This window comes from Lepisosteus oculatus, chromosome 12, assembly GCF_040954835.1.
Source record: "Lepisosteus oculatus isolate fLepOcu1 chromosome 12, fLepOcu1.hap2, whole genome shotgun sequence".
Lineage (NCBI taxonomy): Eukaryota > Metazoa > Chordata > Actinopteri > Semionotiformes > Lepisosteidae > Lepisosteus > Lepisosteus oculatus.
In genome coordinates this window covers 5407116-5653450 of record NC_090707.1, presented here as the reverse complement: position 1 = coordinate 5653450, position 246335 = coordinate 5407116, and the positions used below count along the sequence as shown (strand labels likewise).

The 246335-nt window shown below is 37.1% G+C and overlaps 3 protein-coding genes across 6 annotated transcripts; 1 reads left to right on the top strand and 2 right to left on the bottom strand.

Annotated features, from left to right (window-relative positions):
- The first annotated feature begins 5290 nt into the window (after positions 1-5290).
- gpr39 (G protein-coupled receptor 39) lies at positions 5291-52650 on the top strand. Its single transcript, XM_006636356.3, has 2 exons — positions 5291-6357; positions 51837-52650. The coding sequence occupies exons 1-2, from the start codon at positions 5532-5534 to the stop codon at positions 52349-52351; spliced, it is 1341 nt and encodes a 446-aa protein (XP_006636419.2). The 5' UTR covers positions 5291-5531; the 3' UTR covers positions 52352-52650.
- On the bottom strand, positions 49332-75327 carry LOC102692903 (ly6/PLAUR domain-containing protein 1). The gene is made up of 4 exons (XM_006636355.3): positions 75105-75327; positions 70741-70875; positions 69427-69534; positions 49332-54442 (listed from the first exon to the last, which is right to left on the bottom strand). Exons 1-4 carry the CDS (start codon positions 75151-75153, stop codon positions 54210-54212), a joined length of 525 nt encoding a protein of 174 aa, XP_006636418.2. The 5' UTR covers positions 75154-75327; the 3' UTR covers positions 49332-54209.
- A 15971-nt stretch (positions 75328-91298) lies between these two features.
- On the bottom strand, positions 91299-241431 carry LOC102692698 (nck-associated protein 5). Of its 4 annotated transcripts, none has more exons than XM_015358337.2 (18): positions 240940-241427; positions 224073-224136; positions 208084-208217; positions 181033-181123; positions 175461-175610; positions 163202-163270; positions 158741-158779; positions 157605-157724; positions 137853-137957; positions 133573-133761; positions 127755-131488; positions 126639-126816; positions 122356-122443; positions 113816-114133; positions 110447-110571; positions 107651-107774; positions 106754-106932; positions 91299-93599 (listed from the first exon to the last, which is right to left on the bottom strand). In XM_015358337.2, exons 2-18 carry the CDS (start codon positions 224073-224075, stop codon positions 93315-93317), a joined length of 5931 nt encoding a protein of 1976 aa, XP_015213823.2. In that variant the 5' UTR covers positions 224076-224136; positions 240940-241427; the 3' UTR covers positions 91299-93314. The 4 variants fall into 4 exon arrangements, with proteins under 4 accessions (XP_015213823.2, XP_069052368.1, XP_015213824.2 ...); XM_069196267.1 differs by having other exon boundaries at positions 126639-126759; XM_015358338.2 differs by lacking the exons at positions 208084-208217; positions 224073-224136; positions 240940-241427 and adding an exon at positions 193279-193756.
- Positions 241432-246335: the final 4904 nt, after the last annotated feature.

Genomic DNA, 246335 nt, shown 5'->3' with positions numbered 1-246335 from the left:
TCTTCTCAATGTTATCATTTATGCAGGGTATAAAGATAGGTTCAAGAGATAAATCTGTTTGTGATTGTAACAGTGACAAAGTCCAGAAGTTCAACATTTGGATTACTATTTATTATATACAGTATATATACACATTGCCAATGACATGTTGGCGAGGTTAATTGGAGTCTCCACATGGTGTGAGAGAGTACTGTCCCTCCTTGTGCTCTTGGCTTCGGGGACCCTTACAGGAATAAGTGGTTTTATGACGATGGAGTGTTTCTAATGTTCAGTACTTTTAGTAGGAGAGAGAGAAATTCCAAAATAATTTTTGGGTTAAAATTCCAAGTGAGACTCTGCTGTTGTACCCTTGAGAAAGGTACTTCACCCAAATTGCTCCGGTAAAATAGCCGGCTGTATAAATGGGTGCACATCTACTGTAAATTGCTTTGGATAAAAACATCAGCCAATTAATTACTCATTCATTTCAGCATATTTTTGCAAAATATAATCATTTCATGTTTTAAAGGTGGTCATTGACTCCTGTTGTCCTCCTGCTCTCCTTGGAATAAGTAGAAGTAGAAGTCTGTTCTTTGCTCCTGGATACACATAAGGGTGACTGAATAGCAACATAAAGATGAAAGTGTCAATTCAATGATGAGTGGACTAAGAACAAGAAAGTTATAAAAACAGTAATCAGAAAGTGGAGAAAAATAACTCAATCCTCAGTGGCTGGGACACAAGTGGTTAAACTGAAATGCCTTAATGCGTATAGCTGCAGATATGAATATATCAAGAAAGCGCAATACTGTACATTTGGAAGAAAGTTATTCACTAAAGTACGAAGCGCAATAAATATAAAAATGTTGTTTGTCTGAACTTTTTAAAGATGTCTTTAAATTAACACCCATTTATTCCGATGACTCCTTGTTAAGATGTACAGGACTAATGAACTAACTCTTTTCAAGGTTTGTTGTCTCCTTACAATACTACAGTATTAGTGGATCTCTTGGTTAGGTTTGAACTATGATTGAGTATTATAATTAATAACATTATGAAGTAGTCAACCTTTACATAACGTGAATCAATCATTACAATTTTATTCCTGTTTTTCTGTCATTTGGCTAGTATTGTGAGACTTAAATAAAAATAACAATGATTAAATATGTAACTGAAAAGTGTGAACAGGTACTGTATATGACAGGAAGTGTTTGTGAGTGAGGCACAAAATCCTCATGCATTGGGGTTTTCTTTTTTATCTTTCTCCCTATACACTGTACACGTGACCCTTAGAATATAAACATACTGCAGCTTTCTCCTTTCGGCATTAATTATGTATAATCAGTGTAATTAACAAATGTAATACAGGATAATTAAAAAAAAGATGCATAAAGAACCAAAATGAAGAGTCTTCAGCAATTATGCTACATAAACAGTGAATTTATTGAGCCTGCACTAAATCTCTATTGAGAGCTGGCACTTGCGCGACACTGATTTGTAATGCAAATTGCAATCAACTCACATCATTTCTCCATTTATTTGTAGCTGATTGGAAGACCTTAAAGAAACACAAACCTCAAGCTTGTGTACCACAGAACCCTATATTTCAGCCTTTGATAGTTGTTAACAGATGTTATCCTGAAAGAAATTATGTGAATACTATATTGTAAAAAAAGGTTAAACAAAGCAAGACTTTACAGCAAAATAAATATTTTACTGAGATCCACTCTTCTTTTATTTGAATTGCCTTGTTTTTCCTGTTTAATAAAATTCCCATTTGACCTTTTGGAGTATTTCCTTACTGCTCTTTGAACATCTGGATTACTTAGAACTGGTATTCAGTAAGTCAGGAATTGCAAAACAAGTCTGCACCTCATCAGGCTCTTGTCAGCAGATTACTTCTCATCTTTGTAAGCATTTCTGTGAAATTCTATGGTGATATAATTTAACCCTTATGCTTTGCATTTTAACATATCCTTATGATTCAGGTTTATGGTACAAAATACAGTATAATGTATTTCTTCATTTTATTTAGATACACAATTTCTATGTGTTTTTAAGCCCAGGACAGTTACTGTATGTAGTAGATTAATTAAAATTCAGTATTTTTGATCACTTCGATGGGAATAGAGACACATGACATTTTCATCTTTTTTTAAGAAGCAAGCGAATCTCTTCTTGACATTTGAGTTTCTGTTGTGGGTTGGATACCAATACCAATATTGTTGGTCTAAGTTAATAAACCTAAGAAAGATCAAATAAATTTTCTGCATGTGGAATAATGCAAAGGAGTAGTTTTGTTTCTCTATAAAAACTGTTGAGCATGACTATGGTTAAAATTAAGTCTGAGAACATTGTTGCGCTCAGCAAATGAACTTTGTTCATTTTTTCATGCCCTTTCATTTATAGAATTGAGGTTAAAAAATGCTTAGCTTAGTCAATAAGTAAAACAGTGAAGTATAGTTATTTTTATATTTTAAGTTGATATTAAGAAAATATGATACAATAAAACTTGGATTTCTCACAAATTAGTTTAGCATTCAAGCAGCTTTTTTACACAGACTTACAAAAAAAACCCATATGGAGAGTACAAATAAACATTACATTAAAAACCACTAGAACATTACGCAAAAGACACATAACATAGTCATTACACATCACTCCTTCAGGAATCTCCCCAGCTACACCAGAACTGATAAGTTTACTCCCCTTACAATCTCACTAATCCTCTATAATTGTACAATTCCTCTTAATTTTGCACAAAATCCACTGAGTGCACCTGCCCAGAACCAGTACTCATTTATCAACTGAGTAGTTTGATTGAATGTGGGATAAAGGAATTCCTCATGCTGGTAATCTGCATTGAGGTACTCTAAACCATCTTTTTGAAGGCAACAGGTGATGCAGAACATGCAAGGGATCACAGGAGATACGAACAGCTAGTCTCAACTTCCGCTTAATGTAAGCAGTCTGAAACTCTGCTCAAGTGGCTGCTCCACTAATTTTGAACACTCAAGAGTCTCAAGAGACCCTCGGAGTCTGGACATTTTGGTTTACTCTTGCATAGTAAGACTGTTATACCAGACGATTATTCCATACTGCATGACACTTCCTGCCACAGAACTGAAAAACATGAACAGAATCTGACTACTGGCACCAAAAAGCCCTTAACCTGCGAAGAAAGTAAATTTGCTGTTGTACTTAATTACAAATAAAGCCAACAAGTGCCTCCCAAGACAAATTAGAATCTATGGATATTACCAGATATTTGTTAGGATTTAACTTGGACTCATTATGAATTATGACCAGAGGAAGCATATTCATTATGATCAAGATCAAGGACAATTTCTTCAGTTTCTGTAGTATTTGAAATAAAGGCATTCTGGACACACCATGCAACCAAACTGTCCACATTGTTCTAATACAGGCTGGGGTCATTGTCATTCATCAGAGAACTTAAGGTAGGTCATCAGGAAATTTGAGTAGGAAGTGCTTTGGCCCACTAGCAACACAGTCCTTTGTAGAGAGTGAAGAACAGTGGTAAATGCACACATTCCTGGGGTGCTTCATGATTTGCTTGGAGTAAAGTCCATCATTAACTTTAATCTCCTGCAATCATCTTGTAAGGAACGAATTGTACAAAAATATCAGATATGGGTTGATATGTAACTGATTCATTTTTAATATTAAAATATGCAGTCAGATTGTCACAAACTGAAGAAAAGACAAGGTAAAGTACCCTAGGATGTTCTTCATTTGTCAATACACTTTGAAGAATGTGATATCTCTTCTGTGCTTCACTCTTGTATACAAGCAGACTGATATGGATCAAGTTGACTATTTACTGACTGAGAGAGTTCATGAAACAAGATCCTCTCCAATGATTTCATCAAAACTGCTGCAAGAGCAAGTGGCCTTTAAATATAATGTTCTGATGGACAGCTTTTCCATACTACAGGAATAGTATGCATGTGTCTACACATCTAGGAAATTGGTTGCAGCTCTGGTCCCAATTCTAGAACTGAAGTTCTAAATCCAGACCTTCAAAATAAATGCATTTAAATTATCAGGACCAATTGCCTTATGAACATTTGTAAACTGAGAAGAATTCATGTCGTGGTCTAAATAATAACCCTCTTTGAACTGTAAAACGAAATTGAGTTAAGAAGACGAAAACATTTATCAGTCTGCTTTAACATACATGGTAAAAAAAAACGCGTTTTTTTCATTTGAAAACTCATTACCATTCGTAATTAAGGACATTCCCGGTGTCGTATCCAATTCAATTTCCTCTGGAAATCTTAACCGCCCTCTGCGCAGAAATGCGCAGGCGCCGTTGACGTTGTTTTCGGGGACGCATGATTTTTCTCATCATCCACATATTAAATGCTCTTTATGTAGCATAAAGAAAATAAAAAAAGAGGCACATCTCCATCTGTGCTGTATAAAGATAACTTAAACTTTCATTCACAGGGTGGCGGTAATTATTTTTTATATTACTCTGATCTCCAGCAAACTGCGTAAAATACAGCGAGAAACCGATATCAACTAACACAAACGGTCTCTTTTTTTTTTTTTCTCCATTCATATCGCAACTTAAGAAGCGAAGGTAGAAACCTGAATGCAGTCTCCAGATCAGTAGTTTTCCTGGAAAGTTTTGAAAATGTTAGCGCTGCGCTTCCCTGTTTACAGGGGATATTGAACTGGATACGATGGTGCCGTATATCGACGTTTTAACCGAGTTTCTCGACTATGCGGTACGAAATAAGCTGTCGGGTCTCCCCGTCACCATCGTTCAGATGGGCACTCGGGTATACTGTATCGTTGCATGTGCAAGAACAGCCCAAACAAACACAGCAAGGTTTGTACACAAGAATACCCATACGAGCCCAATTTTAAAGGCTTCATTTTTTCCTCAGTATTCTCCATGCTTATACTGCACAGTGATCTTAGACGCGGTTCACCACCTGGAAGTCAAATAGTAGCTTCCCTATGTTTTCAGATCACCTCGTTAAACATTCATTTACATTTCAATTTTAATAACCCAACTAGAAGATTTTAAGCCTCAAAGATGAGTTATACAATTCTTTTTACACCTTTAGACTCCACCTTCTTATGAAAAGGCGTATTAAGTCACTGTAAAATGTGTACAAACTGCATTCTTCAGAGACTAGCTCAAACCTGGTTCTTGATAACAAGAGTAAACATGCTCCGGCCTTTTATGGCACGTCGCTTAAAGTTTAACTGCCCACCCACCTCAGCACACGTGAATCACAGCTACCTTCCTGTTCGTCATAAATTGGCGTGGTAAAAGCAATGACTTCCTGACCGACCTGGTTTATACTGGAGTGGTTTCCTTGGGTTGGAACTGGAGTATAAGGAATTAATCACAAAGTACAGTTAAAAAAAAAAAACAAAACACCACAGTCTATGCGGAATACAGCCAAGTGTGGGAAACTGACTATAAATTTTAACCATTAGGAACCTCGGCTGTATTTCTGACTTGATCTACGACTGCCTCAAAGATTACTACTGAGTTTACCCCCAAGAAGATGTCACAGATTACAAACAGCTGTGCTGATTTTCTTAACCATCATGTCGTCACCGAGTTCGAGCCGAATTTGGGAACCAAGGTCTCTCTAACCGTCATCTTCGGTGTTATTTTGCTGGTTGGGATCATTGGGAATAGCATCACTATCAAAGTCACACAGGTGCTCCAAACGAATGGGTACTTGCAGAAGAATGTTACTGACCACATGGTAAGCTTGGCGTGCTCGGATTTGTTAGTACTTTTGCTGGGTATGCCTGTTGAGCTCTATAGTGCAATATGGTATCCATTCACATCTGCTTCAGGTAACGCAAGCTGTAAAATCTATAACTTTCTTTTCGAAGCATGCAGCTTTGCCACGATACTGAACGTGGCGACCCTGAGTTTTGAGAGATACATTGCAATCTGCCACCCTTTTAAATACAAGTCATTATCGGGATCCAGGACAGTCAAGCTGATCGTTTTCGTTTGGGCCACGTCTGTATGTGTTGCCCTTCCCCTGCTGTTTGCAACGGGGACCGAAGACCCCCTGGAGCAACTTGAAGGGCGAGACCACCCTTGCAAAATGCAGAAATCCAATCGGACCATCTGCACCAACCTCGCCTCCAGGTGGACATTGTACCGGGCAAGCATCTACAGTGCGTTCGTTGTCTACATCGTGGTGTTGGTGAGTGTCGCTTTGATGTGTAGGGAAATGATGAAGATCTTGATGGGCAGAAACAAAAGTGGGACTTTGGCTGTCAGGAATGGGGAGAATGAAATCGGAGGACTGCCAAAACACGAGAGCTCGAAATCAAAGGCGTCCCGGAAGCAAACCATCATATTTCTAGGTAAGTTTGTCTTAATCAAGAGATCCTCCGTTAGTGATTGGAAATGGTTAAATTTATTAATGTGTAATTTATAGTACAGTATGAGCAACATACAGTATGCCTCAATGGGGCATTGAAGTTTAAGTAAATTCTTTTGTAAGTACATCAGATTTTTGCTTTCTTTAATATGTACTGTATAAGATGGTAAGGCAACGTTTGAAATATTAAGCATAAAATTACAAAATTCAAGCTGTCATTTCCTACAAGTGGCCTTAGACGAGTGTTCTTCAATGCAGTCATAAGCCTCAATGTTCAGACCAGCTTTATTACTAGATTTGCGTAGCAGTGTTTAAAAACGTTCACAGCTATTTCTCAAATCAGTTAGCAGAAAATCTGAGAAGGGCAAACTTAATTACTCTAATTCAGCACTTGTTGGTTTTACTTTTTTCAGCATGGAGTGAACTTCGAATAGGTACTGTACTGTAGTAGGTTACAAAACGATTTGTAAGAAGTTTCTGTATTGTGTAATGCTATTGTGTAAACCTACTGGGGAAAAAAATCAAAAAGGTTTCTCGCTGGTAATGTTAATATACCATCACATTATCTTAGGTTTATTTTTATGCTCAGTATTGTTAAACGCTTCTGCTTAATCTACAGTAGGTATCTGTTTTAGAGACAAAGTGTTATATATATATTAGATATTATCTTAACGTTTTTGGCACTATTTTATACTTTTTTGTGACTGACCGTGATAAAACTCCTTACTTTTGAATTTTGCATTAGTACTAATCGCCTCATTAGTTGATAGAGAGAGTAAATCAAACAAAGGCGATTTCACCTGTTGAATTTCAAGCCTGATGGTGGGAGAGACAAATACGGAGCAGGAGGTTCAAGTATGGAGGTCTGGGAAAGAGCGCCTGCTTAGCTCTCCACTTGCAGCGATCGATGCCAACCTGACTGCATCACGCACATTTAATTAAGACCTGGGACCTCACTTGTTATCCAGATGAGTTCGTACTTAACATGCCCGTTGTTATTATACCAGTATTAAATACGGCCACTTACATTTTGCTCATAAAAGTTGAGGTGCGATATTTTATTTCCCGACTGTGTGCGACACCACATGTTTTTTTTATAACCACAAAGTTTCGTTTACAATTAATATAATGTCTTGCATACTGTATAGGGATATAGAGCGTTACTGTACATTGACATGAACTGTCAAAAGCATTTTGGGTAATGTGTTGTTAGCCTTCATTAAACTTACGACAAGAGCATGACTTGAAATAGATTAAAGAACCTGTATGTACTGTATAACAGCGAGACACTGTCGTTGGTCTTAATTGATTTTTGTTTTCATTTTAATTAATTCACACTTTATCACTTTTTTTTCACTGCTTGTGTTTTTGTTGCTTTTATGGAAATGTGCAGATAAAGTTGCATGTCACCATATATTATTATTAGAAAGGAATAGAATAAACAACTTATAAATATTTTAAAGTGTGCCTGAGTAAAATCAGTAAGATTAAAACGATTGGATTATTCTTGGGGGCAGTCTCTTAGAGGAATAATTATACCAGCTCTGTACGTGTTCTGTGTACAGAGCGTACACAGAAATATACTTAATAATAATCTGTGTAAAATTTGTTTTGTTTATCTTTACATTTACTGAGGTGTAATTTTTAAATCAGAATGCTGTTTCCTTTTTTTTGGTAATTTCCCCTTTTGTATCTGACATTAGGGCGTTCTTAGGTTTATACTAAAGGAAATAAAAATCTGACTTTCTGTGGTTTTAATGTGCTATTTGGAAACATTACCCATTCATGATTTTTTATTTTTTTGAGTGACATTCATTTTTTTGCATCCATTCATGATTTATTTGTAAACCAGGAAGTTTTTAAAGAGCTGTAATTGCTTTCCACTTGGAAACTAACACTGAGTGATACTGTGGGTTTTTCTTGATGTTTGCAGAATATTGTAAAAGCATTTCTGGTATCCAGCCCACGTTCCATGTTTTTTCCTAAGTTTGTGCTGCTCTGCTTGCCCTGTTGAGCCCTAGAGTGAGTCTCCAGATGATACATAAACACTGTTATGTAAACACATCTCAGCCATTCTGTAGCCAAACATAAAAAAAAGTTTGAAATGAGGATAAATAAATACCAGTTTGTGTATAAATATTTCAGATGCACTTCAGAAGTGCTTTTTATTCATTTGTTTCAACTAACTTTCTTTGCTGTAGTAGAACAGCTTGACATGCAAAAGTTATACAGTAAATCAGAGATGTGCTTATGATCTTCCTGAACTCGCTGGTTCTATCACATCATCAAGCATATTTTTGTATTGTCTTCAGTGTGTTAGTAATGACATTTCAAGTTATAGAAAATGTCCACTACAAGCTGGTAGATTTAAGAGCTTCAGTGAGCAAAATCAGAATTATGTCAAATGTTAAAAGCAGTGAATTTGAGAACATTTTTGAAATAGAAGGGATCTGCACTCATCCAGGGAGAAAATTGAGACAAGATCAAAGTTATGGGAGGCTGCAGATGTGTGATCAATTGATAGGAATCAAAGCAGAAGAAACTTCTGTATTAAGAAAATATTAATTTCACAAATGGATGTACATGTGAATGAAACAGGATTTTATTACACTCCAGAATATTGAGCTAGTGAAGCATTCTTAAAGAAACTTAATTATTCTGTTATAAAAAGGCTCAAAAACTGTAAGTCCATGTTTTCTCCAAGAACCTGTTCTTACTCACACAATATAGTGCTGGTCTTGGTCTTATGTGCACCAAGAATCTGATTTTGTTATAAATCTATAGTTCTCTGACAAATATCTGAGACATAGTACATGTTTGGTTTAAAGGACTGTTTGACTATTCATGGCTTGAAAGAACGTGCTGTATATTTTCCTTATGACCATCTTCATTAATATTAAATTGCCATAACTCTTCCAAAATGATTTATTTGCTGCATTTTAACTTTCAGATTGTTGCAGAGTAGGGATTTTTATTCATTATCAGTTGGGGAGTAAATTAATGAACACAACCAGAAGAGAGGCTGTGTGGCATCAATCAGTTTTGCACCACAGATTGTTTTATGATTGGGATCAAATTGTTGCCTTTAGGCATTGTTTTTGTGTTTTTAAAATCACAGAGGAGGCCTTGAATTCATTCAGTGCCAATTTATTTTAAATTGCAGGTGGCCTCCTGGAAACGTGACATTCATAATGCCAGAGATTAAATCATTCTGAATTTCTCTTGATGCAAAATGGGTCAGTAAGACTTCGAATGTTGAGCCACCTTGAGTCATTTTGACAGATTGGTTTTGGAGAAAAAAACTTAACTGCCTTTGATAAAACTGAGTTTTCCATTGCTTGCTTTCTTTGACTTCCTGTGATCTTTGGAGCTTTTCGAAAAACATCTTTACCTTTTGGGGGGTATACACCGAATCTCTTGCTTACGGAGATAAGCAAGTAATTTGAAATTGATCAGTTTCAGGCACAAACAGAAATGGTCAATATTTTAAGATGTACGAGAGAAAAGAGAAAGAACATGATATAACATAATAAAATGCAGAATAAAACTCTGTAAACTGAAGAATTAAGTGTGTGCTGTATTTTGTAAAAGTTTACTCATTGATAAAATTAAGGATTAAGTTTAGTTTTTTTCAAGTACTGTGTACAATTTACAATTACTATTTTGTTTGCATATAAAGGTATGAAATCTTAATTACTATTGCATGCAATTATTTTAATGGCTGCAAGATGCATGATGTTTTTTGCAATGTACAGAATGGCCAAGCAGGAAAAACATTTGAAAAGGGTAATATTAATTCATTAACAAATACTTCATTATATTAATGAAAAATTCATTTTTACCGAGGGTAGTTTTCAATTTTCATTTGTAAATACCATCACAGGTGTTTCCTTGGAAACCGATAAAAGGTAATCCTTTTTGCAGCAATAAAAAGGCACCAACAATAGACAAAAATGAGTCTGTTGTCAGCATTAGGGACAGAATTCATCTTGATGCTATCACAAATTTAACCTGAGCTCTAATTAATTAAAGGCCCACAATTGCATTTATTGTAAAAGCACTATAAAAGGTACTTTTTAGAATCTATAACAAGACCAAGATTGTAAAGCATAATTATGTCTATAAAATATTCATAAACTGCAAAAAGAGTAATCTACATATATTTTCATTGTAACAAGTAGAATTCCTGGTGGCTAAATTGACAATGAACTAAATGCTTTTTGTGTGAATACATTTTAATGTAATTTTAGCATTAAAATATTGACTTTTCAGTTGGTAATCTTCACGACATTAAGATGCATTTAGTTGCCACAATTAAGTTTTTGTTTCCGGGAATATTTATTGAACTGCATGAAGTGTCATTTACAGAATCATTGTCCCGCATATACAGGTCCCAGTGGCAATCTAATATCTTCAGATTTCAAGAAGCCTTCATGAAATGAGCTTCAAGCTCTTGACATAACAAGTCTCAGATACAACAAGCAAAAACAATGCAAGCGTATTATGAAGATTAGTCCTGCAATACAAATCATTTGCTGCTATTGATTGTAGCCAATCATTATCTTGGTTTTCAGAATATTGCATGCTAGGAAAACCTAAGATTTATGCTTTAGATGTAGGCAGCTGTGTGGAGCAGCGATTAGTGTTCTGGATTTATAATTGGAAGATAGTGGGTTCACACCCCAGATCGGACACTGCAAGGAACTTCATCCAAAATCCTCCAGTAAAATTTGCATCTGTTTAAATGAGTGCAAAGCTCAATTGCTTTGGATAAAAGCATCAGCCAAAGTAGACATTTAGTTTCACTCCCCTAAAAAGTTTGTCAAAGATCTGGGAGATGTTTGAAAAATGGTTTAGCAGTTTGGACTCTGACCACAATTTAATGATTTGGGAAGTATTATATTGTTGAAGAAAATGTGATATTTATTTACTCAGTGTTCATTATTATATCAAACCTAGAAAACTATGGATAAGTATACAATTTACAAATTATTCGTTCTTAAAAATACATTTAAAACTTTTTCGTTTTTTTTGTTAACAAGGATCTCTAAGCATCTTTAAAATTAAGGCCATCTTAATACTACAGCATTACATCACATAGTGTGGAAAAGATTGACATGGTAAGATAGAGCCCTCTTACATCTGTAAGTTAGTTGATCTGTATTGAATTTAAATTAATGAAGATCATCCCGGTTTAGATAATAGTGAATTGTGAATAGTGAATAGTGATGAATCAATTTGTGCAACTTAGAGATTAGTCATCTTTTTAATCTTCTATTCGAAAGAGAGGTCAATGATCCCTCTTGCTGTCGCCTTCAATGCAAACAAAGAACAAGAAAACAAAATTATGGAGACAGATGGGTGTACAAGCAGGGCTTAGTTCAGCAATTGCTTAATTTGTAAAGAATTTTGAGTTGGATTTATTTTTCATTTTGATTAAATTAGTTGACTGAGCCCTCATTATGCCTGTGTAGACCTTTTACATTGTAATAGTAAAAAAATAATGAATAATGAAAAGAGAGGAGAAAAAAAACCCAAATACTTTGTTAAAATAACAGTGCAGGAGGGGCTTAACCTATCTCCTGAAACTGATCTATATTTTTAACTTACAAATACACCAGGGACTCTTAGTTACTTCCATGGTGAACATGAAAAGAAACATTTCTGGGTGTACAAAGTTTTAAACTTGCATTTATTTCCTTATCTTCAAAAGGCACGGCTGTGTTGTGTGAGCAAGAGGTGCTAATGCAGTAATAATGTATGGAAGAATCGTGTTTAAAAACATGTGGTACTGTACAGGACCTAAGTAAAGACTGGGTATACAGTATCAGCTTTATTAGTTGTGACCAATTGTATTGAATACTCGAGGCCTCCATGTAGTATGTGGTCTTTAGGAACAATTTTGGCAAGCCACCTAAGATGATTGGCCTTGCTTACTGAAATATGACTTCATTCTATGCCTTAAACAGTACCACAGGTAACTCAACAGACCCTCAGAACTAAATCTTATCCTTCACACAGTAGTTCTCCAACCATCTGCCCTGCAGATGTGATGTGACAGAGAGTCATTTGGCTTTTGGCTTGTACGTATGAGCTTTTTTATTTTATTTATCTTTTATGCATTCTGAGCTCCATTACAATTACCTTTATTAAAGCAAAAAGCACTATGAAAATGTAAATTAATGGTGATACAACCAGTTTAATCCAGTAATTATCCCTGGCCACAGTTTCTCCTCAATGTTTATAAAAGAAGATGACATTACTCCATAACATAGTATTTAAGTCACAGCAACTTCTCTTAAGATGGCATTTAAGTTAGTAATTATGTAAATTAGAAACTGGGAATTATCAGGTTATGTATTTATGTATCTAAACATTTTCCAAAAGCTCTATTACAAATGAATTAAGTTAATCCATCAATCGGCCACAATTTTTTTCTGTTTGATCTACATTTTGGCCTTTCTCCAAGGAGCTGTAAAATAAACCTGCAATTCTAGTAGTTACCAAGAATAAATAGTAGCCTATTTATATTCATTCATTTACATTTTTAGAGGTCTCTAAAGCAGAATGATTAATATTGTGACAGTGCTGTAATTTATTTAATGTAACATTTGAATAATTAGCCAGCGATTCATGTAGAACGCATTCAATTTATTTACTGCAAAAGGATACAAAGGTTTTATCCCTCACTTAAGAGAAGCTTTGCATTCCTAATTACAGGTGTTCTTCATGCGGCTTGTAAGTGCATATCTACCAAGTACATTTAGTGCTAGAGTATGCCAGAACATTACTTGGGTTAAGGGTTTAAAGAAATGTGCTACAAAATATATTGCTCTTTTAACATGGGTAAAACATAATGTCAATGCAGGTTTTGTTTTGTTAATTTATGTTCTACTGTTTCAAACCCAACAGTATTTGGTAGACAACACAAAAATAACAGACTGCCTTAGATGTGGAGATTTTAACTGAAATGTGATGGTTGTGCGAATTGTCTAGCACTGTACGCTTTAAAGTCTTTATTGTAAAGTGGCTTCAGATGATGTGTTATGAAAGGAGTTATATAAAAAAGCAATTCTATACAGTGGCTTTGATCTGTAGAGTCTTTAATCTTCTCTGCATTCTGTAGCTGGGAATGGAAATTGAAAAAGATGGCTTATGGTATATCTTTTTTTTTTTACCTATAAAGCCATGTTAGATGTGTAACATGAACAAAACTGTAAACCTTAATGCAAAACATAATAGCTTCATATGTTCAATATGTGTTTTTGTTATTTTGGTGCCCAGCAGTATTAGAAACATTTATGGATGTTAAGTTAAAAGTGGGTATATAATGCAGAAAAATGATTGCCTTCCGCTGTAGATTATTGCCTTTACTGTAAAAAGGAAATACCTTTATTACCTTGTGCAGTATTGTAATGATATGCACCGATAGCATGCTCCTGTCATTGGAAACCTGTACTATTGCGGAAGAAAGCAACAAAAAGATGAAGTCAAGGTTTCCACATGGCTGCACACCAATGTTCCCTCAAAGCTGTGCACGCACACACAAGTTCTGAAATAAGTGCACATAGGAAACTGAACTACGCGCAAAAAATTGAATTCCACAAAAATGATGATAAAACAAATACGGTCTACAATTGAAGAATGCTAAATTAACCACATGAGACTGGCTGGGAGAGGCCCAACCTGGCTGTGTGCATTATTATTGCTGCTCGATCATCGATATCTACTGTATGCTCTCATAGTCTCGAGCCTCACTGCTCCTGCTCGCTCGACACTCGGTCTCTATGACTGTCCGGTCTTTTGTATCTTTATGCTTCTTTGAGAATAACTATATTAACAAAAAAATAAAACAAACAAAAAAAAATTGCACAACTAGAAATGTTTGCGCGCACGGGCCATTAAAAATGAGAGGGAACATTGCCACACACCCACTGAGACCATCTTGTCTTGATGTGTGTCTCCCTGTTCTTGGTTAGTATCAGGATCAGAGTTGATTGGTTTTGGAGAGTCTGCCCTCTGCTATTGTCCACAGCTCCAGTCTCCCCTCTGACTTTATCAGACCTTCCAGGGAGTACTGTGAAGTTGGGCTGCTGTGAATCCAATGGAAAGGACCAAATTTGCTTGCTAAAGCTTAGATTTCCATGCTGTTGTCATGTGAGATTTCCTTCCCAAGGAGGCATAATATTCAGCAGCTAGTGTCTGCATCAGTAGCTTTGAGGCCCTCACGATGGTGTGGCACTTTCTGGTGGGTTTCCTGACAACTAGACACTACAGCATGTCAAGGTGTATTTTTACTGGATTAGGCAACATTTAATTTTTCACAGTCTATCAAGGGGTAATGCCCGATTTGCTTTACTGCTGTATATAACCATGAGCTTCCATCATTTCAATGATTATTTACAAAGCCGTATAAATGCCCGACACCAAATTTCCAAGAAGTAGTATCTCCTTGAAGAGCTCAGATCTCGCAGGAATTTTAATGACATTATGTAACTCCTAGTAATCCGTTTCTCTGTTGTACTTTTAATTAAGAATTGAAATTGGTTCCAGTAACGATCAGGGGAACTGTCTCTGCTCAGTTGACCTTCTGATAAATCTGCCTCTGTAACGGAATAATTCCTGCAGACAGGGTCTGAGATGTATTTTGTTTGACACTTTCACATGTGGTAAATGAAATTGATGTTAAGTGGTACCAAATGTCAGCGAAAGGAAAATGAAAGATATTTCATCACGCTTCATGTTTTCAGCTCAAGCTCTGTTTTGCTTACCTGTCATTTTGCCTTCTATTCAGTGGAGGCTTATTCCTTCAGTTTCTAATTAAAAGTTTTAAGAATATTTTAATTGCTAAGGATAATTAGAAAATATGCTGGGCACTGTTCGTAGATTCATTGGATTGAATTTCCTTGATAAATTTAGTCATTTGAAAGTGGTTGTATTGTTTCCCTGGTAGCATTTAATGTGGTGATATGTCAGTCTGTTTATATAAATGATCCAATGCATTGAATTTCCACTGAACTCCTGAGAGACCGTGTTCAGTGTTCACTAATTCCAAGTATTCTTATCTAATGCACTAAATCTTTAAATAAAGACAATACCGACGGCTATTCTAGCTCTTAAATTGATCTTTTATTGCAAACTCCACAGTGTTCTTGAAAGGAACCACAAATTTTGATTGAAGCAAAACAATTAAATGGAATACCCCGCTGGCATAATAAACCCACATTCTTTTGCTTTTCAAATGTTCAAAAAGAAAATGGTAAAATAACAAAAGTTTAATAAGAAAACCATCAGAAGCTTTGTATCGCAGAAAGACCTACAATAAATACTGTATATTGTGCCATTTACTTTTTTTTAACTAAGGACTTTGAGAATCAGACTTGGCAGTTACAGATGAAATAATTAAAGGGCAGAAACATCTGGGTTTCACATTGTGTTTTGTGAATCTGTATGTTTGTTCTATGTTCCCACAATAAGATATAATAAGCAGTTAATAGTTTTAAATGCATTTGCTCAAAGTTTGCACTAGTATCCCCTTATGAAAAAAATCGACTTGGTTGACTGTTAATGCATTTGAGGAATCTGCATACTTGTAATCTTCTTTATTGAATACTAAAATATTTTAGTTCCTGCAGCCTTTCGCTTAAGTGACTGACTTGTAATCCTGAGGTCTAGTGTTCAAACCCAGCTGTCGTCATCAGTTTTCTTTTAACAAATAAAAATTTCTTTGAAAAACTAAAATAGCAAATATTATTGGCTTTATATTGACATTTGTTATATTTCTAAATATCACAACATGTTTGTACTGTATGTACACAGCGGTGCTGGTTTTAAGATGCTGCTCTGAGTAAAGGAATTTTCCTGCTGTCAGCAGTATTGTGTGTATATAGTTGACCCTTACCTGAATGAAAACAGCACATAAAGAAAGGGTTTCAGAAATCAAACAAAGCTTTATTCCTTTGTTTTGTGGTCTGGGTAATTGGAGGCTATGCTGTTATGCTTCCTATGGTGATGTACTGTACGGGTTTTTCTCAATGAATTCGATGCCATATTGAACAGTATTTCTCGCGTTAAGAAAGTTAGGTGTTAGCATAAACTATTAGTAATCAATAATATTAAATTTAGCACTGTAATAAATTGTGCTAATAATAAATTCTATTCTACTCTTAGAATGTAGGGGGGAGGGAAAATGCCCGTGGTCTTTTCACTGATAAACTTGTGTTAACAAAAACTACAGTATGCTTGAGAGTTGTTCAACCGTTTTTTTTTTCAGGACAGCTAGAGCACCAAAATTCACACTCTACCACATCAGTGATCACAGATCAGTCCCAGTGTGTGAGATTTTGCTGTTTGATCTGTGCTTGATCTTTGATCTGAGCTTTAATAGAGAGCTTATCTCTGTAAATATATTAATATCGAGGGGTATTAAATGCAACTTTTTGGTATAGATGACACTTTTCTAAAATGTCTTTAAAAATAAAAAACGATTACAATTGGCACAACTGTAGCTTTTTCACAATAACTCCTAAAGTTCCGAAAACACTTGGTGTGCGTACAAAATACATGTGGCTGTTTTCACAGCCTTCACCATGTCGTTTTTAAGCCATTTTTTTGACCACGTTTGAATATTCTTCTGTCCATATCTTTGGAAGGGAAACGCAGAAAGCCTTCAAACCAAATGCATTTTAAAGACCACGACATATGAGAATGTTCAAAGCCTCCACATAAATCTATCAGTGAGCTAATTCTCTTTTTTTCAACCTCTGGTTTTTCATCGATGCGTCATTACGCACTAACTGGAACCCGGGGGAACTGCTGTGTACACACGTTCACAACACGAGAAATACTAATCATTACAGCTTCATGCGAAAAACCCATATATCACCATAGGCAGCATAACAGCATAGCCTCCAATTTGATGGATGCTTAAAATGTTTAGGGAGAAATGGAATACTGGTGTGTATGTTTTCTTTAAAACAGCAAGTCTAGCCATATACAGTACAGTTTACATACAGTAATATGTTTATGTTCCTAAATTAATATCTTTTATGAGCATGTGAAAGGCATGGTGAATCTGAGATTCTCAAGAATTACTTTGCATGATTGGAAACAAATGCGTGATTGGATCAACGAAATGCTGTGGTGTTACTTTTTGTCAATAAAAAAATAGTCTTTTCATTTACAAAGACGGTTACAAAGAATGTGGACCAGGGCAATACTTGGAGTTTACAGCTTGTCCAAGGTCATTCATTATTAATACTTTTAGTAATGTCTTCGGTAAAGACTTTGATGGCGACAGCTCAAACGCTGTACATGAGAGTTTGAGCTTTATTAGCTCCACCTGGTGGAAATTACGGATTCTGTTTTCTTACTTGCGGTATTATGCAGTATTATACCGTATTATACAGTAACCCTTGTAATACCACGACACGCCCACCACGTTTTAACGCGGTATAACCCGCTCGTTTTGAATAGCTGCATCTGTACATGGCCGAGGCATACCTTGTTTGTATTGCTGTCTTAATTAAATGTTGCTGTTTTGTAGTTAATAAAGGCTGCTTGCACAGCGAGTTTCTAGAATTGAGCAAGATGGTTTTGGGGGGTTGTTCTTAAGTGTTTGCCTAAGTGTTTGCAAGCTATGTAATTGCAAGGTACTGTAGGAGCAGAGTTACAGGCACAGTTTATTAATTGTAACCGTAAAAGTGAGTCTTTCTTGGCTAGTAGGTATCCATCAACAGAATAACAAGCAGTCTGCACACAGATTCAAAATACATATAATTTTAAGATTTAAAGCGAATTCTCAAGATTGATAAAGGCGAATACTGAACTGGTCTTATCCACAGCTGTGGACTTGTAACTCCTGTGTGGAAGAAGGAGTCAGCTGCAGGGGTCTGTTGAACCAGTGACCAATCTGTGTTCTCCTGGCCCAGTGCCCACCAGTCCAGTGTCAGGTGTTTGAGAGAGACCGAGACCGAGACCGACCGTCGGTTCTCTTCAGTACAGCCTCCTCGTTAGCGTTGAGCTGAGTGAGGATTACGTTTGTGCACAGGGAGTGACTGTCTGGTCAGGCCTAGTCATTAATGGTGGAGAAACTTGTTATGACCCTGGCCTAGCAGCCACTTCTGAATATTGGAATACAGTGGTGTGTCGGTGAAACTCCAGCCGTAGTGATCGAGCAGATGCATGGAGTAGCTAACTGGTTGCAAGGTCTTGCTGTAGGCTAGATCTTTGGCAGAATTCTCCTATATCGGCACTTTGGGCAAAAGTCTAAGCACCACCGCTTTTGGGAATGGTACTGGAAGTCACATGGTGGTGTTGCGGGCTGGCCATGTCGCTTCAGCGGAGCGAAGCAAAGTTAAAGACGTGCTTCATTGTTTAACTGGGGAAGGTCCAGTTGGCGATCCACCAAGATCTCCACGCCCTACGAGCCCCCGACTGGCTGGTCATCTGTTGGATGATTGACCACGCCCACATGTGCCTTTAGCTCTCTCTACCAAACATCCAGGCAGCCAGCAGTGGTTCCCATGAGCGGGAGCACTTTCCTGGGTTGTCACTGACTTGAGAGATGGGCTTTCTGCTAAGCAGCATCTTTCTTTGCGTTCCATCACACAGGGATCAATAGGCCATTCTGTAGCTCAGACCGCAGGGAGGGGCCTCGCTGCAAATCCACAGCAGAACTTTATCATCGAGCATTGCTGCTACAGCACAATAAAGGCGTGTTTAGGAACAAAGCTTTATTCTTAAATGAAGGTTATTGCACCCATTTCCCTTCCATATTTAATGCTTTCAGAAATGAAATGTCTCGCTCCGCTCCTCCCGAAAATGGGTGGAGAACATGAGACATCTTTCAAAAAGCACTCATGTCCTTTAGTATCTGGTGACTTTATTAGAGCTGGAAGAAAGCCGTGGAAGGGTGATTATCCTGCCTTACGCACCAGCTGACAAGAAAGCCCATTAAACTTTCTCTCTGAACGGCAAACTTTTGTGTCTCATTGTGCCTGACCCCCCCCCCCCATTTCTATATAATGTTCAGTAACTAAAACGTTTAATGAAGTCAGGTATGTCCTTTGGGGATGTGCGAAGGGATGGATTTTCAATTATATTTTAATAGGTTCCATTAGAAAGAGCCGACGTCCTGTGGGAATAAATTATACCTGTAAAGTCTCGCATCACTTTTGCCACCTTGTGTATCGGCGCAGATGTGTTTTGTACAGCTGCTCAAGCTTGGGTCCTTGTTGGGGTGAAAAGTATTCATCTGGTAAAATCGAATGATTACTGTTGGCTTAAATATCTGGAGGAAACTGGAGGTAAAAGCAGTATCTGTAGAATGTGCTTCAGGGCAACATTATAAATGCAAACAAGCTACAGTAGATCTTGCAAAGAATGGAAAAATTAACCACAGGTTTAAATGCCTTTCAGCTCCTGCCATTATCCACCCTTTTGTCATCAATAGTGGGATAGCACCTGGTATCTTTGATTGGTTATTGGAATTCAAATGTGTAAGCTTTCACACATTTCAGTTTGTACTATTCTATATTGTTTTTACGAAAGAGGCAGCAACAGCGCCATTATTGATGCATACTTTCTTATACATCTTATTTGCATTCCATAAAATTAAGATACCCAAACATGTCATTATTTTTTTAGTCACCCTTTTGATGTGAAGCAACAATGTCTTTAGGGAATCTTTGAGCTCTGATTGCTGAGTAAACTGGAGGTTTATCAAGATATTTTCTATTTAACATGTTAAGGAGGTAATGGCAAAAAAGATAGTTAATCAGAAACCCAGCAGGTGCTTTTATGTGCTGCGTCCATGTCCCTTCTGTCTTAATACGTGCAGAAAGGTAGGAAGATTACTTCAATATTGCATTTTATCAGTTTTTCACCAGCTGTGAATCCTAGGATAAATAGCTTTTAGATAATTCCGTGATAATTCCCTTCATTCTTCTGCTAAATGAAAAAGTGTAAGGATGTTGTATATAGAGAAGAATAACTTTTAAAGAACAATTGGGGACACTTCCAAAAATCATACAGAAAAGCCTTTTCCCTTTTGTAAAGGGATCATTCTGTAATCGGTGTGTCTCCTAAAGCAGGGGTTGACAACCCAGGGCTCTGAGGAGACACACACCCACTGTACTTGTTTTCTAAAAGGAATGGAATTTCTCTGTTTGTGGAATTTTGCACAGTTTTGATAACTTGATTACATGTTATTTATGGTATGTTATTACATGTTACTGTTATTGCTATTGTGTTACTGTCTATTGTCTTATCTTCTGTCCTATTTATATACTGCACCTGAGTGACTAATGAGAAACACTTTTCATTATACTATGCACCTGTGTAAGTTTAATGACAATAAAGTTGAATTGAATTGAATTGAATTGAATTGAAGTGAACTAGCCAAGTGTTGGACTTGAACCTCTGTGCCTTTTTTATCTATTTGGATCTGGGAAAATCTTAAGTTAAGGTGGGGGGGGAGGTGAAACTGGAAGTAATGGAAAAATCCAAATCAATACTAGTGTTAAGTCAATAACAGTAAGTAGCAAAAAGCTCGGGTAGAATGAAAACAGGTGTGTGAGTGTCACCAGGACGACGGCTGGGCTCCCCCCTTTTAAACTAAGTACGTGTGCTGTATCTGGAAAACATGGTAAGGATGTTAAAGAGGAGGAAAGCACAATTACCCTGCTTAGTATTTTGTTGATTTCTTTTAAATACTTTGGTAATTACATTTTATTCAAAATTACCGAACTTTCGTTAGATTTATCAAAGTGTTTGTGTTCAGTTGAAGTGCAAATGTATTTCTCCACATGACCAGCAGGTGGCGAAGCTCACTCACACGGAGCGTTTTAGCTGCTGATCAGGCCTAGAGATTTTTTTTCTTCAGCGCAAAATGCTGTAAAACCAACGGTTATAACCTGCTCTTAATACAAAAAAAATACTTTCTAACATTTTCAAAATCTGTAATTTTTAATCTGAAAACTGTATTTCAGTATGAATAATTATATAAAAAATAAATGTATGGTTGCTTTTGAACTATAATTGAAGGTTCATTTAGCCAAAAAACATGCAGAAATACATCAGGTGTTTTCAATATGTGTCAATAACATATACTGGTTGTTAATGATGTACTCTGTGTATTTAGAAATAAACCAGGAAAAGTTACACGATGACATTTATTAATATCCTGCAATATTAGTGTAAAAGTAAATAATGTGTTTAATATTCTTCACAAGGAAGCAAAAAAGTCAGTGCCACTTCATGGGGAAAGTGAGCTCTGTCCAAAAATTCAAGATAATTGCCAATGTCAACAACTAAAAACTCCATAACACATTCTGGTTTCAGCAGTTCAGGTGACTAATGCACACCCAAAGGCAACAATTGAGAATAGGAAAACATCTGAGAAGCTCTGGCATCATGAGGACACAATGTCTCAAAGACTGGCATTTGAGGTTGACCTCATGAATCTGGTGTCTATGGCAGAGTTCCATAGCAACAAAACCAGTAAATGAATCCCAAGTCAAAAAGGACCTCATGATGTGACTGGATGAAACACAGATTGAATGTCTGGACAATATCGCCAGGAGTATGATTAACACAGGAAGGTGAAGGTCATGTTGTGAAGACTTAGCAGGGATCGGTTCTGCTTTGCATCTTCTGCACCTGGTGTCTGAGTAAGAGCTGAGATCAGTTTTATCAGGATATTTTGACCTTTGAAACTGTTCAAGTCTGGTCAGTCTGGTCAAATGTCAAGGAAATGGAATATCTTTTATTCCACTCTTGATTGTATGCATCCCTATTAATTTGTTGATTTTAGCTGCTCTTCAAAAGCTCTTATCTATATTTCCTAGATATTTGTAAATTTACTATAATTTACTAGTATCCCATTCATCTGCTTACAAATAATGAATTAAGTTGTATGACTGACTAATGTAATGAATGACTTGCATCTGTAATAAATGCAAAAGGGGCTTCCACAAAGTATTAGTTGGGGGGTGTGCACACTTATGCAACCAGAGTGTTGTAGGTTTTTTAATTCCAGTTATTTCTCCTAATAATTATGTTTTTCTCTTGAATTTTGTTGGTTGCAAAGTCACCTTAAAGATGGAAAAATGTCTGGCATGATTTATCTTGCTTTCTGGCTTTATATCCCAAAACTCTGCAATTTCAATAAGGGTGTGTAGAAGGGTTTTATATCCACTGTATATAGTACATGTATCCACATTGCTTAAATGTTCATAATACAAGGAGCATGAATTGAAGACACTCTTTAAAGACAGAATAATTTGCAAACACTTCCCCAGAACTGTACCAGTCTATTAACACTTTTGGAATAATATTACACATCTCAAACAATTTATTGATTTTAATTTAAATTATTTCAAAACCAAACCGTAAACTATATTGTCTCCTTTCCTACCCAATTTAAAAAACAACACCATTTTATCGCTTTAAATTAATGTAGTTTAATTTAAAGATGTGGAAAACTCCTTTCATCCAAAGAAGAGCCAATTGTGTTCTACATTTGTGCTATTTGTTTGAATTCACATATAAAAGTATTCTACAGATTAACTTGATTTCAAAGAGAAGTCTGATTTGTCTACATTATAAATCTACAGCAGTACTGAAGGAATGTTTTGGCCTGTGGCTAATTTTAATAACGCCAGCTTGCCTGCTGTCTTCTCAAAATGTAATTTTTGAAATGATTATCTCAGAGCGATTTTATGTCAATGAGGTTACAGAATTTAAAAAAAGCAAAGAACAGAAATTTGGAACATTTAAATTCAGTCACTATTTTTCGATCCAAAGGTTGTTAGTTGAAAGGAAAAGTTGGAAGGTTAACTTCTTGACATTTATAAGGCTTATTTATCCCACTCAACACTAAATTGTCCAAACTGAAATGAAATCTATTAGAATTAGTGAACTATAGATTTATCAATAAAATGGATTATTTTTAATTTTATTGCACCACTGAGAGCACATTGTATTTTGATTTGGTATATGCGATCAACCATTGACAATTGTATAGTGTAAACAAGCTGTAAGCTATATAGAGTAAATCAGTACATCAGGTGCAATGTACCCTATTTAATGTCCTGTTGTGTTCTGATAAAAGATCTTATGACGATAGTTTAATTTTGTCCATCAAAAAGTTAAGATTTATAAAACCAGTTGTGATATTATGAAACATAATCCAGATTCAGTAATGACAATGAAGGAATTCATTTCAGCCAAAGAGTTGATTCAAGAGTTAGTTGCATGAATAAAATAAAATGCATATGTAATGCAAATGAGCTTTACCTTTTTCCCTTTTTAGCATTTCATCTTTGCCCTTTTATATCATCTTGAGACTTAAAATCTATTTCTCCAACCTCCTACATATTGCTCCTTAAAATCCCTGACAGAACTGCAGAGAATGTTTGCATTTGAAAGACTCACTTCTTACACACTTATTATAAAATACTGTACATGCATTTTTAACAAAATAAATCAATATACTTGATGATCATTTTTTAAATAGGTGCCTTGGGGCAATAGTGTCAAGAAAGAAATGACATTATTATAATAACTTTTTAATAAATTAAGTGGTTAACTAAGTTTTTGTGATTTTTTGTTTTTTTTTCCACAGTAGCTGTATAAGAAGGCATTACATTTTCATTATGTGCAATCCAGTATCCTGGTCAACACTGCCCTTACTTCCATCTACTGTGACAGGGAATCTTCTTTACAAATGGGAAAAGTTATAGACCAAACCTTGTTGTAAACTTGTTACACAGTAACTAGAAATACAGTCATGTAATTCTCTATAGATTTTGCTGAACAAAGATATTACCTGTTATCCCAAAGTAGTTTTAAACTAAATAGTTCAGGAGGAGGTCAAACTCTAATCTCTCCCAGTCTCGCCTGTCTATAGCTCTCTTCTTGTGGATTCGCCAGCTCTCTCCATTTCTCATCCTTTGTTAAAGGGGGATTGGGTTCTAGTGTTTCCTCTCTGCCTTAGTTAGGGTTTGGCTCAACTACTGCAGCGATCATTTGGCCACTCACAGAGTCATAAACGGGTGTTGTTGGCTGGTCTTGACACAGCAGGTCAGTGCTGCATTCCTTTCACCGAATTCACTTGATACTCTCCTGTCATGGTGTCCTTTCGACTGAGATTTAGGAATCCATGGTTCCCAGCGAGAAGGAAGTGGTGGAGGCTTAGAGCTGAAGCAGCCAAATTTGAAAGGTTTGAGAAAACAAGTTCTCACTAAAGTCTTATGCTGCTCTCCCACTTTGAGCAGAAACGTAGGAGTTCTGTGTGTAAAACCACAGTGAAAGATCTTGTTACTGAGGTGTCACTTCCCAGTACTTTCAAAAGTGTTTGGATCCCCCACAGCAGGGGGAAGGCCTTTTGACATAGTGGGCTTTGGTCCTTGAAGCAAGCAAATCAGGTGCATGGGTTTAGAATCGGGAGCCTGACCACGCATGCTGCAATGGAATGGAGAATTCTATTTGCTCGTATTGCTTTGGTGGAAATAGAATTGCGATAGCCTGTTGCCTTTATAAGCCATAAAGACTACTGTAAGCAAGAGACATAAGTTATTGTAAGAAGTGTTGGGTCTTTGAAATTGGACGTTTTTGTGCTATGATAGCATTGGAACTTGGAGGCCAGGCCCTGTTGTTACACAAGATAACAGGTGTTGTATCCAGCTGCCCACATGTTCCAGAGCTCGCTGCAGTCAGTCAATAGAGAGAGGCTTGGAGGTACTCCAAAGAATGCCTTGCACTGCCCGATGCCATCTTTGAGTTCTGGATGAATGGTCAGTTCTGAAGTTGTCCATCTATGAAATTTCCCCTTCAATAAAACAGAGGCTCATACCAGCTGTAGCCCATTCCCCGGAGGTAGCTTATCCGTCTGGTCAGCAGATGCCATTCCTTTGGTTGAGAGTAGGCTAACCACAGAGCTACTGCAAAGTCTTCAGGTATCTTCACAAGGACAGCGATTCATCTTTCCATGTGATTTAACTGTTAAAAAAATCTAGTTAATTCAGGTTCATTTACCTGGGGTAGTTCTTAGGTTGACCTAGGGTGTTCTGTGCCTCATATCGGCAGGGAAATAAGGAAGATAATTAACATTTAATCAGTGCTAATGTTAGGACTAAATTTCGTCATGTTGAGCGAATATTCCAACAATCTTCTGAATATTTTCTGAATATACATTAAGGACTTGGAAGCCAAAATGTGATTCTTCAGCAAAACAAACTAAAATCATTTAGTTCAAAGTGTCAACTTGTGTAAACTCATATCTGCAGTTCTTCCTAGCCTATAGAAGCAAACTGAAAAGGAAGGCATTACATACTCTGGTCGTAGTGTTACAGGGTAATACCATAAACATCTCTGAAGAGAACGTAAAACGTATTCACACTATAAAGGTGTACAGGCTGGCATATAAAACAATTATATTAAGATATATACAGCATACATTATTATAAATAAAAAATGCAAATCAAGTAATAATGTACTAGTGTCGTAGCCAAGCATATCCAGAGCTAACAGATAACCACAAAGCTGTTCTTTTAATTTTTCTCCCCCCCCTGTGAATTTAAAACGTTTTTCATGCTTTCAGAATTTCAAAGCTATGTATGGGCACAGTGTCTTGGCAGAGTCAAAGCTATCCCAGGGTCACCAAGATATGTCAATTCCATCATTGCCTTGCAAAATAGTTCACACTTTACTTTGTCCATGATGTCTTTAAAGGGATCCTGACTGCTTTTCTCACTGTTTTTCTTATAGAATGCACAGTATTTTAACACTATTTAAAACAAATGCCTATAGGTACTGTGTTTTTCAACATCAGCAGGCCCGCTACGCAATCAAGCAGAGCATACAATATAATATAAACAGCTATAATTGAGTTAGCATGGAGGATTACAATTGACATGGTCTTATGTAAATCCTTTTTTTAAGCATTGACCTAATCTTTCGTTAGGTCTGTGTTTGATAGTGTTGTGTGCTGTAAGTGTAAGATCGTCAAGGAGTGAACAGTCATGTTTTAGGAAGATGTGGTCTGAGCTGTGAATAGGTCACCACCAACTGATCTTGAGTGGGCAGCAACACAATGAGAACATAGAGCTGTTTCCCGTTTTCTTTTTTGTTTAATGCTTTTACACAGTTTATTTCAGACATTCTTTTCAAATGAACATGCAAAATGGCGAGAACCAAAAACACATTTTGATAGGTTTTTTGCGGGACAGGAAATTGAACAAAGGCAATAGACAAGACGGAGCTGAATGTATAACAGAATTCCTGAGGTGATGCAATGGCCAGATATTCATTAGTTTCAAGTTTATCTCTTTCCATTCAAAGATGACTACAGGATACACAAAGCCTTATTCTGAGTCATGCTATTGAGAGAAGAGGGCAGAGCTAGCAAGAGGAGGAAAAAAGAAAACAAGACAAAGGCGGAGGAAGACGAGAGAATGGCTTGAATGTGTTTTTTCATCTTTTGTTGTTTCTTTAGATTTTGAACAAATTAATGGGACTTTGTGGCATACAACTGAATGCTAAAGAATTCTCCAAAGCCTAACTCAATTCTGTCAAACTGTTAATAGAATCCCATGCATAGAGCTTTTTAGTGTCATTCAATACTCGCTAATTTTTCAGCTTTCAGAATGACAGGATTTAGGTTTCACATCACACTGTGACAAGGGTAATAATGCCTCCTTTCCATCTGACAGTAAGATGTAGTCTCTAAACAAATTCTTCACTAGGGGATCATTTTGTATTTTTTCACAAGTAATATTTTGTGGGGTTTTTTTTGTCTAGCTCGGCATATTAATCAAAATCTAAAACCATGCTAACATTATATAAATGTACCCTATAATGTCTTCTTCATGCAGTTGCAATTGGTTCTTTTCTGTCAAGTGTTTCCCTCTATGTATGTGTTTTGGCACAATGAAAGTGAGAAAGGCAGCCTCAGTTTGCACCATTAATGCAACTTGTTTGTCAATAAACCCAACCACTACATTGATTTTTCTGTTGACTTTCATTTTTTTGTCATTGTTCCTTCATATTCCTACAATGGCAGTTTAAACAAGGTCAGCAATGTCAAGCACTAGTTATTTCAGGTAATTGAAAATGATCAAGCATATTGAGTGTTTTTATGGTGCAAGCACACCCTAAAGTTGGCTAATAACTAGCATCATAAGCAAAGACAATCTTAACGCTACATATCGAAACTGTAGTGTATAATAGTTACCGATGTGAACTATGACAATACAGGTCAGTAGTCTGTACCAATGCAGGTTGGTAACCAGGATAAAAGCTCATGCATAAGTCACAGGTTGAATGGCTCCATTACATCTAGAGAACTATGCAGCTCACGGAGCCACAGAGAGATCTCAGGCTAGATTGAGAGGTTGTTTAGAATGTCCTCTCCAACTAGACCAGTTAGAAGTTTCTAAGACAGGCCTGAAGCAAGGGATGGCGTAAGCAGTCAGTTATAGTGCGCTAGTCAGTGCCACTAGTCACTAGCCAGCAGCCAATCACTCTGCAACTCACAGCTGGCAGCCCACTGAAGCTCAGCAGGTGGGAGCCTGGTCAGTACCTGGATGGGAGACCTCCTGGGAAAAACTAAGGTTGCTGCAGGAAGAGGTGTTAGTGGGGCCAGCAGGGGGGGCTCACCCTGTGGTCCATGTGGGTCCTAATGCCCCAGTATAGTGACGGGGACACTATACTGTAAACAGGCGCTGTCCTTCAGATGAGACGTAAAACAGAGGTCCTGACTTTCTGTGGTCATTTAAAAAAATCCCAGGGCGTTTTCTTGAAAAGAAATGAGTAAGGGTGTAACCGTGGCATCCTGGCCAAATTTCTCATTGGCTGTTACCAATAATGGCCTCCTAATAATCACCCTCTATGTGTGGGGAGCGTTCTGGCGCACTATGGCTGCCGTTGCATCATCCAGGTGGATGCTGCACATTGGTGGTGGTGGAGGGGAGTCCTCATTACCTGTAAAGTGCTAAGTCTAAGATAATAATAATAATAATAATAATAATAATATTATAACTAGTACAGCCAGACTTTCTGACCTTCTTCCCTTGGATTGGGAGGGGAAGACGTTTGTGAAAGATGACTATTCCAGATGAAGATGAGTAACAAAGTGCTATGTTAAGAGCTGGCCTAGGCCAGGGGCCAGTTTAGTGTAGCATCAGAAGGCTTGCCCTAACTCACTCTCATGTCCCAGAGCTGTAGAAGCCCGATTGCAGGAGTGAGTTCTGCCTTCTTACGGACCACAACACCAGCAATTCAGGCCAGCTCTCTATGGACTGAAAACATAATGGATATATCTAAACAATGAAGAGGTACTATAGGCAGGGAATTTAGAGATGATGGGCTACTTCTTTAAATTTTTAGTTTCTGTCAGGAAGAGCTTGTAGCTTTGGGATCCATGATCCTGTGTAAGGAAAGAGTTCTCACAATTTGGCCTCAGTTGCAGAGAGCAGTGTCCTGTGAACAGATAACCGCTGAATGAACAGTTGAGGATCTGTTGGTATTTGGATTCAGTATTACTGTACCTCCCTAAACAGCTGTTTTCTGTTAGTTTGCAGTAAGGTTAGACCACCTTTGAGAAAACAAATGAGTATGTTTTGAACTGTAGAAAATCTGGACTCAAGGACTCAGTGATTATAGATTGTAGTGATTTGTGTTAAGATTCATAAGTTAATATTAAATAGTTTTAAGTTTGTTCTACCTCACTGGAAACAAAAACATCAATCATTGGTTACATTTGTTTTTTTTTATCCCTGACAGCAGAAGATATCTTTTCTCATATCTGAATATGGTTTAAGATTCTTTATCTGATCTTATATTAAAATTGTAACTCACCACCATTTTATTGCGATGTATATAGAATATCGGGGTTAGAAGAGAGCTAACAATGTTTTTTTTACTTTCTTTAGGTTTTATAGCCCTGAAAGCATTAAAGCGTTTTTGTGGTCTTAATTTTGTTAAAACAAGATCGTTATTCTAACAATGTTTGGATCTGACAGATACAACAGCTGTTCAGAACTGATACTGCCCTACATGCCTAAGCTGAAGAAGTACAAATTTACACTGCAATGAGTTATTAAACTTTCATTGTGCCCGTTTTGATTTTTAATTTTATGGTGTGGACAGACAATCATGGTTTTTAATAGTTTGGGGCCAGAGGGAAAACATTTCAAAAACAGAAAGGACCTTATCATAATGTGCTATTAATGAACAATTATATTACGACTCCGAATAGCTGAATGAGCAGACAAGCGCCTGTCTGGCAGTTCTTTCGTTCCAGGTTCATAATGAATCCCCAGGAGAGAAGAAATCTAACAAATAAGATACAAAACAGACTCTCACCGAAATAAGATGTGCTCCTCTCGTCTGCTATCTCTCAATTGAAAGCTATTAATAAGCAAAGCCATAAAGAAACTGCATTTATTCTAATCTGAGGGAGGAAACGAACTCCCCTTGGCCCTTCTTAAAGCAGATATTTCGAGGCTGAGCTCAACTCCTATTAAGCAAATAACTTTGAATTACTCAAGTTAGGTGTCTGGGAGAAATTTGAAAAGAAGAATTAATGAGTGCAACAGCTTAATGCATCTCCATGTACTGTAGAGTGTTGGGGCAATGTACTGTAAAGACCTAATGTTTTTCTTTTTTCCCCATAAATTAAAATGTTATTTCAAATTTGATTAATATCCCTGCGTGAATTAATTTCATTATTTTTCAATCAACTGAAATGAAAAACAGCCTCATCCCAAAGATGTTAAAGCAATGGTCTAATAATGGAGTCTAAGTGTGTGAAATAACCAGTGCATGAACTAAGGAAATCAATGAAACAACATAAGATGAGTTCTGCATTATTGGAAAAGGTGGAAGAAACATGACATCCCCGGGGATATGACATTCTTAATGCATTCCCTTAACTTCATTCTGCCATAGATATACAAGAAACATTGATAAATCTCAGTGGCTTTGACTCGGGAGCTGTTTAATGCTTATGTTTGGGATAGCATGGCATACGTGCTCTTTGTACTCGCAGAAGTGGAAGAGAAAGTGTGAATCCATGTCATCTCATATCGGGGAAAATTGCATTACCATCAGCTGCAGCTACACATCACGCTCTGTAACCATTTGATTGGCAGTGTCCGTCTTGTACTGATATCATTAGCAAGTTAAGTTCACAATCTCGAATGTGACACTGTGATCGTCTCCATTAACATTGGCTGTAGTTCAGCAAAGCCTTGGAGCTTCTGCCGAGGTGCTATCCACCAGAGAGTCAACCACATCAAAAAAAATCCCTCGACTCACAATTGCCTTTTAATCAACGTTCCCTCTAGTTTTTTACACATTGAAATCAGCTAACTTTTTGCAAGCTGGACTGTGATGGGAGTACAAACATAAATTCACAGAGACACTTTTTTTGGGCATGCTCAAAAGTGTAAATTTAAATTTGGGTAAGATTGATTCACTTACTCACCTATTTTTATTTTATTTGTGATGGCATAGTATTCTTAACATAATGTTATGCATTAACCATTAACATTTAACTTGAAGGCTTGAAGAACACCACATTCTTGTTGAACATACAGCTGAAAATATAAAGCATGCATTAATTAAACTTTAAAACATAGACATAAGTATGTGTTCTTGTGACGTGTCTATCCAATGTTTATTATTATTATTATTATAATTATAGTCTGATGTAAGTTGGGGATTTTCGAGTTGAATCAGTGCAGCTGTCTGAAATAAACTTTAAAATCCATTCTTAATGAACAGTTCTGAGGTCCACACACATTGTTAATACAAGGGCTGTGCGTGTTTTTATTGGGTTTGGCAGTGCCTGTTTAATATCTCCTGTTTTAGAAGTTCAGTCAAATTCTTATAACACAAAATTGAGCAGACCAATATAAAAGGATACCATACTCCTACAACACCACTACCACCTATACTGTTAGCTCTCCTGGGGGCGGAACTGACCGCTCTAGCTGAAGATTTGGGGATGAGAGAGGGTGCTTGAAAAGTTGTGTGCAGACCATTGATCGGGGATTATGGGAACTGTTAACCTCCTACATGGTTGTGGTTCATGTGTCTGGAGGAAACACAGATTTAAATACAAACTGTATAAAAACTCAACATAATTCTCCAGTATTATTCCAGTCATTTCAAGCATTTTGTCAAGTCATATAATGTCAATGACGACCACGAACAAATAGATTGGCTGACTGAAGAATTTGGTAGAGATATGAGTCAGCCAAAGTGGGCTGTTTTTGCTACGGTGCAGCTTTTTCACACTTCTAAAAATGCTGCCATAGGGCCATTGTGTCTGGGGGGGGGTTTCATTTCAGCTCAACACTTGACAAACTAAATCACACGGTTCCTGTTTAAACTGGGCCAATTTAACAACTTCTCCAAGCTCTTCAGAGGCTTTGAAAACCTGTAAACACATTGGCCCGCCAGGACTAATGTGTGCAACTTTCAGATTCCATACAGATATTTTTTTTTTTCAAAAAATTGAACTCTGCTTTTATTAAAAAATAATGAGATCTACAGTACAGCTTTAGAATACATTTTAAACATTCAGTCCCCTGTGAGAGCCTTATGTTCATAATACTTTCTATCAATATACAGAACACTTCTCAATGTGTGGGAGAAACCTGGTGGGTTTGGCTAATTAACATGCCTTATTCTAATGTCAATATCAGCTGTCAGGAGAAAGCCAGAAACATAACAGTGCAAAATGAATTTCTATGTTTGTTTAAAGAGACGGAGGAGAAAGCCTTTACTTACAGTATGACTGATTTATTTACTGGGATTTTATAGATTCTGTAATGTTCCCCACCCCTGCTTTGTTTTAGATGGGCTCCGTATTTTTTGTGATCATTGTAATTAAATATTCTCCAGTGTGAAGAGCTTAGTAAATAGGCCAGCTTGACTTCGACCTTATAAAATTACATATTAAGGCATTGTACTTGCATTCAGTTCCTGAACTGACCCCAGTCAAAGGACTGTCTGACCCAATATCTGGCACAGTTTAAACTTCATTGTATTGCTTTTAAAAGTTTATTGGAGTAATAAACTCATGCAGAACATGCTAGTGTACAAACATATTACTGTACTGTTTATTTTGTACATACTGCTGTTTTTTGTTGCTGCACAATATTTCTGGAAAACAGTTTAGCTCCAGGTAGAATTGCATGCCAGCAGGTTCAAATATTTAAAAGAAAATTTAATTAGATTAATTAGACTGGCTTTGTGTTGGGTATATATTTAGCATTAGCTTTCTATTCGTTTTGTTTCACAAAGGCTCAGAAGTAAGTTTTCTCCCTTCTTGGAGTGTGATAATACCTTTCTAGCCACTTATATAGTGTTTGCTCTTGAGCAAACCTTGAATTGGTTTGGTGACAGTTTGATTTATGATGCACATATGTTTTCATTCTGATTAAGTTCGCTGGCTGTAAGAAACTAAATGGGTTAAAAACTGATGTATATGTTAAATATAATCTTTGATAGAACTCTTTTATTGGTGATATTGAGTTCTGTATCCGTGTTAAAATCATGCATCGCTGATAAGTACCACAAAGAATCCTCATGGCAGCTATCCTTCAGAATGTAGCCTATGAGAATTAGGTTTAATCGAGTGCTGTTTGTGCTTGATACATTTGTCATTTTATAAGATTAATATTTAGAAATCTGCACATATATAATATTCACAACATGCAATTCAATTTACCTTTTTATATTTAAAGAGAAGACTTATAAAGTGAAGCAGTGTATGCACATCACTTTCAGTGATAAGTGACTTGAAGCACTTGAAACAAAGTCCTTAAATTCCATAGGCTCTATTACATTCAACCAAGTTTGATCCCAAAAGAGGTTTATTCGCGTTCTTTAGATGGACACATTGTAATCATTCAGTTCATGGCACATTTTTCTTCGGAGTGTTTTCTCATGGACTCATTTCTTTCTTTGTGTTGTTTCGCATTGTTTTGCCGCTCCTTTCTGCGTTATCGACAAATTGTGGAAACGTTTTTTTTTCCAAAAACGTTTTAATTTCCATACTGTCAAAAAAAAATCTTTGGGGCCACAGCGTTTCACTTTCGAAGTGAAATTAGACTGAAAGGTGTATCCCTCACTGCCAGCCTCCCCTCCCCGGGTACTTTATCACAGCCCCCATAAACTATCATTACAGGTCTCAGTGCTTTGTGAGCTCCATTTTAATCAGTGTAAAACCACTGCACATTTCGCAGAGGTTTTCTAAAGCATTATTGCGATTAATATAGACTCTTTATCTTCCTTTTTCTTCTGGAGTGTGATATATTTAGTGTCATCTACTGCTTGTTAATGTGATTCCTGGCTCAATGATATAGATTCCAGCCCGTAACACACCCTACAACTCTCCCGAATCTATCAGGACTGATTTTTATTAAGTTTCGGTTTGTTTATTGGTGCCGTGACCTTGGCTCAGTAAAAAGAAAAGCATTACAGTTCTGATTATCGCTGAACGATCCTGGAAGATACTTATAAATAGTTTTTGTTTTTTTGCTTTTCTCGTTCTTTCTTCTTGGATGGCTTTACATGTAGCCAGCGTGTAATCTACAGTAGCTGGTTGACGGTGAACCTGGCAGAGCAGGTTTGGAGAAGTGAGGATTTAAGAGCTCTGAGAATGTCAATTACAATGTTTACTTGCCTACAGTACAGTTTGTCTTTTTTATTTCTGTAAATATGAATATACTTTTTTTTGTTAACCTTGAAATAACAGGTAGTATGCAGTTCTATTTCATTTTCCTCCAAAAGTCTATTAACAGCATTATGATAGTTTGAGTGTCAAAGAAGTGAAATTAAAAAAATAGGGGAAAACATACTATACATTTTGTAGATTCATTTTTTTCCATTTTAATTTTCGGACAACCTCTGTAGAAAACCTTGAATTGTCAATTGAACTTTGGAGGCAAGTATAATCTAGCTTTAAAAAATAATTATGAACAATTAAAACATGGCATACATCATATTAGCGAGAGAAATTAAAAATGAGGGATCCTGTTAAAAAGGGGATTTTACTTTTTTTAAAAAAAAAAAAGCCGGTGCAGCTGTAATTAAGGAGAAAAGGCTGTGTGACTTCAATAGAGAGTTTTATTTGGGTAACTTGCCTGGCTGAAAGAACAATATAACTGTAAGGATGGGGCTGTCATAACCCCAGAACCCCCCCTTTCAAGCTGCTGCAAGGGTGAAGGCAGGATGGAGAGAAAGAGGTGATAACAAAACAGGTAGGAAAGGCAGCAGTAGTTTGAAACTTATATAAGATAAGATCACTTTATGGGCCATATACAATTTCTTGCATTAGGACTTTCTTTTCACAGACCCCAGCTTGCTCTCCATGAGACACACAGACAGGGAGAGAACCTGGGGGTCAGAGCGCAGGGTCAGCCATTTATACGGCGCCCCTGGAGCAGCTGGGGTTCAGGGCCTTGCTCAGGAGCCCACCGGAGTAGGATTCCTCTGCCGGCCGCGGGATACGAACTGGCACATGAGAAGATCCTTAGCCACAGTGCCACCGCTCTGCCCCGGTGTAGGCAGGTGAAAGAGGGTGAGATTAGGGTTTGGCCTTCTTCTGAACATTTGGCTAAAATGCCGTACTGTCTGCATTATTAGCATAGGCTTATACACAAATAACCGATTCATATTTTACTATTGCACTTGTTTCAAGTGCATGTAAACCCGAGCAATGTGACAAATTATCTCTATGTGCAATTTTTGGGCAAACTGCTAATTTAGTTAATTAACAATGAGCTAGCCAGCTGCCTCATAATAAATATATTTCTTTTTTCAGGAATGTTCTGGGGTCAAGTGGAAGCAAGGGCAAATAAAGTGTGATTGTTGTTGAAAGTTCTTCATAAAAACAACATGTTGGAAGATTAATTGTCCAACTCCAGTTTAGGCAGAAACACTGTATCTTTCTGAAAGATTCGTTTGCACTTATTAGGCATGACAATGATTTGACCTCCTTTTCACCAAGGTAGTGTATTCTGTCCTTTATAGCTGAATCATGTGTTCAGTGTGTAAATTGGAAGTTCTTATACAGATTTGAACGTTTGAGTTCTTTTATTGAAGGGTTGCATGCAATAAGAAATGGAAAAAAACTAATTTTTGCCATACTTTCAGCATAAGAAGGGAATCTTTTTTTAGTATTCAATTATATAAGGTAGAATTATCATTTTACTAAATCAGTAAAATTGCCAGATTCCCATGATGCTCTTATACAGTACTGTATATAAATACCTTTCTATGTATAAATATAATTGAAAAAGTGATGTGCAATTTAGATATAGCATAAAAATTGTTAGAATACAAATTTTATGAATTGTAATTAAAAGTTATGAATTTAAGGTTAAGGAAGTAAATATATTTTCAGCAAAGTAGCACAACTGAGTAAAATAAAAAGGTCTTCATGTTGGGGGAAAAATATTGCCAGTTAATAAGATAATGTTTTTCTCCAGATCAAGACATCACAGAGTATTATTAAAATTTCCTAGTGATGTTGGACAATTCAGACAAGAAAAGAACTTTTGAAAAGGAAGAAGAGTATTTTGATGGGATTCTGAAAGAGCAGATCTTTACAATGCAATGCAGCAATGGTACAGTATACTGTTGATTATTTGCCAGCCAAATAGATTTGCACTGTCAACCTACTATGGTAATGTATATGCCAGAGTGAAATAAATATCTAAAAACAGAAAGCTACTTGTACTACTTGCTTATCTTGAGAGTCAAGGACTTTTTGACAGTAAAACTGTAAGTCTGCAGTAAATCCCCCACCCTTGATTCATATCTGATAAAGCCATTGAATGATCAGAGTGTAGTACAGGCCACTTTGGATTGATTAAGGATGAGAGAAATCAATAATGATAAATATAAGTGAAACAAGTACCAGGCCTATACTGATTGGAACAGCTTTTTTCAAATTAAAAGCCCAAAAAATGCTCAGACTTTATTTTATACTATTTTATGAATGCTGTTTGATATTTTTATGTGTGCTTTTTCAGTATTTTGATATAGAATGCATTCATAATTCTCAGACATTTGTCACTGGAGGGACTTGAGTGCATCTACTTACTTCAGGACTGAAAAAAAGTTTCATGGTTTTGTATGGCAGTGATGGCTGCTGAGGGAAGGTATAGACATGATCATGTTATTGCTTGATGTAGGGGATTAAGCTGAGATGGAATTAGTCTGATTTTCACTGCCAGATATTTGTCTTTGCTTTGTTTTCTCTTCCTTTCGTATCTGTGATATGATTTTTTGTTTTGCCTTGTGATTTAATTCTGTAATTCACCATCAGCCAAATTAGTACACTATATAGACAACCAGCTTACAATCTGCAAGTATTTATTAATAAAAATTAGCCTCAAAATATGATCTTACTTCTGTCTTAAAACAGTTCAGTCAGATTGTGTGTAATACTGTCTTATAATAACTTCTTGGTATTGTTATTCATCTTTTGTAACTTAATCACCATTGTCAGTTGTCATTGTTCCACAACCAAATATTTGAAGTTTGTTTCTTCGACCGAAGCTAACACTTGAAACAGTTGGGATATTATATGGTCCCTTCAGTGTTTCCAGGTTCTTATAATATGTGCCATTTGCATTTACAGTAGATAATCAAGTTCCTGCTGTGTATTTTACCACTCCTCATAGCTTACTTCAAAATCTTACTTTTATCAATCTTGTCTCATTCTGCTTCTTCAGGTCTGGAGGACCCAAGCCTTCAGTCCACCCTTAATTCCTCAGGCATTTGCTAAATCACCATTTTTATTGTGTGTATATCTTTTCCAATTCCTTCTGCCTCCATAGTCTCTTATGTTCTTTAGAAAAGCAAGCAGAAAAAGGCCTTTTTAGATGCAAGCTCTTTTGCTTGTTTACCCACTATCTCCAGTCGTATTATGGAAATTTGCAAGCTCCCCAAGTTTGTTGCTTTTATACACGATACAGGCTTAATATAGTTATGAATTATTTCTGGACCTAAATGGTTACTGTAGGATTGTGAAGCCTTGGGACATACTAAAGACTGCAGACTCCAATTCTGTTAGCACTGTTTTACTCAGTATGCGTGACCGGAGCATACCTCAGGAAATGCTCATCTATATTGCTATAATTTTAAAAGCTCCTTGTTATGACAAGGTCCAGGAGTAATTGTGGAGTATCTTGGATTGAAGAAGTCAAAAGCAGAAACATTTCACAAAGCGAGAATGAGACTTTGGCAGCTTTTCTTTGAAAGGCTTCATTAGGCCAGAAAAATCAAAGTTATGTAAAGCTGAATGAGAAACACTAAAGTCATCAGTCACTCTGTCACATTGACGGATTTTGGAGAGTGACATGTTAGTTGCTTTCTCTGAAACAGCCTTAAAACACCTTACAATAAAATGGTGTCCCTTCTAGCCTGTATTATTCTCCACTCTCTTTAATCTCCTTGATGTTTTTAAGTGGGTTGTTCTATGCTTGTCATATTTTCAATGGTAACCTGTACTTCGTAATTGCCCTCGTGTACAATCAAATTGATTTTTAATAGTATGGACATGCTCCCTATTGGTTAATCCTAAGAAAACATTATTGAAACTTTATTTGAAGTTAATTACAGATTTTGAACGAGGGAGAAACTACTACCAGGAAACCGTTCAATTCCAAGATTAACTGCAGTTTTGTGCATAACAGAAGAATTGAAGTTCACCAAAAGAGCAAACCTGAAAAATCAATCAATATCTCATCTTCATTATATTAGAATTAAGGATTTGTCCTGGGACAGCCAACATGAGCGCTGCATTTCATTTACAGGAAGCCATTGATTTTGGTCATGTATCCAACAGCCAGCGTGCAAATGACTCTTTCACAGCTCTTCCCTTTATGTGGCTTTAGTGTTCTACAGTACCTCGATCAAGTCTAACATTGTCAAACGGAAAAGAATTGGGATGTAGAAATTCAGCTGCATGGTGTGTTTTAACAGCAGTATCTATGGATTATAGGAGTGAATATTAATTAGCTTGTAAAGGAACAAGTAATAGGTTTATTCCATGCTCTCTTCTCTTTTCAGTATGGAATAAACCTACTTACTTGTTACTTTGCTGACTACTCATGCTGACGCAGCTACCTACCTTAATTAGCTTGTGGTAACTATAAGTCATGCTGGTAAGGAACAGCTTTCTGTGGCTGCTAGCTTTGGCTTTCTATACACAATAAGCCAAATAATAAGCCTCCTGATCTGTTCCACCTCACAACATTATGAAATGGCAAGAGCTAATATTCACTTTCATGCTTGATACCCGTCTTCTGTCTCTCAATCTGGTTTAACTTTGTTCTTAATGCAGACTAATAATTTACAGAATTCTGCATCTCAGTCTGCAGTTACTTGTGCTTTTTTTCTTCCACTCCTTAATTTGACTTTTTCTTGTTTTTTTGCAAAATACAGAGTACAAATGCTTTCACTATCCAGCATATGGCATCAGGGAGACACATATATCCTCATTAGGAGACTGGATATATTCCATGACATTAATTCAGACTGATGCTACTGCCTCTGTGTCCTTAATAATGAATGTTGTTTTTGCTGTGCATTTTTAATAATTTTAGCAAAGTAAAATGATCTAATCATAATCAGAATCTCCTGTTACCAGCATTTGAAAACCCATCCATGAAGGACAAGATGCACAACTTGGCAATTATACAGATGTACCCTGTCACCCCACTGTAGACTTCTTGAAAACACTGCAGCAAGTCGGGTACATAAATAAACTGAGCTTGACTTTTCTGTGCAGTGAACGAGTAGAGGGATTCTGGTACGACATGGAATTGAATATTTATACTTTCATTGTGATCCTCGTCACCCTATGCCTTTACTTCCTATATGTAAAAACACAGACTGGCAATGCTTTGCTTGTCACGCCACCAGGGAAGTGAGATATACTGTACTGTAGAATTGTTGCCTGACAGCAAGGAGAAACATTCAATAATTGCCTTCTGAATGTTTCATCAGTGAATAATGGAGTACAGCTTGTTCTTGTGTATTTAACTGTTGCTTGATTTGTTCACTTTTGTGTGTAATTCTGTTAAATATCCATCTGTTCATGTTCAGTTCCCTGGTCATGGTGAGGACTGTACTTTTGCATTAAATTGTGCTCCTAATGGAAATGTTACTTTGTGAATTTGGAGATAACATCTCAAAATTATATAATAGGTAACTGAATTGGGTTCAATAAATTTAAAGCATCTTTTTTAGTCACACTAATGTTTTTGCAGTATGCGAGATCTATTTGATGGAAAAAGAGATTCATACTGTACATTTCACTGATTTTCTGTAGCCTGAAACTGATATTCTGTTGCCCGGGACTGGATGAGTCCTGTAACAGGTGCTCAGGTCAGATATTATTATTATTATTATTATTATTATTATTATTATTAAATGTTATTAGTGGCATTTCTTCTGCAGTGAAGCTGTAATGCATTCAAATCTGGGACAATTTGTAGAACTTTAAGTAGTGCAATTAAAATTTTAAGGTTTACTTTAATTTTAATTTGGGGCAGTGCATATTATGGTGTAAATGTTGATATTGTGAGATTTGACCATTTTACTATAGATAGTCTTATCAGTTAAGTTGCATTTAAGAGGTAAACAACTGCTGTTGAAAACCCTCTACTAATTTACATTGCTACTAAATAACTGTTTCTGTAGAATGAGTAAGATGAATATTTTTCAGTCATAAAGTTAATTGTGATAACAATAGGATACCATAACATACTGTATATTTTCTATTTGTAAATTTGATTTTTAAATGTGGTGTGAACATAAGTATAATCATATTTCTATAGTTGTTTATCAGAATTGGAAAAAATGGCTACAGTTGATACTCTTTAATAGATGTCCCCAACTAAATATACCTGTATGAAATGTATCGACAGAGCCTGTATATCGGCGGCTGCTCTGTCAAAAAGGCGGAGAACTTATTTGCTGAGTGTAATTCATTTGTTAAGCCAGATATTATTGATAGCGGCTTCCTGCCTGTACAATACCAATTTTACAGGTGGATGCACTCAGACAGGAACAGAAGAGGGGCACAGAAGGGTCACATGAAACAAGAAGTCAACCGAATTATCTGGGAGTTGGAACTGAGCGGTCTGTGAAACACTTAAGCTTCACAACCAAATGGTCTCTTTCAAGTTGCAGTAAATATTCCGTGTAACCGTGGAGTTGGAATGCTGGATAATTGGTACATTATTTGAAGTTCTTTAAAAGGAAGACGCATTTGTCATATTAACCTCCTCCTGTAACGACAGAAATCGCTTGAGACAGAGAACATCCTCCTTTACCAGCTTTGACTGTCCAGCTTTTTTATGTTGTATAGGCCGTAGGATTGGAGGATAGAGACCATCATAATGTTAAAATCTTTGTAAAGATAAAATTATACAAATTTAATATAATCAGCTATAGTGTACAGTGGCTTTTGTTGTTTGATGAGAACGCAGACTGCTTTACAGCTTTTCATATGCAACTGGGGATAATTAAGTTACATAAATGTGTGCATTTAGTTGTAAGGAAAAAATACTACTCATAGAATCTGTACTAAAAGTGGTTCGCAGTGGTACAGTACCCTGCTCTGTCACATACAAATTTTAGGCTAAGTTCCCATTGCTGCCCGACTGAATTAGCCCTGAAGCTGTCCAATCTGTTCACAATTTGCTTTAGTTCAGAGGATTGGATGTTTTAATTTGTGCCATTTCCTGTTTTACTGGAAGAAAATTTGGAGTATCTTGTTTTCAGTTTTTCTTTGTTTTCCCTCTAGCTATTTGCAGACATCGCTATATGAGACTTGGAGTGTACAGTACATGAAACATTGGCTTTGGAATACAGGAAGACATACTGGTGAATTATTACATATTTATTTAAATTTATGGAAACTAATGCACAGTAGACAGCAGTAGCCGTAAGTTTTAGGTCCGTATCTGATTGGCCACATACAGTAATTCTATTTCCATTTGAATTGAGAGCAGATAGGCTTGTTGACTGTCTGAGTAGTATTGCTAGTGGAAATAAAATACTCACCCAACTGTGATTTCAGAAAAACAGCTTGTTCTCAGGGTTTGGGATTTGAACTGAGTTACATTTGCCAAAATTGGTCAATTAAGTACCTGTACAAACAACATTTGAAAATTATTTTGTTTAAACAAGCCGGAGAACTGCAAGAAGATATATCATGGTGATTAACAGAGTCACTGAAGGTAACCTGTCTGTAAGGGAGGTTTCCTGGAGAATGACATGTTCAGCTTCATCAATCATCAGACTTTTCTAGAAAAATTGGCAAGCAGTCTCTGAAAGACAGGCAGAGGTTCACCACACCAGCCAGGGACTGTCACATCCATCTCGCCCATCTGTATTCATCCAGGAAGAAACTACACATACAGCATACTTCGTTATCTGCATGAAAATGATCTTCATGCTCAAAGGCCAATCAGGGGTAATGCTGGCAGCTCATTAACTAAATTACTATTTTCTGTGAGTCAGAGAATATGCAGCAAAGAGTTGTGGAGTATTTTATTTACTAATGAATGACGATTTTCTCTTGACTGACCCGGCATGTAACAACGTGTGGAGCCTACATGCAGAGCATTATGCTATTGTATTGTTCAAGCTCACCAGAGAGGCAGTGAAATGTGACGTTATAGAGTGGAATTATGCTTAACACCGCAATGGCTTCAGGGTGGATTGAGGCAGCCTTACTGCTCAGGGATTATGGTGGCAAAGTATGATCCTTCAAGCCAATGTCAGTTTTCCTGCAGGACAATGCAAAACTTCACAGTGCTAGGATTACAATGGTACGACTTCAGTGGCCAACTTTTTCCTCTGACCTGGGACCAAAAGTCCAACAGAAACATCTGTGGCACCAATTCATCGATGCCATCAGCAGAAGACAATTGTACCCAGCTAATATTCACCAACTGCTGCAGCCGCCCAGGAAGAGTGACAGGATATCCCACAGCGGTCTATGCCAGAGGCTGATCAGGTCTGTGTGTGGACACCGTCAGTTTGAATGAACACACATAACTTAGAAATGTGTTGATTGTGACAGTGTGCCATGTTTCATATACAAAAAGTAACATCATCTGTAGTTTTGTTTAAAATTTGACTGGATGTGTTGCATACAGAGATTCTTTTGTGCATCAGCATAACGCATTCAATGCCTAGATAGCTTCCTGTTTACTTTTTGACTAAGAACACTGCTGGCAGTCACAAGCATAGATTTTAAATGAAACAAATAATTATACTACAGAGAGAGGTTTTAATAGACATATTGATTCAGATAAAAAAATAAATTTGATCAGTTCAACCAAACATTAGTTTTAGTTTGTCTTGGCAGTGTGTAACATCAAAATTAAAAAAAAAAAAACCCAAAGAAATGTGACTCAGGCTGTAGTGAAATCCCCGTGGATGAGTAATATATAGGCATGTCTGACGCTTGGCTAACAGACCATCGTCTTTCTTGGCTACATAGACAGCACAGCAGCCCCGTTACAATATCTGACCGTTTCAGCCACTTCTCACTGCCTTCTAATCAAATCTAAGGCAATAACTTCCATTCCAGTCACTCCTCATAGGTCCGTAAGGGACTTTCTAAAATATGGCTAGATGAAACTCCATTTGTGATATGTACAGTACAGCTGACTGGCTAAGGGCATTTCGTGATGTTTTCCTAAGTCTTGGACAGCCAATTATTGTACCAACGTGAGAGCCTTTTTCAGGGCAAGAACAATTTTGAGCCTGGAAATGAAGTGGTCTTTGAAGGAGAGCTGTCTTTCAATTGACTAAACTATGCAGAAACATTGTCCATCTTATTTCAAGTGTTGTGATTATCATTGAGATACAGTATGCATTTAAAAACCTCAAATGCCACCCTGAATACACATTTCTTGTGGACAACTTTAGGTATTTTGTGGTCTTGACTTATAGTATTCGTGTTATCATTTGGTAATGCAGGGCTTAATTTTCTATTAGTGGAAGGCTTTTCTTTTAGTAGTTCAGGGGGGTAGCTGCGTCAGCATGCGTAGGCTGCAAAGGAACAAGTAATAGGTTTATTCCATGCTGGAAAAAAAGGAGAAAGAACAACGTTTGTGAAACGTTGTGTTCTCTTTCTCCTTTTTTTCAGCATGGAATAAACCTATTACTTGTTTTCTTTTAGTATGCCAGTCTGCTCTGTTGGTTAGCCCAATGCCTTCTCTCACTAGGATGCACTTGATTTACAGTAACATCTTCTGCAAAAGGTAAGTATTAACACTGGGGCCCTGACCTCAGCAGTAAGCAGTCATACACAGTGGCACACTCATTGTAATGAAATGTCTTTGCAAACAAAATCTTCTGTCTTACATACTAAGCAGTGACCTGTGAGTGTTTCATTAGTGGATCTGTAATAGCTTTAACCGATAAAAATAACCCAGCCTACTGTTTGTAATTCCTGCAGCAGTAGAAAGCAAATAGTATTTGATACCATCAAGTGATTAGTATATATTTTGATCGTTTCAACATTATAGTAGTGCACAACAATTTTTTTCCATTGCAAATAATGGTAATGTTTGTAAAACCATGTTTCAAAATGATTCTGTTAATTTCTGTGTCACAATGTTGTAAATATTTGGTCTCTTCAGAACCACAAATATTAGCTGTAAGTTAAACCTGGTGCCACAGAACTGTCAGAGGTCTTCATAGAGCAATCATTTTTAAAACAATTGGTCAAAAATAAATCTTTTATTGTTGGAACACTTTCATGTAGAAGGTCCGGGTGTTAGCTTTTTATTTTGTTAGAGACTTTCACAACCATTTGTGTAAAAAACAAATGCCAACACCTTTCTAGTTTTAATGTCTACCCATCTTTGTGTTCTTGTTTAAAATATCACATTGGTTACAAACAAGAGCAAGCTATTTGCTCTAACTTCTTTGGTCGCTTGTAGCTAATTTATCAGAGGATCTCAATTTGAAAAAAAAAACAGGTTATCAGCTTCATCCCTGGTATTGGTTTTTTTGTTGATAATCTGAAAATCCAGCATATAAATGTAACAACCTTTATTCACAAGGAAAGATATGACCTGAATTGTACTTTTTTGTTGTTGACACAAGATAATCAAGCTTTCTAGCAACTATCATAAATGCAATCGTACTTAAGTGAAGAACAAAAATGGTTTCATCTGCGCTTGATGAAAAAATCAAAGAGGTTCCTTTAATTTATCGGGAGCGACATGTAATGGTGTTCAGTAAGCAGGAGCCTGTTGCAGACTCCCTGAAAAGCAGAGACGGCACAGAAATCCCACACAGTAGGAACTCTGGTCTTTTGTAGTAGCCGAGCTCATCGCTGTCTAGAAAGTGGCACTGTGTAAATTCTGAGACTGTGAACCACTGTGATCTAATTCCAGCAAGAGCAGAAGTGTGCCCATCTTACACAGCTTAAGAAAAAGGTAACGGATTGTGCTGCTATTATTGTTGTGGGGTAACTTCCCTGTCCTTCATAACACATATATAAAAATAATATGATGCCAGGCTTCTGTAAAGGTATAAATAAACAGTACCCACCCCCAGTCTTGCTGTGAAACCTTTGTTGCTTAAAAATATTTAAGGACAACCTGTATGCACAGATATACACCAGTAACAATTAATATTCACCTTCCAAAATACATTTTAAAAATCTAAAAAAATAGAATTGCTCCCAAATTGATAATGTAATTTACTTTGATTATTTTAATCCTGTCACTTGAGAAATCTCTAGGACCAAAATTATTTGGCATTATACTATACATAATTATATTCCATCCAGTCATTTTCTTACACATTTCTTTAAATTATCTTGAAGATGTTTATTTTTATTGGGATGAATCTTGGCAGTAGAAATGTAACAAGAAAAATGTCACAAATTCGTTTTTTTGAAAGACTAGACTGACATTTGAATGTCATGTACGTTATTTAATGCCACTTTGTGGTATTTTATAATGTTAAAAGTTTTTTTTTTATGAGTGAAGAATCTAATAGAGAACTTTACAAGTCATGTATTTAAAATATTTGAACCAGACAGATCTACTGGAGGATATTTTAAGTTAATACAGGTACATTGTCCACAACATGCTTTCTCTGCATTAAGGCTTTTGCGTTTTCAGTACTTGAATGTAATAAATAAAACATTTAAAACAGGATTATATTTTTAATGGTCTGAGCCACCATAGTATTCTTCATTGATTTGCGACTATAAACGTATTCTTACAGAATCAATGAAACCTCTAGAATGTGTGATTTTATGATATTTGATCAACAACCAACAGTTGTTAGTTAGTGTTGCACCTGGTCAATAATGTTGCTTACTATTTTGTAGTACAAAGAACCATTAATGCTTAAGAAAAATTGGGACTGTCAGTTCTGGTTTGTAGCTGATTGTGAATAATCTGACTGGGCATTCTGTTGTGCGTCTCGCATAAAAAGACAAGTGCCAAGTGTCTTGCAGCATTAGCACAAATCAAACCAGAGGTCTGAACCCAAGTCCTGGGAAGTCACAGTACTGTTGGTTTGATAAGCATCCTTTTACAGCGAATGATTACAGAGCTGGATACTGTTAAACTGTACTTATTGTGCAGATTGATCCAATTAAATCTTTCAGAGCTCGGGCTGAACTAAAAACAGGAAAACGCTGAGCCAGAACAGCAGTTGCCTAAATTAAGCTTTTTTTGTAGTCTTTAGAGATTCTGCACAAACATGACTAAGTAGACAGTCTTGTTTTGATTATACCACAAAGAAAATATGCATGATAAGAGTTCTGAAATCTAAAATTAGTATGGTACAGATGCAGCCATCTCTTTTGTGCATCAAAAAAAGCAGACTGTTATACCGCATTCCATTTCGGCATACCGAATTTAGGGCTACACTCCTCAAAAGAAGATCAATAAGCGGCACTTGTTTTTGCTTACACTTATATAGCGCTTTTCAGCTATTAGTGGGGAGGAGAACAGAGTGATAAAGCCAGTTCATAGATGGGGATTATAAGGAGGCCATGATTGGTAAGGGCCAATAGGAAAAACACCCCTACTTTTTTGAGAAGCACCATGGGATTGTTAATGACCACAGACCTTGGTTTTATGTCTTATCTACAGTATACTATACTATACTATATATACTGTTTTTTACAGTATAGTGTCCCTGTCACTATACTGGGGCATTACGACACACACAGACCGCAAACACCTCTTAGTGGCCCCACTAACACCTCTTCCAGCAGCAACCTTAGTTTTTCCCAGGAGGTCTCCCCTCCAGGTACTGACCAGGCTCACACCTGCTGAGCTTCAGTGGGCTGCCAGCTGTGAGCTGCAGGGTGATATGGCTGCATGTGAAGTTGTTAAACAGTAAATTCATTCAATCTATTTTTTGAGTCTAGTAATCAGATTTCTTGAAAATATTGAAAATATGACATTTTATATGTTATATAAACATATAAAATACATAGCCTAACTGTCACTTCAAAATGTAATGTAGATGGCATGATGTTTTTTTTTCCAATGTTTGGGATTACATGCCATGAATTTTTTTTAAAGGTGCCTGGTTTCATCAAATCTCTCAGAAAACAATGAGCATTTAGTGACTATAAACTAATGAAAACAACTGAAATAGTTAAAATTGCAATTTATGCCACAGTGAATCCCCAAACTACCCCCACTGCATGTGGATATCGGACAAATCAGTACAGTATTAAATGTGTTTTAACCCATTAGTTCTATGCTGTGCCAATCATACTTTATGCGTAGTTTACTTGCAACAGTTTCATGAAATACAATGATTACATTGGTACCACATTTGTTTGTAATATTTGGTACCACAACTCCAAATGAGATCATGTATAACACTAGCAAATGTATCGCTTTTTAATAACAGCATACTGTAAATTATTCATAATTGTGTATAAATAGTAATAAGAAAAATAATTGAAATATTTAATTATTTCATGGGGTTCGTTAACATGGATGGCACTTCACGAAATGTCTTTTTTTTTTGTCCATTTAGTCTGCTCAAGTTTCCGAATAAAAACTAAATGCTGTGTTTATTTTTTTGGTGTTTATTTGCTTTTAAATGTGATATGTTTTTAAAGCCACTATGTAGAAGATGTTTTCTAATCAATATTTAAAAGTGGTATAATTATTTATCTGCTTAGTATTAATTCTGCATACTGTGTGTACTTTAAAAATGAGAATTCTATTAGTTTTATACAGTATCTGATTTAGACTTGTGATAACATCCTGTCTCAACAATGTAATCATCATGTTTGATTAAATTGTAACTAGTAAAGCAACATTAAAGTTCAGTAGACTTAAGGAATACATAAGATATATGGATGCACTCACTGGATACCCATTTGGAAACAGCATATATATGTGAAAGTGTCCACTTGAGTATTGAGTGAATTTAAAATCTCAAAATTTTTAATGTGTTACAGTCTTGCCATTATTAATTTCAAACATCCTGCTGGTACATGATCTGAAACTCAACCCTGTTATGAAATTTGTCATGAATGAGGATGAAATGTTTAACAACAAACACTGTTTCCTTTATTCTGTTCAGTTTTGGAATCAAGTGTGAAAGGTGAACCAAAGGGTAAGTGTGAAAGTGCACTTAAAACCATGAACAGGGGGTGCTTCTTTACCATAATAGCTGTGCGACTATAATACGTGCTGCCCAATACATGCTGCTCATACCTTGGTTTCTTTTAAAAAATGGCTGGATGAGATCCAAGTAGCTACTAAATTTTCAGAAAGGCTTTTACTTAATTAGTGTCTTGTGTCTGCGCTCCATTTACTAATGACCATGTATCTTCTCTTGTACTTCTAACCACTAGTCTTTCCTATGCAGTATGTTTACTGCAACTTGCTATCCTTTTTACACTTTTTTTGCACCTACTGTAAAGCGTTTTGTGTTGCAACTTTTAAAGGTGCTTTATCAAATACTTTATCATCACCAACAGTCAAGCCAAATGGCCTGCTCTCGTTTGTAACCTTTTTGTTCTTATGTTCTCAGTGTCTTATGCGGCTTACTTTTCAGCTGGTATTAACAGAAGAATGTGCCATTATTTCCTCAATTTTCATGTCTAAGCAATGAAGTGCTTCCTCGGAGATGTGTAATACACCCGGTACTCAGTTTAGTGTTTGAGAGCAATGAATATACTGCTACATTAATTAAGCTTAGGGTCAGAGCAGTGGCACTTTAGCTAAGAATCTGCGCCTGTGCTGGTTTAAATCCCGCGGCCGGCAGAGGAATCCTACTCCGTTGGGCCCCTGAGCAAGGCCCTTAACCCCAGCCGCTCCAGGGGCGCCGTATTAATGGCTGACCCTGCGCTCTGACCCCCAGCTTCTCTGCCTGTCTGTGTGTCTCATGAAGAGCAAGCTGGGGTATGTGAAAAGACAACTTCCTAATGCAAGAAATTGTATATGTCCAATAAAGTGATCTTACAATAACACATCTACCAAAATCTGATCCCACTGCAACATGGTTTCTTCCTATCTGTTGTTGTATTTATTGATGCATTAAAGTGACTGGTTGTATAGATTTTGAATATATTTAGACACTTTTTGTCATCCCAAACATAGGTTGTGCATGTTCACTTTTAAATATACCTCTTGGAATATTTACAGTATGTCCATGTATGTCAGCAGGAGTGCAACAAATATAAAATGAAATTATAAGCAATAATCAAATTATTTTATTAGTTAATTTATTTAGCTGAAGCTTTTATCCAAAGTGACTTACATTAGTCCCATCTATACAGTGGGACATTTTTTACCAAAGTGTTCAGAGTGATGTTGAATTTACTGAAGATTACAGCAGCAAAGCCTCCACCCAGGATTACACCTACAAACGTTTCTGTTGTGGGCTGGGAGCCCTGATCACTGCCCTGTCTCTTTATACATTTATTGTTACTTTGCCTTTATACAAGGTGATTACATTAGAAACAGTAACTGAGTTTTCATAGTGCAATGTGGTACAGCAAAAAGTACATATTTCGATCTAAAGTTTCTAAAACAAAAGTGATTTAATATACAACAAGTTTACCTAATGCGGGAATGGATTAGAGGATCTGGTGCATTCTGAACAGGGGAATCCTGAGGCATTACTGGAATTGAGCGGGACAAGTATCTGCATCCAGAAAAGATATGAAAGGGAGGAGAAAGAGTGGACACAAGCAGCAGGAAAGTGAATTGAATGAACATCTAGCAGCTAATAGAGAATGTCATGATGTGGTGTAAAAAAGTTAGATACAAAAGGACAGGTAACCTGTAAAGAAGGTGGAAAACGGAGTTTATAGGTGAAGGGAGGAAGAAAATATATAAATATAGCAGGAAGTTTGATTACCATAACACTAATCTACCCTTTGTTTCCGAAAATGATGCAACAGAAGAAGGATAATATTAGATACTGTAGGTAGAAGAATAAATAGATAATCTAGAACAGCACGGGTTTGTTATTGAGAAGAGGAAGTGGGAAGTACAGAAGGGTCTCCGATTCATGAATGACTTAATGATAGATTGTAAGTGAGGTTGTTAAAAACAGGGCAAGATCAATTAGAGGACTGATCCAGACATCTGTTGCTCATTTTTCTTTAATTTCTTCAGCGTCCTATCAGAAGGCGGCAGTTTTTTTTGTGGGGAGAGTATAAAGTTTGGTGGATGGAAAGAATCAAGTGCTAACGACAAGGGGAAAAACAGGACCAGGGTAAAAGAAGTGTAAGAAGGTTTTCAAAGGCAGGGAAAAACTGATTAAAGCTGAAAATGGTAAGAGGGGTGGCAGAGAGGGAGGGAAAAGATTATGACAGTGCAGTGAAGTGAATTCCACCTCTCATTAAATCATCTTCATTCAGCACTTAAAAAATGTGGTATAGACTGTGTAGTGGGGACAGGAAAATTTATGATAAATCTTTTTTTTTTTATTTTGTACTGCAAGCTATTTAGTTTTGAAACCGGAAAAACACATTTTAAACTCCACATGTAGAAGTGAAATGGACTGCTGCCCTAGAGATATTAAGGTTGTGACCAGGCTTTTTTAGATGGAAAAATACTACACAAACATACAATGCTGTTATAGTACCTGTGTATATGAGGTCACTTTAAATACTTAATGTTACAGTTTTGTTTAAAGCAAGTGTTTTCATATTACATGGTTTTTAGGACATCATCATCCATCAGAAGTTACCTTTTTAACCCGTCTCTCATCAAAGCTGGATATTCTAGCTCCTATAATGGTGTAGGTTTGGAATTTCTTCTGTTTCCAAAATGTTTTGTTCTACTACACACAGATGCACATATATGCGTGTACATATACAAAAATAATATCTATTTAAAAATTATACATCACAAAAATATAACTGGAAAAAATCAACATACAGTACTTTACAATACACGTTTTACATTTTTATTAAACAGTTAGAAACCTCAAAGCTGATGAATATTTGCAGAATTAATCATTACTACCAGTGTACCAATAAAATTCCTTTTCACACGTATTGTAAATATTCACTCTTCACAGAAGACAAATCAGGTTAGCCATCATAATAAATAAAATGGTCCATAAATTCTTCTGCAGTCACGTCTGTCATCTCTACAGAAATGGCCACTCTGATGCTATAAGAGACATGTTACAAATAAAAACTGCAATAAAATATAATGAATCCCTAGAGAAGGGAATAAAGGATAAAATCTAGTGCAATTCTATCTGGCAAGACTCTCATTTTATTAATACAGAGCTGGATATAAATCTTTAAGCACTAACGTGAGGATTTTCTTACACTGTAAATATAAGATTATGGAGACTCACAGCAATCAGTGTTACATGGTAAAATATTAAAGAGGAAAGAAAAAATAAGCTTTAAATATTAAAATTTAAGTAACATACACAAAAAATTCTGTTTAAATGCTCTTCCAGAACAACAGTAGTTTATAGTGTCGATTGTAATGTTTTCTGGGAATATTGTGCATTATGTTAATTAGCTGCTATTAAACATTGTTTTTAAATTTTTAAAAATAGTATATACATTAATTATTTTACATCAGCATGACAAAGTAATAGTTTATATAATGCTAAGAATGAAGTGTTCAGTAGGTCAAATGGAAATGGAAGGGATTCCCCAGACAAAGAGACCAGCTAAAATGCCCAAAGATTCAATAAGAAAATGTCGGATCAAAAAGTAAATCGGCAATGAAGATAAGTCTCTTTTAACAACACCCCCGCATTGTAATCACAAATGTATTCATTTTTTTCACCTTTGACAGCATGATATAGCCAAAGGTGTTCTACTATTAAACAAACTCAATTTCTACACTTTACACAGCAAGGTCCCCTCTCAGAGACTTATATGTTAACGACCTTTTTTTTTCCCATTCTTTCCCTTAATTCACCCAGGGCTTATCGTGGGGGCTTTAGCAGGATGCTGGATGCCGAACCAGGTCAGGCGCATCATGAACGCTGCCAAGCCCAAGAACGAGTGGAACATGGCCTACTTCAGAGCGTACATCACCCTCACCCCCATAGCGGACACTTTCTTCTACCTGAGCTCTGTGCTCAACCCCTTCCTGTACAACCTCTCCTCCAGACAGTTCAGGGAGGTCTTCCTGCAGGTGCTGCAGTGCCGCCTGACCATACAGCACGTCAACAAGCGAACCGTGATCAGATCGGATATCAATTCCGCCCGCTCCACCCGCCCACTCATGCTGGCCTCCATCAGACGTGGGCTTCCCTCCAACAGTAAAGCCAAGACTGGTAAATTCGCCGCCATTCAGAAACCGGCCCCTAATTCCAGCACCGACAGCACAGGCTTGGCTACAGACACATCACAGCAATGCACAAGTGACCAAATAACTGCGGTGGCACAAGACACTATAACGGATAAGAGCACCTTCGACGAAAGTGAAATGTGAGCCTTCAAAAAAGACCAGCCCCCATCAAATATCCCCAAATGACTAAAAACCAGCAGAGGGAAACGGGTGACTTGTTTTACAAATGTATACTGTATTTTAATTATGTAAATCTATGCCTGAGCCAACTCTTACCCCCAAAGCAAAAGTGAGCCCAGACCACACCTAAGGACAAATAAAGTTTTGCATTAAACTGCACAATCTTGTCGAGTCAGTAATAACGTGTAACTTAAAACAGTAACTCTGCCTGCACGGTATGTTCCAGGATGTACTGTACGTGATCAATAAAAAAAAGAAATATATCTTAAGGAGTCCATTTAGTGTTTGCCACTTAAGACATTTCTAAATGGAACAAGTTCATCCTGGACTGCTAAGCATCACTGTAGCAGGTACTGTACCTGTCTTTTCATTTAAACAAAAAGTTTAATTTTTAAAAAGTTTAAATTATTTTTAATCGAATAGTTACAGGAATCGAAGAGCATATCGTTAGGAAGCTAAGAAAAGTGCCATTGTCTGATTTTTTTTTAAAGTGCAATAAATATTTTCTCATGTTTTATCTCTCTATGTTAGCAATTCTATGGTACTGGTAATATAACCCAATTTCACATTATATATACTGTAGATGAAAAGGAGCAGAAACAAAATTGGATGAAAGCTTGTCAAAAATGTAATTCTGTAAAATCAGATTTGCTCATTTGAAAACTGTAATTTTATATTACTCTCACAATTTTATTTTTTATTCGATATTTTGCAGTAGGTTTAAACAACACCCTAGCCTTGATGTCTTCTACTTGCTGTAATCTTTGACCATACAGAATGTCTTCAGTGATGCTGACATTTCACTGATAGAAAATGACAATCTGAAAAAGTCGTAACTGAAAACGATAGACCTGAACATTTATTACACAGGTGTTAAACCCGTAATAGGTTTACAAAGGTGTGCAATCATTCTGCATAACTGGACCTGTTAAAAGTATTTTAACAAACAGAAGTTTACAAGCTTACATGTTATAGGTTTGTGTCCATATTTGGGGAAAAAATGGCATATTTTATAAGTATTAAAAGTGTTTATATTACAATCGATATCATTTTTCATAGCAATATTAAAATATGTATTCTGTAAATACCATGCCTTATTGTTTTTATTAAGCCTACATACCACCCTATTGTAATTTTACTGAATTCAGATTTAATTGATGTTTTCATTACCTTTCACAAATTTCTTCTTTCCTTTTATAAACTTTTTTAGTGTCAGTGACTGAAGTGGTACAGATTCCCTCATCCATTTACATCCAAAACAAGCCAAAGCAGAGAATCGTTCTATTGTGATTGTTTTGTCATGAGCAGGACACGACTCGACACGTCACTGGTTGTAGTTTTTCAAGCTGAAAAAAGATCGGGCATGACAGGCCCAATCACCACACATTAGAGCACCACCTATGAAATCTCTTCTCAAGCTCAGTTTGTTAAAACACATATGCAACAGCTGTCCCTGCCACACTGAAAGAACTAAAGATTGAGCTTCAGCAAGCTCTCAGAAAGACACTGAATTCATTCAGGAAAGTGTGCATGTTTTGCCCGTTTGTTTTAGTTTTTTTGTTTGCTTTGCCAAGCTCCCTAAATTAGACTCTGCTTGGCTAAATGCGATTTCTACTAGTACAGGCTGTTTTGTTTACAGCAATGTTTTATTTATTTTTTCTATGATTGACACTGATAAATTAATCGAATCTCTTCAAGAATCGGTTTGAAATGATTGATGCTTTAAGGCATGTTACAAACGTGGTAAGTAACACCAAGGTTGTTGCAGTACTGTTGTCAAATCTCTACACTGCATTGCTAGAGTGTCCCAGGAAAGCCAGTCCTATGAAAGCAGAACTGTTAGTAGACAAGACAGCAGAATGGGAGAGACATGCAGTTGATGTGCAGGTGCCACAGATGAGTTGGGCCTCTTTTTCTGTCTGGGTCCATTGCAAAGGGGTGTGTTGCAGCAGCTGATGCAGACCGAGTTCAGCTTCCCAGTGCAGAACTGCTGGTAGCCCGACGAGGCAATGAGGCAGGCTGCAGAGGAAGCGCAGGACTTCCGATAATGTATGCCTGGAATGACAGAGAGAAAAGAGGCTGCATCATTGAGAGGCAAAATCGCGCGCGTAATGCAAGAATCAGGCAAGTTACCTGGTGCAAGTTTCCCCTTTATCTCATTTCTTTATTTGAAATATCTCAGCTCACTGCTGGAAACCTCAAAGAGAAGGAGGAGACTGAAGACAGGTGGATATCCTCAAATAAAACTGCTTATTCTTTTCTGCAAGTGAACAGGATTGGTACTGTAAGTGCAGTGAAATCCTCTCAAGTATTGAAGACTCCTTAAGCTCTGCTGCTGTGATTTCTACGTCTGTCCAAGGTTTTTTACTCGGTAAGGGCTGCTGCAGTAAGTAAGATGAACCTGACCCAGCAGGATTTCTCCAGCTCATGATTCAGCACAAGCCTGTTTTACACTCCCTACTGCTCCGTAGAGCTTCCTGTGGCAAAACAAAGATGCGTTTTAAAAACATCTTTACAGTTATCAATGAGTTCTGACAATGCTTTGCACCCCCACATCTATTGCCGCTCAATTACTATGGTGTTCTCTCTCTATTTCCGGAATGCTGCATCCTAAAATTTCCCATATCTGATTGATGGGACAACAGAAAATAAAGTTTTATCTTGACTATCACAAAATGTCAACCCAATGTACTGTACAAGAATATTTTGGAATATTTCCTTAAACCTATGTATAAGAGTTTTAATACTGACTGCAAGTGGCATGCAATACAAAACCAGAAGTATGTGCCATAGATAAATCAGCATCATGTGGATTCACATAGTTTTCCCTCTGATTCTTTGTGCAAACAAAGAATCTGTAAAACAAGTGGGAACACTGCCCCTCCTCTCAAATTGAGAACTGGGCAATTGCTCAAATGTGGGAGTTAATGACGGATTCTGTTAAAGGAGATTTATTTTGGGATTTAAGGGCAAGGGGTGGTTTGTTGCTGGTTTTAGCATGTTGCTCAAAACTATTTTTTTTAACAAGAAAACAAGTCAGTCTGTTCTGCTATAAAGACTTTACTGCACATAGAAACAGAGATGTTGATATAAACGTTTTAAAGCAGCGATCAGCTTCAAGGCTCTTTCATCTATCCAGTAATTAAAAAGACCCCTAATCTTAGTACAGATGGCAGTAATACACAAGCACAGGCCCCTGGGTGGACACACACATCCTGTACCTGTCCATGCAGGGTGCACACAGGTACAACTTCAAGACACCACTGAGCCTGGCCAGCGTGTTTTTTTTTTAACATGGGAGGAACCAGGTCCACTGGAAAAAAAGCCATGCAAACACAGGGAGAAGGCCCAAGATACCAACACCACCACCCCCACTTTAATTTTGCTATGTTTCTTAACTTTTAATAAAGCTTCTCCTTAGAGCCTTACAGCCAGGACATCTCTACTATATGGCACAAGCCACTTGTAGCATGATTGGGTGGAGCCACTGTGGCTCCATGTGGTGTACCAGCTTCTGCAGTTGTCCCATTCGTCCACCTGCCAAAACAGCATTGTTCTTTGCACTCTAGGTACCTGGAGAAACAGAGACACTCCAGTAATCAAAGGGTGGGTGACATATTTATGTCTCCATCTGTCCTGGGCTTGAGCGGTACAAATTGGACAAATCATCTATTACAGATCTCTGGGTAACTGGCAATTACCAGTTCAACGCATTCAAATATTCAGATATTTGCAGGAATCCAGACATGACACGATCTGTAAAAAACAGAAACAAACCTAGTGCCATGAATATGTGTGATTCCCAGGGTTGGAGCTGACTAATTAAACTCTTGAAGTCTTACTTTTTTTTAAGAAAACACTAGTGTTGTTCATACTATAATGACTTTTACTAAAGAGGAAAGTTAACGACATTTGTCAGCATAATTGTGTTTTATATAAACCATTGGCTCAGCACTAGTTTCTGAATTTATTTCAGTATTGGGTCTTGAAAATTTAAATATAATGACCTCAAAACATGGTCATTACTTCGATTAGTTTAACAAAACGATGAACAAGTAACATTACAGGAAACAAGCTGACTAAACCTTTTTCTTGTTTTAATAGCACTTAAAAGTAAACGTTATTTCACCCTTGAGAAATTTTAATTTTACAAAGTCAATAAATATTAATTTTAAAAATGTGCCCCTTTGTTGGGTTTCAGTTGATTAGTTTCTATTTTTGAAAATGGAGTTATCTGAGACACAGCACGACTCGCAGTAAAGCCCAGCATGAGCATAAAAAAGATACGTAGAATAAATATCATCCATTTCTCCCAAATCCCAATGCAATTAATCAGCAGTGGAAAAGATATCTACCAATAAATCTTCCTTAATGTAATATTTTTAAAACTTTTTGCCCCAAATAATATAATTAGATGCATTTTCCTAACTGTGAATTAATTTCTTCTCACTAAGCTGTGAGAAAATATTTTTTTTTCCACTGTGGTGAAAAGGTCCTTTTTGTAATCAATGAATACACACACAGAGCTGAAAGTCAACCCTACTGGGAAACAAGGCTTAAAATGCTTTAAAATACACAAAACCAAGGTCACCCTGGTAGAGAAAGCCAGAGCATTTTCTAAATAATAATTCTAAATAATTTCACGGTGGTCACTAGGAGGTTTAAAAAAAAAAGAAAAAAAAGACATAATCGAAATCAGAGTTTGTCAGTTACTGAACAAGGCTGTATGAGACAACCTCTCTATGAGATCTTGAACTGTCAAGCATGGTGACAGTGGGTGGAGGTTAGACAATACCTGCTGTCTCAAACCGGTAAGGAGATATCCACTGTTACCGGGCAATTACTGTTCCATGCTGCCAGCATCATCCCTGGCGGAGCTAACAATGGTTCTCTTTTGCTCAATCACAACACAATCAAAGCACATCCTCGCTCAATATTCTGCAATACGCTTTTCAACCGTCAGTAATGGCTTTCTCGAAGCTTTGTTTTTGTTAGAAAACATGTTAAATGTGTAAGGGATACAGAATAAGAGCCATTCACAATATAAAATAGGAAAGGAGACAACATTTCAAATCTCCTGTATGAGCACATGAAATATTGGGAAATGCCTAATACCTAGTGTTTCAGTGCTTCACATATTAATTCATTACATTAACTTGTCTCTCTAAAGTTATTTTTATTCAAATTCCATTTAGAATTTAAGTCACGTCACATAAAAATATATATTGTTCTTAAAATTTTTTTGTAATACAGTACAACCATTTAAAAAAACATGGTATCATTGAGGTTAATGCATATACAGTATTAGGTTAATGTAAATACTGTATAAGGTAGACGTCCTAAGAATCAAAATAAACTTTTTTTGTTTGTTTTTTGGCATAATGTTGATTAACCCATCATTTGTGACTATAATATACTTACTGTAGGTGACTGTGACTCTGTCGCTTAAACACTAAATTCCCTCATCAGTGAGAGCTGGTCAGGCTCAGGGGGTGAGGTGCTTTAGTCCGATGAATATCAAAGAAGAACAGCAGAAAGGAACCACTATGCCCTGCTTATCAAGTAAGACAAGTTTAACAATGAATACAGGTATTGTGTCGACCACCCTGGTGATCGGTAAGTGTGATGCAGATATGCAGAACCATGCACTAATTATTGCATTGCACAAAAGACCCATCAGAGGGGTGGTCCAAGTGTGATGGTGTGCACAGGCATGTCTAGACATTACAGAACTCCAACTTGCTATGACTGATGGCAGCTTGACTGCATGGTGCTCCACTTGTTCCCCTTCGTTCAGGCTCGTCCTGACATGACCACATTGTAGCAGGAGCGCACCTCCTCATCCTGTTCTTGCGAGATGAGAAACTGACAGTTACAGTATGCAACAGGTGCCCAACTCATCAGGCATGAGCCCCATTGACCATCTGTGTGATGAAATGCAGTGATGTGTGGTATTTAGGCCTCAGAGACCAGTGAACAGGCACACGCTTGTCCGGGCTCTATGAGAGGAATGGGACAGAACCCCACAAGACGGCATCTGCAACTTGGTGGAAAGCTTGCGTCACAGAATTATAGTTTGCATTGCTTCCAACAGCGAACACATACTTTCACAGTAGCCCCCCTGTTGATCAGCCCTGTCAATGACAAATGTTAATCAGCATAATGAATTTACCTATGTCATGTCTGTCCAATAAAATATCAGTGCACCTCCTACAAAAGGATCTTAATTTTCCTGATAATAACTTGGTGAATTTAATATAATTGTAAGTGATGAATTTGTTGTGATGCTCTCTCTGTATATATTTTCCAAGGAAAACGGATATAATGTCATCTGTCTTCTGCTGTGAACAAATGAAGCTGATAATTAGCTATTTGTTATTATATAAGGCAAATTGTGAAATCACATACATTTATAAACCCTGTAATAATGCCTGATTTATTTTTTTGTGCTTATTACTTGCCAGTTTAAATCAGTAAAATGTAATCTCTAATGGCAAATATGAAATATACACATGCTGCTTAATGTAACTGATTCTTAGTAATGTTTCCAGACAACATTTTTATTCATATTAAATTTCTCACATTCACATTTCCAATATTCTACTTAAAGTGCTTTTTTAATTTCTAAATTATTTTCGCTGTTAGGAACATTATTGTATAAAATGCTGCTCACAGCACCATACTGACCAATTGGATTAGTATCATTTATCCTGTATGTTATAGAAGTATTCTACAAATAAGGCATGGCTTATTTATGTTTTATAATTCACTAAAATCTGTAGTGGTACAAAACTACGAGTTGCAGTTCATATTTTAGTTGACAGAAGCTATTAGGTGGTCATTAATCTTTAAAATAAACTTAATGAGAATTCACAGAACATAAAGGAATCAGTCCCAAAAAAATCAAATCTGCAGTGCATTAAAATGATAAACATGTATGCACTTACAGTACAGTTACATAATATATCTGCTTCACGTGATGATACATAATATTTTTGAAGAATAGAATTCACAAGCAATGTATTAAGTAAGAGAATGGTAACAGGAGGATCTATTTTCATTTTAAAATATCAACATGCTTAAAACATACCAATAATGTAGTAATTCATCCTTTTTTAGTAAATAGGAGACTTGGGTTACATGTGACTGCTTCACGAACAGTGCAGCAGAGCACTGTACCATAACTTGGACTGCATGTTGGCTTTTCTCTGACAAGCATTAAGGTATTCACCTCACTTCTGATGACATAAATAATTTTGCTGTTGATAAAATAGTACATTTATGTCAAGGCAACTGGCATGAATGATTCTGCAAGGCAATAATAAAAGACATTTTAAAAGATGAGCTAAAAATGGAGGTGCTGTTTACACAGAATCCACTACTTCATGGAAGGAGAATATCCACCAAATTATATTATGCTGCTTTTGCAAAATGACTTCAAAAAGTGTTTTTATGAAGTCATCCTGACTTCTTTCTAATGTGTGTCATGATGTTAAGATTCTCTGTTAAAAGGAAATGACTGCTCCGATTTCCACATAAAACAACTGTCTAGGAGCTGAATTTCATGAAAGGTGTTTGGATTTTAATGAAGAACACGTGGATGTACAGTATATTCACATAACACCTGCTGTGTTTTTCTTACGTGATACAAAAGCATTTAGGTATATGAATTAAATTAGAAAAACCTTCAGTGAAGCATCATTTTAATTACACTTCAATTTAAACATTCAGTGAACTTTATGCAACACATTGTGAAATTCTACATGGGGTAGCAGATTAAAACTGACACCGCTGGTCCATATTTAAATTCTTCAATTATGTTAATTCAACAACATTTAACACCCCTCAGCAGCTCTTTAAATCATAATCCAGCTACTAAATCATGATGTTCTGAAGAGTATACAAGATTAACTGGATAAACCCTGTGTGGCTAGGATCAAATCAAATATACTGGATTGTCATCTGAAAAAGTCGGAGAACTGCTTAAAATATTGTCATAAAAGTGTATGTGTGTAATTCGTGATATTGTGTTTATACTTTAATGACCTGGCATTTTTCTGTTTTATTATTTAATCAATTACTTGTTTTGGTACCATCTAACTGAATTAATTAAATTAGCGATTTGCTTGTAGTTTGATCACATTGAAATATAGATTATATTTGCTAAAAATAGAAGACAGCCCTTGATAGGAATCCTCACCTCTGTTAGAGGTGAATATCATGGAGAAATAGTTTTACTGAAGCACTCTCATCAAAACATTTAGTCTATTAGTAAATTTATGAACCTCAATTATTTTTTGTTTTACCCACGTTTTATGGAACAGTAAATCTTGGCCCATGGCTATGACCCCTGCGACCGCACAAACAAGAGAGCGAACGTGCTTCCTGCCCCACCCACCTTCCAGTCACTCCTGTTTTAAAACACCGCAGGCAACACTGCCCCCTGCAGGAGGTTCAGCAGGAACTCGCTGGAGCTGCGGCTGCTCCCCCTCCCCCTGTTGGCTAGTAATTATAATTATAATAATAATAATAATAATAATAATTGCTTTCACTTATATAGCGCTTTTCTACACACTCCACTCAAAGCGCTTTACAGGTAATGGGGATCCCCTCCACCACCACCAATGTGCAGCCCCACCTGGATGATGCGACGGCAGCCATAGTGCGCCAGAACGCTCACCACACACCAGCTATCAGTGGGGAGGAGAGCAGAGTGATGAAGCCAATTCATAGAGGGGGATTATTAGGAGGCCATGATTGGTAAGGGCCAATGGGAAATTTGGCCAGGACGCCGGGGTTACATCCCTACTCTTTTCGAGAAACGCCCTGGGATTTTTAATGACCACAGAGAGTCAGGACCTCAGTTTTACATCTCATCTGAAGGTCGGCACCTTTTTACACCATAGTGTCCCCGTCACAATACTGGGGCATTAGGACTCACACAGACACCAGGGTGAGCATCCCCTACTGGCCCCACCAACACCTCTTCCAGCAGCAACCTGTTTTTCCCAGGAGGTCTCCCATCCAGGTGCTGGCCAGGCTCACTCCTGCTGAGCTTCAGTGGGTTGCCAGTTGTGAGTTGCAGGGTGATATGGCCGCTGGCTAGTGACATCACCTGGCCTCACACTCAGGACAGCTGGCTCCTGGAGCTCAACCAAAGCTCAAAAGAGCACCTTTCCTGGTCTGACCATTGAGGATGTTAACTTCCTGTTGTTCTGAGAAAGTCCGTTAACATAAAAAAATACATTGCGTGGAACATTTTGATGACGGCCTGAACTTTTCCAGAAGCCTTTGTTTCCACAATATGAAAATTATTATTCGATAACTTCACTTAGAATTTGCAACCAATACAGACATCTCAAGGTTTTTTTTGGTGGGAGTTCCCCCTTACACATAATAAAAGTTGGTGGGTATTTACAAATTAAGGGTACCTATAGAAGTGTCTGTTAAGAGCTGTGTATGTATCAATGTATCAATTCATGTACATCATGTACTTCAAGTTCAAGTAACTTATATTCACCATAATGCATTACATAATTCTTGTCACAACTACCTACAAGCTCTACATAAATAAATTAATATGAAACAAAAACACTCAAAATGACAAACGTTTACAAATGCAAAAATTACCAAATCTAGAAGCATCGCCCAAACATTTCTTCAAGAAAAAGAAACCTTTAGTTCTGCCAATAAGACTTTGTCAAGACCCTTCCACATTTTGAACCTTTCATTTTGAAAGGGATTAATGACAAAAATAAAGTCACCTTATTTAATGTGTGCAATAAATAATAATGAAATGTCCAGGATTTCTCAAGCATAGAATTCATTTACACCTAAATAAGTATCACACGGAATTCTCTTTTAAATAATTACACTGAAGAATGCTTGACCTACAGATGTCACTGTGTATACATGTGCTCTCTATTGTTCTGAGGGAATAGGGTTTCCACTCTGAGTTCTTCTGTTGATTTCGATACTGTTTTCCAAATGTATACATGCCAACTGTAAATTTAGTTCTAGCAATTTTCTGTATTTTTCTTCTAGAGAGTGTTTGTAGATGAATTTGATATATTAATTACAATGAATACAGCAATGACATTAAGAGAAAAAAATACTTATTTGTGCCTCTGTAGATCGAAGTTTCTCATCACGGTGCTACTGCTGTACAGTTACAGTACATTCAACAACAAGTGACTGTCAGTGTCAGAAGAGCTAATAATTAAGCTGCATGTTCTTTAACTTCACCAAAATAACAAGCCATCTATCCATACCTATAATTTTATCAATTTGCTTTTTCATGTCTATCCACTGCTGTAGGCATCTGGAATTATTCAATTTATTTAATGGGCTGTCATTTGAATCAATAGTAACACAACAAAACAAACAGCACAGAAGACTATTCTCATACGTCACTTGCCTCCATTAAAGCAATACATGATATTTAGTCAAAAGGTACTTCTCTATATGTGAGCCTTTTCATCTAATAAAATGTATTTACACATGAAAAATCATTTTACATGAAAACAGCAAGATCTATGCTGGCTAAGTAGCACTCGGAACATTAGATGTTCATCAGACTTGAAATCTCTTTGTACTCTGCTGCATGCTTGATGTTACTATTTATATTTATATTATTTATAGGGACAAACAAATAACCAAAGGTTTTTTAACAAAGATTTAGCAATAACCATTTTTTCTATTTTAATGCAATAATACAGCTAATTCGGTCGTATATCATAAACACAATTTTTTTAATGTTCTATTTCGTTATTACTATGGGTATAATTCACAAATTCATTATTCTGATACTGCAGAAAATAAAGATGATTAGTATGGTGCATTTACACAGGAAAAATAGATTAAATCAAAGAGGTTACATCAGAAAGAAGAAATGCTTTAAGTACTTAAATGTCTTGAATTAACTGAGCCTTTTTTACAATAACGCTCTTCATGGTAGAAGAAATGTCTGGTTTTCTTTTTTTGTGAGTAACTCATTATAGAGTGATTCTAATTCCTCTCATAAGTTAGCACTCCAATACTCAGTGTAATTGTTTTCTGAAGTTTAATGTGTCAAGAAAGCCTATAGCACGTAAATCATTGGACATATATTGTGAAAAACAGCCTCACAAATAATGCAAATTGAAATGCATGAGTTCACTCATCGAATAGGTCACAGCTCAGGACTGCGAACTTTCACTCACTGCGTTGCTTTTAGCTGTTAAATAAGATTAAAAGGATCACGACATAGATGTAGTGAAGCTCCTGTATTTCACTGCCTACAGAGATTTTCTGTCTTAAAAAAACTACTTAAATTATGCCATTTGGAGGGACCTATGTACAGAAAATCGTAATTACAACGGTGCAGTAAGAAATTTATCCAAACCTCCTACATCTGCATAACATCTCTATTCGTAAAGAGAAACATTTATAAACCATGCAAAGCAGCACTACAGTAAGTCAATTTGAGATGTAAGATAATGGTTAATCACTGAAGCGTTATTCAATCTGTCAGTTTCTTTCCACAGGATTTTAACTATTTATTTTAGAAAGCTTTTAATTATTTTTCCTTGCTCAGAATTAGTGCATTTTTGCATGTTTTAGAAAAGCATGTTATTTATATATGGATGTGTAAAAGTAATCAATTGATTATTTCTTACAGTAGATTTGAGCTTTTTTTCTCAAAACGTAACGTTCAAATTCCTGTTTTACAAGCCAATGGTGCAAAAATGTAAATAAGACAGACTTAGATTCAGTACTTATGCATTTTTCTTTCATGGACCATCCTGTTGAAACCAAAGACGATTGAGTTTTAAATGTATAACAAGCTTGAAAGAGTAATAAAGGAGAAGTTTTAGATTTTGCTTATTAAATGAATCTCTTTAAGGAAGGGCATTGTGGCGATGATGAAACACTGAGTCTCCTTACAGTGGGAAGACCTGAGCCAGTCTGTGCAGCGTGTCTCTCTGGGAAAACAGGATCGCACAAAACATGACTAGCATAGCTGCATAAGCAAAGTAATTATTTTTACATTCATCTCACAGCACATTTTTCAAAGTTCTAACAATAAGTAAACCAGAGGATAGAGATTAATCTTTGCAGTAGAGAAATTAAGGAGTGCAAATCAGTTTCAGAGATTTAGCTAAAATCTCAGGTCTTATGAAACTGCTTTTTAGCGAGGCTATTTTTCACAGATATTTTAGAATATTTAATTGTCATGAAAAGACATAAACTTAAGCTGCTGTGAAACACAAACAAATTTTTACAGATTAAATGTTAAATCTCCTTTAAAAAAAAGAGGTGTACGATACATCTCTGCTCAACTTGGAGCATCATCAACACGGACACTACTCGCTGACAGGTAACACTACAGCCAAAATCTTAGTAACACAAGGTCTGAATTTCTTGTAATTATTTAGGCTATGTTTTAAATATGAGTCCTTAAATCCCTTTTTCATATATACCACTAAAAGCCGTATACAAACTGGCTGTAATACTTACTAGGCTATTTAGTTCTTGTAAAGCTGCCTTGTATGCTGAGATATTTAAAAGAAGACTGGTGAGCCTTAATTTATTCAATTTGTTTCAATGAATCAAGTTTGTTGTTTGAATACAAAATCCTGAGTCTTGTGGTGAAAGTTTGAAAGGCATTTTCAACCTTTCTGTTTTGTTCAAAATATCCCAACATCTATAATTCTCAAATTATCTCATGAAAGTCAATTATAGATTAAATGTAATCTACTTAAATAATGGAACTCAAATGAAAGTTTAGGATTGATACAGGCTATTAAAACTCACTTTGTTGCAATATATTTCTTGTGAATATCCAATATTACACAGTTAAATGACCCGTGAAACATAAAAAGGGGGTGATTTTTTTTTCTTTATCCTGGAAAAGGCTAATGTTGCAGGCAGCAAAATGAGTAAAATTACAAAATAGTAACAAAACAAATATAAGCAAATGTGCAATGCATCGTACTTAGGGCATAATCACTTTTACAAGGAAAACTGTGAAAATGTTATTCTGATAGCACTTTAAATCAATCATAAAGTTTGTATTGACACCTCCCTATGGCAACATTTTCTTTTACTCACTTCAAAGAATCAGCGCTTATTAAACTTTGAACTGCATAGAATTAATTAATACAGGTACATTTTTACAGAAAATGCATTTAAATGAACTTGTACAGCTGACCTCAAACTTGGAGAAGGCAGTGTGGTTAGATCCAGATTGAATACATGTGAATATAGGCAGAAAAATACTCTTAAAAAAGTTTACAAAATCTTTTGGTTTGCAGTTTCACTTAAGATGAATGGATAAGGAATAACTGAATTTCTTAAACACCGCACCTAGTATTTATATTTATTTGTATTTTTTTTATTTAAACAAATACAGAGTGTGCCTGTGTGTACAAAGACACGTACTGCTGGTGAAAGGAGGTGATGAGTAACATGTTTTAGGATCTGAACAATATATACAGTACCTGAGGAAACATAATAGGGTCAGGGGCCCCTAATCTTGGTCCTGGAGCACATGTGTGTTAGAAAATAACTTTAAGTTCTTTTTAAAACAGACAAACCTGAAAAGCCATTAAACTGGTTAAATTAAGCCAATAATGAGTGAATTCAGCTGGACTGTAATTACAGTACTGTATGTAGACACTCCATCTCTCCAGGACCAAGTGAATAGGCAATGGAATATCACCTCAGTGATATTCACTCCGGGTCCTGGAGGGCTACAGTCCACAAGGTTTAATAGATAACTTCACAAAAATCATCAATGAGTAAAAGACCTGAGAGGAGTCCAGGGTGAGATGAAACCCAGAAGACAATGTGTCCCTTCAGGATCACCACTGGACATCAGTGACTCTGACCTGACTGAATGACCACACCTCAGTGTTTAAAACGCAGTGTTGTCTTTCATACTGAACTTCCAAAACTTTTTTAAACATATTTTCATTCCATTATCCACATATAATCGGCAGTTCTGCAGCTATTGCACCAATGGCCCTACTACACAGCAGATCAATTAGAGAAGAGGGAAAATTCTTCATGTATGAGATGCATTGAACTGGATTACCATTTTCATAACTATCCTGTTCTATCAGTAAGTTATACATGAATTTCACCATTCATTAAATTGTGTAAAGGCTGTATAATTTTCATGGGCAGGGTTAATTAATTTAATTATTCATTTATTTTCCGGATGCTCTCGGTATTTTAAAGAGCTTTTAAAGCTATTTACGAAGCAGCTTACATCTGTACCCATTTATATACTTTTTTATTAATATACCCATTTTATTGAGAGGAAGACGCTGCTCAAGAATATAACTAATGTGTCCCCCTTTGATTCAGAACAACCTTGTACTTCTTAATCCAAACTCTAGCCTGTGCTGCTGTTTAGACTGTAGGTTGATTTGTCTTTCTTACTGCAAGATTGGTCCTCACTCAGTAATGTGAATGTTAACTTGTAAGAAGTACTGTAGCTCTCCTATTTCCTTCTGTCTATTCAGTCTGTTGCCCTTTTTTATCTTAATGCCAGAGCCCATCCTTGAATCCTGGGCGCTGACTCATGTGTAAGAAACCTATAAATATTGTAAAGTAATAGTGATTCTATTTGAAAATTAAAGATTTTTAACAGCAGATATTTAATGATTTAATTAGTTCATGTGAATGTCTGCAACATTGTCTTCCCACAACTTTACTGTACTGTCACAAAGTTTATTAAATACAATGCACCAATGTACTGCACTTCAACAGGAAGTTGTGTTCATCTTTGAAATTCCCTTTGAATTAAACTTTCACCTGAAAGTAGGAACAAAGATGTGATGTGACACACATCAGGGCCTCATTAACTGGTCAAGCACTCCAGCCTCTGGATTTTGGTGTAGCAAACCACTGACTGGGACACAATATTGACATTGGAATAATAGAAAAAAATAATGTACATCTACTGTACATTGCATTATTTTGCTAATATTAGTCTGTGTTTTATGCTCTACATCAAAATAGAACTGAATAAGAAATCAAACAGGACACAAGACCTCATGCTCTGCTGTGCTGCACATGCTTCCTGTGAAGATTGCAGCACTAGTGAACTGTGAATGGACACGTAACAGTAGTGCAGACAAATGTCATATGTGTGGAAAAAACACAGCTGGCAGTATTGCCAAAACACAACAGCAGACAACAATTAACTACAACTGCAACTGGTAATTAACAACTACATTGCAGGAGAAAAATAAAGAGCATGTATATAAACCAGAACAATCATCAGGTCATTGAGAAACTTAGGCTCTGCCTCTGACTGGCCGCAATGTTTTCCACTTCGAGAAAATCCCCATACAGAAAAACAAAATCTCTCCCTCTTCCTGGAAGTGAAGAAGCAAGAGTGTTTGACTGAGCACTCAATAGAAAGGCTGCAATTTTGAGAAAAAAGGTCTGTATTGTTTAATATCTGACAGATTGTTTATGGCCTTTTAATACCAGCCAGGCTGTACTTGTAACTTGCATTTTCATGTTGAGAGAAATGGTTCTCTCAAATCAGCCCAACAGGAAGTCTTTTGTTACGTAAAAAACAGCATTACCTGCCTAAACAACTGTCTGGGGTATTTTGCAGTAAGGTTGGGTCGTCTGGTCTGTCAATGGACAACACTCAGGGATTCGCAGTCTTTGTAAATAAGCTGCAGATTAAAGACTGTGTATATTGTATTCTATGTTTAGTTTGTAATAACTGTGAGTAAATTATCTACTTGCATCTACAGTGTACCAAATATTTACTGATATACTACTAGGAAATCACACTGCCATGTTTAGAATCATTCCTCACTGTAGAGGGTACTTTATTTATTAATTGTCATATTAAAATTGGTGTCACGATTTCTATATTTTACCCCTCACTCGTTTAGAATAATTGGTGTCAATCCAGGATATATTAGGGGTTCCAGGTCTGGGTCCTGCTGGTTTGTATTTCACCCGAGAAACACTCTATTAAATAACTGAACCCTTAATAGACCCAATAACAGGTTTAATTAGAGTTCTCTAATTCTTTTGGGTTTCTAAACCTGTTCAAGTGTGCATTTTAACTACCGTGTTTCCTACGTGACTTAAGGTCTCCCACCTTTGTGAACAACAAAAAAATCTCACAAACATTCTAAGCAAGCAGCGTGTTGGTTCGGTTAGGGACACATTTAAGGATGTCAGCTGCAAGGAAAGCCAGCAGGTGAGTGGGTGGGTCTCCAGGGTCAGGACTGGGAACCCCTGGTATATATCATTGTCCATATTCATCACTTTATCATCCGCCTAAACTTCTATCAACAGCCCCACGCAGGGTCTAGGTTCAATACTGAAAGTGAAACCCACAAAATGATGCTCAACACCAGCCAGCTTAATCTTGTCTTGGAACCACTAGAGACTACTGCCATGGTACCATTAGATAAGGCTTAAGATCATCAATCTTTGTACTCCTGACTTGAACCTACAGTACTTTCAAAGCTGTCCGCAAGTTTTGTTCTGATTACTGCCGTTCCAGAACTGACTTAGACCACATTGCAGCTGGAGTGAAAAGTAATCAAAGCTCTGACAGTTCCAGATAAAACAATTACTCAATTACTGTACATAGCATGACATTTATGAAACTGTGACTCATTCTAATTTATGCTGTATTTATGCTGTATTTTATCAGGTGGATCTCAAATATATTTCTATTATAGGTTAACATTGGTTTATTATTGAATATCTACTGTATAAGTCATTAACTAGTACTAGCGATGTACAACATCAGTATTTATTATATTTTATTCTACATTTGATACCTGTATGCTTTAACTATGTCCACTTTATTCTCTGTGTTATAAAATTAACCCCAACAACATATTAAAAATCTGTTTGGAAAATGTTTCTGAAGTTCCATCAAATTGTAATGGCTTCTCCATTCACATGTCTAAGGATACGAAGTGACAAGCAAGGACTAAAATGACCCATAGCTCAATTCCTTCATAATTCCTCCAGCCAGTTTCTCTTGTGTGTGTTAGCATTCATACCGTCCAATATGTTTTCCAAAATCACATACTGACACTCCAGCACTTCGCTTTGCCTCCAGTTATTTCTCATTCCTAGTTGCACCATTCTCGTCATTCTGAGATTGTATTCTGCAGGCAATAAAACATTAAACAGGCTTCACTTTCAAAATCTCGACATCATGGAACAAATGCAAAAAACGTATGTGCACGTTCATGTATTGACACATAGTGGTGGAAGAAAATCTCCATGTTCACAGCCGAGACCATCTCCAAGACTGAGAGATAATAGATGTCTGCTATCTTAGTTATTCAAACAATATTGTAAGCCTGAATATTTTAAAGGTGATTACATGAATACCGTATATTTGTTATCGTTTTAGTAGCAAAATCTGCTTTTTGGCATAGAATAAACATCTAAGTTGAAATATGGTATTAGGTTTTACTATTAACCGCCTTATGAATGTTCATCATCACAAAAGCTAAAAGGGGAACGGTCCTCTGTCTTTGTATATTTATTTAATGCTGGATAAAAAGGTCATTACACATAACGGCATCTTGTGAAAATCCCCTCTATTTTTTTTTAGACCATTATCCTACAGCACAGAAGAAACAGGGAAGAAAGTTTATACTGTTAGTTACAGTACATTAATTTCATTTACACATCTCAAAAGGAAATACAACAAAAGGGTTCCATTTTCCATCTTAAGAGACGGCATCAAGCCAGGTAAAAGCCAGCAAAATGGACAAAATTATGTGTCGAAACACAAGACACCAGCATAAAAACAAAGAAGATGCCGAGCCATCAAACAGTGGCCTGTTGTGTTTGCACTCAAGGCCACTTTACGTTTGGACTGATACTAACCTGGCAGTCCCTCAGCCCAGTTATTCATGCTCCCAGAACTGCATTTTTCTAAAAGCCGTACTGCGAGTCTTTAATGAAAGCGGCTGATCAGCAAACAAGCTCTGAGAGTGTTTAAAAGCATTTTGGAGCCTTGAAAAGAAGACTGTTTCAGACTGCGCTGTGCTCTTTCCTTTCATCTTTAAAAATAAAAGTAATTCTGAATGCAGGGACTGGATGGAATCCGAATGTTTCTGAAGCTTCATGTAGTGGCCTATTTTAGCCATCTCACTGTATTGCTAAAGAAGCTTTGACTAAACATTCCACAACACAGGTACTGTACATGCTGTTGCCATCCAGCACTGCAAAGCTCCCTAGTTTCTCCCAGGCAACCACAGCATCTGCAGTCTTCACTTGTTTCCGAACGAGTGAAGACCCGACATGCGGGAAATGTTTCACTGACTGGAAAGCAAAGGATTTAACTTGCAGATTCTTACCATCGCTTCTCACAAGCACTTCTTTTTGGCACATGTCCTGCACATTGACTGTACAGTTCACAATGAACTCTGGTGTGGAACAGTCGTTGGGCTGAAACTCTTCGCACTGGTAACACTGGATTTGCAATGCAATTCCTGCGAGATTGAGAAGAGAAAAGAAAAGAGCAGACAATGATATATTTTACTTTGTTGTACATGTGCAACCAGCTCCTCACTCAAGGCTTATAAATAACAGATTTTCCACTAGATTAATCACATCTAATTATTATCCAGAGTCATTACACATGCTATAAATCACGTATGGCAGTAGTCAAATAAATGCATCTATGAAATAAATGGAAATGTTTTTTCTAATGATTTACATCAAGTAATTCAAAATGTTTGTAGCTGCCATTTGTCATTTGAACTGAACAGAATATTACAATTTTAAATCCTGACAATTATGGCATATCTGTCACATTGCAAACACAGCTGAATAATAGGAATTAAAACAACAAAAACATCATAAAATCCATAAGGTAAAGGATGGTGATCTTCAAGCACACATTCCCATTCAACTCTTCAAAAGGGCAAAACTTTTTATTTAATATTTTTCAGTACACTACAGACTATTCAATCAATTCAACATGACATAATTCGTCATCGCCCCTTTTCACAGAAATAAACACTAGAGCCATCATATGCCCAGTAGAAATAAAGCCTAAAGTTCATTTGTGTTTACATTATTAAATATGTATTTATATAATTTAAAACATACTAAACATTGAAAATATTTTTAAAAAACACAAAAAAGTTCCTATTTCCTAGATGCTTCTTAACAGCTACGTACTGTACAAATTCTGATTGAAAGGTTTCGTGTTCAAGTTACTTTTGAGTGTCAGCCTCAGTTCTCAACAATGAGGACATGTTAAAACAAAATGGAAGATGATTGTTTTTCACCATTGAACAATTGGTTCAGAACTCATACAGTACATTAATACTTTGGCAAGTACCACACATACCCCATTACGAAGGTGTTTAAATGGAATTTAATTAAGCTTCTATGAACATATTAAAATGTACCTCTTTAAAATCCAACCTGAGAATAGTCTACATCTCTGTTTTAATAATTCTGCAAAAATCTATACTATATTAAAACATTAAATATAATACAGGTATGTCATATAAAGTGAAGACAACATACTTTAATGGGATATTTGGTTCTATCTTAAATATTGAAGTTTAAAGCTAAGTTAAGGTTTTATGGCTCGTCTCTACATGACTCCAACTCTGCTTCAATACAGAAAAATGTATTATCATCACTGCTAATGCACATACAAGATGAACTGTACTATATTTTAATTCAATATTGTATTATATTTGAACAGCCCACCTAAAAGCCTTTTTTTAAACACATACATATGTATGCAAAACATATTTGCAATTCAATTAATTCATGCCATTAATTCTCAACAGCATATTGCTTTTTAAATTCATAATACAGCTGTGTGTTCATCAGTAAGATGCTGACGGTACCATCCAGTCATAATTCAATCTGAAAAGTTTCCACAGCAAATTTCTAAATCGAATGTGTTTCAACCAGCTCTAGCTGTAAGGCTAAGAAACCACAGTCGGAGACTCATGCAGTGTTGCATCAAAGGATGTTAAAGACAGAATCCTCAAGGACCACCTCAGGATTGCTGATTTCAGAGCTTTTTAATTGTAAGGGTTAAAGGTAGGGGTCTGACATCGAAGAACAGGGGATAAGGAAGTATTTCTAAGTCAACGGACACCTGAAATAAGTGAACGTACAGATCTTAAACAAAATCGAAATATCTCTGAACTACTGTGTATGCTGTGCTTCCAGATTATGGGTGCGATTAATACTCTCGGAAGTCACTTCCAAAGCTACGATGCACTTACACAATGTGTGGATAAGATCAGCAGCCCCACCCTGCAGAAGCACAGCCCGTGAGAGTCCCAGGTCTAATGGGATCTTCTCGTTCAGAAGGGTTAACAATCTATCGTCTGGCCCAGACGTGGCGGACTTGTGGTGTTATTGTTTGCCTTGTCCGGGCTGTGTGTGTGTGTGTGTGTGTGTGTGTGTGTGTGTGTGTGTGTGTGTGTGTGAATGAGGGCATAAAGATGATGCTACGTTATCAATCCTGATGTGTTGATGTGTTCCTTCACAAACCCATCCACCAGCACGAGCCCAGTGGGAGCTCTCTAATCGCACTCCACTCCTGCGCAGACAGCCCACCATGTCAGGCTGAGGCTTGCAAGTGGATTCATGAAGGCTTTGGGGTTACATGACCAGACAAACTGTACCAGACATGACCAGTCGAAGAACCATAAATCCCTTAGAAACACCTACTGTGGGTGTTCCAAAAAAAGCAGCAATGCTCACGTTTTACCTGTTGAATTTATGAAGATGTCTGACGATTCTCCCTCTGTATCCTCTATTAGACTGGGGCTTCCACAAACTACACGAATAATAATTCTTTATGCATTTTCTTGAGCTGGATGTTAACTTTGTTAAGAGTCACCTGCTCCATACCAAATGGCTTGGAGATTTCACCCCATACCAACACAATGTTATACAGCTACAGTCCTCTCTATTTCTCACAATCCTCCTGTTTGTTGCCAACTTGACCGTCTGAAGACTACAACTGCCTCGGGCCCACACATGCTCTTGAAGCTGGCAATCATATGCGCATCTGACAAATCTGGCCCTTTTCAGTTGCAGGGACGTCTTTTGTCTTGCTCCAAGTCTCTGAATTTAATATTCTAATTAAAAGAACTGGGAAGCAAGTGTCTAGATCTGTACTGATCAACGCACTGTGAAGGAACAGCACACGGAACAGAAAGCACACTGACCTGTCATTTGTTGTCACCCTCTCAGTTTTTATGTCTTCACCAGTAGCACTCAGTATGAAAAGTATTAATTACTGTATTCAGGAAGCCTGTTTTACAGTATATTGCATCTACATTTCTCTAGATGCTTATAAAAGTGCTCATTATAGAATTAGACTAATCTTTAGAAAAAGAGCACACCGTCTGATTATGCCTTAATTGACAAATACAGAAGCTGTCCAGTTTCTTAAAGGCATCGCTTAATGATTTTTATAAATTCACAACAAATCAACAATGTACAAACTTTTCTCGGTCTTGTGTGTCATACGATCATCACATATACAATAACGATAATACCTTTTGAAAAATATAAAGAATAAAGCCTTGAAGGAAAATTCACCATCTAATAACTATCATAAATGTTTGCTGTTCTATAAAAAAGCTTGCTATTGACGATCGATCCACGGTGACAAGTCTTCTCAAGCCTGCATGTCCTGGTTAAATTCAAACTAGTCATTCACCCGGTTGTCTGGATATAGAAAAACAGATGCCTGTGTACTACTGCCTTATACAATATGTAACATAAAATCCTACATATAATATATACTGTATGTTACTATGATTTTAGACGCTTCGTTTTGTACATTGAACACTGGGCAGTATCATGTACTGTCTATTACGGAGACAGATGATAAGATGTTGCAATGATAAACATGTACTGTAAGTTAAATAACAGTCTGATCTGATATCCGAGTTTGACAAACTGATATTTCCCCATCAAAGCAAGTAATTGATGTACGATCCACTAGTTCCTTATCTTTGAATATTTCTGCTAAGTTTCTTAATGTCATTTCATACTGTACTGGGAAATTGCTATTTTCAGTTTCCTCATTCTTTAATTTAAAATAAATGTGTTGGTCAAGGCGTGTTTGAGTAAACATAATGAGACCAAATTTACGTCATGGCATAATATTTCATAAAAACAACAGTATTAAGTTACAACCCTTAAGTGATCTGAATAGTGAAGTTGATCTCTGGAAAATCAGAGATAATCAAGTACCGCAGACAGAATGAAATGTATCGCAACAGAGAAGACTTTCGTACAGTATATACAGTATGTTACTCCAACACTTCAACAAGACAATGTATCCTAGTGCATTATTTTAAGATGATTTGAAATCCATTACTTAGAAACAGTTAAAGGTTTGCAATACCTCCATACAGTGACATAAGGTTGCGTTTTGGATATACCCTTTATTAACTACGGCTATCGCGGCACAGCAAACTCAAGATTTAATACAATCCCGATAATTTAAAGCCGACAATAAAGTACAGTGCATCAATACACTTCTTATGGAGTTGTGGCTCAGAGGATTCTTCTACAATTCATTCCCGCAGCTGTGCAACCAGCCAGATTCACCTATCCAAAGAGGACATACCAGATAGATATATATATATAAAAATCGAATTAACCTGAACTCCGGCAGCCACGTAAAACACCCAGAACCGAAGAAGGAATCCACATACAGTACCTGTACTGAGGAGAAATCCAAGCAAAGTTGTGTAAACGAAAAGCCGCATCCTCTCCCGGCTGTAGCCTGTAGAAAAAACATCAGAACTGGCGAAATAATTAAGAACGAAGAGCTTTTAATAGGATCCACGGCACGGGGTATTTTTTTGACAGCCTCCGAGTACTTCACAGCTCTGAGTTAGAAGCCCACTCCAAGTGGAAATACAGAGGACGGGGACTGGAACTGGAACAGGCACCACGTGACAGCGGGTGAGCAGCTGGGGGCTGCGCGCAATTCATAACATTCGCCGAAGCACGCTGTGAGAGGAGGGCGGTGGGAAAACCTGCATAAAATACATAATACTGACAATAAATCACCACAAGAACTACATTAATATAGTACAGTTAAAGGTGAGCATTTATAGGACACCGATAAGGGCAATTATAAGACAGTGGAAACCTGCCTACTGCAGCTGCAGTTAATTGCAGGCAACACGAAACAGACATAGTATAAGAGTTTTGTCCATCTTAATATTAGATTAATGGGTGCTTCAAACCCTAAAAACTTTAGGTATGTGCTTAGATACAATGTGTGGGTTAACGGCGCGTCGCCCTGAGAGGAACAGGTAGCAGAACCTCGAAAAAATGCCCGTTAACCCTATTTCAACGCAATTTAGTTGAAGTTGACGCATATGGTAAAACGACACCACAAAACGATCAAAATGGAAAGGAAATCACGCGAAGTTGGACTGGGGGGATTTTAATCAATTAAATTCCTCGCATGCTGGAGGGATTCGTGGTACAAACGCGTAATTTACTGCCTGTTTTTCATTCACACAAGTACGCGTACTGGCAGTGTGGAGTTTAATTTGACCGTTTTCTGTCAATTTTGTAAGGTAAGTTCCTGTAACTGCAAGAGTACGCTGGCAGCTCACTGCGCGTTTTTTATAGTTGCCTTTACGGTGACTTCATTCCGAACAGCGGGATAATATACATGCTTGGCAGCATTTTCATTTCTCCCAATTTTTGTACCGCCACGGCAGAGTGAATTTCAGAAATCTGAAAAAATATATATATTACAATATTGACAGTGCATTCTGCTGATTCCGAGGCTACCTCTGTGAAGGGTTCTACTTTAGACTTGCGGAGATGCACATGAAACCTTCATACAGTACAGTACAGCATTATGTATTTAAACTTGCAGTTTGTAAGTACAGACAAGAGCTGCTGTTAAATGTGTGAGGATGAAAAGAAAATGATTTTTTTCTGTTGAATAATCCATTTTATGCGGTAGAGATTTCTGAAATGCCTGATGAAGGATGAGAAAGAACACAGAGAGAAAATGGTACAGGGAAAATTAATGCTTTAATATAGTTGGATCAAAGCAGATTACACCCGCCCGTCTCTAATTACCCATTTAAATCATTATACTGAAAATGAAGATCAAATCTTAAATAATTATTTTAAAAATAGCCCACGACTTTCCCAACACGACGGTCCTGCACAAATGCTCTAAGGCAAGAAGTCGATTTCCTATCATGTGAAAAGCGGTGTCTAGCGTGTTGAGCTGAATAACAGTTCTCTCCATCGCCAGCCGCTAACAGAGATGTGCTGTGGACGCAGCAATGATGCGAACATAACACTATCGAGTATAATTGTACGTTTTACAGGTAAAGTGTATACAGTATTAACGCAGCTCTTTTGTAGGTGGAGAGCTCACCAGTGAGGGCTCTTACAGTTGGCCGTTTTTATTTTCATACCGTATGCGCCTGCCGGTTGTTGGTGAAACAAAAAAAAAACGCTTTTTTTTCTTTTGATGCTGGAGAACAGGTAAAGATTATCGTGGACGCTGTTCTGTGCCCCGCATAATATGAAAACAATAAAGCGCATGGGATTCCCTGCTTGTGAATTTCCCCGCCTGCACTCATCGGAGAGCCAATAAAGTCGGTTTATTAATTGCAAAAGTATCTCGATCTGTGTGCTGCAAAAGTTAAAAAAGCGTTGGAAGACCTGACCCATTTGTTTTTTGCTCATGTACGTTTATCGTAAGTTTTGTTTAATATTACAAGGAAGGCGGTATATCCGCGTATTTGAAAGTCATTCATGACTAGCAGAATTAATTACTTATATTTATACTCGCATAATTGCCCATCAGGAGACTCTAATTGTTATAAATTCATCTGCTTTGTAAAGCAGTAGTGAACATAGTAAATTAATAGCCTACGGTAAGCACATAATAAATGCAGGAGCATTCACAGGTTGAAAAGATGTTTGTAGTGCCAGCTTGTATGATATTGAAAAGGTTTATGTAGAGGGATATCAAAGAGGTCTCATTGAATCATAGTTCTTCTACCAGTTTAAATAACCCAATAGGAAAAAAAGTCTAGATTCTTGAAGAAATACAGTAAGCCTGGCAAGAACATCAGAAGACAGAATAAGGACAGCTATTTGAATGAGGCCTCCCAGTGTAATTTTGTGTGTTCTGCAGTACAAAATATAGCATACTATAATATTAATTTGCAAAGGAGTTGAGCAGATGAGGCCTGATTCATGATAACTTTTTTCTCGTTAACATTAAAATATTCATGCAAGATCAGACCAGTACATAAATCCCAGAACAGATTATTATCCAGCCATTGTGCTATCTTTTTTTTCTGTGGATTAACCTCATGTATACCTGCTGTACAATCCAACACACACCTACACAACTGAAATAAGGGAATAGCAATTTATACATGTATGCATCTCAACAAAGTAATGTTTTTTTTTTCTTCACTACAATTAAAAAGTTGATCTGTAGGGAAAATTTGTGCACTGCAGAAATGACCTTTTCATCATGACTCACTGAAGGCAAAAGAAAAAACACCTCTCACACACTCACACACTCACATTTCACGCCTACTGTACATTTTGTTAATCAATCAGGATTACCACACACAGCTGACTTGATACTTCGTACATCTAGTTCTATACACAACTTCAGGAAATTAGGAAGCTATAAAACAACCAACGTTCACTGCCATGATGCATAGCTTTAGGCTAATGGCCTTCACTTTGTGGACTATTCTGTGACCTTTTTGAAGACTCACAGAAGTCTCTAAAAAGGCTTTTCACCAACTGCTAAAATCAAGATACTTACTAGTACATTTAAATTTAGTACAAGTGATTTAAAGTGATTATACGAAGTTATTATATAATAATTCTGATAACATTGAACTTTGAGGTTTGGAAACCTAATAACCTGTCTGGCAAATTTGTATATTTTCAGATGTACCAAAGCATAAGGCATACACACATTAAATAGATGTATAAGAATATACAGTTAAATACTGACAGTCGTGACTGAACATATTTTCCATAGAGTGTTTTGCAGTTTATACAACTGCAGGCAAATTGTATGTTTATGGGATGGAGTCACTTATTCTATTGAATATTGAATATTCATTCTGTGAATATTGCTCAGGAAGGACTTTATTATTGCACCGCAACCAGACTGACTGAGTTAATGGATTCTGTGTTATCAATAATGGGTTTCTTGTTTAAACAAATGACTCTGACTTTATTATACAAAGTATTTTACATAGTTTGTATCGATAGTTGTTGGAATTTTTCCATAACACAGACACCTATAATTTATTTATAGGTTATATTACTCCAGCCTTTGGGTGGAGTAATATATGTTTGGAGCATGACCTTGAACATCTAATTCAGGGCATGAGGAAAACGATATGCTGTCATTTATTGGTAGGTTTTCTGTATGAGGCTTCAAAGTAAATACATTGACTCTACAGCTGAATCTGGCTATGTAACACATTACTTATTTATATGGGCTGGATTAAAGGCACCATGGCAGCAAAGTCTTTTACTTTCAGTTTCTGTGTGAGTCTGTGGAATGGGAATGAAGTACAAAATCAGTTAACAAGATATATCCAACATTTATCACAACAGTACCAGGACACGAGAAAGCACTTAAAGCCCTTGGAGACAGATGCAAAACAATCATATATTCATTTGGGAAGCTTCAAGATCTTATTTTAATCTCTCTATGCAAATTGTGTTGACTACAACAGCCAGTACGTATTCTGATGGATATATTTCTAAATTAATGTTCTGTTGTACGAAATGGCACGACTTGTTTCAGATCTTGTTGAAATCTTGTTGAAACCTAAATGTGTCTGTCCTGTATATGGTGTGAAAACCAATCTGATCAAGGGGTTCTTTGATCCAGAGAAGGACTGAAAGAAGGCTTGAAGAGCAGTGCAGTATTCTGAAACCAGAACTGTCTGATTCAGAGCTTACCAGGGGTTCCAGTCACGCACAATGGTGAATCCCAAATCATGATATAACTCTTTGTGATGCTGAATAGGTCACATTGATAACTATTTCTACTTTATAATTTTCAGAGAATGCATTACAGTATATCTCCATGCAAACATAAATGTTCTGAGAGAAGGATGTGACACAAGATGGGGAGTTGTTAAACAGTAGTTCAGCAGGAGATCAAGTTGTAATCTTGCACTTATTTTTATGTTATATGCATACTTTTATTTCTGTCATATGCAGAGCAGCTTTTGTGCACATTTTTTCTTTTGTTCAGCATTTTGGTCACGTCAGAGACAGACGTCTTCTGCACCCAGTACTGTCAGACCTTAACTTTCCCACTCCTACATTTCTGCCACATTCCTCATTTTGCTCCCACCTCATCATCTCCTTGCACTTGCTGGCCTTTTAGCCACTCTAGGACTCGGCCATCCAACCTTCATTCACCTCCTCCAAGCAATGAGAGGAGTCGGACAAGCAGCTCTTTGACCTCAACCCCCTCATGGAAAACATCTGCACCCGCCATGAGAACTGCTCTGTTCTTCCAGTTCTCCTAATGTCATCCTTCCTCCCTCGAACTCCAGAACAACTACAGATACTTTCTTTCCCATTGCCCCCCTTTTCTCGCCCTTTTTTCCAGGATCCATGCTTGCTCTGCCCTCATCTTCTTTATCCCCATCGCTCTCTGTTTTTGGTCCAGCGTCCAACTCACTGCACCTACAGCCCCAGCCTGTCCTCATCGTTTCATCTCCCCATTTCCCAGTCCTCGTTTTTGCCCTCTCTGTAGGAGTCCTCCTTCCCCCTCCCCCAGCCGTGGATGAGTACTGCATCACCCTGATGATGAGAGTGCATGTCATCACTCTTCTCTGGGCCTGTGCTGCTCCATTCTCAACCGTCTCCAGCCCTAGCTGATAACCCTCTTACCCCTCCTCAGCTGACGTCCAACTGTTGCGGTGTCAGCCTTCAACTATCCCCTCCCCCAAACACACAGGCTTCTGCTCACAACCTCTCATTAGCACTGGATTCCTAGTCACTTTACCTGCTATTTTTTCCTTCAGGACCACCTCTTTAAGAATAACTCTTTATCTGCCCCTCTTTTTTCTGTTTTTTTTTTTTCTGTAGTGGGTTCCACATGGAATCCGTCCACATCCATTCAGTTGCCGCAAACGGACCAGCATGGGGAATTCTCATTATCAAGCTCGAATCCACAGTTAGCCATTCGAGTCTATTTGTTCTTGCCTCCTCATTTTTTTTGGTCAGTTGGGCTTCCTAACATATCCAAACCAACATGATTAAACAAAGCTCACATATCAATATTGGTCACCGTGTCATCAAGGAATTCTGACCTTATGACCAAAGCTGTCCTTTCCTCAGCCGGGTGAGTTAACATCAAGCATTAAAATATTAAGCATGCTATCCCTTTATATTCATCATCAAGGCACATCAAGTAAAATTTGACTGGGCTACTGAATTGGTGATTTATGACCCCCCAATTCAGTAGAGAAGAGATGGTGTCAAATGATATCAGACTAAATGCAATTAAAGTGTTTTTCACGTACTCTTAATTTAAATATGTTAAATTAAGTGTAAGAGTCATTTAGGCAAAGACACTAAGTGCAGTAGATTCTGCATTGAAACAAATGCTTGAAAGTGTATCCTATTGTTTTTTTTTTTTCTGGTAAACACAATCACTAAGCTTAATACTTTTTTTCCTGCCCCATGTAGCCCTCAGGGTAGACCTGTCTCACTGCCACAATCTTATTACGAGAAATAGTAGAATCAGCAAGATGTGAGGGTGATAAGATGTTGTAATAATGCTTTTATTTTTGAAAGAAGTAAGTGGCTTGGGGGCTGAATAAATGCCATAATTAAACAATTGTGTTTAGGGTCTAAATATCTTCCTGATCAACTTTCTATAAAATCTGTTTTGTAAGCAGAAATTATTTTTCCTGAGTTCATGGAAGAACCATAAGGAATGTTTTGTCATCTCTCTTAAAGGATAGATACCCGGCCAAGATGGTTAACTGGCTCATTATTTTCAGAGTGAAACAATTATCATTTGAAATTTTCACCTGAACTCCAATTCAGTTCATGAAGAGGCAGGTGCTGTGGACTCCAGCACTCTGCCAGATCCTTTCCACAATCCCCAGATTTTCTCTCACTTCATTGTATAATTGATGAAGTAGAAGAAAGCTGATTGCATTGCCAATCAAATCACAAATTGTAAACTAGAAATCTTGGGCTTTATGCATTGCAGTGTACAGTAGCAAGCACTATGCTGTGTGTGATAACAATCTCTGTTATCACACAGTAAGAGTTATGATCTTAATTCTCCGCTTTGTATGATGTCATGTAATGCAAGATAATTAGTTATAGACTGTTGTATCAAATAAAAGGAAAAGGCTTTATCTAATTTATTCCACTTAAAATAGCATCATTCATGCATTACAAGCAGCCCCCTAGTGCATTTCATCATGTTGCAGCTAACACAAGATTCAGCAGTCGAATGATGGAAGGATTGTGGGTATGTGGAATTTTCCGCTTGTCCTGTAGGGATTAAGCTTTCTGTCCCAGTGGCTGCTGACATGCAGCACAACAAACAAAACTACCCCAATGGACACAAACACTCATATTTTAAATTTTTGGAACTGCAACTGAATCACCAGGTATTACCCTTTATTTCAGTGCGAGGAGCAGTAAATCAATCCAGCTTTTCCATAGGGAGTACTCAACCCTTTGTAAAAACAAATTCTGCACCTCCAAGTGTATCGGACACAGTGTATCTTGATTGACTGCGACATGTAGACGATGTCAGCCTAATTAACTTAGTTTTTGCTTATTAAATCATTGTTTGATCTTCCTGTCATCTGTCAGTAATGGGAAAAACTGCAAATTAATTTCAGTTCATTTGTGCCCCAGATTTCCCTGTTAGGTGATCACAGAGGTGATTGCTACATTGTATACTGCTTACAATGTAAAAAAAAACAACATTTTTTTCTTTCTGCCAGCTTTGGGATTGATATATATACTGTACATGAGTATGTTTATTTTAACAATTTTCCAGGTTATTTCAGAAAATATCTGATCACAAAATAAATGTATACATTGATACTTCTTACCTCATATGCACTAAAAGACTACTATTCTTGACACTTTCCATGCTTGTTCGATTTAAACGCTGAATCAACACAAATTCGTCTCGAGCAGACTTGTGCTTTATTCAGTGACTAAAAGCCAGGGCTGAAGTCATTACCTAAGACAGGCTGTCACTCGTAAAGGTTAGAAAGACCTTCCACTTTAAAGGATTGTTTTCACTCACGTTCTACATAACAAGACCTCCTTTTAACCAAACAAAAAATACTTTTTATTTTCCATTTGCTACTTGACTCTGCATCAACCTGTGTAAAGCATTACACTGATACCTAGTGCCGGTTCAGGTGTCCGGTCACTCTTTTCAGCAGAATGGTGAATGTACAGTACAAAATAAACAGCTATCCTACATAAAATGGGTTTAAAAAGTGATAAAAAGTATATTAATAGAGGAAGAATTTCTACTTTCTACTTGATGATGATTCACTGAATGTTTGTGGTGTAATGCAACTAAAAATCTTTACTGTGGATTTAACAAACACAAAGAAAATTATTCCTAAGCTCTGGACCAAACCTATTATGGGAACATTATGGTGCTGGCTAATTCTGTCTAGGTACAATCTTGAGCAATCATCTGTCACATTCTTGGAGTAAATTATTAGTTAAGGTAACATACTGTACAAACATACAGTATTACTTTTTGAAATGTATTTAGACAACATGGTGATATCCACTTACTGTGCAATGGAATGGAAAATCCTTTTTTAGAATATTCTAATAGTAACTTAATGAAAACATTTCATTTAATGTCTTTCTGATATTTTGTTTCATCATCTGTAACACACAAGTAGGAAAACTGCGTATCTTTTTACTAGCGAAACTGATAAGAACAGAGGTCATCCATGTTTCCCCGAATTCATGCTATTGGTCATTTCTACATTAGTGAAAGTTGGCATATGCAGGTTGTAAATGGATAATTCCATCCTTCCTAAAATAACAAATATTATAATCCTGTTGGATTTGCTTTGTAATTATAAAGGCCCAGCAAGATGGTGTATACAGTAGAGTCTGCCACAAAGACAGGGATTTTATTTTATTCTCCATAATCATGGCTCTGTTATCTCAGAATCCAGTGCTATTTTATTTTACAGCCTTCACCCTCCTGAAAGACGTGCATCCTTGAACATGTTTCTTAGTGAAATGACCTTTCCATATCTCTGGGCCAAACAATATCCCAATTAACAGCAACAGCAGCTGTGCATTTTAGACATGGGGCATTGCAGAGAAGAGCTGACCCCAACCTACCAGTAATCAAATCCACCACCACTGCCTCAAAATCTTGTCATTTAATTGTTTCTATTGCTTTCCCCCTGCTTTCTACTGACGGTGATGGGCTCTACTTTCCAGTGATACCTTTTTCAGTAAGATCTGAAAAGTTTTGAAACCTGCTGGCAAACGGAGATTAAACTGCTCTCGTGACACCAAAGGGTGTACTGCATCCCACTTATGTATGTTAGAAAAATATGCAAAAATGTGATGTACTGGTTTCTAACATTTCAGTAGAACCCCCCTCATTTACAAGGAATGAACCAGGGAGACAGCTGTAAGGGTGCAGTTGGGGTGGAGTGGAGTGCAGTGAAAGGAGGAGTGCTAAGGGAGAAGTGCAAGTGGAAGAGTAGTGGACTGCCAGTGATTATGTATATGTAGAGAAGTAGAATTTGTCCTCCTCCCTAACTTCTGTTTATTAAAAACTATTTTCTTAAACCTCTTTAGAATGGTTGTTCACACAAATAACCAAACTTCCGTGGGTTTTGGGAACTTATCAGTAAATTACATGTTCTTTTTTTAATTTTAGAATCACAAGTTACTTTTGTAAAACTCACCCGATATCGAATCACCAACAGTGTTATTCGCATCTTGGTTTACAGCTATGAAAAACCGTGACCGCACACGGGGGAGAACGAGGAAGAGCAAACCGACTCCTTCGACCTGATCCCCTTCGAGTCACTTCTCTTTTTACATGTCATGATTAGATGTCTGATTAGAGGAGTGGCCCTCACCAATGATCATGCAAACACACCAAGGTGCTGTAGGGGTCACCATGTTACTGAGACATGAAAGTAAGCAACAATTCTGACATTACAAAATAAGAAAAAAATAAAGAGGGCCTTTACTTAGGCTGAAGTTAAAAGTTTTTTTACTTTATTGAGGGGGTCCTACTGGTGGCGGAGTTTTCTCTTTACATTTTAGAAGGTTATGCAGAATTATCAGGAAGTGGCAGAATCTGCCTTAGGGATTTACGTGACTTACTTCTGTAGATTAGTATGGTTTAGTCAATATGATTAAGTACCTTTTGAGACTATTAGATTTTTCCAAGCTAGGTGAAGCAAGGTGCACCTTATAAATCATGTTTAAAATGTGGCAATTTTCCCAATGACTACACTGTAAATGTTTGTCATATTAATGACATCTGACAAGTGTCTAAACAATGCACTTAGAAAAAAATAGAATGCTACTGATGCAGTATATTGAAATAACTAAGTTTTCAAATACATGGGAGCACCTTCCTCTCATATGTTTTCAATTGTTTGTGCATATATGGTATAAGGTAGCAGGTAGCTGTGTTTTACTAAGAAGCAATTTGCTTTGTACAAGAGCCAGATGAATGTGCAAGATTTATAATGAATAAAATGTATGTTTCATATCCAAATTTTATAGGCTATGTTGTGTCTGGAACTTAGAGTCTGTTAGTGTAACACAAGAATACAAAGGCAACAGGGGGCACTTTTTTACTCCAAGGGCTCTGGAAGTACAGTATAGAACAGACTACTGTACTGTATGTAGTTAAGCTGTTGAAGCCGATATCCTGACTTCTTTTGACCAGCCAAGCCAGATGGGCCAAACAGCTTCTTCTCATTTGTAAACCTTCTTACGTTCTTATTGATAAGATTACTTATACAGTATAACCGTAACATATACAGTAGTACGCCAGACACGTCTGATCTTACAGTTTATGTACAACAAATGTCAAGAGACTTTTACTAGCTAAATTGCATTAGTATTGCACAGAAGGGGCTTCTTGCAGAAAGAAGAGGATTGTATCGTACCACAAGACCTCATTTTCTGGATGACCGCACGGTGACCTTGACATTATCACCTTTACAAGCTAAAAATGACAAGCTATTTTTTGCTGTTGTATTGTTTAAAGGTGCTTCATGCAATCATTATTTTGATCTAGTCTACCGTGCTATTAAACCATGTAAACACAGTATTTAAGGGAAGAAGAATGATGTGTAATCATTGATCAAATTATGCTGAGATCTTAATGTCCTTAAATTGCTAATAAAAATTAACTATTGTAGTGGCACATTTCTTATCCACTACTTGTGGATCGTACAGTCTCTTCATAACCCTTCCATATTCACTAGAGGTTTTGTTTTGGAACTGACTCATGACATATTTTAGTCAATAGAAGTATATCTTTTTTTCCTAGAAATAAAATCACATATCAAAAGCCACAAGAAAGCTCATTCAGTTTAACTTGAAAAAACTTTTTCTGCTAATCAGCATTCATAATACCATGCCTTGCAACTTCGTCCCATTTTATTAAGAACACAAGTACAGATACAAATGAGAGGAGACCAATGTTCATCCAGTCTTTTTGGAATCTTGTTGAAATAAAATTATATATACAGATTTATAAATAGTGATAATCAGTAACTTTGAATTTTTGTATCCTTCTCTTTGTCTGCAACCCTTTAAAGCTTTATCCCTGAGTTCATTCGTCTTCATGGTTGAAACTTCAATTGAAATTACAGAGACAGGTGTATTTATTCTGATATCAGGTGAACCTTATTATTGCATACAGACAGATGCCACTCCACTAATTGTACAACTTATCAAGGTATTCTTCTGCACCTGAACTAATTTGGGTTTGTCAAAGCAAAAAGCTGTCACATTTATGCTATCAACATACTTAAATTGTTGATTGTTCTTTCCATTTTTTGCTGACATTTAACTTCTTTCCCCAATAAAAGTGTTTAGTTTGGGCATTAATTCGTCGAAAATTAAAACTATTCACTTGAAAATGTGTTTACATAATTTCTAATTCAACAAAATGGGACATCACTGGAAGGGAGTGAACTCTTTTGCAAGGCACCATATACTGTATAAACTGTAGCAGAAAATATAAAGCTAAATAAATCACATCCACATAGCTGATGCTGGGGCCTTCAAGCTCCTTCCTCTGATGAATTTTGACAGTCACATTAGTCACATACAGCAGTCTTAAATGAAAAGGTTGCTTTATCTGAAATTGAGAAAATACACTAGTCTTGGCTCTCCACCCATAGCAGTGACATTCAGCATACCTGTTCTCAATTCACCTTGTCATCAGTGTATGGCGCTTGCAATCAGTGAACCACACATTTACTGATGATGTATCTCGTTTATGGTAAATAATGCATTTTGATCACTTTATCAGTCACACTTCGAAAATAGAGACCAAGCACATAGAGAACGCTAAGGGAGTTATTTAAAGCAACATTTGTAGTGAATGGTGTGCAGGAAGTTGGTGTGCTAAATGCTTGATAAATTGAAACTTTTTAGTAGGATTGCTTATCTCATATAATTCCCAGCTTCACACTACAAGCCTCACACACCTCAACATCCTGGAATTCTAAGATGAGCTACCTTATACTTGCTCACTGCTACTTTAATTGTAGCCCTGCAGCCAATTAATTGTTTTTATATTACATTATTTGTGGAATAAATTAAAACGAGGAGATCTTATTTGTTTTACAAATTGGTATCATAGAAATATACTGTACATAATAATTAGATAAGATGTTTCCAATCATGGCTAACATGGAAGAGCCACTTACTCATTTCTTTACAGGGTGACAATGAAAATTCCAGCCTCTGAATAGGATTTATTATGAATAATAAAACCCAAGAATTAAGCGTACTGAAAGGATTATGGAGTGTTTAGTGAAAATTTGGCTTATCCTTCTTGGTTGAGGCCTGACCTCCAGGCCAGAGGATGAGGAGGACGGAACTCCCCTGCAGAGTGAGGAGTGACCAAGGGGCAGCTGCAGAGCAGGAGACAACGTAGGTATTTATAGTGTTTAGGAGAGGAAATGACATCAGGAGTGATTGCTAATTACTGACAGCTGAGGCAATAGGTTGAATTTTCTGCATACAGGAAACCCCATTCAGTAAGCTTGCTAAGAAAACCCATAATTTAAAAATAAAAACAACTGTAGGCTGCAACACGTCACAGACTTTTAATGGGCTGTGCAAACTTTCTTTTATTTGATTTGTTTTGTTTAAAAATTGGATAACGTTGGATTAACTAAGGTTAATTCGTTTTGCTTTGGCAAGGCTCTTGTTGGCTTACATGCTCTTTTGCATGTACTGTAAGCATGATTTATTGTTGTGGAGTTATAGCACATCTGTTATGATCATAAAAGCTTACATATTGTACTCTGAATTACAGTATTTGCCTAATACACTCCTACAGAGCACTGGCCTGTAGGCGCAAACCTTCTTTAGTGTTTGTTAGTCTGTAGGTATAAATCATTTAAATTAAAGGCAACGTTATTTTACATATAAAGGGATAAAAATAAAACTAAAATGAAATTTAAGCATACAGACATTTCTCACAAAATCACAGCAGCTGTAACAAATATGCATTAATTTTATTAATTATCCTGCATGTCTCCACATGAAAAATGAGGGACTTGATTAGTCTGAAATTATTCAATATAATACAAGTTCACTGAAACAGCTGTCTGTGAAAAGAGTGTCTGTGCAAGTAAAGAAGTCCTACAAAAAATCAAATGGAGTTTTATGGAGTTTAGAAACTTTGGTGTTATTTTAACCCTTTGCTGTCATTTTAATTGTGTTTACTGCATTTATTGCATCTATGTTGCATTACTCAGACTGCTCTGATGCTGAAATATTGACACAATCCCTTATTTAATCACGACAAGAATATTGGAATGCCCTACTTACTTCTGGGAACTTCTGAGGTACTACAATAAACAGGCTTCAGTACTGTATGTCCAGAATTTAGCAGCCCATGCTAATCTGAAGTACTCTGCATTTGCACATGACTGGTATCCACTAAATTATATATTTTCCCATTGAAATCTGAAATGGATCTTGAAGTTTGCTTGCTCGTGCATAATTAATATACTATTAGCAATAATCTTATGGGGTTACTGCATGAGTTATATTATAGACTAGAACCTCAGATGTGCTGATTCTGGTCTCTTACTCAAAGTTCAGCATCTGGGACTGTTAGCATTTTTAAAAACCTGCTTAAAAGCCATATTTTTTTACAAAAGTTTTTAGATTGCAATTAAGTCATACTCTTGGGTTCAGTAAGTTAATTTCTGTACTTTTTTACTCTCCTTTGGCTTCTGTTGTGTTTTGTGTGGGCTGTTGCACAACGCTTAGTGTTTCTTAAAAATCACCCAGAGGTATTATTATTTTGTTATTATAAATAACTGTACTGTTGTTTAAAGCCCACCTTCTTGATTTATATTTTCATCTGCAACATCTGTACGCTCATGCTACCCAGGCATGAGGGTTTAAAACCGAGAATGAAGGTAAGAAAACGTACTGTACTGTATGTGTCAGGGAACCAATAGGTAGAATAGGAGAATCCCAGGCGGGGAATTCGCTATACTGCACATCCATCCATCCATCTCAAGCAATGCACGTTGCTTCACTCAAGAAGATGGGCTTTAAACAACAGTACAGTTATGTTATTTATAATAACAAAATAATAATACAATGATACCTGGGGGCGGAGCAGTGGCTCTGTGGCTAAGGATTTGTGCCTGTGGCTGGAAGGTTGCCTTAGCTGGCAGAGGAATCCTACTATGTTGGGCCCACTGAGCAAGGCCCTGAACCCCAACTGCTCCAGGGGCGCTGTACAATAGCTGACCCTGTGCCCTGACCCCAGGCCTCTCCCCCTGTCTGTGTGTCTCATGGAGAGCAAGCTGGGGTATGCGAAAAGACCAATTCCTAATGCAAGAAATTGTATATGGCTAATAAAGTGATGTTAGCCACTCAGCCTGGGCAGGGTCACAGCAAGCCACAGCCTATCCTGGAAGCACAGGTCAGCTCCACCTCTGGGCAGGTCCCCTGCAGGGCCACGGAGAACAGCCAGTCAGACGCAGCCACCCAGGGAAAACCCAAGCAACGAGCATAGGGGTGAGCATGCAAACCCCTCACACCACCATCCCTCTCACTTGCTATTTATTTAGATGTGTTATATTCTTCTGGTTGAGTCTTCTGTTTTCTAGAAGCTTAGTGTTTCATAGATATACCATTTACAGTAATGTTTTCTACAAGGTAATGTTGTCTTTTGCTCAGACAGAAGGAAAACGAACAAAGTAAGAAAAATCAATGACCATTTTTGATACTTGTAGACATTTTCCATATTCAAAGCTTAATTATTCTTCTGTTGATAATCAGAAGTTGCTAAAGAGCAGTTATGGCCCGGCTGTTGTATCTCGGAGATAAGAGATTCACGTTTAAAGCAGATAAGCCTCTGTGGTAATCTTTGAAGAAACACCATGAGTTTATAAAAAGAAAAGGATAATTTTTGCTTATAATTGAATTTAAGACCAAACAATGACAAATTGTCCCCCAGCCAAATGTGGCCAGCCTGAATTTTAATGTCACAGAGCAGCTCAAAATGTCATTTATGATTAACCATAAGGCTTCAGCATCACAGATAGTGCCATTTTTTTATGCTTAATTGATTTAGTATTTCATAATTCTTAAAACTTTTTCAACAAAAACAATTTATATCTGAGAAAACATTTGATTTCATTGTGCTTCATTTTTTAAGTACAGTATATGAATTGATTAAGGTATTACTATTCAAAATCTTGCTCCACATTACTCTTCTGGTTATTAAGATGTATGTGGCTTTTTATGCTAATAGTACCTTAATTAAATAGGCTTCTAAACGATCAGTTCCACTCTAACATTGTTTTGCTGGCAACAGCTTCATCACCTTGTGGTCTGATCACATAGAACCACAAAACCCAAGCAAGACTGGGGCTGGCCAGTAGTGCATGCGGAGACCTCAATGGAAAACTACAGTAGGTTGCTGATGTGAGTGTTGGTTGACCAGTAGGGGTCGATCATCCCTTTGGAATCTGAATTTTCATACCAAAGGCTAGAGACACCTGCTGGAGATGCTGTCCTTTGGATGAAATGTTCAAGCAAAGTCCTTATTACCAGGCCAGGATCAAAACCAATAGCACTGTTTGTATAGGTGCCAGTCACATTGTTCAGACTAAATGCTATTCTGGTCATACACAATCAGGCCTCTCCTAAAGTTCAACTGGTGAAGTAATTTCTCTCTACTCCACCCTATCTGCTGCGCAGTGGGGCTCTGTTGCAGAATTGCTCACGTGACCCAAGTGGGGGCTGCACTTCAGTAGGTGGATGAAATGTCTATTCTCTGATATCCCCTTGGATAAATCATTCTACGTACAGTAAATTAAATTAAGAATTATAAGTATTAGTCAACTGAAGATTTATCTATGTGTTTAGTGTCCTTTTGTGATGATTCATACTGTACGTTTCCAGATGTTATCTGGTGTAATTAAGTAACACTGTCCTTCACATTCTCAAGTTTACAGAGTTATAATGTATGTATCTATATATACATATAGCTATACATTTCCCCCTAAATATCCTGAAAAAAAACTGAATGACAATAAAATAGCTTTCCAATTACAATCAGACATTTTTAAAACTTAAAAAAAAAACAGAAATTATTTTATTTATGACAACATCATTACATAAAATATGGCATAAAATTCTACTGTAAAAGCAAAAAATTGCACAATTACCAAAGTAACACTGTTGGTACCATATTATCTTAAAATTTAACAATAATGGAAAAATTCAGAAATAATACAATACGCTACTTTACAGTTGCATATACAAAAGTAGGTATAAATACATCACAGCTAGAAAAATACAGTTGTCATTTGAAATAGACTCTCTCCTTACATATGAACACAGTTTCATAGAAAAAAAATGAAATACAGTGTGTTTTCTTTGTTAGCACCGTTAAAGTGATCTGTATACTGTATATGTGGATTTTGGTCAAGACTTTAAAAAAACCCAGAACATTATGAGTTAAGGTGATGTTGGTTGTGCTAATAGTTTTTACAGAACAACAATTTAAAATAAAAGATTTACAGACCTTCACACTTTCAGGTTTCTCAAAAAACTAAAACAGAACAATTTAAAAGAACTGTTCAAGACAAAGAACAGTTTACAAAGCAACTATTGTCACATACAATTTAAGGATCTATATTTTTGTGCATGCTATCAGTCCCTGATGGCTTGTGTCTGATCTTGTAACAGAATTATTAACAAACAGCACTTCAAAGAGCACTGTTTACACATAAAAACAGAATAGAAATGACAATGAAAATGAAATGAGGCGATATTCGGCTGCAAATCTGTACTGTTGTTGTAGAAGCTAGTAATATATTCTGCATAAAAAGTATTCTATACAAATTTATTAAGAACTTTGTCATGCCTACTTTTTCACATTGACTTGACAGCACAGTTGTGAAAATTCCAGTGTATAAAAATGTTTATAGTATTTCTTGTTTTCTTTAAGATAAAGGTAAATTGGAGTACACATACCTCACTATGTTGTGCATTGGAAAATCTGAATGTCATTAGCTGTACTGTTATTAAGAAAGTCTTTCTGAAATAGTAAATTTGAAATGATTGATGGTATACCTCAATCACACTATACCCTCCTTAAAGTTACCCTAACTTTGAAGTAATCTCTCACATCCCTAATCTAAAAACCCGAATTACTTTAACAAATATTTTCACTTGGTCCAGCCAGGTTCATTAAATGATGATTGAAAGCCACATCTTGCTGTCAATCATTCTTCCAAAAAAATAATGGAAGCTCGTCCTTTCAAAATTGGTTTAACTTCCTTCGATTCTCTGGTTTTCTATATTTAGGAGAAGTACAGTATGTGCTTCAGTTTCATAGTCAAACAAATTCTTTGTCTTTCTTTCAAATTTGGTTTCAACTCTCTATAAAAGTAAATGCCCTTTAAAATAAAAACTGTAAAAATAAACTCAGTTTTATAAATATCAGCAGCCTATAGTGATTTTCTGATGTATTATCTATTACTATCTTATATCGGCAACAATGAAAATAAAGATCACGCTCTCAAAGAACTCAGTTTTTATGGATTTTCATTCAAGTGAGGGAAGTGGGTATGCATAACTATAGCCTAATCAATATTATCTGCCAGTAAGTTTTTCTGTATTTGCTGTCCTCCTTGTTTAACAGTTAATCTACGACCCACAGAAGAGATTTTCCTTTTGCCTCATTCATTATCCAAAACCAGATTACAGTACATCTATTAAAATATGGATGATTTTAAACGAAATTACAGATAAGTTAACAAACCATGTATTTTAGACAAATCTGTAAACCCAGATGATGGCACCGAAATACTATTTATTGCTTTCTTTCATTTTGCTACAAATATATTTTTGATTTGAATTTACAGGCATCTTTGTACAGTATTTATAACAGTGCAATTTTCCTCAAAATCTCAGAAATTGTACACTCTGCCATGAAATGCAGATTTCAAATATTGCTGCTCTTACAGTGACAATTACAGTGTGCTTTCATTCTCTGCAACACTGGGAATGTTCTTTTTTATAATTCCATCAACTCCTCCTTCTAGATTAAGTGCTCCACAGGGAAGAACCCCCCCGTATGTACCTGCATGTCTCTATATCTCTATACATCATTGGAGCCTTGACTGGCACAAGAGGAAAAGCTTTCATATAAAGAATCACTCAGTGATTCCAGATTGTCCACACCAGGCTTATCAGAACAACTTGAAGAAGCTTCTTCAGTCCCGCAATGTTCATCTTTTGCCCCATCAGCCTTGCTTATCGTCTTCCTTTCTTTCTCCACAAAGGGCCCGCTGTTGCTGTTGATTTTGTTAAGAGACTCCAGGGAGATTTTAGAAAAGTCTGACATCTTAGGCCCTTGTTTCTTCTCTTCCACTTGCTTCGTTTCCTGTTATTAAAACAAAAACAGACAGGCATGCTAAGAGTTAATATATGGACTGGTCTGCCATTCACAATAGTACTATAATGGCAATGCACTGTTAAAAGGAGCTAGATGATTAATTACACATCTGAGCCTTTTAGATGTACAGCAATAACACAGCAAAATCAAAAACAATTAAATCAGTTAAATCCTAATCAACACAATTACACAGCATAAAATAATCAGGACACCTTCAGTGTGCAACACGTTAATAAAGGAGTAGCAGTCTACATTATAATAGTTACAATGTACAGTGTGCCTACAATGTATTCCACCAAATGTGTAACATACCTAATTTAAAATTGAAGTTGCTATGTAACAAGTGTACTTTCGATTCAATATGTAGCTTGACAAAAATGACAAAAGTACTTGGAAGCTGTGGTGCATAATCGGTTTACATCTCTTTGAATTTGAGGAACAATAACTACAGCTATTTAGACATGTACAGTGTGATTAACCAGCCATAGAATTTAGACCCATTTGTAGAAACAAAGCCACATGTGGATAATTTCCTTTCAGCCTGTAAATTCTTCAGTCAAGGATTTCAATGAACATTTGTATACCTGTAAGCTCTTAGATTTCTGCTTACAGTAAAAACAACCTTTTCAGTTGTCATCAGAAGGAAAAGAAAAAACTACATATTTTACATGTGCAGTTTGACATTCTCAAATGCTTGAGAGCTGTTTGTCTCCATCATAGCCCACATGGCTGTGCCCCCGACCGGGGTGGAAGCATTTCTCTAATGGGCTTCAACGAGTTCACATCTAAACATAATCTCTGGAAAGGAGTCACTTAAAAGAACATCATTTCTGAAATTTGACTCTGAAATTGGAGATGACTGTGTTCGCCCTCCGTCCAAGTATAACCCTGTTTTGAGGCATTATTAAAGAGGGGTAGATGAGCTGAGATGTGGTTTCACATTCCCAGGTGACTTCATATCTTCCAGATGCCATCCGGCGCAGTGGTCTCTTCCACTGACTGAGAGGTGACAACACTGCAGGGATCAAGCCCAACCCTTCACAACTGCCTTGAGAAAATCCAGAAGCATACACGCATACACCAGTTATTCTCAGGGTTTGACCTGTATTACTTTCCATTATTCCAATTCTATTATCGCCCTGCAGACTAACCTGTATGAATACTAGAAATATTGTACACATACTGTACTAGAGACAAAGAGAGTTATACAAACTTCGACTATGCTGAAAGTTACAAAAATGGCCTTCCGATAGAAAAACATTTAAGTCAACATGTCATTCTGTGTTTTTTTTTCAAATACACTGTGCGTTTGGCAGTGTCTAAAATGTGGGGGATGTTGCCATATGGGTAATCACAATTGCACTTAAAATGTTCTGAAACCCACTTACAATTAAATGGTTGCTAGTAGAAACTGATTGGAACTGGCCAATTGAAGTTTGCTACTAAAGATTGTACTTCAAACACACCATCAGGCAATTTTCCTGGAATTTAAAGTAAGCTGAATTTTTCTTCATGCATTTTCATTGTATTTCCCTGGAGTCTGCCCAGCTCAAAACTGGACAAACAAATTGCTGCTCATCAGTCAAATAGCTGCAGGGAACAGCAAACTCAGATGCTATAACAGTTAAGCTAATTGAAATCAGGCTGTGTGCTTCTGTAGATCTGCAAACTGCACGGCATACATAGTGATGGTGTCTGTAATTTGCCAATGTAAAATGAAAATATTTCATTTGTGTTGTACGCTAAGCATTGAAAATGCATTTAAAAAACAAAAGCTTTTAAAGCAAAAGAGCAGAATTATCACCAAATTTTAAAACAGAGTTAGAGCCCTTGGGACCGTCGCTCAAGAAAGAGGCAGTGCCCATGGACTGCAGAATTACTATGACAGCCCAATCCATTTAAAGGGTGACATACCTGAACCAAGAATAATAATAATTATAATACACTTTATTTTATATAGTGCCTTTAAAGGTGGCTTCTCAAAGCGCTTGAATTTATCGATAAAAATAATTTATCGACCAATAAGTCTGATGTCTATTACATGTAATGCACTGCATAAAGTAATGTACAAAAAACAGTTATTCAAACTAGAGTATCACTTACTGTATATGGAAATAAGATCTTAAGGAATAGTCAATATGAATCAAACAACAACAACAGCAACACAGATACACACAGAGTCTATGATATTTAAAACCCAGCCATGTTGTTTAAGCTAATACCCTGGTACCCTGGCTTCTTTTTCTTTTCTTTTTTTCTTGCTTCCTGGATCAATGAGTTATTAACTACCAAATGGGGTAGAAAGTAAGATTTATAAATTTGTAAGATTTCTTTTGTTTTTAAAAGGATTGACTGTAGATTCCACACTGGGTTGCTAGGGTTAGATAATTTAATGTGTCCCTAAAACACTAGTATCTTCCATTTTTTCCACTGAGATTAGATAGCTCTTTAGACAGGAGACTGCAGACCTATGTACTAGTAGGTAAACACAACACTAATATAGCAGGAATAACGTACCCTATTCACTCTCCAATCAGCCATAATAAATAAATTAAGTAATAATCAAGCTCAAATTCATGATTGCTTAGGAAAATAGTAATTCATGTAAGAAATATTATTGTGAAGCTCAGTAACTTTTTCTGTAATCTTGCAGAACTTACATAAATAATTATTAGAGAACACATACAGATTTTAATTTATAAAATATCATGAAACTGTTAGGCAGCTGACATCTGTACAAATAGAGTACAGTGGGGTGTCTTGTAAAACAGCTGTTCCTGTTGTCAGTTACTGTAGAATCCAAGTTTTCTCAATACGGCCGAGTGACAACACAGCGCTTGTATTTTACAGAGGAACAAGTAATAGGTTTATTCCATGCTGAAAAAAAGAAGAAAGAGAACACAACGTTTCGGCCGTGGAGTCTTCTTCAGGTGTGTCATTGTATTTGACAGTGTGAGAAACAATATTCACCGAGGATCCCTGAGACCAGACACCCCAGGATTTCTTGTTTCTGCTACTGCATTGACAAAACTTATTAAACCTGTGTCAGCAGGACTTCAGCACCTTTGTTAGCTTGGTTGTTTCACATGGATTATCCAAAGCCACTGTTGGGAATCCCATTTACGAACAGCAACCTATAAGATTATCTTTTAAATCGATTAGTTGGAATTACATATACTGTCTCTTTTAAGTGTGCATGGTGATCTATGAGTGACCTCCTGGCAAAGTTGAAGTTGAATGTTGAATTAAAAAAAAAAAAGCCTAGCAACACCACAAAATACCAACACAGTCCTTTAGAACTGAGTCTTTAATATGTAGTGAGCTTTTTGAAATTATACACCTTCTGCTTAGGTAAACTCCTCCTGGCTATTATACTAGAGCTGGAGCTCAACACAGATTCCTGTGAGTCACATACTGTATGAGGAACAAAACATGTAATGAGGATTTGAAGAAGATCCCTAAAATCAATACATAAATTAAAAACTGAAATAAAACAGTTGAAACATTTTATACCTCTGAACAGAAGTTACATCCCCCATTGTATTAAAAACATTAGCTAAAGTGGAAAGCAGAATATTTGTAATGTTTTTATTGTTTTATATTTACAGATGGTTTATTTACTGAACTTGCAATATAGATACTTTATCTTTGGAGGTATTGTACAAATGTGCAGTGTTTAAAAACACTTCTATGCATCCGTTTGATATTTTAAATATTTATGTTGCTTGGTATCTTTTTAATATTTAAGAATATATTTCTGTTTTCTTAATTTTCTAAAATTTTCTACCCTTTTAAAAAAATTAAATTCAATTGATCAAGTAATCTCTTAACAAAGTAAAAAAAAACAGATCTGTAGTAGCAAGAGTTTATATTTCTAGAGCTGAATTATTCCCAACATGTCTGACTCTGTATTAGTAAAGAGCTCTTCTGCAGCTACAGTAACCCACAATGATGAAGCTGTTCATATAGTAATTCATTACACTCCTCCTTTCTCCACTGCCTTCTCAAATTAGAAACAGAATTCAGGGTTCTCTAACTGTGTTATGGTTAACAATGTCTTTGCCTCTGTTCTCATAACAATCTACCACTGGCTTTTCACACTAGGCTGAATGTCTACTATACTGTTTTTTAGGTCCTAAACAAAAATCCCATTATCACAGCATTGTATCAGTCCATGACCTACCCAACAGAGACCAAACACACTCCCCAGATTAATGAAATAAGTCCTCCCTCTATTGCCAAGGCTAAAATTACATTATGATATGCATCTCAGGGACCAGGAACATTCCCATTATTAAGTTTTAATGGCATAATTAGCAGTGCTCAGTGCTTTTCATTTGTCTTGGGTAGATAGAAGGTGGGTTACCTAAAAAGCCTTTCTCTTCATGCCTATAGTTTGGTACATAATGCTACAGTATATTTGTTCTGTACTAATCAAAATTGGCTTGGTATGTTCAGTTTTAATACAATCGGTAATACAATCAGGAAGGAAGTGTTAATTGCAAACAGTCAGTATCTTCAGCTCTTATACAGTATTTCTAAATTCATGCATTAAATAGAGAAGTGCAGTTAAATGCCTTTTGTTACCAATTCTATCAAATGCTTCCTCTCTGACAGGAAAATGCTAGACTTGTTAATCACTGTTAAATGCCCATTGTCACTCAACTATAAGACTTGACTGAGTATAATTTCGTGACACAAAACCCCTCTGGCATCCAATTGTTTTTATAAAGGACTGTTGGGTCAGAAGCTCTTGATTTTGTGTAGATTAGAGAGTGCAATCTTGTGCCAGATAACTGAAAATGAAAGGACAGCATTGCATCAACTGTCAACTTTAAACATGAATGTCATAAGTGAGTTATCTTATCTTTTTATTTACCATTTTAAATAAACTTGGTAAGAATTTAAATGAATGTATATTTTATTATACTAGTTAAACAGTTAGTTAAAATGTTAGGAATTGATTACCATTTATTCCAAAAGATTCATTGCTTCAGGTATAGTACAGTTACTATTATAATCATCACACCAGTGTGAGGAATACTACTACTATTATTATTCATAATTTATTTATTTATTCTGCAATTTCCCTCACGGGATCAATAAAGTATCTATCTTTTTGACTGATGCTTTTATCCAAACTGATTTGTATTTGTAAAGCTGGATATCTACTGGAGCAGTCTAGGTGTACAGCACTGTGCTCAAAGGTACATGGCCCTAAATGTTCAGACTGGGATTTGAACCCACAACAATGAGACTAATAATTAATTAGCAGCTGGAGTGATACTTTAGAGGTTTATGTAATTCGTGGATGTTGAGAATTCTCATTATTGGTCATACCAGTTATCACAGCAAATAAAATAAATGATATGTCTAACTACAGTATGTTTAAGGAATAGCAAGACGTATTATTCTGCATGACAATTCCAAAGAATAAGTGTTTTTCTGATAATGGATGGATGGATTGTACAACAGGCTAGGGATCAGTCTTTCTATGGAGACAGTGTTAATTAATTATAGACACAGACGTTATCCCTTCCAGTGTTCTCTGGAGACCTTTTTAATTAATCTTTGTGTAATACATATCACATCCACATTCAGAAAATGATGGGTATCTAATACCAGCACATATTTATAGTTGGCTGTAAACTAGAAACCAATTCAAAGCTTCCTGTTGACACTACCCATAGGTTTTTACCGAGTATCTCAAATGCAGGTAGGACAATCCCTGGGAAATACTGTAAATCACACTTAAAGCAATATTACAGACCTGTCACTAATTCAGCTGCATAACAATATTTTTCATATTATTTGACAGACTGATTAATCTAAATGGTTACCATCATGTACCAACACAGTTGTGACTTTTCTTGTTGAGGAAAAAACGGAACTATGTTATTATTATGCATTGACCTTCAACATGTGTATATTCACCTTTCCAAAATAATGAATGACTGAACACGGAGTACAGCAGTCACCAGTGTAACAGGGCCCAGTGCACTGAATAAGTGATGTCACCCCCTTGAAAACCAGACTATTCTCCCACAGCAGAAGAGCACAGCGGGGTTCACCACTGTCCAGAGAGTGGCACTGTGTCTGCTCTAACCTGTAGTCAACCGTGATTGAATCCCAGCAGAGAAACAGCAGGGCTATACATGTTAAACATATGATGGACAAAGATATGAATCACAGCATATAATAATATTAATTAGTCACATCTTATTCACATCACTGGAAAACTGGCTGTCTAAAGAGACATCCAATTCTGTTTTTTAAGAGTTTTCTTTTGTATATTACGTCATGCAAAATAAATATTAATTACCCAATGTAGATGGACATACGTTTTCATCTATATTGGACATTTTTTATGATACTACAGTGGAAACTCTTATGAATTTCATTTATAGTCACAGGGTATTTTGATCAAAGCATGAAATGGTTTTTAAATATCCAGAAATGTACAAAGTTTTCATGGTAAAATACTTCCTTTTGCTTATAGTAATTAGAAAAGCACACCGATGTACTTATTACTGAACTTTGTATAGAAAACAGAGTACTTTCACAATTAGGTAATCCTGAAAGCTTAAATATACAAGCTGAACTGGACACCACAAGCATAATTTTCATATTCTAACAACCTTCCACCTGACCAAAGGCAAACCTACTTTGGATATTAATTGGTAGCCTCATTGGGAAAACATACTTATCTTGCAGAATATATGAAAAACCTGAGGCTTCCTTGCAAAAATGACTCATAGTGCAATGTTTTTAATAATTCTTTAATCATGTTTCACTTCTGCTTTCTGATAGTACATGCAATGTACTTTTGAACAACGAAAGTCTACACTTCATACTGAAAATAAACTTTAAATCTAATCTAACCTGTACTTGTAATGGAAACTATAGCTATTACTAGTTTTAATCATAGCTAGTTAAAATATTATGCAGTGTACTCCTAAGGTACTGATCATTAGAGACTGTAAAAAAGGAAACATTGAACGTTTAGCCAGTGAGCTACATTCAAGACTACATAGCATATTCAATTAAGAAGACTTAAATCTCAAAGGCACAGTGAGTCAATGGCAATTTATGCATTAATTTATCTTTTTCGACCTTTTTGTTCACGTCTATAAATTACCATGAAAACACCAGTCAGCTTAGTTACGAAAGGCAAGAAAGATGCCCTGCGTTATGTAGCTTGATTGTGATTAGTGATTAGTGTTTGTGGTTTGTGCCAGTGGGGAACAGCAATCAAGGGTTCCTCTGATTCGGCATCTTACCAAAGCAAGGAAATACTTTATATTTTGGGGAAAACCCTTGTCCTTGATTGGTAGCAATTTTGAGAAACGCAATAACTTTCTAAGTCTGTGGGCGACACTCCTCGTTAATAATCAGTTGCTGGTCAATGTTTCAGAAGACAAATAACCCAAAAAATATATTTTGCATGAAGCCAATTAGTAATAAAGTAGTACTTTATAACAACAAAAGAAATACAAGAAGATATACAGGTGTTAGAGCAGACACATAGACTAACACAATGTAACTGCCTGCTGTGCAGTTGCTTTCTCTGGTACGTTGAGAAACAAGACTCTACTTGTAGAAGGACATATATTTTTGCACATGTTGGACCTAATAGTCATGGTTTGGGATGTATCGTGCATCGTGAACAGCCAGGATGCTGTGCACAATTGGTCAAGTGTAAGAAAAGTGTATATAGGCATGGATTTTTTTGGCCTTCTTCACAACTGTGCCTCCTGTGTCTTTGCACGGCACTTGTGAACTTGAATTATAGTGTAATTGATGAGAGCTTATCTGTCCTGCTGAAGTTTAAGTTTCCAGTTTGGACAGTGGTAACACATTGTAAATAAGAGGGGGACTGTCAAAGAAATGCAGGGCTTTTGATTTAAAATACTACTTGAAAAAGAATAATTGCCTGTTCTGAATATATTTTTTTATGAAAAAGGTGAACCACAAATGCTATACATAATACTTCCTTTTTTAAATCAATCTGTGTAATTAACGGTTTTACAGAAATGCAGGATTTTACATTAAAATTACATTTTGCAGTGAGTGATGCGTTTTAAAAGCCCATCCATCCAGGTGGACTCTACACTTCAGTGGTGGTTGAAGTGGATCGCCTCTTCTATTAGTCTAGTATCCATTAGAATTATCAAGAAAATCTATTAGAATTATTCATGATATTAACTATCTATTATCAGAAAGCTGCTTATTCCTGGCAAGGATCACACAGCCCAGAGCCTACTCCAGAAGCACCAGGCACAAGGAGTGATTAAACCCCGAAGAGCACACCATCCCATCGTATGGCACACTCACATACTGCACATGGCTATTTTAACGACACCAATTAGCTTTGGAGGAAGGAAGCAAATTGGAGTACCTGGTAAAACTTCATGTGAAGATGGGGAGAGATAGCACCTTCCCCACAGAAGGGCCAAAATCAGACCCGGGACCAAAGATTACTATTATGTGTCTGGGATGCCTTTAGCAAATGGTGGTTCTTAAATATATAAAGAGAAATCAAAAGAAATTAGGGGGCTACTGCAGGAAAGAAATGCCTGCTTGCTCATGCTTAAATTCATTTTTATGAATTACATCATAAAAAAGCCCTGAAGTGAAATATACAGTAGCTTAAATATGTTCCAGAAGTATAATAATGTATAATATTACTTTGCTTAAAAAATCCATTTTACATTATCCGTTCAGAAGAGAATGTTATAAAAGGTAACTTCATAACTTTCTACAGAAAAATCTAATTGAAACATTCTGTATCTCTTAGAAAAGTTGTGCTAGACTATAGGCAATGTCAGTAATTTGTCATTGACATATGAATGTTTCAGCAGTCTCATACCAATAGCATTTTTATGTTATCTGTATGGGTTTATGGACATATTTTATTTTGGGAAAATATAGACAACCTAGTCTATGTGATCTGAGCAATTAAAAACAAACGTGTAGTGATCCTTGACAATGACAATGACAGGAAAACAGACAATTATAAAACAACATCTGCCATTTTCCCTGGTGGGATAAGAACTATCATTATCATGGAAGAGCAAGATTGTCATATATCAGAGTTTAAAATTGTTTACATGTCATTAATATTAACACATCATTTGCTTTAGAATAAAAAATACATGTTAATAACATACTGTAAGTCATTATGAGTCAAGACCATGTCAACTGCAAAAGACTATTTCCAACACTTAAAATACATAATATTGTGAAGTAAAGTTTCTATATATTATATATTTAATTTTTTAAATTAGGTTAGGTTTTCTTCTTTTCTTATTCTTAGGTTTTATGTAAACTTTTCTGTGCAAAATATATGACAAACTGTTTAAATATATGACAATCTTGCAACTAAACCTGATAAACACAAACTAAATATGGTATGTTTCAAATGTGAACCGCCACACTTCCATATATACATTAAATTTAAAAAACAAGGATATAGGAAAGAAATGATCTGTATTTAAATATTTTTTATTGGCTGTTTTAAGCAATGATTCATCCTTTAATAAGAAGCCTGTTCAAAGCCCTTTGAAAAATACTGTCAAGTCCCTCTATACCACCAAGGCTAATCTAATTCATTTGCATTTACAGTTCCCCTCAGGATAAAGAATAATTGCAAAATATGGAGAGCAATTAATAAATTAATATATTATAAAATGAAAGGAGAGAAACAAAAATCAATATTAACACTGAAGCTTCAGCAGATGACTAATTAAAGAAAGCTTTTTATTCAATAATAACACTTTCAACTGCTTGCTCTTTCAAATATCAATTGTTTTCTGAGGGCAAGATTTAAGGATTGCCTTATTTTCCACTGTCAGAGTGGCTTCCAGTAATCTCTGTTAAAGATCAACTAAAGGATGGAATGATCCAGAGAAGAGCCCAGCCCGCTGGCGGAGCTGTCAGGAGGTGTCTCCATGATGAATGGGCGCCAGCTTGGGCCGTAAGGACTCTGATGCCAGCTTCAGAAGTTTACATCACTCTCCTGAGTATTTGTGAAAGGTTATTAAAGACACTAAAATCTCACTGTGGGGCCAAACAAACTTCCCAAATTATCACTAGCACCGACAGAGACCCTGTGCCTCTTTCTTGCTCCACCACTTGTGTTTGTTTGTGTGTGTGTGTGTGTGTGTGTGTGTGTGTGTGTGTGTGTGTGTGTGATCTTCATGTGTGCAGAAAGGAACGGAATCCCATCAGCTTTGATTAAAAGAACAAAAACAATACCAAACACAGATAAGCTCGCAACGCCTAGCAATGCATGCGATACATATCGATCACAATCAGTCTGTGCACCAGCACCTGTTATATACAAACCATCAGCAACCTTTTTCTCCAGCTTCTAACAAAACCTTTCTCTTTTCTGTTTCATATGCAGATGAAAAACGACAGAACTGGTTCACTGCTGCAATATTCACATGTATCTGATACTGTATTGCAGTATTGGGGCTGGGGAAGGACTGAGACAACAGAATGTCACAGGTTTCTCCCTCACGGACTACACTGTCAGACACATGCAAAGCTGCAAAGCCAAATGAGTATGTATACCTTGCTGTACCACTGATCTGTCAACAAGTCTGCATATCCATGTCTGTATTATTGCAAAGCACAAAGTGTATAATATGACTGTGTTTTTTAGTTGTAACGGGACATAATGCAGAAAGTCGCTGTCTCTGACACCACCTTAAGACTTACTGTACATAATAATGGCACTGATTTTTTTTTTTCAATTTGATGGACGTGAGGAAACAAAATAAAAAAGAGAAACAGGAAGGATGACATCAGGAGATAATGTCACGTCACCAAAGGAATGGAATGCATACACATATAACAAGCACATAAATATTATAGTGGAATGTTTAGTAAGACATCTATTGTTGGTATTTTTCATTTGAGTTTAGAATGTGAACTATCAATGTTATGGATTGCGGGACATCAGTGCATTTACTGTCACCGTGAGGGATTCTGGGGAGAATTTACCACAGCTGTGCCAATTCATCAGCCTATTCTTTCAGCAGCTATTTCACCACTGGGCCAAATTCGATGCTCTGCTGAGATCTTTTTGATTTTTCAGTAAAAAAGTTGAATACAAATATACTGCAGGCATTTAATAGTTAAATCTGGATAATATTTGATACATATGTTTCATACCTTAATTAATTGCCAATGTGTATTATATTCACCATAAAGATACTGTATGAAATCTACAGTTTTACAACTGGCAATGAGACCCACAGTAAAACCCTAAACAACAGTATTATTTATGACATCTATTCAGTCATGTCTTTGTTTTTTTCCCCCTATCTTATAAGATGGTGCTTCTAAAAATAATGTATTGTTTTATATATTGTACAGTAGTGTGGTGTTAGTGGATTTTGCTCTCTCCTGCTGGCTTGAATACACTTGATTCTTTCCCTGACACATCATGTTTCTGTGGGGACTTGGATCAAAAGCACAGCAATGCTGGAGCTGCAGTACCTCCTACCCTAAAGCCTTATTAAAAGGCCCAAGCTAAAGTCATCACCTCAGTGGCGTTCCTCTCTAAGGCTCCCATTTAATTGAACCTCATCCTCTTGCATGACACCTCTCTCTTTCTGACTACCTGTGAAGACACTGTTTTCAATCCCCCGAAAGAGATAGGTATATTTCGCTAGGCAGTTCAATCTAACAGAAAGTAAACTGAAATAAAAAAAAAGCAAGAAAACAAAATCTAATTCACGTTCATTCCTAAAGTGATGACTGCAGGAATATTCCATTGACACTTTTTCTGCAAATCTTAACTACTCAATTAATTTATCTTTTATATGATTGGACTTACATGTACAGTTTTTTACACTATCTCTAGTATCTTTGTAATTGTCCCAAATCACCACAGCCTGATCTTTAGTAGAATACAGCTTTGACTGGATAAGGTGGGGGTGCAGTATTTCTTTTAGGTTATAGTACTGTGCCTGGACACAGAAGAGTTTTATTTTCATGGTCACTGACTCTCATTTGTCATTATGTAAAGTTAAACACTGATAGGTAAATTTCCCGTGACACTGAAAACAGGCACAGCAGCACATGGATCGAATGCAATTAAGTTGTTTTTTTTTCCAAAAAAGTGAGAACAATTTTAATCCTCTTTTCTGCAGAAGTGTGGTTATTTTTTCTTAAACATGTTCAAAATACTGTAAAGGAACTACTGTATCATTTAGCAGAATACATTATTTAAAAAAAAGTTATTTACTCTATGAGTTCTGAAGGGTTAAAGTCCATTAACCACACCACTGGCACACACAACAAACTTATTCAGCACACAACATTTCAGCAAATCAAAAAAGCAAGAGACAATACTTAGAGAGAATTCCGTGTAGATTTTAGTGACCTTTAATCCAATGAAACACTCAAATTCATGTGCGCTTTGTTTATGAACAGAATGTAGACTGTGGAAACTTCAACAGACTTCCTTAAAATAAATCTGTCAAGTATTCAATGAATTAAACAAAATGACAACTGCACTCTTCTCTAAGAGCATAATGTCTTCTACTTTTATTGTTATTCCCATAAAACATTACTGACAGTCAAAGCCATCACTGTCAATTGCAATTTCCATATTCTAAGACAGTATCTGTGGGATGCCAAAGTAATTCACCATGTCCCGTCTAGCAGCCTAGACCTATGAGTTGTAGGTTATTGATGTTAATGATGAAGATTTGCCATTATTAGTTGAATTACATCCCATAAGCGGGCACTTCCAAGTCATGTACTGTAATGCATTTACACTATACAAGAGGGGAGGGAAGTGTTGATTGATGGGACAAATTCAGGCATTCTAGAAGAAATTAGTGTGTTGTTTCAGCCTTTCTCTGATGTTATCTAGTCATTATCAGGGAAAAACAAAGAAAAGAATAAGCCACATAACTTTAGAATGGCGCAGAAAGACTTGCTGAAATCCCGGTGTGTGTACTGGAGCTTGTAGAACAGTAATTAGTACAGCCTAACCTCAGTGGTGGGATTTTTCTTTTGTTTTTCAAAACAATAAGGAGCAAAATGAGCAAAAATAGAACTGCCAAGCAAGCATCACCACACAAATGCAGAGTTTCAGAGGGAAATCGGATCTTTATACTCACACATGGGTTGTCTTCGGCCATTGTGTCAGTGCTAGACTCCTTGTGCTCAAAGCTGTATTGTGGGACATCTTTGTGTCCTTCTTCCCCATAATGTGTGTAGACCTTGTGTTGATAGAAGTCCATAATTGACATTGAGTTTCCAGCCACAATCTTCTTTACCACTTGCTCATCTTGGTCATCTGAGGAAAACAGTTTGCGTCATAATGGATTCTGTGTTTATTGTTGGAGAGGCAGTGTTAGAGTTACAATTGCTGACCTTTACAGCCAGCAGATTTTATTTGATGAATTTAGCTTCATAAGAAATGTATAATTTACTGTTTTCATATTTCATATATGCCAGGTTTCTTTACATTGAGGACAATGCTAGTTTCCAATACACAGTACATTACTGTGTGTAATGTCAGGTACTGTGTTTTTTCACTTGCTATTAAATAACTGAACCCAGATTTACATTAGTCTATATATAAATGTATGCACCATATGGAGATCAGGTTTTGGAAAAACGTTTTGTCTGCTTGGTTTTATCTTCTTTAAAATCAAAAGCCAGGATCACAAAGAGGGCACATCAGCTTAGTGCCCTTAGTGCCTGTTGTCATGACCTGGAGGCCAGGATCGTACATGTACCCATGGTAAGAACCTTATGTTAAACAAAGTGGATTTATTATGAATAGTATAGGGAAAACAAGGCAAAGTGGAAAATGCTAAACTATAACAAAACTACACCCCCTTTTAAATATGCATTAAGCACAACAGGTTAATGCATAAAACCACATCCAAAATTAAATAATGTAGAGCAAACTTTGAAATAACACAGGAAGAAGATACAAAGTGAAATGTTAGAATGTTAGAATGTTAGAATGTTAGAATGTATTTCACATTAAATAGATCTTTTCTAACCTTGGTTGTGTTTCTTCATTTGGCCAACCAGTACATCAGGACCAGGCTCATGCAATTCGTATTCGGACTCCGTTTCGGTACCACTGCTGCTGCCTGAGTATGTACACACCCGTAGTACTCTGTCCTGCACAAGGAAGAAACAGCTTCTAGTTGAAAACACACACCATACTGTACCACAATAACCCAGGTTACGAAAGCATCCCTATTCTTCAATATTTCAGACATCGGCAAAATCTAGAGGCAATAAAGCCTCCTTCACTGGGTAGCTTGGGTTTAGAATACAATCTAAATTAACTTCATACAGATGTAACCATTAATGATTCATTTTGTTATCAGAGAAACGCTTGGACTTCCGAGGAGAATGTGGCCCATTGAACTGAACTGCTTGTAAAAGAGATGATCCTTGTTCCCAGCGCAAAGCACAGGCTCAGGATACGCATAGCTGTTCAGGACACCTTTGGTTCGTTTGTCACTGCTTAGTTTTAAAACCAGAGGAAACCAAACAGTGCAGAAGAAAACTGGCTTTCAGTAAGAAAAAGAAACACTGCCCATGTCAACTTTTGAATATTTTATATACAAACCTAGTATAGTATATGTACTCAGATATACTCTGATATGATATACAGCACACACTTTTATTATTACAGGTAAAATAAAATTTAAAATTTAAAATATAATGGTTAAGAACAGATTTTATTTTATACAGTACTTTTACTGTAATCTCAAAGCACTTAAAACTAGTGCAATTTTTATAATAATCTTTCATTTACCACTTTATTTTTACTGTTGTTTCTGTTCATTGCCGTCGGATATTAGGAGTATTTTACAATTATACAGTTGTTAATTTGCTTACTTAGTTATGCTTTGGATCCGTTTTATTCAAATGGATTGAGGTTCCACTCTAAAATCCACGCCATTTAGAGCAATTTGAAATACTGGCTTAATCATGTCATAAACTTACTTAAACAGTGCAGACATTCTTTAAAAAAACAAAATGACTATAATAACAAGTATTGCATTCATTTTTTACTAGTCCTTTTGGAATTTAATTACATTTCAACCCTTAAATACAGCAACAAGTCCACTGTCACTTGAAAAAAATACATCTTAAGCACTTCAGTTGGCTATTACGAAGATCAATACATGACACAGCTCTCTGAGAGCAGGAGGTCACAGATTTAAATTTTACTTCAGAAGCATCTTGGACAATTTCCAACCTTCAAGCGAGCTCCGGCATATTGCATGAAGTTGTGTTCAATGTCGGAGTTGAAGACCTCTGTAATTAATGCAAATGATAGATTCCCCATTGGTTAAGCAGGTGACTAAGAACCCTGATCTGTTCAGTAATAGTTAGACTGGACCCAAACAAGGCAAACTAATTATTTTGAAGAGGTTTCTGGGTTTTAAATGGGGACAAAGGTGAGGTTGAGGAGTGCAAACATAACAAAAAGGCTGAAGCAAAGGTTTTCAAGCAGCCACACACTCACTGAGACCATTTTGTGCTGATGTGTATCTAGCTGTTCTTGAAGAACAGTTTGCGTTTCCCACAAGGTTACACAAGGTATCAGGGTTTGTCATGTACAGTAGAGAATTCTTGGTGAAGAGTCTGACATTGGTTTTGAAGAGTTTGACCTCTGCTATTGTCAACAGAACCAGTTTCCCCTCAGAGTCTTGGATTGCCATAGGTTGGTAGGAAAAGAGAAAACTCATTTGATAAAATGTTAAATTCTGTCGTGAAATTTCTTTATCAGAAGCCATAGTTTTAAAACTAAAAAAATCCTATACTTACATAGACATACATTATAATACTAATAATACAATCAGGTAACACTTTATTTTTACACAGAAAATATCAATCTATAATGTATAATGCTCTCATGCTCAGTTGTTTAAAGAATTATTTCCAACTTTGCATTATTTCCCAACTGCAATAAAGGCAATTATTTTACCTTGTCAGAGTAACAGTGTTTCAATGTATGCCAGAAAAAAACAAATCTTTCTTAATTTGGCTGTAAAAGATGTTTGCTAAACATGTGCTATACCCTCTATTTTAAAGCAATACACAATTAAAGTTTTACCCTAGCTAACTAGTAGGTGAAAAGCTTGTACACACCTAATGAAAGGTCCAAAGTCTATAGACAAAGTCTGAATCACATTGCTCTGCACAATATGACATATTAATACCTATTTTTCCATTTCCTAGAGCGCCACAGGCTATCCCCAACAGGACACTAGTCCATCACAAGGCAAACACAGACACACTCACACCAGGACCAATTTTCCGAGAAGCCAATTAACCTACCATTATGTCTTAGGACTGTGGGAGGAAACTGGGGCACCCGCAGAACTCCATGGAGACAGTGCGCCCGGTTCAGAATTGAACCCAGTGCCCCAGCACTGCAAGGCAGCAGTGCGAACAACTGCAACACTGTGCTGCCTGACACATTAATATCAGTACATACAGTACATTGAAGAGGGGTAACAATCACAGACAATGCTGCACACGGTCTACAATATCTCTGAAAACTTTCTTTTTAAAATGCATGGCTGATAGGCTTAAAAAGATGAAGTGTTATTAACAAACACCTACATGAAGCACATGCAGTCATTATCACTATAACTCTCCAACTTGTAACAAGAATAACAATTTTTTTTATGAGATGCAGAGCTATGGACTGAGCCACAGGAACACAGATCTCGTTATGTACAGTATAAGCTTGGATTTCTGGGGCAAGGCAGAAGAGAAGAAGCCAAAGAAAATGAGTGATAAAGTTAATTAACGGGTGTCATCCTTACCGTTTGTAGGTTGTTGTGTTCCTTGCTGTTCCTGCTCTTTTCTGTGTGTTTCTCATGGCCTTCTGGAATCCTGGCAGGGACAGTGATGTGCTCCTTCTCGCTTGGTCTCTGGGGCTTCATTATGCCTATGTTGGTGAAAAAGCAATTCAACCTGATGTTTATTTTCAACACATACAATGCTGAGCACCCCAAGACAGATCACTTTACGCAGATGTTTTTATTCATTTGTGCACTTAATGTTGAATCCATTTGCTACTAGTCAGAGCTGAATGCACACTGTATCGTTCATTTGTTGATGTAGCACCTCATATGCCCTTGGCTTGCTAATACCCTTGAGTGTACCCAGCAGACAATAAATTAGCAGCTGACTGTAATTACATGTGATCTGCAAAATGGTAACACTGATGTGGAAAACTAAGTCTTTCTTTTGATGTCCAATTGCAACAGAGAACCGTTGTTCACAAGGCACATTACAATCAATTGTTCTTTCTTGTACAGTTTTTGTTCATTTCCTTTTTTGTAAATGTTTTATATTTTCCTTCTACAAATCCACTACAAATGTTGTGTCTAATGAGACAAGCTTGTTTTTTATTATTTCGTGTTTGTGTTTCTACATTGACACCTTAAAATATCAGGAAATATTCTTTTTGATATTATTAGAGATGGCTGATTTTATTTTACTGCCCATCCACTATACTGTATGTCATTTGCAATGAGTCGCAACTACTGTTTCCACAGTACTCTTGCATGACTAGTCAATCTTGACAAATCCTATTATAAATTCTACTCTGGGTTCATACAATCTGGGCTCCCTAACATTCCCCCTTAGCTAAACTGACTTCCTCACTCCTCCCCTGATCTGCTGTGTACAAGGGCTGCAGGTTCAGAATGGCAGCTGGGTGTTACCCAGGTGGGGGCTGCACCTCAGTGGTGATGAAGTGGGTCCCCTCCTATAAATCTATAAATCTTTCTGGAAACCTTTGCAATGAAAAATGAATCATGCTAAATAAAGGCCATGCATTATTAGGGTTTTTAATGATTTCACTGACCTTCTCTTCCTGACATCACAGTCTTTCTCACAGACCTGTGAGTGTTACACTAGTGTTTGTATGTTTCCGCACAAAGAGATCAAACAAAGTGTCACGTTGTTTCAGTCAGAACTGACTTCAATGTTTCATATATCAATTTAGCAATTACTTACTAATCCCTTCCAAGTGCTGAGTCACATAATACATCGTGAACAGTAAACTCTTACTGTAGAGAACAGTCAAGAACTTTAACCTTTAGTGACTAAGCACCATTCATAATCAAAGTGAAAAGCCCATAAGAAGCATTAGTCAACATCTTATTGCAAGGAATATCTGTCTGTAGCTTTTTTCTTTCTTTTTCAACTTCTGCATTCTGACAAGTTAATTAACAGTGTCTCTCCAGAAACAGCCGTGCAGTGGAAATTTGCATAAGATCAGGGTAGACTTTTCCTCTTATTCTCTACTTATGAGGCAATCTGGTGCTGTAATGTTTTTGTTCAATTTGTTATAATGACAGTGTTTAATCATGGAGTCTACTCCATTGTATGCTGCAGAATTGAGGTCACACGTGATTATTCAAGCATGGACCATATAATCTGTATCTGTAATCACTCTCTCTTATGAATCTCTTGTCACTGTACCTTTAATTAGCTACCCAATTATTTTAAACTACTATTAGAAAGAACATTTCTTTCAGATGTATTTTTTTAACCTAACAAGCAGCAGGTGTCTTTGATGACTAACATATGTGGCTGTGTGGCTGTGTGTCTCATTGCATAATCCACTTAATACAATAAATGTTAAAGCACACATTAGCAGGTGTCAGGGCTCCTTCATTGGACTTGACATGGATCTAAGAGCTCTTCTTTTGAGCAGAGTAGGTGAAGGTCAGTTTGGAATTAAAAGACCGAAAAACTGTGATGTCCTTGTCAGTGTCCCTGCTCAAATGTTTTTGAAGTTCATTAATAATCTTTGTTATTTGTTTTCTGTTCATTTAAGGTAAATTACATTCGTGGTTATTCTTTACACTGCTTCTGCCACTCCAGATTGTTCACATGAAATACACAAGGGATGGATAATGAACAAGACTTCAATGGCTGTTAAAAGATGAGAGACTGCCAAATGGCAGGCACAAGTAAATCAGGCACGCGTTGCAAAACTATGTAGTACTCCACATGCCTCCTGCATTTACAGCACATTAAATACACCTACAGTACAAGTCTCAAAACTGCGTCACAAATGGATTGGCAATAATTATTCTTCTGTATTTTTAACTTTCATCCTCAAGACTTTATATTACGGACTTTGTACAATCCTTTAGGAGCTTTTATAATGTGTGGGATAAGGAATTGATTGTTACAGCTGAAGAAAACCCTAATCATTTAATGAATCACTTATATTTTCTTCACAGAGCATGTTTGACCCAGGCAGATTCTGCCACATGATACTGGTTTCTGTCCAGGGGGAGACAGGGGCAGCTTGGTACATGTTCTGATATTGTCCAGATGTGGGGCAGATTTGTAAACTATTATAAACAAGGATATTTGTTGATCTCACCTGACCCTCTTGCTAAATGATAATGCCGTTCTTGGCCTTTTGCAGAAGCAGAATTAGATATTACTTTCTGCTCTCACCATATTCCCTCCTTTGGCTTCTGTTTTTTGGCGACATTATTTTTATGGAGCTCTGTTCAGCCGGAACCCATGGTGCCCAGTGTCACTTGTACAGTATGTGGGGTGAGGACATAGACTGGAGTGCTGCTGCTGAGGCACTCAAACCATTCTAGCATTGTGCTTCTATCACAGATGTCTAATTTTATTTTCAGGGGTCCTTTGGCCAAGGGGGGGGGGGGGGTGTGTGTGAGGGAACGGCAGAGAGCATGGAGGTGAGGGTGAGTTTCACAGGTGAAGACTTAGTTAAGTAATTAAGTACTTGTTTTTTTCTGTTTTCAGGTAATTTAAAATGACTAAAACACAGCAGAAATCAGTATGTACTGTATGTGCACACACTGCACATCAAAATTACAAAATGTGCCTAAAATTAACGCTAAATAAAAATCAGTTATTTGGACAACATTTTGGGGATTGACAATTCACAACAACAAAAAATCACTCAAGGTTATAGGAATTGGAAGAGGAGGCTGGCATATGGTTAAAATGGGATGTTTCATCCTATTTTAGTGGTAGTTCCACAGAGGTTTCTCGAAAGTTGTCCTGTACATCTTCCCACCTTTCACAGAATGTTACAAGGAGTTGGTGGGTCAATACATGAGAATAATTCAGCGACCCATGCATGTAATCCGTACAACTGGGAACGGAAATTGGAGAAAGACGTTGCTTACCTGAGATGGTAGGAGTGGAAAGGTGCCTCTGTAATACGCATCTAGAAGGAGCCACAGTGGGGTCTGACAGGGACTGACCAATACTGCTTGGATCATCTTGACAGGTTTCGCAGTTTGAAGGCACTTCTCTTTCTAAGGTTGTGGCTTTTGGCAACGCAGCGAGGGCGTGGTGTTCCGTAGGTTCAGGGGAAACACTAAGCACTCTCTCGGGGTTGGATTCGGACTTGGGGAGGTGTCTTCCAGTCACCCTGTCGGCAGAATCGGGGAGGGGGAAAGTTCCTATCCCACTGTCCAGGGTTCTCATCTGGCAACTCGACCCTAAGGTACAGGAAAAGCATGTGATGGAGGGTGGAGATATAAAGGAATTGCTGGAGTTACAGGCAACGGAAGGGGTTATGGGAAAAAAGGGCATCTTGGGAAGGTAAAGCAAAAAAAAAACACAAAAAAAGAGCATTACTTACATCAAAGTGTTAAAAAAGACAACAACAGGCAAATTGCATTTTTTGTATGAATGAATAAGTAATGTACTTTATATTAATATATAATTTACTGTATTAAACATGCAACAAATACTATTGATTCCAATACTCATACAATATACAGTACAGGTACTGTACATGCATTTAAAGGAAAATATGTACCCTCTTAACAGAACATTTCAGTACCAATTAAAAGACAAACTTTTTAAAATATTAATTACAGTAATAATAAAAGTCTTTCAGAATGGCAAATATAGAATTCAACATACAGTCGTGAGTTCTTCTTCAAATGTTAAGTCTATATAACAGATTTTTGCAACAGATGATTAAACTTTTGACCGTAGCATCATATTATTCATAATAATATCATATTATTCATCATAATAAAATTAGTTTACAAATTTCACATAGGTTGAATAACCTTTGTGGTTTTTAATGGTATGTAATCACATTACCAGGCAAATTTCACACATTTGGTCTCCAGCATAACTATGTGTGTCATTTTTTTTATTTTCTTCTCTTACCTCCTACTTAGTCATTATGTTGCTGTGAGAAATATTTCAACAGGTTTTTCAGTTGAAATGTTCAATATTCTGTATAGTAATTTCAGAAGATTTATGCAACAGATGGCCAGATTTTTTTAGACTAGTGTTTGCAAAAGTCTTTCTCATAGCTAAACAGATGGATTGTTGTTCACTATGATCCAATTATGTGTTACTGTGAATAATGTTGGCTAATGAATCTTCACTAATTGCTGCATAATTAAGTTTATGCCCAGATTTGAAAAATACAGTACATACAAAACACCCTTACTAAAAATCAAAAATCTATTGAAAGTAATATGGCATTGAAGAGACCTTGCGGGAAACAGATTCTCTCCCCACACACTGGAATTCAACAAAATAAAATAAATTGTACTACAATTCTACTATTACATAAGCCTACAAGTAACTTTCTGGAATGGAACTACAATTTTACTAGTAATTAAAAGGGCTATTTGTTTACTTCTCTGTAAAAATGTTGTTTCCCAGTTGAGGGAAGAAGTTGAGTACCACAACACACCCGGGTACATCTTAAATAGAACATAGATCACATTTTCTTCTACTTTATGTTTAAGAAAGACACCTATTTAAGTTTTGTTTTACTCCTGTTCTACTTCTGCTTCTGGTCATGAGATACCTGCCTACTTTCTTATCTCCACTGGCTGAGATTTCCCTATCCTATTCCTGCTCTAAGGCCACATACAGTAGCTTACGTGTGGCAATTTTATATCAGTCCCATTTACCCAGGACATAAACATATTTTGCTCCCGAGCGTTATAAAACTGCTATAGTATCTTAAGCATACAGAAGGTTTATTAGTGGAATAAAATGCTATGTCCATGCAGGCTAATGACAGTATTTTATTCTGATGCACACTGTTTTGCATAAATTCGTATACAGTGATTAACATAAATGTTCATATAGACTGATTGCACATCCTTGAAGAACATCCAACTTAGTTCATTAATTTCCCCTAAGCCCATTTCTGATTTTAACAGTAGGCTTTTCTTTACTTGCTGTATAGGCTGGAAAGATGGTAAGTAATTAATTTTATCAACAAAAATCAACCTGCATGTTAAGCAGTTTATATTGATGTAAGTAAAGATAAAAAAAACCCCAACCTACTGTATACCACAGAATTAAATGTACAGTAACAGGGAAGAAAATGTAGGTACTGTAGGTTTGATGCATTGCTGTGATTTAAGACAAGACGAATTGCAATCAACTACAAAGCATTTAGACTAAGAATATTCTGTGATTCTGGTTTATAAAATTAAATAATGAAATTGTTTGAAACCATGCTATTACAATGCACTGCAGACAAAACTGAAATGTGCGGTCTTTCAGTACAACTATAATTAGTTTAAAAATCTTAATATCAATAAATCTGCATGAATTTTACTGTGCACAATCAAAACTATAATTTATCCAGCTCCGCTAAGAATTCCAAAGGTAGAATACAGACAACATCTGCTTCTGTTCTGCCTCGATATTCTCTTGACTTAGGTCGTAAACCAGGAGATTTCTACAAATTTAATTTTCATTGCTTATAACTCACTCTGTTTTAAAGCCACCTTGGGCTTGTCATCTAAAAGTCATACTCCACTCCATAGAGCATAAATTGTTGCAATGCAGTGTCATTTTCACAACAGATAGCTTGGGTTGTGCAGTGAATCAGAACTCAGAGATGCTGGACAAAAGTTAATTTTGGATGGAAGGACAATTTTTCATCGCAAAATTATAGTGTTAAAACACTTTTATTTCCATACTGTTCTTCCTGCTTACAGCATGTTAACCATATGGCAGATTTCAAATAAGTATTTGAGGAACAGCTGGCGATAAAGAGGTGTCTCTCATTTAAGAACAAAATATAAAAAGTATGTAAAAAATCTTCAAAACCGTGAGACACATACTGTATTCAATGAATGTTTAGATTGCTTAAGGCACCAAAATTCTCAAAAGGCTTAATTCCAAACTTGAACTTAACTTAAAATCAGCTAAAGAAAGTGCATGTAAAATCTGTTATGCACAGGATATAACAGATAATTTCATTGCACATGATGTTTTTGTTTTTTGTATGTTGCAAAGTATAAGTAAAAACAATTTGGAGATATATTGATTTATCACTATTTCTCAGATGGTATAAATGGACTATCTTCAAATCCAAAGCACAAGAATGTAGCAGGTAATGCTTTCTCCAGGCAGTGGTAACAGACTTCATCAAAAGAGATTGAAAATTGATTTAATTCTACTGTCTTCATGCTGACTGTGTTTCTGGGCCCAGTAACCCACATCTCTTTGATATAAAACCCTCAGGTGCTGTACTGTATGTCTTTATTAAGATGGCACAGAGAGGAGAAAGCAGCTATCACTCCTTCATCTGATCATGTAAAACGAACCAACAAATAAGTCATTGTTAAGATGATTGCTAAATCACTGCTCTGAAACATGTCAATGAGTTCATGAAGGAAATTCGGAGCCATGTATATTAGTTGCTTCCTTAACTATTGATGTTTTCCTGAAGAGCTAGGATTCCATTTACAGCAGTATACATATATATTTTTTTAAATCACCAATTTCATGGCTTGTCAGCTACCTTCTCCATTTTAACGGAAAGCATTCCAAAACTGTATTATTAACATTTTCAAAGCACAACAGATGTTACAAATGACTGAATATAATTATACCTGCTGTGGTACATCTGAATTCTGTTATGCTGAGATGCGTTGCAATGCTCAAAACTTCTTCATATAAAGTGTTTTGTATACAGATCTCAATAAAGGGTGCAGGAAAGGCTTGGCACTCCTGCCAAATTAGGAGAAAAATAAATTAAATCTGCCATACAAATCACAGTTCAGAGTGCTAAAAGTGGGAACTGCTTAAGTCTTTATAAAACATTTAATTCTACAGAAAAGCTCTGGATAAATGTGCTTAGCCAGCAGAAATTAATATTCAGTTGAAGTAATTAACATACAGAACAGATTAGGCTTTTATTTTTGGGCTCTGCTTCACTATATGTGGAAACAAATCTATTTCATTTTTATCCCTCTTGGAACCCAGCCAAAGTCCAAACAGTTTATTAAACTCCTTGTGAACTCCAGGCTGACAGCAGTACATGATGAACGAAGAATGAGCTCAAACTGTTATACAGCAGGTCCCCTTTGGGTGGGGGCAGGAGGGGGGCCATACCCACTCACATTGTGGAAATCACAGTCAAAGAGACAATACCTTGAAAATTGCATGGCTCTCTTTTATTGAATGTTCAGCTTTCTTTTTCGCAATGCAAGTTTAACGGAGCAAGCACAATAACTCAATATGCTCTCACACATCTCTGAATCTCTGACAAAACAATGCGGCACCTGCTGTACAGTCGTTTTTATATCGGTGATAACTGTCCCACTAAGAAGCCACGTTTAGAACATTGTTTATGTTTTGAACGTGTATTTACATCAGCCACTATATGCATGCAAGTAAAGACAAAATTAAGAGGTGACAGAAAAAAAGGGCACCTTTGAAAATGGACTTTTATTTGCTTGACTAAATTGTTGAATCATTAATCTACTCAATGTCATTAAAGACCCAAAACATCGGACAAGGGCAAGGCCATTCAATTACATGAAAATGATGAGTAAACAAAACAGTAGAGGATGCCGGTTTCCCAGCTTGTTTAAAAAATACTTAACACTTTAATTAGTTACCCACAAGGGGGATTATATCAATAAAGCCTTTTGGATTAGGCTATCCATACTGCCAGGTGAGAACCAACCATAACATGCTTTGCAAGGTAATAGTGTCATGGAGTCTTTGGAAAAAAAACCCATCAATAAATAAAATACTGCACATGTATTTCAAAAAGAAAATTAATTTTAAACACAAACACTTATACATAATAATATCAGAAACAAATAAAAAATAAAATCAACTGGAAAAAATAAGAAAAATAATTTTTCAATGACATATAAGTAATCTGAGGTATCTTCTTCAGAGTCCCCTGTCTAGGACAGCTATTTCGAGAATATGATGATTCAGTTTTTATTTATTGCCTTTGAAACGTGTCCACATCTACAATGACTTACTATAAGTATGCAGTCTTTCAATAATGTCATAAACAGAGTTCTCTTTCATTAGAGGAGACTTTAAATTTACTCTAGGATGATAATTGCATTTTAAATTGAAAACATTTCCAGCAGTTTTTTCATTATTACTTGGAATATATTCCGTTAAGGAGCTTTGGGAGTCATTTACTTTTACTACATTTGAGCTGGGATAATATCTAAATAATCTTATAACGAGAGGGTGTGTGGGTGCTGCAGAATTGCCAAATTAGTTTTAAGACCAATTAGATACAGTACTTCAGATAGGGGAGAACAAGGTTATGATTCAATGCTGAAGTCAGGAAAACACATGACACGTGACAACTATTCACCAAATCACTGTTTCAAAGCATTTATTTTAATCAAACAAAAGCTTCCTACATATGAGAATATACATAGTATAACTCAATGCTATTCAAATGACATAAGGTTTGAGCTGCATATGAAATCTGTATGTAGAATGTCCTGAGAAATGTTAAACATACAATATAAAAAAATAAGCTTTCGCTAAGATTTCAAACCTTCAGTAGGGTAACCTTACAGTAACACATCAGACTGAACTTTATAGGCCCTATTCTGTACACAAGTGCAAACATAAACACAAAAAGTGGCACATAAATGAAACACAGGCATAAAAAACTACACTGTGCATAAACAGTATTACAGAGACGTCTTGTGCCATTATGGACAAGTGCCATGGTTCGGCATGTATTTCCAAGTGTGATTTAATAAACATATTAGCCCATGTGATTCTAATAGCAGGCCTGCCTAAACTGCTCAAACCAGTTTTGCTTAGTGGCACAGCTGGAGATGTTAATAAACAATAAATTTCCAATCACTGTACGCACTATAGGCTAGTTACCCCCAAAACACCACTAATTGTGGACTAAATTAACTAGAGAGGAAATGATTCCAAAATTAGTGCTATTCAGAATCTGTGAAGCCCAGAATAATAAAAAGCTAATGTCTGCCACTTGCCTGGTGATGACTTCCTGACAGAACAGGATGACAAGTTTTGCAGAAGCCAAAGCAGACAAACAAAAAGGGAATGAAAGACAGAGAAAACTACTGAAGGTAAGAAACTAAAAAGCAAACCTCTACTCAAACTCACATCACAAAAATATGACAACATGAATAAACCATCTTTTGTTGCAGATCCAGTGGAGTGCTACAGAGAGCTCATCAAATTCAAGAACAACAAGAGACAAAGAAATGGCTCCTCATAACAATATGAGCAACTCAGCCCTCTCTGAGAAGCACTATCAGCAGGAACTCAGGCTAGATAAGCACTAGCAACTGACATCTGTCTCTTACCGCTGACAGACCAAGGAAATGAAAGGGGGAGATATAACAGTTAGCTTGTAGTGGCATAAGTGTTGTCTGCTTTAGCATTTCTAGCTACTGCTCCCTTGCAAAAGACTGAAGTGTTCTACAGGTCAGTGTGTGGTGAGCCAAGGTGCACAACTTCATCATTAGTGAGGCATGGAGGCAAATTAACAATATTTCCACAGCCTGACAAGCTGCAACAGCAAACAAAGCAGGATTTTTTTGGTTAAGAGTGGTTCCTCTAAGGCCCTTGGAGTCATTGATCGTACACACAAGCTACGAGCAGCTGTGTGGAGCAGTCACCTTGTACACTGGGGAGGGGTCCACTCTCTGAGCCCCTGGGATGCCAATTATCCCAGATTAGCTCACAAATCCTTCATCCATTCAGGCATCACTCATCCACAGTCCCAACTGTCAATTTTGTCTGAGCAGGATGACAGTCTGACCGGCTGGCTGTCACATGACAATTGATACCCCGTGAAACGTTGGCTCACTACACCTGTTGCTGAGTACAGGTATAACATAGCTATCATCTCTGCTCACACCATCACTGCGCACGTGTCTGGGATGCTGAAAATCCATTTCAGGTGTGTTGATCGCTCAGGTAGAGCACTACAGACCATTCCTCCAAAGGTGTGCAATGTTCATTGTACGTTTTGCAATACAGAATATTTCTGCACATTGTAGATATTATGTTGACATTTCAGAGAATGTGTTACAAACTCAGAGAGAACATGATATGATACTGCATCCCATGCCCTGTGAATTAAGGAATCTTCTGCAGGCAGTAGATACAGTACTTTAGTATTTTTCACAGGTGTAAGTATTTCATGTATAGAAATGTAATATAATTGTATTCGCTATAATGCTATAATTTACTATAATGTTATTTATTGAGAGGAGAGGTGTTTAAAATCATTTATATATTTAATGAGTTGTAGTACATTAATTGCTTCCTGCTCTCCATTGCTGTTCTCACATTATCCAGCAAAGCTGTTAGTAATGTGACTATCTTTTTCAATGTATTCGTGCTCTCACTTCTTCCTGGGGATATTTAGCTGTGGCATATATTATTTGCCTACAGGCCCCGGCCTCTTCTGGTTATTTAACTGTAGCAATCTCTCATGTCATGGAGCATGGTTTAATAATAATAATAATAATAATAATAATAATAATAATAATAATAATAATTGCTACAGTTATATAGCGCTTTTCTGGACACTCCACTCAAAGCACTTTACAGGCAATGGGGATCCCCTCCACCACCATCAGTGTGCAGCCCCACCTGGATGATGTGACGGCAGCCATAGTGAGCCAGAACGCTCACCACACACCAGCTCTCAGTGGGGAGGAGAACAGAATAATGATCCCAATTCATAGATGGGTTTAGGAGGCCATGATTGGTAAGGGCCAATGGGAAATTTGGCCAAGATGCAGGGGTTACACCCCTACTCTTTTCGAGAAACGCCCTGGGATTTTTAATGACCACAGAGAGTCAGGACCTCGGTTTTACGTCTCATCCGAAGGACGGTGCCTGTTTACAGTATAGTGTCCCCATCACTATACTGGGGCATTAGGACCCACACCCCCTGCTGGCCCCACTAACACCTCTTCCAGCAGCAACCTTAGTTTTTCCCAGGAGGTCTCCCATCCAGGTACTGACCAGACTCACACCTGCTTAGCTTCAGTGGGCCAGCTGTGAGTTGCAGAGTGATATGGCTTCTGGCTACATGGTCTCTCTTACATAGTGAATGTCCTACCGCTTGCTGAGTGCTGCCAGCTCTTGCCCAATACTACTTTTTCTCAACATGACTGCCACAATCAAAATCAGAGCAATGGAGAATGACCCTGCCTCTTAAAGAGGTGATGCCTAGTACAGCTTAGATACAGTATGTTTCTCAAGCTTATTTAGGATTTTTCACCCTTTCAAAGTTTCCACTCTTTTGATAAGAATAGTGCTCTATGATAGCACATTTAAATGCACAATAACGGCACTGTTTTGCAAACTACGATGACAGCAGGATATAATTTTCATGGACACCAACCAAGGTGGAATCCACCTGAACAACTGGGGTTTTTACAAAAACCAAGGTACATACCTATCATGTGGTCTTGACAAGTAGGCTCCATAGTCGGTTCTTCATCATTATCAGTTATAATGTGGATCTTTTGCGGCACAGGCTTGATCTGGTTATAGAATTAAAAAATATCATGAACATTAAGCTTTATTTATATATCTGAACAGTATTACAATATTTATGTAATCGCTCAACTGGTGGTTTATAACCCTGACACCAGATACTGTATGCTCTGCATGGAATTCAGATCAAAGTAATTTCCAGCATAGACAACAATGAGATGTTGATCGGTCACCCATGGTGTTGAGGCCGATACCTATCCTTGAAACAAGCATTCCCCTTCTTTTAGGTAGTGTGCCCTTTTGTAAACACACATGCCCCATTTTACATGGAGCATCTGCACATATAAGAAAGAAACCACTTTCCCCCCGAGAAACGTTTTCCATAGATATTGTTAATATTACTAGTAAAATAATTGGCTGACCACACAAACAGCTTAAAGAGCTGTATTATATTGCAGTACAAAGGAAAGCTCAGCCTAGCGCTGGTGACCTCTCCCACCCTCTTCGTTCTCATTTTCAACCTTCAGAGGGGAGGTTTAGAATGCCTATGGCCAAGAAAAATGTACACAAGAAATGTTTTCTCCAAGAAAAATGTGTATAAGAAATCTATTTTCTTTTCTATCTTTTCTTGCATATTAAATACAGCTAAGTGATTGTTTCCTGTGTGCAACTATCGGATTAATGTAATGAAAGTGTAATACTGTATATGGGTAAAGTGAGATGTATACTGTATGTTGAATAGCTACAGTAGGACTATTGTTGGTTTTCAATGTGTATTTATTTTATGTTGAGTGTTATTTGTGTTTTTTAGTAGTTTTGTATGGTGATGCTGTAGACAAATTTCCTCCTGTTTGGATGGGCAATAAAAGTTGTAAATAATATATATAACTATCCAAAGCTTCAATTGTTTCAACCTCCAGCACCACAATTACAGTACTTCAAGGAGGAACTACTGTAGCACTCATCGTCAACACACAGTGAGCACGACACTCCTAATAATGCAGCCCTCTTGTTTGTTACCTTAAGATGTTCTTGTGTTCTTAATTCAGGTGACAAAAACTAAAACAAACACTATTTTTAACAAAGCAAAAATAATCCCTGCTCTGAATCATGACTAAGGAACAGACAGGGTTTAATTCAATTGACATTTAAGCTGTAGAACAACAGAGGTCATTTAGACATTGAATAAATGTGAAATGATATTTACTTGTATTGGATTTCTTTAACGTTTGCCTACAGCTACAGATCAGTCCCTGATTTCGATTTTGAGTCTGCTCAGTAGTGTGTCTCTCAGAAACAATTTGCATATCCTTCTTTCTTTACAGAAACCGAGGTGTTCTTTCCTTTGCTTGAACAGCGTTTTGATAGTGACAGAGCTGTATGTGCAATTAAAAACAGGAAGAAGTGAATCATTGCTGGAATCCAGCGTATTTATTATGTAAAAGGCAAAAAGCTACAGTACATTGTGCCATCTAAATTTTGTTTGATCATGAGTTACCTTTAAAAACGTATTCTTATGTAAACTAATGAGCACCTTGGGAACTGACAGAATAATTACAAAGTGCAAGCTCAAGAGCAGTCAGCAGCACTAAATGCATATAATTTTCAATGATTTTAGACATCCTGTGAATGTCTGTTGTATTTGTATCATCTATGAGTATAACTACTGTATGTGAATGTAGCACAAATGAAAAATATTCATGCCGATCTATTGCAGTTCTCCTGTGTTAGAGACTATTTCTCTCAGAATGAGAATGTTTATTACATATACAGTATGTCAGCAATATTAAATGATAGAAGATTGATTTTGGTGAAATTTTGATTGACTCCCCTGGGAGAAGCTCAATTAATATGCACTGCAATGAATGTGATTGTAAAGTAAGACTTACAGTTCTTTATGTCTGTGGTACACATTTACTAGCTCATAATTCTACTTTTAATTGTCGTTTTAGGCCTACAACAAAATATATACATTACTCACACACACTGACCATAAATAATTTAAAGGATATCTTATAGAACTCAGTAAATCCCTTATGTTCAATATAATTCTTCAACTGGAAACTGCTGAATTCCAATTAATGTCCTACAGTCTCTTATAAAAGAGAACTATGGTCAGATATTTCTATAAAGGTATAGATCATTAAAATAGCTATGCAGTTAAAGGGCTTATTTTAAATGTAAAGGGAGGTAGCATTGTAATAGATCTAATTTTTTTTTATCACCACCGCTGAAATCCTGCAATTTGCTATACCAGCAGGTAAAAAAGAACCAGCAAACGCTAAATGTACCTTCTTTTTGTTGTATTTCTGTTGAGTGGAGATACAGGCAGAGCTGTCAGGACAGTATTAAATGGGGCATTGTTAAATTGAGTGTCTTTGATAAGGGGCTCCGCTTTGCTATCAAAATTCTAGATCAGCTGGATTGAATTTCCTGCATATTGCACAGTTCCAGACTTTCACGGTCTCTCTCTCTCACTCTCTTTTTCTCTGTCTCACTCTACCTCTCTCTCCGTTCTTAGAGACACTGCAAGGTCAGTCAGATTACGGGTCCTGCTGCAGCCTTTTTTTTCCAAATGGCACAAAATATTTAAATTTTCCACAGGGGGAAAAAACTGTTGCTCCTACAAGTACATGCACCTAGAGGCTCACAATGTTTTTGAAGGACTTTGATATGACCTTGTGAAATCTGAAGTGCTGTATGCAAGTGGCATGTTTAGCTATGGAACAAAAAAAATATATGTTTTGGGTGAAAAAAAACGTTGTGTCTATTTATATTGAATTCTGATATCTGGAAGCACCACTTGAGATGATTACATAATAAAATAATAGAGAAGGACAAAATGTGGGTTACAAGTTAAATTAAAATGTCATTGAAATTTTGGAGTTTCATGCAAATTTTGAAAGTTTAAAAAATACTTTTCACTTTTAGAATGTTTCAGACAAAAAACCCTGATAACCCTAACCCTAAAACACTCCTCTGAAATTAATACATATACATTATTGCTTTCTCTTTCTCAAAACAGTTACATGAAATAAGACATACGATACAATGTTTCATAGTGACAAGAATAATAACCGAATGTTCCCTGATTTTTCTGTCTGTTCAGCTATACAATTTTACTTTGATTTATGTTTTCATTACTTTTCATTTAGATTTGTTATTTTTCTTTCGTTAGATCCTTGCTTTTCTGCCCATTCTGGAAATTAAACAGCAATTTATAACTTTTCACAGAGAAGGGTGCTGCATCTGTTTGAATTCAATACACAATACAGTTTTCCTGAAGATTCATGTCACCTAAATAAATCAACAACATATTCAGCAATTAAAGAGACTCAAAACAGCTTTGTAAAAGCTTAAAATGGAACAAGCATGGCAACAACACTGGCTCTGTGCTGCTCCATAGCCTGTGGTCATTCTGCATTTTGTCAACATTTTATATTGGAAGATAAATGGCAAATAGGAAAATACACAGAACCACTTTTCAACACTGTTTTCAAGTAGTGTGTATTGTTTATTTACATTATTTCATGCATAATAAAATTGGCCTCTGTACATCCTGAAGAAAATTCTAAATGACAGACAAGGTCAGATATTCACCTTGTTGGCTTCATAGATGATTCTGATCTTTTTTTAACTGTCCTAATGCTCTACCGTCATTAGAGGAGACAAAGAACACCAGCTTGACATTTCCTAATGTGTTACTGTACCAAAAACAATTCCAATTGCCCAGAGTTCCCCGTGTAATGAACAGCACTTCCTGTATGTGTCCTTTTTTGTACAAAATTCATCCAAAATAGTGGTCGCTTTTGGGCTCAAAAATCCAATGAAAGCCTTCATGTGACATTTCAAAATATACGCTTGTGAGCAAGGACTTCTTAATTAGCTAGCTTGAAGGAGAGATGGTACAAAGAAACTCTTGTGTGTTTACCTTAACACCAAACTTGAAAAGGTAACAAGATCCCAGAGGCATTTCAGGTATCAAACAGAACTACATGTGTAATTGGAAATGCACAGTGGAGATAAAAGCAGACACAAGCAACTTGTCTAGAGAAACAAAACTGTAAAAAACTGTATCATGACAAGACCCCACAGAAGGAAAGATGTAATTCAGATCATGGTCAACGTGTCCACCCAGCACCTCTTTCATCAGTTTCTTTAGACAACAGCACAAGGTCTGTCAGGGAAATGAAATGCTACAACAAAGCACAAAAGTTTCACAGAGCAAATCAAATGGCTTACCACAGCTCCGCTCTGAATCTCCATATCTCCCTTAATTTCATTGTTTTTCTTCTGGTTTCCCTGGGAGTTGATAGAGATGCTGGGCAGAGCTGGGCCCTGGGAGCTGCCCTTCGACACAGTCCTGTAGGAAACATGATTTGATCCATTTTCTGTCAGCTGGGCAGCTTTCTTATCAACTCTGCAGGTAGAAAGTGATTCCGCTGATAAATTAGACTGTCCTTCTTCAATCTGCTGGCTTCTCCCTCTGCTTTAATGTTTAAAATAACCTCTTTGTATCTTTCTGTCTATGGTCTCTTTGAGTGATAAATGTTTCTAAGTAGTCTTGATAAAATCTGTCGGTTACAATTTAAGGTAGTATATCAATTTATTCAAGTACATATAATGATATATTTTTCTGCCCAAGACTGCTGTGGGATAAAGGGGCGAAACATGGATCATGTCTGATGACTGCCTCAATGGCCTCTGGTTGAGGCAACTAAAAAAAATGGTCACTTAATCTAAGAGAAGTCTTAAATAGGCAACTGGGTTTTTTGTTAAAGCTCTCAAAAAATGCATCAAACAGATGGCCTTTGAGAATCACATTGTAGTTACATACAAATTCAAAGGCACATAGACAGGTCTTAACAGTGATGACTAGCAAGATTCTACAGTAATGGAAAGATCACATTTCCTGTGATATTGGTCATAAAACCAATACAATTCAATTCGATTTATTTTTATATAGCGCCTTTCACAACAATAATACTGTATATCTTAGTATGTATGCACTCAATCTTCCATACACCTTTTGACTACAATTACTATTTTTTGCCATACTTAAACCATTAAAAATGGAAAAGTAACTTCCAAAAAATAATTCTACATTTAACTAACACCAAGAAATAAAATTTGAATTGAAAATATACTGTAGGAATTATACTAATTTTGATGTTTAAAGGGGAGTTTGAAACATATAAGGCAGGCATACAAAAATAAAAATGTGGATATGATTTTAATCTTTTCAACAATAATAAGTTAAAAAAGGAATATATGTAATGATCTTAATTAATTTCTGCATTGCTTCCCATGATTGAAACTGTATAATACTGTGAATTTATTACCAGGTTTTATTTTTACCTGTTCAGTAGCTCCTTCATGAACTGATCCTTTCCTACGCAGGTTGCAGAACGCTGTATCTGCTTCATGGGTTGTCCTTGCTGACTGTTACAATGATCCATTATTGAACCCAGTTTATCACTATTCTCTGCCTTCTTTGTTTGCTCTTGACTATATTTACATTGCGGCTCATGTTTCTTCTTATCTTTCTTTTTGTCAGACTTCATCTGCTTGCCTCCTAATACTGATCCAATCTTGATATCTTTCTTGTCGTCTTTTGCTTTAGACGCATCTGTTTTCTTGCCACTCAGAGCAGGAAGCTTGCTTTTCCGGAAGCCAAACCAGCTCGCCAAGGTTGAGCCTGTCTTCTGCTTTGTTTCCGAGGCTTGTGGCTTGTCCTGAACTTGGCCTTTTTGCATGTTCTCCTGGATGCCCATCATAACCTTCTCTTCTATTGTGGATACTGAAGGACTCACGGGGTTTTCAGTTATTTCTGGCCCTTTAGTTGGGTCCTGTTTTTTCAGAGGCCTAACCAGCTCACTCCGGTTAGGGCTAAACAACCTGCTTCCATTAGCTTCTGGTGTCTGCTCAGTGCTGAAGACAGGAGACGATACAGTATCAAACAGAGGATGTGATGCAACTTTAACAGGTCGTCTAGAATTTTTAAGTCCAAACCTATCAGCGAGAGGTAGACTGCGTGCTTCTTTCTGTGGTGGAGACTTGCTTCCATCACCCACTGAAGTGTTTTTAGAGCCATCGCCCTTGGGGGTGGTTCTCAAAGCTATTTTACTTGGACTGCTCATGCTTCCATGAGACCCCTGCCTGTTGTAGGAGACGTCAACACCTCTTGGAGAATGGGATGGACTTTCACTCTGGCCGGTGGCAGGCTTAAGCTGAAACCCATCAATTAACGAATTTTGCCTTGTCAAGGAGTTGCCTCTTTCGGCTGTATTTGTTATTATTTGAGTCCGTATCTTTCCAGGTCCTTCCAATATACTGGCGCTAGGTTTCTCCCCGGAATGTGTACTAAAGCTCTGGCTACGAGCTTTGGCCCCATTCATCCCCAGGGCAGGCTTTAAATGAGCTTTATTTGTAACTGAAACTGACCTCTTAAAGAGTCTGCTTTCTCCATCCCCTTTAGCACAAACAGGGCTTCCATTTTCAGACACTACAGATGTTTCCAGTGTTTCCACGCTTAATGGGTTGCTGTGAGTTTCACTTTTGATCTCCTGGTCCGACTTTGCCGTCTCCATTTCAAAATCCGCAATTCCCTCTGATGTATCACATTCACTAAAATGGCTTGCTGTCATGGTCCCTTTGGAAGCTGAATTGATACTATCTTTCTCCTGTTTTCCTGGCACCGTATAACTTTTTCTCAGCAAAGGAGGTGATTTCACAAGGGCCTTGAGGCCAATGGGAATACGTGTCTTTGAAAGTTTCTCTTCAGAGCTCTGAGGAATAATTCCAACACTAGAGGAGGTTGGGGACACCTGAGAACTCTGAGTGCTCTGTGACTCAGGAGTATTTGGTGAGTGACCCTGCAGTGAAATTGGCAAGCTGCTAGAGGTTTTATATGGTAGAGGAAACCCATTCTCAGGAGTTTGCCCTTTCTTACTGGAGAATGTGCTTTGCAGTGAGAAGCCTTTCTGAGAGTTATAGAAACAGGGCACTTTCTTAGAACTTTTGGATGCAGATTCTTGGAAATCTGGGACGTAACCAAATCCAGAAGAAGGGTGGTACAGTTTAGCTGTAGCCCTTTTAGGTGATCCTTTCGTTGGGGTCTGATTTATCCCTGGAGACTTTTGCAGGTGTTGATTGGCATTTTCCACTAGCTTTTGAGGTGTTATTTCTGTACAATGACTTGCATCTGGTTCCATTATATATTGCCCCTTAGGAGAGTTTAAATGTTGCATATCAGGTAGAGGTGGTTGGTGTTGATGGTGTATTTGAGATAAATGGGGAGTTCCTCTTAAAGCATTTGCTCCAGTGAGATGAGCCCCAGGTTTAAGTGCGACAGGTGTGTTTTCATAGTTTGGTCTTATAAGTAAGGAAGCAGATCGTCCTGGAGGGGGAGGAGGGGAGGGAGACCTGAGTTCAGTTTGTCTAGCGTCACAGAGCCTGTCTCTGGTTGGCTGTTCCCCGTAGTCAACAGGCTCTATGTGTCGTCTAGGTAAAAGGGGGGATCCTGAATTTCCAGTGGAAGAGCTCTTTCCCCACTCATTCCTGTTGGGAATCTTGGAGCTTTGCTGAGGTGGGCAACTGTACTTTGAAACTCCAAGTTCTGCTTTTGGGCTCTGAATACAACTGCCTCCATGAGGTTTTATATACCTTGACAACTTTACTGGAGGAGAAGATGGTGACTTCTCTTGAAAAGAAGAAGTGGAGGTCCCACTGTTATTGCTGGCTTCAGCAGCAGACACTTTAGACACCTTCTGTGGGGATCCTTTACCTCTGCTTGGTATTTTGGTCAGGTTTGCCTTTTGAGTGGAAGCATTCTGCATAGATGAATTGACTTTGTGAACACTGCTATAGATGGGTTTTATTAATTTTTGTTGTTGAGGAATGTGTGACAACACTCTTTCAGAACTTGTGTCGGCACATGCACTCGAGAGAATAACACTCCTTTCTGCCATATTGTCAGGCTGATGCTCAGCTTGGTTTTCAGGGGATTCTAAGAGTGTGTAGTTTCTTGCATTGCTTCCTTTCTGACAATTAGACTTTCCCTGAGGTATCAGTTTAGTATATTCAGCAGTGGATACGGTCTGCTGCTGGCCTACTGAAATCTCATTTCTAGTCACAGAAATGACTCCAGTCTGCTGTGAACTGAGCTCAATAGGCTCCCCGTCTTCCGCATCAAATACTACAGTAATACATTCTTCAGACAATGCATTTTTCACTACCTTATGCTGCTTTATCAAATTAAAAGTCTTTGGCCTGCTGTCTGGTTGCTGAGATTTGCTCTGATATTTTTGACACTGAAGAGTGAACTCTTTGTCCATCTCTTTTGATAGCCTCTTAGTGTCTTCAGCTTGTTTCTCTGCCAGCTGGTGTACTGCAGTGGTCTTCTCGTCTCCACTTTCCACATGCAAGTCCTCCAAGACTTCCAAGTCATCAAAGTCTGAAAGCTGGAGAGCACAGTCCCTCTCTGTTGGGCTAGGTTCACACTGAAGGACAGGGGGGCTGAGAATTGCACAGTTCTTCTCCCCAGGAAGAAAGCCATTGATAAAGCTTGTTAGTTTCTCTGGTCTTTCCTTTGAGTTGAAGTATGAAGGCTTCCCTGTCACTGACTTCCCACTATACTCCCAGCTGAATAGACTATCAGATACGCTGTGGGTTAGCTTCTTGGAGTATGTCCTACAGTCTTTTATAGGAATCTCTTGGCATAAAGAGGGAGCATTCGTGGATTCATCATCCGCATCATCGTGAGAGTCAGACTCATATGTGAACTTTTTGCCATGTTCACGTTTTGTGCATAGTCCTGTAGTTTTGCATGGCATCTGGGACTTGAGGGCACCCTGGCCTCCACACTTTATCCCAGGGGAATAGATCCCTTCATTAGAGTTCATGCAGTCTTTGTACCCCCATTTGGATTTGAGGGAAGATGGTTCCATTGGCTTCCTTTTTTGAAGCCTCTTCAAACCTTCAAGGATGTGACTCTCTTTCTTCCTGGTAGGGGGCTGTTCTTCGGCGGGACAGGAAATGTTGCTCGGGGCTGAAGAGCCAATGCTTACTCTCTTCTCCCACGTCAGTGATGACTATGATGCAAAACACACCCAAATCCCAGTTAAACAACCCGTACTATGAAGAATAAGATGCATTGCATCTGTATTTCTATTTTTCAATTACAGATGGGTGGATAGAATTATTCATCATTATCAGTGAGCTACTTATTCCTAGTAATGTTCTTGATAACCCAGATCCTACCCTGGAAGTTTAGGGAGTCAGGTGGGACCACACCCTGCATGGGACCCCAGCACACACACTCTGACAATTTGGAGACTAGAATTAACCAAGTCATTATGCTTTGAGAAAGTTAATAGTCTAAGAATGAAGATCAAGCAATCTGTGAACCAAAATATTTAACGGAACGTGTATTCAACAACAATCTACCCTGGTGAGCATCTCAAAGCAGATATTCTGCTGTATAGTTTGTTTTTCTATGTATTAAAACAATCATCTATACATCAGAAATGGTATAGCTTTACCATGATATGCTTTTGATAAGTAATAGTGAAATTGCAAAATAACATATCTCCTGTACTTTAAATCAAAAGTATCTACTGTACACAATATATACATACTGTACATATTTACAACAGCTGTTGAACCTGGAATTATTTTTTCACCACGTTATGTTATTCAGACAAAACATATGGGAGAGAGGACCAGCAGCATAAACAGGTTGCTTACTAAATCAGAAACACACACATTTAATACCAGACGTACACTTATCTTGAGATTGGGAATGATGTCTCTGCCTTAAGTGTTTAACTGCTCTATTACAAGTTCCTATTAACTGGAATAGTATTCGTTCCATCCATTTCCCCTACACCGTTAACTTTTAATATCACTATAACCGGCAATAGCTTCAAATAATGATTCTGAGAAGCCATCAATCAACTTGAAATTACAATTACTTATACTGACTGTACCTTTTAAAGGCAGCTAGCAGAGACACACTGCAATGATTCCACACATTTAAACTTTGAAGGCTGAGAAGATTTGATGTTATATAAGTGTATTCTATAGAGAGAGATTTTGTGAAAGAACATGAATTTTAAATTTTCAAAGAACAGAGCTGAGATTGTTTGAACCACAACTCAGTACCCATGTTACTGTAGATGTTTTTTGCGGTTTGAATGAACATAACTTGTGCACATAAAGTAACTGAATATTTAGATACTGTTTTAATGTGTGTAGCATACTGTATATTAAGATAACAACATTAATTTTTACATTTGGACTTAGGCTAAGATAGGGGATGTTCAAACAATTCAATGTAAAATTAACTACAGTTATTTTTTTACATGCCTCCTTGGGCTAGGATAGGGATTTACATTAAAAAATCAATAATTCTAATGATATATTTAAATAAGAAGCCCAGAGAGAAAGAGAATTAAGAAGAAAATGATGGTCCTGTTGCTTTAATGATTTCCACTCTAATATTATTTACTTCAGCTGAGATGTCTCAGACATCATTTGCACACACAGACACGCTAAAAAGAACTCAGTGTTCCATCTCTCTCTGCTTGCTGCAACCTGTTTGAACGCTGAGGGATCCTTTTCAGAGTTGACATCTCCTCATATTGTGTTCCGTGGGTCAAAGATATATATTGCTGTTCACAGCTTATGGCAGTGCTAAACTGCAAATCTGATACATTTCAGATTTACTTTTGTTTTCAGATACAGGAAGAATGTACTGGCTTCAGCTGTATGGCACCTCAACTGCTCTTTGAGCTAGTAAACAAAACTTTTGAAAACATCCAGTATAAATAAAATAATGTCTAGTGCTTAGTATCTGTTAATTTATATATATATATTCTGCAGCAGTATTTATGTAGTTTTATTGCCAGTTCACCATGGCTGTATATCACACATGGCAAACCATATGGCTTCAGACATACACTTTACTAAATTACAAGAGATAACACAATGGAGCACTTTAATTAAACATAACACATCTACATTTGTCACCAAGATCTACTACATAACCTCTCTCATCTTCATTGAAATCTGTTCATTTTGGCCATAATCCATTATACCAAGGCAAGTTTTTGACTAAGTACCCTAAAAATTAAATGGATAATTATAAAATGATCTGCAAAATGAATGCCTTTACCATTTTGCTGCAAGATTTTCCATCATTCCACGTGCAGGAACCACTGGAGTATTCGCTGCAGGCACTTGACAGGGATAGTTCACTGCTGCTACAGCTGCTGCGATGGTAGAGTTGAGTAGGTACTGTCAAACTTAATTGACTCTGGCATTTCATGATGGAAATTCCAGGTTTTACATTCTGCTGGGATTCCTGCAAAAACATATAGAGATGTAATTATCCTTTTATACCAAAAAGAGAGCACACATCCCTTTGCCGTTTGGAATAAATTAAATTAATTTGTAAAACAATTGCTGAAAAACAAACAAAATAACACAGAAAATGAAGTGGTCGTCCCCCCAGTACATTGGAGTACTGCTGAATACACAGATAGTCCATGTTAAATTAGGCACAATAGTGACTGCTCCTACAACACTTGACAGGTCATTGTGGTTCACAGCCCAAGGAGAACTACATGTAACACTTAGATTCCAAACTATTCCTTTTAGCATGTTCCCCACAGTGCTCAGGCTTTCAACAAATCAAACATATCATGTTTTGACAACAAACTAAGAAAACTGTCCTTGAAAAACAATGAACTCTCTAAATTTGATACTTTAAATCGAATTAAAAATTCAGCATGATCTCACAGCATTCTCCTAGGGAAATGTCTTTAATGTCAGGCAATGTTCTCTATTTTGCTCCATATATACAATATTTTATACAGAAGGTATAAAGTTAGATTTCTTTTTTTCTCTCTACTATCCTTGGCAAATTAATTTTTTCACATCCAAATCCCCTTTCGAAGGGAAATAATGTAAAAAAGATGTTACAGCTTTCCATTCACTGATTTGTCTGACTGGTGATCCCTATAGCTGTGTGTGCTGTAAAGGGGATTTACATCTATTAGATCTACCTTGGAATCAGATGAAAAATAAAACGTTTTTTAATTCTACACTTTGTGCAGTAGAATTGGACAGTTCATATTGGCATTTAAGATAATATAGGATCAAATTATATCATTGTATTATAAAATTATAAGACACCTTTTCATGTCGGGCAGGCAAGCTGAAGAGCAAAAAGCTCAATCATTCAATATTTAATCCAGGTGAAAATAAAGCCATTGATTAAATGACACACATTATTAAATATGGACTTGTGCAAGAGTGTAGTCAGCCCAGACTGATTGAGCACTACTAGGGTGCTGCTCAGTAGCTACCATAATAAAGCATTGGACTAGCATGGACGAAGGCCAAAGTGGACACTTCACTACACTGAGGGAATCAATATGCATTGGCCGTAATCAGTCAGAGAAAGCATGTGGCATCTGTGTCTGGTATTGTAAGCTCAATGAGTGAGAGTGTTTGCGTGTTAATCCTGCACAGAAGGACGTGTGTGGAATCACATCTTAGTACCCTAAGGAAGATTATAGGCTCAGTTTTACTCATGGACGCACTGAGTTTTGGTGCCAGTATTGGAGCTCTCATCAGATATGGAGAAGGCAGCAGCCTCGGATTATAGTTATCTAAGCTGAAACCAATTAGCCAGGTGCCTGCTGTTATCCTGCTGGTGGGCAGTGACACACATTGGCATAGGGTCATCTGTTGAGACTTATCTGGAGAGCAGTTTCTGTTGACAAGGACTGGGACCATGCTGTCTGGACTCTAAATGATTCTAAGGAACCGCAGACAATAAATAACAGAAAGACATCAGAAATCAAAACTTTGACAGGCCTGTTCCTTCTTTCCCCCATCAATATTCATTATATTTCTGCGTAGGTATCCAAATATTTTAGAGCTAAATCGCTTCACTTTTATTAAAGTCAAAACTCGAGCAAAAACTTAATTTACAACATTAAGTGGATGATGAAGAGTGAATGATTAATGCAACACCTAACCTATCTATCTGCCAATACATGCAGTGCTGTGTCAATGTTTTTTTCTTGAAAATGAAGTGATGGTGAAGGAGATGAATAACAGTGTCACAATTAGGAGATTAACCAGAAGAATGAAACAATAAGAATTACCGTCTGAGCAGAAAGCAAATGATGCAGCACAACCTCAAATTATAATATATATGAGACATTTAAACAGGATCTTGCAGCCACTCTGGAACACTGGTTAATTTTGATGGCTTAAAGCATCTAAGAATATTGCATGTCAATACTGTCAATACAGGAAAAAAGTGCAGAATTTTGCAAAACTAATTTAAACTAAAATGTATATAAATATATGAGAATACATTATCAGCCCAAATACAATTGTTGAGTTAATGGAAAATATTGAAGGGTTTCCAGAATAACTCAACATCTTATTATATTTTGTTTTTGTTTTGCTGTGAAAAGAAATATTGATTCAACCTGCTCCTAAAATTAAAAAAAATATATAATTTTAGGAGAAATAAACAAAAACCACTCTGCCAAAAGTCAGAGCAGTCAAAATATTTCAATGGTCCAGGAATCAAGATAGGCTTTGCAAAACGTCTGCTGTCTGCTGTGGGTTTGTCTTTGCAAAAACTGCTAATCTGGAGATGATTAGACCTAGACAACACCTGCAGTTTCTAAAGGCTTAAGTACTGTAAAATGTGACTATATATCATATCTTCAATAAAACCAGGCGACGTTATAGGTTTCCTGGGCATTCAGTTTTGATTTACATGCATTTGCAAAAGTACAGAAATGCACATTCTGTTGGCAGCAAGGTTAAAGACAGTAAAAGAAGAGCAAGTATATTCTGACAACTGCATTATGATAAAAACATTATAACAGATGAGGCACTATACTGTAGATTGGACAAGTTAAATTAATTTAGAAAAAGCTAGAGGGAAAATCTACCGAGAATAAAACTTCCCCCATCGCAGTCTAATTTCAGTTTCCTATCTACTTCAGTTCTTTATAGAAGAAACTCTCCGATCTACAGCAATCCATCTTTGTGTCAGCATTGGACAGCTGATCCTCTCTGCCCATGCAGTTTATTGACAGCCCATGTTTGCCTTTGGAGCACTAGTAGTTATCACCATTCTCCAAAAGCGATTTTGGTTGACTGTGACTAAAGGCTGGCTCCGAGCAAGAGTGTAATGAAGAACAGATAGCATTTTACAGCTAGAGTTTTGTATCACAGTATTATTTATTGAGTTGGATTAAAAGAAATTGCATGGCTGTGTGATTTTTTAAATGGCCTAACATTCTTGGTTATTATACCTTTTAAGCCTTAACCTTAGGGCAGCCTATGTGGTTTCTGTAAATTAGGTGTTTCAGAAACTAAAGACCAAACAGCTGTATGGTCTTCTGTGACTAAAGGGTTAAGGGACAGCTATAACTGTTTAGTGCTCTTTTCTTAACTGAATTAGTTTAATGCTATTTGCCTAAAAGTAAAATGCTCAATCCATTTTAATATCTACTCTTTACTTTTACAACAACAACTAGATATGTATATTCGCTTAAGTATTCATATTACATAAATGTTCATAAATGCATACACTATTTATATATTGTTTAATTTCCCAATATACAGGATATTTTTTAAAGGTGACAGCACAGCATAAATCTTTATATAACATTTATGCTACAGTACATGGCCTCTCATTAACATAAAAACTTCCATATACAGGAATGCACTGCGTTAATTACATGCCCATATTTTTAAAACGCAGTTTAATATCACACCAATAAAAAGAATTATGAAATCAGTACCAAACAAGTAGGTTTCAGCTTGCATGTGTATTTTAAACATGACAAAGGAAACTATTAACCGACAAAGGACAGTGGGAAAATGCTCAAAAGAGTGAAACAATTTGTAACATCTCATCCCTTCTTCCATAAAGAAGGACTGTCAGCAACTCTTAATAAAAAAGACACACTGCCTTTTTTGCCTTAACAACACAATGCTTACCCCCTTACTCAACCTCCCCACTTTGGAAATAATGCTGAGTGCATGAATTTTTTAAAAGTTCATACATAATATATCATAAACGTAGGATGAGTAATACTCTACACTGTCTTTTACAAAAAAAAAAGCTTCTTGGACATTTTTTCAGAGACGATGAGCTGTAATCAATACTCAAAACAGTGTTCTTGGAATATGACTTAGATTTATTTCTCTTTGTGCAAAGTGACACTTTCTGCTTGCACTATCAGCTGGGGACGTGATATTGAATTTCAGAGGCGGGAGGCAGAAAAGTATTTTAATCTCTAGTAATGTTTTCTGGGGACGAGTGCCATTTTTCATCTGCGATACCTTCACAGTATTTTTTAAGGTATCTAAAAGAGTTAACTGTAAAATAAACAACAAAGAAATGTGTCTCACATGAAGTGGAATTTCTGGAATTCGGGGCTGCAGGAAACCTTTACTTCTCTCTGTTTCCAACAGTAGATCTCCAGATGACAAATCCATGATTCGAGAGTGTAGTTTCTAGACAAAATATAACACAAAAGTAAAAAATGATATTTCATTTTAAAAATTGCAATCCAAAATCAAGGATATAATGTCAGCACTAGAAAACTCTTAAAATCAGGAATGATTACATAACAGAGCCTTTCTTAGGGGATACTTTAAAGTACATTAATAAATCTTTAAGAGAAAAGTCTGGCATTTTCAAAAGTATTCAACAAGTGCAAGTAAGGATAGCTGTGTCATTAGCATTCTTAAAATAGTCTGAATTGTTAACCTTCCAATACACTGCAGCTGTTTTAGATGAGATTGCTTCAGACGCAATGTGTGAGTTTAGAAGTGACCCTTTTCTAAATAGCATTGATCTTGTGAAGGGTTTCCTTACATGGGTTTTAACTCAAAGTCATTAATGTCATCTGTTAGGAATAATTAATGTGAATAGAAAATAATTGCATTGGGGATTTAGGGACTTCAAGGATTTTTTACATTAATATTCACACAGTATTTGATTATATACTCTATTCTTTATTTCTATTGCACTCCAGAGGAATACTAAACCAAATGCATTTCCACATATTAATCTGCAGACTAATTACCAATGGATTCTCTGTGTATTTCCTCAGATCTGCTTAACTGCAAATACAGTATAATAAAACACATGATTTATGAAACTATACAACTCCAAGGGCACATTTTGTGCTGGTTTGTAGATTTTTTTGGTCTTCAAAACTTGTGTCCCATAAAAAATCTTTAAAATACAATAAAGCAGAGACAGTAGCTCAAGTGGTCCTTGACTCAAGGCATGAAGGTCTGATTACAGCTTGAAGGTGTTTTGTTTATAGAAATTAAAGTGACCTTGAATAACTTCCTAACTGCATTCAAATAATACTTTTGTAATCTGAAAGCAAGAGCCTAACCAGACACTACAGTAACCAGTGGTTGAAAAAATATGAATAGCAATATAGTCTATTGTTTCTATTTTTTCAACCAACTATAAATTATTTTTATACAAAAAAGCACTTGATTATTTGAAGGTTTAAACACCTGCCTTTGCTGAATATACTGTATACTGTAGTAGATAATTTGGAACTATAATCCAATGTGTTGGATTTTGTCCAGACCTTTTGTGTCCAGAAGGTACTAGGACCAATAAATCGACTCATTAAGTCTGGTTAAGATGCATGTGGTAGACCTAAAGAAACTGCAGTTTACAGTGCGGGGTATTTTATACAGTATAACCTTTGAAGCTTCCAGGAGCAAATCCAGTGCATCACATGCTTCTTAGAGAAACAGTTGGGGACTGTTTTGCACACATCTTCGGGCAGTTTAGAAATAATTGAAGCATAAAGATTTTTTTTCTTTTTTAATGACAGAACAACTCATAACTGTCTTTAAATAGAGTTGGAGGCAAAAGAATGATAATACAAAAGGGCAAGTTGGCAAGCCCTCCAGACACATGAAAAACCACATCTCTCAGCTCACACTGCAAAAAGGCTCCATATGTTGCTGCACATTCTCCTGCCTTGCTCCAAGGCTTTGTACCATCAACAGTGTGAATATCTTTAATAACTGACAAGCAATATCACAAGAAAAAGGAGAAGTCTCTGACAGTTGAAAGGCAGAGTCCTCAGGGCCAGAGTCCGTCTACACAGATTCATCTGCCATTTCCAGAACTTCTTAATAAGATGAGAGGTTTGGAGCGTTTCCTCTTGTCTGGTCCCATGCAAAGCGCAGTGAATTTCAAAGGACAGCATGGTGATGAATGCAGTTACCAAAACAAATCTGCAACCACCTTCAAAACAATCACACCATGCCTCCTTCAGACTTCGAAGTCTTGTTACACTTCATTGCAGATGATAGCATCAAACAATTGGAAGAGTACTGTGATTCAGAGATGAAGAGATGAAGGAAAGCATTCGGCTTGAATTTCATAAATCTCTCAGGGCATAAAACTGTGAGGTATAGCATTAGACAGGATTTGGTGCATAAGCATAGACAGCAATATAATCTATCAGGATCTGACTGAGAAGGTTACTGCTTCCATCAAGTTTGTTTTATTAGCTCCCGTGCAATCCCATAGGACTTATTAATTTTTATCAAAGGGCCTTAAATTGCCACTAGATCAAAAAACATTTGTTTGTATCATCTTTAATATTTTTTGTCTCAAAACTGATCAGTAATTGCCTTTGTATCGGGTTTTTCCTTTCCAAATTCGGTAGATAACTAACATTAACCGTTCATTTTTATTTAAAGGACAATGTCAAACATTTTGATTAATCATGCAGAAAAAATGTGTTTGTATGATCTGAAATTCTTAAAGTTTAAAATAAAATTCTGCATCACTTTGTTACAATGAATTTCTACATAATTCTAAACAATGCTTTTGCAGATTTCACAAATACATCCATCCATTTTCTAATAGCTTTTTCTAATTCAGGGCTGTGGGGAGCCAGAGTCTGTCCCTGCGTGCAACAGGCACACGGCAGGTTCAATCCTGGACAAGACATCAGTCCATCGCAGGGTCCCAAATATAACACACTTGAATTCTATGTTTAATGGAATCTTTCTTATGAGCAATAAATTATTTATTAAAGCTTCCTAGCTAAATACAATTTTGGCATTAGTAAAACTCCCATTTTTATTACTGCTGATGAACCAGAAACAGACCAACAGAGAAGGAGTGCAATTTAAGGCACAGCAAAGTGGTGTTTAGGACTGCTTCATGGCACTCCTGAATACCACTGGCACTCCTGGTCTTGGGTTCAAACACATTCTGTGTTTACTCTGCTGTCATGTGTGTTTTTGTTCATACTCTGGTGTCCACCTGCAATTCAAAGACATACTATCTAGGTTAAATAGTTAAATACTATCTAAATAGGTTAAATCCTTTCTCTCAGGACTGGCTTCACATCCAGGGTGTGTCCTGCTTTGCACCCAATGTCTACCAGGTTAGGTGACCCTGAATCAGACTAAGTGGGTATTGAAAATAGAAGAATGTTGTGAATTAAGCAACATATTAATTCAAATAAATTGCCATAGACTTTCTCCTGTAATGTTAAATATCATCCCTGCTTGACTTCCATCCTGAAGTCCTACAGTAGCTATTCCAGTTCAGAACAGACACTTCCCTTTGCCTTTGCTTTTCTAATCATAGCCAACCACTTACTCAGAATTTAAAATCAAACATCTTTATTGTGCTCATAATATACTGTACCTCTTTGCTCTTTTACACACTCTCCAATTATCATCCACTTGAATGCTAAGCGCTGACAAGGACACCCTGACATAAGGTCCCTGCTTTGCAAATCAATTCTTATGAAAACGGAAAGCTTAATCTCTAATAAGAATGATGAAATCTGCTCAGTTAAATTATGCGCTTGGCTCTTTAGGATCTGACTTGCTGTCAAAACTACACAGCTGAATGAAAAACACTGCAGAAAATTACAAACCAGTTATCTGCGGCACTCACAAAAAAAGGAGATCCAGAGCTCTAAAAAATAATCAACAAGCTCTTATGGAAAAATAATATACAAAGGAAATATGAAAAGTAAGAATAATAGATAATTGTATATGCATTTAGACACACTAAATGTAATGAACCCACTCGTTTGCCAAAATGTAGAACTGTGACACTGGCATTTAATAAATTATTTTTAAATTCAGAAATATACATGTGGACTTTAAAAAAAATAAATATTACGCTTAAGAATCTAATGCTTACCTATTATAAAATAGAATAATAGTACTCTAAACACAGCAGGATGCCAAATTATAAACAACTGTACTGATTTTTCAACCTTTTCTCCAGTTAAGTGAAATTATTTCCTGGTGATTACTAGCTAGCAAGTGCAAACTGAGCAAAATCCACCCTTCTTTATATACGTTATATATATTTATATTTATAATATATATATATAGTTCCTTCTAGCTGTAATAATCTTCAAGTCAGCACAGTGGGTACAAATGTCCTGAGCAAAACTAAAATATTTTTTAACTTGCTACAGTACCTCTGGTTCTCCTCATTTGGACACAGTGAAAACCCCATGGCTAAGTATGAAATGATCTAAAAAAAACTTCATTCTAAAACCTCAGAGTGTCATACTAGGCAAGTCAATGAAACTGCAATAAAGATGAATTAATCAGCAAACCACATCGCCTGTGAAACTCCCCAGGCCCTGTTTCTACTGTTCAAAAACTTTGCTTGAATTGTTTTTCCTCTGGGGGCGGCTTTTATCGTTCTCCTTAACTTTTTCTTTGTTTTTTTAATCTTTCAGGTGAGCACTTTCTCTTCTTAAGGTTTAAGACCCATTTCTAATTGCACCTCCCCCTGCATCTTCGTGTCTATTTGTTGGATTGACTGGAAGCTAAGATCATGTAATGGCAACCCTTAGGAAACAGGTGATCTTCATTTGGCCATGCAACCTGAAACGGCAGCCTAGCTGAAATCACAGCCTGCTGGCAGCATCGGCTGAAGAGATGAGGGGTTATTTCTGTCTCCACAGCCATCACTGCCGAACACTTTCTCTCCAGATGGCCTAATAGGAGCCCACTTATTGTGTGTTGTCCAATTTTTTTTTATGGGTTATGTGCACCAAATTCAAGGTTGCATCTTGCATGTATTAACCACATTCCTCTTGGGAACAAAAACTAAAGTGAAGCCAGACCTGCAGAGATGATGGGCTACTTACAGAAATACAGAAAATCATTACCCTGTTCATACCAGTAGTGATCTTTATTTTGCATTCTGCTTTAGTGGTTTTTAGAAAGTTCACGAATGGCAAACTTCACATTAATGACAGTGGCTGGTGTCTTATGTAAGAGTTTGGTTTTGGAAACCGATCAGTGAGTCAGCTTATGAGCCATGTGTAAATTTACTGTTTCATATCTTGATGGCAGTAGGCTCCCTTCCTATCCTATTCTATGTCCTGCTTAGCTCACATTATATCTTGTAATATAATTCAAAAAGCTTTATTCTGCGATAAGATAAAAAAAAATCAGGAGTTAAACAGGATGTAAAAATAAAAAAAGTCATGGATTAAATAATGGAAATGTGAGAAAGTGCTATTTAAAGTGTTCCTTTGCAGCTGTAAATAGTTCCCACGTTTTTAAAATCATACAAATCGGAATTTCTCATTAATGTGCAGTGGATTTATATGAAGTCACACTTGGCATACCTTTAACATAGTTTTGCTACTTTCTTTGGGCTAAGTTGAGTGTTACTTAACCCAAGGAGTGCCTCTATTGCATTTATTATATGGAGTTAAATTTTGTTCTTATTGTTTATTGCTGATCATTCTTAATTGGGGTATTTTGTCTTATTATCTGCATGGAGAAACCTGCTGAAAAAGCAAGAACGAAATAAACTTTGTCTCCCTCATGCAACTCAACTTCCCATCAAACTCCAATAACTGTCATTCATAGCATTTCTTTTTGCTGCGTCAGCTTCAGGCTTTGCAATTAGGTACTACCCACCAAGCGTAATTTGCATTTTGTTACACCGACAACTGTCATTTGGGAACATAAAAAAACAATAATGACTTTATACAAAGGCCTCAAACTACTTCAGACAGATTCAAGCTCAAAGCTTAAATCTAGATTTACAGGTTAGGTCAGGCAAATGCAGCATTTTCCTGTCAGAAATGGGAATACTGTACCTGTCATGATTTTACGTTTGCATTTCTTTGGCAAGTAATAATATTCTTTAATTACATTTAACATAGGTATCACAATTACTCTCCATTCCCAAAAATATAAGGAAATGAAAACTTAAGGCATAAAAACCATTTAAGCAAAATGCAAAATGCAAGTCCAGAATGCAGTGTTTTGGAGTAAGAGGGATGTGTACCCCACTTTCTTTGAAAGGTTGCAGAAATATCTTAAAAAACATATTTCCAGGCATTGCAAATCTGAACTATTAGATAAATGGATAGATTTTTCTCTTTGTAGAGTCACAATAAATCTACTGTTTATTTAACAGTACAGTTTTAGAATATGCTTGGACATGAGACGGAAAATCGCTAAAAGTTTGATCTGAAGTACTGAAAGATTATACATGAGCAATGGCTGGCAGGCTGTTCTCGTGGGCAGGAGCTCAAAGCTGATGAAAGCCTCTTCAGATGGCACGTCTGCCTACACCATGTCTGCTGATGATCCCATAGGAACTGGCACGGAACAGCAAGGTTACTGACCAAGAAAATCTAGCTTACTTCTTCAGAACAAGATTCAGTTGTTCACATGATATGATAATATTGTGACGCCAAGGCCATTATTACATAAAAATACAGAACCTATACAACAGTGTATTTTAGAAATAAGACAACCCACATATACTGTACAGCTTTGCCTTTGCCTTGGTGAAGTTTGAAACCTCTGTATATGGATAACACACTCTCACTATCACCATGATGAATGCAGAACTTCCTGTGCTGGGGTTTGATCGTGGCTGCTCACAGGGCCACACATCATCACTCCCGACATACTGGACAGTAGACTGTTTTTTGGGAAGATGGCTCGGACTCCCATCGTGCTATCCTCACTCCAAGGGGGTTACATCAGCTTCTGTAGCAGGCGTTGTACCAAATGAGCCCTGACATACTGCCCTTATGAGAGCTATGTGTTGTTTAACAACACAGTAATGACCATTAACACAGAGGCAGGTCACACCTGCATTTTTTTTGCTTTCAAATTGGCACACCTTTCCTATCAGTCCCCTGACTTTAACTCTGCCAGGATAATTTGCTAAAACAGTAAAAGGAAAGCAGTTTTGTCACGGTCATCATCCCTCCTCTAGAGGGCGCTCCGACCTTTTATTATTAGTTTTATTATTACGTGCACCTGTCTCCTGTTTAACCTATATAAGTTATGTGCCTTCTAAGCTCTGGGCTCAGTATTGGAAGATGGACTCCGGGACCAGGAGAGACACGACGGCATAGGCTTCACCGCGGCGTCCTGACCACCTGAGTCCGGAGCTCTGAGCGCCTGGCCTCGTCATCGTGTTTTTAACTTCCCTGTTCCTGTTCCGGTTCCGACCCGGTTCCTGTTTTTAACTGTTTGTCTTGGATTGACCTCCCGGCTACCTGGACTTTGGACTGCGCCCTGTTTTTCCCTTTTGGACTCCCACTGAACTTGTTCGCCTGCGCTCCCCCTCACACCTGTGTCCTCACATCCATTCCTCTCCGTGTTTTTTCCTATGTCCTTCTCCGGTTTCTTCTGGATTATACCTGCACAGGGTCCTAAATACGTACTACACGGGAGTCAGGACCATCTCCCATGACAGTTTGCAACCAGCACATACAGTACTGCGAGGTGGCTATAGTTGTATGCGCAGTAACATAAGGTTAAAATGCCTCAAGTTGTGAGACAGAATGCCTAGGATGTGTACAGCTGTGATTGTTATCAAGGGTGTGCTTTTCTGAGAAATGCCTGGAGAAGAAAGAAAACTAAACCTCCTCTGCTTTGGAGAAGATCGATGCGTTTTTGAAAATTCAATAATCAAGAAAAATTGTCCCCCTTCTTTGTATTTCATTGAGATTGTAAAGGGTGTGCCCATAACTCTGACTGCCAGCATATACAGTACAGTATAATACTGTATGTAAAGGAGACATGAAGGCTGAGGAATACACATTGCTGTCACTACTGACACAGCTTATTCTGTACTGCAGTAAGCACCTACCTCTTGTTCATGTCACAAAGCGCCAGAAATCATCTAAAAAAATTAGGCAGGCCTCAATAAGATCTCGTTATTGACAGAAACATTGATCGATGTTGGCTCCAACAGAATTGGAAGCTGCAGATCAATTCCCTTATTAGATTCTTTCTCACTGCTGTCACGATCATTTTATCACACAGGTTGGTGCTATCAAAAGCTGCCTTATCATGTTATAAAGTGTTAGAGTTGCTGCTTTGGCTATACAGTAGCATCAGGTCTGTGTCTCCAATTTTCAGACAAGGAAGGCAGCAAAGATACACCTAAACCCACATAATCAGGACGAAGCCCTCTGCCATTCAGGCAATTTTGTAGCAATCAGCCTATTTGAATAAGGGAATATTAGGCTCAGTAATGAGTTAAGATGAGAGGGACTGCAATACTATCATGCCTAAATAGAAGCTTGTGCTCTACCAAAAGCAACAGAAAAACAAGAAACTTGTGGAGTTCATTGTTATTTCCTTCTTTTTATTATCCTAATGAAACAGTATGTTAGCAATTTGTTGCTCAGTTATGAGGCAATTATGACTTTATAGCACGTTAGTCTTTAAATCATCCGTGATTAAGGTGCTGCAACAATTTACTTTAGGTACTTTCATTAGCATTCATATGTAAGTGAATTGCAGGTAACTTATATTTTTTAACACAAGCACAAAAAGAAATTCCTGGGTGTCCTTTTCATTCAGTTAATGGTTCTAGGGAGGTAGCTTCACAGCACTATACTGTAAATAACCTGTCAGTTTTAACAATGAGGCATGGCATATCTTTGCAGTAAAATATTCATATTGAAGGTATACAATAAACTTTACTGTAAGTCACATGAGCTTAGGGGATTCAGTGTCCTATCTGTAAATTATTTCACTCCTTTTAACCAAAAATGCATTCCCTTCGTAACCGCTTTAATATGAAATCAAGTTTTTGTTTTTGATTGCTTTAAGTATTATTAAAAATATAGAATAATCATGCCAGATATACTGCACAGTATCTAGAACTAAACATTAAAACAGGAAAGATGTATTGTAATACTGTATACTCCTTTAGTAGCTCTTAAAGAAAAAAAATAAGATTTATCCAATTGATTATTACTGATTATTAAACATTTCTTCAGTTTTACTTAATGATTTGAAAATGAAATAAATAAAGCCCAATGCTCTGTAACCAACGATAAAAACACATAAACTGAAATCTGTCCATTTTCTGGACTGACATCATGGCCAGGGTAAATCCCACTCTGCGCCCAGGGCTTGCGTTTTTTGGACGAAACAGTTAAAAAATGGATGGATCTTCTAAAATGAAATCTGCAAAATACTAACCTTAAGCAATTAATACATGAGACAAAAACTAAAGATCTACTATTTTACTTTAAGGAACAAACATATAATAGCAAGTTAGTTTAGGTGGGTAGCTGCGTCAGCATGCGTAGGCTGCAAAGGAACAAGTAATAGGTTTATTCCCTGCTGAAATCCAATGTAGACGGCTGGGCATTGGAGAAACAGGAAGGAGACTTGGAGACCGCTTCAGAGAACATGTTAGGGCTGTGAAGATTAAAGATTTCTCCAAGCCCATTGTTTCTCATTTCATCTCTGACGGCCATGATCACACTAATCTCTCCGTCTGTGTTCTCAAAGACGGTTTTCTGAACTCATCCATCAGAAAGATTTTCTTCTAAATTCTCTGTATTCATTGTAGGTTTCATTTCACACCTCTCTACACCTATTCTGACTTCACACCTCTTGATTGGCCTCTCTTCTGTCCCCTGCTCCGGCCTCTCACTCCTCCTCCCTCCCAGCTTTTGTTCTCCCGATACTTTACCTTTGCTCACTGCCATGTCTTTCTCACACCTGAAGGAGGCTCCACAGCTGAAACGTTGTGTTTTCTTTCTTCTTTTTTTTCAGCATGGAATAAACCTATTACTTGTTCCTTTAATAGCAAGTTAGCAGGTCTGTGGATCTTATACAATGTACAATTAAACATGTGTCCAAAGATAATTTAGAAATATATATATATCTCAAATACAAGATTACAGACATTTCTAAGTGAATATTTGATATCTTTATTATTCTCATTATGACTGTTATTATCAATAATAACAACGTACTGTATGTGAGTGATTAATTACTTTTTGATTTGGTTCATTAAAACACGTCACCACCTTTGTCTCTATTTAACTGCGTTTGGGAGTGAACTGCAATTGCTGAATACCCCCACTCCTACGCCTGCCACTACTGGTGCCTCCCTCCACATTTCCAGTCCAATTGCCCCTAAAGTGAAGTCAGACGAGCGACGAGGATTTGATTCGGCACTTCCAGTCACCATCGAACCTCCACTGGCACCACGGACCCGCGCTGTAGTAAACTCCAGAATCCACCGACAACACTGCACTCCACTGCAGCGAAATATTAGCACTCTGATTGAAGGCCTGCATATGAAAACCATTTCAGACCTGTAAATGCTAATAAAAGATCTGCAGATGTCTGAACATGAATGCTATTATTAAGTTCCAACCTCTGTACCTAAGGCAAGGAGTAGAGCCACTGGAGATGAAACTGAGATGCTTCCAAATCAATATTGTTCCAATGAGATGGGCAGTTATACTATTTTTGGTAGTTTGAAACCTATTGGCTTCTTTCTTACAAGTAACTCCATCCTCTTAAGTGTTTTGAAAGGTAAAGAGCTTCCGACATACTGTAAATTGTTATCCACTGGAGTCAAGAGAAGAATCATCAGGGTCTAAAATACATGGAGAACAAAAAATAAAATACAGTAACCTGCTTTAAAGTGTATTACCCACCCATAATTTGAAGTGTTATTCTAAATTATGGAGTCTGCATGTTTTTCCTGGTTCTTTTCTTCATCTAGTGCGTACAAACAACAGTTAAAAAATAAAGCTTATTTGCTGCCTGGGAATTACCTAGTCTAAATCATTTTCTTGTACTTTGCGATAAAACTCATTTTCTCTGTGTTTTCTCTTTTATTTTCTCTCGGCTCCAAATTGGATTTCTGAAGCCTAGAGTACAAAAAAAGATAATAAATTGGATGTCTCATAAAGCCCATTTAAAAAAAAAAAACATTTAATTATTTAGAATAAAGAATTACATAGGGAAATAAACTCTTAACATTGAACAACAAAAACATTGTTTGCCTGCAGGCCTCTGGGCCGCTTATTTTTCTATGACAGGATGGCTGTACAGTATATTGGACTGGATAGTAATGATGCAGAAGTTTCAGAGCTTCATAAAGGCTAATGTGCTGAATGCCAGGGAACAAGCCCGATGGTTAAATAATTCACTGTGGAGCCTGGTGCCTCGCCTTCTGATGGACCCTGACGATGACAGGTTTGAAGGCACTGACAGCCGGCTGGCAGCAACAGGCAGCTGTGAGCCGCCAACAGTCACACAACACCACCTCTTCATTACACACCGAAAGAAAGAGGAGCAGCTGGGTGGATTCTCTGCACAGTTGCCTCCTGATTAAAACTGCCCTTTTAGTCTCCATCCCGAGGCTGGGGGTGATCCCGGTGGGTAGGTCAGGCTGGCAACTGGTCCAGCTCTAGAGTGCCTGGGCCTGCTTTGACTACACTACTGGCTGTCCGTGACCCCCACATCTCCATCCTTGACCTGCCACTCTGTGGCCTGCACTGCCTGTCCCACCCGGCTTCACCATTGGCTCTGGAGCTTGAGAGGACCTGTCACATGTCCCTGGACATGGTGATGGCTCAGAGAAACCTCCATACAGTCAGCTCAAGGCTTGTCCCAGAGAAAGCCTGCTCGCACTGCATTCTGCGATAAACCCCGTATTCCTCCCCCTTGTGGCTATAGTGTCTCACTGCTTCTTCCAGAGCCAAATCTCCATTAACTTTCAAAGTACCCACAGTGCTAACAAGACCTACGTTACTGTTGGAGAGGTGGGGTCTTTCATGATCAATTTGCGATTCTAGTTAATTATAAAGTAATTGCAATTATGATGTCATAACAACTGTGGCAGTCACAAAAGGAAAGCCACCAATCAGCAATTGCATTTTAGCGTTATTAGAACCAAATCAATTCTAGTGGCATATGCGCTTATGAAGAAAACCTTTTAAATAAATACTACACAATACATCACAACCTCACCAAATTACAACAGCTCTCAGGAAAAAGGATTTTCAAAAGGAGATGAGTAAGTACAGTACTGCTACTAGTAGTACTATGACTAATAATAATATTAAAAATAATAATAACAACAACACACCTCATAGAGTAAAACAGTTCCATTAGCCAAAGCTACTCAGCTCTCATAATGACCTAGTGGAAGAAAAAGTAGATTTAACAGTAACCTAACGATCAGAACCTGCTTCATATTCAAAAATGTCCTGACAACTAAAGAAAAGATTAAGTCTCTTGGCTCCACAACTTGGAAACTTGGAATTCCTCACAGGAGACACAAAGAGCTCTCATTCATTAGATTACTTCCAAGCTTCTAGAATCCCCCAGATTTCCTAGGGCTTTATCCACTGGTCAGATAAGGGGGATGAGAAGGAATGTCTCTTGCCACAGAAGCCAAAGGGCACAAAATTAAGCCCAGTTGTGCCCTGGGCTGCCCCTTTCCATATGTGGACTGTAATGAAGCACAATAAAAGGAAATGATAGCATTAATGCCTTGAACTTTATTCTCGACTAGGCTTAAACCAGGAAACTCCCTCACAGGATTATACAAGTTAATTTCCATTCCTTTTCTTTCATGTATATTATACAGTGCCTTGCGAAAGTATTCGGCCCCCTTGAACTTTTCAACCTTTTGCCACATTTCAGGCTTCAAACATAAAGATATAAATTTTTTATTTTATGTGAAGAATCACCAACAAGTGGGACACAATTGTGAAGTGGAACGAAATCTATTGGATTTTTGAAACTTTTTTAACTAATAAAAAAATGAAAAGTGGGGCGTGCAAAATTATTCGGCCCCTTTACTTTCAGTGCAGCAAACTCACTCCAGAAGTTCAGCGAGGATCTCTGAATGATCCAATGTTGTCCTAAATGACTGATGGTGATAAATAGAATCCACCTGTGTGTAATCAAGTCTCTGTATAAATGCACCTACTCTGTGATAGTCTCAAGGTTCTGTTGAAAGCGCAGAGAGCATCATGAAGACCAAGGAACACACCAGGCAGGTCCGTAATACTGTTGTGGAGAAGTTTAAAGCCGGATTTGGATACAAAAAGATTTCCCAAGCTTCAAACATCCCAAGGAGCACTGTGCAAGCGATCATCTTGAAATGGAAGGAGTATCAGACCACTGCAAATCTACCAAGACCTGGCCGTCCCTCTAAACTTTCAGCTCAGACAAGGAGAAGACTGATCAGAGATGCAGCCAAGAGGCCCATGATCACTCTGGATGAACTGCAGAGAACTACAGCTGAGGTGGGAGAGTCTGTCCATAGGACAACAATCAGTCTTATACTGCACAAATCTGGCCTTTATGGAAGAGTGGCAAGAAGAAAGCCATTTCTCAAAGATATCCATAAAAAGTCTCGTCTAAAGTTTGCCACAAGCCACCTGGGAGACACCCCAAACATGTGGAAGAAGGTGCTCTGGTCAGATGAAACCAAAATCGAACTTTTTGGCCACAATGCAAAACGATATGTTTGGCGTAAAAGCAACACAGCTCATCACCCTCAACACACCATCCCCACTGTCAAACATGGTGGTGGCAGCATCATGGTTTGGGCCTGCTTTTCTTCAGCAGGGACAGGGAAGATGGTTAAAATTGAGGGGAAGATGGATGCAGCCAAATACAGGACCATTCTGGATGAAAACCTGTTGGAGTCTGCAAAAGACCTGAAACTGGGACGGAGATTTATCTTCCAACAAGACAATGATCCCAAACATACAGCAAAATCTACAAAGGAATGGTTCACAAATAAACGTATCCAGGTGTTTGAATGGCCAAGTCAAAGTCCAGACCTGAATCCAATCGAGAATCTGTGGAAAGAGCTGAAAACTGCTGTTCACAAACGCTCTCCATCCAACCTCACTGAGCTCGAGCTGTTTTGCAAGGAAGAATGGGCAAGAATTTCAGTCTCTCGATGTGCAAAACTGATAGAGACATACCCCAAGCGACTTGCAGCTGTAATCGCAGCAAAAGGTGGCTCTACAAAGTATTAACGCAAGGGGGCCGAATAATTTTGCACGCCCCACTTTTCATTTTTTTATTAGTTAAAAAAGTTTAAAAAATCCAATAGATTTCGTTCCACTTCACAATTGTGTCCCACTTGTTGGTGATTCTTCACATAAAATAAAAAATTTATATCTTTATGTTTGAAGCCTGAAATGTGGCAAAAGGTTGAAAAGTTCAAGGGGGCCGAATACTTTCGCAAGGCACTGTACCTCTGGGTTTATCACTGTCATGCGCCAGTGTTCATACTTCTGTTCCAACTTCTTTTGTTGGCCTCAAAGAAATTAAGGCAGGGGTTACACCGATCCAGCAGCTTGAACAATATAAACATCTACATTATTTATTCACACGCCGAGCTCAAAATTAAAACACTGTCTTTTAAATCAATTGTCACTTCTATCAAAACAACATCACTGTTTTTTTATAAAACACACCAGGAGTCATTTTATCTTCTTTCTCCGGAGCCAATAAATCTCAATACATCTGGATAGAAACCGTTTAGAACAAGCATTTCAGAAGCTGTATATTACATTAATCAGTCATTTAGTACAGGAACAGTTAATATACAGTATGAAAGGCTTTCTGGGTTTCAGAAAGGTTTAATAGATTATGAATAGGTAGACTGTGTTACGTTTAGATAGAAAGATGAACTACGCTATTTCCTTTTTTCATTTACATACTGTACCTTATGGAAAAATATTTGTTGTCTTCTGACACATATAGTATGAATATTATATCTTATATCTGGAGAAAGTTGGTCTAGTTCAATTTCTTACATAATCCTTGTGTAACAAAAACATAAGCAGTAAACTATTTCTTAACACAGAAACACAAAGCATTTCAACAAATTCTTTCTTGGATGATTTTGGATGGTCATTTGAAATGTAATTAGAATTTACAGACAGAACTGCTAATGATAATGAGGTAATTTCCTCAAAAGGACAAGCTCGCTTAACTACACTCAGAATTTCAAACAACCCTGACCTCTCTGACACCATTCGAATTTGAACTTCTGTGACCTTTTGAAAGTGAAGTCTACATTATTGTGCATGTGCCTCAAGCTAACCGCAGTGCCAACATTTTTCACTTATTTCAGCAAAATTTATTACAATCGGAGTTTTAATTAAATGCACATTAAATTAGTTGTCATTTAAATTTGCAGCTTCTAGTTTAAAATTTAGTGCTTCGAACATACAGTAATTGTGCCTCTAGGATAATAGTACATTGCTAATTGTGTGATATTTTACTCAGAAAATTAAACAAAAAGTCCTAAAGAAACAAAGTAAAAACAGAATAAAATATAATTACTTTATTGCCAGTTATAGTGTTTTTTCACAATATTTGTAGTATAAAGTTTAATGTATAATATATACTGTACTGTATTATACAGTAATGTCAGCGGTATGTTGTTTAAATCTGTTTTAAATTTTTATTGTTAATATATTTTGCAATAATATTAGGATTCAGAAACATCTTTTTCAAATTTGTGCCAAAAGAACAAACATTGCTAACATCTGCTATATTATATCAGACAGCCATTTGGTGTAGGAACAGTTAATGTGTGAAAGACCTTCTGGTTTCAGAGGATTTGGTAGGAAGATCTTATCATAGGATACAGTATTACACATCCTCAGCAGAGTCATCAATGATTCAGTCAATAGTGTCACAGGGCCTTGATAGGGAAGAGAACAGGGCAGGACTCAAGCCATTAATGCACTGGGCAGGCCATCTGGGACAGCCATGGGCACATTAAAAACATATGATACATTCAGCCAAGGACATTTACAGGCTCTGCTTAAACAGTGTGCCTCTGTTTGCTTCTACAGTATAAAGCTTCACAGGGTTTTGAAACAAACAAAAATTAGGAATATATAATTAATAGCTGAACATTCTCCCATGTTTCAGGAACCTAAAACGGCACATAGAACACACTGTTTTTCATTATAAAACAGAGACATAACTTACCATTATCCATACAATTAAAACTGAAACTGCTCGGTTAACATTTTAAGTCCCAAATAATTGGTACTGTATAGTCTGTCATCCTTACCCACACAGCTCAGTAATATGACAAAACAACCCAGTTTCAGGGTAATTGACAGCCAAATCTTTATGCGCAGCACTTGTAATTTATAATGAGCCTACATTAGCATAAGAAACTATTAGACACTTTAAGTACACACCTGCATGCAGCTAATCAAATACCTGATTAAATTCAAATGCAGAAGATAAAAAGGATGGGTTGCCACATCACACGCAACAGCAATTGAAACTCATCCTTAATTATAATATCAATTGTGCTGTGTTTTTTTATCGTGAAAATACAAAATCCCCTATGGGCTTATGATAAATTTAATTACTGCCGTTGCCTGACTATGTCATTGGAAGACTGAGAATAGGAAACCTGAGTCTGGTGGAGACAATACTCAACATGTTCTTTGTCTATTTTCATTCTGCAGACAAAGTGATTCATATGTTGAATAACCTTGAAGAAAAAGGCTTTGTTTTAGTTATACATTTATTATTTAGTTATATATTATTATTTCAGTTGTTAGGATACTCAAATTAAAGTGATTTTAAACTCGTTAAAAAATATCAGCACACTTTCTCCAAGTATATTTTTGCAGAAACCGTTTTTATTTACTATTGCTAATTTTCCTTTATTGTAAAACGTTTTTTCTTTAAATGAGGTATTTTGAGAGTACACTGTAAGTTTTCACCCCACGACAAAAGAAGCATTTATGGACCCAATATTTCTGACAAAAAATTAAAGTACAGTATAATCTGATCCATTAACCATTAGACCACATCTTGAGCCCTCAAGCAAAATGAATGTAACTGCAAGGGTAAGGCATTAATAAATATACTTTCTAGAGCTAATTTAGTAGTATTTAACCATGCCCTGTGGCCAACTCTTCACCCTAAAGCTGAGTTATATAAAGGGTATAATGGATATTTTCTGTGTGCTTACCTGTACAAAACTAGTGCCCCCTGCTGGAGAAGTATTTTTGCTTTTTCAAATTAACCTGTGCTGCAGTTTTTCATAATACTTTAAAGTTTAAATCCTGAGAGAAGATATAAAGGCAGGGAGATCGATAAACCATTAGGCTGAAGATAACAAATAATGCAATATTATTAGATGTCTGCTTTGATGAACAATTTTAACATTTTAATACACTTGAGTATTAAACACTTTACATGAAAGAGCGGTTTTTAGAGAACTATATCATGACCCTTAAAACCCTTTTTTATAAATAGTTTATTTGATTAAAAGACATTAGGAATATACATATTGTCTTCAAAAAGAGAAACACATAACAGCCACTACTGTCCTGAGACTTTTTTATAGCTGCTGTGCTTATACCCATCAGATGGTGGCTGGAAAAGTGCAAATAAAATACAAATATATATATTCTTTTTAATTGTAGAGTCAAATTTTTCATCGTTGCTGTTTAAACTGTAAAACTGACACAGAAATGACTGTTAGTTATGTTATGTTGTGGAGTTATGTTTGAAGACAATAATTAAAATAAATTATTAAGACAGTAACTTGTAATTAATTCCTCTAAAATTATGCAGGCACCTGTTGTGGTTGCAGATGCACTATGGTTTCCCTATGTTAAAAAATATAAATAAGGGTATTATTTTTCAGAGCTGCGAAATAACCTGTACTTATGGGAGATAACAGCTTCATACAATAACAGCTAGGAATATCCCTGTTAGTCACAGGAGCATTCTCCGGAGTACAGCATAGTTAATATTGATTTCAAATTTAAATCCAAAGATACTGTAATTGCATCCAGCCAAATGGGAGATCATATCTCTGTCTCATTAGAATGTTTTTTAATTAAAAAAATCTTTAATATATGACCACATTAAGAGTGAGATACACAGAGAGTGATTTTCAAATCGTCTTGCTTCAGAGTAAAAAATTGTTCCTCATTTTCTAAAAAGTAATTGAAAAAGTTTAAAGGTGTGAATTTAATAAGAGACAACGAGTGAAATGGGGAAATGGATATGTTTTCACTTAAACATCGCTGTTAAAAGTGTCGATGGATTTCATTAGGATAAACAACGGAGAACATTATTCACAGGAATAAATGACTTTTGAAGGTATCCCTTTATATTCTTATTTTCCTAAAATCCATGTGTTATTATTTTGCACCAGGGTACAAATGCACAAGCCTGTGACAATCTGTTGTCTAAAGTAAAATCAATAATGCGCTCAGTTGTGTTTGGTTCCATGGTTGTTGCAGATCAATACAAATTCCCTAGTCCTGGGATGCCTTCTAGCTTTGACCATCTCACCACTGTCTTGGGCCAATATCTCAGAAATAAAAATGTTACGAAATAAAAAATCAAAACACAAAGAAGTTTGATAGTGTTAGGACTGAAACTGCAGCATTTATTTTTACCTTTGTGTTTCAAGACATAACCATCCTTACCTACAGTATACTTTAGTAAGCTCTCATCATACTTTTAGCAACATACTGTACATCATGCAGTGACGGCTACAGTTGTGATTCAAGATTTCACTCTGTTACTGGTGCGGTCTGGAAACAAAATCATGAGACCAGTGTGTTCCATCGCACAATTTTTAAGAAGGCATTCTTTCCTTCTTAAAAAACTAATGTTTTAGTTTTCAATAGCTCTGATCGCATTCCTGCCTGAAAATGTGTTTTATTTTCATTTTCTTCCCTTTGATTACACGGATCAAAGGCGAGCAGTTCTCTCATGGCTCATTCATTCTCCTTTCACCACTCACTTCCAGCCTGACTTCAATCACACTGATGACAGCCACTCACTTCCCAACCCTCAAAAGTGACGCCAGTCTCCCTCTCATCCATCTGCTATCAATAGTGCCCCCCTCTCCAGATCTTTGAGTCACGTACAGCACTCATCTGAGAGTGTCTGACATCGGTTTGAAAAGAAATAACGAGGTTTTGAAGGCAGAAGAGAGAAACAGGGCAAAGAAAAATCTATATGTAGCAACACAAACAGATATAGCTGTCAATCTTGATTTGGGAAAAAAAAAAGGATACTACAAACTTAACCCCATCTTTCATCATCTCTTATCTTTCTTTCTTTTGGACAAACCTAGCAATGCTAAACTGTGTTTCCACAGACACTTTACATGACACTGTTATGCCACTTCTGAGACAGTGAAGACGTGCTTTATACTGTATAAGTGACACGCTGGCAGGATCAGCAAAGCCTAAAGCCCTTCTTGTTGGAAGATATGTGGACAAATCAGTTTAGTCTCTGAAGACGTAGCTTCCAGTGGAGGTTTGTCACAGAACTCTCATATATTTTTAATTAAAATAGCAATATTTTAGTAGAGCTGTGGAGTAAAGGGGCCCTGAAGTATAATATCTCAAAAGCCTCACAAGTTATATGTTGCATTGTGGAAAAAAGTTGTGAGTAGATTATACATGTACAGTATTTCCTCTGTTAAGCCCTTGCCTCTAATAATTCCACATGCTGAAGGCAGGCTTTTTTTAAGCACAAAAGGTCTTGGAAAACAGTGCAGTTTGTTTACAACACACACACATGCAATATACAAAATAGGTAGCTCACACAAAAAAAACAAGGAAAGAGAGCTCATTAATTAATTCTGCAGGTAGGTGCCCTTGTAGTTCTACTCTATACCCAGCCAAGATAAATGTCTTGTGAATTTTCATTCCCATAGAATGCATAAAATTTCAATTTTAATTACATTTTTAGAAATTTAACTCCTTCGTGATGCCAGCTGTTAAGCAGAATCCAAGCCACACCCAGGAGGTTAAGCGAAGAACTGTAGTGAACACTTACCTGAAGCAGCAAACCAGAGGCTGGTTGAACCCGCTGCTGGAACAGAACATTCAACGTTCGATTCTGCTGCTCGAGATCAAACACTCTCGTCCTCAGCTTCAGGCATTCTTCTCTGAGATCCTGGAATGCAGAGAACACCAAACATTTTCCAGCTTTACGCGCCACAACAAAAACAACAAGGTTCGAAGAAGGAGCATGCTCGTTATTGAATCTTTTAATTTACAATGTTTGATTTTACTTCAGAATACAACAGCAGATGTTAACAATATACAGTATTACCTTACTTCTTCTTCTTCTTTTTCACAGCCTTAGTCCCAGACTGTCCTGGGGTCAGCTGCTTTGGTTGCTCTTCTCCATTTGTCTCTGTCGAGCACATCTTCCTCACTCACTTCACATACCTCCATATCTTTTCTCACACAATCTATCCATCTCTTTCTAGGCCTGCCTCTTCCTCTGTTACCTTCCACCTCAAATTCCATTACCCTCTTTGTTACTTCCTCAACGTCCCTCCTCATGATATGTCCATACCACCGTAACCTCGCTTCTCGCATCTTCTCAACCACATCCACCACCCTACATCGTCTACGGATTTCTTCATTTCTGATCTTATCCTTCATTGAAATCTGCAGAATCCATCTCAACATCCTCATTTCAGTTCTTCTCATCAAGTTCTCTTCCCTCTTTCCAACTGCCAAGCATTCAGCTCCATATAGTAATACAGGTCTAATCACAGTCTTGTACATTTTGCACTTTAACTTTCTGGGAATTTTCCTGTCACAGATTATTCCAGTTATTTCTCTCCACTTGTTCCATCCAGCTTTCACTCTTTGTTTTACTGCCTCCAGTGTTTCTCCTCCCTTTACCAGTTTTGATCCAAGGTATTTAAAGTCATCAGTATTACCTTACACTAATGTAAAAAAATGGACTTTATTTCAGGAGCACATCAGCAGAGGAACACTACCAGACATCTCCAGCTTGTCAATTAAAACCTCAGCAGTACAAAAACCACAGATCCTTGCTACTGTACACTATGTGAAACAGCTCAGAATAAATGTAGCAAATAAACAGATTTGTGCTTTAGGAAGATCGTAACTAGGGACAGAACAGAATTCATAAAGATGTGAGAAAATACAAACCTTTTGAGTAAGCAATGCCTGGACAACTTGATTTGCCACCTTGAAGAAAAAAAAACATTTCATTATATGCATGTATTGAGTTTCCTTACTACATACTGTAAATAATTATATCTGAATCATCTCTGTGCTGTTCTAGGTGTGGGTTACTTTAACTTTGGAACACAAAGAAAAAAGAATAGCCCAACTAGTAAAGGGTGTTATTTTATATTCTACCACTTACATCATGTGAATAGACCCTTGTGTGCAAACCACAACATGCAACATAGTTTGTCCATAAAAAAAACATAATAAATGACACATTTTCAAGGATATGCACTCTGCTTTCATGTAGGTGCAGTTTTAATAACTTTGTAGAAAGACTGCAATAAAGTCTTTGCACTGGCCTTCATGACCACCGGAGTGGAACAGATTAGTCTGTGAAGATTTTCATGATGTTTAATTGTTTCTTGATCCAATATTGACAAAATGTTGCTCTTATAACGATGGCAATCTGCTCTGTTGTAAATTAAAACACTTGCTTTCACCAGTCTGACTGTGCGATCTGAGCAGTATTCAGACCACAAAGCATAATTGACTTTGAATCAGATTACAAGACATTGATTGGTGTTTTATTTATGCTGTTATAGAAACAGAATACATTCTCAATTAAGAGCAAAACACAAGTGTAAATATGATATGCATTTGGTATGTAGGCACATGCTGTTATACCATTAATATAAATCAGTACAGAAAATCCACAAATCTATTAATTCTGTTGGCCAGAGGCACTTCTCTGGATTTTTTTTTTATTTTCTATTGATTGTGTTTTCTCAGTTAACTTCAGCGATTTCAGAGAATTAAGAAGCCTCAACCTTGCACAGCATTTGACCTTGGAAGAAGCTGATTGAGGGTTTTAAAAAAGGTATTTCTTCATTTCAAAGAGGCAGTTTTAAAATAAATGCATTAGTCCATTAGTATTCAGACACCCAAGTACGCAAAAACACCTGTGAATTTCGAACGTGCAAAGGTAGCATTATGCTTACATGTTATATAGGGAGAAGGGCAGCAGGAATCCTGACTGTGGAGTTTCAGCGCATTCTTGTCATTGAATTTGTATTAGGACATACTGGTGGAGTAACTGGCGTCTGGTGAAATTGGGCCTGGTGTGAGTGTATGCATGTCTGTGTTGGTGTCAGTGTGTGCCCTGTCAATGGACTAGCATCCTGTCCTGTCCATTGCTTGCCGGAATAGGCTCTTCTGTGAACCTGTATTGGATGAAGCGGTTAAGAAACGGATGGAAATTCTGCCACCATCGGCCATAGCCAAGGTTAGCTACAGGTAGTGTTTTGCTTTCAGAGGATTTTACATGGGGAAGAGGGAATGGACAGACATTGTAACCTGCGTTTTAATGCATATACAGAAATAAATCTCAGTGTGTGGGGGTTTGTTTTACCAATTCAAAAATATAGAGCACATTTTAAAAGAAAATGAAAGTGCATCACTGATTTATCTCGCATTTCACTGGAGGTGTACTTTAATAGTTGTCTGTTTAGCCGGGCAGTTTGGGTAGTGATATGAGAGAGAGAGAAGCAGTATTAAGCAGTAAGTAGCACTTTGTTAATAACTACAGCTTGGCTGAAGAAAAAAATTGGCTTATTGGAACATTACTTTTCTCCAAAGACGTCTTGATGAATATTCAGTGTACAGTATACTGTATGTATCAAAGGAAACCCCCACAAAATCCACTTTTAAAGTTTACAAAATGTATCGACAACAACGAATTTATGTAACTGCTGCACCATATTACATCCAAATATAATTATTCTATTTTTTGTTGAAATTTGATTTGGAATTTTAAAGCTGAAAAGCAAAGCCCAGGGGTCTGTTTAATCAGTAAATTACTGAAAAATATTCATGTCCTTGATATACTGTAACAGTAGGTAGGTAAAACACATTTTTTCTAAATACACTGAATTCAAATTGTATTCCAATTTGTCTTCTTAGCAAAGCATAACAGAAGCTAGAGATGTTTCTATGGCAATGAGCAGAATGATATACTGTACACATACAGTACAGTATATCCAGTATACAGTACACAAATGTAATGCAAGATTGTTTATCATACTGTATTTTCAATTGTAAATGTAAATTTTCTGTTGTAACCTCGACTCTCCTAGAATACTGAAAAGAAAGGTTCCAAGCACCAACAATGAGGAAATCAAACATCAAATGATAAGGTAACACTCAATTCTTTTATTAACACTGAGATAATACCAGTAATTACTTTACATTGAAGTGGTAAATACGTCAAACAGCACATGTTGTTTGTTGTTGTTGTTTTGTAGACATTACACCTTACTTTTACACCATTTACACCAGAAAATATTGAGAAAGCGTGAGGTGCTAACAAGAAAATTAATTAATTTTTTTCTGTATTTCTGACCTTTAGTAAAGTTCAAAAGATGTGGATAAAGTACTGAAAGCATGTTGAACAGAATGTATTTTATGTGCCGAACCCAGTAGCAAAACCTTAATTTGTAAGTCAAAGCTTAGTTCTTTGGGCAAGAAAAAGAAAGCATTTTTCATCTTAAATTACATGAATTTACAGTATCTCTGACACACACCGTGAATGAACATTCATTTTATTCATTGCCTTAGAACTCTTTAAGAGAAGTATTTTCAGATTAAATTGAAGCAAAAACATTTTTCATCACACTGCGATCATTAGTGAATTTACTCATACAAACAAAAAATTGCAGAAGAAATTGTACTGTTGGTCACAAAGGGACTGACACTTACTGTATATAAAATATTCTACATCAGGGCAGTGAAGTACAGCACTGTTCTGTGCTGCATACACGCTAGATACCAAGCACTTGGGTAGAAAGGGATTTGAAATGTATAACCTTGAAAACATAATGTAATGATTGTCAGGTCCTACTTTACTGAGAATAACACATTTCAAATTCAAACTTTTTCTCAGAATTTTACATTATACCCCCTTAGCTTGCAGTGGAATGTAATAGATGGAAAGACACTATTGGCATACACAATGTATGACATTCTGTTTCTCTGAGCAAATCAAAGTACAAAATGTCCAAGAAGAACTGACTCATTGATGCTATTTGTTTTCTTAAGGGATTTGCATTTGTGAAAATGTTTATTAAATAAAGCATAATTTTCAGTGAAGCACTTCACCTTATCCTCTTTGCTTGTGTCTTCTACCATTGTAAAGAGCTACATTTCTGTCACTTACTCTTTCACAAGATTTACTTCAGAGCTGAGTGCATTTTGATTTACACTATTGCTCTGCATTTAAACGGAAATTTCTGCTGGGGCATGACACATGGAACTTTCCATTGGATTCTGTGTCGCATCAATAAGCAACATTTCATAAAAAATGTTTTGAATTTGAAAGCAACATGGAAAATACATAGTATAAACAATGATTAATGGAGTTTATAATATAAGTTATTACAGAAATTCAGGAGGCAGGTTAGCATATTTTCCTGTAGCACATCCCTCTCATACAGCACACATCCTCCTCAGCACTCAGCATCTTGTTTTGTCACAGAGACATGTCTTGCTTTCAGGGTTGCTGGGACCTTAACTTCATTACATTCATCCAGGACCAGAGACGCTCTAGCCTCTTCAGCCCCAATTCTCCACTCAAAACAAATGACTCTGTACCCATCACATGGTCTGCATTTTTCTTTCAGGTCTTCTGACGGTAGCAAGCCTCTTGGATGCTCCGATCAACTGCGGCAACTGTCTCCACGGCAGTATTTCCCCCCTTCCCTCTCTCTCTTCCTAGTCTTGCGCACTCCATTCTCCTCCCTCCCCTCTTCTCTTCATTTTTCTGTTCCAACGTCCAACGCACCTGCAATCTAAGCCTACAGATGATCCCCTTCTTTTTGCTGTCCACCACAGGAGCCCCTGGTTACTGACACCCACACTGTCCTGTGGGTGCAAGTGCATGGACGCAGCCTGCATCGAATCCAGTCTTTCTCATTCACCCCCATACTGTCTCTAGTGCCAGGGCCAAAACAGCTACAATAATGGGTTCTACCACCCTTTTCGGCTGGAGTCCAACTGGTTAGTCTTGGCCCTCAACCATTGCCACTTACAAATGCCAACGCATATGTAGCTTATGGTATTCATTTTCTTAACAGCAATTCAGCTCGAAATTAGTTCACATCCAGCTAAGCTCAACAAGTGGTAGCTGTCTTCTGTGTCAGGCTATTCTTCTGCTACAGCAGCTCTTCCTTTCTCCATTCTCAAGCTAGCTAGTACAGCTACCTGCTAACTGGTAGCCCTTTTCCTTCTTCCCTTCAAGCTACACTTCAGGTTGTCCAGCACCTTCTATTGAGGTAAAAGGCCCATAAAGAGTCTTCCTTTCTGTTTAGCCAGCTGGAAAGGAAGAGAGAACTCAGTGCTACTCACTGAGAGTGTTAAATAACTGTTTTTAAGGGTTGAACTTACCTCGTCCAGACAGCGTTCATACTGTTCTCTCTGGTTTTCATTTTCCAAAGCCAGGGCCGAGTTTTCTGCCTGTGGTTAATAACACAACAAAAAGACTCAAGTGAATGAAAAAGACAATGCCATTTTTTCTAATGATGCCAAAGATGATTAATATTAGTTCTTCAGAAATAGGGAACCACACAAGTATTGGGATAGTTTTTAATGATTTTTGTTACTTTAAACGCAATAATTCACAATTCAAGGAAAAGAATGCATGTTTTAACTCAGTTATATGGACAGAAAACCATCTTAATCTAATACTATAGTTTCAAAAGCATCTGTTTCTTACAGTACATAGCCCCTTGGTAGTTGTTGACGAACTTTAAAAACAATCTGTTGGAAGATTAATGCCAAATTATGGTTAACCACAGGTAAAAAAAGAAAGGTCTGATTTTTAACAGAGGTAATGGGGTGCTTAGCATTTTAAGTGCTTGAGTTGCTGATGGTTGTATTACAAAGGAGCTTTCAGTTGTGGCTTTGGATTTACTTAATACTTGCTATTTGCAGAACTGTGTCCAGAGACAAAATCAATCAGAGATGGCGATTCCACAAGGCAAGGCAGTTGTGTGCGAGCTGATTGAAACAGATGATGTTACAGATTGCATTTGGAAAAGGAACACTTTTGTTAACGACACCTGTAGCAACCCGGGAGGGTTCAGAAGATCCGGCCCGGATGGAGCCTGACTGAAAATAATCCAATTCACAAACCAACAATAGAACAGAGTATAGGATGGAAATTCTTCATGTAAAACATATGAAATCCTTAGCATTTCTGCTAAGCATATTGGGCTTTTAATCCAATATTTACATATCATTTAATCATTTGCAGATTTATTGGTATCTGCTTTACTAATGCTCACTAAAACCAAACAAGTAACATCCATAAGAGGATGGGTGATTGCCTGTTCTTGTTACATTTTAGACATTTATTAACATTTACTGAATATTCAGAATTGTTATACATTACAGAAAGCGCTGTAAAAATATTTTTCTCAAATCATTCAGCAGTGCTCTCTGTGTGTCTGTTCTTCTATTGTGTACTAGTAAAGTTCCGTGCAGAAGTCTGATGCCCTGTTTCCCATTCATCTGGCCTCTGGTTATGCCGCTGGTATACCAGGTTTTTCTGATGTACCCTGAAGCAAAACAAATCAGTGTCTAAGGTCTTGTTATTTTCACAAAGTAGTGGTTAAATGAATACCTGCTACATTTTGACCATAGGCCAAAACAGTGTGGAAATACAGAAGCCTACGGCCTAACATATACAGTAGGTTTTGCTTAATGCCTATACAGGGGCATCTGAGCCAAGCAAAATGGAGTTAAAAAGACAATAAAATATAAGGAGCTGTTTTTATATGCAAACCACAAGAGACGCTTTGACAGCCAGAGCGTATTCCCACGCAGACCTGTCTGCTGTAGTCATAGTAAAGTGTAAGGTATAGGGGTTAGAACAGGCATTCTGCTGCAGCCACGAGAAACATGAAAATTGGCGTTTAAAAGGCCATGTGTCAAACTAAAGCCCAACCAGCAAACAAGAATCTTTTGAAAGTATCACGATTAAAGGTCAAGGAGATTCAAGTTATGATGTTGAACTTTAAGGAAAAGGCAGCTTTATAGAAGACGGACAGATGTGAATATTTTCTTGTTCCTGGTACAATACTGTGTTGCCTCTTAGAGTATAACCCTATTGATTTACACACTTTCTAATTTGTCAAAGCCTGCAGGGCATATTAAATTCTGTCAAAGTTCTTGAAACTGGCTCAGTCATTTTCCCTTCAGCCTTTGTTGCGAACTGCCAGGCCTTCTGATTGCAACCAGGAATCTCACACTTACAATCCGAACATTTTCATCGCCTGAAACTGAACATCCGCAAGTTCGCATGAAATGAGTACTTTGAATTACAAATGAAAGAATATCTATGGATAGAATGTGTAGTAGAAATTAAACATAATTCACACACTTCCCACCATTTTGGCTAGAATGTTTTGACTGAGGCATCAAATCAGAACATATCCCATTATTACTCTGTTACATGAATCAAAAAAACCAAGCCAAAGCCTTAAGACACAGACCACCAAATTCAGACCAATATCTTAACATAATGAAATCAGGGGGTGTATGTGTAAGGAAAAAGTGGTTATTATAGGAGATGCCAACTTCCCTCACATAGACTGAGACCTATCAGGGATGTCAGGAGATGAAATGCTAGACTTGGACAGTCATGCTTCCTTACTGAGCTTATCCGAACAACTGCTTTAGGTAAATTAATGTATTGACAGGATAACATTATTTTTGTTATTATTTTTTAACAATCACAATAGAGTGAGGAACACAGAGGTGATTTAACTAATATGGCACTGTTAGATCTTAAAAAAAGGTTTACTGTTTCAAGAAAGCAGACTATGAAAGAACACGGCAGAGCTTAAGAGACATAAAATGGGACAAGGAAGATATACAGTACAGTCAATAGCTGATGGATGGCAACAGTTTAAAGATATTCAGCTTGAACACAGAACACTTTGTTAAAAACAGAAAGTGGGACACATAAAAACGATGTTTTTAGGTGTTTATGTTAACAAATCCTTTTAGTCTTCTAAAGCAGGGATTTAACCCCCTTATTCGTATGTGTGAAAGGACTCAGAGCCATGGGATGGGATTTACTTAGAAAGATTTACACAGTACACGATAATCACAATGATGTTTCAAATAATTCCAATTAATAACACCAAAGCCATCCCCATACCCAAAGGGTAAAGTGTACATTTCTCTTAATGGCATCAGGTAAATATGCTATAGAGTAGTTTATTGCATTGTTATAGGAGGTGCAATGTTATAAGAAACAAAATGTCCTTCACATATCATTAGATTATATTTGTCTGTGTCTGTCACAGATGATATGTGTATGTATACTATGTAGCTAGTATTTTGATAATACATGTTACTGAATGTATGGCCTACTTGAAGCACATTTTAATCAAACCAGGCCGCCCAAACCTATTAGGAGATTTGACCCCTGTTTTAGAGTATGTAGGATAGCAATGGTAAGGGCAAACTGAACATTAAGATATAGTGTTAAAACTTTGTAATTTACTGTATGTTAAAATTATACAATGTACTAGAATGAACTCATTTAATAATATAATATATATAATAAGAAGAAAATATATATTCTTGCTCTGGAATCAGTGCAGAGAGGACTGAACAGATACATTTCGAGGCTTAAAAAAAGCTGCTACACTGACAGATTTAAATAACTGATTCTTCTACGTCTTGAACTGAGGAAACTGCAAGGGTACTTGACCGAAATAGTCAAAATCCTGAAAGGCAAAGACAAAACCAATGTCACGAGCTTCTTCAGCATCAGTGAAGGCACTGAAACATGAACCAGCGATGGTTCACAAATGAAAATTAAGTGCAAATGTACAGAAAACGTGGAACAAGAGGCACTTTTTACACTAAACACTTGCCCAGCCATATTTTCTATGCCAGTATTATAGTGTCTTTCAGGAAATGTCTGGATGTGAGTCACAGACATTTTCTAATGGCAAGGTCAAGCTTGTGGTATACAGCCGTGTACATGCTATGTTATGTACATGCTGCTAGAATCAATGCTTAAAGTAAAACACTAAAAGAAGATGGTTTTTCTCTTTGGGGGAATATTGGAATGGCAGAAAATTAATCTCTTCAAAGGAAGCTGGAACTTAAAAGTTTAAAATGATGGTGAAGATGCAAGGATCGCACTGAAGCTTCTTTGTTTAATTTACAACCTCGGGCTGGTATGGCGAACACAAAATGGTACATCTCTCTAATCATCACCATCCCTGCCAGGAGATATTTCAGTAAAACAATAGATACATACAGTACACTAAAAATATATTCTAATGATATGTGAAGGACAAATATTTTTACTTTTACAGTATAACAAATTATGGGGTACTGCGTATGCAAATACATGTTATAGCAGTGAACTTAATTATCTTTGAGGAGACATATTCCTATGAACTCTTTCAGTCCCTCATGGCACTTTAACTATTTTTTCAATACGGACATACTTTAATGAGGCCCAGGTATACTCTTTGGTGTCATAGAGAAAGACTGGCTAATTGCTTCTATTCCTGCTCTAGTTAGTTGTGAAAAACGTGTCACAGGCTTCAGACGTAAAGACACATCGGGACTTAGGTTGAGATTTAGGAGTCATCTTGTGCTTTGAAAAAAAAGGCACGGCACACTGAGTCAAGGACTCTTCAAAAACACATACAGTATGCCATACAATACCTCCAAAGGTTTTGACATAATTCCTATACTTTACATGATGGTACTGAGTGTGAACTATTTATATAACATTGCAATGTAATGGCATGACAGAATTAAACTACAAATATGCAAATAAATACCATACATTATTTCTGACAAGTTTTTTAAAGTTAAAGTTGAGGTGAAATTTGGGCAGACTGAATGTCTGTTCCTACTGATTTCCTTTATTGAGCTGAGAAATGGAAATAGACATTTATATATATGTACTGGAGTGTAAAGTATATAAATCTTCCCTGTATGTACAGTGGTTCTCAAGTACATTACCACTAATGAATAAAAACTCGAGCCATAGCAGGAAATGGTATAGGTAAATAAAATAAACTTTAGATAAAAAAAATATTATTTGAACAGCAAAATAAATCTCAAAATATGAGTCACAAAATCATCACTGCTTCAGAATTACCAATTGCATTGTTTATGATAAGATGCTAATTGGGGATTATCTGAGCTAATTATGATTGCTTTAAGGATTCTTTTCATGACTGTTACAACAGTAATATGCCCAATCATTAATGATAATGTCAAATAATATTATGAGTGTTTATATCATGCTGCCACTTCTATTTTATTGCATGCTTCATCTCGATTTAACAAGATATGCCAAAAATATTTTCTGATTATTCTAACATCGATTTTTCAAAACAAAGGAGCCTATTATTTTTTGCAAATGAAGAATCTGCCTCTTTATGTATCTGTTTTTGAAAATTAGTGAATGTAGCTTATAATAACAACAATATTCATGAATATTCTCATTTTCATTTAAATGCAGCAAATGTAGTCTGCTTCACACTAGTTCAAAAACAAGAGCTGATTTTTGATTTTCTAATCCTTCCTTGAGAGCAAGGGTTTGTAATTCTGAGTATAACATAATTACAACTGCACAATATGTTTGAAAACGTGAAAACTACAGACGACAATGGCATTTCTCTCCAGTAAAGTGATGACAAAGTTATCTTGTATGACTTTCTGAAGTACACTAATTGACAGCATAGTTTGTCATAGCTAAAAATACTGAGGGGACTAAAAGTAAGACTTCATTAACAAAAAAAAAGGCATTTTTTGTGCCTTTAATGTGCATACTCAAAGTTGTCTTTCTCTTTGTACAGTAGCTAATTGAAATAAGATCACTTTATTGGCCAAAAACAATTTATTTTATTAGGAATTTGTCTTTTCGCACACCCCAACTTGCTCTCCATGAGACAGACACATAGACAGGGAGAGAAGCTTGGAGTCAGGGGTTAAGGGGCTTGCTGAGGGGCCCAACAGAGTGGGATTCCTCTGCCAGCCGAGGGTACGAACCGGCAACCTTCCAGGTACAGGTGTAGATCCTGAGCCACAGAGGCACCGCACCGCCCCCCGGGGATAATACTAGGGAACTTTTTTTTTCCCTGAATTAACATCACCCCCAGTAAACGTTTTTCTCAGACCCTGAAAGCTTAGGCAACATTTGAGATTCTGTGATCAGAATCTTCAGGTTTGTTTTTAATTATTCCCACTTTATTTGTGTCATGCTAATTATCTATATTAAATATTTGTGATTTAATTTTAGAGGCCATTTGGAGTTTGGCAGCAAACTCAAAAGAGGAGGACCACTGATGGTGGGGACGTTTTTATTTTGGGGGGGACATTAAAACATTAAAGCATTTTTCTGTTCTCTTGCTTCTGTTTTTTGAAACATTTAAACTTTTCAACTTCGATAACTACCTCATGAATAGGAGCATACTGTACATGCGTAAACGCTTCCCGGTTTCAGTATAATTAACGTGTCCCCATGTTGGTTCAAAGTAATACAACAGTTCACAAGACAACGTCTCAGGACTTTTATTTTAGCTCTACTTTCTGATCTCCTTTTTCACATTTATGCATGTCTTATTCTTCAAGTATGGGAATGCAGGGTCCCATTTAGCGATTACTCCAAGATCACTTGCAGCTCAGACTTTCACCTAGTGGCTGATGTTGTCCTTAATGAAGAACTTATCTGTTTAGTTTTAAACTTTTGATACAGCTGCATCAACCATCAAGAGGAATGACTCTTATTGCTTGGAGCAGAATAAAACCCAATAAAGAGTTAATCAATAAAGGCAAACCTCCACATATTCATTCAAATTAGTAACGTTATTGTAGTCCAGAAATTCATAAAATGAATGGGGGAGGGGGCTCTCACGAATACAATAAACCAATAAGGAATAGAGAAATGTCTTATAAATAACTGAACAACTACTGAGCATTACAAAACAGCCCAACATTTCACTGTCTAAAGCACCAGGGAGTCTGTTGCCGTGACAACTCCTACAATTTCTCAGAGAATTTTCTAGTGAAGTTCAACAAGCAAACAAAAATGACAATATTCTGAGGGGATAGTAATAAAAATGCCGGGCTATTGAAGATTTGGTCACACTGCAAGGAACCCGAGAAGATTCAGCGGGAGGGAGGGGTTGCTCCTTCCAATCTCCTGGTGTCTGAAGAAGCCGTTTGACACTCCAACTTTCCCTCGCCTGAGGCCCAAAGTTCAAGACTCAGACTCTGTTTGTTTGCAAATTCCTTTCGAACGCACAAAAAAAGGTTTGTTTCTGTAAATCAACCCTTGTTAAAAGGGAGCAATCAAACCATCGGCTATTTCTAGGGATGAGGGAAGTTCGTCGAGCTGGGGCTCCATTGCGGAAACGACTGCTTTTGTGGGAGAGTTAATGAAAGTTTCAATTGAGTGCCAGTCACCCGCAAGAAATGTGATTTTCCACACATGAATTGGGCCATTCACTGGGAATCTTTGCCCTGTCGCTGCTTTTCAAGCTAAAGGAAAACAGCAAAGAAGTGGGTTTTATGGGGGAGTGTGTGTGGGGGGGGGTCATGTGTCACTGTGCCTCTATTTACAACAGTGTTTCGCTAAATATCAGCTGGCTGCTGTGTTGTCGTGCACCGTTTCGATTTCTTTCTAAATGAAGTTATGCATGGCCAGACCCTGCACCCTTTAGTACAATGACTTCTCCATAATTAGATTGAGAAAACAGTGAATTCAAATGTGAGTGACTTCAGCTTCGCTCTATAAATCCACCTTTACACTCTGTTGATGCTCATAAGCAGAGGGAATGAGAATCGTAAACACACTAAGTCATTCAAGCTTCCAGACCGCATCTTTAATAATATAGTTCTTCAATAATCTAGCGCACTGTCCCTAATGTAAATAAGAGAAAAGGAAAAATCTGCACTCCCTTGGGTCTTCTGTTTATTGATACACCTTTAAAACCATTTCTAACGAGAATACACAAAGGGCTTGGTTTATTCGTATAAAAATATGTAAAAAGGAGGAAAAAATCTAAGACATCCAGTTCACATCACAATGCATTTTCGGCATATCTGCTGTAAATGTCATGTATTTGAATAACTACAAGGCAATAATCAATCAATATTAATTAATTAACATGATAAGAAATTATGTGTTAGTAACAAAGAAATCAAAGAATTGTACAAGTATTTTTTTAGTAACTGAATTGGCATCCCTTAATATGTTACATCATAGTTAAATACTAAACACTTTTGCTTTCTTCAGCCAAGAAAGAAACATCTATAGATTTATGTAGGACAGCTAATTTAGTGAATACAACCTTTAGCCTAATGTTCTTTTCCGCATGCAACCACCTACAGCTTTATCTAAGTTTTAAAAACAACTTCAGAAGTCAAAGGAAGATCCTTAGAGACAAGCGCACTTGTAATTTGTTGAAAAACAGCAGACACTTGTAGGAATGGAGGATTTAACTCCCTTCAACAAAGAAGGTGGCTTTTGCTAGTCTTTCAGCCAAACCTTTTCAGTACATGCTGTTCACATCTTTTCTTTTGAAAGAGAAATTCATCTTACAAGAGAATACGACAATATTGGGAGGGTATATCTAAATGTTGCCAGCTGCCTGCAATTTTAGCCTTTTCTAATATCTTTCAGGTATTGTAGGCTGATTTGATGGGGCTGGCAGCTGCAGCTGTGATCAATCTGGAAAAATCATATCTGACCGAGTTTTCTCATCCATCTAGCAGACTGGAGAGTGCACTGCAACTTCCTGTTCTAGCATAGGACACAAAACAGAATTTAAACATTTTTAATATGAACAATAACATCACTATACCCATCCCTCTTATAACAGCTTCATCCAGTTCAGGGTCGTGGGGGATCCAGAGCCTATCCTGGCAGGATACACCCCGAAACAGCTTCTATCCACAAGCAGTGGGACTGGCGAACACATTTAGCCATCCCCCTCGGACCACACCTACACCATCACCATCTACCTCTTTATGATTTCAATCGAGAGACTTTCTGTAAGTAAGAATTCCATTGTACCAGTACCAGTTACATATGGCAATAAAGTTCAAGTTCAAGTTCAAGTCCAAGTTCAGTACACTGCAGGGCACACACAGACGCAAACGCAGACACACAGTCGCACCGGGGCCAGAGGTAACTGGAGCCTCCAGAGGGAAATGCACGCGAACATGGGAGAACGTACAGTACAAACACCACACCGATAGCAACCCAGTCCCTAGGTCTGAGAGACAGCCATCCTCACCACTGTGCCACCACGCCACCCAGTATCATTACATAATAATGCAAATGAAATATCCCCCAAATTGGCAAGAATATAAAATTTAAAAGGTATAATAATTTGGCTGGTACACAGAAATTTCTAAATATTACTCTTTAAAGCCTCAGATATCATCTTGCATTGCAGTCCGGTTTAAGAATACCTCTTTTGACAACTGTAAAGTTCTGTAAAGGCATTCTACGTACCACCTTGTGTGGAATGTATGACATTTTCATTAAAGTTCCTCAGTAATGCCTCTTTCACAAGAAGGCCAGAACAGTAGAGCTGTTAGAAACTTGAAAGGGACACTGTTTGGATTGATCTTAACATCAGCAGTGAATACAGTAATTAGCTATCCTTTGATATGAAATGACTCTTACTTAAGAGCTGTTTTTGTAGTTATGTCTTTACTTTACTTTCATGCTAGCAAAGGAGATTATACACAGGCAAGAAGGACTTTTATCACTGCACAGGGCAGATGCATGTCAGCAAAAGTGCAGAAACTGGCTTCACTTCAGGGAGTGTTTCCTCTCTGGCTCTGCTCTGATCAGAGGGAAACCACCTTTAGCTAGGGAGAGGTGCCAGCTGTCTTCTCATGATTACTGAACACAGCTCTTTCCTGGGGAAGAGCTGCCAACTGGGCCACTATTAATAATAGCTTTATGGAGAGGGCCAAGAGTCTACTATAGTATTAGGGTGGGAGCCAAATCCTTCTCCGGTCCATATTGCGTGTGTCTGGAACCTGATTAAAACATGACATTTAAATGCTGGAACTGGATGCTGGCAAGCCTGGAAGGAAATTATATCCCCATGTTCAAGCACATACAAAGCATTACAAATTCAGTATTGTCTATCTGCTCTGAAACACTGTATGGAGTTTACTAAAAATACAGCATCTTTGATGTGATATCTACAGGATGTACAGAGTACTAAATAAACGCTCAACATTTTGGAGGGGTATCAGTGAAGCAGATACCCAGCGGCTTTTTTCAAGAAACAGCTGGATGAAATCCTCTGATCAATTTGCAGCTAACTACCCAGCAGGCTAGATGGGCTGAACAGCTCTTCTCATTTACAGAATTTCTGGTGTTGTTATGTTCATCTTCATTTGTGTTTACAATTTCGTACATTTTATCTCAGGATTTGAACAATTTTTGTGTCAGATATTAATGATTACTGTTGGACACAAGGATAGTTAGAAAATGTTTCCCTTTCTTTCTCATGCAGAGAAGACAATTCATTGTACATGAAGGTATGGACTGGATAGGACTGATGGATCCAGGCTATTGAACACAGGAAGCACCTCTTCACACAAAGGGTTGTAGGAGCTGATAGCAGCCTGGCTTCTTTCAGACACATGTGGATGAGATTATTGGGTCAACTAACTACTGGCAACCAAAGAGGCTTAATGGGCTAGAGGATCTCTTCAAAATTTTCGGATTTCTCATTTTCATCACTGAAACCATTCTACCTGTATTATTATAGTACGATAAATAAAAAAACAGCATAAAGTACATTTCTATATTTGAACAGATACTCCATCCAATTATTGCGCAATGAAAATAAAATATTTTCCCCACACTAACTCTTACAGAGTACATATTGTACATAGCCAGCTGTGGCTGGTTTGTTAAAAAAAACATTGCTGGGGTACAGATGCATAAGACATTGTTGTGTTGTTCCAAGTTACCAAGTGGGGCAATGGAGAAGTGATGATATGAGGGGAATCTCTTTTATTAGAAGGACATCTTTGTTGCAGATTTGCAACCTTACTTTTTTTTTGCTTCTGCAAGCCAAGCAGGCAGTGTTGATTTTAGTGCAGGACAATGCAAGGCCAGCCTTTTCTCCAGAACTGAGTTCAACAGTCCAACCTTAGTAAGCTATGGTACAAACTGGAGGTACACAAGTGCCACAGTGGCAGGACAGCCCAGAGGCTGATCAGGTCTGTGCGTGCATGGACTATAACTGGGTATATTTTTCATTCTGACACTGTCTCACATATAGTACATGTATGCTTTTTTCATTCTGAAAACTACTTATGATCCTAAGATCTTCTCTTAGTGATAACTACAGTATTCCTTTATTAAATTATATCCATTAATGCATCCTGAAAAATGGCATTTTAGCATTTCTTTTTGCACTTAAATATTTCTAACTAAAGGAAAAACACCCATTTATCCCATTTATCATGCATCATGCAAATTCTATTTTGTATCAGAAACATTTTTCCAAATAAATTATTCTGTATCCTTCAGCAACTCATGTAGGCTATTGCATACAGTACCTACCATACATAATATAAAGGTAGGTTGTGATTTATTATTGAAATTGCATTTTTAATGTGCTGATACAAAGAGAACATTAATCAATGATACAATGGCATAAAGTAAAACTGATACTATATTAAGATATCTAACTTTTGAATAATGTGCTTCACCAACTGCAGGCTACAGAGCTGTACTGTAATTTATACTCTGTAAGATAATTCACTAGAATGGGAGCATAGTATTAAAGCAACATGCAATTAACAGCACTTTGCTTTAATTGTCCTTGTGTGCAATTAATGTCAGTGTTTTAGTTAATGTCTGCCTGCACTCCACTGTCTAGGGCTATTTATGCAGATTAATTCTAGAATTATTGGCAGGCTGCTGGATGGGTTTTCTGCAAGCTGTTGGGCAGGCATGATGCTGATGGGTTGGTCCTCTAAGTCACTGTCCTGTACCTGACTCTACCTAACCGAAAGGCTTTCTCGACGACACAAGAGGATTTAACTAAACAACTGCTGCTTGGGCCAATAAAAACAAAGGGCGTTAATATGTTTTTAAAAGGGAAAAACCTTTGAACTTTGAGAACCTTTGCTGATTAACTGGTATTTGACTGGTGGACACCGTAGGTACAATTAGTTCAGGTGGATACACACCTGAAGAAGGCTCTTCTCTTTTCAGCATGAAATTAACCTACAGTATTACTTGTTCCTTCATAGGTACAATTACTCTGAATTTCATAACAGCTTTAGATGCAGAATTAAATGATATTGGAGAGCTAAAGAGTATTAAGTCCCAAGCCTAAGGCTGGCTATTATCCCCCCATAATTGCTTTTAATATAATGCTACCATAAAAATAATTAAAACTGTTGCAAGCTCACAAACAAACGACTGAGACTTCACTGAATTTTCTGTAGCACAAGCTTGAGGCCCTTTAAGATTGCCTTCGCTCCTCGGTTGAGAAGAGTGTATTGTAACGTGATGCACTGCCATGGTTTAAATAAGCCGCTCTGTAGCAATGCAGTTGTGCGGATGAGCTGGGCGGCAGGTAGAAAGGTCAGCCCTTGTTACAGCAGGTACCTCCAGGGCTCGCAGGCGTTCCAGGAGCTGCTTTGTCTTATCTCTCTCCTCTTCTGCACTGCTGCCTTCGCTCTGAGAATCTTCCTCAGCGGCCAGGCGCATGTCCTCCGTGGTCTGCTTATGCCTTTTCACTTCTTCAGAAAGCTTATCCTGTGCAACAGCAGAAGATAATAACTTTGATACTGTATCACACCATCAGAGGTACAGTACAGTAAGCAGTGAAGCATCCCTGAATCCCTGCTTGTTACTTGTATTGTTTGACCTCCACTCTACACAGGAGGCTATCAGCAGTGACCCTGGCATTTAAAATTTACATCCATTCCTCCGTAACTCCAGAGCACGAAGAAGGAAAGCATCCCTACTCCATAACAAGCACTGATTTGATTCTTAAGAAAACAAAATTGTATTTGTAACCCCCCCTGTAAATACCTTTGTAATTAATGATTATGTTCATTCATGTAGATGGAAAAAAATGATATAATCTTAAAGCACACACAAAATTATACTGCCGCCATGATAAAAAGAGCAACGAAACCTACATTTATTTCATATGCATTCCATTAATGGTAAACAACACTTTGGCAGCTATTAACCACAATGCCGAGCAATTTAAAGCTCACAGTTGCCTGCAAGGTAAATCTGTACAGCCAGATACAATAGAATGCAAACACTTCACGTCAATCTTAGCCTCAAAGATCATTTCAATCCTTTAGGTCTTTAGGTTTTGCAGTACTTCAATTTTTTTTCTGTTTCAACCATCTTCACTACTTAAGATCACAGGCACTATCAGTTTATTTTCATTTTAAACTGCTACCACTTTTCTGCCATTCAACAAATCGATCATTCTGTAATGTGGTAGAAAATGCAGGCGCTCTTCAGTCAAAAATCGCTCAAGTCATTTTGATTTAAAATATTTTATAACCCTAACATAGGTTTTGTAGGACTCTGCTTCATTTCTGTAACCTTTTTTTCTTATTGCATTTGGCTGCATGGTCTGACAGAATTTTCTCAACTGTACTGAAGATTTATTCATATTGTAGGTCAAACAAAACTGTTTCAATAGCCACTCAAGATAGGGAAAACAAGCACTGACTTGAAAATTATTAATACTGTACCTATCCATAAAAAGAGCAAGAAAACTGAACCATGTAATTATAGACCAATACATCTTATTTCTATTACATATAAGGTTATGCTACAATATTGAGTTAAAGTACAGGATCACATTCATGGCAATGTGATTTTAGGGGATAGTGAGCATGGATTTAGAACAGGCATGTCTTGTTTCATTTGTTTCAGTTATTTGAACAAACAGCCGTCAAAATGGATAGAAAGATAATTTTTTTTTGCAAGGTATATTTAGATTTTCAGAAGGTTTTTCACTACGTTTCTCACAAAAGTAGGCAGTGGGCATTCAAGATGATGCATGTCTTTGGGCTGAGAATTGGTTAATAGAATGCAGAGAACAGATAAGGCATGAATGCTAAAATTAGGATGACATTTAAATGGAATCTGGAAGATTTACCTACTGTAACTCAATGGATAAATCAATTAAATGCCTATATGCTCCTTGAGAAGATGACTTAAAAACTGAGGGCCAGACCACATCTGTTTGATAACACTGGGACCTCCCTGGGTAACTGTGTTTTCTCTGGTGATGATGTTATCTTAACACCTTAAACACAGAAACATGGTGTTGTATTTGCCATTCTAGATATCTGTACAGCATGTGTGTGTCTGTTTTTCCCCCAATGTTATTTCAATGACAGAAGCACAGCCATTGCCAGTGAGTACATATGCTTGTGGTATTTTTCAGGAAAACCTAACAAAAAGAATGTCCAACAATTATGTAGAGACATAATTAGTGGAGTACAACAAGGGTCTGTATTAGGATTTTTTTTATTTCACTGTTGTATATAATGGTGTAGTAAGTAAACAAGCTGACAGACAACACCAAAGCAAAAGGATAGCAGAGGCTATAAAGAAATGTTACAAAATGTAAACAAAGATTAGCTGGTCAAATAGCTGATGACATGTTTAATGCACTGTAAATGTGAAGAGTATTATACATGTATGCATGTAGCAAAAAACATAGACTAAGCTTATAAACTAGGAAACAATTAGCTTAAAGAAGGTACCGACAGTGTACCAAACGCTCCCGTAGTGAGAATTTTACCCTTCTAGTTAAATCCAAATGGGCACATTTCAGCTATCGCAACTGAATGAGGGCTGTTCAAATATTTTAAAATACAAAAAAAATCTCAAATCAATTTGCCTGCTGTTAAGCTCTTGGGTGGTAGAATAATGTAAAGACTATGTTGTCCCCCAAGAGCTGGGCTGAGAATCACTGTACTTATAATTCATTTGTAAACCATTAACAAAGTCTTCGGTGGAGCACTAGGAGTTTTTTTCAATTAGAAGAATGATCCAAACTAGATAAACAGCTAACTATTATTTAGAATAATTTCTAGAAGAGTACAAGGATAGCTTTAAACATTAAAGTATTCTGCAAAGGACTTCTTCAGAAACACAAACAAGTGGTTTGCACATGAAACAATGGAAACTACACTGAAGTGCATTTAAAACCAAGAACAGGACACAGTGTCTTACAAACAGGCTGAAGGGAAAAAGCTATGCTTGTTGAAGATGATACCCTGACTTTCTTCAGCTTCAAGAAACAGCTGGATAAGATCCTCAAATCAATTACTGTAGCTACCAGCAACCAGACAAGCTACTGTAGATGGGGATAAAGGGCCTCCTCCTACAGATCCTGTAGGTCCTTTTGTAACCTTTTGCAAATTCTTATGCTACTACAGTACCTGCACCCATCCGGTTAGTTTGTAAACTAAACATCTGTATACATGTTGTTATCAATCAGTATAACATTAGAGCACTTTACAGAACAGAAGTGGCAAAGAGGCAGTGTCGTATTCACGGAAACTGCAGCTGTGGTTTACCAATTTCACACAGATTTCATCCAGAAGGTCATGCTTTATCTAGCAAAGGCAATTGTGTTTAATGTGTAATGCCAATAATGACTTAAGTGTAGCACAAAAGTACAAAGAGTTGTTCTTGTGATATATAATTATACCACTAATCCAGTTAAATGTTTCAATAATAGTTTCCGCTTTTTAACCTTAACTGTTTTATGAATGAGGTCTTGATAAGACAAAAAGTGAAATAAAACAACAGTTACCTTTTGAGTTTTGAATTAGTTAGGCCAATGTTTGAAGCTTGCAGCTAAGAAGTCATTAAGGCTACAGTCCTTATGATACTGCTATATTCATAAGCTTTGGCACCTACCTGTAGGTCCCCTTTTGAAACCAAAGTGTTTCAAACAAATACTCCCTGTAATTCAGACAGAAACCTAAAGTATTTGCAATGTTGGCCATTTCATAAGCATTTCAGTTGTTAAAGGTCATTATGCACCTCTGAAAATGTTTCTATTCCAGACTCTGCTGAGTTAATTGCCAAGTTTGATCACGACTTGCACAGTGTAATATCTCTCTTCAGCAGTGATGGATGTGTGTAACTATACATAGCACTACTTAATGCATTGAAAATTGCCATATGCAGTACAAATGCATTACATTTTAGATGACATTTTGCGTGAAATATGGACAAATATCGTGTATCTGATTAATTCAATCATGCAGTCCTACAGATCCTGTAGGTCCACACAAAACAGAAGTAAATGTGTTAGCAATTCATTAAGAAGCAATATTCTGCTGTGAACATTCTAAAATCTACAATCAGTGGAGATGACCTTTGTGTATGGCAATAAGATCAAACCTGAATATTGAAGACAGGGAGTGCTTTGAAATTGTGTGTAACACCTTATTATCCATATCTGCTATAATAAGAGAAAGTTAACTTCCCAAGAGTAACATGTATAGTATGTTACAGTACCTGTATGATTCAGACATGCTAAAGCTGATGATGCTACACAAATTCCCTTATGCAGTTGGCAGCTACTGAAAGTAAATCCCTGTGTCTATTAATCCACTGAAGTTGATTAATGTCCAGGCATTATTCTCTCTGAAATCATCATTTAAATAATCACTGGCTATGAGGCCCTCTAACTCTCTCCCACATTTATATTGATAAAATCGCTGAAGATTTCTTCATCACTGCCTCCATCAATCACGAATATGCAGTGTCGGTAAAGAAAGTCACATTCCCAGGGTAACATTTTAGATCCAGCACAGATCCACCAGGCCCTTTAACTGGGCAAGTGATATTTCTTCTAATTAAATATGCATTAGGAATTCTGGGAGCAATTTGCATATATAATACTCTCCCCCAGTAATCATTACAACGGCGGAATTTGTTTCATACGTCCCAGGGATGCTTCCATTTGCATCTCATGACAGTCTGAACCGAAGATTGATAGATTAATCAACTGTAATATCTTTAAACACAAAACTGAAATGCATTAAGCGAATAGCCTCAGGGTCTTCCATTTTACAAATGTGCTGTGATCACCAGCATTCCATGACCACAAATCAATTAAAGATTGAGAACTCTTTAGAGGTTACATCTGTGTGGCAGGTTTATTAATTACACTTACATGCAAGCAAACAATTAGTGGCAAACGCAGGATATGACAGGCAACTGTCTCGTCTATTTATAATTTATACTATTTTGAGCAATTCAGTGCTGTTCTTACTGATACAGCTGTTTCGTAGCTGGAAGGCTAATTGTTTTAAATTATTTGGACTCTCTTATTTGACTCTCTTATGATTGATCTGTTTGTAGCCTAGTTTGTAGTAGCATTTTGGGGTGCTGTTCTAAAGTGCTCCACCAGCTTATTGGTTATCCTGACAGAAATGGCAAAAGAGCCTCATACTCTCAGCGACAACCACAGATCGGTCCAACAAGGACTCTGTCTTCCTGCTCACTAAAGGCATAGAACTACAAATGACTCCATCATTTATATCCATTTGGGAAATGGAGAATTCTTATTATTGAAAATACAATGGGAATTCATTCAGGGAAGAATACTTTACAAAGGTAAGAATGAATTTGTACTGTATTTAATAATATAGTTATTAAATACCCTAGAATCCATCCATCCATTTAGAAGAAAGTGCCCTTACCCGCATACGCAGACACAGGGACAAATTAGAGACATCGGTTACAGTAGCCAGCTGGGTTTTGGAAAGTGAGTGAGGAACACGCAGGATGACCATACAAACACACACTAGAGTCTGGAACTGTGCCCAGGATTGCCCCTACCTTGTAATGAAACATTAAAAGCTGGTCGCCAAATGAATGCTTACAGTATGTAATGTCTAATAAAACTCTAGCTGTAATCAGCATATAATGACATTGAAAATGCAACTCTCAGGCATTATTTTGATAACGAAATTGCTTAATGAAGGGAGCAATTTTTAAGCAGGTTTTTGATTACATTCCTCAGCAAAAATAAAGGCACTGATTTGAGAAAGGGCATAAAAAGTGACTTAAAATTTAACCTTTTATAGAAAAAAAGGTATGAACATGGTCTTGATGATTCATCACCTTAAGGAGATGGATAAGACAACTGTCAATGTTGTCATCAATCTAGTACCTTATAGGCCTTCATAATGTCCACAGTGTCCACAGCAGTCTGCTCCAGAGACCCCTGAGTCTGCAGCAAATTCCGCACTGTCTCTTCCATCCTGTGGAGCAGCAAGGAAATTGCATGTCAGAGCTCATTCTTTTTGTAATACAACATATGGCTGCTTTTTGGTGTAATGGTTGAAGGCCCCTTGAAGGGTTTCTTGAAAATGAAAAAGGAATGCTGATGCATTTCTATTATTTTATAGTGCCGTAGAGCTTTTTACGTTTAGACGCCAATTTTCGCCAGTGCATGTCACCTTCCAATGTCGACCTTACGAGAGACACAGAGTACTTCAGAGGAGTCACCCTCGGGAGAATGTGACTCCTGCACCACCACAATTACAGCAAACTAAAGGATGTTATGGAGCACGGGCGTATATTCCACCCATATTCCTGTGTGATCTCTTTCGCCTTTGTAACCACAACTAGAATTGTTTCGTTACAGTATTACATTAGCATGATTAAAGTTAATTTATTTTTAAATATGGGACAAATTAAGAGAATGGCCACAATGTACTGTAGCTTGTTACGTATTAGTTATAATTAATTAAAATATCACAAATGGAAATATTCTTCAGCAAATACAAATTAACAATTGCATTGCTGTAGCAGGTATAGCATTTCCAAACACTCGAATACTACTGTGAACATAAAGTTCGCAGTAGTATTAGTGTGCAACTAATACAAAGTTATTAACCACTTATATGTAATTTATATGTAAAATGCTATCAAATGAAAAATTTACAAATTATTATAATGAATGCTAACTGTGTATAACATTCTTGATAACCTCTTCACGTAACCTTAATGACACAATAAATGGTATGACTAGCTGACATTTATGGTTTCCCCTTTTCATTAATATTTGTATTTATTTGCATTTGCCTGATTACTTTTCTTTCAGCACTGAAATCACTGTGAGTCACTTATCATGTTTATCATAATATAATGCTCAGTGACATTTTACTTATTTTTATTGCAATTTTCCAGTTGATGTGTACAAGATCCTATACTGGCAGAGTGCATTATGAATAGCTACACCATCTGTTGGCCAAATGTGAATCAGTAAGCTGGCTGTAATCACCACTTTAGACTGCACTGCACTGTGTCCCATGGCAGATTGTTGTAACCTCTGCCTAGGAGCTGACCTGAATCAGAAAGACAACATGCACTGGACAGAAAGCTCCTCAACAGACAGGTTAAGTCACCGTTGTTAAAGCCACAAATCTCAAAGCTAAGAAAACAAAATATACTCTCTGTATAAATTAAGCATGGCAGTGCCTATGGCCTCCATACTGTACATTCCATAATAAAGTCATTCAGGTGCTTGCAACCCACAGCTAAAACCAAAGCAGTTTTTTTCACGACATGTAGTGCACACACAGAATATGTAAAGTGTTACTCTAAGCTTAAGAGATTGAATGTTAAGTTACAAATGTCTCTGCATCTGTATTCACTTCAGATAAAATCATAAATCTGATCGTTGCATAAAGTATATGCATATTATTTAGCAATTTAAAAAATTCCCCACTACAAAATGCTGAGGTATAATCCTTAAATTATTTAATCTTCTTAAGTAATCAGGTGTGGTACTGTACGTATTTACCTGCTGTGATTTATTACATTTCTAAATGATAGTGAAGAAAAAAATACATTTCTTTAGTAAATGATGAAATTCAAAATGCAGCACATAATGTAGAAAGAGAGGTTGTTGTCCCTTTCACTAGTCCTTATCGCTTTTAATAAACCCAGTTGAAGCTACAAACTCATCCTGTATGTCCAATACTCCAACAGTGTTGAAAATGTTAAGCTAGATGAAGATATTTACAGTACGAACAAAACGTTTGGTGTTCATGGTTTTTCACATCTTTACATTTACATCTTCTACACAACTGGGGAAGTAATTAAAATGGCAAACACAATCGTTAGGATACACACCATTTTAAAAGGTTTAAATGTAAATCAATACATGTTATGGTAAATGGTACAATGAACTTGTAAAACCACATTTACAATACTGTGTACAATCCCATGGCTCAAAGTCTCAGACTGACCAGCTACTGTAAGAGACCTGAACTACTTTAGCCTTGAACAGAGAAGGGACCTGCTCCTCACAGGCATTAACAAATGGAAATCTTGAGAATCAACAGTGAAACACAAACCAGAAGCTGCAATTGGAACCTAGGGGAAGCAAAATTAAAAGGACAGACACGCTAATTTTCACAAATAAAGAGACGACAGTATGTCGTTGGAGACTACACCATGGCTTCTCTCAAGAAACATCTGGTTGAGATCCTTGGATCAGGTGGATCAGGTTCTGATGTAATTATAAGCACAAAAGCACATCACAGAAAATGGATCAGGTAATGTGACAGGTGATGAAATTATTTAATCTGTTGAATGAGGTGAATATAAAAAATATGGAAAGGAACCAATATGCCCCACTTATCAAAATGAAAAGAGTCTTCCTGCCATTAGTACTTTAGAGGCTAGAGTATGTCACCCAAGGTGGATTCACAAGTAGAGGAACCAATTTCTTCTTCAGGGTGAATTACGGTTGTGTGTAGACCACCCTGATGAACATCAATGAATGTGGCACAGATGTGCAGAACAATATGCTGATTGTTGGGAACAAGAGACAAATCGATAGAGGTATAGTGATGATCTGGGCAGGATGGTCTAGTCACTACAGATCTGCCTTTGTAATGATTAATTGACCACACTGTGCTTTATTGAGACCTGGGACTTTACCAGCTGCCCTTCCTGCTAGCTCATAATAACATGACAACACATGGACAAAGGACAAAGTACACGCTCACACTGCCGGTGAAACATTGATTGTGACAGTTATATTGTGGATGCCTTACTTGCCAGATTTGAGCCCCATTGACTTTTTGTGGAAAAGGCTGTGACATCTAGCCCTCAGAAACCAGCAAAAGCCATGCTTAAACAGGTTCTAGAAGTATAATGGGACAAAATCCAACATCACAGCATCTACAGTCTGGTACAAAGCATTTATTCACAGATACCCTGTACCCCTACCAGTGGTGGCCACACACCCAACTAGCCTGTGACTTTCAACATAGACTCTGTTGACATCACTGTATCAACACTGTTGATGTTAATCAGCACAATAAATTTACCTACATAATGTCTTTTCATATAACAGTAATGTCAGTGCACCTAAAAATCTTTTGGTTCTATTCACTCTTTAACTTCATTAGGTCTAAACAGCCTCTCGCAGTGCTAACCACAAAAGCTTCTTTTTCTGCATTGAAAAGAGATCCTTACAGTTTACACTCAAAGCTCACTGGCACAAAATCAATGCTATTGATGCATTTGCTAACCAGCTTTTTATATTTGATTAGAGATTAGAGATTTGATTTGAGATTCAGCATGTTAGTCAAGATTTGACGCATAAGTGTTGGCAATGCATGAGCAAAAGTCCTCATAAAAATCTTATGAATAAGGACCTTGGAGGTCTAAGTTGCCATAGTTAATGTATTTAGTTTGTTCTCACTGGCTCCAAACCAATCACACGCAAAACAGCTTTTGTATATTTGGCTTGTGATTATGCAGCTCATTACTCAAGATTTTCAGCCTCAAACTTGGCAACGTGAATCACTGCCCCATAAACCTCCAGGAGCCAGGATCCCCCTAGGATGAAGTTTGTGGAGTTCAAGAGTATGATCTCCAGGAATGGGACCGAATTCAGACTTACAAAGACATGCCATCCTTAGCCATGCTACTCTTCAATGGCAACTGTATGTACTGGAGATCACCTGTGAGTTTCCATAAACACTACCGTACAACTTAAGTTGTGCTACTACCCTCTGTAGCACTGCGAGACACCAGTACTGTAGCTAAAGGTGTGGATGAACAGGATCAATGTAAGTAATGATAATATAATATAAATGAAAATATAATGTTTCTGCACACTCCACTTGAAAGAGCTTTACGGGCCATGGGGACTCCTCTCCAGCACCACTACTGTGTAGCCCCCACCTGGATGAATCGACAGCAGCTAAAGTGCACCAGTACACTCACCACACACCAGCTATCAGTGGGGAGGAGAACAGACTAATGAAGCAGACTCCTAGACAGAGATTATAAGGAGGCCATAACTGGTAAAGGCCAGGGATAAATTGGGTTTTGTTCTATATGTAACAGCTACAGGACTAAATATCTTTCAAATTGAAGTTGCTGGTCTCGGGGAATCCAGTAAAGTCAGTTCCTTTGAGATGAAGTTTAATGAAAATACAGTACTTCTTCAGTAATGAAGAAATACACATACAAATTTGGACATCAGTTTTATACCTGAAATACTTAATGTGGACTTTCCACTACAATACCATTTCTACTTCAAATCATAAGACAAAAATGAAACCCTTTAATTAACTGAAAAAAAGCATCACAATTTTTTAATTCAGACTCCTGCTTACATTGTCAGTGGTGCTTTTAATGTATATGTTTTCCCTCCTCGATAAACTAAGGACATTATGTTGTTCCTTCTATGTTTTTGTTGCACAGGTTTTTCATATTTTTGTTATTTTTTCTTAAGGATTTAGTCTGAACTGCACTGTAAGTCATTATCACTAAATAATCAGTTTATCTTTTTTGATTTTGTTAAGTTTTTAAGCTCACTCAATGTTCCATTTACCACTTTGGCATTGTGAGATTTCGGTATCTTAAAATCCTTAAAGAAAAACAAACAAAAATCCAAAAATGTATTATTGTACATACGTTGTAAATTATAAATCTAGATTTTAAACAGCAAAAACATATTTAAATCCAGTCTATTAGATCTGCCAAAACAAATCTACACTAAAAGCATTCAAAATAAGAGCATCTTTAAGAGGTCTGATATTCATTTAATTCTTGCCACATTTCTACTGTGATTTATGTACTGGAACATTGCAAATAAGAATTTCATGGAAAATTACCCCCAAATAATCATATTTTGATGGTGCAGTGGTTCTAAATTCTAGTACATTTTTGAAGTTATTTACCAGTGAAATTACTTAGGACTGATACCTCAAAGTTATTTTAAGTTCATAACGCTTTTCCACATTTAATTCTCTTCAAAATATCATTATGCTTACGGCCCAGTAATAAGAATATACAGTATGATAAGTGTGGACCAGTTACTGTATTTACATGATATATATTTTCACTACACAATCCATATTGTAGATGACAAAGTGAATGGCCAACAAATTAATAAATCCAATGGCAGTGCACACAGATTACTGTATATTAATAAACCTAGATTCATCCTACAATTACAGTTTTCATACTTTTAAAAGCCGACTTTTGTTTTTGCTCTGCTGCTTCATTAAGCATAGAAAATCTTTATCTAGTTAATGAGCTGAGAACTTGAAGCCGCACTATGCAGAATATGCTTTAAAGATTAAAAGGTTATTTTAAAAAACTATGTGAAATCTGCAATTGTACTAAAAGAATAGCTACATTTACGTAAGATATCTGATAATTTCAATAACTGAGCATTTTTTCATGGAAAACTACTGGAAATTACAACATTTTTATAACAAGGTTTCCATAAATATATACAAATCTAAAAAATATACACACTTTGTAATAGCTAAACAACAACATGTTATTGAGGTAACTGTACTTGTGATTAGGGATGGGGAGAGAATTACAACATGTCAGAAACAGAAGCAATACATCCAAAAGAAGCCTTTAAAACCATTAAAATCTCCTCCAAATTGATAATCCAACTTTTTTGTAGACCCTCTGGATTTCAATTCTGTACACAGCCACACAGGATATATTTAAGATCTCCATTATTTCCAAAACCACATTATGCATAAATTACATGCATTCAACTACTGTATATTAACCCATCCCATTAACTCCAACCATAATTTCCAAACTTACTTTGAGTCTCCCTCAAGAGAACCCCAAATACACCGAATCATAAAGGCCCCACAAAGGGTTTACAGACCACCTGACTGCAGACTCATTTAAACAGCAGAGTGAATCTGTGGTCATAATTTTTATTCCAGCTGGCCTCTGCATGTCCTGACTATTAAAATGCAGACCTATTAGTCATGTATTTTCCTTTTTGAAAGCTTTAGGCTTTCTGGCAAATACATTTAGATTCTGTCTTGAAGGCCCCACCAACACTTTCAAGAGTCAAGTCTGGAATAGCTGATGCTTGCTGGCCACAATGTTTCAGCTGCAGAACCTCTTGAGGTACAGTATAAGAAGACGACTCCAGAGCTGAAACGCGGTGTTTTTCCTTATTTCAGCCTGTGTCTCATCACAGAATTAAGCTCTGTTTGTTCCTTTGCAGCTTGCATGCTTGAGCAGCTTCCTACTCAAACCTCTTCAGAATAAATTATTTTTACTTCAAAGCTGATAAACCATTATTACATGAAAAGGACCCGACAACAGCACTAGTGAAACTTCAATTTATAGGTAAGCACTCACCCAGATTTGGAACTCTGCACATGCCCATTTATGAAGATCCCTTTAAATGATTGAAACAAAATATTGCATTTGTCTTTAATACCCAAAAATGTCCTATCGGGAATAACCATTTTCTACTGTAGAGCACAACATGCAGCACCATGGAAATGCAGGACTCTATTCTAAAATAGGCCAGTTGGGAACATTACATGCCTGAATGATTTTAGCAGCAAAAGCAGGCATGTTTAGTGCATCACTGGTATGAAATAATGCATGTTCATCTTTGCATAATTTTTACAAGATGGTTCCTTTCATGTGTGTGATGCAGAGACATCCTTAGCTCACATTGGCCAAAAAAGCCTGGAAGCAAAGGATACATATCCATAAATAACCCCCCATATGGGCAATGTTAAGTCCATCCCTAAGAAAATAGCCCCTGCTGTGCACTACAGGGGTCTGAAATGTTGTAGAATAGATCCCTGCCTGAATAACTTGCAGCATGTGAGTCTGAGCAGAAACATCTGAGGCATTCATTAACTATTGAAGATCATAATGGTAGCCTCCATTGACATCTTACTTTCAATGAAAGTATGACAAGAGAAAGATTCTTCAGGACTTTTGGCCATTTGGTTGCTGGCATGTGCAGTCTGAAACGTGAAACCTTCACACTATTTACAAACAGCAGCATTTAAGAAATAGCCTAAATGTGTCTTTTGATTTTCACTGCACTTTCTAACTACCACGTAGTACTATTACTCTTCGTATTATCAGTATTAATTTAGTATTAATTTTAATCACAAGAGTACTTGCTGCTAGAGTACTTGTGTAACTGCATATTTTTTCAGAAAATGTCAGTATGTATTTTTCAAACATCATAGAACAGAAGTTAATAGAAGTTAACTATATTAACTCATCTCTCTGTTTTCTGATAGAGTGAATATACATGGAAGCTCTTTTTACGCTTTTAAAGAATATTTTAAGTTGCCTTAACTCTGACGAGTCCAGATTAAAACATTTTCCCTTGGTTAAGATCTCCTACCCCAGGATAACCTTGTCTGAAGGGTTTACAGCATTTGTGTGTTGTTACTCTAGGTGGAAGTAAAAATAGTGACAAAATTAAGTGGAAATTCGCAATTTTTATGCATTTGATAAGAGAAGCATTCTAAGAATTAAATTAATTAATTAAATCAGAATAAATGTACATTTGTGAAAGAGTGTTTCTAAATCTATAACTGGTAGAGAGACAGTGAGTCTGTTCGATTAGTACTCAAGAGCATTGCTGAAGTTGCACGAGAACAACAGGCGGTTTTGACAAGTTATATAGAGAAAGTTCTGAATAGATGGATTCATTAAATATATATGCTAACTGGAATACAGTACAGGAGAATTCAAGACAGAAATTCCATTTTCAGCCTACCTGACACCAGCAAGGAAGCCTCCAGTGAAACATATTCTGTCAACAGTGTATTAACAGCTCAGCTCACCCTAGACCTTGTAAATTTATTTTGACAGCAACACAATTAAAAACTTTAAAGCCACACAAAATTACCAGCAGAATACAATAAGTCAGTTGTTTTCCCTGATCCAGGTCATGTGGTGCCATGCATGACCATCATTTGATGGATAAATATTATCGCCTTATCCTGCTCCGCTTAAACACATCTTGGCTAGACAGCATTTGAAATGTTTCATTATTTAAAGCTTTTTCAGGAAAACACCTATTTTTCTTTTCTTTGCAGCTGACTGTAAAACCACACAATTAGTCACCCTGCCAGTAGTCTAAGCGTGCACTAAGCCTTTTATCCTCTTTTAGCTTTGGTTTTCACAAAAGCTCATTATTACCTTTAGGTTTCCAATATGAAGACACATATCTCACTCACTGCAAAAGAAGACCCCAACTGCAAAGCAATGAACACAGGAAAACCAAGAAGTTTGTTGCAAGTTGAGCCTCCTTTTGAAAACGTCATAAAATGCAGGGAGGCCGTCATGCATGTTAAGAAGGGATAGCATTACAAAGTTTCAAAACTGGGGACCAGTGGCTTTTTTTCATCTTAGCGGAACTCTGACCTTTCAATGAGATACACATGAAAGCAGAGCACTTGAAACAAACAGTTAATGAAGAGATGCCATGTGTTTCAAACTGGTGCCCTACACCCTTTCAGCTTTAATCCTCAGTAGGAAACCGCAGACTGATTGTGATATGTGCTGTTCTATTTGTTTCTTTCTGGAAGTGTAAACTAAAATCTCGAATATCTCCTGACTCTAACCCATTGCTATGAAGTAAAATATGATATTCCACTTAATAAGCTTTTACATTTTTAAATATTAAAAAGCTATTAAATACTCCATCTCAATATATCTGTCCATGTTGCTACAAATCACAATCTGACTTGTTGCTGTTAGAAACGAGCAATGCATTATGAGAGATTTAGAAACAGAAGTTCAACACATGGCTGAACCAGGACTCTAGGCTGAAGTTTCCCAATTAGTCATAAGTTTATTCTTGGCATCAAACAACCACTGAAATGCCAAAGTGCTGTGGTATTTGTGACAATCTAGGTGGAAAATAAAGACATAGTTCTGTCACATTACATAATCCTGCCTCTCTACAGCCTTATTTCATGATTGCTATAACAGGAAGACCTCTGAGGCAAAAGATGTCAAACATGGTTAGTTCCAAAAAGAAAACCTATTTCAGCACAAAACGTCTTGAGCTCTGCTATGTTGTTCTCTAACCTTTGTACCATGGCACATACTCTACGACTGTCAAAGTGCTGCCTTCCTTTTTCTTTCAAAGTTGTCCTTCAGCTTCACTCTTTGAGTAACTTCTAACTAGATGGTGTATGAAGAGGAAACCCAATGTTAAGACAGCTCAACAGAAGCATTTAACGCAAATGTAAAACTGAACCCTATTATTCTTTGCCACGAGCACAGCGGCAACACATCGATGAGCCCCTGGAGGGTGAAAAATGTGTCTGTGGCGGATGTCTTGAGCCCAAAAGACTCCACTGTGGAAGTCCAAAGCCCAAATCCGCAGAGTGCAGCTAATTTGGTCTCTGAGAAGAAGAGGCGATGTATCAAGAGCCAAATACATTTCAACTGTATTGGAATACAAATGTTACAGTAAGAAATTAAGCAGTTATTTGAAAAAAAAACTCAAAACCACTTTAAAGCTAGTTAAAGAACTGCTTGAGTCCTAGATTAGGTTAAAGATTTAAGTTTAAGATTAGGAGTCTAAGAGTCTAAGATTAAGAGGCAGCATCTACATACACATACTGTACACACTTTAGTATAAAAATACATAAATCAAGGTAAGTACAAATATACAGCTGAGGTGAATCTATTAAATTTCATGATGTTATTTGCCGTTTCATTATCCAACAGCTGACAGCTCAGCGACAGCACACTAATGATCACATCAGGCAACCATGCCTATGATGTGAACATGGCTGCCCTACTTCCAGAGAAATCTGTAATCTGACCTCTTTTACAGCTCCTGTAAAGGCCCATAATAAGCCCTTTAAATCTTTTACGGAAGCATTTTTACCGTATCTGTAATTAAAGAATTTGCTGTAGTCCAAGATCGATTTTTAATTTTTTGCCATAGTTTCTAAAGTGGCGTATTTTAGTATTAGGTCAGTGATACCTAAGAGGTGTACTTTGAGTTGAACAGGATAGAGAGCAGAATGTGACTGTAAAATACAGTCCATTACACCCAGAAAAGAAATGAATAAACAACTCAGGCAAACATAGTTACATACCTGATACTACATAGTATGTGAAACCAAAGTTTTTTCTAGTAATTTAAACAAGAATGCATCAGTGGTTCAACATTCAGATATCTACAGGTATACAGGTATTGACTGAAAGCTATACCCATGTTTTACTATCTTTTTTAGTTCTTTCTCTTGTATAGCCATATATATTTCTACATTTACTGCCAAATTTACCTTGCTTATATATTGCTACCTGTTGGAAAAACTGTTTTTCTCCAAATTGTGTTTTACATCCTGGGGCCATGGCTGTACAGTAGTCGTAAACACAACAGTTTTATGTCAGCCAACACCACAACTCAATTATTTCATTATGCAATTATTTTAAAAATATTTCATAAATGCATTTATGAGTTTTTTGATTTTATAAAACACCATCCGGTATTTTAAATCTATTTTACTCTTCTGGATTTACAAAAACAAACCATGGCATTGAGAGTAAATTTCGCCAGATGACAAGCCAATCCACATCACTCTAAGCCCACCTCATATTTACAACTCATTGGAAAACCAGGAACAAAGATGGTTATCAATTGCTAAACTGCTGGGTCACCACATCACTGGGTTACTTTCCTTATCCAATGTGTGGTCAATAGTTCAGTCTGGACAATCAGCCATAAGGATATGGCAAAATATGTTAGGAACCATTTTAATCTTTTTACGATTTTGCCTCCATTTGATATGCGTTTTGAGACAGAAAATATTAAATTAGTTTTATAATGTTTATAGCTATTATGAGGGTATTAAATTAATTAATCTTTGCAAGATCTGAGGACTACAAATCTGTGATTCTGATGCATCTTAAGCAATGGAAGCAGGGAAGGAATTACAAATAAAGAAATGGATAACTAGCTATATATAGAATGGGAAAGTCTGCTATCCATTGAACTGCTCAGCTTTGGGGATTCTTACTTCCTTCTGTCTCTGATGACTAAAGCAGTGGGACAGCTTAAAAGAATATTAAAGTAGGATCTGCTCCTAGAAAAATACCAGATGTAAAGGTACTGATGAGAACATTGCTTCTTCTGATTATTTCAAGTGGTCAAACACATCAGTTCTCTTTAACCAGATGTACTAAGAACTCCAGCTGCACTGATTGGAAACCTCTTAAATCCCAGCGTAAAGCACTTCTGGGTAACAGTAAGAATAAATTCCATAATACTGCTGAAAAGGCACTGGTCTCCAAATAATCATGGGACACAATCACAATCATGGGACAGTTTTATTGACTTATTTTATGATTTGCTAGTTTCAGAGCTGTGGAATGCACATTCACGATTAGGAATGGAACTAATTATGGGCACTTGGGTAGTATTGTGTAGAACGATGTGTTTCAGGAAGTTTAAATTCATTTTGAAAGATAAATTAGTGTTATTTTTAGTTTTGCATCTCATCAATAAGAACTTACAGTGACCTTAGGAAAAAAAAGAACTGTTCATATTTCTTAATTGTATAAAGCAACATCAAACAGCTTTGATATAACTTAGTGTATATGTTGTAATTAACTTCCTTTCCAGTTAATTTTTTAGCCTGAGCAATTGAGTGCTAGTGGAAAATAAATTAGACCCATTTCATATATGAAATGTCAGTTAAATTTACTTTTTTTTTTCCTTGTTGACATTTAATCAAAAATGTATAAAAGCCGTTGCACTGCATTTTAGATTTCTACATTCGGTACAATTAGAAAAACTATTAAAAACTGTTAACTGTACTGTTATGATAAAATAGTCAAATCTGTTCACAGCATCTCAGCCAAACCCAGTCTTCACTTTGGTCATTCCTAATATTTATTTTAACGATTTATTCATTTTATCCACCTTGGCAGAAAACTGTACAATAGATGAGTAGATGAATCATTCATAGAGTTCTAACTCACCAATGTACAGTACTTCATTATTTATTTAACAGTTCTGCGTGATGAATGAAGACTGGCAAGAGCCTATCTACACAGAAGCTCAAAGGGATCAGTGGGAGAAGTTAAGTGGGTTAGGTAAAAGGTGCAGTACCTGAACGCCGCTTTTACCCTCAGCTGCAGCCCAAAGTCTGGCTCCTCCATGAAGGACAGCACAGGGCCTCTCCTTCTCCTGCCTGGCGCCTGCCGGGACATTGTCATTCCTGGCTGCCGTCTCCGACTGGGACAAACGCTCCCTACAGAGGGCTGGCTCACGGACTGAGCAGCCTCTGAAGCTGCTTTAAGGCAGGGCTAGCCTGGCCCCACACTGTGCAGCACAGGAACTCTTCCACATGGTGCCTTCATGACTCATAAATCTCACATGTGCAGTACCGCACTGCACGGGTTAAACAGCGGCCGGCTTAGGGCTGCTGCTGGCTCGTTTACTCTCAGAATGTCCAGAAAGCAGCACCTCTCCTTCCCCGACTCCTTCTTCCTCCCCTCTTGTTCCCAGCTGCTAGAGTATGCAAGAACACTACTCAGCCCTTACAAACTAGGGTGAGTAGGCTACTATCAACCACGCACTTGCCTGCTTCTGACCTACATCGCCCGGGCAGAATCAATCTCCCTCTAATCCCAGAGTTTAATAACAAGACATGGTGAAACCCGGAGCCCTGCCCAGAGCAAGGGAGCTGGTCAAGCCACTCACGAGGGTCTCCTCCCATTTATAACTCTGCTGGAGCTGCCAAGTCTGCTCCCTCTGTAAAGGAACACTAACTTTGTATTTCCCTCAGCACTTGTGTGCCTGCGTAATAAATGGAAAAGCAACACGAAAGCAAACCAGAAACCACATGGCAAATGACAGGAGTATTGTGGTGCACTTTATACTTCATGGACAACAGCTGGCGTAACGATGACCCGGGATTTAAAGGAGACCTTGCGACTACAAATGACAGATTCCGTTGATGTTGAACCAAAATGTTATTCTTTGCTAAAAGCAAAGGCTTTTTTTTCTGCCCGTTTCCTCCTCCCCACCCCCATCCTTTCTCTAAACCAAGCTGTGTGAACTCCTGGTGTTTGTCTTTTACCACTCGTAGACCTTCCGATGTTATTTAATGCAGAGCAGGCAGCAGACAGGGCATCTCAAAGTAGGGGAAAATACTGCTCTGCTGAGTCTTAATTTAAAGGAATAAAGCTCTTCTAAGTGGCAGTATCTTCAGTTAATTAGAAAGAATCTAGGAGCCTAATTGGCAATTAAGCAAAGGATGTCTAGAATTTTTAAGTAAAACAGTAACGATGCCGGTCTTTTATAAATGTCTCTTCGGCTCTGAGGCTCAGCTTTTTTTATTTGTGTGTGTGTCATGAGAATGCAACTGAAGACCTGGAAAGTGTTATGTATGAAAAAGGTTTTATCATTCTGAAAATTAAGTTAATCATACGGATTTGGAAATACCTTGTTCAACCAGGAAAACTATTATAATTATATTTACATCTTTGTTTTAAATGCAAAGGGCAATATCAGATTAGTCCACGGAGACACAGCATTCCAATCAATACATCAGTGGTGCAGGGGCTCCGCATTCCAGCAGTGCTGGTGCCAGTTAATAGCCCAGATGCTAAGGACTAGGGAAGAGAAATAGACGGTTGATCATGTAACTCTAGAGACTGGCAGCTGGCCTGACTGTTCAGCATGAGTGTGCTGTGAGACTGAAAAAAACCCTGGCTTGCTGGACCTCAAGGGCTTTAGGTGTCCTCATCTGAGTTACTGAGAAACTTAGTTTCTGTAATTTAACTAATTAATTGATTTCTTGGCTGTGTTTTTGATATGTTTCTAAAAGTGAAGGAGTTCAGAATAAGTGCAATGATTGAGGATTTCCAAGGATGGATTCTGTCTAACGCAATTTTACGTTATTAATGTAACTGTAATTTGATCTTAGATGTTGCTTTAAACCCTTGATTTTTTAGACATCTCATAATGTAGATTTCAGGTAAAAAATACTATTAGACTTTCCAATTAAACTAACTACACTGCAATTTCCCTCACAGGATCAATAAAGTATCTAATACCAACAATGTGTTTGGCTCTATCATCACTGTTAAGATTTACGTCTTAAACTGGATAAACAAGTTGTTTTTACCTTTATTATATTGTGTAAATTACTGTAGTTTCAAAAGTAATAGATCAAATTGAATATAAGAATGGATTTCAGGCTACTGTACATAAAATGTATTTTCTGAAATAAAGTAGATATAGATGTACTGTACAATACTACAATACTTTGTCTTCATAATTGTGAATACATTGTTATTTCTTTCAAGATTAAGTAGACTTTGAAATTTTGTATTGTTCCACTCTTTTTGCTCTCTGTTTTTGCTTTGTGTATGAAAACGTCTTGTGAAATTATAACCATTTTATGTTGAACAGTTGGCAGTTAATCTCCATAGATCTTTTCTTTGACTATAAGAGGAAAAGAATAATGACAAGGAACAGAAGAAAATGGGTCAAATTGATTGGTAGATGTGACAGATTAGTGACTACTACTTCACAACTGGCAGCTCCTGTACAGTATAGTTTACCTGGAGCATTGATTAGGCTTTTAAATATTCTGATCAATATAAATGAAAAATACTAAATGATAAGCTTGGTTGATTTTCGTCCACACTAAACTGTAACAATAACAGAAACACAAGTGGAGACTGAAGCTCATAACATACAGTACACATTGTAATTGTAATTTCTGATTGTGACAAAGATGTCTAAGACATCTGCACAGCACTGTTTGCTTGAAGTGGTGATCTTTTTAAATTTATTGCATGGATATAAGAAGAGGTCAGCAAAAGATGGAAAAAGAAAAGCAGATTTAAATATCAAAATGCTTCATGATAGAAAACACATTACATCTTTCCTGAATACTGAAGAACACTCATTCCTTCACAGAGCTTGTGATCCACTCTTCCAGTTGTTACATTGATCTGAATGTCAAACACAGAATTCAAAGCATACTAACCAGACAATGATGAAGGCAATATGAAGAGTGCATATGCTTTTGTAACACACAGCAATGTGCGCTGCATGTGTTCTGTAATTATTATTAGTTTCAAACACTCCGTACAAACAAATACGACGTGCTCTCGTATCGGTCTACATACATACGGCAAAAGATGAACTCCATCACATGGCCACGACATCTAAAACACGGTAACCTTATTATCTGTGGGCCTCTAAGCTTTTAATTAAACTGACCACACAAATGTACCATCTGTCCAGAACATGGAGGCGTCAGATAATTAGAATCTCGCTAAAGTGTGCTAAATCCAGTAACAGGTACATCTGGCAAGGAGAGGGCTATGCATTATTTAACAACAATAATAATAACAACAATAACAATAACAATAACAATAACAATAACAATAACAATAACAATAACAATAACAATAATAATAATAATAATAATAATAATAATAATAATCAGTACTTCACAGAGAGGAGGGGAAACACTCCCTCCTCCAACATTGATGGGTAGCACCCACTTCAGTCCACTATTCAGCAGACGTGGAGGAGAAGTGAGACTTTGCTTCACCAGCTGAATTGAAGCAGTTGAACTGTGTTCAAAACTTGAATGGGCTCAACTAATCTTAAAAAGCTCACCGTGCCACAGTCTCCTATAGCTTAGGACACTTTCTGCTGTCTGCTTGTTCAACTCATATTCTAAAAAGGTTTACACACATGACTTATTTGTTTTATATATTTATTTGTTTTTCTCAGTGCTAAATGTTATCTGAAGAAATAAAATCACACTGCAGCCAACATACTGAAACAAATGGTAAAATAAAAATTCCTTAAACAATAATAAAAAGTTAAGAACAGCTGCACTGAAAGTGTAGATATGCACTGTAAAATAAAACAAAGTTAAATAACAATTTTAAACTAATAAGATATTGCCTATTGGGTGTTTTTCTTTAAAAAATATTTTATAAAGTGTTTAATGTCCCTAACCCTACAGCATTTATGCTAAACAAGAAAATTTGAAAAGATTTCTTATCTAAACAGTACCTATATTCAGCATAATATGTGAAGTAAGAACATTGGAATACATACCCTGCAGCAAATGTGTTACATAAAATATCAAAGGACAATTATCTTTGCATTTCTGTTTTTTTGAAGCAACTGGAAAGAAGATGTGGCTATGAGCACTCTGCCAATAATGTCTTCCACATGGTCAGTGGCCTCATAGAAATTTCTAGCCTGCGGCTCACTTTGTTTTGTCAGGATCTCTGAATCTGGAGGAGTCCCTGAGTGCTGAAGAGGTTGACAGTAATGCAACGGTTCCATATGCATACGCTGATTATGCTAATTACTGCTTGCCACCTTCCAACAGAGCAATAGATATCTGTAGTGCCCTTGACTGAGCTGATTTTACAGAGTATGAAACTCTCCAGTGTGATCTTTGCTTAGTCTGATACTTAACAGCTTTCAAAGATAATTAGCTTGAAAAAGTAACTGCTGTGTGTACTGTACGTACGTCTGAGAGAGACATAGAATAATACTCTATGTGTGCATCAGGAAACATCAGAGGTTAGTAAAGGAGAGACCTACTGTAGTCATTCGAGACAGACAGTTTTGAATCACAGTTTGTAATGGGTATGATACAGTAATGAGTTAAACCATCTTCTTTGATACAGTTCTCAATAGCAGACTTCAGTATCATTAAATAAAGTATTAACATGCAATTGCTTAATACTGTATGATTACCCTGCACTACAATTTTAGATAAGAGCAGATTATTCTCTTTATCATTTATGCATTGCTTGTTTTGCATTAATAATAGCATGATTCTTAATTAATTAATATTGCAAATTTAAACTGTGACAGTACATCCGACCCAATAAACAACAAAAGCATGTAAACAAGCAATACAAAGTAACAATCTGATATCCAAGTTATGAAGCTGCTGTGAAATTGCTACTGATTTATGTAGCGCAAACAGAATCATGCTGGGAGAGGGACTGCCAAAGGACAGATTTCCACCCTGTTCAAACTGTATTTATCTTAGAAGACATGAGAAGGATTTTACTTATCTATCCATTTACAGGGTTCCTTCAAGATGTAATGGAACTCTGATATTTATTATTTTCTCTTTGCTCCTAAAGTGGAACTATTCATTTGTTACAATAAATATTTGGAATCGTAAGAAGATCACTTAATAACCAAGATTGACTAAACTGGCATAGAAATATTCCCTAGCCGCATTTAAGGATGGTCTGTAGAATAAAGCTAAAGCCTTCTTTCTTTTTTTATTTTGAAAGAGGATAGAAGCTTTCATTCCACCTGCATATCTATAAATTAAGTATAGGGGTGATGCCATAGGCATTCGTGCATCTCTGGAAATCATCAACATTCTGTGCACTGCTGAAACAACATATTGCAATGCCTCTGTTGTAATTATCTGATCGACCTGTATTATATAGGAAAACAAGTAAATGATCAAACCATTGAATTAAGTGGGGGGAGGGGGTGGTTAGGGGTTATCTAGCCAGTGTTCTGTTTCAACATGTGACTCCCAAATTGATAGATAACATTATATAATTGCTGCCCAACTGTTCTGTAGGTTGGAAACTAGTTTCTTGGATGTTGACTTCCTCATGATGTGCACGGTGGCCAAAAGCCAACAAAACAAATTTAGAAACATGTCTCTCCCTAGTTAAAGTGGCTACACTTGGATACACACATCCCAATCCTAAAATTGGGATGGCTTCATATGGTACAAATCTTAATCAACACCGCAGAATACGGCCTAAGGCCTTGAGATCTTTGGTATGAATCTGGGCTGAACCATTCATTGATGCGAGACAGAAGTTCTTGTGTCCTGGATATAAAATTGGCATTGCTGCCATTAAAGTGATTGGTATCTGTTCAAGAATTTATTGATGAGACAAGCTGAATATCATCTAATGATCTTTTACATTGGGTGCAGTACTAACAGCCACACATATGCATTGAAATTTGAAACATTGTTTTACTGAAATTACAACCTGGCCTTAATGAAAACCATATTCCTATTTGAGATTTTTACAGCATGGAGGCATGGCTCTCACTGATGCTGCCTCAAAAATCACTGATCCTGGGCTTGGTTCTACCACGGTTTTCGTGGCTGTTAGTCAGGTGCTCTCAGGTGGTTTTTTCTCACCTCACAATGATATTTTGCATCGATTGGCTGTTGTTGACCCTTGTGTTTGCTTGACCACCCTGTGACAGATGGTTTCCCAAACAAGGATGTAGTCTTGCTCTAGGCCCTGTACCTCTAGGATAGACTCTGGGATGCCATTACTATTTACCAGCAGACAGCTTTCAAGTAAAGTACAAATGTGTGGCTTTATGACCGTACTATATTTTGAGATGCAGAGATTTCTGAGATGCGGATACAGATGTTTAATGAAACCTTGAAATGTTGTCACTCGGGACGCTTAACAAGCAGACAGAAATAACTGAATGCATTCATGAAATATGTCAATAGCAATATGAAAAACATTTGTTAATGTTGCTTCCTGACTATCTCGAGTGCAACAGCTGCTGTTTTAATTAGTATCAGCTAAAACACTCCATAAAGATGAAAGCCCACATGTTGATCCGCTTTTCCAGTCCTTGCGAGTTGGACTGGATGTGTGACACAGTTGGTATTGCTTGGTGTAGAATGACCAGTAACTGCCAAACCTACTAAACCTTTAGTCCTATGCTGTGATATAACCCTGACAATTTACTGCAAGACAAATACCAGAAAAAAAAATCAGTATTAATAAAAAGAGGCTATGAAATATAACACAGGAAAAAAAGGAGACATGGAATTTAATGGTGGCTAGGAGATTGAAAGAAAACATTTCTTTTTATTTATGCTAAAGAAGGTATGGACAACTTTCACATTCTTTTTAATCATCCCTACAGCTGTTTGCCTCCCACTGGATCATCCACTGGCAGAGAGATGTCTTAACATATTGCCATCCTTCGGGCAAGCTCTGTCAGCAGCAGTAAACAGAATCTGAGGTTATATAATTGTACCTGGAATAAATTGTACCTGAGCGATTTTGCCCACTTCTCTGCACCTATAATGAGAATTTATTTATAATCATATTTCCTATGCCTTATCTCTGTTTACCTCATACTTTCCCAACCATGCCAATGAAACATTTGCACAGATTTGGTCAAGCTAGAATCTAAAATTACTGTGTTACACTTGTGCACTTACATTTCATTAAGCTGCAGTACGTTGAAAGCTATGCATGAAATCTTCAGGTTTTATTTCTTGGTGACCTTAATAAAAACACCATGACAACACTGAATGCATTTCAGTCCCACTATGAAACACGAGGGAAAAACAGATGGTTCAAGTCTCCGTAAATCAGGAGAAGATGGCTCACTACTGCTTTTAGCTTCAGCTCCAGAACAGAAGAGTTACACATTTTCTCTTTTTCCTGGAATTACGTTCCCATTTAACACTTCTTTTCTCAAGTGGTATGTTTCATTACATAAGCAACAGGTTTTGCTGTCTGTTACGAACAAGGATGGCTTTGCATTGACATCATTTGCTGGTAAAGTGTCCACCTATCTAGACTGAGGCATCCAATGCCCTGCCTCTTGGACAGATATGGGCAACCTCTTGAGTTTATATCAAAGAAGACTTTTGTCAAAACTGCCAAACACGGTCTGGGAATATTTTATGCCAAAACAAGGTGTGAATCTTCCTCCTCCAGATGCAATCGATGACACACTGGTCGTGAACGTGTGTGTGAAAATGAACCAGCTGGCATGACAGCTGGAGGCATGACATAACAGTCCACGGTGTTTTCTAGGTAGTGTTTAGATTTCCTAAAAACATGGGAATCAGTTCTTTTTAATGATTTGGGCTAAGATCAGTCACAAGAAAGGTTTTGTTGGCGGTTTACAGAATGGGCTCATCCCTCTTCTCACACCAGTATAACCATCTCGGACATCGATCGCAAGCTTTGACACATCAGAGATTAATACATGTAGCCAATGATGTGTGGTTCATTGTTGATGGCTGACTACAGCTGTTTGATTGTGCTTGGTGGTAATGGGTAGCAAAATGCTGGGGAAATAGGCTCTCAGATATACAGTATGATGCTCAAATAATTTCTAGTGGTCAGATATCAAATGCTTGTGATCTTGATTCTAACAAACTAAATTTCAGTCTTGATGTATGCACACTGAGGTCAGCTTTGTTTGTTTTGAGAGCTGTTTATAACTTCACAATAAGTATTTTGCTAAGGAGTAGTCAAACAGAGACAGATGCAATGTTGTCCAATAAGAAGTAATTGATTTTCTGATTTCTAAAGGCTCTGGACCAACAGTGGCAAAGTGGGCCAGTGTATAGTAGTTGAAATATAATTCTCAGTAGGATTCAGGAACCAAACACTTGAGCTCATGCTGATGTGAATAGGAGGGTCATGGAGGTGAAATGGAGATTAATCAGAATATCCATAACAAATCAAGGCATAACAGAAGAGCAATGGGCAGAAATACAGGTACATAAAACAGATTTTTTCAAAAATTAATCCTTTACACAGATCACAGAAGGGTTGATTTAGCATAAGAAAAAGAGATAAACAGTACAACACTTACACTGTGGTTAAAAAGATTAATGAAGCAAGAATACAGCCACTGATACACCGATTGGAAGGATATAAGGTGTATACTGTACTTAGGTACAGAATTTACAAAGAAGAAAATGATGGATTCCCATCACTTCAGCTGGTTTGATCCAGCCAGCTCTTGAAGCATAGATGGTAATCAGAAAAAAGAGGTGGCACTATTAGAAACATGGGCGGCTGCAGAGTAATATTTACTTCACAAAGAATCATAATGGGTGATGCATACCAGTATCACGCGTCAGTGACCCGCTGTGCAGCAGATCGGATTTGTCAGAGCCCCCCCGGTGGCTCAACAGGTCGAGGTGCTCATCTGAGCCTGGGCCATGCCACTAGCTGACTGCGTCGGGGAGTTTCTGAGCTGGGGTGCGCTCAAGGCCATGCCCTACCAAGGGGTGCTCCTCTCCTCCGTTTGCCACTAAACCTCTTGGCCTGTGCTGTCCGGGACATGTCCAACGACAGGAGGGTGAGGCAGAAGAGCGTGCCCACGCTTCCTCATCGGCCCCTTGTGCATTTGTGGGAGTTGAGGTGTCAAGACTAAAAAAAACCACACTGCTGGCTGTTCCAAACCGGTGGGTACAGATAACCAACTAGTCAGAAGTTTAAAAAAAATATTGGGGCATCATTTTTTTTTCCTGAAATTGTGGTTAAGAGGTATAAAACTGCTCAAGACGCTTGGTGGGCAGTGCACCAAGAGGGCAGTGCTTCTCAGGGAGTACCCCATTAGTTAAGAAGATCCAAAGATGAGGAATTATTGGATTCCAATCAAAATATTAAAGCCTAATTGGTCTTATTCAATACATGTTGATACACTCATCTCTCATTAAATCAGCACTTTTAATATCTGCTAAAATGAGCAATGGATATTGTATAATAACTATTTTTGTGAGATGAGGTAACGTCTGCCACACGTAGCTCATCTTAACTGTCTTAACACACATTGTAAGGTTTTAATACTAGCTATGCTGTAGAATAATATTTTTGAATAAAACTGCAATTTGTAAAAATTACATTGATTTTAACGTTTTATATAATATAATTTTGATTATCTGCACAGTATCAATATTTTATTTCTCCACACAACTGTTTCATAATACATTTTGTGTTGTTTTTATGAGTTTTTGTCTACAAGAAGAAATTTGGGAATGAGTTGGGCTCGTATAGCAAGAAACGAGTGAAAATCAATTTCCTTAGCAACAATGTATTTCTGCACCTTTCTGTTAAAATAGCACAGCGCCACAATCCAGGCAACTGCTTTTATTATTTTAACGAATGGCTGGGGTAACACCTTCCAACATGCAGTATGTATCACCAATCAGGTGATTACTGAACAATACAATAAGTGCAATAAGTGGCAAATGTTTACAATTTATGCAAATAATATCAGAAAGACAAAAACTCAAGAGATAAAAAATTCTGCAAGATTAGTTTAATATATTGTAGTTCTAGTGAGCTGAGATTGTTGGCTGTGTGACATTTAGTTACTGTACTGCGTCGTCTGCAGGCCTTCTGTTTATTGCTTTCCGGTGGCCCTCCATCCTTCACCATGCTTTGGATGCAGCACGGTCATTGCAGCAGGAACCACTGACTGCCGAACCGGTAACTACTCTTTCACACACAATTCTGCTGTGCCACATTCCTCATCACATCAAACACTGCGGTGTGAAAACGTAAGTGCTGCACTGATCATGTTTCAGCAACCTGAAATTTCCTCAATACAATCTGGCAAATACAATCCTCAGTGTGCATCCATTCTCATTTCACAGCAATAGCCCACTTCTATTTTTACGTCATTCTGGAATTGTACTTTGACTCCAGAAAGTACACCAGCACTCAGGAAATCTGTGCTTGTGAGGTTGCACATATAAACAAGATGCGTTAATGCATAAGAAGCACACTCAATTTTAAGCATTTTGCAGCAATGATCAGTAATTTTGTTATAGCTGTGCTCTACCCAATGTTACAGCAAAACCAGCATCACTTTAATCTCTTAATTATTCAATAAAATAATGACATGTTAAAAAGGAGTCATTCAAGGTTTTATTCCTCTTGAGTCAAAATTACATACTGACCTTCATGTACTGTATCTAGATCTTAACCCTATCAAACACATGGGAAGTGTCAATCACTACCAAATTGCATTAATGTGGCAGTTGCTTAAATCAAGGACCATCTCTGTGGTCTGTGTAGAAGATACTTCTGTGGGTCTTTAACACACCTTTCCCATGCATGTTCAACCTAACAGTGAACTGTAGGAATACCTGAATTCTTTAATGAGCTATTGGCCTGAAACCATGCAGCACAAAACCTTATAAATAAATGAAAATATACCACAACCAAAACATACTGTATAAAACCTATTCCATTCTAACATTAACCACAAACAAGAATGTGTGTTTTTAATTATCGTAGAATATATGAAATATAAATAAACAGCATATACGAAAACCGTTAACCTTTTCTCACAAATTTAGCACAATGGTTATTTACAGTATGTATATTTCTTTAAAAAATAAAAAAGCCATAGCAAAAGATTAATTTAAATACATTCCTGTAAATAATTCCACTTACAAAACCTCATAAAATTTACTCTTTCCTCATACTGTATATATTAGTTTATGAAAAGCTCTTCAGTCAAGATTTTCACCCAGACAGGATTCCATTTAAATCCATTCAAACAATATTCTAAAAACATTTTTCTTCAGACTTCAATTGATATCTGGTTCCTTATGTCATATAGTGTACTTCTAATGCTAGTGCCACAGAACCATGGCTTCAAAAGCAGAAGAGGACTGGAATCAAATGCAATGCAGCCTCACATGCAATCCAGACTTCTTTTTTGGTGCTGTAACTCAGGTACTACAAGAGCCAGGCATCTGGAAAACATCTTGACTTTGTGTTTTGAAAACACTTCAAAGAAAACAACAAAAAGACAGTTCTGAAGCAGCACCAAAATATAAATAAACAAAAACAAAATGTAAATAAATCAGCATATACCATGTACATCTCTCATTGTGCCAGACAAAATTATGGTGATGCTTGGACGTTTTACTGGAATAGATCTAAAAAAGGAACAGCTTAGATGCGATTCAACATCTAACCAGTTGAGTTATATGTAAATGTATTGACCTTTTCAAAGATCAATATGAAGCTTTGACTAGTAATATAGCAGTACTGCTTAATACTGGAAATGCTCCTTCTCAAATAAATAGGCCCACCTCCACCGGTGGCAGGCATCATTGCACATAACCTAGACATTTTGTCGCAAAACATCAGCATGTGCAGTATTTGCACATTCCTGCTGCAGTCTCTTTAACCATAACATTTACCAGGCAACTGGACCAAATTTAATTTTAATTAATTTTAAAACTGTATTTTTGTCCTATAATGTCAGTTAGGGTCTGTTTTGCAAATTCCATAAAGGTCTTACAAAGCTTTCTAATGTAGATTGACATGATTTCTGTAAAGGCTGTGCATAATATCTGCACTGTGTGCATCAGTAGAAACCTCCACATTACTATCTCAATGTTTTATTGTGGGCTGTACACAACATCCTGACACCATCTACTATTTTTCTCCTTCTATATTCTTTCTCTAAAAGCTAAAAAAGCTTAAATGTGTTTTCATCTTCCCACATACACAAATCCATATCTGAAAGCACAAGGTTATTTATGGTCTAAATGCAATTTATATTTTTAATAAAATTTGTTTTACATTATCTGTAGATTCACGAAGAAATTGGGACTGACACATACATTACCCAGATGCCATTTGACTTCTTTGCAAGTCATTACAACCTCAAGTAACACAATAAATATTAAGAGTTTTTAAAAAGGTCTTCACAAATTGAAAGTGTGGCAATCTCAGCTTCTTAAGGATTTATATTAAAAGCTTTTTCTGACCAAGTGCATCAGTGCATTTCCATAAATGCTATACTTCAGGCACTGTCTTGAATTGCCATACACTAATTATGAATCCAATTCCACCCAAGGAAGATGATTAGCTTACACTCAAGCTGACTGGCAAGATATTCCACCTAATGTCACACTTCAGTAGACATGCTGCTGAAAAGCATTCCTCGTTTAACTCACCCAAAGTGGAAAGCTGACTTTGCTTTTTTTAATGATACAACTAAATTCCTTTACTTTCTAAAAGACATCAGGTCATACACTCTGTATAAAAGTGTGCACGCTTATATTATATTACAGCCAAATGCAATCCTATCCAGAAAAAAACATCAAATAATGGAAAAAGAAGCCATTCCAGAAAATACCTTGTACACTTTACAGAGTTGATATCAATTAGAGAAAGATGCACTTGAAAGAAATGCTTGGGTGTCTCTCAGCACATAAATTATTCTGTTTTGCCTGCAGCAGACATAAAATTGCTTGCTTTGTTCCTTGACAACTGACATAATTTTTAAATGGCCAACATCATACTTGTAAAAAAAGTAACACCCGTTATTTAGCAACATAGTGATGTATTAGGCTTTAATCCCATGAGGTCTAAACCCCCTACAGGTGTGCTCAAAGAAGACTCCCTTTTGTCTGCACTAAATAATGTAGGGTTTGTAATCCAGCAGCTCAGAACTGCACTCAAACAGAAAACATAATTTAATGAGGATCACAACACATCTCATTTATCGGACCCCTACAGGAGCATGATGGATAATTTCCTACCTGTCTAAATGACAAGGAACCTGAAAAAGCCCCAGGCTGTTTCCTGGTAACATCTGCAAAAATCAGCCAAAAAATTGGCCTTGTCTTTCTTTCAAAAGAAAGAAATATTTCAGAGGTAAAACAAATTTTGAAACTTCATCACCATCGGTCACTGACGACCACTGACAACCCAGATTGTGTGATAGAATTAGACAGACTGGAAGGGTCCAGGTGAGATATAAAACGTTTGAGAACAAATTAAGAAGCTCAATATGTTTTCATTTAAATAACAGTGTTTTCAGCTCTCTGCCTAAATACACACTGAGGCATGCTGTATTCTTGGAGACAGCATGGGCCACAGAGTAAAAGGAGGTACAACCAACAAACTGCTGATGCACTCTAGATGAGACATGTTTTACTACTTCAGCACAGAAACAAGAAGGACAAATTGTGCTTACGGCAGATACAAAATAACCTCAGGATGCCTTTCATTCTTATATTGGAATCTGGTTCTCTGAGTGGCTATGGTTCTAGCCCTAAGGCAACCAATGCGAACTTTGGTAATGAAATGTTAGATAAAAATTCTGTGACGTGCTGAAATAAAATGTCCCAAGCTTCAACAATGCTCAAACATAACTCTCCAGTCTGTATCAATCAAAATATCTCCCTTTTTCATCAGCATAGCAATGAAGTAGAAACCTGTCTAGGAGGTTTGGTAACTCACACAGAATGTTTAAGAACAGTTTATGGCTTCTCTTCAATTTAATATTCAATGGCATCACAGAAATGAATAATATATCATTTAATAAATATGAACTCCTTTGGTTGGTATATACTGTATATGTTTTATGAACCTAAATTCCAGGACTGGTAAGATAAGAGTCTGCTCCCATACACCATACTGTACATCTGATAGAAAAGCAAAGACAGAGAGTGTTTTGTTGCCTTGTTATATACTTAATTACAATGAGATGACAAATAAATAATTACATCCACCCATTTTCTAGCCACCTCGGGAGAGTCGGAGCCTATCCCTGCAAGCAATGTGTGGAGGACAGGATACACCTTAAACGGGACGCTGGCACAGAACACAGACACACACTCACAGCGGGGGCAGCTTTCCCAGAAACCAATTTACCGGCCAGCCTGTCTGTGGACTGTGGGAGGAAGCCAGAGCACCCAAAGGAAACCCATGGAAACACAGGGAGAACATGCAAACTCCACATAGACAGTACCCCAGGAACTGAACCCAGGGCACCAACAGTACAAGGCAATAATGCTAAATAATGTGACACTGGGCCACCCACTAAAATAATGACAACTGCAAAATGTAAGTCTCAGTGTTTCATTAGGTGATGACCTTGGAAACCTTCAGAGACGAGTGAAACTCTTAATTTCTCAGTGGAAGAGCAGAGAGAGTCCCCTTCCAAGTAAAACCTTCCGCAATACCTCTGTTCCTCAATAATTAATTCTTAAATATTAATTAAGAATTCATAATTAATGCAGATTAATTCTGGAATCAAATAGGAATATTCTCGCTCGCCTGGGGGAGGTTTATTTCAAAATGGTGTGGAACCCCCCGAACAGTAGAAAAGTGGTACCTGGAGAACTGCTGTTGCATTGAAACCATCTGAGCTCTGCTGAGCTCGGACTCCACAATCACCTCCTGCAGTCTCTTCTCACTCTCGAGTCTCAGGCGTCTCTCTTCCTCCAATTCATGTATCAGCTTCTCACGCTGGAAGTCACAGACAACAATGCATCAATTAATTCATCAGAGTAGTAACATCTGAAACCTGGCCGTTAGTTACACCGATGTCCTGGGGACAAGAGGAACAGCAAAAAAAAAGTTATTTTCTTTAATCTGTCTAGGTAACATCAAATTTAGGCTGACCATGCTTTTGTGATCTTTTAATGGAATTAACTCTCATGCTGTTCTATGAAAAAAAAAACACTGCTGGGAATCCTTCTGATCAGCTCTGATCTTGACTTTACAAGTTTCACTTGAAAGCATGCATCTTCTGCTGGTGGTCTGACCTCTAGTGACTTGCTAGATAGATGGATGAACCCTGATTCAAAAAGAAATAAAAAAGTTTTCTCTATCGACATATAATAGCTCATTCAAAACTTTTTAACTTTTCTGAAATTTGGAATTCAGCAAAGATTTCAGTTCCAGGAAACATGTTTCCAGATATTACAAAGCAGAAATGAAATAACTTTTATAAGGTGGAATCTGGTTCATACTGTATATGGCTCTTTTTATTCTGACTATTATTAAATATTCTGTACAAAGAAAACACAGATGTCTGCAGCTAAAAACATAAAAAAATAAACATAATTAAAGCTCACTAGAACACTCTCATAATCAGTGTATTGCTTTGGCAAAATCCTTGGAATTAAATGTGAACCTACAGTATTTGTGACAAAATGATTTTGCTAATCTTCTTTACGAAAGGTTTAGCAATGCAACTATTTTTCACAGTAGAGGGGGTCTTGTCATGTAAGCCTTAAGCCTATTTAGAAGAGCTTTTGCTAAATAAGGGGAAAGATATTTGGCACAGGAATGAATACTTACTGTAGGTTATTTTATCCAAAAACAAAAATAAAATGCAGAAAATACTGGTGATTAAAATACAAAATCAACTGATCTCTAAAATGGGAAACTATGGCAAAAAATGTATAGCACATTGTTTTTAATATGAAATAAATATTTTAAATTTACAAAACTATTAAAAAGTAAACAGTACGTTTCTTTTAAGCTTTTAAATACTAAACTGTTTTAAGTATATCATCTGCATGTTCCAGAATGACCATTTCTGTTAATCTTTTGTGCTTCGTTTTATTTCTAACCAAGGAAATTATCAGCTTTAAATTGTTTTAGAGAGGTCTGTACTTAAAATGCACGAGATTCCACAGATCACCAAATAATCATACAAATAAATGTAGTGGTTGTTTCCTTGAGGTAAAAAAAAGAATTTATGTAACAGTGCAACACTCAATAAAAAGAATAATATTTGATGCATGAGAAAGTACATTTCCATGGTGGTGGAAAGAGATCTTAATTAGCCTTAATTAAGGCATGACTCTTGACATGAGTGATCTTTATCTTATGGAAACATGGACTTCTTGAAGAGTATCAGCCCAATGACTTGAAAAGGAGGTATGCTCAGTGAGCACATTCACCCAGCCAAGAGTGATCAAAGTCAGATTAAACTGATGGATGTTTGCGTGCTTATTTTAAATTAGCTCTGGTAAAAAACGCTGCTACTGTACATCTGCTCTGCACTTCACTTCAAATCCTTGGAAGAATGCATTGGATACAACTCCATTAAAATAGTGGCTTCAGGAAAATCTGGGCTGAGGTGGGCAGCTAACCCTCTTAGCGTCACTCACAGACGTTAGATGTAGAGGTATACAAAAACGCTATGGATTCCAGTAGCCGGTAAATCCTGCAGCAAAAAACTCCAATCTAAATAATAATGCCTCATGGCTAAAAAGATCATAAAACAAATCTTGGCCACCCACTGGAGTAGATAAACTTTTAAAGTCTTTGCTCTGCAGCTGCTGAACATTGTGTATTTGTTTGCTCTGCATTTGATGCTGTTTAAAGCAAACGAAGCAAATGTAATACTGAGAATAAACAGCTATTGTTGTAGATAAAATTAAATACTGGCCATGCCGTATTATCCGCTAGAGTAAGACAAATGAAGCAATATTTCATATGGCGTTATCATTTATAACCCCCGTGATTAATAGGGACAAAGCAGATGAGAGAGAGACATTGATTAATCAGAAGTGCCAGACTGGGAGGGTCTAGATGAAATATCTGTACACTTGGACAACAATTTAAATGAGGAGTACAGATTATCTGTCAAATACACCTTGTGAAGTCATCTGAACAAAGCAGATATCTGGGGAATGCAAAGAATTTCTACACATAAGAAATAAAGAGAAATCTCTGTATACCCAAATACTGTACAATATCTGAAATGAGGCCAAATAGGCATGTTTTAACAAAAAAAACAGTCATATTTCACCAACTAAACCATCTTTATGGAATGGACTGTAACAAATGTGTTAAGGATGTGTAAACAAATGTGTTAAATGCGTTAAGGATGCTATTGTTGGAGTGTGCAGTATGCAAGCCTGTAACAATTTGTGCACGTAAGGTCATTAATTTAGAGTTAAACGTCCTGTTTTGCCGAGTGGTTCATATTGATAGAGAGATGTGAAGTGAGTATTAGATCTCATCTAGCTGTACATTGAAAAAAGAGGAGGTATCGACTTCAGCACAGCTGAGTAGTTTGTTCCAGACCCCCCTACCCTTTGGATGAAGAAGTGCTTCCTGTTTTTATTGTAAAATGTACTGCCACGTAGTTTCCACTTAGGAAACAGGAGTGGAGTTGTGGTTAGGGCTCTAGGCCCGAGACTCATGGGTTTAAATCCCAGCAGGGAGGTGTGCCTGTAAGGAAGGTACAGGACAGGTTTCTCTGGTATATTCTGTACGGTATGAGTGGGTATTCTCCAGGTTTTCAATGTAAATGCAAATTTCTCCTCAGTTGTCTTTTATTCATTTGTTTAACCAAGCAAAACTCTTTAGAGTAGGGTATTAAAAACCCTATAACATTAACATCACAATCTTGTCCACCATTTTGTGTTGAATTACCCTAAATGTTGTTTTTTTCTTTGATCCAGAGCAAAACAAAACGTTGCGCCATCCAGTGGTAAAACTTTTTTTTTCTAGAACTGAATCCATTTAATAGTAGGAATAATCTGAGCTAATTTAGGTTCTATAGTCAATGTGGTAGTCTCAAATTCTTCGCTTTGCAATAGCTTTTTTTAGGAATACTAAAAACCAGAAGGCATAAGAAAAATCTTTATTGCTTAACAACATAATATTAACATGGCTGTAAGAGATCTCATTGCTAGACAAGCAACGGACAGTTCAGAAAAGAAATCGGATAACTTACTCAATGCTAATCCCTGTCCAGCCAGCAATACTTAAGTGGTATCTAACACACTTGATCTTTTACCCAGTGTTAAGAGTAAACTGTGTACAATATCAGGAAACAAAAATGGCTATTTTCTAAGGGGAATTTCCTCATAATATCAACACACAAACATTAGCACTCCCATTTGAAGCTGATCCCATCAGTATGCATATCCCTTTAGTAGAGATTTATACCTGGCTGTTAGTTTAGTGTGCTCTGCCCATCCTCCCTTTTATCTAAGCTTCAGCGACTGCTGTTTTAACAGTTTTCTATGTGAAATCAATAATTCTTTTTATAAAACACCTGGCAAGATGTTCTAAAGCACAAATTCACAGCAGCCTGGCTTCCCAATTCTGATAAAGCCCTTTCTCCATGAACAAAGTACGTCTCTCCTCAGTCCTGCGAGAAGACATCTCACCTGCTGAGCCCCTCTTTTTTACCACCCCTTCTTCACCCTTGTAGCTGCCTCTCTGGTTCATTCCTCGCAAGTGGAAAATAATGTGTATAATTCCGGCCATGTTTTTTTGTATTTTGATTTAATTTAAAAGACTTAGGGCCTTTAAAATAGGTTCAAATAATGTAAATTTCCAGAGTTCGTTCCAGTCTTACGCAGGTTATTCAGAATTCGTTATTGCTGAACAGAGACGATTATCGTGGACAACAATAAAAATGATCTAATCTATAATTCATTGTACTGACAGACTTATGAATGCTAATGAAATAGACCAGAAAGCTTGTGTGAAAATTAAGAGGAAGTGCATTTAAGGCTGCATACAGGAGTTTTTGATGTGGTTTTCGGGAACAAGCTGCCCACCCTTCTTGTTTTTTTCTGCTTAAAGTTTCATAAACTACACCTGATATCTACAATATGCAATACATCAATTTCAATTATTTTTTTGTTATTTTAAGTTGACTTTACTGTAGTAACTAGCACTGTAACACTGGTGACAATCATTTAAAAAATAATTTCAGAGGCTCTGCTTGCTAAATTTGTAAAGTTTGGTTAGACACAATCAAGAGGTTGTTTCTTCCAAGCAAATATAAAATTCCCAAGAGAGACAAAGAGAAGGAAAAACATTAACTTCCATGTCCAAAGGACAAGTTACTTTGTTGCACATGCTGTCCACTGCTCAGCAGGCACCAGACCCAAACAGGCAAAGCTGAGACCTCATTGCACAACACTGTCTCAACTTAGCGTTAACTTATCGAAGCAGGTCTTAAAATGAAATATGCTCTAACCCTGGCATAAAAAACACACAATCACTTTTCTAGGTTTAACAACAACAACAATTATTATTATTATTATTATTATAACACACTACAATCTATGCACAATTTGCAACAACAACCAAAACAAAAAAATCTAATTACTCCTCTATTTTAAATGCAGTGTCTATGTTGTCATTTACAACTGATTACTGTAATAAAACCTGTTTGTTAGCCTGGATGGAAATTATACAATTAATTTCACCAGGATCTAAAATCTTGACAGCTTGATTTCCCATCAAGTGTAAAGAGTTTATGGTGGCTAAAAACTGCCCCCTAGTGGCCTTGCCTGTTCTATGGAATACAAACAATAAGGATGTGATGAGTGCAGGTGTAAGCTTTTAGCATGGGACTCTGTTAAGAAGTGAGTTCAGCGAGTGTGTTAACAAATGCCTCAACTCTGAGTAAGTTCAGACTAAATATTGGACTGTGCAAATCTACACAAATCAAATAACACACCTTCCAATGTATAAAGTAAACATATTTAAATACTTTTACATGTACAGTATGTAAAAAGAAACATTAATTTGACTGCAAACTTCAGAAGCATCTAAGACCATCTGAAACCTGATTCTAAATTTATCATAACAAAACAAGTATTGGTGAAATCTGAAGACTATTTGTATGTCCTTTGAGATTTTTTTTTACAATAGAAACATCAAAAAGATCTCTTTCTATTAGGAATAAAAAAAAACAGTTACAAATGAGGAGAGGCCACATGGCCCATCTAGTGTAGTTTGGTAGTTAGTATGTAATCCAAGGATCTCATCCAGCTGTTTTTGATAGAACCAATGGCCTTGGCTTCAACGACTTGCCCTTGCATCGCGTGTTCCATACTCCTAGGGTCAAGCAGTCTGCGGTGCTTCCTATTCTGACTTTGAAATGAACTTCCTCCCATTCTTTCAACTTATGTGCTCTTGTTCATGCTTCTCTGTTCATTCTGAGGAAGCCCACTACACTGACTTCAACACCTTTGAGGGTTTTAAAAATACTAGGATGAGGTCCCCTCATATTCTTCTTTGTTCAGGACAATAAAGATTCTTTCCCTTCAGCCAGTCAGTGTAGGACATTTCTTTAAGCCAAGGAACAGACCTGGCTGAAATTTTTGGACTGATTCTAGAGCAGCAATACCTTTTTTCATAGTGTGCCAAGCACACTTCTAAATGGGGTTTTACTATTGCCTTGAACAATTTTAATTCAACACTCCTTGATTATTGAGCTATATTTCCTAACTTGGGAATTTTTCTCCTATAACTCCCCCCCCCCCCAATAAGATTTCCTGTAACTTTTTCCTATATCATTTCTAGCTTAACCAGAGTACAAGATCTGAAACACATTTATCCTGCGGCTTTGCAGACTTTCCATCAAATAGCTGTTTAATTATGGGAAGCAGGCAGCCAAGCCACATAAAACCCAAGTCACCACTAAAACCACTCATGGTCTTCAAGAGACCAATAAATTGCAGGCTACTATGTGGACTAGTTTTACAGTCTATCAGGGAGACACTACACGAGACATAATGGTGGTAATAAATTCACCACTACAGTAACATAAACCACCCCTCAGCATGCCTGGAGCATGACAAACATCTGTATTTGAACCAGTAATTTCTCTGCTTTTAAAGGTTTATTTAACCCCCCAAAGAGCGGGGTTACCCTGCAGAGAAGGTAGTCAAAAGCGAACACGAAGTGCACGGCCAAGCCCTACCTCTGAGCATGAAGCAAGAGCAACTTTTCTTCTCAGAAACTATCCAAGAAGATTTGAATTATTTACCCTTTTAACTGTATTTTAAGTCAATTTAAACTGTATTTTAATCTAAAATGGATTATTGCTAGCAAAACTTATATTTTTATATTAAATTTGCTTTTAGAAAAGTATATTCTTTTTAGATCAGAATTTACAGTGTTCATTACTTTGCATAAAGATGGTTACATTGTCATATATTATAACCAATTATTGCTAAATATATAAATAAATATATAAGAACATCAGAAAGGTTTCCAAGGGGAGGAGGCCGTTTGAACTATCTAGCTCATTGTTTTCAGTAGCTAAATTATCCTAGGACCTGAGCTTTTTCTTCAAAGACGCCAGACATGGTTGAACAGCTTTCTCCAGATTCCCAAACACTTTGTGAATGAAAGTAAGGTATGTGTTTCAGTGTAAACGCACAACAACACATGGGTGACAGTGGTCTTTTTCTAATAAATTTCACATTGCAAAACAAAGAATAGAAATAGAACTACAATATGTATGTTTTAGTAAGGCAATCAATCATTAGGCTTGATAAATTGGGGCGGAGAGGTGGCTCTGTGGCTCAGGATCTGTGCCTGTGGCTGGAAGGTCGCCTGTTCAAATCCCGCGGCCGGCAGAGGAATCCTACTCTGTTGGGCCCCTGAGCAAGGCCCTTAACCCCAACTGCTCCAGGGGTGCTGAGCAATGGCTGACCCTGCGCTCTGACCCCAAGCTTCTCTCCCTGTCTGTGTGTCTGTGTCTCATGGAGAGCAAGCTGGGGTAGAAGACAAATTCCTAAATTCCTATGCAAAAAATTGTATAGGGTTAATAAAGTTTTGTTATGTTATGTTACAAAGGGTATAAGCCCTGCCAGCTCACACAAAGACACTACATCATGTATCATCAGACTCTCTGACTAAAGCTCAATAATTCCCCAAAAGAATCACATATTGTAAGAATACATATTCTTGTACTCAGTTTAAATGAAGATGATGAATATATACTGTATGAAGATGATGCCAATCTGCACAAAAGCAGCAAAAATCTTCCATTACAGTACCTCAAATGAGCTCTAATCTAATACAGTACATTTATCTGGACCCCAAACTTTTTTGGGCAAGTAAGAGTAAAACAAGTTCCAAATCCGTAAATTACTTGTTTGTTGTTTTAAGATGGATGGAATTGATTTTTCCTTGAAAACAGCTTTTGCAAAAATTACAATTTTCATACATCTTGCCAAATTTAATGGAAACATTAGTAGTTGCAGTTTCATTTCTCTGTAATCATGTTCTTTTTCACAAGCCCTGGGCTTTTATACCACGTCATAAAAATTCAAAGCAAGTCAAAGGAACAACTATAGCCAAAGCTGCAATAACAATGTGTTGCTTCATAAAATACCCAATATCAGATTTTAGTTTTTGTCAAATTTATGAGTATATTTTACTGAGCCTTTTTCATTAAATCCTACATTTCAGTTTATTTTTATATTATCTGAATTGCTACCAAACAATTTTAATTTATAACAGATGAAATATTCACTTATATCAGACTTAAGTGACTATGTAGCCAAAACTATTCTATGTTTTTTTCTTTAAGAAAATGGAAGCATGTCCAAAAATGTGTTGTTGGCGCAATGCATAGACTGAAGCCAAATACAAAACAATTAGTCCTTAAATGGAAATAAGTAAAGACCAAAGGTCATGCAATACCTCATAATTTAAATACTTATTTTTTTAAATTTCATGTTGTTTATTATTACTTTAAATTACATAATAAAGGTGCCTATTGCAGAGGTCGAAATGCAGTGTGTAACATACAGTACATTGCAAATGTATACCAAGAAATATTCTGCCGTAGGCATAAGCAATGACAGAAAGAGAATAACACAATGTTGAAACGTCCATTCTGGACATCTTGACAAGAAACACAGTTCTATAACATGATTTCTGAATAGCGGGGTGCATTTGTTGGTTATCTCTCCCTTTAACCTGTAGATGGCCCTGTAAGCTCACAGAAGCCAGGACAATGAGATTTGGAGCAAAAAAAGTATAAAACAATAAAACATTTTAACATTGAAAAAATGCTCACAGCTCACTTTCTTTAATTGATCATGTTTTCACTTATATTCCACACTCACTGATGTGAAGATTCCACAATGACTTAATCAGCTGGCTTAAATAAAGTTTATAGTATTGTGTCTCTAGAATTCAATCTCAGGGTACTTTATAGATTTTGGCCCCCTCTGCTGGAGAAAAGGTAGAAAAAATATTGGCAAGTCAATTTATGGTATACCCCAAAAGTGACTTAACACAGAAGAAAACTTACTGCACAGTATGTATATTGCCCTGAACTTGTCAATGTTTCCCTTTTGATATGCAAATTTCTGAAATAATAACTGAATAGACTACATGTCTTCACATTTTCTTACTCTCTTATATGGTGTACAAGATTTTAAAAATGTGAGTAATAATGTCCCAAACAAATGTATAATTAACTCTTTACATATATTTGTACCAAATCATAGAAAAAAAAACATAGAATTACCACTGTATTTAGAATACTGCCCTTAACATATCCCTTATTTATAGTTTTATGAAGTACCCCAGCCATATGAACAAAATAAGGATTTCATGTCCGTTATTGGCAGATTCCTCTGTTTAATATTTATCTAAACAAAAAGAAAATGAGAAAATAAAAATTAGATTGTATGATGTAAATATGCATGTGAATGGAATGAGCTGTATATATATATTAATTTATTTTCTAATTTATTTCTATTTCAGAAGCAGAACAGCAACACAATAGATTAATTATTTAGACACATTAAGTGAAAAGAAGTGTGATTTTTGCAGCTTATTCAAATTGAAATAAGTCATTTTTTTCAGACAACGGTTTGAAATCTTAAAATAAATTTATAGCAGAAAAACAATAAATAAAAGGTTAAAATGTGTATACTGTAAGTAATCTCATAACTAGCTGCATTTCTCTTTTCTATACTGTATATCCTTTACAATCTGACACCTGCACCCTTTTACAAGGTTTAATAAGACTCTAATTGGCCCTAAGTGGGCTTTAAATTAATTAGCGGCTGGTATGTCTGAAAAAGGATCTAATACATCCATAAATCAATTGTTTGTAGTACCATTATAGCAGGGCAGGGGTCTATCCTTCGGGGACAACACCATTCTTGTAATGCTGTAGGTTTATGACAAAGGGTGCAGGTGTGAAATGGAATTGGGAATGAAGCCCCGATAATCTTTTTGCCACACACAAATCCACTGTTGTGTACATGTTAAATCAAAGCCCCAGGCATTGCCAGACCTAATATACACAGACATGAAAGACAATGCCACTTCCTTTCAACATCCATAAATAAATCATGCTGGAGACATGATTGATTTCTGTAGTTTCTTTTGAATGCAAAATAAAGGGAGTATTTGCAGAACCCACAAATATGGCATAGCCAACAATTAGGTGTGCCACTGTAGAGAGTAAAAACAGAGCTCATGGCAGCTTGTAGTTCTGCCTTAATTGAACCTACCACTCACATACACACAATACATAAGGGTGTTTACTAGGAATACCCATATTCCTAGAAAAACTTACTAGTGTATTTATATAACATACCCAAACATATTTTGGGCTTAAGGACAGAATGTGAGCACTAGACCTGCCCATTCCTTCAGAAGTACAGTAAGTGCTGTAAAGTTACTGAGCTCATGCTTGTCACTTCCAGAGCACTGAGGTGAGAACTCAAAAACAAACTTGCAATCAAAGGAAAATGGTCTTAATTTTTAGAGGATAAAAAATAACTCAAATGATATGTGTTTTCTGTATGTAATTCGCTTCAAGTTAAAACAAAATGATAGCGAGGGCCATGAGGGTTCAAAACATCACTTTCTTAAAGCGTGAAGTGAATACTAAAAATCAAGAGAAAAATGAATGGTGTTATTCGAGTGTGCCAGTAGTTTCTTTGATCTTGGATTTGTTAACATCATATTTGTTGATACATTATTACATGCAGAAATCCTACATTTACAAAACAAATCAGAGTGCTAAGGTAATTAGTCTAACCAAATAAACCTCCTAAAAAGTTAAGGGAAACATAAATTGCAGAACATAGAACCCTCCCTCAAACTGGTGCAGTGTTTGACATTGGCAGACGTATAGTATACTGTAATAATAACTGGAGTTAATTAATTAATGTGTACCAAAAAATCTAGATAAAAATATGTAACAGTAATTTCTGTAAATAGATCTGGATAAAAGTGTCAGCCAAATAATTTAAGAACCGTTCACAATGTAAACATTATAAATACAAAAAAAATGATTATAATAATGGATTAATTTTGTAAATAAAAATGAAATAAGACTCTGAAAAATAAACTGTTTGTGGTACTGTATGTAATGCAGGAAAAAATGTATTTCACTGAAGTAAACTGTAATGTTCACTGGCTGACCAAAATTTTATATTCTGCTCCCAATGCAATAGTAAAACAAAGGATGAAAAAAAAAACAACAGTTTGGCCATCACATTCAAAAGCTGCCAACGAAATCAGTAATGAGCAGTAATGAGCACAAGATGATATTCAAGGTTTGCCACCAGGAATTGACAAGCCCTGAAGACCCAGTGAAATGCCGTAGGATATGTCAGGTTTCAATGCTGGGGCAAGATAAGTATGTTCTTCAGAACTGGGCACCTGAGACCATCTGATTTTAAAACTCAGGAATGTCAATGATCCCTAAAGCAGATGTTGCTGCATAAAAACATAGGCAAGGCACTTGCAGAACAGAAAATTTTAAAAGCACTTTTTTTCTCAAGTGTAAAAACCACAGACTAGTTGTGAGTGAACTCCAAAGTCTAAAATCACAATACAAATGTCTAATTTATTCAATGAAATTTGTCTGGTTAGTTCCACCAGGGGACTTGACTATCCTGTGTGTTCAAGTACCTTTTCTGTTGGTAAGAGTGGGATAATTTGAGTTTACTAGCTTAATTGATCAAACAACCATATTCAAATAAATGTTATATTAAAAAATAAAATAAGTAGGTGTTATGCAACTTTATTAAATAATATCAATTAGAATTCATGAATATCATTCAGGTTTCATGCCCATTGCTTGCCAGGATAGGCTCCGGCTCCCCTCCCACCCTGAATAGGATAAAGCATTTAAAAAACGCATGGATGGAAATTTCATTTATAGTTAAATTCTCTGCAAAAAGTATTATTTTCTATTTAGGAATACATGGGTAATTTTAAGTGCTATGAATATTAAGATGCAGTTTATTAAAATAAACTTTCTAAAACATAAAGCAGGTAGTTTCATTTGGAAAAAAAAACTATTTGTAAAATTGTGTTATAGTGCTGCTCTGCACAAAATTAGAAAACCCGTAAAATGGCTTTATGTAAAAGACTTTATGTCAAATATATAAAAGGTACAAGTGCTAATGTTTCCAAATGGAAATGGAACATTTTGCAACCAGTCTTTCAAAGCTGGATTCACAAATGCTACTTCAGAAGGATTTAATGTGCATTTAAGGACATAATCCTTGTTTTTTTAGTTTAAAACTTTCTAGCCAAGAGAAAAACCTGCTGTACTGAGTGCTACAGTATGTTTGTCCAGGATCAGTTTTGCTATTCTTCCATTGGCAATGTATGTCTTTGTGAGATGCTAGTAATAAACTAAAACGCAAAATGCATGGTAAAAACCATAGGAATATAAAAAAATACATTAAACCATGTCAAGTGTATTCAACATAAAATAACAGAAATCATCAGAAAAGACAGAGCAGTTGAGAATACTGTTGCAGAAGAACAGCATGCCTAATGTTTTTTCTTCAGCTTGCAATCTGAGGTAACCTGACCCCCTTCTACAAAACAACTGGTAAAAGAAGACAGCAGGAAGATTGAGGACACTTTTCAGCACAGTGTGTTGCCATCCTCACATATGCTACAAAGATGAAACATGGTCCCCATGTCTGAGGCAATAAGATTCTCTTCTGCTGCTCTCCTAGGATATTTAACAGTAGACAGCATCATTTCTAAGAAGGAACAAGTAATAGGTTTATTCCATGCTGAAAAAAAGAAGAAAGAGAACACAACGTTTCGGCCGTGGAGCCTTCTTCAGAAGGCACAAAAACAAGCCACATGACACACCTGAAGAAGGCTCCACGGCCGAAACGTTGTGTTCTCTTTCTTCTTTTTTTCAGCATGGAATAAACCTATTACTTGTTCCTTTGCAGCCTACGCATGCTGACGCAGCTACCCACCTGAACTATCATTTCTAAGAATATGCTAAAAACAGTTAATAACAGATCAGCAAGCTTGGCGGGGCAGATATTTTTTCGTCTGCTGCAGACTTCGACCAGCCTTGTGGGGTTTGAATACTATTGTCTGTCGAAACAAAATTTCAACGAACAGACCAACAGATCGAACCACGGGGAGAAAGATTTGCAACGTTACAGAAGACACATTCCCTCTGTGAAAGTCATGGGATCATTTAGAGCTACATCCAAGGTGACCTCAATGCCATCACTACCATGGTCACCAAGTCTCTTTCAGAGACCACAGCATAAACATTTACATAGCCAGAGGCCCTCCATATGGGAATGCATGGTGATTCACATTTTAGCCTCTTTCTGGACTCAGATATTCTGCCTTGAAACCGATTTACATTTCGTGTGGTGCTCTTTTCTTCATGCAACAGTTCTCATCATTGCAAAGACAACAGCCCAGTTGCTTGTTGCTTCTGCGGACCCCAGATGACCTTGCTTTAAATGCCCCTTGGGTCTTGCTTCGCATCACCACACTCCAGATCTGTGAGAACACCCTGTCTGTACCATACTGCCATACGTGTGCTCTACATCACAGAATCAGACTGCTTCTTACTCCTGCTGGCCAGGTTATCTCAAAATAGTCTTTGACCTCACAAAAACAGGCCACATGTCTAAAACTGAATTTTATCAATGCTAATAATACTTCTAAAAGATAATGATTTTCATACAATATCTGATACGACTAACAAGGTTGCACCACAACTCTGGACGTTGACTGTATGTTCCACAAGCTGACCATTGTATAAATGTGTATAAAAGCCTCGTGTTTTCACTCTATTACTCTAAATTGTAAAGCACAGTGTTAGAATACAATTTTTAGGTTTCAGTTTTGAGTTCAAATCAGACACGTCTGCTTTTAGAAGGGAAGCCATGCATAGAGGGCTGAGCCCAGAATGCACAAAATTAATAGTAAAAAAGGAGTTTGATACGGAGCCATCTGGAACGACGTAACCATAAAAAAAATGTAAATCACAAGCTGGGATGATGCCCATGTCTAAATCCCATCACCTACTTCAGATCTAGTTCAATGCAGCAATCCCCCACCCCCAGGAAAATAAATGGGAGTGAAGCTGCTGGGATATTACAGCTTGAGAAAAAAAAATGCAGAACGTAAGGACACACACTTCAAAGGGTACTGAGCTACAGTGTCTAATCCATTTTCAGACTCTGGATGTCGGAAGGCTCTGCAGCTACTAAGTTACGCTGCCAGCACTCTGACAATTATCTCCCATGAGCTGCGTTATTTTTTTTTATTAACTCTCTTTTTAAAAGCTACCATTAGCTGCCTAAGAAGAGCCTTGAGAGCTCATGCATCGCAGTCATCCTTCCACGGACTCCAGGAGAGATTATCAGACGCTACAATGGAGGCTCTCCTCAGCTCCCCTCCTGGCTGACACAGATAACTCATCCTAAACCATGCGCTCTGGCTGGTAATTAGCACAGCAAAGACTCCCAGATGAAACAGAGGAACAGCTCCGCAGCTCCACTCATGCAGGAGGGAAAACTTCTCCCTCAGAACCGAGACGTCGCAAGGCAGCGCTCACCGTGTAAAAGGTCAAAATCAGTGTTTCATTATCATGAAGAGCTTCCTCAGATCAAGATCAAGAGGGAAGCCTGTCTTGTGCCCCACACTTTCAGTGTAACGATGCACCTGCTATTCATTTACTTGAGCTGTTCCCATTTCTACTGTACATCCAATTCGAACACACCTGCTCTAAATGTAAGGCAAGCACCTATGGCAGAAACTGACAACATGAGAAGATAGGGTTTTGCGCATTCTATAAATTGCTGCATTTTCAAGAATGTCGTTTTAATGGAATTTGGCATTTCCTTACCTTTTAGGTTTTGTAAAAAGAAAAAAAAACTCAGGCCTGTAATTATTTCCAGCAATATATTATCAGTCTAGGAAATGTCACTTCAAACAGGGCTATAAATGTCACTAGTAGGAAGAGGTCAAGTGGGCATGTTGTATAACTGAACACACTAACCCCTTTAAAGAATGTAAACAAACTGAGCTGTCCAGAAAGTCTGTGATCCCTTGGAGAAAAAGGCCAGCAGACAAACTGTCTTAATCATACAATGATGCGGTATTCCTAAGTAAAACTGAACATGCTGGTCATACTGTACTGTATATGACCCAACTTGAAGGAGTGAGAAAAGACTACAAGTGAGATGTATTGGATTTGAGCAACAAAAATGGCATTTCATATTTCATATTTCATATTTTGCCAGCATAGATGCACTAAGCCAAGCCTATAGAAAGCCTACATTTGCAGGAAACCACAGCCACTAATTTCGTAGATACTATTGAACTGAAGAAAAAAAAGTGTCATGCTGACTGTGTGAAAACGTTGTTTGTAAACATAGAAAGAGCACTATAATGACACAAAAGACAAATTCAGAGAACCTTCTGTTTGAACAGTACTGTATCTACAGTGTGTAGGAACGATTTAGGTGTTCATGGTATTTAATGGCAACAGTGTTTCATCTCTATTGGAATTGTCCCACAATTCAATATACTGCAGTCAATCTAAAATGTCAACTCTGAGGATTTGTTTTCTTTCCATATGAACATCAAATTAATTCCCGACAGAAAATAATTTTGTTCATTTAAATTTGGGGTGAGGTGCCCCCCACACACTTTCTTGAAAGATCTCGCTAGCAATGGGTGTTTCCAAAAAGATCACTTAATGTGACACAATTCAGGGGAAAAAAACGTTTTGTAAGACTTGTGTAGCCATTTGTTGTATGTTATGCAGGGCATTCACCTTTACTCTCACGCGTGCTGCTGTGTAGATTTAGACACAATCTGGAATGCTGTAATCCGATAGGAGGATGCCAGTGGGGGATATTATGCTTTCTGTTGTAAAACAAAGGAATTAAGGACGGGTCATCTCTCCCTTACCCTTTTCATTAAAGCCTCTCTATGGTAATTACTTTAACTATTCTATTTTAAGACACTCAATCCTTTGACTGTGTAGTCAACAGAACAGACTGAGCGAAGATAGTAACAGTATGTACGATTTTAATGTTTTTATTATTTTCTGCTTTTACAGTACGTATTGTGTTTAAGTCTAAACTCTCAAACTATATCTTAAAGCACTCGCTCTCAAATCTCCGTTTAATTCCAGAATGCATGTGACATTGCAAGGTCTTCCAATTCAACGCCTCCTCATGCAACAGGGCGGTAATACACACATACAGTACATTCTTTCTAAACTTCGGAACTGGAAGGAAAATGCTGAAGTCAGTAAAAGCTGAACAGTACCATTGTTCCTTCGCTTTTGCTTCGTGCGACTTCGCGCTGCAACCGGGCCGCTGCCAGCTTCTCCCTGGGGAGAACGGAGAAAGAACAAGTGAATATGAGTAGCCGATCATTTTTCATCAAGACAGACCAGGGGCTCCTTTACCACAGGTGACACAGCTAAACAGCTTGCTGGGGGGGGCTCGTCTGCTTCAGGCCACTCCAGAAGCAGAACGCGTCTGTGCACACGGGCAAAATGCTTTGCAACAGAGCACGTTTTATTTGCAGAATCACATGTTTGGGAGAACTTGTGAGTTACGAATTAAGGGTAACAATGTTCAGACTAAGAATACAAAAATACTAAAAATATCTACAGTACCCTACCTTCTTAAAATAACACTTTTACGCCTCAACTTGTCACATTGGCTCTCGTACAGATTGAAAGTACTGTACGAAGAGGGCTTACAGTACCGTATGCTAGGCAACACGTGACGTTGCATGTAAAGAAAATTCTACGTACAGTAGTTAAATTAAAATAATCTTCATTTGATCCATGCACTGCTGCCTGCCTGTGCAGTCATTGTGTGAAGAATAGTGAAAGACGACGGTAAGGAGAAATGTGTAAAACTAGAATGGGACACTTATTGATAACTTGTGAAGGAATGATAAGAGCAGGAGGCTAGCATAAAAAACTCAAGGAATCTACATCCAAAAACCGAAGGTTTGTAGACGACTTCTAGCCTCACTTCAGTGAACATAAAATTGTGGTTTCTAGATTCTTCAGACAGTTTACTCAACAGAAACAAAAATGTTTGTACAGTAGTGCGGGATGAACCGACTCAGAAACATGCTGGTGAGCTGTGAGAGAGGAATGTCCAACATTCATCAAAAATAATAATTTCCCCTAGTGAAAAATCAACTGCTGTTGGTTCCCAATGGGCATTTCAGGGCAAGAAAATATCATCTACAAAATTGATGCACCTGAGATTAGAAGCTAAGATTTATGCTCCAGCTGCAGTGACTGTTTCATTTCACTTGAATAACCAGCTTCCAGTGTCCTGTCAAATTGCAGCCCGAGGATGTGTTATGAAAGCAAAATGCTTGGCAGTTGCTCTTAGTAGCAAAGCTATTGCTCATAACGTAACATGTACTGTATATTAGTAAGAACAAAGATGAGAAAGATTCAGTGCTCCTCCAATTGTAAATAGAAAATCACAAGAAGCGTACAATTAGTTTTAGAATTCCACAAAACAACGGTATTCTTCTGTTTTCCTTGAATTAATGCTTAAAAAGTGTAAATCATAATCAATCTTAACCAGAATGAGATGTTTAGAACTTTTATTAGAGTGCACACATCTTAATAAATTCGAATGAATGGAAAATGCTTTCTGTATTTTAAGGTGTTTTAGGCCTCCATCTACTGTATCATACAAAGTGTGTGCACCAGATTGTCACAAAGACATTAGTGTAATCACGTCCCATCTCACCATTTCAGCAGCAATATTTACTTACTTACAGCAGCTGTTGGGAAAACAATGGGTCCCTATGGTTTTGTGGAACTAAAAAAAGCATTTGTCATCTGCTATAACATCTTTATCTGCATTACTGGAACTCTTTTAAAGGAGTCCAGAGTTGAGACTGGATGTGAATGGTCCTGAGGCGGTGAACTCATATTCATACTGTTTGAAAGCATTAAAAATCAATTACCCACTAATAGCACCAATGCAAAACCAGTCCCCCCCCCCCCCCTTCTTTAGCCATAAACCAGGCCAACAGTGGGGAGAGGAAAGAGAGAAAGGGAGAGACACAGTAGCAGTCCCAAGCAGATTGGATATTTTGACAAATTTGATGATTAACTGGATCCCAGGCTCAAAGCCTTTGCAAAGATTTACGAAGAAGAGGGTATTAGTGTTGGTCATGCTGGTGTTAAGGGGGCTGGGCTGGAAAATGTTTGTCAAACAAGTCTTCCAGGGGAGGTGTGGCTAGTGGCAGCAGGTCCGCATGTCATGCAGTAACCTGAAGAAGAAAGGTCATATCAGAGGTTATCGTTCACAAAGCTCTGAAGACTAGTGTCGTACACTTACTGTAAGTCTTTAACTGCTCTTCATAGTTAGAAAGATTATGGCTAGCATAATCTGAGAGGTCTTTACAGCATACTGTATACCGAGCATCTAAAGACATCAAGCTAAGAGCCCGTCAGCTCTGTTGCTTTGAACTTTTGGGTTCTGGGTTTCCTTTAATCCTGGGTTATCTACGGTGTGGAATTTTGCGTGTTCTCCCTGGATTCCCATGAGTTTCACTTCAGTGCTCTGATCTCCTCCACTTGCTGGTTAGGTGAATTCCTGTCTCTTAGTTGTCCCTGTGTGTGTCACGGATGTTGGAAGGGACAAACCGTGGAGACGCAGGAGAGCGTAAAAAGACCCATGTGCGTAGCCGTGGAACGGGGAAAAAGCCCGGGCTCAGCAGTTCAGGAGTCGAATAGAAACCGATGCCCTCAGGCAGCAGACGTGGGGCGACCTGGATGGTGGGCGGGTTTCAGGACATCTGAACGTCAATGCTGAGCGAAGCAGAATAAGTGACTCAGAAATACAGTATATAGCCCCAGAGAGAGAGAGAGACACCTGAAGGAGAGCAAAGGACAGGAAACTAGGGACAGGACAGAAAAGGAGCGCCCTCTGGCTGCAGAGGGCGTGACATGTGTTTGTACAGTATGTATACCCTGTGACGGACTGGTGTCTCATCATGTGCGTAGTCCCACTTTGCACCCTATGATCCCTGGATTTCCTGTTGCCCTGACCATTACCAGGAACCAGATTTCTGTGACTGGATGGATGAATGAATTTTAATTAAAGATGGAAAAACTTTAATTGATTATGAAATGCCTGAATCAATGTAGTAATAGGTAAAAGTTCACAAGGAGAAATTAAAGCTTACTTCCTAAAACAGAGCAAGTATGTACATCTCCATTCAGGAATTGCCTTGATTTTTAGTAATTTAACCATTATTTAAAGTGCAACAAGCAGCATTTTACCATTGCAAGATATTTAGCTGGATTACTACATTCTTCAAGGCAAATGTTTTTGATTCTTTGAAGTATGCATTTCATTTTAATTGGAATTATTACTTAAATTCACTGTTTCTGAATTCACCATCCGAAGGTGAAATCATAGCTAATGATCATCTCATTTTCATTAAGTATAACTCATGCCTGAGCTTCAACGAATAAGCCTCTTAAACTCCACAAATGTAAATGACAATGGAATACTGTCATTAACATGGTGTGAGGTCAGGTTTTGATTAACAGCAGCCTCAGTGTCAGATCACATTTGACAACAAACATAACCTGAACTTTTTAAGAAAGAGTCCCCCCCCCTCAGAAATGTTGAAGCATACGAAAAATACACTTTTTTATGCAGCTTGACGATCTCGTGATTCACACTGACATTATGAAAAAATAATATAAACATGTATTAGGCATTTGTCATGACATTGTTTCATCATTTTGTAAACATTCTGGGAACATCCACCAAGAGATTAAGTCATTAATTGTATTTTAGCCTATGCTGCCTGCTTAGCAGTTGCTCATAGTCTTCCTTCATTTTTCAATTAAAAATGGTTTATTTCATGTGCCTGAAAAAGCCTCCTGCTAAGCCTTTTCATTGAGCCATCAAATTGTTTCTGTTTTGCTGTTAGTAGATTAAATTTACCTAACTTAGAAATATCAACAAACGGTCCTCAGGGAACTGATGATGTCTGCTGTAGTGATGATGTCATCCAAAGGAGATGGATTTCATTCTGGGATGACTACTTGCCCATTCATCAAATGTTTAGCATTGCAACCGTTATCCTTTTCAAATACATTCATTAACTTTTGAAACAAACCTATTATTCATTAGTGGAACTTGTGTGACTAGACCCTAACATGTACAGCATACGGTAAGCAGAAAATATGAAACCAGTTGACACTATACTGTAGATAAAGCAACATAATACTGAAATAAAATGCAGCTTTTCCTAGAATTTCCTAATTCTTTATCAAGAAAATGATAATCCTTCTCCACAAGAATAAAACATTGTTTTTCCATTAGGGAATACAAAGTATTTTAGAAATGCAAGGGCAGCAGCAACATTTTCTTACAGATCCTTATACAGTTGTTATACACACACATTGTATTTTCTATATAGGCAAATCCGGAAGACATGTTTGAAAAACATACAGCAAGTGCTTTAAATGGAATAAATCACTGAAAGTAATATTTATACTGTACGAGAAAGCCAGAGGCTCACATCTGGCTGTCTTAAACAACAACTGCCCTTGGGCAATAGTGTTTGTGTGTGCCTCCCACTTTGTTACTGCTTTGCACTCCAATTCTTCAATCAGCCACAATTAGAAAGCTTCAGAGAACAAATATATTAAGCAAATCAAAACCGACCTGGATTGACACACCATCAGTCTCCAGCTGTTGGCACAGAGCTGAATTAAATTGCTCTGCTCTTTACTGGCCAATACTGGGAATGTGCACAGCTACTGTATGCCAAGGAACAGGGTAGTGCAAACACTCTGCTTTATCAGAGCACACCCAGTCACCTTTCAGCCCTGTTTGAGTATTCATAGCTACTCTACCCCCAGAAGCAGGAACCGGCTGACTGGACAAGTCAACATTTACAGTACTTGAAGGTCAGAACCCTTTGAATGACTGACAATGTCAAGGAGAGCTACTTCATACAAATGATGAACTTTTTTCCTTGTAGCTACACCTTTGGTGAAGCAGTAACCTCCAGGTCTTCCTACCAGTGAGAAACACTTTGCAATCCTTGCAGGAGCCAGCTTTGGAAACACCTATTAAACATGCCTTCTGAAAATTACAAAGAGCAATGAAATTCCCGCTAAACGTTTTTTTTTTTCTTTCAAAATAAATGAGCTTCTAGCTAGTTACCCTCTAGCTTGCTGTCAAAACTGTTGGGAAGAAGCTTTTATTTTTATTTCTGTAAAATCCTGGCTCCCACATGCGGCAGATGAAGCATGCAGAGACAAGATCAATGGGGAAAGGGATCACTAATTCAGTTCTGAGATATATGATTTACCAACCTGAGCTGACTTGTCCAGCTAAGCTCCAACAAAAGAAACAGCTCTGAATGGTATTCAGGAAGAGAAATGAATTCTCCATCAGTCTAAGGGGTTATTTTTTAAGAATTGTTTAAGAGTTCTTCATGCCCGTCTACGTATTTATTTGTTAAATAATAATTAGTAGTGGTAGGAGGAATATGTTGTTTGTGAACAAGGAGGTACTGTGTGGTGACTGAAGGATAAACAGGCACATTTCGGAAGGGAAGTGATTAGTACTGCAATCTTTGTTTAGACTCTGTTTCTACACCTTAATAAAATGCAAAATAATGAATCTATCAATGTATGCTGCCAAAAAAAGAATGTGTTCTTGAGCAGAGCTTCATAGTCAGTACTTGATAAGGATGGTCTAAGAACACCTAATGTTAAGTAATGTTTGCAATTGTTTGAATAATGGCCATGAAAAGTAAACAACAACAAAAAAAGAAATCTTCTCCGCATTACATTTTATACTCTTATAAGTGAGTGTGGTTTTGGATATTACTTTGCTTGCTTTTAAATAAAGAACTGTAGCTAGACTGTTTAGTAATTGGTTAACTTGTAGGGGCACCAAGGGGCATGATCTGGTACATGCCTCTAGATGAAAAAGAAAATTAATTATCAACATTCAATTACAGATATGACACCAGAAAAAAGCCAGTGACAAGTTACAATTTTTAGGAGCATCCTACTCTTAATAAATTCCAACCTGACAACATTCTTAAGAGATTGTGAGAAAATGTCTGTGGTGCAACCATTCAGTTTCTCTGGCAGCAGGTGCAGAATAATCTTGCAACATTGTCCTCATCTGAGAAATCATTTTACTTCAACATCCCACGCTGTAGCACTCACTGTATGTATATGAATCAAAATACTGAAGAACACAGAATGTGCTCCACCAATCACCTTCAGCAAAACGACTCACAATAACTCAAATTAAATGGAATTCAGTCGTGTTGAGTATTAGCTTCAGTTCTATAAATGTTGATTTGCCACTCTACCGTGTACATTTAAATTGAGTCACACAACCTCATAGGAAATTGTAAGAAAGCTGGCCTGAGCTATGCTGACATGATATGCCTCCAGATATGGTTAATGTACAGTACATAGATTACTGTGGTTAGATGGCACTAATATGATGCTCCTTACAGTGTATGCCTTTGGGTACTAGGAGTCCAGATTTAGATTTAATAGACTGCAGCTATGTGTAGCATTTTTCACTGAATAAAATACAAAAGGGCAGTCTTTCATGGCAAGTCCCTTCAGATGCTTTGAAGGAGGGAGAAAAAATGAAGCACATTGAATTCAGCTGTGGGAAATAGGAAGATACATGCTATGCAAATTCCCATCCCACAGTGCTTTTTTTGTAACCAGATTCTTTCGCACCATGACGTGCAAGTAAAATTAACAGCAATTGTGGCTTTTTTGTTCTTTTTGCAGATATCCAACTTGCTAGTGTTGTGCCCTGCATATTGGTTGTAGGATATGCCGGTTGTAGGTTGTCATAAAATTATTAAATACTACAGTACCTTTAATGAGTTTTCAAAAGTAAATGAATACATTTTTCAACTTGGGGAGAACAGCACCCAGATTCTCAAAGACAATCAATTTCTGAAAGGCGAAACATCTTAAGACAGACCAATAAGTACAGGGAATATTAATCAATGTGTCATTTTTCCATTTTCTAATATTGATTGCCAATATCAAAAGATCAAAACAAAGTGCTCTGGTAATTATGACTATGAGACTGTCAAAACATTTAATAGGCTGTCTAAAAATTGTTAATGTTTAATAAGATAAATATATCTGTATCTGTCCACAGTGTCTTCTGTGGTAGCATGCACATTTTAGTGTTGAGACTCAGGACACTTGGATGAAATAATCAGATGAAACTGGCACAAATAATTGCACAGCCTTTCAACTGTAAATGTCATGTTATGTAAAACAGAGTTTTCTTGCAGAAACAAAATAAGGAATACAACAACAGAAAATAACTTTGTAGGACATAAGCAATGTGTTTAATCAAAAGGGAGCTTGTATGAAGAAAGTAATGTGATATTTCTATCAATTTGTCACTTTAAAACCCTCATTCTCCAGCTGGGATGTGCAATTGAATATCAAGTTCACAAGAGGCTAACGTGCAAAGCTTTGGAGACTTATTGCAAAGCTTTAAGTTCCCAACACAACCCATCAAAAATCTGAGATCCACAATGGCTCTAGCATGTGTTTGCCATATGTATTGACACCCATCTCCATTCACACTGTATGTTTGTTCCTTTTGGACTGAAGCTCCAGTCTCTTGTCCTCAGCTCATTTGCCAGTACACAGCAAAGAGGACTGTGTGGTATTAATTTTGTCAGTAAAACAACAAAAGGAAATGAAAAGACCTAAACTGGAATTCAGTAAAACAGAAGCATTCCATTTGTGGTTCATGGCTTACTGTATAAATAAAATATATAATTGTTAAGCTTTAGAGAAGATGGTGCTAAATGTTCCCTTTTGATTAGAGCATGAACCTCCTGGGCATTCAGTGCAAAACTAAAGCACTAGAGTCTCAGCTGAAATTTCAACTCATATAGACTTTGAGTTTTGGACACAAGGATGGAAAACACTTTAAAATATTAATATAAAGTTAAGTGTTCATTGCATCAACCGTATCTTTTCAGTATCTGAAATCCTGTTGTATTTGTTGTACTTGTATTTCAAGTCTAGCAGCTTGGTCAAATTCTAATGAATGCAACGACAGAATTAATAGGGTTAGCTTACTAATATTTGGCATAGCTCTCCTGGAAGAAATGAAAGGGTAGGCTTTGGAGGAACACCAACCCAGGACTTGATGGCAGTGACTAGTATTCCACAAAGTTGTGAACGATGCTGTGTCTGAGCTAAAAGGTATAAGCTGAAGCGGCTGGTTCTGTGGTCAACTTTGATTAGCCAAGCACAGAGGTGGGGTAGCAGCTGGTGGGGAGTTACCTCTTGCTGACGCTTATCCACGAACGAACCCAAGGACAGACTCAGAAAAGCAAAGTAAGTAATAAGAGATTTGTAAGACTAAAAGTAGAGCTTGAAGTACCCAATGGACAGTGAGCGTTCTGTACTGTCTGGTCAATTTTCTACAACTAAACGATTGAGGGTGGATTTCAGGCAGGGCCAACCAAATGGTGGCTAGAGTGAAACCATGCTTGAGGGCGAGTATGAGTATGGTACACAGGAGAGGATTAATGTTGGGGGGGGGAGAGGCGGCTAGTCGGGAAGGTGGATGAGGAGGAGTTAACCCATCGTAGCCCAGGTAGTGGTGGTGGCAAGGACTTTGAGCGAGGAGCCCTGATCCGACACAGACTGACTCTGTGTGCTCACACCCACAGAGTAGGGTGACTGTTAGGGGCTGGGCTCCCACAGGGACACCGGGCAAGAAGGACTGGTGAAGGAGAAGAGACAAGACTCCGTAACAGGCTGGAGCAGGAGGTGCAGGTGGTGGTGTGCCTAAGGGCGTAAATGGTAGAGAGACGAATGGAGAGAGAATACAAAGAAGGGGTTATGGATAAAGGGAAGTCGGGGGGAAACAGAAATGTTTGTGGAGTTGTTCCAGAGTTCCAGGGAGCGGAGACGGCATCAGAAGGAGCTTGAAAAGAAGAGCAGACCTCATGGCACCTGCAGGGTGCTGATTGTTTCCACGGAAAATGGAGGAGTCAGGGTTGGAGGTTGAAGAGCTGCTCGTTCGAGGGGGAGAAATGGCGGCTCGCCAGCTGGACTTGTAGAAGGAGAACAGTAGTCGGATCGCTGGGTCCAGTTATGCTTGAAAAGTTGATGAGCAGGAGGAGATGATAGGGTTGGAGCTGAGGGACAGCTCCCATTGCTGCAGGAACTGGCGGGAATGACGGAGAATTGGAAGGTAAGGGCCACCTCTGGCAAGAGCAAACACTGACTGCAAGAAAAGATGCATGTAAAGGATACTCAGGATGTTTATACAGTATGTAAGAGAGTAAAAATGGGCAAGATTAGAAATTTAACTTGCTCCTGAACTTCTGTATATAAACTCCTCTTAATTCTTATTTTTTATTACAAAATTATAATATACCCATTTAATAAGCATGATCAGGTGGATTGCCAAGGTAAACACACCTCATGTTAAACTAGAATATGCGGAATAAATGCCTGTGTTACACTTTCCCCACCCATTAACTGCCTCTTACAAGCAGGTAGAAACAGGACCGGCAACAACATCAGTTTATAACGCAAGTCCAGGTGGATTTTGAAAATCATACAGTAAAGACAAGACGAGATGGTATACAAGACAGCAGTCTTTGCTATGGAGAAAGTGCAGGAGATGTCCATTGTATGGCTCCAAGAAGCAAACTCTGACAAGGAGTATCCTCCCTATAGCTGTCAGAGACTAAACCACCTTTCGCCAAACATGTACACACTGTGTATTCTTTGTGGCCCTAGCGAAAACACTGCTGTCTGAGAACAACGCACAGTGCCCTCTGAGAGTCTCCTGACCATCATCAAATTAACTCACACAATTAAAAAATAATAATTCTCTGTGTAAACCAGTGTGGGAAGAAGAAAGGTATAAAGGAAAAACTGCTGTGGCAGCATATTTTTCCAGTTCGGGGCAGTAGCTATGGAAACTATCTACTGTGGCCAATTGGCTCTTTTCCATGTGTGGCACATAACATTAAACCGCTACTTTCTCTCAAGGCTCAGTTTGCCACAGTCTTCCTCCACACCACTGAGAGGGCTGATAGTGATTGTTTTCTAATCACTATGCACAGACAATAGTCTCCATATTTCAGGAACAAACGCTACTGTTGCAATTTAATTAAACAAATGCTAGAGATAAAATGCATTATACAGTGAGTGATGCTGCTGCTCCCATTCCAGTGCTGTATACTGTATGCACCCCTGAAAGGATAATGGAATGTCAAACACAGGCTTGAGAAAGTTGCAACAATTCCAGACACTGACTTTGGAGAACTAAAGGCTAATATACGGTACCTTCCGCATTTCAATTATTCTGTCTGTATCAATTTTAACAGATTATATTTCCTTTTTAGGTCTGTAAGATTTTGGGAAGCACCTGTAAAAACATTGTGCACTGCCATGTGGCAGATCACACTGCTACTGACTGCAAAAGAAAACTGATCTTACAATTTATTGGTAAACGTAAAAATAGTCACTGACCCTTCAAAATATGCATTTAAACAGTATGTGCCTGTTCTTATTAAACTGTGTTAAAGTTGCATATTTGGGTATTTACCCCTAACAACACAAGGCCTGAATGTTCACAAAAGCAGCAGAAAGAGTTATGTGACTAACGTTTGCTATGATTTAGTGATCACTCAATATTTATTTGATAGATTTAAAAATGGAGGCCAAGAGAAAGCATCATTTTCGTCTTATCTGAATAAGCCTCTCCTCCACCAAATGTTTAAAACTACAATCTATGAGATTAGAACAGACTCAGCACTGAGAAAAAATGTGTGGCTGTGCCCCATCACAGAACCATGAGATAAGATTATCAACATGTATGGCGTGTTTCACTATTACAGTCAGCTCCATTGAACTGGAACACATTCTTTCCTTCCCGAATCTCCCTCTCTTCAAGTTACACAGATGAAATTTTGGATTTCTACTACAGAGAACCCATAGTTTACTACTGCCATGTCTGCATGGTGACACATTTATTAATTAGTCCTGCCACATTCAACCACAGAAATCCAAACACAAGCCATTGCTTCCCTGACTGGTAGAATAAACTATATTCCTGGCAGAGAAAAACCAAACAAAAACGTCCCTTTATTTTTTCCTGTGTCATTGTAGGTGACCACAGTCATGAATCTTTATTACTAAAATCTTGGCTCTTCAAAATGGGTTACATGACCCACACTACGTGAAATTGGATAACAAATGTTTGTAGAACTTGTTTTTACAGTATATGATATAAAAATCATAGCAACTCTCTGCTGTCTCTGTTGTTTTAAAATAACATACAATAGTAAATAAAATAATAATGATCTGATGAACAGAAAGCTGTATATTACACAGATTTAGAATTAATTTACTAATAGCATATTCTGTAGTCTGGCAAAAGTAAAAAAAAAATGTTTCTTTCCCTTGTAAAAAATAATGTACTAATTTACTAATGTTTAGTTGACAAAACTATCACCACTGTAGAAATAAAGATTTCTTTAAAATAATGAACCTAAACAAAGACTGTCATACCTTTTAGTTTAAATCACACCAGTTACAGTATGTAATACTGTATATCAGGTCATCAACATTCTTCATTTTCAAACATAATGACATTTTTTACATATTAGTTATCAGAAAATGAGATGCTCTGAAGTTACTTCACTTAATTGTTTTATCAATGCAAGCCCACCTTTGTTATATGGTCTTTCATACACACTTTATACTATAGCATATTCCTCTTTGTGTGAGCATGCATAGCAAACAGCAAGTCACAAAATAATTTCATAACAAAGACATGGACATTGCCCTTACTGTCAAATACAGCATTTTCAATAATATACTTTTATAGAAGAGATTTATAGATTGATTTTGATGTTAAAGCCAAAAGACTAATTAAAGAAGGTGTGCCGTCTTATTTAATTTAATTTAATTCTGAAACCTGTAAAAAGATTGAACATAGAAAGCTAGACTTACAGCAGCTGGGCCAGAATGTTTTTGATAAAAACATGGCAAATCTATAATCATGCCATGCTAACATTCACCTCCCAAAATGAGCAAGTCTTAGCATATTGTTGTGTCCAAATGCAATGTCCTATAATAAATGCCAATCTTTATATGAAGACTCAAACCCCTAACCAGTGAGCACTAATTCTTAAAGGCAAAACTAAATCCAAGCAGGCATGCTTTTAGTGTTCAACATCCATGGTAAAACATGATTAATGTAAAGCACAAGTGGAAATATTTAAAGGTACAACCTCTGGTTAATGAGAGACTTAAATGTTTTAAAATGTATTTTTATTTCAGTCTGGAATTTTAAAAGCAGTGAAAGATTTCATTCATTCAGAAACCTAGCAACCTACAACTGGATAGCAGTGGAATGTGTCAAGTACACAGATCCCTCCTCTTTCACACCGAAGGCACTGGATCTTTTTAAAATAAACTATTTAACGGCCTTACACACTTTTTGGAAAGTAAAGGTATAAAAATATTTAAGATTTTGGGCATAACACACAAATTCAAAAAAACATTTGCCAAATCTATAACAAAGATACTTGGAAATCTCACTCATTTTTATTCAATAATGACATTTTCAGTAACCGTTTCCATATTTTTAATATCATGTTCTATATGTCTTGTCAAACATATTCTGGAAGATGTATATGGCTACTGAATCTTAGCAGGCACAAAGAATCCTTGTGATCTCTGTGAATAAACAAGGTCCAATTTATGTTGTCAATTTAACACATTCAGTTTTAAAGAGTAAAAAACAAACATTTTTCCTCCAAATAATTGCTTTTAGGTTGCCTAGAGTTTCACTAAACATTATATTGAAACTTCTCTCTTCTGCAGTAGCCCAGAATCGTCTCTATGCCACTCACTGACTTACCCTATAGTGGTATTTGAAGGTCTGTAAGCATGAGCTCATTGCTTTTGACTGATGTGCTACAGTGTCTTGCTCAGAGACACAGTTGCAACATGTGTTGTTTCAACTTGCAGAAAGAGATGAATGACTTCTCATTCAAGTTCCAACTAAGGAACAAAAACAGATGATTAGGGAGTTCTGTGTGTCTCATGGAGAGCAAGTTGGGGTGTGCGAAAAGACAAATTCCTAATACGAGAAATTGTATGTGGCCAATAAAGTGATCTTATCTTATCTTACAAGCCATTTTTTCTCTTTCTTCCAATGTACTCTTTTAGAATGCATTTCAGTGCAGGTACAGTAGGTTCATACTGTACGTCAACATTCATGAACCCTTGCTTTGACCGCAATTTTACTGGTTGAAAAAAGTACACATTTTGTAAAGATATTTTAAAGATATTTTGTACAGTTCTAAGAAGACATAAAACAAGAAATATTATAATTGTTTTGTGCCAAAGTACTTTGTGTTCAGTACACATGTACATTGCACTAAACGAGAATATATCATTCAAATTCATTTTAACTGAGATGCACTGATATACTCAGCTGCTGAATCAAACATAAAATTACAGTGGTGGTATTAATACACACAGCTGAACATAATTACATACAGCAGAGTATTTCCAATGCAGACTACAAACTGCTCACAAGAAAAGTACAGGGATACAATTTAAAGCCATTTTCACAGGTCACGAACTAGGCAGACTTACAGAGCTGAAGTCTCTTCTTACCCCTGTCCTGGATTGGTAACTCATCAAAATCATGATGAAGTATTATTGATGATGCCACGTATTCTCTCTATAACTGTGACCTTAAGACAATGAGGAACCCAACAGAGAGGCATTTCATATTATGCGTATTATAATATAAGAATGAAATCCTAAAACTGGCAACCATGTTAAGTCTTTTTCAAGGCTGACTAAATGTTAAGCAATGTATGTGTATTTGAAACAAAAAGGACATAACTATTGTTCTGAGTTTATTTATAAAGTCTGAATTTTAATTTACATTAATATATGTGTGGAATGCCTATTAAATAAAAATAAACCCCTATCAGCTTTAAACTTCAATTACAAACCCAATGTAACAGTATTATTATTATTATTATTATTATTATTGTTGTTGTTGTTGTTGTTGTTGTTGTTGTTGTTGTTGTTGTTGTTGTTGTTGTTGTTGTTGTTGTTGTTGTTGTTACTTTCGAACAACTAAGGCACAAACGTCTTAGCAGGAATAAAAAAAAGTTAAATTAAATTTGAGACCTTGCTTATACGTTTAATTGATTATTGAATAAGTGTCATAATATTTAATTTAAAATAACCCAGCTAATTATATTGGTGCAGAATAGCCTGGACCTTGAAAACAAACATCAGCAATTATAGAAAAGGCAATAGTTCAAAAATAAAACACAAAATATTTGGAAACAGTTGCAGTTAGACAAGGTCAAGCATAATGTTTTGCATTGAAGCAAACTAATAATGGTAGTGGGAAACAAACTTATTAATCGTTACCCAGCAAATCTCCTTACATCATTAAAAAAAGACAAGTTGTTCATACTTTTGTATCAAATAATGAAGTCAAAAGAACTGAAATTATGCTTAACAGACAGTGTCCTGAAACACTCTGATTACAAGCAAATACTTCAACAACACAGGTTGTATTATTTTCTGTCATGTGAGAACCCGCAGTAAATAATATCACATAATACCACATCACAGTTTAATAGCTTAATAACATTATCTTGATATTGGACCCATCAACTCAGTATGTTTGGAATACTGGAGATGAATATTTTACAGAACATTGAAAGGGATGTCAATTACTTTGTTAGGGATTTTATGGTAATTATTCATTAAGACGCTCTTTTGAAATCCAATTGAAGTTAGCAAAGCTCACGAATGAGCCAATAACCTTTGGCTACTGCACTGCATATCCATAACTGACAGCATTGCATTAAAAATAAGCAGGAAAGCTTTGCAATACTTCATTCCAGGCCACATCCTACAAACTCAGCATGTTACTTTTTGACATTCCCAAGTAATTTCATTTGACCTCTTAGCCCCAATCTCTGGGAAGCATGAACTAAAATGCAATAATGGTCAATTAACGCAAGTCTCCAAACAGAGTGTAACAGACTGTACACTGGGGCCGCAGCTCAAAGCAGGGGAGCAAGGAGTTCCCACGATACTTCCTGTTATAGGGCAAGACTGAAATATACATACTGTATATACTGTACAGTACTTATATATACAGTATGTGCATGTGTATGTGTTCTCCATCAAAACATTACATTATTTTACTCTGCTACTAAATTATATTATTTTTATTTAAGCAACACTTTAAGGTTTGCAATTTATCGTTCTGAAAATACATTCGTTTCTCGGACTCACAAATGCATGCACTACTCACATTGCCAGCCAAATGCAGTTTTTGTTCTATTCATTCAAACATCAGATGTGTGTCAAACATGCCACATCACAGGGGAAAAACACAAAAGCTTTTTGTTTGATGAAAGCCACACGGTTGTGCTTATTTCCACTTTTAAGTGTTAGAGATTGGTAATGATTCTCTCTCCATAAAATTCCACATGACCACATGTCTCCACATGGGTATACTTCCTTACTTATCTTTTTTTAAGGATTAGCAGGAAGACTTTAAAACGAGAATGTGACAGTCCAAGAATAACAATAATGCCAGCACCTCATAAACAGCTCATCTTGAAAGGTACAATATATTTTCCTGCTAAGATGACAATGCGTAAAAGAACATATTAAAATGTAAAACTTTGATATAAAAGAAATACCTGTCCTTTATTTTCCTTTCATTTACTCTGCCTGTAAGTGACATTTGTTCTTTTTTAAAAAAAGAAAGAAACTTTATCTTCGCCAGCCAATGGGTAAAGTAAACTGATGAGAATTTATTTTTGTTCTCATCTCAATTATGTAATGAAAAATCTTGTAGCTCGATTATTCTCTTAAACAAAACTTCAGATTCATTTCCCTGCTTTTAATAACTCTCTTCCAAATGCAGTCAAAACACATTAGCTTCCTGCGAGCACTCTCTCTAGGCACAGGGAGGGAAGTTAACTCCACTGAATACTCCCTCCTCATCAGCAGTACATTTAAGCAAACAGTCACGTACTCAATAAAATAGCAGCTGCCACACAGAAGCTTTGGAAATAGAGTAAAACAGAGCACACAGATTCCAATGCCAGGATGGTGCATTCAAATCCACTTTACAGATAAGCAGCTTTTTAAAGTGGTAGGCCAGAAATGAGCTGCCACATCAGGGACAGTATCCTAAACTGATGCTCCTGCTTCCCATACTCAATTTCAATACTCAACAAAACCCTGGCCACTGTTTCCACAATGGCACTAAATTGGCACTAAAGGGGCAGGTCTCTTTCAACTGGCTAAGGGTATGAATGAACTCATGTGAATGGCTTGGTTTATCTGTTGCAACAGCAGTATGTATGCATAATCACAGACAACCACTCCATATCAGATCATAGGGAATGCTGAAGAAAAATCAACCTGAAGATAACATCTTAATCGATTTGGATAAATTATCCGTAAAGACAAAGCTTTAATATCTGTCTTGGCTCTCCTAAAACTATCTATCATATTTGGTAACATCAATCATCATTAAGCGGCTTAGATCCATGCAGTAATTCAGCCCTTGCAGTTGCTAATAGCAACAGGGCACACAATTGTTTTCCCACCCTTACACAACTAAATAATGAGCCTTTCGAAGGCTTATGATCCCTTGCACATGCAAGTGTCTCCTGTGAAAAAGACGTGTTTAAAATGACTGTGGACCTGAAGTTCAAAAACAGCAGGAGCTGTTCCTCAAAAGCCTTCCCAAATACAAATTTTACATTTCAGTTCTCTCGTCCCCTGTGGCAGAGTGAGAAATTCTGTGTGGCACAAATGAATTTGCATCTATTTGTAAGTTTGCAGCACGTTTCACCAGAAGCAGCCTGCCTCTTCACAAAACAATGAAAAAGCATAAACAAACAGGTGAAGATCCGGATCCCCACTGTACCTGAGGAGAGTGCCTGCATGCACATCAATCATTTTGCATCTATCAATAAAGAGCAAAAGTAGATGTGTTCTTATCATAGACGTACAAGGAGGACAAAAATTGAGAGGCATTTCGGCAGCCAAGTTGCTTACCCTGCCTCTGACTGTACATCCTGCTGGATGAGGATCTTCAGATAACAGCCATGATAATCCTACACGCAATTCCAGTAGTGGCAGCAGCAGCCGCAAACAAGAGATCCTGGAGTTGATAAACTTTCCATCCACACTGCAGCTCAAAGCTGTGCTTGCTGCAAAACACCACAGTCTCTCTCTCTCTCCTCGCCCTTACTCTCTTATTCGCTCTCTCTTTCTCTCTCTCCCACTCGCTCTCTCCCTGGCTCGCTCTGCCTGTTGTGCTTCAGAGCCTTTCTCAGGCTGTGGGACATTTAACATGTGTTTGGGGAGGGCCGCTGGCTTTGAAGGTGGCACTTTCCTCTGGGAGGGAAGCTCGGAGCAGCTCAGGAGCGTATGACTGCTACTCCGTGTGCGATCCTGCGACTGGGCCTATTAATTCCCAGCCCTAAGAAAACTGCCTGGGATCGGCTGTCGAATCCAGCCCATCTGCTGCAATCATAATCAGTCTCAAATGAATGCCTCTGACAAATCTGAGCCTGCAGCAGGGGTTAGAGAAGCCAGCATTCAGAGGGGGAAGGGTATGTTTCTATTGTCTCTTCAGAATAGGGCGACTGTGAAAAGGGGAGGCACTCGGGGAGGTGAAATTAAAAGGCTCCTGGATACTGTGCTCAATTTAAAAGGAAAGCACTCCCAGCCACCCAATCACAGACACTTTGCTAAACATTTGTTGCCGCTAATGTACTAAATGAACTATTACACTAATCAGATTAACAATTTGTAGAAGTGAAGCAGAGCGAAGGCAAAAGGGTGTCTCCTGGGTAATTTCCGAAAAAAGAAAACAAAAACACGCTAATTTCCCCCAACAGACACATCACTATCCATCCTTAAGCCTTCGGTACAGAAAGTTCTGTTCAAAACGTAATCGGTGTTTGTTTTCAAATAGTCTTAACTATATTCAAAGCATCAGTCTCTCAGGCTGGTACTGAAGACATTTTTACCCACTTTACCAAAGACTGTAAAATTCCCCCCAGGCCAGATGACGCGGTGTTTTCTGTCAGTAAACTGTTCATAAAGTGGCAAAACAAGTCTGCCTCATAAACAAGCAGTATTAAAAACCTCATTAAATACACAAAGAATTCTTAAACATTATTTTCAATACATTATTTGATATTATTATTTCAGATTATTATGAAAACTGTGCGCTATATTATCATTAAAAAATTAATTGTCAGGTTTGAATCCCATAACATTTTAAAATTTAACTTTTTCAAATTGAACTCATTCTATCCCAAAGATTGAAGAATAATGCCGACTAAAATCCCATTTCCCAATGTAAAAATACATTTCCATCAGGTGTGACCAAAAAAAACCCTAAGGTTCTATATTACAGTATTTAATTTCTATAACAGGTGCTTTACAACTTTGTTTTTAATTCATTTGAAAAAAAAACATTCACACAGAAGACAGAAAAAGGGCACAAACATACTGTATTATACTGCCTTTAGAAACTATATGTCAGTTCTGTACCATTCAAAAAATATCTGCATGCCTATGTGATTAAGTTTTAAGACAAAGGAGCAATAATGTTAAAAGTACTGTAAATAGTTGTCAATAGCCATCATTAAAGAAACAGTAAATTCCAAGAATATAAGAAAATTAGGAAGGATGGATTGAGAGAAGGCCATTCCAAACCAGAAAATGTTTGACCCAGAAAACCTGGAAAACCACACGCAGGCAATCACTGTGCCATCGCTGTGATTCAGGCAGAGCAGTCTGTCCTCTGAAATATGAAACAGCCCAGCACTGTTCAGATTTTAACACAGCACCAACAAGTAGTAATTCCTCAGCCCACTATTTCACAGAGACCCTCTTTCAGTGGAACCTGGTGTCTAATCTGCTGAACTCATTATGCGGTGCTCATTACACCATGAAGAGTAGAAATTACAGATTTTGCTGTTTTGAAACACATGGTTGCACAAGCAGCCAGCAAGGTTTTCCACTGCTGGGAGAGAACAGTCCCTGAGAAAGGTGAGAGGTGGAGCTTGCGAAAGTGGGGTTATATAGACTCTTATAAGGAAAGATTAAATCGCACCTGACACATTTGCATTTACATTAAAATTAATATACTGTAAAACAAAGGGCAAGTGGATATCAATTGGACTACACAGACAGAGGCAGTGCTAAGTATATTGTACAGAGAGACATTATCTAAGAATATTGCCTTTTCTAATATTTTATAAATCTGAAAAGTTTTTGTTTAACCTACAGTATTAATGTAGATTGACGTTCGCCACTAATAAGACGTGGGTTATAAAAAATGGAGCAAAACTATTGGTTTTCAGCAAACAATGCGTGCATGTCATGAGCTGAAAGATTCATCATGGTTTTTCATGTTAGGAGAAATACAGTAAGTAAAAGAATTTTTCACATGACCTATGGGATTTAGCAGCGCAGAAAAACCCAAACTGAGCTTCAGTATAGAGCTGCTCAACATAGATCTCCTACTTCTCCTACATTGATGTCAGCTTGGCGCCAGGTAAAACACTAAAAAGAGCTAAGCTATAAAACATGAGCTTTGTTTCTTTCACTCTCCAATTCTTCAGTAGAATTGAGTTGTTTTCCTTTAGTTCCTGTTTTTGTGTTGCATGGGTCCTACTTGGCTTGCTGTCAGGTTTTTAATATGGTTTTAGGAAGCCCTGGGAGAGACATCAGTATCCCAGGGCAAACGTCGTTTGTTTGTTGCATCTGATCTAACCCCTCTCTGGTGCTGAAAACAGGACGAGCTTTGTTGCGAGAGGGACAATAAGTGCAACTGCTTTGTGATCTTTGTCCCACACGCTAATGCAATTATTGAACCCCTACAGAGCAATATCGACTTCATAATATCGTTTTGCTGATAATCCACTCCTGTCATGTCCCATTAGAGTCATGTCTTGATGAGCAGCCTGCTTACATCTGAAAGAGCGGTGCTGAGAGATGCTCAGAAGAAATAAACTTGCAAAAACCAGTTGCCTAAGTAAAACTGCCAAGCAGCTGAGAGACAAGGTGTCAAAGACAGCATTCGGTGCAATACTATGTTTTCTTTTTTGCTGATTTTAGATTTTTTTACAGTTGAGTTTCTTGCCTTTCAACAGATCCCTTCATTTGCACACGGTGTTCGCTTTTGCTACATAAACTTTCCGATTTCTGTTTGAAAAAATGTATAACCAAAGAAAAGAAGAATGTAAGCAGAGGTTAAATGATGCGGTTAAAAAAAGGTTAACTTCGTTCATTTTTTAAGGGGGTGGAGGGGATTCAAACGTTTAAGCTGCAATTTATTTTGCATTGAGTTTTATTTTTGATGTTGGTAAAACCTCAGGCCTCTGAATTTGGACGAAGTTGGGCCTTCCAATTTTCCCAAAGGAATAACAGGAAGAAAGTTCTCGCAATGGAAAGAATTGGTGTTTTTTTAATGACGTTGTTATCTTTCTATTTATGGAAGAAAGTCCTTCCTACAGTGGTCGAGAATGCAGTCATCCCCCGAAGTCTTCAGAAATACAGTACATGCCTTCGTTATGAAGTATTATATTATAATTCAGTGTTTTTCCTTCTCATTAACTATCTTCGGGGCAGAACCAAACAAAATGTAAAAAGAGGTGAAATTCACAAAGGACGGTTGTGTTTGTTTCTATGGTGATCGGTTTAGTGCAAGTAGCTGCTCTAGGACCATTGTGACATCATTGCCTTGAACTCGGTAAGGAGCTACTTAGATCTATTGTTTTCAGCGTGAATATGTGAATATCTCTTTTTTGTTTGGTTCTGAAACACATCCTGCGCCTCTTCAGCTATATCTGAAAATATGTGTCATTAACTTCCAAATGTTCCCAGCCTATAAAACCAATGTCTCTTATTTTAAATGACATTGCTACTTATCAGTTCTGAAACATGTTATCACCTACTGACCTTGAATACAAGAAGAAAAATGCATGTCTTTCAAGGGTAATGCTATAATATTGGGGGTGGTGGGGGGGGGTGTGAATTCAAACTAAAGTCATCAGGTCTTAATGCTGGCAGATGAAAAATATTCTGAAAAAGGAAATGTTAAGCAATGACCTTGAAGCAATACCAATAAAAAGCTTCACTAACCCATTCTATTAACCTCCTTCCTAATATGCACTTAAAACTGACACATGTGTGTTTGGTGAACATTTCAGCATTTATCAGACTACAGCAGCTATCTTATGATATAATGTTCATTGAGCCCCACTGACTGTAAGGAGGTATTTTAGGCAAAACGCTAATATTCAGTAGTAATGACTGGCCAACAAATGTCATCAGACTTCTTGTGATTATATGCATATAAAGGTTAATTTCAGTTTGAACTATTGGCAGTTACAGTGCAATAAAAAGAAACATTTGTGATTAACCAAATAAACTAATGTATGCTTCACCAAATGCCAGGAAAACCAAGAAACAATTATTTCCAGCAATTGTGAAATACTGTATAGACTGGTCAGTGCATATCTATGCATGCAGCTTACTTAGGATGTAATGGGAGTTTCAGAACGAGCTAGAGTTTGAGAATTGCAAGGGTTGGAGACTGAAGAAAAAGGGAAAAAGAACAATGATATTCTTTAGCCCTCTTCAGTACTGTCAGACAGTGCTGTATGGTGTGGAGCATGTTTCCCCAAATGGGGCCTGCTTTGCTCCTGGGTCTTCCCTTTGAACTTTTCTTGTTTTCACTGGCACTGACCTATCATTAATGCATTCAGGGAGGGTTGCTAACAGTGTCTTTTGGCCTCCCATCCCCCACCGATCCTCAACGAGGTCACAATCTCAATGCACCAAATTCAGACTGGCTTTTCGCACAACAACAGGACATGGAAAAGCATTTTGTTGTGGACTATCATGATCAGCCTCAGGAAAGATAAAAAGCCAAGCATGGTCCCCACTGGTACAGTAAACACAAGGAGATTGCTCACAATTATTGCTATTATTAGGGTGTCTCAGACCCATTTAATGAAGTGATTTATGCACTCCACATGTTACACAGAGTTCATGGCACTGTGTTGGAATCTATCATATCAGTGCCTGAAGGATTTTATTTGAGACAAAAATGTAAAAAAATAATAATAAAATGACTATTTAAAGAAATATGCAAGTGCACACAAAGCAAGACATGTGTCTAGACATTCCTCATAAAGTATAGAGTTTTATTCTTAGCTCAGTTTGAAAGTTTGCTTTTTGAGATGTTTTGACATTTCTTGTTAATCAAAAGCATGAATTCAAGCCAACTTCAAATATCTAAAAAAATGGTCAGCACTATGGTAGATTTAAAGCACACAAGTGGGTTGGGTGTAAGTAAGAAAAACACTTTTTATGGTATTTTATTTATTTTTAGAGGTAGAATTACTCTAAGGTTGAAGGAAACAACA

Bases quoted from the DNA above. Each gene is read 5' to 3' on its own strand.
- gpr39 (XM_006636356.3), top strand. From the start codon at position 5,532: ATGTCACAGATTACAAACAGCTGTGCTGATTTTCTTAACCATCATGTC. The intron at 6,358-51,836 runs GTAAGTTTGTCT...TAATTCACCCAG, and splicing joins GCAAACCATCATATTTCTAG to GGCTTATCGTGGGGGCTTTA.
- LOC102692903 (XM_006636355.3), bottom strand. From the start codon at position 75,153: ATGCGGCTTTTCGTTTACACAACTTTGCTTGGATTTCTCCTCAGTACA. The intron at 70,876-75,104 runs GTACTGTATGTG...TCAATCTCGCAG, and splicing joins TGGATTTCTCCTCAGTACAG to GAATTGCATTGCAAATCCAG. The intron at 54,443-69,426 runs GTATGAATGCTA...CTGTCATTCCAG, and splicing joins TTTGGAAAACATATTGGACG to GCATACATTATCGGAAGTCC.
- LOC102692698 (XM_015358337.2), bottom strand. The intron at 157,725-158,740 runs GTTTGTATTTTC...TCTGCATTCCAG, and splicing joins AGGCATTGCTTACTCAAAAG to GATCTCAGAGAAGAATGCCT. The intron at 133,762-137,852 runs GTGAGACACATT...ATGTTTTTGCAG, and splicing joins TTCCAGAAATTCCACTTCAT to GAATCCCAGCAGAATGTAAA.